Raw genomic sequence first — 217,438 nt, 5'->3', positions numbered from 1 at the left:
CTGAAAATGTTGCTAATTCTCGGGAAAAAAAGGTTGTAGATTATGATTATGGAAGGGATTTGAAATTGTGAAATAGTTCCAATAACACTGTTGGGTAAAGTCAATTGTCTGTTGGGTATATTAACTATATTTGTGTTGTCAACATCCATGCTAGCAAAACTTCTTTGAAGCGACATACTGCTTGACAACATGGGTTAATTTGACAGACTACATCAACTTCTTAATTTAATACATTATTTTTTAAGTATAATAGCGATTACGAGAGAAAAGTAATTGTAATACAAAACTTTGATATATGGATAAACGTTCTTAACCACACATTGGTGCAGATATGTGTTTGCACGTCTCTATTAAATTGTCACTCAATTTCCTCAGGGACCGTATTTCTCTCAGCATTCAGCATTATGCACCCAGCTACTTGTTGTATGCAGATCTTATACAAAGAAACTGATTCAATAGTACTGTTACATATATCTAGAGAAAGGGAAAAGAGATGTTAGGACAGCAATCTAGTCGTGTTTTATTTAGGTGGTATGCTTTTTGTGATGATCATTTTAAGGTTTGGTAGGTAGAACAACTTTGCTTTCTTAAGACTCAAAGTCTCAAAGTCATAGCAAGCTTTTTCTTTCATGGAAAAAGATGAGGCACCGACAGGCAAATTAAATTATGTTCCTCCTTTTACCCAAAAAAATTAATGTTCCTCCTTCTCTATGTAAAATCCTCAAAAAGTAGTCCAAAATAATATTCCATGCATGTTTTGGCTTGTAATGTATTTATCTTCGTGAAACACTGCACATCAAATTTATAGTCAAACATGCAGATACATAGTGTAGGGAAATTACAATACCAAATGCTCGGTCCGGAGCTTTGCTACCACGTTCACGACTAATCTTAGCAAAATTCGTAACTCCTGTATTAAGCAAATCTTTGGTTTCACCTACTAGAGGGCAAAATTTATAGTACAAGTGTTCTGCATCACGCACTCTGCTAAGAAACAAGACATTTGAAAGAAGAGTTTGAGGCAGGAGATTCCCATAGATGACTGGAACCTAACTTTGACACTGAAAGAGGTCAGTCAAAGGTTGAAGATAACAAGATTGATGCGATGAATTTATACTAGTTTGGTTGGACACCCTTAGCTACTCTAGGTCTCCAGCTCAACCCAATATGTAAATGGGGCCAAAGATTTTCAACGAAGTAAATGAGTGCTGCCTGCTTCTTTTTGTGCAAAATTAACTACGTAGACATTATCAGCAATGGCATATTGATTACAGAACTTTAGTACTGATGGGATATTGATTGTTGCAATTGAATTTATTAAATTACATATGAGTCTATGAGACTCACTTGATAACTTTTGGGGTCAATAGCTTAAAACAAATGCCATCATCAAACTTGATTACTTTCTTTAATGTACCGGGCCATTTGCAACTAGTTAAAAACGTTTATTCATGCATTCGAGGTTTTGTATTTGATTATCCCATATCTCGATATCACTCGTATCAGAAATAACAAATACTAAAAATAAAAATAAAATAAAAAAACAGGTCATGGTGGTCCTGGAGTCCTCATTCTCATTTCACTTTGGTCAAGAAAAAGTGAAAAGGAAAAAACCCTGCACTCAAAAACCTTTACTCATTCCATATGGAAGAGTGGAGAACATCAATCATTCACACAACCATGCCCTATTCTCATCTTTAATCATACTATATCTCCTCCCCACTCTTAAAAGAACCCCATCCACCCTAATCATGTCAAAACCAAAAAGAAATAATAATAATAAAATTAAAAATCATATCTTTGCCCCCACTTAATCTCTCTCCCCACTCTCTTTCTTCAAATCCATAGAAAGAGGCTCTCACTCTCTTTAGTCTTTGGTCACATTTTTTCCTTTTTTTCAAAAAAAACCTTCTTCTTAGTGTTTTGCCTACTCTTCCCGCCTAAGCACATAAGCCATGAAGAAGAGCAAGGCTCTGGCTTTGGTGGCCACTCTGTCTCTTCTTCTCTTGGCCTTGGCTCATCCTTCACTCTCATCATCTCCGCCGCACAACGACACGTGGGCGCTCACGCAATTCCGCCTCCAGACCGATACTCACGGCTACCTACTATCCAACTGGACCGGGGCCGACCCATGCACCTCATCCTGGACCGGAGTCAGATGCTCCATCTCCAAATCCCGCGTCGTCGCTCTCTCCCTTCCTTCCCTCAACCTGCGGGGCCCGCTCGACTTCCTCGCCCTCCTCGACCAGCTCCGCTTCGTCGACCTCCACAACAACCGCTTGAACGGCACCGTTTCGCCCCTCACCAACTGCACCAACCTCAAGCTACTCTACCTCGCCGGCAACGACCTCTCCGGCGAGATTCCACCTGAGATCGCCTCCCTCCGGCGACTCCTTCGGCTCGACCTCTCCGACAACAACCTCCGCGGCCCAATCCCCGGAAACCTCACAGCCCTTACCCGGCTTCTCACGCTCCGGCTCCAGAACAATGTCCTCTCCGGCGAAGTCCCCGACTTCTCCGGCTCCCTCGCCGACCTCAAAGAACTCAACTTCACCAACAACGAACTGTACGGACGGCTTCCGGAGGGTCTGCTGAGAAAGTTCGGGGACGAAAGCTTTTCCGGCAACGAAGGACTCTGCGGGGCGCGCCCCTTGCCGGCGTGTTCGTTTACCGGAGCTACTAGTCCGCCGTCGGCGGCTTCAGCTCAAACGGTGCCTTCTAATCCGAGCCAATTGCCTCAGACGACGAGCGTGAACGTACCGGAGAAGAAGAAATCGAGAAAGGGGCTAAGCCCCGGCGCTATAGTCGCCATTGTAATCGCCAATTGCGTGGCTATGCTGGTGGTTGTGTCGTTCATCTTGGCCCATTACTGCGCGAGAGATCGAGGTTCGAATTCGATCGGCGGAAGTGAGAGTGGGAAGAGAAGGAGCGGGAGCAGCTATGGCGGCGATCAGAAGAAGGTGTATGCCAACAGTGGGGGTGCGGATAGTGATGGGACGAACGCCACGGACCGGAGCAAGCTCGTGTTTTTCGACCGGAGGAAGCAGTTTGAGCTGGAAGATTTGCTCCGGGCGTCGGCGGAGATGCTGGGGAAAGGGAGCTTGGGGACGGTGTACAAGGCTGTGCTCGACGACGGGTGCACCATGGCTGTGAAACGGCTCAAGGACGCGAACCCGTGCGCGAGGAAGGAGTTTGAGCAGTACATGGATTTGATAGGGAAGGTGAAGCACCCAAATGTGGTGAGGCTCAGTGCTTATTATTATGCCAAGGAGGAGAAGCTTCTTGTCTATGATTATCTCCCTAATGGAAGCTTGCACTCACTCCTTCATGGTAATTGGTACTTCAAATCATCAAAATATTGTTGATTACGTGATGCTCCTGATTTACATGTTATAATGTTCATGATTTACGTGTTATAACATGAGTGAACGACATGATTATTCTAAATACTGCCCTGAATTTTAGAACATGTGTTTGGTTTAGTGTTATGAATTTTGAATTTTGGCTATATTTGACATGGTGTTTGATTGTTGATGCAATTAGGCAATCGTGGTCCGGGTAGAATTCCTTTGGATTGGACCACAAGGATCAGCTTGATGCTGGGTGCTGCTCGTGGGCTTGCTCGGATTCATGAAGAGTATAGCTCTGCAAAAGTGCCACATGGGAATGTGAAATCTTCCAATGTGCTTCTTGACAAGAACGGTGTGGCTTGCATTTCTGACTTTGGACTCTCTCTGCTTCTGAACCCGGTTCATGCCATTGCAAGGTTGGGTGGATACAGAGCTCCTGAACAGGCAGAGGTCAAGAGGCTGTCCCAGAAGGCGGACGTGTACAGCTTCGGGGTGTTATTGTTGGAGGTTCTTACAGGGAGAGCCCCGTCCCAGTACCCATCTCCGGCTCGCCCTCGTGTTGAGGAGGAGGAGGAGGCGGTGGACCTTCCGAAATGGGTGAGGTCTGTGGTGAAGGAGGAGTGGACTGGGGAGGTGTTTGATCAAGAACTTTTGAGGTACAAGAACATTGAGGAGGAGCTTGTGGCAATGCTCCATGTGGGATTGGCTTGTGTGGTGCCTCAGCCTGAAAAGAGGCCTACAATGGCTGAAGTGGCAAAGATGATTGAGGACATCAGAGTGGAGAGATCTCCTCTTGGGGAAGACTATGATGAATCCCGCAATTCGCTTTCGCCTTCCCTTGCCACCACTGAAGACGGGCTGGCCTGATCATATCCACCTCTCCATCGTTGCGTAATGTAATGGTGTTGCCAGCCTGCACTGTGGCTTTGATTGTCTGTATCATCATCCTCAGTTTCTCACTGCGAATTGCTGCTTCGGCTGGCTCCTTCTCAGTCCTTATTTTTTGTGTAGTTGTGGTCTCTGTAATATCTGTAAGTCCTTGTATTTTATAAATTTGTCGCAGGTGAGGAGATTACTTATCTTGCCACCAAGTTTAAGATAGTTTTGTTTAGTTTTCTATTATGTAATTTAGCTATTGACAATAATTATTTGTGATTATTATCTTCAAATCACTCTAAATCTTCAGAGTGGCAGCCGAAAGCTGCTTTGCTTGCACTTGAAAGTCAATTAATATTTTGTTTTAGTAATGCAGATAAATTATTTTATTTAGTCAGCCATGAATGCTTTGGATCTATCTTGATACATGAATATGATCAAATTAACTTGTATTTCTCAATTTTAATTCTACACTAATGATATTTGCTCACGCTAAACAGCTGTTTTCTAACAACGACAATAAAAAAATAAAAAAAATCCAACTCATGAAGAATGGTTTTTTTTTAACCTCCCTGTACAAATATGATTTCAGGCATTTGTGCAGCATTTGAGACTAGTCTTTCCTTCTCTCTTTTTTCCCCCTTTTTTTTCATTTCCATGCATTTCAAAATCGATATAAGCTGACTATAGATTAAAATAAAGCAATGTAGGAGATCCCAGATTGCATCTAAAAGATAAATATTTCCACATAGAAATGTCATGACTTTGAACCATACTTTGCTATTCACACCTCTATCAATACAAACTGAACAGTTAAATTGTTGTTGTCATCTACATTAACAATCTTTCTCCAAGTAGATACCATTTACAAGACGATACGAACGACACCGGCACCACCTTAGGATGCAGAACTTAAAAAATATAGTTAATTCTATGAATCACCAACCACTAGCGTCATAAAAGTTAGAATCTTTACTCTACCTTAAGGTATCAGGTGGCAAATTATATATGCCGAGGATTTGCAGCCAAGTCTCAACGAGTAGCCAGCAGCTGTAGAACCCACCAACATCTCCATAAGGGGTCTGTTGAAGATAACTTGACAGCTACTTGAGGTTGCCAGACCTAGTAATACAACAGCTAAGAGTTTCATAAATATTAGCTAATCCTTCCAGCTTGATCTATCAGGGTACCAACTTGTTCTCCGCATAGTGCTTTCGAAATATTTCCAGGCTCTAAAAGATTAAAGACCACAACTGCACATAAAAATGCACATTGATTAATATTGAATTTGAACACCCGTGTGCATAAACAAAGGTTCAATTAACAGCTTCTGAGTTTAGGCTTGTAACACTTTGACCAAAAAATGTGGACTGTTGGATGACTCAATCCACTCTCACTATTGTTCAACAGAACAGAACTAGCCCTCTATCCCTCCTATCTGATGCATTGATGTATTAACCAAATGAATTGGAAATGCCCGCATTATGTATTTATGATAAGGGCACAATCTGAACCAAATACAAGTTAAACAAAATGCACTTACCGGGAATCCTGTTTTCTTCACAGAAGGTCAGTGCCATCGAGTCCATTGAGGTGGCCCCTCTGGTGACCACATCCCTAAAAGAAATGTGCTCGAATGTAAAATTATTGTCTTGAGAGTTGCAGTCATAGACACCATCTACATTGGTACCCTTGAGTACTGCCTCTGCTTGAACTGAGAGAAAATAAGAGTGTCACAAAATTATATATAAAGTCAAAAGATGTGGGTGGGAATCCATGCATGTATATGGTATATGTGTGTGTGTTGAAGAGCTGAAGTAGAACAATTAAAAAACTTGGTAGATTTCAAGCATTGTAATATGTTTGAAAGGAAGTGTGAATGATCGCAGAGCCATACTCTCCAAAGCTCGAAGTGCTGCTGCTGTGTCAGTGGAAAAGAGAGGATTTCCAGTGCCAGCGCCAATTCCAGCAAAAATTACAACTCTGCCTTTTTCAAGATGGCGGATGGCCCGCTGCCTACTGTATGGTTCAGCAACCTCCTGCATCGAAAATGCAGTTTGAACACGAGTCTGGACTCCCATCTTCTCCAGTGCTGACTGGAGCAATACAGAATTCATTACAGTGGCCATCATTCTGGTACACATCACAAAGTCACCTTGTTTAGGTCGAACATTTGAGCATCATAGATGCATTATCTTGCAATTTATAATTAAGATCTCAGAGGGTGCAGATAGGACATAGACCCAAACTTCTTATTCCTCAGTCACACCATTTCTATGACATCCCTCCTCATCACACAGCAATGCTTCAAATGAAACACAGCGATGCGAAGACCGTGTCTTGAACTTTTAGTGGAACATGCATAACGTTCACATGATATGACATTTCCAAGTGCTTTGTTATATTATATGGTTCCCCAGTTTTATTTCACTGCTTTGTGAAAAAGCAAAAGCGGAAGCAAATCAGATCAACTAATTCATGAAACTTAATAAGAGCACTATCAAGTACATCCAAATACAGCACCAGCCACAAAAAAGAAACCAAAAAGAGAAAAATCTATTTTGTATAATAATAATAAAAAAAAAGAGCCCAAAGCTCATTGGACATGCTTCATCACTAAGAATACAATGATCATGTTAATAAACCAAGGCTAGTAAAAGGTGGTATGATCTGAGATTGCAAAAATGAAGATAGGCTAGCAATGATGCTTACCCAATCTGGTATGCAGTACTTCTATCTAACCCTGTTGCAGTCACCCATGCATCTCCACAAAAAAAGTTGCGACCTCCAACAACAATGGCCACCTAATACACCAAGCAAGAAAGAAACCAAACTTTGCAGCTCAAACTCATAAAGACAACAGACAAATGAACCCAAAGATGATGAACAATCATACGGATAACAAACAAACCTCCACCCCATTGTGACAAGCCAATGCAACTTCTCTTGCAATCAGCATTGCCAACTGCCAAATCACAAAACAGTGAGACAAGACTGTTCACAAGCTAACAGGATCAAAATTTGGCTCATACAATTAATGGGATTGCATAAAAGATAGAACCTTTGAGTCAACATTGTTTGGAGCAGCGCCAGCAAGAGCAGCACCACTGATTTTGAAGACCACTCTCCGCCATTTGATACTCGGAGCTGATTTGACCTTGTTCATCTGACTTACAGGACTTATTATGGCCATTGCATTTCTGCTAAAAAACCACACAACACAAGCAACTGAGCAAGGGAGATTGACCAATTGCAGCATTAACCTAAACAATAATAATGCACAACAAACGATTCCAAACCTCTTCGATTGCCGCGGCGTGGTACCGGGAGAAGAAACGCCTTTATCCTCGTCGGAGACGGCCTTTCCAGGCAATGAATTGCCGACGATATTCTCCATCTTCTTGAACCAAGGCCAGTGACTCGCCGAAACGCCGCCGTTGTTCATCCTCTGCCTCTCAAGCTTGTACCTCTTCTTCAAGTTGTCGACTTTGTTCTTGCACTGATCGACGCTCTTCCTCTGCCTATCGCACCTCTCGCTCACAATCGCCGCCACCTCCTCCCAATCTCTGCCCCTCAGATTTCCCCGATTCAGCTGAGTGAACTTGTCCGTGTACGCGTCGAGAAGGCACGAGATCGCCGAGTCGCTCCACTCCTCTCGGTCCTTCCTGTACTCCCCCATCGCAGCCGCCGAGGAGGGTTTCGATCTCTTGTAACTGTACGGAGCTGATCCTGATCCTCCTCCGCCGCCATCGCTGAGCTCATCTGAGTGGCCCTTCCTCTTCTCGCTGGCGCCAGCAACGACGTCATTCTGATCGGTCCCGCTCTCGAACGGATTCGAGCAGAACGCGGCTGCGGATGCATCGTCGTAGTCGTCTCCGGCCTCGGCCTGGTCTTCTCCGGCGTTGACCTTGTCGCTGAGTATGGGCTGCGCAGGTGGCGCGTGGACCGGGGTCGTTCGCGTAGCGAAGCGGTGAGGAGGCGCGTATGGCTGGTGGAGCTGGTGGGAGGCGGGCGCGTGAGGGAGGTGGCTGTGGTGGGTAGTGTTTGACTCGTCACCGAGGATGGAGAAGTCGTCGTCACAGGAAGCCATTAGAGGGAAGGACGTTAGGGTTAGCGGGGTTTGGCGGAACGACGACGTTAGAGAAGGCGGGTTGGAACGTTGGGGCGGAGTGAGAGAGAGAGAGAGGACGAGGTTGTTTAACGGAACGGGTGTGCCGTGAATGGGTGTGGGATTGGCCGTGACGGCTTTGTGACGGTCCCGTTAAGTAATGAATAAGGGGTAAATAGTTCCATTGAATTTAATTGGAACGTGGGTGGGGCCCGCGTGGATGTGGATGGCTAAGTGGCTATTGGTTTGGTTGGTCCGTTTCATTTTTGATTTTGCGTTTCGGAAATTGGCTCGTCACGATTTTGGATGGTCACGAACGTCAGCTGCCCTACAAGACCAGCTGTGTGTGCTTGGTTTGGTGGAAATAGGTGGAAATTCAACGTTCCAATATATAAAATTAAATCAGTTGCCAAAAATATATATATAATTAAATCAGTTGCCAAAAATATATATATAAACAAATGAATAAACCAAGAAAAATTATAAGTGTATGTTTGGCATTACTTATTTGGGGTGATAAGTGATTTAAAAAAATTTGAGAAGCGTAGTCCATTTGGTAAACTATGAGAAAATTATTTATTTTTAAAAATTATTATGAAAGAAAGCTAGAAGGGAAAGCAGCTAATGAGGTGCTTTCATTTTCTAATTATGCGGGAATCAGCTTCGAGGAGGCGGTAGGTTTAACGATTATATATGAATTATTTTCTGATTATGCGGAAATTAGTATCAACAACACTTTTAACAAAAAGTTTACCAAACGCCAAATTGCTTTAACATCTAATTTTTCTTACAATAAATCTGTAACAGCTATTATTTTCACAGTACAGCCAAACTGGCCCTAAATTTCTCAAATTTATTATTTCATCAAATGATCAATGAAGTCCACAAGAAACGATGTCTTTTTGTCTTTTGCGACATTAACATTTATACATTATACAAAGTCAACGTATTTTCTTTTTGTATTTTAACTAAAGTTAGACGTTCTATTAAAAAAAAATTCAATGCGAAAACAGCCTCCACTACCTATATATGAATATTTTACAAGTTATTTTCTTCTGTAAATGACTATTTTGCTATTTTGCTTTCAAAATTTTATAGTAGCATTGGCAATATCTATCAATAATTGCTAGGGGTGGGCATTCAAACCAGAAAATTAAGTCCAATTGGGCAAAAAAAACCGAGTTAACCAAAAATCAAACTGGACCGATTTGGTCCAATTCTAGTTCTGGTAGTAAAAAAAATCAAATCGAGCCAAACCGGACCATCTTACATATATATTATTTATTTATATAATATTAGCCCAAACCTAATTTTTCTTCAAGCCTAAATACTCTTCCAAGCCATCAAGGCCAACTCTAAGCCCTTTATTTGTTTTTGCAAGCTCAAAAAATAAATTTTTAGTTGGAATTTATATAAAATAATAATAATAATCATCCGGTCCAAAACTGGACCGAACTGGAAACTTAGACTAGAATCGATTCAAACAGCCAATTTTATAAAAAAAATTTTCTCACTAAAACTAGATCAAATCGGACCAATTAAATAGTTTCAGTTTTAGTTTCAATTTGAGATGAAAATTGGATTGAACCAGACCGCACCCACCCTTAATAATTGCATAGAGTGACCTTATTACTATCCATAAAAAAAAAAATAAATAAAAATTTAAAAACCTCCCACCTCTTTTTAAAATTTGAAATTTATGCTTTAATGATCATTTTGAATAACCAACTTTATTTTATTTTTTTTAACCATAAAGCAATTGAGGGTGGAAGCTTGTATGAAAGTAATTAAGTGTTTCTTTAATATATACGATTAAGGGAAATGTGAAGTGTGAAATACTATAGACCTTTTTATTAAATACTTACTTGAGGTTGAGAAGTAAGGAAAGAGAAACTTAGGATTAAGGGAAGAAATTGAAATTGGAATTAAATCAACTAACTACCCCAATTCATGGTTATGAAGGTATATATTATGCTATGATAAATATATGGATTATTGCCTAAAACCAACTATCAATTAGCCAAAATTTCAACTTGGATGGATTTAAATTTTTTTAATGATTGGATTGTTGGATTGAACCCTTCATTAAACCCTCTGAGGTGTACATCAGTTCAACCATATTAGAGGTGTATATTGATTTGAAACCAATGCTATTTCACCAATCCGCATCTAATCCAATATAGACTGGATTATGATTTTTCCAATCCAATCCGATCACATTAGAGGTTTAAATTCAATCCGATATGATCCAATCCAATTGATATTGGATTGGATTATTAGTTTTCATAATGAAAAATATTTTAATGAAATATGAAACATTTATCGTCAAGTTTAATATAATCAAACACTTTAATAGACGTAAATGTAAAATATAAATAAAATGTTAGAGAAAATTATTTTAATTTTATAATATATTAAACATAACTTCATCAAATCAGGGGCGGACCTAGCTCGCGTCGAATATGGGGCATGGCGCACACTCAACTTTTGTTACTTACCTCTATATATATAGTATAGTTAAGCCCTCACAATTGTTCAATGATTAAAAAATAATTAAAGAAACAACCTAGAAAGCCATCATGTGAAGACTTGCTGCATTTTCTTTGAAGTCTGAACTCCCTGTCTCTGTCTGGAACAATTGCCAACGCCAAAGAGAGGAAGACATCGTTGTTCACAAGCGAATCCATCTTTGTTTATTATAACTTAGCGCAACTTGTAGGTTAGTAATTGATTTATCCTCCTTAGTTACACTTTAATATTTTATTTATCTTTATTTTTTCAAAACTATTAAAACATTTGTTTGTATTTTTTTGTTAGACTATCTCTAAATAGCTGAATTTTTGTAATAGCCGTGGAAAAATATTTTAAAAGAAAATCAGTGATGGAGTCATCTACTCCTATAAAGGTTGGCAGTTCAAAACAAAGTCGTAAGGAAGTCAATGTGGTGGATCTTCCTTTAGATCCTGGATTACGAACTAGAATTTTAGATTACAATCACAATATTCAAGATCAAAATTCATATGTTCCCTTTTAAGAAATGTGGAAATGGGAAACGACGGTTCATCTTTTCTTGGTTTGATGATTTTCCTAATTGGTTGGAATATATCATAGAAAAAAATGTTGCATTATGTTTAGGTTGTTATCTTTTTAAATCAAATAATGGAGAACAAGGGAGTGGTGAAGCATTCGTTGGTGAAGGATTTTAAATTTGGAAGGAGAGAAAAAGATTTGAAATTCATATTGGAGGTCCTAATAGTGCCCAAAACCAAGTTCTGAATAAGTGGGAAGCTTTGATGAACGAAAAACAACATATTGAAAATGTTTTTCACAAGAGTTCACTTCAATCTCGAATTAATTATCGAACTAGATTGTGTGCGTCCATTGATTGTATTCGATTTCTCTTAAGACAAAGTCTTGCATTCCGTGGTCATGATGAGTCTGAGAATTCAAGTAACCAAGGAAACTTTCTTGAGCTTTTATAATTCCTTGCAGATCACAATGAACAGGTTCGAGCTGTAGCACTGAAATATGCTTCTGATAACCTCAAGTTGACATCACCAAAGATTCAAAAAGACATTGTAAATGCTTTTGCAGTTGAAACAACTAATGCTATTATAAGTGATATTGTTGATTCCTTGTTTTCTATTCTTGTTAATGAATCTCGTGATGTATCCATTAAGGACCAAGTAGTATTTATGTTTTGTTATGTTGACAACAAAGGGTATGTGATTGAATGTTTCATGGGTATTGAACATGTGGCTAGTACAACAGCTCTCTCATTGAAGACATCAATTGATGCATTATTTGCTAGACATCATTTGAGCATATCTCGATTGCATGGTCAAGGTTATGATGGGGAAAGTAATATGAATGGAGAGTTCAATGGTTTGAAAACACTCATTATGAAAGATAGTTCATGTGTTTTTATGTTCACTGCTTTGATCATCAACTTCAATTGACTCTTGTGTCTTTGGCAAAAAACATAGCCTAATAAGTGCTTTATTCACCTTAGTTTCCAATGTGCTAAATATTCTTGGGGCATCAATAAAGCGTCGCGACATTCTTCAAGAAAAACAAGCCTCCAAAGTTATTGAAGCACTTAGCAATGGTAAGCTCTCAAGCGGACAAGGCTTAAATCAAGAACTTGGAGTTAGACGTCCATGTGATACTCGATGAGACTCACACTATGGTACTTTACTTAACTTTGTTTCCATGTTTTCATCTATAATTGATGTATTAGAGGAAATTTCAGATGATAGAGTGGGCACTGTTTAGAAACATGAAGCATTTATTTTATTAGGATTGCCACAATCAATTGATTTTGTGTTTAGTTTGCATTTGATGATGATTATACTTGGAATTAAAAATGAGTTATCGCAAGTCTTACAAAGGGATGATCAAGATATTGTGAAAGTCATGGACTTAGTTGAAATATGCAAGCGAAACCTGCAGAATATGAGAGACAATGGATGTGATTCTTTATTGGAGAAAGTTTCCCTTTTTTTTGTGTGAAACAAAATATTGAAGTTCCTAATATGGATGATATGTTTGTAGCACGAGGGCAATCACGGCGTAGGGCACAATAAATTAAAAATATGCATTATTATCATGTTGATCTTTTTATGATGTGTTAGATTTGCAACTTCAAGAGTTAAGGAATCGTTTCACAAAGGTTGACACTGAGTTGCTACTTTGCTTGACATGCTTAAGTTTCATTTTTTGCTTTCAATAAGCAAAAATTGGTACGTCTTGTTGAACTCTATCCAAGTGATTTTTCTACTGAAAACTCATGGCACTTGAAATTCAGCTTGAGAATTATATTGACAATATACATTCCAATACCAAGTTTCAAGAATTGAATGGAATTTCTGATCTTGCAAAAAAAAAAGTTGAGATAGGAAAGCACAAAGGATTTTATATTTGCACTTGTGTCTTGTATTTTATATTTGTTACGCTCACACATAGAAAAAATCATGGGTCAGCCGCATCAAATTACTTAAATGTTTATAACTTTTTTAATGAAAATTACCTAATGAGCAAAATAGACATGAAACTAACTATATTGGATTGGATTGGATTGAATTGGATCCTCACAAGCAAAATTTGTCATATGATCCAATCATATCAGTTTTGGAAATTAGGGATTCAATCCAATCATCCAAATCATCGAAATTGATTATAATTGGCTTGAATTGGATTGGATTGATCGATTTAGACAAATTAGATTGAATCGATCGATTTGGACAATGTAGATTGGATCTTGCACACCCCCTCACAAAAATTCACCTAATTATAACATCTCCCCGATGATACATAGATAGTGGGCCGGGTACATGACAGGTCGGTCGGGCCCAACTCAATCCGCTAACCCGCAACTGCTGGCAAAAACGAAAAAGTTGCGCCAAGGGTCGCATTAACAATAATTAAAAACAACTTTTCGCACAAGCCATGGGGTGAGATTTCAACGACCGTATGTAGAACATAAAACGACAGCCCCTAGAATTTGACCGCTAAGCACGTGCGGACCAACGGGCTTTGAAGTTAAGCTGTTTTACGGTTTTGTTGTTTCGTGGGGCGGAAGCAGGAAGCTGGAAGCTGAAAATCTCATAAAAAATGAAGTAGGCAGCAGTCACTTCTTAACCAAACGACTTCACGAAACACGTGCTTTATTTTTCGCTTTCCACCTGAGAAAAAAACCACGAGCACCCCACGCCACGCGTTGAGAATCCGCGTGCGCTATACGCTTTCCCCTCGCCCACGAAATCAAAACCAGCTGCTTAACGCACATCGTGCTTCAGCAACCTAGGCCAATCACACCCCGCCGCGTGTAAAAATATTTTAAAAAGTTGAAACAAATAAAAAATTATTATTGTGTTTGTTTCTTTAAATCGACAGAGGACAAAAGTGAAGTGCGAAAGGGTCTTCCGGTGGTGGTGAGAGAAACACAAGACTTCGTAAATCGTTGGCGTCGCAATAAAAAGTGCTTTTCGGAAGCACAAGGAAAGGAAAAAAAAAGCAGAATTGTTCCCACCAGCATATTCTGATATTCCAAAGAGTCAAGTTTCGACGCCTACCCGTTTCATTTCCTTTCGTTTCGCTCCTTCTTCTTCTCCACGCAAAGCTTTGTTCCCAAGCAGTCTTTTGTCTCTGTAAGGCTTCGGCAGTAGTAGCAGCAACAAGAAAGCGAAGATGCATTCGAATCACCTTCTTCTAGAAGAGCCCATTCGCATGGCTTCGATTCTCGAGCCATCCAAGGCTGTGAGTAACTCAATCCCTAATCGGTTTAAGCGTGGATCTGTGGTTTATTTTGATTTTATGTCATTTTATTTTATTATTTGGTGACTTTGCAGAGTTTTTTTCCCGCAATGACGAAGATTGTGGGTACGCTCGGGCCCAAATCTCGATCCGTCGAGGTTATCGCTTCTTGCCTCAATGCTGGAATGTCTGGTATGCGATTTCCTTCGCTGTAAATGGAAACAAATTTAAGTTCTGTATTTGGTTTTTGATGGATTGGAATGGGGTTGGTTGGCAGTGGCCCGATTCGACTTTTCATGGGGAAACACGGAATATCACCAGGAGACGCTGGAGAATCTGAAGGCGGCTGTGAAGAGTACTAAGAAGCTTTGCGCTGTATGTTTTTCTTTAAGGGATTTGAGTTGCGGAGTTCTTTTTGTTTCTTGCGCTCTGTTTGTTTGTCATGCATGCCTTTCTTTTTGTTTATTTGTTTGTTTTTTCAGTGTTAAAAGAGTTTGGTAAATGAAATCCGTGAAGGAAGACTTGCATTTTTGTCTATTTATTTTTGTTTTGAACTGAAACTAGATATTGGGTTAAACTTCTTTTTTTTTTCTTTTTGGGATTATTTGAGTGTCTTTCGAGTGTTGCCTGGTCAGCATTTTCGAAAGAAATGGAAAAATGAGTCATGAATTGCTAACGAAACAATGTATGAACGGCGTGTTTTAAGTAGTGTGATTTTCACCTTCCAAGTGAGTTTAATAAACGAATAATGAGGAAGTGACTGTATGCTAATATCTGGCTTTTTTTTTCTTCAGGTTATGTTGGACACTGTGGGTCCTGAGTTGCAGGTTGCTAACAAAACCGGGAATCCTATTTCACTCCTGGGAGATGGCCTCGTTGTTCTGACACCAGATCGCGGACAGGAACCATCCTCAAAGCTGTTGCCCATCAATTTTGATGGATTGTCAAAGGTTTGCCAAGACCAATCATTTTATCATAATGTCCATAGTTTGGTTGAGTATGTAATAAACTTGATGGACCGTTTGAAAAACTAGGCAATTTTAGTTTTAGGTCTCTTAATATTTATGATGGTGAAACCTATGAAGACATTCATGGCTGTAGACATTGCATTTAACAAATAATGAGTTAGGTTGTACTGAAAAATGACTTGAATTGTTGATGCTTGAAGCCTAGATTTTGGGTCAATTGATGTCCCATGGTTTACAGAACTTTTCCCACTTCCGTTTCCTATTCGATGTACTTTCCAACAAACCTGTATTCTGCTGTGTGCTGCTTGGAATTATAGATGTCCTAATGACAATGAGTAATCTGAATGGCAGCATCACAGTTTGAATTACAGGTTCATAAATGGAACCGTAACTACTGACCTACTTGTAGTCATGGTAACAGTTGAGATGTGAAGCTGCAATGTGTCCAATTAAGTTTTTATGTTGATGTGTATTATCTCTAAATGTGGCCTCAAAATTATCTTCCCATAAGATACTTGGTACTGTCTTTTTACCTCATAATTCAGTTAAATACTGCAAGTTTTTTTAATTTTTTTTTATTTTGCAAATAGCAGTCCTTGCTGAAATCAAATATCCATGAGAAATCACCAATCAATCTTAAATGCTTTTTGCAGGCAGTGAAGAAGGGAGATACCATTTTTGTCGGCCAGTACCTGTTCACTGGAAGTGAAACTACTTCTGTGTGGTTGGAGGTAAAATAAATTTTTTTTGAGACTAAACTCATTTAAGAAAGTCTTTTGATTGCACCCACAAAAATCACCCCACCTACCTGAAACTGAAAATTCCTGTCTTCCTGAAATAAACCTACACTTTAACTTGTAAGGACTTGAATACGTACACAATTTGATATCTTCCTTAGCTAGGGTATATCACAATTTTGTTGCAGGGTCCAATTGTTTTCTTCGTTGTGTAGTCTATAAATAAAACTTTACATAATCATTTAGGAAAATTGAGAGGTCATGCATAACTGATAAGTTTTATTTTGAGTTGATCAGGTTTCTGAAGTGAAAGGAGAAGATGTTGTTTGTTCAGTAAAGAACTCTGCAACATTGGCCGGTTCATTGTTCACTTTGCATGCCTCTCAAATTCATATTGACCTGCCTACTCTCTCTGATCAAGATAAGGAAGTAAGTCCTTTAAACTTGTGAAATTTTAAGTGGTTAATGTAGAATCACTGAAGTCTGTATTAGTTGTGTTTGGTTTGATGCCTTGACTTCCTTATTGAGTGCCTGGATTTAATGCTTAATTTAGGTTATAAGCAGTTGGGGACTTAAAAACAAAATTGACTTCCTCTCACTGTCATATACCCGGCATGCAGAGGATGTTCGCCAAGTAAGTGTTCTTCTAAGTTCCATGTCTTCGTCTCAATTCTCACACTATGAATGGTTATATTATTTCTTCATTTTCTGAAGTTGGTTGTGTGAATAACTTGAGTAACAGGCTTCTTAATGCTGTAATGCAGGCCCGCGAGTTCCTTAATAAGTTGGGTGACCTCAGTCAGACACAGATTTTTGCTAAGATTGAAAATATGGAGGTGTGATATTCATCTATTTTCAGTTTAGAATCTAAAATTTCCAAAGAAAGTCCTGAGTTTTTATGTTTTTGCATTAGGGATTAACCCATTTTGATGAGATTCTACAAGAAGCTGATGGTATTATCCTCTCCCGTGGGAATTTGGGCATTGATCTCCCACCAGAAAAGGTCAGTTTCCTTAACTTGCCAGTAGGGATGTCATGTTATTTATTTGTCTTCAAATAAGTGATCAAACTTGTTTGTCCTTTACAGGTCTTTTTATTTCAAAAGGCTGCCCTTTACAAATGTAACATGGCTGGAAAGCCTGCCGTGGTAACTCGTGTTGTGGATAGTATGACTGACAACTTGAGGCCAACCCGTGCAGAAGCAACTGATGTTGCAAATGCTGTATTGGATGGTGCGTCCCTATTTGACTCAATGTGTGCTTTAGAGACTATTGGTTGAGGCCCATTAAAGGGGTGGTTGCATGTATTGAAGATATTCTCTTGTATTTTTTTAAGTCCTTGTTTCCATGATTCCTATTTTTATTATTATTTTTAATCTGTGCTTCCTAACTTAACTGTCTCGTGGGTGCAGGAAGTGATGCAATTCTTCTTGGTGCCGAGACTCTTCGTGGTTTGTACCCTGTTGATACTATCTCTACTGTTGGTAGAATTTGTGCCGAGGTAAACTTTTTCTTATAGTTTTATCCATTCCTTGTTTATTGTGTCTACTTGGATTTAGTAGCTTTTTATTTCAATGCATATAATTTTAGAGTTAAGGATAATTAACTGTACTCAACCCGTCGCTAAGTTGTCTTTATCCTGAATGCTCTAATTTCATATATGACCTTTGATGAGTTTTTCCCAATTTTAATCCATGCAGGCAGAGAAGGTTTTCAACCAAGACTTATATTTCAAAAAGACTGTCAAATATGTTGGAGAGCCAATGACACACTTGGAATCTATTGCATCCTCTGCGGTATGACTTTTATCATATATAGTATCTTCTGATGATTTTACGTTGTTTTCTTCCAATTGTAGTTAGCATGTTGGTTGAAATGTTTGCATGAGTTGGTTTGGATCTTGAATGGCCACTCTGTTCATTGTCTAGGTACGGGCAGCCATTAAGGTGAAGGCATCTGTTATTATTTGCTTCACTTCTTCAGGAAGGGCTGCAAGGTATGCAGATGTATTTTTTATCCTGTAAAATGCAAATTGTCTATTTGTCCTCCATTGCTTTTATGGTCAATCAAGATGGGCTTTTTTGGCAGTAATAAGACAATCAATTATGCTGCTTTTTTATTGGCGAATGCCCTTAAGTCTTCTAATCCATTTGCTATTGTGCAGATTGATTGCTAAATATCGGCCCACGATGCCCGTTCTTTCAGTCGTCGTTCCTCGGCTCAAGACTAATCAACTTAAATGGAGCTTTACTGGAGCCTTTGAGGTGTGCTCTTGACTCTGACTAACCTCTAGCTCATTTACTGCTGTGAAGTCCATCACAATGCATGTTTTTGGGTTTTTCTTTCCTACATCTATTTGTAAGTGCATTTAGATGTGCAAATTTTGACAGGATAAAAGATCGTCTGTTATTTAGTATTGGGAGATTGAAATGTCTTGATGTTTTGCATCAGTTAATAAAAAATAAAAATAAAAAGAAGATGATCACTGGTTGAATGATGACATTGTATATACTTTCATTATCTTGTTATGAATTATAACTATTTACTTCGGTACGAGAAAGCCATTTGAAAAATATATTTCTGACATGCCTTGTTAAAATTCAGAGTGTGCATCATCATATATAAGCTCTAATGCGAAGTATGCTCAACGCCCAATAATTGATATGTCTCAAATGTGACTTTGCTGTAGAATTAAGACTTATTTCTAGAAGTTTGCTTTTCAAAATATGCATATTGCTTTTAATTGTTCGTCTATTTTTAGTTCTCTTATCTTTTTAATATGTAACCTTTGTTGCTAACTTTTGTTTTAAAAACATATTAATTTGCAGGCAAGGCAATCGCTTTTAGTCAGGGGTCTTTACCCTATGCTTGCTGATCCTCGACATCCTGTAAGTGGCTTTTTTCCTCTAAATGGTTGACACGGAATGTAAATTGTCTTTGGTTTCTGCTAGCTAGTGTTATCTATAGTCTTAGATTGTACCATTATTTCAATCACCTTTGATTATACATAGGCAAAGCCGGTCAGGTTTTTTTTTTCTTTTCTGTATTCATATTCATCCGGCTTGACCACTACATAAAACAGAGGTTAGGGTTCTTTTCTGTGGATATACATTACCGTGGTTGTTGGCTGGAGACTATAATCTTGACTTTTTTGTACTTTCAACGAGTATGACTATAGGTGCAACGTGTAGTGACCCCTAGTATGACTATAGGTGCAACGTGTAGTGACCCCTATCTTTGTCAAAATGAAGAATGTTTGTTTATAGAGATGACTCTTTTCTCACCCTGTGTGTGTATCTTCATGTGTACTCAAAACTTACGTCGATTTTGTTTCACTTAAATTTGTTGTCCTATGACTTTGCAGGCTGAGTCTACCAGTGCAACAAACGAGTCAGTTCTGAAGGTTGCTCTTGATCACGGAAAAGCTTCCGGAGTGGTAAAGTCGCACGACCGAGTAGTTGTTTGCCAGAAAGTTGGTGATGCCTCTGTCGTCAAGATTATAGAGCTTGAAGATTAGAGTTTCTTCTTACCCTCATTCTGAGGTATAATTTCCCTTTTTCTCTTTTCCGGGAAATGGACCAATTCGTGTCACCTGTGAGGTTTATATACCCCAGGTGTTGGAGACTTGCTTGCTGATTTGACTTTTATAAAGGATTATACACCGGGGCAATTGTAATCGTTTATCCACAATTCAAGTCATGGTGTACATGACCTCTCATTTTGTCTTTACATATCAAAATCATTCAAGTCTCCAATAAAGATGCCTTTTTTGATATTAGTTTGCCATTATTTTCGTCGTTTATAGCACCAATTCTGGATCTCATATTCAACATTTTACTGAGATATAGCCCACGTTATAATTTAGGGTTTTTAACTGTAAACGTTCCTGAATTTTGTCCTGAGTAATTGGGTCTGTGAATTTTTTTTTGAGGCAATTCCATCCTTTAATTCGAGAAGCAGTTTCCTGTCGTAACAGAATCTGTCGAGTTTGACCGTGGTTTTTTTTTCATTTGTGTGGTCCATACTAGCAATTCTTTATGCCTAGGTTTTTACACTAGCAATTCCTTCCTATATCCTGCCCACACTACCAATTCTTGTCCATTTCTACACTATGCCCATGTCATCAAAAGATTTTAAAGAGGATATATAACATTATGCTCATTTCCTGCCCATTTCTGACAGGACCTGACCTAAATTCCACTTTAGAATTCGAGCCGAACCTTGTTCGTGATCGACACTTGGCGGGTGTCGAGCACAATTGACTTGGTTGCCCTTTCTCTGATTAGAAACTTAATTCCCTTAAATCCTGACTTCTACCGAAAATTCGGCAAAGTCTCTCCTGTAAATCGAACGTTCTCAAAATTTACACATGTCAACAAGCACTTAAATATATACACCAACTGCCAGTATACAAACATAAGTAAGTTCCAACAGTTAAATACGTTCCAGGCACCGTCAGAGCAACTATACAGATTTATTTACAAAAAAAGTAACCACTTGTGAACCAAGGAACCCTACATCAAAATGGGGAAGAGCGGGAAGCGGGAATTGCCCTGTGGTGGCTCTCGGATGCACGTCTACACTGGGGGTGCACAACATTAAAAAGGTGAGTGGAACAAAAAACAAAGTTTAGAAAATACAAATGAACATACTAACCCCACTGTAAAAGCAGTTATAAAAACTAAATCATTCTCTTATGCATATACGTACTGAAACCAATGCACTCATATATACATATATAAATATACCAATCATGCTCATGGTCAACATCAATCTCTTAAAAGTATTGAAATCAGTTTAAAACTACCACCTAAATGTACCCCTTTGATTCCGTCAATTCCTGATATGCCATCAATTCCCCTCGCATCACCATTGGTGATACGTCCTCGCGGTCTCGGTGACACAAAGTCAATCCGAGCCGCAACCTCGAGGGGACCTTGGTAAACCTGATCCGCATCCTCGCTTCACACAGTCCGTACCATAGAACTCGTGGGGCAATTGTCAAGCATGCTTGATCGAACCAAGGCAACGATAAAATCCGAAGGCTACCTGGATGTCCGTGGACATCATTATATCCGAAGGCAACATCTGTATATCTGGGTACCTAGGGTGGCTTAGAAAGTAACAATAATAGTAATAAGCAAAGTTTTTGAAAGATCTTATAAATAACTAAATTTCTATTAAGGCTGGACTCTGCCTGCCATTTATCTGGTGTTTACTAAAATTCTATTTCTATCCCTAAAGGATATTCCACTCGGCAGCATGCAAATCATAATATTTAAAAGCATGTCTCATTAATAAAACACTAGTCTTTGAATAAAACTTATTAACTACTGAAACTAAATTGCATAAATTCATTTATGAAAACAAAAAGTCCACTCACGGTTGGTCCGAGCTCGCTGGACCTTTGGAAGGTCCCTCCTGCGGGTCAACTGGTGCTCGAGTGCCTGATTCAAATATCATAATAAAATATATTAATAAAACTGCTCGGTATAAATATTTAAATAAAACCTTGACCCCCGGCTTCTAGAAGTGCGTGCATCAATTTAAAGTTATTCATATGCCCACATTACGTTCCTTTAATCCTAGGACATTCGTCCCGCGAATCTGGTTTCAATTGGACGGTTAGATTCGTCACGATCACACGATCGACGATTCTAAACCCTTAACACTAGGGTTCACGATTTCGGAGTATCCGGGACTCCGATTCACGATCTGTCGAATCCTACACAATCCTGGCAAGGTCTAGATTAACATATCTGAAAGTGATCACGACTCAACGGTTCGAAACTATTGAACCCGGATAATGCAAATTATGTAAAAGTCCGCTTAACACTCAAACGACGTCCGAATTGAGATCCGCGAATTTCTACACGCTCGTGAGAATACGAGGATAATTATGAAACTGAGAGTGGTCCCCTCCAGACTGCCCACGCGTGGCAGCTTGGGTGGCTTGAGAGATTTTCGGTGGCCGGAAAAACTCCAAACCGCCGGCCCAAACTCCTAACTTAGGTAAAACACCCAATTTGGAATCACTTTTGTTCTTGGACCTACCCCAATAAGTGGCTGGAAGTGGCCGGAATCCTACCCTCAAAATCAGCTGAAACTTAAGTTGAGAATCGAACGATCTACGCTTAAAATTTCTGAAATCATACCCAACCAGCAGCTAAGTTACGAAAAATAGCTGGAGAACCATACCTCACTCGTCCGATTTGGTGGAGAATCGAGGGAGAACGAGCGATGAGAAAATCTGTCAAAACCCGCGCGATTTTCTGCATTTTCCGGTGGCTGCTGGCAATGGTGACGGCTGAGCTTGGTCGGACTTGGAAGAGGAAGCGGCAGTGGTTCGATTGGGTCCGGTCTCGTCGGCCGGAGTGGAGGGTGGCGGTGGTTATGAAGCTTTGAAGGAGACGGCAATTTGGAGAAGGGACGCATGGGAGAGAAGAAGAAATTGGGGGAGAAGAGAGAGAAGCTGAGTTTTTTAAAAATATGGCTTGAAAAATTTCCATTTTGCCCTTTGAAGTATTTTGACTGTAACTTTGTTCGTTACAACTCCGCTTCGAGTCTGCTCCGTGTCTACAGACTCGTTTACGTCGCGCTCTACGCAACGGTGCAAGTGGATTGGTCAAATTCTTCTCCGGTCAAAAGTCAACTTTCCCTTAATAACTTAGTCCAAGGGCAAAATTGTCCTTTCTCCTTAATAAATTAATAGTTAAATATTAATTAAGGTTTGGGTTATTACAATTTTGACAGATTCAAATTTATCCATGAAGTCCGGCGTTTGATTTCCGACCCACGTTCGTAGTAACAAAGCTGCAATTTGAATCTGTCGAATTCTTTGACAATTTACCTTAGGGTGCGATTTGGGATACTCAACACCCTTATGGTTTCTTCATTTTGGGGATTTCTCTTATTGAGGGATTATCAAGCGAAGGGAGACTCTTGGAACTTGAAAGGACGCTTTTACCCCTTATTTTGATGGACAAATTGACAAAGTTGGATGGTCATGATGATTTCCGACCCAAGTTCGTAGTAACAAAGCTGCAATTTGAATTTGTCGAATTCTTCGACATTTTACCTTAGGGTGCAATTTGGGATACTCAACACCCTTATGGTTTCTTCATTTTGGGGATTTATCTTATTGAGAGATTATCAAGCGAAGGGATACTCTTGGAACTTGAAAGGACGCTTTTACCCCTTATTTTGATGGACAATTTGATGAAGTTGGATGGCGGGATCCAATTGGAACTACTTGTCGAGTTAAAAGATGTAATTACCTAAAAAGAAGTCCATTGACCCAATTGCAACTCGAGGAAAAATTCAAGGACGTCTATAGTTAAAAACTTTATAATTTATAAGCTTTTTTTTTTCCTGTTTTTTGGGTGAGAATATAATTTATAATCTGTGTGTTCTTTGACCAGCCTCGTTTAGCAAATCCTTGCACCTCTAAATTGAAAATGTGCCGTCTTATGTAAGAATAAAATAATCTTAGACACTCTCAAGCAACACAATGGAGAAAACAAAAACAAAATGTGAGAAACAATCAATCACCAATTCAACAAATCCATATTTCTCATTGCAAATTGAGATGGCTCATCGGAAAACATGCTTCAAATTATTAGGTCGTTCAATTCAACAAATCTAATAAGTAGATGTAAGATGACATGATAATACCATCTTGCGCTAACAATATAACCATCTAATAATATCAACTTTTTGTATTAATTTTGGCCACTAAATTACACAAGAAAACTGAAGAACAAAAATGAGAAACACTCTCATCTCTCTGATCTAAACCTTATATATATAATATACAATCTATCCAGTGAGGGAGGATGGGTCACCTCTCTTGTTTGAAGAATTTTGTTGTTGCTGCTGCTGCTGGTGATGAAGCTCAAGCAACTCAAGCTCCTTCTTGCGCACCAGCAACAGCATTCTCTCATTCTCAAGCCTTCTTCTCTCATTCTCAAGCTTAGCTCTCTCCATATCTCTTTCCTTCTTGCCACTAAACTTGATCCACTTGAGCCTTTGCTTTTCAAGCTCAAAAGCTTGGTATTGGAAGTTCACTTGTTGCTCCTCCAATTGTATTAGTCTTGTCTTCAACCACTGCTTCTTCTCCCAAGGGCTCTTTGACACATCTTGCAGCACACCCCTCACTTCACAGCCCAATTGATGAGTTAACTGGGAGGATGAGGGCCCCGAAAAGCAGCCTTCCTTTCTTGGCCTTTTAAGTGAAGCCCTGTCGTCATTGTCATCGTCGTCTTCATGATGTCCATGCCCCATTAGACCTCTAGAGCCGGGGCCAACTTCAACCACCTCTTCTTCCTCTTCATCTTCGTCTTCTGAATCATCGTCTTCATAGTCTTCATCTTCGTCCTCACCTCCACTTCCCCCTTTCGCCATTTTAGATGCCTCAGTCTCTGACCTGCCTGAATTGGCAACAACATGAGCATTTTCTGATGAATGAAAGCACCTCTGTTGCTGGGGCTGCTGCTGATGCGCTGTAATCTCAGATGGTTCTGTGGCACCCTCTGGTGGGGAGTTATGTGCACCATTAGACACCCCACCAACAGTGCCATGACCACAACTGTTATGATATGCACACATTTCTCTGAAAAATAGGTGCTTGGAATTCAGCAATTTACGAACTTCTTCCTTCATCTTCGGTGACAAATCCATTTTTTCCAACAAGCCCTGATTCTCCACAACCCGGCAAGCTGTCCCCTTGCCAAGTATATCATTCACCCTCTTGTACCTCTTGTTCAAGTCATTAAACTTGTCCTCACATTGCTGAGGAGAGACATAGAAACCCTTCTCCATCATAGCCCGAGACACCGATTTCCATTTCCCTTTTTTCTGCAGCAATCCTCCGACAGACTTCTTCTTTCCTGTGGGATCAGTGCCTTCAGACCCACCCTCATCACCAATGTAAAAAACAGCCATAATTAGAAGCCTGACCATGGTATCAGTCCACTTCATTCTCTGCCATGGTGATATTTTCCTCTTGTTATCCCCATTGCTGTTGTCATCAGCACCAAACCCAGGCTCATCATCATCACTTAGAGCTATTTGTTTGGACTTGGTGGCAAATGGGTACCCTTGTTTGACAGATTGGTGAGGGTGTTGGGGATGATCAGGGTCATGGTGGGCATAAGCAACCATTTGGGGTTGGTGCATATGATGAGGGTTTTGAGGATTTTGGGGGTTTTGTGTTTGATGCAAAGGCATTTCTAGGCCTAAGATTCCAGAAAACAACCCATTGGATTCCATTCAAAGCTCAAAAAACCGGTCCCTACTGATACAATTCTTACTAATTATACAAAAGAAACAAACTTTGAGGCAAAACTCAAAAACCCAATTGAAGCAAATGTCATAATCTAATCCCCCCAAAATACTACCACTGGCTTTCAATTGTCTATAAAAAGAAACACATACACTGAACAAAACCCAGTAGCAAAAAGAAGTACCCAATAATTGAAATGAAATTTGGACCAAAACCCAGTAAAAAAAAAAACTGCCCAAAAGTACCAGATACTCAGAGATTGCAACCGACTTGTTCACATCACCATATCCTGAGGCAGCTCCAATTAAGAATCCTTTTTCAGCTTTTGCAGAAATGTGTGGCAGAAGCACAACATATGCATAGAGGAACGATGTGAAAAGCAAGAGAGAGCTTTGTTTTTGTTGGTGGATTGTATTGTGTGACAGAGATTCAAAAGAGAAGCGGTATATGCTATATACAGAGAGCAGAGCAACCGGTTTTAGTTTGGCCGGTTTTGTTTGTGCAGAAGACAGCAGAAAACTGCCCATGGTTTTGCCTCTGCCTGCTTTGGAATGTTAAACCCACAGGTTTTGTTTTCAAAACAGTAGGTGTACATGGAGGCGCCTTTATTATACAATCACCGATTCACCATCAACTTGAGTATTATTCGCAACTTTCTCTTTAATCTTGTGTTTTTTCCTTCATTCACTTTTTCTTTTTTAAATTTAAATTTCATATGTTACTTTTCTTACACTTAAAACAAACTAACTTTTTCTTTTCTAAATTTCATGTGTCATTTATTGAATATTTTTATTCAAAAAAAATTTCAACTTTTTTATTACTCTCTCTCTCCCACTATCACATTCTCTCTCTCACACACACACGCACCAGACGCATCTTCATAACCCACCACTCCACCCAGACCCATCCTCATACTTGGACTTCATCGATTAAGCAAACTGACTCCTTTGCTTTAGCAAATTCAACAAATGAAACTCCACATGCACCTCTTCAGTCTTTGCGAGCCTGCTGCTTTTGCAGGAAATAAAATTCCAAGTCCCTCCCGTTAACCCAAATTCAAAACCATTTAGAAGACCCCACCGTCCCTTCCTCCCTTCCTCCCTTCTCCATCGTCCCTGCCCTCATACCCCACCCACCATCCTCCCTGAAATTTTGTTTTTTGCAAAAAAATAAAATAAAAAGATGACAAAATCATCATATTCATATTTTTGTGCAGAGACGTGTGAAGAAGACGGTATTGTAAAATAAATAAATAAAATCAAACATGGGTGGGGGTGGAAAATGGATGTGGCTGTTGGGTTTTCACCGGCGAGGGAGGAGTCGGGGTTGGAGTGGGAAAATGAAATTAGTGGCTGGGGTGGGAGGTGGGGGTGGCTGCGCAGGTGGGAGAAGGAGAGATGAATTGTGGGTGTGATCGTTGTTGTGTTGACTGTTGGATTTTCTCCGAGAAGGTTGAAGAGAAGATTGTTAGCATTTTTCATTTAAAAATAAATATCTTAGTATAAAACTTAACATAACAAGATGATTTATTTATAAAATCATATATAAAAAGATTTTAATTGTTTTCCTAGTTCGTAAATTTGCGCTAATCATATGCATTTTTAAAAAATAAGATATTTCCATTTCTAGTATAATTTTAATTAGAGAAAAATAATATACGTTTTATACAATCAAACGTATTATACTGTATTTCATTTTATGATCTTTGTCCCAATACTAGTGGTTTCATTAGGAGATTTCTTTTGTATTGCTTTTGGTGAACTTGTCACTAGGAATTTCAACACGCTTCATTTAGTCAAGTTGAGTATACTTGATTTTGGTGCCATTGATGATTTGACATTCGATGGTAACTTTTAACTCGATATCTTTTAGGGGGGGTAATGACCTAAAAAGGACCCACAAGCTATTAAGCCCCAAGACTCCTCCGACTATCAAGTACAATGGGCAGGAATATTCATGTTAGTGTGGAATTTGTGTGGATTTCTTTCCGTCCATAGGTTAGGTTTGGTTTGGTTTGGTGAGTAAATAATATATTTAAGTTGAAAATCAAGTTATACGTGTTAATGCATCAACTTAACTACGACTAATGTTTTCTTCTAAATTATTTGTATTCGACCTACCACCTCTGTAATATAGATGTCCCCACCTATCTATCGTAAAAAGAGAGATATTCAACATGCAATCAGTAAATGCGATACAAATAGCGAGATACATGCAAAAGAAAAACTTGCATTACACAGTTTGGGTCATTATCATTGTATTCTCTTCACCGATGGTTGAGGCGAGGCAAATATAAAACAATTGTGAATTCCCACGATTCTACACCAAAAGGACAATCATGATTCTTGATATCGACGCATATGTTTGGGCCATTTTGGGAATTGGGGGTAACTTTTACAAGTTGGGCTTTTTCCAGTCTAACCTAATGGGTATGCTGAGGTGTAAGGCCTAGGTTTCGGAGATGGTTCAATTATATCTAAGAATTGAAGTTAATTTTTCCTTGATCAAAAAAAGAAGTTAATTTTTCTAACTAGTTTACTGGGTTGGGTGTTTACCCATTCATCAATTTTCTAACTAGTTGATCAACGGTTCAAGAAGCTTTAACTAAAAGGCAAAAGGTCCCAACCCAACTCCTCTATGGCTATCAATATCGTGGGCCATGGAGTTTTTGAAGGTCTCTACTTGTCATTCTCGGCATTATGGCCTAAACACCCAAAAAAGAAAGGAACATAAAAATAGACTCTCCTTTCTGAAAACTTTGTCGTTTAAAGATGCTTGTTTGGTGGAGAAGAAATTGAAGATTGGGTGGACCCAAATGTTGAGAATATTTTGACGTAAGTCTAGGCGTTTGAAGCGTGCTGGAAAGCCGACGAGTCTTTGTCCAACCAAGGTCATTTCAGGCATTGCAATTTGCATCATATGTTTGCATATAGCAAAGGCCAATTGTGCCAACTGCCGACGAAATATCCTACTCCTGGACACAAAATGTGTTTTGCTTTCTAGACCATACTACTCTGTTGCTTTGCTTCTGATTTATTCAGGGGAAGGTGTGATCCGAGTGTATGTTCGCATTTTAAGAAAAGTTTGGACGTATAAGGAGCTTGTAGATCAAATGGTTAATAATACTTATTACTATATTTGATGGTTTTATGTTTGAATTTCCTCTCTTCTAAAATCGCTTGTATAAAAAATTCGGATATAATTCTTTCATGATGTTAATCAATAATTAGAACAGTCTATAATTTTTTTGTATGCGAGTGTTAATTTTGTCTATTTTTATAAATAATAATTTATAAACGATGACCTAAAAATTTAAAAATTACAAATAACGTTAAGGAATAATTCTTAAATAATGACCTAAAATAGGACTATATATGCATATATTTTTTTAAAAAATTATTATTTCTTGATAAAACTATGGTAGCATTCTTAGAGGGATCATGAGCCTCAACATTTACATGTTGTGCATTTATATGCATTTCACAACATCTAAGTCATCCTAGTTATCTAACTGTCTAAAACATGACACATCATCTGTTTAAAATTGTTTTTCTTTTCTATAAGAAAAACTGTTTAAAAAAATAAAAGCAAAAACAAAAACGAAAAACCACTCCCTCTAAGCCAGAGGTGAGGGGGGAGGGGCTGCCACAAATCATCACAACCATTGATGATTGAAATTATTTGTTTTTCCTTTTCAACAATATGAAATGGGCGAGTGAGAGAGAGATGGCAGGTATCTTGGATGGTATGGAGGCTTGGGTGGGTAGCGGAGGCGGAGACATTGGTGGTAGGGAGGAGGGGTTGGGTTTCTGGTTCTTTTAATTCTGGATTTTACGAATTTTGGTTGAATTTTTAAGTTATTAGATTAAAAGTTTTTTAAAAGTTTAATGATGTGTCATCTCTTAGATTATTACAATAGTTGAGATGTTGCGAAATGCGGGTAAATATACAATATGTAAATGTAGAAACTCAAGATCTTTCTCCGAGATACTAGCTCTCCTTCGAATGTATTAATTTATTTATTTTTGGTGAAATGGGGAATTAATATCAAAACATACAAAAACTAAATGACAGAGATAGTACGAGTTATAGGAACTCTTAACAAATCATCATGAAAGGTAGCCTCAACCCAACTAGGAATCATAATCATCAAGCACAAAGACCCCAAATCAAAATTATAGCTCTTCTTTACTAAATAGTCAGCCACCTTTTCACACAATTACCCACTTGTTGTAAAGAATAAAAAAGATGAAATAATCATTCTATTATCGATGTGCTGCTGTACATAATACTATCATTTATATACTAAGTTTACAATCTCCTATTCTAGCATAATTCCTAATTAAGGCTACAATCCAGATTTGATCCATAAACCTTGGGATCTAATATAGGAAAGACAATTACAATATTTACAATCTTTCAATTACAAGATTTGATTTCCAGCAATTGTTGCATAAGAGCGCAGCAACTAGACAGCAAAGCAAAGAGGTCATCGGATGGTGACTGAAAAAATGTCAACAAAGGTAAATGGTGAAGATCTTGATTTAGAAAACTCTACGCTTGGATGATAAAATTTAGTTCAATTAAAAAAATGAACTAACTACAGACTGAAAAAATTGAGTTGGTGGTGGCTGGGTAGGGATGGTATGAGATAAGGTGCACGACAAATAAAATAATACAAATTTATAAATAAATCCAATTCTAGACATGTATTTATAAAAAAACCCAAGCACTATTTAAACATAGAAACACACCCAAAATCAACCCCAAAGCCAACTTTTTGGGTGTGTTTATAAATGGGTTTTGAGTGTGTGTAATGATGGGTTTTGGGTGCATTTATAAAGTGTTTTGGGTGTTGAGTTTTTTTATAATTTCAACTTCCATTTTGGGTGTTTTAGTGAAACTCCCATAAAATAATCAAGCGAATGGGCGGAAAGAAGTGTCGAATGAACATACTTTTTATTGGACCATAAAAGTTGGCTGACTTTTTGTAGCTTCCGATTGGTCCGCCGCAGTGAAAAACGTGCGTTGAAGATCAGGAGGACCATTTGATCTTTGTCGCATGCAAATTCCCTAATCAAAAGCCTCATTCTTTCTTGCGCCCACCAATCCAACTTTTTTTTTTTTGTTGTGGTGGAAAATCCAGCCTTTATAATTTCAATATTTTATAAGGACAATCCAAGCTTTGATCTCCCTCCACTCACTTAAATGACGAAAACAATCCACATAAACATTTTTTTTTTTACAATTTGGTCTTAATTTGGAAGTAGAGTAATATCTAATTAAAATACCAAAAGTAGTTAATGATGATCATAATTAGCAGAGGTTGTTAATTTATATTGTAATATTTTAGATTAGTAGCAATTCATTTGATCTAAAACTCATGGACAATATTGCAAAGACCCATGAGTGTAGTGGTTTGGAACAATGTTCTTTCAAGAAAAGTTCTAAGTTCAGTCTTAATATCTCTGTAGTGTATCTGAGTTTAATATGTTATTGTCATCTTAATAAGAAATGTTATATAAAAAAAACTAATGAACAAAATATATAAAGTGAAATATGAGTTAATGATTTCTTCTAACATGAAGAGAAAAATACCACAAAACCAAAACAAAGGTTATGATTTTTTGGCGAGGGTTATTTTTTTTTTAAAAAAAAAATTTATCCCCTAGCGAAAAAATAAAAATAAAAACAATATAACGCAATAAAAGAATAATAAATGGTATGTAATACCACACCGTATCTAATGGTGGGGAGCGAAATTGCGTCCTCCCCTCATCTCCGTCCCTTCCAATTTTCCCTCACTTTCCTACCCCAGCAAAATTTTCCCGGAAAATATGACAGACAAAAAACCCATCACAAACCCAAAAACCCACGCTAGAAATTCCCCATACACTTCACTTTCTCACTAACCAAACACTCCAAATCCCCAGACAACACGCACCTCCATCTTCCTCAAAACCCAAGAAAACCCACCCATCCATTTCTTCGCCTTTCCACCCTCCAAAATATCTGTACGGACACCATGACCTGATAGAAACCCAATAGTGTTTTGTAAATACAGTGAAATTTAGGAGAACATATGGGAGCGTCGCTCTCGAACCTGACGGAGGGGACGAACGGTTCGGGTCATGGACCGGGTCTTGGAGACATACCCGAGAGCTGCGTGGCCTGCGTGTTCATGTACCTGACTCCGCCTGAGATTTGCAACCTTGCGAGGCTCAACAGGGCTTTTCGTGGTGCGGCGTCGTCTGATTCTGTTTGGGAATCCAAGTTGCCCCCAAATTACCATGATCTACTCGATTTGTTGCCTCCTCAGATGTACCAGAACCTCTCCAAGAAGGACATCTTTGCTTTGCTATCTCGCCCTATACCCTTCGACGATGGCAATAAGGTGGGTATCTTGGTGTGTAATTGGGAATTAGGGTTTTGGGTTGGTTTTCTTGGTGTAATTTTGCAATTTAGGGTTTTGGGTTTGGTATAATATGTCTAAACTTGTTCAATTTTTGATGCGTTTGGTGGGTTTTGCAGCTGGTATGGATAGACAGGGTCACAGGAAGGGTTTGCACGTCGGTTTCCGCGAAGGCCATGGCCATCACGGGGATTGAAGATCGCCGATACTGGAACTGGATTCCTACGGAAGAATCTAGGTTAGCTATAAAAGATCTTACTTTCCATACTACTGTGTGCTTTTGATATGTATGGTTTGTTCTCTTTCTTTGAAAATTTTGATTCAGCTTAGCATTCAGTGAAGTTTCTTTCTTTCTTGTTTTTCTTTTTTTGGCAGTGTGAAATTTTTAGTGATAATTAAGTAGTTATATTAAGCAAAGGAGAGGAGGAATCAGAAACTCTTAATGAACCGATATTCTTGCTTGAAAGTTTATTAGATCCATTGTTTATTACTACACTATTTCTTGTCTTTTAGGCTCTTTTTTCCTTCTCTAATAATTCCTTATGGATGCTGTTCTGTTATAATTACATAGTTCATGGCATATGTCAGTTGGAAAACAAAGGACTAACTATCTCATTGCAGTTCAGTAGGTTGGGAGGGTGATTTAATATCACATTCTTCTAATGACTACATGTGGGGTGGAAGATGTCCTTTTATTTGGAATTCTCTAAATTGAACGAATTTATGCTTACAATCCACATCTTGTATTTGCTTTAAAAAATTGCATGCAAAGTCAGATAAGTAAGTGATGCCTCTTATTATAGTTACTCTTGACAGAGTTTATGTAAGTCAGGATCTTCAAGAAATCAAGGTTAATCATGCCAGTAGAATGTTCCACTTTCTCAAGTTCCCTATCTTATCTTCGGATTTTCTTCATCCAAATGTATCTGGTAAAATTATAAACTGGTGTTTAGAAAGAGTCTGTGTAATATATAATTTTTTTTCTTTCTTGGAATCAATAGAAAGGCAAATCTATTTAGCCTGAAAAGGGATATATATATTTTCGTTGTAGATTACACTGAATAGTTATTGAGTTTTTTCTTGCGTTGGGGTTTATGTCATCCTAGATTTTTCTCGTTGCGGATTCTGAATTGCCACTCACTCATTCGTCCGTAGACATTACTCAAGACAGTTTCTGATTTTCAACGCTACTACTCAACAAGAGAGATTTGCTTATGCTTTTCTGGGATTGGCGCTACCGCCTTTGATCTCATTATTTTGTAATTGATTTCATCAATTTACGTTAGTGAGATCCTCTTTTGGGTCAGTTATCATATTGAACCGTTGTTGCCAAGTTATGCCAGCTTGGTGTTAATTCATTATTTTTCCTTCATTTTTGCTTGGTATGATGATGCATTATATCTTTCAAATCTTTATCATCTGCGTGTTGCTCTTTGTTTGCAGGTTTAATGTGGTGGCTTATTTACAGCAAATATGGTGGTTCGAAGTGGATGGGGTGGTGAAGTTCCCTTTTCCTGCTGATATCTATACTCTTTCTTTCAGGCTTCACATTGGAAGATTTTCAAAAAGATTGGGACGGCGTGTTTGCAATTTTGAGCACACCCATGGTTGGGATATAAAGCCAGTACGATTTGAGTTATCAACTTCAGATGGACAGCAAGCATCATACGAATGCTGCTTGGATCAAATCGAACATGATGATGCATATGGAAATCATAAGCGTGGGTGCTGGGTTGACTACAAGGTTGGTGAATTTACCGTCACCGATTCAGATCCTGTAACAGAAGTTAGATTTTCCATGAAGCAGATCGATTGCACTCATTCCAAAGGTGGGCTATGTGTGGATTCTGTTTTTATCGTCCCCAGTGACTTGAAAGGGCGGAAAAGGATAGGAGTTTTGAAGTAGCCATATGCTGAACAGGGAAGTTTATTCACATCAGTGATCCCACAAGAATGAAGCTGGGATTTATGATACAGCTTATACTTCTAAAGGCATAAGATGTTTTAGAGGATGTCATCTTATTTGGTTTTTGTGGTAGGTGTGTGTCCTCTATGGTTGTGTAACTTCACTTTGATGTATTTGATCCAGTTTTGTTCATTTTTATACCTCTTCAGATTAGATTAAGTGAATATACTTTGACATTACCTTGTTTGTATCAGTTGCTCACTGTAAAGCATTTTGTAACTTAGATGTGATGTCAATCAACACTGTTGCTTCATTGGTTACATAGATCATGCGTAGATTTTTGGAAATCTTGGATGGCAAGAGGACGTGGCCTCTCTCTCTCTCTCTCTCTCTGTGGTTAATGAATGTTTGTGTTATTGTCTGAGGTCAGTTTTTTAAGTAAAAGTGAATTGATCCTGTGGGAATTTATAGTTTCAATGGAAATACAACTTATCTCATGGTGTCACCGTCTGTCGACAGATTTTGTCTCTTCATATGATTTCGTATGAGATGTCTCTTAACATTTGAAATACGGGATCTCTCTGTACTGGTCCTTAAATAATTTGTTATTCATAAGAGTTTGGTTACTTAGGTTCCATGTTCTCAGTGGGCTAGCCCAGAATCTTACCTCTAATTCTGCGTTTTCTCCTGTCCTCTTTCTGTTTAGTTATGATGGTGATTTGAGGACCAGCCCCTTGGTCCTATTTTTCAATTTGGACTGAATCTTGTGACTTTCTACTGTTTCAATCTAATTCCAAAGTGATTATCAAACTAAATGAATTGGAATTGGAACAACTCTTAAACAGAAGTTAGAGCAAAACAGAGAAGTGTTCACAGTTTCACCTATGGGACTTTAAATGAGGGACAGGTGAGCATTTCTATCAAGATTGTTTCTTTTAATTTTCTCAACCTCTTCTGTTCTGGCAAACTGAAATTCATACCCTCTCTCTCTCTCTCTCTCTGTGGAATTTGTTATTATTTTTGCAACTTTGTACAGCATATGTGAGGCCAATTGTAGTTTCTAGGCTGGGTTGGGCTGCTTGCAGTCTACAATTAAAATTATTAGTCTTGTATTCATTCTTTGATTGGGTTGATTGGTGAATGAGTTCTGAAGGGTTGGTGAATTATCATTTTGATTTACATAATTCTATAATATTTTGTACTGTCTCCCAGTCTCTCTCCTCTAAATAACATTTAGCTTATCAATTTCTCTCTGCTAAAACCTAAAAATTACTTCTCAAAATATGTATTTTTGGGTTTACTTTTCTTGCAAATCGCCTCCCATTTTGTCTCCATTTTAATTCCTGCAAAAGCAGACATAAACGTTTGGATGATCTATCTCTATCCAAATATATTTAGTCATCAGATGAGCAGTAAACCACCTGCTTATCTGTAATTTACTGTGCCATTAAAACTGCCACACCCTGATTAGGAGTATTTCTCTCAAATCATTTGCCGTGCTTGGTTTTGCACAAGATACAAATCAAGGCTAATCAGCACTAAATAAATACAAGATTAAGTCCACTAATCAGGTACTGGGTTTTCTTCTTGAAGTCCTTTTCTTGTTCAAATCACTTGAATTTTCTCTCTGGTGGTCCACATTTCTTCCAGCTTGCATTAAAACACTGCAATATTAATGTTAACAAAAATAAAAAAGCTGTGCACTGTAAAATATAGAGTAGTAAATTGAAATTTGGCATCTTGCTAGCTAGACCCCTGTTCCTCATCCGGCGCTGCATATGGTGTCCTTGAGCAGCCATATCAGATGAACTAATTCTTATAGACCAAAACATAGACTTGTTCAGCAAGTGTATCACAAAACTAAAGACAAGACCAAATTACATAAAAGAAAAGGTAAAAAATCACTTTTAGTCCCTATAGTTTAATGAAATTTCTACTTCTATCCATGCGGTTTTAATTCTGGCAATTTGACCAATGTAGTTTGATTTTATTGCAATTTAGGGACATGTCTAAATTTCTTTCCAATTTCTTGACGGAATAAACTTGTGTCTCTTGTGTGGAGGGGTATTTTGGATAGAGATTTGGGTGTGTTCTTAAATTGCGATAGAATCAAACTACATGGGTTAAATTGACAAAATTAAAACTATAGGGACTAAAGTAGGAAAATCGGCAAACTCTTGGGACCAAAAGAAAATTAGCAAGCTCAATTTGGACCACTAATATTTTCTAAGTAGTTGTTCTATGTATGAACACCTAGAAAAGACTTTAATTATGGGCAGCCGTTTAGCTAGCTACATGTCTGCCATATATGGTAAGAAGGACCGCTACACCAGTTTCAAATGTTCAGTTAACTATAGTAACCTTCATCTGCCTTCCTCTTTCCGTATTGGGTTACATGTGCCATGTGTTGCAACAGTACTTTGCTCTGAACAAACTTCTATTATGGTGATCAAGTTCTTAACTTGGTTAATGAGATTCTATATATGAATGCATCGTTTGATGTCAAAGTTTGATTTTGAGCTTTATACCAGATTGGTTGTCACTTGTGAGCTCTGCAGAACTTGATGCTGACAGTCTTCATATTGTCCTTTAATTAAGACTTGTACTCTTTTTTTTAAGGAAAAAAAATTAAATAAAAAAACTTGATCCAGTCTTCATATTGTCCTTTAATTAGGGTTTGCTTAACCTTGATCCAGTCTTTGTACTTTAGACTAGCTGGTCTTAACATGAAATTAGTGGTTGAACTTACTGTCTTTACTTAAACAGATTAGAAATATAATAATATGGTTGAAGACATATTAATCTTTGAAGGAGGTTGAGTTTCCACCCCAAAACTAATTGGCAATGCGGGAAGTAGTCCAACTCCTTATAAGCCCTTACTAGGTTTCTCAACTTTCAAATGTGGGACTTTTTACCTTCACATTCTCACAATCTCCACATTGCTATGAGGTTCTCTTCATGTTCCTAGGGCTGTATAAATTTAATGCCACAACAATCGGTGTGAGATAATCACTAAAACGAGAGGTTTCGAACTCTAAAACTTATCTAATTAATGTAAGCCCGGATACCATGTTAGACAACTACTTCCTTCTTCTTTGAAATAATTATAAAATTAATGAATCAACAAAAGTAAATCAAACCAGAAGGTAAAGGATTGGTTGAAAACTAAAGGGTGATAGACAATAAGTACGAGTAGTTTTTTGTTTTTCCCGGGTGAGTAAAACGTACGCTGTACGAGTTAGAGGGAAAAAGCCAAAATGAAGGCTGGTAAGTTGGATTTCAGGGATCTGCAATGGGACCATATAGTTCTTGAATGCTTCCAAGATATAATCAATCTATTTGCAGAGACGAAACCAGAAAAAGAAAAAGGTCTTCCCCTACGTAAGCAACAAAGAGTGACTCTTTTTTCTCAAGAAAAAGAAACTGTTGTTCCATTGGAATTGGATAAAATGGTGCTCGAGTGAAAATTGTTAGTGATGAGCCAAAATATTCCTTTTTATGTGCCAATGGAGAAGACAAGCTCATGAACAAGCTCCTGAAAAAGAGAGAACTTTCATTTCAGGGGCATAGTGAAAATGTCAATCCCAAAAAGAAGAATTTAATACACTCTTGAGTTAGGGTTCGAATCTTTCACGAGAAATAACAATTTAGATTTATAGTGTACTGTAGTTTTAGCTGGTTATGTGTTTCCAGAAAATTAAACACAAGAAACACCCACTTTTTTCTTAACTTTCTAGCATAATGTGAGAGAGTTAAGAAAAATAGAAGACGTGTAACATACACTAGTATTTTTTCCTCCTTAAACCCTAAACCTAAATATGAGAGTGGATCATGGATTAGCCAAAAAATATTAATTTCGGGTTTAGTTTAAATGCAATAAGATTTTTCGAGAAATTTGAATTTTTATTTTTGTAAAGTACCATTAGTCCTACCAAGAAAAGCCAGTGGTGTGGTGGTCAAACCATGCACATCTCACAAGTCACCAGATAAATGAGTTGCAATTTTTTTAGTCTGCACTCTCCCATCCCATGTGTGTAAAAGCTTTCAAAAACTCAAAATTTATATGAAGCTCTTGGGGTTGAATATGAGGTGTTATTGTCACAAATGCAGAAAAAATAACCTTTTAATTAATGCACAAGAGAAGAAGAAGAAGAATTGATATGAAGGAGAGAGGGAATGGGAGGACCGCTGTTCCATCCATCTCTTTCATCAATTTGGCTTCAATGCATATGCGGCAATGCCATTGTCTTACCGTTATCTCTCATACACGTTTTTTTTTGGGTTTTTGGAGAAAAAGATACCCTTCACATGAAACCAGCACACACTCTTAGTTAGAATAGGCCTGCAACGCCCCCCCTAAAAATTCAATTAAAATCCAACAATGCCAACTCAAATCCAAAATCCACACACCAGCATATATGAATGAATGAATATTTAAGAGAGAGAGAGAGAGAGAGAGAGAGAGAGAGAGAGAGAGAGGATTTTGCAGCTTTTTCTTGGTCTGCTGCTATGCTGCAGCTTAATTAAGGTGTTGGGGGGCGGGCTCTCAGAGACAGAGAGAGAGAGAGGGAGGGAGGGAGGGTGAAATAATAGGGTGAGCCCAAAACTTCTTTCTCATCTTCTACCTTTATTTGTCCGTTTATTGATGCAGAGGAGGAGGTGGCAGGGTGCTGGACTGTACATGTATGTACTCATTTTGTGCCACCCTCTTCAGGAGGCCACACGCGTCTCTTCCTATGTTGCATGCTGGCGAGGACCTCACCTATACTTGAGTCTTGTCATATGTACAGTGTTTACATATCATATACTATCTACATGTACATATAGACGCACATGCAAATTGTCTCTTGGTTTGGATGTTATGTTATTCAGTGTTTAATGTGATAGTCCTATTTAGGAAGAAAAATGTACACATTTCAAAGTAATGAGATAATTGGGAAGGTCGACATAATTGTTTCATCGTTTTGTTACTTTTATCATTAAATTCATTGATTAGATAAAATCTTATTACTTTAATCCATAATTTGAAAATGATGATTAACATATTGGATATATGCAACATGGTTACTCTTTTCATTCAACAACGCAACAAAATCACTTCTATAATAGTTGAATCTAATGAAGATTTTCTCTAATAACATGGAGATTTAAAATTACTAGACAAAATGGTTATTGACACGAGAAAAAATTATGTGAAGTTGTTCTTGTCATATGAAAATACTAAGTAGAAACAATTTAGTTAAGAGATTTTAATTGGACTATTCAATCACGGGCATAAACATACACATAAGTTTTTCTCTACTTGCACTAGTGGAGTTCAAAACTCATGAATATATATATATATATATATGTATGAGTCTTTATATAATAAAAGGATACAATGTATGTATGAATGTATGGCAAGATGAAGTGAGAGAGAGGGAGTGGGAGAGGAAAAGAGTGACAGCCCTGTCGGTTGGAAGGTGATGTAAATGGGAGAGAGAGAGAGGGGGAAGAGTGGATTCAGAGGTCTCAATCTAATATGGTCCCCATAATCCTCTGTTCCTATGGAACTGACATATGCCTCCCTTTCTCACGCCTCGTCCTGCACTTCTATTCTATTCTACCCTCGCTCTCTTCTTCCCCTCTCCTCCTCTCTCTCTCTCTCTCTCTCTCTCTCTCTCTCTCGTACGAAAATTAAACATAAAGCTTTGCTGCACCCCAAACGTAAAGAAGCACAGTCACACCTCTCTCTCAACCACTTACTTCCATCGGTTTCTTTTTGCACTTGAAAAGAGAGAATACAATACAACACAACACAGCACAACACAAACTCTTTCAAGTTCATCTCTCGAGACACCCACGCTAAGCCCTCCTCCTATGTCCTAAGCTCACTTTGATCATTATCTTTTCTCCTAACCTACTCTCTCTCACTCTCTCTCTCTCTGTGGTCCATATATGGCCATCACTTTGGTCCATATATAACGTGTTGGTGTTTAGAGGAGGGAGACAGAGAAAGTGAAACCAATTAGATCCAAAATGGATTGGAATTCCAATTTGAGACACCTTGTTTCTCGACCAGAACCTTCCTTTGGCTTCCTCTACAACTATAACTATGACTGCTATCCTCCTGGTAATTTATTCAACTCACTGCCCCTTTCTTCTATCTTGGTCTTCTTCTTTCCTTTTTATGTGCTTTCAGCAAGAAACATGAAAAAGAAGCATGGCTACCTTCTACTTTAACTAGAAGCACCACCATTGACTATTGCACAGCTTCATTTCTTATGTTCTACACTTTCCACTTCAAGCAATTATATATATAAATTCCTCCCTGCTTTCTTGGAGAAGTCACACTTCAGTCATTTTGAGGTCAAACTACACAAAATATGCAAGTTCACATATATAATATTTTTAGAACTCTTTTTTTTTTTCTTTTTTCTTTTTTTCTTTTTTTTTTCAACTTTCAAACTTCACATATATAAAAACAGTGAAATTAATTTGTTGGGTTTTAATTAATTTTTTCAGGGATGGAGATGAAGCATCAAGCAGTGATGTCTGAGAGCTCACAAGGCTTGGTTCCTGGACTCGACAGGAACCACAGCAGTTATGGGTGCTCTGGCCAAGACAAGAAGAAGAGATTGTCAACTGATCAGTTAGAGTCACTTGAGAGGAGCTTTCAAGAGGAGATAAAGCTGGACCCTGATAGGAAGATGAAGCTTTCAAGAGAGCTTGGCCTTCAGCCTAGGCAAATTGCTGTTTGGTTCCAAAACAGAAGAGCCAGATGGAAGGCCAAGCAGCTTGAGCGCTTGTATGATGCTCTTAAACAAGAGTATGATGTGGTCTCCAAAGAGAAACAAAAGCTCCAAGAAGAGGTAATAATGCATTGATTAAGTAATTGGCATACATTAACTATAAAGCTTCTTTCCTTTATTAACTAATTACATGCAACCCATGCATCTATGTCTCTCTCTCTCTCTCTCTCTCTCTCTCTCCCCTAGAAAATTGAGCTGAAAACCCATAGTGAATTTTTATAAATGAAATTCAATAAAAAATTTGTCTCACATTTACCGACCGTAGTGTGTTGACAAGTCAACTAAAAATGTACTCTATTAATTAAGTGAGCTGTATATGGTGATGTAGGTCATGAAATTGAAGACAATTCTGAGAGATGAAGTTGCTAGAAAACAAGTTTCCACCGGGTACACTGAAATCTCCGGTGAAGAGACGGTGGAGAGCACGTCGGTTGCCATTCGGAGCTCTAACAAAGGAGGAAGGACGAGCCAACATCAGGTGCAAGAGTGCAACTACCTCTTCAATGTTGAGGAATATAACCCAGTATCGCCACCTTTCTGGGGAGCTCTGCCTTCTTATCCCTAAGCTGAGAGGCTGTTGTTGTCGTTTGGCAGTTACTCATAACTTTAATTTTCTGAGGGTTCTGCTTTAGTTATTAGCTTAGTTTGAGGAACTAGTACTTTAATTTCTTCTGCTCTTTAGCTCGTTATTAAATTAGAGAATTGACATTACATTCACCCAAGTGGACCTAATGATCAGCATGACATTTATTAACTTTGCACACTTCCATATTGTTGTTGCCATATTCATAATCTTTTTCATCACTTCCCTCAAATCTTTTTTTTTTATAAATTTTATAAATTTTGTTTTTGGGGCTTTTGGGTGCATGTCTCCACCTTTTGGGTAACATCCAGTTCGTGTTCTACTTTTATATATGCTGCCTAGAAAGGCAGGTGTTGGTCGGGTGCATGGTGAATGTTGTTGAGTCAACAGCCAAGCTTGGACAAGCCCAAGCAAGTACAGTGTTTTTTTCTTTCTTTTTTATGAGCTTGGATCAGACCTTTTATTCAAGGGTCTAGTAAACCAACTCTTACTTTATCTCTCCCAAAAAAAGGAAAAAGTAATGCATAGAATAAACTTTAGGAATTTATAAATATCTTTATATAAACTAATAAACTACTAAGACTACAGAATGTTCTTGTAAATTAGGACTAATACCAGGTAATCACTAGAGGTTAAAAGTACTTTCACAACTTTACGTAAAGCAGAGTTTGGTTTTTCAGTCCCCAAGGCACAACCAATAGCTAAATCAAACATGTAACTCTTTGCTTAGCATAATTCAAAAATATAAATAAAAATTGCAAATGGTTAGGAGCATTTACCTCCGCATCCGAAATCATATGTTTGATTCCAGCTCCCCTTATTGGATTCGTCCCACCATATGAATTCAAATCTCAAAACATTTCCTGTTGCATATAAATTGCCATTAACCTATTGAGTTGGTGAGACTTGTCAGAATCGGAGCCAAGAGCTTGAAAATGGTCCTTATTTAATACAACTTCTAAAATTTGACAGAGTTACAAATTCCTGAAAATGTCTTCACCCTCACTTCTTCACCAGATGAAAAAGAACAAGGGTTGTGAGTTACCCTTGGAGCTTCATAACTACGAGTCGGCTCCTCTCAAGCTTGTTGCTGGATGATGATCTAGGAAGAGTACTCCTCTCAAGCAAGAGCACAGAGCACAGAGTAGGGCTGTGCCTTCTTAGCTTTTTTTAAATTTTCTGGCTTTGGCCTGCCTTGTAACCCCAAAAAAAAAAATTAAAAATTAAAAAAAATTAAAAAAATCACAACGGCTCCATCTCACTGCCTTCGAGCTAAGAACGCTCTTCCTGATAAGTTTTGGGTAGGAAGAGCAAAATATGGAGAGGCAAAGAACGCTCTTGAATTTGGGCCTTTTTGAGTTTGGGTTATTGTTAGACCAATTGCCATGCGACGAAATAAACCAAATTGCGTGAAGCAAAAACCAGATTTATCCTGACCTAAAGCAAGTTTGCGAAAAGACTATAATGAGGACTTAAAGTGAGGAGATCAAATCTCACCATCAACAAATGTAAAGAAATTATGGGACTTAAATATTTTAAATATTTTAACGGTCGGATCGATCTCCTCACTTTAACTCCTCATTGTAGAAGCTCCCAGCAAGTTTAAGGGACAAAGGCAGGGGCCTAAAAAAGCCCTAAACTGAAAAGCTCGGTTGCCCATCCATCACCTATTAACCATGGGAGAAAAACATTGTTCTGAATCTTAATGCAAAATGGAAAAAGTCGCTGAAGCTGAAGCAGAAATATCAAGTTAAAATCCAACAGAATAACTACTTGAAACTTAGTAATATCGAAGTGACAGATATAAGATAGATAAAAGAAAAATACGAATGGACCATCAAGCATGGCCAATCAATCCTTACAAAATCTTCAAACAAACAAACACGTCCTATCTATTACTCTACTTCCCAACAAGTAGGCAACAGAACAGTGGCTCAGCGCTTGCCACCGCCACCCCCAAGCTTTGGTCCCTTTGGTTGTGCACCTCCCTTGGTAATGCTACCCTTGCCTTGAGATTTTTGGGATTTTGTAACTTCTGCCTTCTTGGCCTTCTTTTCATCCTTGGTTTTCTTGATCCTCTCCTTGATTTCACTACAGAACATATCCAGACATTAAGTCAACAATTCCATATCATGATCTTAGAAGCAATCATGAAATTTAAAGCTGAAATAACATTAACATAAAAGGTTGACATAATAAAGTGAATCAGGGTCTAAGGTATAGATAAGAACACAAACCGGAGAGCAGCTTCCCTTGCAGCATCACGAACCTCGGGCTTCTCAGTTCTCCTCTTCTGGATAACCTCAAGTGTGGCACCCACAATAGACCTTGAGTAAGGCTTCTTGGTGGTACGTCTCCTCTTCTTCACAGCTTCTTGAGCAATATCCTGAGTGTGTCAAGATTACACAAATAAGTAATACAAATACAAAAACAGACTGCCGGCTACTTCTTACAAATAGAATGGCTACTACAGCACAAGGTTGCAGTTCTGAAATCCATAAAAAAAATTAATTGCATTTGCAATATAACAAATGTATGATGAAAAGGGATTATCAAAACCAATCGATTACCAAAATGGGCTTCAAGACATGTAATGCAACTACTTAAGTAACCCTTAAACTAAAGGAATGAAATTGGAATAATGGAATCATATAATTTATACATCAAACAAAAATGCAAGTTTACCTTTTTGTGCTGCTTCCTGTACATGGCTGTCCAGGTAAGCTTTGATGGCTTCAACCTGTTGTGGAAGTACCTTTTGCATTTTGAGTTGGCAAACAGGAAGACCTGACAGAACACACCACAGATTATTTACAAGAAAAGATACAAAGTCTTTCCAGCAAAACAATTTAATCATATAAACTGAGATGACGAAACTTAAAACAAATGTTTGATTTTACAGTTTACCTGAGAATCAGAACGAATAAATCTGATGCCCTTTCCTGGGTAAATCTTGGCCCCGCTAAAACGACAGAGTTCGGTCCTGACAAGCCAAAAACATTTTTTTATAAGCAACCCACAATACTCGTCCTATAAATGATCAATTGAAACAGATTTATGCGCTATCAAACAGAACCACAAAGGTAGCCAAGAGAGGGAAGAGGGACCCCTCAACCTGAAAACCTAAACCATTCACATAATGACCTAACCTACGATTGATTTTTCTACATAACTACAACAAGAAAGAAGACTTAACATAATGAATGTTCCACATAGATTCAATCCAAGACATCCAGAAAGTATTACCATTTTCAAGAGACTGGATGCTATAACTATCCGTAACTCGTGTGAACCATGAAATGACAACCATTTCAACACGATTACCGTATCTTCATATAAACAGTAGCTAAAAATACTACACTCTTACACAGATTTAATTAGTCAAAACTCAGAACTTATTGTTGGGTTTTCATCAATTATTAACAAACTCTACCCAGCATGTTTCTAGCAATATTGCACATACATTTTTAATTAACAAAAAGCAATTTTCACCCAGAAAAGCATATACACACAAATCAGAGCAGGGAAACAGTTTATCGCCCAAGCACGCTAAAATGGCATATTAGAAAACAGAAGCCAAATTTATAAATTAAAAAAAGGAAAAGGAAAACGATTGCATCGACAAAGAGGATTCTTAATCGGAAAATTGAGAACGATAATGAAACCATTTCAGCATCAGATCTCAACGAGACATGTAGAGAGGGAGAGAGGGAGAGAGAGAAAGAGGCATACTTGAGAACCATGGCTGCTGCCTCCTGCTCCTGCTGTTGTCGACTGCTGCTCTTGTTGTTGTGGCGGAAACCCTAGAAGCTGAATGCTTATAACGCGGGTATGTATATTGGCTTCTTAATAAATAACCCTCATATCCGATGAAAAACCACGAAAATGCCACTAATATTGGACCCGTTCCATTTTGGTGTATTTTCGGCCCAGGACTTTAGATTACATTTCCCCAGTCCAATGTTCGAGATGGGCCACCAAAACATTTGGGCTTGTCACATCAAGTATAGTTTCCTTTACCTAAATTCAGTAACCATAATTGTCTAAAAATATTAAGTTTGTAATTGACATAAAAGAAATAGAAAAGGTATAGAATAATTTTACACCTCAGTAACTCATCTCAACTCCACCCAGTTATCTTGAAGGGAGCATTTTTGCACATCACTTTAACAAATGTGTACTTTCACCACACTTCTTAATACTTGACATGTGTCTATTGATATAATCATGGTTCCGTAAATTCAAAGTAAAGAGTTAATTATGGTTATGTCAATGGACACGTGTCAAGTGCTAAAATGATGGTGATGGTACATCTTAAGTTAAAGTGGTAAGCAAAAATATTTCCTTATCTTGAATCCACAAAAGAAAAAGCATCAATCCAAACTTAGCTCAACATTTATATATTATACTTTTTATGTATGTGATACATTACGTTATCATAGTTACTATGTAAGGAATTTGTAGCTCAATTGATTGAGAGTATTTACTCATACACTTAAGATCCTATGTTCAGTTCCCCCTCTAATATCGCTTGTAAAAAAAAAAAGAACTACTAATTAGGTGGAGTTTTATTTATATATATGATTTAAATTCAACATTTGGAAACATAATATCCCAAATATATCTAGTAAGAAATCATTAGCTTGTGATAACTATGTAATTTTAAAGGGTTGGTGGTGTTTTAGGGTTGGCATAGACATGGACCATGGTAATGCCTTTGTTTAGGGTGGTATATAACAGTCACTATACCTTGAGTTAGTTATTTTATATATTATGTTTGTCAATTTGTATATATTATTAGAGAAGGTCAATCTGTAACTATGCTGAATGTTACATACAGCCAAATAATGCATTATGCTCTAGAGTTGGTTGGAAACTTGGGATTGACTTCTATACTTGAGATAGGATATTAAAAATCTTTTTTTTGTCCAGTTACTATTCAGGATATTTGAAAGAGAACTTGATATGATCATTAGTTTTTCATTTTATATTTATGAAAAAAGAAAAAGAAAAAAAAGGTAGCACAGCACAGATGAGTGAGATGGATCATTAGCTTGTTAATAATGAGGAGGAGGATGATGACACCTCACTGAACCCCAAGAAGATGAGGAAGAAGATATCCAAAACCTATTTTCATATTTTTCTTGGTTTTTACTTGTAAACCCCCCAACCCCACCACTCCAAGACAAAACTGTGAAAGAAGATGACTAACAAATACATATGTTTCTTTGCTTCTCAGTTTCTCAGGCTCTCTTATTGACTCAGTAACCAAGACAACGCCTTTTTTATATATAAATAAATATATTTCAAATTTCACCAATACCCAAATCACAATTCCAATTGGGAACCCGAAAACCCTAGAAAGATCGGATTTTGAAGTGGATCTGTTGGGGAAGAAGAGGAGGATGGGGGATAATCAGGACGACGATCGGAGCCAGAGCAGCGACTACACGTCGGAGGACGAAGGCACCGAAGACTACAGGCGAGGAGGTTACCACGCTGTTCGAATCGGCGACACTTTCAAGAGCGGACGGTATGTCGTTCAGACGAAGCTCGGTTGGGGCCATTTCTCCACCGTCTGGCTCGCTTGGGACACCCACCACTCTGTACTTATCTCACCCTCTCCTCTTTTTTCTTTGCTGATACTTCGTTTTTATTGCGTTTTTTGATCTGCTGTTGTATCATTGTATGATGAGTTTGAAAATGTAAGAAAAGGAATGGAAACTTTTAATCAAATTTTTAATCCACCATATTGGTTAATGCAAAACATAGAACATCATATTTGGTTTCTTTAAATTTTCACATGTTTAGTTTTAACTTTTAAGTTACTCTATGGAGGATTAATATAAATGTGTTGTTTTTTTGGGTGGCTGCCAATTTTACAAAAACCAGCGTTATGTTGCTCTGAAAGTGCAAAAGAGTGCTGACCACTACACTGAGGCGGCAATGGATGAGATAACCATCTTGAAACAGATTGCAGAGGGGGACACAGATGATAAAAAATGTGTAGTGAAGCTTCTGGACCATTTTAAGCATTCGGGTCCAAATGGACAACATGTTTGTATGGTTTTTGAGTACTTGGGTGATAATCTGTTGACACTTATTAAGTATAGTGATTACCGCGGGGTGCCACTCCATATGGTTAAGGAGATTTGTTATCATGTTTTGGTTGGATTGGATTACTTGCATAGACAGCTCTCGATTATACACACTGATTTGAAGCCGGAGAACATATTGTTGTTGTCAACAATAGACCCTTTCAAGGATCCGAGAAAGTCAAGCGCGCCTCTTATTCTTTCAAGCAGTAAGGACAAGGATGCATCAGAGTCGGGGTTTGCAAAGGCATTGAATGGGGATTTGAGTAGGAACCAGAAGAAAAAGATTAGAAGAAAGGCTAAACGAGCGGCTCAAGGATGTGCAGATAGAGACGAAGCTGATGCTGATCTAGAAACATCCACCGAAGTAGAGTCATCTCCTAATACAAAATTGAATGTGCATTCCGGTGAAGATCAGGCTACTAGTTCTGTCAGTATGAGTAGATCATCAGATGCTGATGGACCAAAGGGCACTCGCCCAGGAAGTCAGGGTAGTAAGAGAGGGAATCGCACCACAAGGCAGAAGTTGTTGGCATCAATTGACCTGAAGTGCAAATTGGTTGACTTTGGGAATGCATGTTGGACTTACAAACAGTTCACAAACGATATCCAAACAAGACAGTATAGGTGTCCAGAGGTGATCCTCGGCTCAAAGTATTCTACCTCAGCAGATCTCTGGTCTTTTGCTTGTATTTGTTTCGAGCTTGCAACTGGTGATGTACTCTTTGATCCCCACAGTGGCGACAACTTTGACAGGGATGAGGTATGGATGTATAAAACTATAGTTCGGTTGTGTTGCTTTCTTTATTGCATATGGTACTCTCGAATCCACATTAGTTTTACCCTTTGGTAACAGTCTACCTATTTCACTCACACAATGAAAGTTTCATATGATGTCAATTCCATTAAGACATCTAATACAATCTTCATGTCTATAAATGACAAGTCAATTTCACTACCACTGCCCACCTGCTGTTGTTTGTTCAAATAAATGCATTTTATTATATTGTAAACAGCTGGTGATGGTTTAACATTGCAGTTAATAGGAAGCTACTGATGCAGTTGGCAAGAATAAAATACTCAAATGATCATGTTTTGTGACATTGCACCTTTTGGAGCAAGGAGATATTAGCAACATGTTTTGTGGTCCATTACATCGATATAATCTTTCGAAAGCAGAATATTTTTAGTACACAAAGAGATAGCTCTAAAATTAAAAAATTTAGCTGAAAAGCTTATATGACTGAAGTGTTAGTCGTAATATTATTTTGCTGGACAAAGAGAGTTGTACTATTCCCATAAGATATTTGCAAACCGCTATGAGGACCATAAACTTTTTACCTCAGCCCAGCATGTCCTGTGTCACCACTTAAGTAAATCTCACTTGGTCTTAGTACTCTTCCCGCTATTATCTTTGTCCTGCTGTATAGGTTTGAATGTCCTGCTGTATAGGTTTGAACTTTTTCAGAAAGGCTGAGATCAATACAGAAATCAACTGTTCACCTGTTCAGACACCCGTTGATTACTATATCAATGACTTCCTATTGGCATCATTGGGAATAACCATAGGAAGTGTGCTATTAGTGGTGCTTTAGCATCTCTACTTATGAATATATTAGTATTATCTCCACTAGAAGGACTGACCATAATAGTTCTTCAGTATGCTGCCTAATATTGATAGATCAGAATAGTTTTGTGCTGTTCATTTTAATATTTTTCTTTAAATGCTTTGGTTTAGTGTGAGTCCTGAAGCATGTAAGTTGACGGAATGATGCTTTGAAATTGACTTCTTTCAATCATCTCAAGCATTTAAACCTGGGAAGTTTTTATTATTTTCTATTTTTAAAATTACTGAAGTAAATCTTATATTGATATATTGCAGGACCACTTAGCATTGATGATGGAGCTTCTTGGAATGATGCCACGGAAGGTGAGAAATCTGCAAACCCTACCATTAAAATTAAACTGAACTTCATCCAACTTAAATTCCGGGCACCTATTTTCCAGATTGCTTTAGGTGGTCGATATTCCCGAGATTACTTTAATAGATATGGTGATTTGAGGCACATCCGTCGCTTGCGTTTTGGCCCCTGAATAAGGTTCTCGTAGAAAAGTATGAATTCAGCGAGCAAGATGCAAGTGACTTAACAGACTTCCTTGTTCCCATCCTTGACTTTGTCCCTGAGAAACGGCCTACTGCTGCACAATGCCTTCTTCATCCATGGATTAATGCAGGTCCTCAATTATTGGAACCATCTATAGCTTCTGATAAGAAACAAGGCGTGGACCATGACAGGACTGAAAAGAACAAGAGGGAAAAAGATGAGAGGGAGGCAATGGAGGCTGGAGTGGAAAATATTGCCATTAATTCCGATTCTAAACCTGTCAAAGATCTCCCATCTAGTAGTAAACCCTCCAAGGCAGCTGTAAGTAGTTCATCCAGGTAGAATCCTAGGATAATTTTTGTCTACGGAATATGCCTTGTCGTCGGTTTTCTTGTTGGGCTGTGAGATTGCTTCTATTGGCTTGACTTACAAATTTATTTTGCGGGATTGCTTCTAATGCTGGCAAACTTCAGCATAAGGAAGTTTGATGCACCGGTTACAAGTGAGCCTTCTTTCAAGCGCAATTGGCACACACTGTACACTTCTCCTGCAACCAGCTCGTCTGTGAAAATGTTCATTTCAATGTGATTCATGTACTGAACGCCAATCGTGATATTGGGACTCTTGAAACACTAAATCCCATAATGTTCTTTTTATTTTTATTTTTGAGGCCTCCTTCCTTTTATTGTTAAGATTCGAAATCGGAGAACCCGTCAGAAAATGTGCCAATACAAATTAGTAAAATTTCAATGGTTTAACAAATTATATTCCGAGAGGATAATGATTTTGGCGCCCATCTCTTAGAGCATCTCCTTGGAGATGTCAAATACTAAACATCAAATTTAAATGGCTGATGTGGTAATTTGACATTTACACAGTTTTATATTCCACCTGATATATCAAATAAATAATTATTGTAATAATCAAATCATTTAAGATAAAGAAGAAAAAAAAATATAAAAAGGAAAATAATAAATGAAAGTAACAATCCAATTATCTTTAAAAATAATAAAATATTCATTTGACATCTTGCTTTTGTGATGTCAAAAATAACATCTCAACCTCCAAAATTCATTCCACATCGCTTTAACACATCGGTTGGAGAATGTGAGATGTTATTTCTAAATTGTTAAATGTTATGTAACACTTTTAACATATCGGTTGGAGATGCTCTTAATCATATGCACTACAACTGAATATTTTATAGAATTTATGAGCACTTGAAATCATAAACCTTTTGAGAATACAAAGTAGATTTTAAGATCACCATAATTTGAAAACTCGTTTTCAGATTATTATCAGCCAAATCAAACAGACATGACTACAAAAATCATGGCGGTCGACAGTTAACTACATATATAGATATCGATCACGTAATGTTGGGGACTCCATGTGGGCTGGTGGGGGATTCTCGCCGTGCAAAACATTCTATTCTTCTTTGCCACACAATCAATCACATACACTTGAAATACAAAACTAAATGTTGGTCTCCATGTGTTATTGGGGGTGGTGGGAGTCTCTCTCTCTCTCTCTCTCTCATTCTCAATTCGTGCAAAACATTCTAACCCCCCAATATCCCATGTGATGTGAGACAAAAACAAAAAGCTCAAAACCATGCACAAGGCAACAGATGTTCAAATATTGGCCACATGTGCTCTTGATCATGATGTGATCCTCCCAAGAAAAGAAATTCCACTTACAGAGAAAGAAGCACTTTTGTGGTCAAAGTTGCAGATGCAATCAATTTATGCAGCACGGCAGCCAAAGCCATAATATTATATGGGAAATTATTGATTTTCTTGAACGTTGTAGTGTAAACAATTGGGAGGTGGTCTTCTCGAGGCAATTAAGAACCAAGCAACCAACATCAAAGTCTAGCCCCGAAGAACCCAAATTATCAATTTTGAAAATCATTCAGCAACTTTCCAATGCTATAAAAATTAAGAATCAAACCAACATTATATGGAATAATAGATGAGAAGAATCCAAATTCTGTAAACACTACATGAGGTCGGTTGATGATGGTGTTAGCCAGTAGCTAACATGCACCCATAACCCTACATAAATGCACACTTATTTCATGAGTTGTTAGCCAGTAGCTAACAAGCAACTTAATCTAAACCAGAGACAAGGCCACACTTTGGTTCATGTGTTAGCCAGGAGCTAACAAGCAAAACCAAACCTAAACCAGCCACCACAGACACAAAGCACACTTGATTTTTTTCACAACGGTGTTGACTGGGGTTGGTCAACTAGCTGTTGGCCAACAGTTCCTAATGATCTTCATAATATACAAACTTCCAATCGCAAACTTTCCCATTGCATTTTATTGGAACCATCCATCTTTTTGCTATCGTTCTGTATTGTTGCCAGCGATCACTGACTGCTACAGAAGTCCAAGAATCCCATGAATTCTTGATTTTGTATCATTTGGATGCTCGTTTCTATGCCGATCACACCTGAAAAAAAAATCCTCAGAAATGAGAAACCAAGGCACGGATGATAAAACTTCGTTTTCGAGTAACTGGGAACATGATTTCAGGCTTGAAAAAAAGTTTGTTTTACCCATTGTAATAGCGCTAGCAAAGATGACACCAGAGAGGATGAACACGATGATTGATGCTCTCTTGAGAATTGTAACTACTTTTCTTACAAGGCACTGTCCCCAGAAGCCAGCCAAGACAGACACACTTGTGAGGTATAAAGCTGCAAAAGGAATTCACATTGGAAGAAGAAAAAAAATTAATTTCTTGTGATCATCAAATGAAATGTATAATAAATAGGCTGCTAACTGAATTAGAAAAGGAGACCAGAAAGGAAAGCCATACCATATGGAATAGGAAACCTCTTGAGCAGGTAGAACTCCACCACCGATAAGGATGCGGAGAATGTCATCACGAATGTAGCTGTTGCACTTGCAACCTGTTCATGGTAGCAGCAAGATGGTTACTCCAACTTAGATTTTTTAAGAAACTTTACTTGTAGTTTCATGAAGCTCAATGTTTTGCATTGAAAGTACTTGAACTTTACAAGGTAGGTTCACACCTGAGGGATAACGCCTATCTCAAGAAGGAGAGGGCCAAGAATAAATCCTCCACCGGATCCAAGCAAGCCTCCAACAGTGCCTCCCAAGATACCACAGAGTGCACAGAACGCTATGTGAATAGGAGTCCATGCGATCGAAGCCTCGCAAATTGATTCCGTGTTTCCTGTGCTCATTCTCTTCTTGTGCTCCTTGCACAGCTTGACTGATTCATATCCAAACACTCCAAGTGCAATGGGAAACTGGAGAAACAGAACAAAAGGGTGAAAAAGCCTGTCCCCACACCACAGAACAATAGGACAATAGAGCTAAGGAACAAGTTGTCCCACTTATCTAGTTGTACTAGCATGCCTACCTGTAAGCAGAAGAAGACCCAATACCATGCACTGCAAGCATTTACATCATTCTGCACTCAATTTATAAAGTATCAAAAGTAGGCAATCAGGGAGAGAGAGAGAGAGAGAGAGAGAGAGAGAGAGAGAGAGAGAGAGAGAGAGCCACTTGCCTTGAGGACTTGAAGAACTAGGAAAAGAACCCAAACTACTACCAGCACCACAACCCTTTTCCACCTAAGATTGAACTTTAATATTTGCTGAAAAAAATGGAAAGTTTTCAGCCCCTTTACCATGAGAAGATAATTAACACATCATAGAACTTTATATGCCAGCTTTTGCTTACCATTATTGATTTCTCTTCTCTAGGAAGTAATGGCTCGTACTCAATTAGAACTGCACCTTACCCAAAAAAAAAAAAAAAGAGAAGACAGTATATTGAATTTCAGGAACAGAAGGAAATACACACACGCACACAAAGTCACACAGATGTACTTGTGTCGTACGTTCACCCCTAGAGTCCACTACAGTTTCTTGCTGCCTTGCAAATTCTTTCTGCAAAATTTTCAGAAATTTATTCATCATGTAATCAGTTAACTTTGATAATAATCTTCAAATATTCTACATAATGCATAATTAATACCAGTAAAAAATGTCTGACCTTCATGATAGTCTCTTCCTTCCACATCTCAAACCCTTTAAAACAAGACCTTGATGAAGTTCCTGATACAATTTAATTAACAAAAAGGAAAAAAATTGAAATTAACAAAAATTTTAAATAAAATATGAAATTGGGTTGGATAAGAAATACATGTTGACTGTGACTCTACAGACCCAAGAAGAGTATAATGATGAGGACAGTGATGAGCCAGTAGGGGAAGACAACACTGAGAGCCACACCCAAGGTGATGCCAAGCATGAGCATGGGCTGAAAGAGAAGGGCCAGATCATAGTCTATAATTGGCACTTCTTTTGTTGGATGAGGCACTCTCAAATTGTACCAGACTGATGATGCAGATGCCCCCATTATCATACCTGTAACCAAGTCAACATGCACATCCAAATTAAATTCAGTAACTATAAAAGTACAAAACAGAAAAAAGAAATAACATTTACTCAATAAAGTAAGAGATACGTATCAAAGCCAATCAAGCACAAAAGTGTAGGGGCAAAATTCAGAATCTGGGGAAGACACAAGTGGGAGACAGAAAGGCATCATTGCTCTGGCTACACTTTTGGATATTAAAACATGTGACTTTTTTTAAATTAAATTTTCTGGCTATACATATAATAGATTTTATGTTAGATTATATAGGTTCTTTTTATATGTGTTAAATAAAATTTCTGACATCATGAACTCAATGAAAACCAGATGAAAAAGGTAGTCTTTGAAAGTTGAAATAAATCAAAAGAATGGAGGAAGAAGATGTGTAGAGAAATGAAATTACATTTAGAAAGAGCTGCAGCGGACTTTGTATCAAATCCAACAATTAAAGTAAGCATAGGAACAAATATTCCACCCCCTCCTACACCTCCTACTGTCCCACATGCTGATCCCAGAAAACCAATCACTGTCGCCAAAACAAGTCTCCAACTAAACTTCAATTCCTGCATTCAAAAAAAAATGAACAACCCACTTTAAGCAACACTTTGTAATTTCCTTATAAACATAACATAAATATATGCATGTATGGAGAGAGAGAGAGAGAGAGAGACACACACACACACACACAACCAGAGAAAAAAGAGAGAGAAGGAGACATACGGGCCAGGTTTTGTCTGTGCTGGAGAGGTGGGAAGAAAGATTGGAATTGAGAGAGAGAGAAAGACGGGATTGAAGGGGAGAGTCGTAACCATTCTGGTGCTGCGTGATGAAGAACGCAGAGAGAATAGCCACCGAAAAACTTGATAGGAGATAGAAAACTAAGCCTCTTGTGGCCATCGAACAGTTGTTGGTTGGTTTTTCGCTTCTAGCAGAAACAGCAAGCACTTATTTAGAAGAAGATATAACTGCAAGGTTCTGTTTTCGCTTGGCTTCGCTGGACGCCCAGATACGTTATTTTCTATTTTCCAACAAAACAATGCGTGAGAGAGAGAGAACCAATGTGTTCCTAGAGGCTTAAATAGCGTTATATAACATGAGAGAGAGATGGAGACAGAGAAGGAGAGAGAGTGAATTGTCGTTTAATAGAAGAGCACACATGACATGAGTGATACGACACATCTAGAGTCACATGGATCAACTAGGGCAGCAGACCTAAGGTGACCTGAATCAAATTTATTTTATGAATTAGAGTTACGAATTAGAGTTACCATAAGGGATATACACTAGGAAATATTCCTTTAATTTTGTTGCCATCTAAAGCATTGATAAAACGAACGTAGTCACGTCCATTAGGGAAATTTGGATTAGGACTTCGCTCCTATATGACATCTTGTTAAAACATAACACGTAATTTTTTTTTAATCAAACGAACGATAATATTTTATTAGATTAATTAAAACGTAACATAATATTTATCGTTTATATTATAATTTATGTAACACGTCTTATATTTTGACTAGACAGTAAATGTTTAAGTTTTGTTCTCCCTCTGTTTTAAATAATTAAATCCTAATTAAAGACGATAATCATGACATTTAATATAATGTGACAACGCTCGCTCAAAACAAACATTCTTTAAACAGAATATCAGTGTACGATCAAAACCACATCACTCTACGAGCAATTAACAATTGTCAATACGTGTCAAAGAAAACCTTCTTCTTCTTTGGCAAAAATTATCAATCAATCAGACGATTTCTCCTAGATCTTCTGAAACTATTTTTTTTTTTTGGCATCAACGTTTCTTTTTATTTTCTCAATCTTTTGATCTCTTAATCATTGAGTCTAAATTTCACATCCATTTACCTCGGTGTCGGACGGTTAAAAAGTGGGTGTACTTCTCACACACAGTCAGACTCAGATTCCAGTTCTCTCTCTTTTTAACTTTCAGAGTTGGCAGGTCCACGCAAGCAAGCCTTACAAGTGGCAGTTCCTATCATGGAAGTGGTGGAACACATTTTGATATACATATTTTAGGACATTTTTATTGAAATAGGTGATAATATACTAAACTCACACCAGGTAATGAATTTAGATCCAAACCCCATGTAGTCATGGTGTAAATGTTCCAAAGAAAATTTAAGGGAGGGTTATTATTAATTTTTAATCTATTTTTTTTCTTTCAAATATTATTCATTTCTTGGACAAATATACTTGAATGATTTTAATATGTCTTTTTTTTTTTTTTTTACTTATGTTTTTGAGTGATTTCAATTTGTAACATTTCAAACCAAACCTATATCAATTAACCAAAAAACAATAATAGTGGTGCAATAATAGGTGGTGGACAACGACAGTGGCAACACGTCAGCGACACTATAGCAAGTGGGGATTAGGGAGGTTGGGGTTAGGGTTTGCCAAGAGAGAATAATTTAATTTTGATAATACGATAAGATTTTCGGTTCCTACATGTCAATACTATTCATATCTCATAATCGGATAAAATTTTCAATTTCAAATTTCAGATAAATTAAAAAATTATGGTATTTATAGAAAAAATTCTGGTATTAATTTTTGTTTTGTATTTATTGCAAAAATTTTGGGTGATTGGCAACATCAAATGAGTATGGGCTTTGTCTTTGAGGGGTGGGGGAAAGGTGAAGGAAAACTTTCTTTTCTTTTAATTTATAAAATGACTTGGCTCAAAACGATGTCGTTTTGCTCAGGGAGTTTAAAAAAAAAAGAAAGCGCAGTGCGCTTCTTCTTCCTCATGCACATCTCTTCTTCTTCCTTAGGCAAAACATCGAGCAATTGGAATGTAGTCCATAGGATAGCATCGCCGGTTCAGGTAGACCTCCAAGCCTATTTTCATGGCTTCCATAAGGTCGTTTGACCTCAGTGAACCCATTGTGGCTCAGTCTTTAACTCACACACACTACACAAATACTAAGATTTGAACCCACGACCTTGGCCCGAGGGGAGAAGAGGAGAGCAATTGCTCCAAACCACTACACTAGTAGGTCCTTTGAAAGGTCTTGAATGTTAAGTTATTGTTATAAAAAAAAAAATAAATAAATAACTATTATATACGTTGCAAGAGTTTCACTATAAATAAGCATTTGTTGGTCAATAATGCTATATGTGCTTTTTAAAGGCCGTATTTAGTAAAGTGGTTTATAATTCGCGTGACAAGTTAGACATGTGAGATATCTTTGCACCGACTTTAGGGAAGTGATCACAAGTTGTGTATAGTAATTAGGAGATATTTGACCTAATTTTATAGTTGACCTACTTGAGTGTGATCAAAGATGTTTGGTTGTAGATTAGTGGAAAATGACATTGATTTATAAACCACTGTCTCAAGTTTGAACTCCCATAACACCTTAGTAGTGTGTGTGTGTGTGAGTGAGAAACCCTCTCCCACTTGTAATTTAGACTATCACTTGTATTATAATTTGGGCTTTTAGATCTAGATCTAAAACGGTTAGCTGTTATTGGGTTTAGTCCATGATTTTTAGTTTTAGATATAGATCCTTTGACATTTATTGCTTTTTGTTGGGTCGATTTTACCCTTTGAGGTAAATAAGGAGAACACATTGAAAATCTAAATTTGATGCATTATTTCCTTGCAATTGAATTTCATAATTTAAAATTTGAATTATTTCCTTAATAATAGTTACCTAATATATGAATAAAATATAATTTAATCAATGAAAAGCAAAGATCCACATATTATACCAATCACAAGTACCCACATGAAATGATGTACCTGACATAAAGGTAAATAGTTATTATTAGCAACAAAAAAAACTTAATGATAAGTTGTGTTACTTATAAGTTAGGAACATAAATTAGAATACTACCTAGTTAGGAACATAAATATATTACTACCTATAAGTGAGATACAAAAATGGACAAATAAAACTGTATGTTACCTATAAAAAAGGATACATAAAATACTTTTACACTTTGTAGAAAATATTTTAAAAAAACATATATACTTATGCAATAGGCAATAGGACCTTACACCATAGGATAATTTATCTCCCTATTCAAAAGAGACTATTTAGTAACGTGATTTTTAGGATATGTTCAAGATATTTTCATTTTATATTCAATGACAAATGTCGTAAATGGCTAATTATTATTATCCGATTCAAGGCATAAGGGGCAACATTGGAATAAAAAATGATTTTAAGAAAAGAAAAAGAAAAATATTACATCAGAAAATATTAAAAATGAATGTAATCCTATGTGTTGCAAAAGTCAAAAGATTTGTATTAAAGTTACAAAATCCGATGATTAAACCAAACTTCTCAATGGAAATTTGAATCTATATCAACTTATATGTATATATATAATATATAAAAAAAAAGATGTTTTGTTCCAGCTAATGAACTCTTAGCCCCAATGAAAGAAGTCTTAACTTGCATACCAGTTTCAAGTTCAAACCTGGTAATGTATGCATGTGCAGAGATACTAGTTAGCAAAAAGGACAAGAAAAGATATGTCACAATTTGAATTAGAGAGGTTGTGTTGTTTTCCATTAGAAAAAGAGGATAGCTTGGTTCCTTAAAATTAAGACGAAAATCTTTTTAAGAAATCAAATCAATAAATAGTTGTGTAATTAATTGCTGGATTTAGATTTTTTCTTTTTAATCATCGGAAAGAGGGAGATTCCAATTTGAAATTTGAGAAAAGGAGAGCACAACATGATGAATTTAAAGGCATCTAGAAAGGCCTCTATCACCTTTAAACAAAAAACAAAACAAAAAAGGCCTCCATAATCAAATGGTAGAAATCCAAATTGTCCTTTCGCCAAGCATGATCATGGTTCAGGCTCAAACGTGGTCCTGCTGCTTTGTACACAATTTAATAAAGATCTCCTTGATTTATTCTCAGAAGACAAAGCCACCGTGTGGTACCTTTCTTCCCCAACCTCAGTCAATATAAATAAGTTTGATAAAATGTGATTGCTTGGTTCTTGTTTTTATTTTCCGATTAGTGATAGCTTGGTTCTCGTTGATATAAGCTTTAGAGTTAACTTTGATTTATATGCTTTTTAGATCTATCGTTCCGAAAAATTATTGTGATTTTCTTTAGCAAGTGTAGGGCAGTACTGCTGCATGTACACTAAAACCAAAAAAGAAGGGTGTAGGTGTGTACACGTTTCCTTGTAGGTCCAATTTGAACTGCCATTTTTCTATCGGGATGCAAATTAAATTGAATGGTTTTTTCGACAAAACAAGGAGATACATATGTATGTAGAACGATACTTTTATAAAGGAGTCAACACAGTCACAACAAGATTTATATATGTCATGACAATGAGACTAATCAAAATTACATATATCGTTTTTGCATCTACGTAAGTCGAATACGAGACCTCCTCTATTAAAATGTTGATTTTAATAAGTTGATGTTTTCTCTCACTATTTAAGTTTCTTATGAATCAATCTAAGATAACTCGTTCTGCATACAACTAGAAAAACTCTTGATTATTCTTATATAGATTAATCAAAATTATCTACGACTGCATATGCAGGCATTATGTTTCAATTACATATATATACACTCGCAGATAGAATATAGTATGAATTCCAAGTATGTTTCAATCACTGCCAATACTATCGCCCCAAAACCTACTTAATCACTGACAATTACTGTTGATTACTGATGATTAGAGTATTTAACAAAAGTAGAGGCATCAGTTAGGTCAAAGGAACATATATATATACATACCAGATTGTGATGGATGGAGGCCTCCAGATTGTGAAGTAATATTAGTCTATGGTCATATATTCAGAAATCAAGTACGTCTGGTTAATTTGTGCAGGAAGCCTTCAAAAAGGGTCCCAGCAGTTTCAGTGAATTATAAAAAGCCATGGTTGGTGCATGTGCTCTTAAACTATTGATTCCAGAAAAAGCTTAAAAACTTAGGGTGATGTCAAAACTCCTGCAGGACCATGTCGTCGTACTTACATTGTGTTGTCGTTGCCTTGATGCTAGACATAGTGATAACTATTGGCTAACGAACAAATGAAATATATATATACTATTTCGAGACTTCATCAGCTTAGGCTGACTTCCATCCATAAAACCTAGGCCAGCCTATAAACAAAGGGAAAGATCATTCTTAAGATATGCTCCGGTGAAGAGATTCCAATAAATGTTACGTTTTCAAACTGTGAGTTAGAATTCTGCATACTTCTACGTACTCAATAATTTTGATTCATATTCATACATGTCTGACGGACGAGAGAAAATAATGACTCCAGATTCAGATGTCTCAAGTGGGGTTAGATAATTATTTTTTGAGCTTGTCCAATATAGATCCCTACATTTTCTATTTCCTAAACATATATCCATCACTTTATAAATCTATGTGTAAAACTCAATTTCAAATTTAAATGACTAGTAGGATATAAGAGGTTGTATTATTTCTATGTTTTTACATCATTGCCACCAAACTTCATATTTTATTTATAATTTATTTCAAGCATTTCATTAACTACCATAATTGTAATTAATATACTCCCTATTAATAGCATATCAACCACCCCATTTCTTTTAATTGTCATTCCCTCTCACATCTCGCCCCATAAAATTACCCAAAAAAAAAATCTGTAAATTACATATCCAATAATGTACCTATGAAATATAATATAAATATATACATATAAAATATAGGTATATTATTTACCAAAAAAAAAAAACAAAGTCAGTTACTTTGTAATTATGTATATTTTTCATAATTAAAAATAGGTACACAATAATTTACTTAAAATATAGGTACATTATTTACCCACAGGTAAATTATTTTACAATATACCTGTAAATGTGTATAGGTACATTATTTGGAATAGATAATTATGTACACTTTTCATACTAGGTAAATTATGTTTTTCATAAAACAAACAAGTAATAGGTACATTATTTTTTCAACATAATTAGTATGTACAGTTTTATTCATAAACAATTATAAAGTGGATTATTAGTCATGTATAATTCATAAAAAGAAAATAACATAAACATTTTATTAAACAAACCGATTACCTAAATTTGAATTTATTGTTAAATTTTTTTTAAAACGTTTCAAAATTAATTCCTACATCCATTACAACCATTTGGAGATCTTTCCAAATTCAACATCTGTCATTATATACAATCCAATTAAAAACTGTTTTCATATTGATTTCTACATTAATATACAAAATGCAATAATGGCTTAGTTGAGGGTATTTTTGGAATCTGAAAAGTACAATAAATCAGATTTTATGCTTAATTAGGTAACTTGCTGAGTTAGATCTTAGTAATGGGTTTTTACTTATACAAATTGGGTATTATTTATAGGAACAAAAAGTGAAGGGTTTTAGGTACAGCAAATTGAATTTGAAGGGTGTAAGCTAAATTTACTATTATTTTTTCTTCCTGACCCAGCCAAACATACTTTGTACGGTCATCGAGAGTGGGCTTCATGTTACGGCAGAAAGTTGTCCGATATTTTCAACCCTTGAGATTATGCTCTATAATCAGTGGGGGACCAACTAAACTCCATGATTGGTGAGCACAGTTAAAAACTCTATGATTACTTGCAAGGGAAACCATGAAGTTTTTGGGTGACTCCAACCACCAGCGGATTCAGGAAATTTCTTTTCAGGGTCAACCTCTAAACGTTTAAAAAAATTTATATAAAAAATAACCATAAAAATGAAACGATAATATTATAATTCATAATTAATAGAAAAAAAAAAACTCATTACAATTGTCCACCACGAGTTTTCATATTCTGAAAACGTAGCATTATTGTTTCATTATCAATACAAACAAACACATCTTTCTCAATATAAACAAGTCAGCTATCACTCAACCATTGATCTCCCATTCTGTTGCAAAGTGGACCTTTCACAATATTCATAGCAGAAAATGCTCTCTCCACAGAAACAGTTGCAACCGTTTAAGTTAAGACTAATGTAATAAGCAAATGAATATAATTATATGTTTTATGCAACCATTTCTCAGCCATTTTTCTTGCAAGGCTACCAATCCCTTTCAATTGAGAAAAATCGGTCATCGTACGCATATGACTAATATAAATCTCAAAGTTGATCTTCAAGTGCCAAGAGATCTCGGGATTAAAATCTTGAGGATAAAATTCAGCAAAGTAGTCAAAAGCTATGAATGAATCATCCGGACTCAAACATGTCAAACAAAGAAGTGATTAAATATTTGCCTCACTGAAGCGATGATTTAATTCCACAAGTTGCCAATCAATGATTTGAATAAAGATGTCCACACGATAATGATGGAGGTATGTTATTCGAGGAGTTCTTCGATGTGATCTCCATTGAACTACATATGCATTATCCATGTTTGGAACCAAGTTATTATGTTTGACACAAAAGGAAGATACTTGATCAAGCAAGGCTTCAAATGCATTCTCTTTCATGTGTTATAGTTGGTCCTTGCAAACTTTGACTAAAGTTATTGCATTTCCAATGTCTTGGTCTTTCATTTGTAATGCTTGTGACAAGTGACAAGTCATTTGTAATGATGGAGCCTCCACCATATACTTTAACAAGTTGGGGTCACATATATCTACTTGAAACAATTAATTAAGAAAAAAGAATTATTATTTTTTGTCATTTCCTCAGATTAGTGGTAGCAGATGGCTCAAAGTGGTGACTCTTGCCGGTAAGAATTATTGATCATCCATATATGAGTAAGAGATCTGTATCTCATCCCCAAAAGGGAGAAGAAAGCACAAACCAAAAATAGACAGGAGTTAGAAGCCCCAGGATTCTGGAGACATCGATCGATCGCCCTAAAATTACCAAACTTCTGAACTTTTTCCCCAACTTACATTCATGTCATCACTTTATCATATTAAATTCCACGACATGAATATAATTTTAATTTGATAATATACTATGCATGTCAAATGCCGTGTAGAATAAAAAATGAAAGAAAGCGAAGCTTTGTAGTATTTTTATTAAAGTTTATACAAAGATCAATATAGAAGACAACCCAGCTTATTACGTAACGTGTATTCGGTGGTCTTGTTGGTCTTAGTTCGCAGAACAAAACGTGAACCATTTTTCTTATAAACTTAGAACCTCCTTTAATTTCATCAAAATCTATGGCGGCTAAGCGATCATATTCTTATTAACATGTGTATAATCACGAAGAAGAAAACAAATTGAATGAAACAACTCAAAGTCTACCTTATAGTCGGAGATAAGGTGAAAATTAAAGTAGACCACGCTGATGATGATAAGGTGTGGTAGTGGAAAGGTTTTGAGAGAAAAATATGTTGATTGATGAGTTTCGTCATATTGTTTTGGGAGCTTTTATAATGAGGGGGGTTTTTGGTGAGGGGGTTCAATGACCAGAAAAACTTATTTGCAAATAACATTGTTTTGTTATCCCCAGCTAATAATGGTTTGACACGCAAAAGTTATTCCAAGTGTCATTGCATTATTAGTCGGGAATAGCAAAAAGTGATATCTCAGTTGCATGAAAGTGTTTCTCTTCAATGAGGGTTTCAATCCAACCATTCCATCATTAAAACAGTTTCAATCCCATATTTTCTCTCTTGTTGGATGGTGAGATTGAACCCCTCCCACAACCCCCTCATTCATAACCCCCTCATTATAGACATGGGTTTGGCGAAGTTGGTTAGAGTGGATGTGCTCCTTACTAGATCTATATCCAAATTCAAATCTCTCTCCCAATAGTTTAGATTAATTTACAGTAGAATATCGCTTGTATTAAAAAAAAAAAAAGAAGAAGAAGCTATTTTAGGGATTAATAATTGTCTTCTTTTTCCAATAAATTATTTTTACACATGTGTCAAAATATTATCCGCATAAAAGAGATACATTATCCAAAAATAATAAGGTGAGATATAGTCGTAGATTAGAATGCATGATATAGTTTATATATCTTCACCTTGAAATGTATATAATATGTGCGATGATAGGGTTGTAGATAAATATCTATATTAAGTGTTCTAAATTGCGATGATAAAGTTTGGATCCATTAATATACATTCTTGTCTTGTAGGTAGCATAAAGTGACACGAAGTAGGGACATAAACTTGTGTATTATTATTGCTTTGTTTACTCTTATATCGTAATTATGTTAGCTTTGAACTTCACTTCAGGTCACATGTGCTAATTTCAGGTCTTGTTGGTACAATTTTAATTCTCAATGTTAATCAACACCTAGATTCCTTTTAGGTGGAGAACACTCCCTTATCTTTAGCCCTCAAATTTGTAGTATAATGTGCCATTTTGGCCTTTTCCAACACAAATACTATGCATATTTGTCAATTACGACCATACATTTCGGACATTATTCTAGCAATGAGTTCAATGACAGTCAAGACATTCGGATTAGCGTAATAAAAATACTAAAATCAGTCGTATACACGTGTACGTGTTGATTTTGACCGTTGATGTTTTATGTATCAAGATGATGACAGATTTCTCTACTTGATGGATTGAACATGATCTCACTGCCTCAAACGCTGTGTCTAATCTCCTTGGCCTTCCCAACCCCATTTGAATCACAAGAAATTTTTGGTGCTCAGGAAATTTATCAAGCATGAGATACAAGTACTTGCACTTGCATTTCATTTTTAGTATTTAAAAACATGAAGTATTTAAGAAATAGAATAAAAAGGAAGCTTCAAACAGACAAGAATATTCGAAAAGATATTGCAATATATGCATAGGATATATTCGAACAAAGCATGTCGGGACATTTGTCCATATCAATTTATTGTTGAGGAATTGATTGACGGGGATGAAGTTTTGTCTTTTCTCCGTCTTATGTTCTCTTGCTGCGTGAGACCGTGAGAGAGAAAGAGAGAGAAGGATCGACAAACTCAAAGATTGGTGCGAATGTAGCGTACCATTATAGAACGTTCCACTCTTTTCATAATTATGAACACCTTGAAACTGATGGATCCCCGGTGATGTGGTTTCGGACCCATCTAAGAATATTCCAATGTATTTGTAAAATAATGTGACACTACCAAGTTTTGAACTGTAAAATTAGCCGATCAATTTAATCGTTGTACGAGTTAATTTTGAAATTAATTGAGAGTACATAATACGAGGCGGGATTTATCCTCATACCTAAAAAATGTTATACCAAGTGAGCATATTCTTTGCATCATTCTAGCATGTCCTCACTATGGCAGCTTTGGACTTCATTTGGGTCACATGTGACCACTTCCAACTCTACGGCTTGTTTCTGCAATGTACTCACTCAAGTCAAGAACTGATGAATGTTTTAATCGTTTGTGCTAGGTGGGGACTCTCTTGTATTATCTACCACCTAATCCCTTGGCCTTTTTCAGCACATGTGCTTTGTCTACCAGTAAATAAATAAAGGAAAATTTTCCCAACATGATATATTAATGTGATTCAACATGACATACTGAACTTGATCTGATCACCATCGCAATAGTTATCTATATCTTCCTGTTGAACGCATGCAACATGTTTTATATATTTGCAAAATAGAGTTCTAGTCATGCCTAATCTAATTTCAACTAGTTTTAAATCATAAAACCAAACCATGATAAACTAAGGTCACTGTTGAGTGTTTGACGTTATATTTTTACATTTGAGATTTTGGTAATTAATTCAAGACCCTAATCTGGATCGTTCAAGATACTCTTACAACATATTAAATCATACCGTAAAAACTTATAGATCTAGCGCGGTTGACTACTACACAAATTGAATTACTCTAATTTTTCTTGTAAATAAGAAAGACAAAAAGCTGCAAACTAAGGTAGCATAGATAGATACATTGCGTTTATTGGTTTGTTTACATAATGTGTCCCCATCATCTGGCAGCTTTCGACTTCATTTAGGCCACTTCAACTCATCTCTTAATCCCTTTCGCCCTTTTGGTCTTTTCCAACACAAGTAATATAAGAGCAATGATTACGATTCTTGATTAAGGAAAATTTCCTAGCATGATGTGATTTGATGCGATAGAGTGGCGCAACATGAGAAATAGTGGACTTTCATCTGATCACTATCTATCCCTAGATTTGTCTACTTTTCTATATATATATATATATATATATATATTATATATATATATATATTTTTTTTTTTTTTTTTTCCAGATGTCTACTTTTCTATTCCCTTATACGGATTAACAAAGTACAAAACGACGCAGTATTTTTCAATTTTTCTAGGCATGCAACACGACAAATATGCCATATTTGTAATTAAATAACTAAACGTGTTTCAACTCACATCTTTGGATTAAAATATAGATTAAAACATATAACTCCTACAATTTTAAATCACGCCACCAACCACCGATGATAAGCTGAAGCCACCGATGAGTGTCTAAAGCCATCCCTTTCTTTCAATTTCAATGTACGCTAAATTAATTTCTAACGTCCAAGCCATCCTTTTCTTGCATTACATTATATATGTGATTTTGGTGATATCAATATGGATGTTTGTGCAAATTTCCTACTGGAGAATATTTGCGGATCAATCTTTTCTCTTGAACATTCTTCTATTAGATTCTCAGTGAAAAATCAACGGTGTAATAGTGGTCAAGGGCACTTCGATGTCTAAATTAGTAATATAATTTCGGAAGATACAGATAATGCTAAAAGGACAGAGATATTTCTCTACAGAAGATATGTGACTTGGGAGCTGAGTAAATAAGAGAAGTGATGACAGCCTGAACTGGTCAGCCATGAAGATAAAAGTAGGGGAGAATTTCAGCTAGAGAGAGATAGAGTAATTTTCGGGTAAAAATCTAATTTAGAGAGGAATTTCCAATTGAAATAGAAATTTAAGATTACCTTCCTTCTTTCCTCCTTTTAAATAGCCTTCCTTCCTTATAACTTCTTTTTCTTTTCGACTATCATTTCCGCATGTGCTTCCGCGCTTGCGAGAGATTTAAAAAAGAAAATTAATTTATTTTAGAATTAAGAAATATTAATATGGGTAGTTATGTTCCACAAAAGTATGACATATTATCTGATGTTATTTTTAATTTTAATTTTTTTAATATGTGAATTAACCATATTATTATCATTTAATTAATAATTTTAACTCTTAATGTTTGAATTAAGCAAAGACATTTTTTGGTATTTTGAATGTTTCACCATTCTCTGTCTTTTGCTTTATATATATATTTTTCCATTTATGGAGGGAATAAATGAAAATTATTCTTTTTATGATTAATAGAATTGAAGGAAGTTATGGAAGGAAATAAATGAATGGAGAGAATTTATGAAATTTATTCCCTCAACCTAAATTAATAACTCCTGTATTAAATATACATTAAATCAAAATATTAATTAAATAATATAAGATTTTTCTTTTCCACGTGTGCCTCTTGATTAGGCGTCGAATTTATTTGCTTCTATAAATATAAAGCATTGCAAAGAATCCACTAGTATAATGATTTAGATTAATTACTTCCCAACAAAATCCTAAGCTAATAATTTGGATTAAATGCTCCCCAACAAAGTCCTGAATTCGAGTCCTAACATCCATATCAGTATTGTGTGTGTGAGTTTAGTATAATATCACCCCTCTCAATAGACAAAAAATCCTAAAACTTTTTTAAGGTTGCACGGTCAAGGTCGGTATATCGTCAGCTAGTCCGGTCGACCCATAGATACTTGGGTTAAGTTGGGCTTAGACCACAAGCTCCCTTGTGGCCCAAATGAACTAAAAAAACACAAAATACTATTTCCTTTCATTGCACTAGTGATGATCAGTCATGGATCATGTAAGATGTTATATATCAGAGGCAGAGCCAATTTTTGTAGCTTCAAAAACAAAAACCAAAACTAAAGAACATACCTACTGTATGAGTAAATATTTTCGTCTCCAATCACAGCGCGCCATGTGGAAAAGAAGATTATCTCTTAAATTAATTAATTAAATCAGTTTATTTGGTCAATTAATTAATTGGGATAAATATCTTAATTAATATAATATTATCTTTATTTAATAAGATAATATCATTAATTCAGATATTATCCTAATAAAGAGAAGATAATATCATTAATTCATATATTATCTTCATAAAAAGAGATAATATCATTTAATTCAGATATTATCTAAGTCTGACTCGATCCCTATGAATTTGGGTAGAGAATAAATTCAGCATATTCTCTACGAAACCCTAGCCCCAAGGCTCCTATAAATAGATGACTTCGTTCATCATTCAAGGTATATCTAAATCTACTCCTAAACCCGAGAAAAATATCCGAAGCTCTCTCTCCCTCACTCTCCATATTTTCTCCACACGACTCTGCCACCACACAAGGCTCCGGCCGCTCGGTTCACATCATACATACAACTCCGTACCATTTACTTAGCTATTGTTTTCCTACAAACACTCGACCTTTGGCCAACATCCCCGAGTGTGGTCTATTTACTCAGTCTTTTTTACGAAGGGGTGTGATCTATTTACTCTAGTATTTTTAGAGGAAACGAGGAAGAGAGAGAAGGAAGATCGAAAGTTGAAGGATTTAGATGTGAATATTCTCCAGCAAGATTATTTGCACAAACCCCTACAATACAACACAAAAAAAAAAAAAAAAAAAAAAAAAAAGTATGCGACACCTCCATTACAAGGTCAGCTCCACACTACACACGGTGGACGCGATCACATTTTACCCGAGCTCTCCACCCTCACTTTTCCATCGTCATCAATGCGCACCTCCACGCGCGCTTTTCCTCCTCCATCCAAACGACCCACGTCGTTGAAATTTTGACCATGCATCTGGTCAGACGAATAGAGCTTACCCGCCACCTCACCTGGCCTGGTCTCCGCCACATCAACCTCCTCCCTCTCTACAACATCGGTTGGCCGAGTTAACTTGCTTTTAATGGCACCGGTCACGCCGCCAAATGAGCTCAACATATTTCCCTTGGCTGCCTTCCCTTTCTCAGCCTCAATGTCACGTGCCTCACGGGATCGGCCACCAGCTTCGTCCTTGTACTCTTTCCCTTCCACCTTCAATTCCTCCATCTTTCTCCTTGCTTCCTCCTCAGTCTCGCTCAACTTCTCCTGCATATATTTAACAAAACTCGACCATCAGAATTTGTTAATATGGAAATGAAAGAAAATGCAACACATTTGTGCAACACATTTTTCAAATATATATGAATACGAGAATGAACGATTATTCTTTATTACCTTGGTTTTCTCTTTTGTTTTCTCGGTAGTGTCGGCAGCCTTATCTTTTGTTTGCTCTGCAGTCTCGGCAGCCTTCTGCTTGGTCTCCTCTTTCTTACCAGACAAGTAGTCCATGGCTTTTCGAGCAGCGCCGGCAGCCGTGTCCTTCAGCTCGCCCAACTTACTCACAGTCGTGTCCTTCCCTTCTTTTGCTTTCTCATCTGTGTAGTCCTTGGTCTCATTGGCCTTCTCGGCTGTTGTGTCCCTGGCCTCCTTGGCCTTTTCTGCAGCATAATTTGTATACTCGCTTGCTTTCCCAACAGTCGCGTCTTTAGCATCCTTTGCTTTCTCAGTGACAAAGTTTGTATACTCACCAGCTTTCCCCATTGCCGAGTCTTTCGTCTCATTCGCCTTCTCGGCGGCCTCCTTAGCCTTTCCAGCAGCATAATCCTTGGTCTCTTTTGTCTTATCAGCAGCATAACATGTATAATCGCTTGTTTTCCCCATTGTCCTGTCCTTTGCCTCCTTGGCCTCTTGAGCTGCTGCGTCCTTAGTCTCCTTGGCCTTCTGTGCTGCATAACCAGTATACTCACTTGTTTTCCCCATTGTTGTGTCCTCCGCCTCCTTGGCTTTTTGAGCTGCCCTGTCCTTTGCGTCCTTGGCTTTTTGAGCTGCCGTGTCCTTTGCGTCCTTGGCTTTTTGAGCTGCCGTGTCCTTAGACTGTTTCGCCTTCTCAGCCGCGGTACCCGTGTACTCATTTATCTTCTCCCCCGCGGAGCCCGTGGTCTCTTTGGCCTTCTCTTCAACATGACTTTCATCGTGGCTTTTCCCCACCACAGCATCCTTTGCTTGCTCTAGCTTCCCGGTCACCGTCTTCAGCACCGACCCGATCACCCCAGGTTTCTCTTCATGCACTTGGTCTGCTGGCCTCCCAGCTCATCAGTAGGCGTATAAGTAGTCTCAATCTTTGTTTTTTCTTCATAGACTCGGCTTTTGTTCACGTCTCTCAACTCATCCGCTGCGAGCCTTGCTGCGGCATCGGCTCTCTCCTCCTTGGCTTGCCTCGACGCCATTGAAACACTCCAAATTGCACTCACAAATTTCACACAGTATTTTATCAAACACTCTGTATGCTTGCTTTCGAGTCTTCGATTTTTTTTTTCCTTCCCTTTTTTTACAGGAGAAGGTGAGAGGTGGCCTAATAGTATATATAATCGGTGGAGTTTTGAGAAGGTGACACGTGGAGCCGGAGCGCGGTGTAAATTGCTACGTGGTATCGTGGGACGAGACTTCAATACGTCGGCATGCATGCAAAGCGATGAATGTCAGTGTGGGACCTGAGAACTTTCGGTCCTTGGACTTTGATATGGTTGCGTTCCACTGGTCCTGCCAGGTGGCGAATTGGGCTTGCTGTGGGTTCTTTGATCGGTTTCCTCGGGTGGATAAGTTTTTTTTAGCACATTTTCTATTGAGTGGGTCTTTGCTCGGGATAAGTTTTGGCTAAGAAGAATGTAGGGTTCTAATTGAACTTCCATTTGGTCTATAAATCAGGACAAATAATACGGCGTCGGCTTGGAATGTAGATAAAACCCAGTCTAATTAGATTGCCCAATAAAGCCAATCCAGCAAGCTCTATTAATTCTACGTCCTTTTTTTCTCGATCGATTGCTCTATTAGTTCAACTTAATCACCTATTATTTGTCTATTTTTAATAAATTTATACCCAACCCGGATATGTGACTCTAAGATCTAAGTGCTTCATGCATGATGAATTCCTTTTAACATGCAATTGTGATGCTATAAAATGTCACATAAAAACTGTTTATGCAAAATGTTTGTTTATCCATGTTATAAAATTGTCTACAAGTTTCATTATCCATGCGATAGAAGTAATAATGAAGGACAGTATATGTTTGTAGTTTTTGAGTACGATTGTCTCATAAGTGAAGATACATCAAAAAAAGAGCCAAAGGAAGCAGAGATGGAAGTAAATGATAGAGATTAGAGAGATTAGATAACATATTATTTTCTCATTAATCCAATTATACGAAAGCAATACAATCATTGTGACTCTCATCTTTTAGGGACACAGCTAGAATATGTAACATTGAATTAGTTAGCATTATGTTGGGCCCTAAATTCACAGTTGAGATTTATGTGCAAATTCCCTAATCCCAGCACATGTTGTCAATCACAGAAGCCTACAGCTATGACCCAATATCACCTATGGTTGGATTGAAGTTTGCTACGCTTTGTCTTGGTAAGGTTCAAGCTACCATCAAATATACCCAGTTAGGAATTCTTATGAAAAATGGGTTGTCCAAAAACAATATTGGTTCATCGACTCTTCGCACTTGCATTATTGTAATTTGTTCTTTTTTAGGCCAATACTAATCAAGAATTGGTAACGGTAATTCTCTAGGGACTTTATAAAAATCGAAACACACAGAGGAAAAAAACCTACAAAATGTATTTTATTTTCTCACTTGTTACAAATTGAAAATCCTAGAAAAAAGAAAAGAATTTCATCCCCTATAGACAGGCATACACTTAAAAGGTCTTATTGATCATCATGCACTCTAACATTCAATCTTCTGAGCCATATAGAATGGAGGATCATATGGAACACATCAAATCGCTTGGGAGGAGAATTGACCTCGAAATGCCTCCTTACTTGTACCACTCTCCTCTGCATTCTTATGTACTGCTTTGTAGAAATGCTCATTAGTATGTTCTTCAAATTGGGAATTTCACTCACTTTAACCTCCACAGAGAAAGACTTCCAATTCAAAACATCACTGAATGGTGGCACATAATGGTCTGAAATCAGCACAGGAACACACCCAGTGTAAATTGCCTCCACTACCCTTGGGCTTGCAACTTCATATCCACTTGGGCAGAGGCAGAACTTGCTATGTCTCATCATGTCATAGTAAGAAATACCCTTTGGAAGGTACTGATGCACCCGTAAATCCTCGTCCTTGTTCTCCCAATGCTCTAGCAGCACCGGCCTAATAGGGCCGTGAACCCCTCCGGCAAAGAAAGCTAGGATTGAGCGTAGCCTTGGAGAAGGCCCGCCAAGAAACCCGTGTGTGTCACCAGTTTGAAGATTGATTTCCGGAAAGGATACATCCTTAGAAGGGTTGAACCCTTCTGAGGTATTTGCATTGCATAAAACACGAATGGAGTTTTTTCGAAGATGAGGATCTGAGTTTGAAGTTTCTGGCCCCTGAAACATAATCCAAGTAATTTAAATCAGAATGTTATATTGGTTTAGCTAGTATTTGTGCTACATTACAATGTGACAGTAATTAATATTAAGTAGTAAGAGTAACATACCCAATCATGGCAAGCAAGCATAAAGTGATCAGCTCCAAGGCTTCGGTTCCAATAGGGATATTTTCCAGAGACAATATTGACATAGTCTCTTACTGTTTGTCTAATGGGACCAAAATCATGTGAGTCACGCACATACACAAAGCGGACCAACATTGTCACGCTGAAAGGAAGAAAATAAACATGTGCTTTCTCAGGGTCGTGGGTCCGAAATTGCTTATTCACCTCAATTTCATGGATAAAATTCCCCTCCATTGAATATATGCTCTTGCAAGGGCCGTTATGAAACAACGGGGGTTCCCCTTCTCCATAAACAAAAACCTTGAACCGTTTCTCCATCTCCAAGTAGCTCCTGTAATTTCAAAGGGGTACTATCAATGAGATAACATGTTTGAAATAAGAGCAATTAGCCATCCCTTGGTATACAATTTGTGTCACATCTTTAAAGTTGCAAATTACACGTTTGTAACAATGAAAGATTGAAACACCCAATTGGCAATCTCAATAGTAACCCACAAAATTATTTGATAATTAAGACTCAAATATGGAGTAGGTACCTTTGAAAGGCATTGGCTTTCCAATACATGGGACCATTTGGAATGTAGTCCACATCTTGTGTTTGATTTCCAAATTTAGCTTCTCTTATGGCTGCTCGAGCTCTTCTAAGGCGGGCCTCCAGCCACCCTAAATTAGTATTTTTTTGTTGTCCTTCAGCCTTCACAATCGAAACCTGCGTCTCATTCGCGTAGTCGTCTCGCCTTGTACCATTCTGTTGAACTGATTAATTGTTAGATTTACTATCTCTTAATCAATTATTTAATATCTAATCTGCTCTCATATAAAAAATCTATAAAAGAATCAAATTATTGCTTAGACAAAGAGCAACCGCTGGAAGACAAAAGAATGTGACCCCATTAATAAGTTTGGAACATTTACCTGGGGCAGTACTTAATTAGTAGAAACTAAACACGTAATGAGTAGATACAAAAGCACAAAGAGTGCCGTAAAGGGTCTAAGCAATTAAATTCATTTATTATTTCTCAATTAAATCATTCACCAAAACGAGAGGTGATGGGGAAAGGGACATTCAACTGTGACAGCAAGCAACTTCTACAGAAACCTAAAACATGTCAAAATGCATCAACATATAGATATATTTTCCTCGATCCTAATAAAAAGTTTAAGAAAAATTAATTTAATTATGCAGTCAATTTGGGAATGCATATTTTTTCTTTCTTCCTGCAAACGATTTTTTCCTTATACTTGTAGGTCAAAGAGCAGCCAGCCAAAAATTACTGAAAATTCTAAAAGTATGGGCCAAGCCGAATTCTTTGTTTTGATTTAATGTATTTTTCCTACCCCCATAAAGAAAAAGAAAAAGAAAAAGAAAAAGAAATTCTTGAATTATTTTCAATGAAAAAAGCAAAAGCATCAACAAGAATATGGCAAGAACAAGCAAGCAAGCAACTGAAAAATGAAGTCCATAGAGAATAGGACAAGAAATTGTAAATGCATGTGTAAAAGGTGGAGCTCTCTTTACTGGTTGTTCAAGTGTTGGTGGTACAGCTTCTTCAATGGAGAGTGGAGGAGAAGAAGATCGATTTTGCAGAGAGTCATCCGAGTGAGCTTCTTCTATGCTGTGCATATCCACCACAACAACCGACGATCTCAACCCCAAAACGTCATCGTTTAGGGGAGGAAACTCTGAAGAAGAATTTGAAGCACCGGTCAAGTTCAAAGAGGGACTGGAGCTCTGTGAGTTCCATAGCCAAGGGTAAGAATTAGATATGAGAACCCAGTTGGAGGTTTTTGGACCCAACAAAGAAACCAACCCAAAAACCACAACCAATGGAACAACAAACAGCAAGATGGCCATTGATGAAGCTGAAGAAGAACATGCATATTGATTGCCCCATCTTTTGCTGCTATTGGCCATCAAGTTTTGAGGTAGCTAGCTAAAGGAGAGATTCTTAAACTAGTTTAGGTATAGCTTCTGATTCAGAAGCTGTCTTGTTTGTTTGCTGAGAAAGTGGGAGAGTTTTGGGGTTTTTAATTATTTTCTGGGAGGGATAAGAAAACATTTGGTAATAAATGGTTGCGTCTTCACGCCAAGCGTCCTCTTATGCTGCCTCTATTTTCGAGTTCCTCATGCAACTTTTGTGTTTCCCATTTTGACCTTTTCGAATTTTTCCATCTAATTTTCTACTACCTCCCACCGATAAGTTTTATTTAATTCCCACCTCTCATCTCGCCATTACACTCGCCGTTTGCTGCACCCACGCACGAGGGCACATGATGTAAGACTCCCAAGCTGAATATTTATGAAGCAAGTAATAATAATAATTAAATAACATGCAGACAGATAATATTGATGAAGTGAACCCAAGTAATTATCCAGCTAAAGAAAAAATATAATGATGAAGAGCTTAAAAAAGAAGAATATCTACTATTAATGAACAAAAGAAATATCTTCTTTTGAATAACATTCACGGTATGAGGGAAACTTTATTAATTATCAAAAGAAATATTAGTGTTGGAGAGTGGGGGCAACAGAAGGCAGGACTCCGGTTACAAGCATCAACGTTACTTCTTCATTTAGATTGGTAATGGAAAATTGGCCTATGTCATACTCTTACTCATAGCCCTAATGCCCTCACCAATAACATCATGGAGCGACAAATTCTCTTTAGAACCACACCCTCGAACGAGTAACACGATTCCTTTCAAAATTGACATATCATAATGCTTGGTTTCAAATGTTATTTTACGAAATGTCAAATTGCCGCCTTAACAAAATAATTCATTTTAGTAATTAGTAAATGCACACATTATGCCCACACACAACACACTTTTTATTCTAAATACAGCAATTTTCATATAATTTTCGACTGTACAAAAAGAATATATAAACGTATTTATGTTTTCTTGGACTGTGGCAAGGACACTCTTATCTTATGCTTCTTCTTTCTTTTATTAATTTCCTCTTTTTAAATAGGAATATTTGATGCCTCTCATTCTCAAGCAAACTAAAATAAAAGGAAAAAGCCAACAACAAGGGACCCAAGTTAAATTTTGCCCCTTCATCTTACTGCATCTAATTCGTCGTGTAGCAAATCGTAGCATCTAATTCCCAAAAGGCCAAAGCCTAAGCGCATGAAAATCACGTAAGAAAATTTGTACATTAGTGAAGACGAAGAAGAAGAGGCTTTTTCTTTTCTTTTCTTTTAAAAAAAAAGAAGGCACATTTGTTTGGTCTTATGTGTTGTTGTTAATTATTATTTTGTTATTAAGGCGGCCAAAGCTGCCAGCATTTGCTGTTGTTTAGTTGTTGCTTGTTATATGGATACGGAGCAGAAGCTCAAGGCCATGGCAGAGAGAGAGAGAGAGAGAGAGCAACTCCAAAGGGAAGGGCAATAAGGTCTTTTCGATGTTGTTTAGCTGTTGCTGTTGGGCCTCGTGAGTTGACACCTCTCATTTACTTCTGCAACGGGCGACGTCAGAAGTCTAGGCTTTTATTTCTCTTTTCTTCCCCTTCTAATCTCTCTCTTTGTTGCTTGCTTAATGTATGGGTTTCCCTCCCGTTTTATTCTAATATTTTCGGGGCTGCGTGTACCCGTGTGGTTTCTGTTTGTGATTGAACTCTGTGTGTTAAAAAAGGAAAAAAAAACTGCATGGTGTCCTTTGAAATCATGCAACTTGAAAGTAGGAAACTGAGCTAAATTTTCAAAGGGGCAGAGGTTAATTTTGAAAGGAAGTAATGAATTGGATTGGTTAACTTTTGGGTAAGACTTGCAAGGCTGCCAATAATAAAGAAGAAAGTAGAAGAATTTGTGCAATATCCTACTATTATAAGTATCAACGTGGTTGGCAATAGACGTGATGGAACAACTCACACCTATAAACTATACATATATGTATATAATTCATTAATATATATGGTATAGGGTTTATTAATTTCACATTTCTTAAATTTTTTTTAATAAATAATATGGCCGCATTGCTATACGTTTTAAGTATATATATATATATATATTTAGTCTTCTTTTATTGAGGGATCTCTCAATTAATTTATTTAAGGGACATCATTTAGGGTCCCTTACAAATACTTTTTCAATGATCCAAACCATATATTTTTAAGTCTACATTCATAGACCATCCTTGCAAAAAAAATAGACAAATCGGAAACCGTTTCAATATCCAATTGTGTCCTACCAAAATCGATGAACACGATGCTTAAAAAAAGTACTAAAATTTTAATAATTCAATTGAGTAATCAAATGATATTGGATTCAAGTGATTTTTTGTAGAGATGATCTTTGAATGAGCATCTATAAAATAAACGGTATCTTTACTTGAAGTACCCTTCTGCTCGGGAAAGACAGTTAACAGAGAGATGTTACGTTGGAAGCAAAACATAAGCTTTCTAGTTTGAGAGTTTGCAAAGAAGGGTGCCCTAGTAATTTTGAAATTTTGTGGCCTACTTCCATTAGTTTATACTTTATAGTTATTAATTTGCTAGTTTCAACATATCCAAAGCAGATATTGAAAATAAAGATTTCACAGTAAATCAATATGAGAGTTCAATTTTCCTTTTTTTTTTTCCGTGGGAATGTTTGTCTTTGATTTATCTCGTTCTCTCAAGTGCTACTAAATTATGTTAATGCAAACATTATTTGTCGTACAGAATTGCATGCTGAGTTGGAGTGGTCTTGGTAATTGCTTCACTTTCCAAACAACAGTTTACATGAACAATACTACCACCTCTCTTACTACCATACCTATAAAGTTTTGTTTGAAATTGTTGCTTTGGTTGGCAAAGAGATTGCAAAATCACCATCTTGCATTTATCTTACAACAAGTAAGAAATAGTCATAACCCCTCAAATTCTTTTGCAGTTAGTAAAATACGGAACATGAAAAATACAAATAAAATACGTACGTGTTTTATTCAGAAATTTTTTTGGCAATTTACAACTGAAAAGTTCGGCAACTATATAATATTTTAATTCAATAATATGTGAAAATTATGGGTATAATATGTGAAAAATTATGGGTATAATACGTGAATATTTTGTGCATTATTGAAAATTTTGTAAAAAACACGTGTATTAAACATGAAAAATATGTACGTATGTATGTGTATTGTATGTTTGCTTTTAAAAAACGTGTATTTTACCAAGTATTAAACTCGAAAATACTAAATTTTTTATACGGGTAATAACTTTGAAAAAGTACAAAATTAAAAGGGGACAATAGAGATTTGAGTAATGGCCTAATAGTAATTAATAATACTCTAAACTACTCTTATCATAAAAGAGAATCAAGGAAAAAAAAATTATGAAAAAAAGGATGCTAGTATATATTTAAAGAGTATAGCCGCACGACTATACTATTATATAAAAAAATATTTTAAAAAATAACCCCAGTATAGCCGCTCGGCTATACACTATAAATAGAACATTTCATAAGTACAGATCGGCTATACACTATAAATAGAAGTTTTTAAACGTATAGCCGCGCGGCTATACTATTTTTTAAAAGTACAGCCGTTCGGCGATACCGCATATAGCATATTTCAAAAGTATAGCCCAGTGTACTCTAAAATAGAAGTTTTTAAGCGTATAGCTGCGATACAAGTATAGCGTCTGACCATACAAGTATAGCCGTACGGCCCTACTTTATAATTAGAGCATGTCTCCTCTTACCAAATTGCCTGTTTTGACTTTTGCTCTTCTTCAATTCTTTTGCTTGTCCTCCAAAACCATGGAGGTTTCATACGATGGAAGAGCGAAGAATAGTACTATCTGATTCAATCCATTATCCACGAAGTACATTTGATGTATGTGTTCATTTTTTTCTTTTTTAAACAAAAAAATAAAAATAAATCTGAGTAAGTTTCATCTTATATGTATTTATTTATTTATTTTTGCATGTAGATGTGGCCGGATTTGATTCGCAAAGCGAAAGAAGGTGGTCTCAACTCAATACTATTGAGACTTATGTTTATCTGGAATTTTCATGAGCCTCAACGTTGTCAGGTTTTCTTAATTAGTTTTTCTGGATTAGTTTCTTTTTCGTTTATGACGTTAATTCATTTCCTAAACACAAATTTTAAGGTTTCTTTTTGCTTTTGTAGTAAGATTTTTCAGGAAATCATGACTTGGTCCAATTCATTAAAGAAATCAGCGAAGGAGGGCGCCGCGCGTTAAAAAAAAAAAAAAAAGTGAAATATGAAATCGATTTTTAGTAGATTTCAAAATCAGGGCTGATTTTGAAATGTGTTTTCACTTTTTTTAAATTTGAAAACTGAAATTAGTTATCAATCATGTTTTTCAGTTAAAAATAAAAATAAAAAAGACAACTAAAAACCGAAAATGAAATAGTTATCAAACAATCCCTTAGATTAGGATGAAGTTACCCGTTTGATAACCATTTCAATTTTAGTTTTCACTTTTTGTGCTAGAGTAACAAAAGTGAGAATGATGAGAGTGGAGATGTGTTTGAGAGGGAAGATGAAAGGGGAGGATATGAGGGAGGCATAACAAAAGTTAAAACAAAAACTAAAAACTGAAATCTATTGAATTATTTTCACTTTCAAGTTTTTGTTCACTTTTGTTACTTCTTCCTTCTATCATCCCCTCTCATCCTCTTCTCAATCTCATTCTCACTCACATTCTCACTCTCGTTTTCCTCTATACTTTAGAACAAAAAAATAAAAACTAAAAACTAAAATTGAGATGATTATCAAACAGGCTAGTTGCTGAAGAATGAATGGTTTGGTTTAGAAATTAGACCATGTAAGTAATTTGATTTGTTTGTCAACTGGGCCATATCTATTTTCTGCCAACAGTATTCAGAAGTTCACTTACTCGAACTCTTGTAATTCAATTCTACTGGAAAATTACACTTTCTAAATACAAACATGTCACAATTCACAAAACCTCTCAATTGGCTACCAAAAAGATGAGGCAACCATAACTCACCAGTAATCTTTGCATGAGCACTGACCACTAGAAAAATAATGAACTCCTGAAGCATCCCTTACATATATTGCTCTTCCGGTGACAATAGACATGTATTTCAAGAATGTATGGCAGTCTCCACATAGAAGGATGTTCTTCACGATCCGAACTGGTTTTCCTGGCTTGCTGGTCAGAAGCCCGTAGGTCGCTGCTAGTTTTGCGCTGTGATAGTACAAGAAATCCTTCTTCTGGTGCTCTTCTACTTCCTGAAGAACAAAGCTTGTGTCCGGCACATAACCAGCTTTTAGACATTCTAAGATCAGTATTTCTAGTCCACTATATATGTCTTTTGCTTGGGGATGAGATTTATCTCTTGCATAGAATGGATGTATCTTCTGGTTATGAATGATCCAACTTTGACCTGGGTGCTTCCGGAATCCCTTTTTTCTCATTTTATCCCTAACCATTTCAGAGCAATGCCATCTCCCAGATGCCGAATACAGATTCGATACAAGTATGTAGGAAGATGGATCTTTGGGCTCCATGGCAAGTATACGTTTCACCACCCTTTTGCCAACTGTTGTATTCATACGGAGTCTACAACTATCAAGCAAAGCTCGCCAAACAGAAACCTCAGGCTCAAACGGCATCTTACAGATTATTTCCTCTGCTTCATCCAATAGACCCCAGTACCCCAAAACAGCAATGAAGGAAGCAAAGTGCTCTGAGGTGGGTTCAATGCCATAAACAGTTTTCATGGAGAGAAACAAACTACGACAATTATCAACTAAGTTGGAGTTAGTGTGTCTGTATGCTGAAATGATCAAAACAAAGGTAATCTTGTCAGGTTTTATGCCAGTCCTCTCCATCTTTGACCAGAAAGCTAAGGCCTCATCACCCTGTCTATGGAGAAGATAACCAGCAAGCAAACCATTCCATGAAACTATGTCGTGAGTGGGCATCATATTGAACAACTTGACACCATCTTCCATGTTCCAACACTTAGTGTACATGCTAATCGTGGCATTTCCTACTCCCACATCAGTTAGGAAACCACGCTTAAAAGCATGGCAGTGGATCTGTTTCCCCAGCTCATGAAATCCTATAGTTCCACAAAGACCGAGTAGTGAAGTTGATGAAACTTCATCCATATACATTCTTCCTTCTGACTGATTAAGGTTGAACAGAGAAATTGCTTCATCCAGTTCCCCATTTCGAGCATACGCACCTATAATTGATGTCAAAATTACAGACCTGTCCTGCTTAGCTGGCCACCGAAGAAACATCTTTTTGGCATCTGCCATCCGACCACACCTTGTGCACATATCAAGCAGTGCAGCTTCGATGCAAGCATTTGACCCAAAACCAAACTTGATAAGGAACCCATGAATTTGCTCACTGGTTTTACAATCCATGACCAAGCCACAAGCATTAACAACGCTAGTCAATGTGAAGTTTGTCAACTCCATACCCTCCTCCAACATTTTTGTAAATAAATCCAATGCCCTCAAGCCTTCACCATTTCGACAAAAACCAGCCAACAGAGCATTATAAGAAACAGGATTCCTCTCTGGCATGTTATCAAACATCTCTATAGCCAAATCCACCAAACCTACTTCCATGTAGGCTGTAACCATTTCCGTCCACGTAATAACGTCCTTCACAGGCATCCTCTCAAACAAAGACTTCACACCATTTACACTCCCACACGCAGCATAGAACCTAATAAGTGCATTGGTAACACTCAAATTGGCCTCCAAACCAATTTTGATTGCATGGGCATGAACCAATTTGCCTTCTCTAAAAGCACTGCTACCAGTACAGGCAGTCAAAAGGGTTGAAACGGTGAAACCGTCGATTCCAAACCCTTCAGTTCGCCACAGTTCACGGAACAATTCAAATGCTTCAGCATACCTAAATTCCTTCACTAAACTTGACATAACAGTATTCCAAGAAGCAATATCTCTTTCGGGCAAATGATCAAACAGTTTAAGCACATAATCCAAACAAGAACATTTACCATACAAACTCATAAGCGCATTCGAAACGAAAACACAATCTAAGTATCCCATTTTGACCGCCAAGGCATGAACTTGCAAACCCAAATCCAGCTCCAATATCCGAATACAAGCAGTTAAAACCGCAACAAAGCTAAACTCATTAGGGTCAATACCTGAATTCCTCATCCCAAAGAAAAGTTCCACAGCTTCGTCTTCTCGACCCGCCTTGGAAAAACCCGAAACCAAAGTGGTGAAAGACACAACATTTGGGCAGGAAAGGCTTTGAAAAACCCTGTCAGCGTCAGGAACAAGACCCAACTTGAGATAAGCTGAAATGAGAGCGTTACCCAGATGGTTATCTTCTTCAAGCTTGAGAATTGAGGCGTGCACGGCCCTGGCGAGCTCGTGGTCGCCGTGACGAGCCGAGAGGCGAAGCAAATTGAGGAGATGGTGAAAGAAGAAGTGGGTTTGGTCAGAGCCATTGGGAGGGGTTAAAGGCAAAAGGGGTTTTTCGGTTGGGAGGGATTGGGAGGGAGGTAAAGCGGTGAAGTTGAGGAGGACTTGGGGTTTGAGTTTGGGGTTTGAACTTGAAGGAGGTGAGAGAGAGAGAGAAAGAGAAGGGCGTAGTGAGGGTTTAGGGTTGGAGAGAGAGAAGGGGTTTTGGGGAAAAGAAGAAGAGGGAGGAGGAGGCAGAGGAGGTAAGGCGGAGATGGGGGGTTGGATAATGGTGTTCATTTGTTGTACCCAAGGTTGGCGCCAACAACAACCAGAACCATAACAAAATCATTAAAAAAACCTGTCGTAACTTTTGCCTTGTACACTCTGTCGCAGCAGTTCGATGGTTAGACATACTAGATTGTGTACGTTTATGTTTTTTTTCTGTTGTAAAAATTATATCATATTTTTGTCCAAAAAAAAATCCTTAATTAAAAAAAATGAAAATTAAACTAGATGTTACTAGCTTGGAGTTGAGGATTAGTAGAAACAAAATATGATGATTAAACAAAATGAGAGTGAGAATGAGAATCCCTAATATCCTGTCTGATAACCATTTCAATTTTAGTTTTTAATTTTTAATTTTATGCTAGAGTATAGAGAAAATGAGAGTGAGAATGAGAATTAGATGAGACTGAGAGAGAGGATAAAAGGGGAGGATGAGAGGGAGAAGTGAAAAAGTGAAACAAAAAACTTGAAAGTGAAAACAATTTGAATTAGATTTCAATTTTTAACTTTTGTTTTCACTTTTGTTATTTCTACCACCCATCCTCCCATCTCATCTTCTCGCAATCTCATCTCCACTATCATTCTCACTTCTATCCATTTTTTTCCTTCATACTCTAGCATAAAAAATGAAAACTAAAAACTAAAATTGAAATGATTATCAAATATGCCATTAATTTATAAATAAAAAAAAAAAAATAAAAAAGAAAACATATGAGTAAGCTGTTGAAACTTTCCTAAATTTCTAGTTAATTATTTATTTAAGTTTTTTTTTCTTCTTAAAATTAGTTGTCCCTTGAACTAGTGAAGACAACTAATTTCCTTCCTATAGTTAAATATCGTCACATATCATCTTATTTTATGTTAAAAAAAATGTCAATGTCAATTGTGGACCTATTAAGGCGCAAGGATGTGTAATGCTGCATCTCCCATTGCCAAAAAGCCATCGAGTCTGCATATTGCACCTCTGCTCAGCCATGGCGTTGCAGTGTAGGTGTTCAATGAAATGGCTAAGAGAACTTTGTCTTTCTGCTTGATGCAGCATGCTTGTGAGAGTCCGTTTTTCTTAAATTATGATTAAACAAAAGTAATTGTTATATATATAGTTTTACATAATAAAAATTTATCTGATTCTGTTACATATATCCTATTCTATTAACTTATATATATATGTATATTATATATATATCTTATTCTATTTGTATATTAATTAGTAAAAGGATTCTTGAATGGGTAGTTAGGTGTCAACAAGGCATGCTAGTAGCCTTGCCAACTCACCATGAAGAAATTAGAATAGGATTGTAGTCACCAACGTGTCTTCCTAGCAATTCTTTTCTTATCTATTGTTAACTTGGAGTGCAAGGCCATATTGATATATTACTTGGAGATTAAGTTCTTACACTATATATAGATCATTCCATGCATTTGTTTTTCATTCTCATTTCAGCGAAGTTGCGAAGCATTTGTAAGTTTGCACGAAGAAAAACATAAAATACAGAGAGAGATGTTGAAATTCTTGGAAGAGGTATAGGACTTAGCTTGTGTTTTCTTGACTTGGAGCTAGCTTTGGAAACAAGGTTGGGTTTTTTTGGGGCCTTTACGGGGATTGATCTAATTAAATTTCGTGAGCTCTATTATGTGTGATATTGTATAATGTTCTTGATATAGGATATTTACATATTGTGAACTATTTGAATAATGTTGGCATAATTATCTCATGTCATGGTAATTGGTTTGTTGGGTTGAGAAAATAATGATGGAAAAGAGGGTAATGAAAATAGTCTTTTGTGTAGTTGAGTTTAACTCTTGGCAGGCATCAGGTCTTAGGGATCTCACAGTGCACATGGTTTTTATTGGGTGATTCGGAATTGGCGAAAGGGAGTTAGATAAGATGACTAACAAAAAAGGAATTATTGGATGATTGAAATGCGTGTTAGTTCATATAAATGGGCATTCGGGACCAAGTGGTATAAGCATGGTATGAGATGTGCAGGTCTGCTTGTCCAGTTATATGAATTTAACGGGATTAGATGAAGAACATTCATGCATTATTATTATTAATGTGATATTTGGCTGTGTGATTGCATATAACTTAATTTAGTTATATTAATCTACTGTGGTAAGGTCTCATGTCCCTACTGAGCTGTGGTTGCTCACCCATCACTCAGTTTAATTTTTCAAATGAATTAGTGAGCAAGAAAAGGACTAAATTGAGATTGAGAGTTCTCTTTAGTTTTACCCGTTGCAATTGCTTTGGTTGAGAGAGCTTTTTCAGCTATGAATATTATGAAAACACCATTGTCTAACAAAATAGGGAATCAATGGTTGAGTGATAGCTTGGTTGTTTATATTGAGAGAAATATTTTTTCTTGTATTAATAATGAAAATATAATGCGTGTTTTCATGATATGAAACTCATCGGCAACAATTGTAAGTTAATTGTAATGTTTTTTTTTTCAATTAATTATGAATGACATTAGTATTGTTTAAATTATAAGGATATTTAGTTGTCTAACTTTTTTGTTGTTGAGTTTTTAACCTTTAAAAATTGCACATCCGTTGGAAAATTCATGGGTCCGCTAGTGATCAATGCCCCATGGAAAAATAAGGGTTGTAATTAAGGATTGAATAGGTATGATTATGTCAAGCTAAAGTTTGGACTCCAAGTTTGCTGGATAATAGTAGTTAATCTTGCAATGAAGATAATGTATTGGAATAAAACAAAACCTTAACAATTCCTCAAAATAAAAATAAAAACCTTAACAAAATTGGTGGGATTTACGCGCGTTTTGGTGCGTGTGGGGAAAAAATGAATGTGCATTAAAAAAAAAAGAGTAAAATTTAAAAACACACAATAACGACATTGGAAAAGCCCAGGGCCAAGGAAAACGGTCATGAAAGATCGTCGTTGACGAGAAGCGAATGAGATTGAAGAAAACCATCGACTGTACGATCGCCGAGTTCCAACTTCCATGGACGAACGTCGCAAACATCAGGTACTGTAAATTCAACAGCACAATCAATTTATGCTTCAGCAATCACCCTCATGAAAATTGTTATTGCGTTTCCAATAACTTGTGCTCAAAATTTGATTTTAATGGCGATCGGTTTGCTCAGGTTTCGTTAAGAGGAGCGAGCGTCAAGGAGATTACCAGAGACGCTTTGCTTGAGAAGGTCTCTCAGGAAAGAGAGCTTCGTCAATATGCCAGACGAGCCTCATCAGCTGCGGTCTTCATTCAGGTGTTTGCCTTTTCTTTTCTTAAAAGCAAAAAAATTCCTAATTTCTGCATTGGTTTGTTAAATTTTGGCTAAATTAAACAAATTTTGATGTGGGAAAGAAGTAAAACAGCAAAAAAGCAAGTGGATTTTCGATTTTGTGCTGGAAGACATAAAGGAGTGTATTTATATTTTTATTTATATTTTTATGTGTTCAGAGAGTGTGGAGGCGCTACAGGGTGACAAAGATGGTGGCTTCGGAGCTTCGAGAAGAATGGGAGAAAGTGATGAACCAATATGCTGAGTTAGCTATCACTGCAACATGGCTTTCCGGCAATATAGTGAGGCCTTTTCTTTTCTTTGTTACTTGTTTATCGACTCGGCCCAGGAACATCCAGCCCAGAGAAATTTACTCTACGATGAATTTCTTTCAAATTATGCTGGAAAGCGCGACTTCCACTGGTATGCTTCTATTTATTTATTTAAATAGTTTTCTCGGTTTGTTTTAGCAATTGGGTTGATTTCATTTTTCATGTATAGACTCAACGAAAAACTATTGCTCCCTGGCAATCGGCACTGTTGAGGAGAGAAGAGTCTGGAGTTATCAGTCACGAAGGATGATTTCTCTCTGCATGTTTATTCTTTCGGAGTGTGACAAGTCCTGCGCAGGGGGTCAAGATATTGTTGCTCTCACCTCCCTAGCAATGCGTTTTGTTGTTGTCTTAACTGATCTTAAAGGGTGGAAGAGTGTTACTGAGCATGACTGTCAGAGTGCAGATACAGCAGTGAAGGATTTAGTTTGGTTTATGGGAAGCAGCGAAAGTGGTCTTTACTTATCTATCAGAAGATACATTAGCACATTGGATGCTCCTTGCTCTTCACGGATAAGCAGTAGTAGCATACAAAGAGATGATAGATTTTTGATTACTGCAAGTACAATAACTTTAGCTCTTAGGCCATTTCATATGGCAAAGTTTGATTTAGACAGTCCTGGCTTGCTGGATATCCATTACGTTACCGAGAATTACTTTGTTTTTCTACTTACAGTTCCTTGCCTTACTCAACGTCTTCCAGCTCTTCTTATATCTGCTATGAGGCACAAGTCCATTCTCTCACCCTGTTTTCAGACATTACTGGTAAGGCTCATTAAATTTGAACTAAATCTTTGTAAGTCCTTTTTGGTAAAGTATTTCCTTTAATGTACTCATTAGTTACGTCTTAAGTAGATTTATAAGTAGTTATGAAAATCCTTCTTTTGGATATGATGAGTCAACCGGTGAGGGGAACTTTCTTTTACGATCTAGGACTAGTGTGCAACTGATGCATACTTCCAAGCTTAACCTGGCATTTCAAAATGAAATATTTTGTATTTCTTTGCCATTTAACAGGGATCCTATTTCAACTAATACATTGACTCGATGTCTCGGTATAGTGTGACTGGACCAGTTTAGAGCAAAAACTAAGCTTATTGAGATTTTGGACACACTGTTATCGCTTCTTACATAGATGAATGCAAATATATTTCACAGGAAAATGGTTGTGAGTTTATTAATGGTTTAATAATACTCTTTTGAGATTCATTTGTGGATGAATGTAATATATTGTGGATGTACCGTCTAGTTTCAAGTTACAATGATCTATAACATTCTCCATTAAATTGACACCATGTTTTTCCTTCTATTTTGACATTTTCTACCTTAGGTTGTATTAGTTTTGTGGGATGGTTTTGTTTTATGTTAATTCTTCATAAATTCTATCTATCTATCGTTCTATGTTATGATTATTTATTTTATTTATAAATTCCATCATCATATGTCGGGGCATAATCACATCTAATTCATTAAATCCCAGTTTCTTTTCAAAATATAACTTCTTAGTCCTGTGATTCAAACATGTGGGGACTAATCAAACTTTCGCAGGTGATGGCAGATTTTGAAAGAGAAAATATTAAAGGAAATGTTAGATGTGGATCAATCAAAGATGGATTTTCTTCCCAAGGTGATTCCCCCAGCTGGTTGGGCTCTTGCAAACATTATATGCCTAGCAACAGGGGCAGAGAATGATTCTGTTGATCCTGGAGGGTTCCATCAAGATTTGGACTCTGTATCATATGTCCGTGCTGTTAACATTCTTGCAGAAAACTTATTGTCCAGGCTTGAGAATGTTGACTGTGTCAAGGACAACCAGAATCTCCAAGGTGAAGTTGAAACCCATGAGAAGCCCACCCATACAGCTTTATGTGAGGGTGAGATGGGGTCCTTCAAAATGTCGTACTTGGATATGTTTAGACCTATTTCCCAGCAGTGGCATCTTACAGATCTTTTGGCTATAATGGATAAAGTCGGTCGTATTCAAGGGTCTGAGACACGACAAAACCTGGAACATTCAAGGAAGTTGGAGCTGCTAGATATTGTGCATTTATATTCATACATGCTCAGAATATTTTCATTATTCAACCCCACAGTTGGATCATTGCCAGTCCTTAACATGCTATCTTTTACTCCTGGGTTTCTTGTGAATCTATGGAGAGCATTGGAAACAAACCTTTTCCCCAGGGATTGTCACACTGATCCAGACAATTATGACCGTATTAGTAAAATTTCAGTCAATGACAAAAAAGTTGGGGCTTTTGAGAAAAAACAAAAACACGCCAATAATGATGGAGTTAATAAGTGGGTCACTGTTCTGCATAAAATTACTGGCAAGTCGCAAGGCAATGATTATACAAATTTGAGTGATAATCAACCTAAGCCTAGACCTGTTGACGAGGATTCTTCTGATGTTTGGGATATAGAACCTGTAAAGCATGGCCCTCAAGGTATCTCTAGAGATATCTCATGTATGCTTCATCTTTTCTGTGCAAGCTATTCACACCTACTTTTGATTCTTGATGACATAGAATTCTACGAAAAACAGGTAATATTATTTTTTCTTATTTTTCAGTGATTGTTATGATTATTCAAATCTTATGATTGGAGCATTTTATGCATGAATAGGTGCCATTCACACTGGAGCAACAACGGAAAATTACATCTGTCCTCAATACATTAGTTTATAATGGTTTTTTCAAAGTATTGGACAGCAGGATAGACCCCTTATGGAATCTGCAATCAGATGCTTGCACTTAATGTATGAAAGGGATTGCAGGCACCAGTTCTGCCCCCCTGTTTTGTGGCTTTCACCTGCTAGAAAGAACCGCCCACCAATCGCGGTAGCTGCCAGAACTCATGAAGTTCTCTCAGCTAATGTAAGATCAGATGATGCTGCGCCTGTTCCAAGTATAGGTTCTGTTATAACTACAACCCCGCATGTATTTCCATTTGAAGAAAGGTAAGAAAATAATCAAATAATGGAAAACTCAATAATTTAATAGTTCAATTATTTTTTCCCTGTGTTTTTAGCTCAGTTTGTTTACTTCCTCAACTTTTGAGATCCCCCCTTTTCTTGGATATATGAAACCCATTTTGTGGCCTTTGGATGATCTGTTATTGGCTTCCAGTGAAAATTGTTGACCTTGTGACATACGCCTTGAGGTTGCACAGGTGCGTGCACCTGAATGTTTGGTTTGTATATGTTTCCAAGTGAAAGTGCTGAAGTTCTTCTATGCAATATGCATTATATGGCTTCTCTGGCTTGTGAGGTTTGAGTGAGCACTGGTAGGTGGGTGGGTTGGTGGGGCAGTAGGGATTGACAATTTGTGGGTTGATTATTTTTGCGTCTTCATTGCCTATACTATTCTTCACTGCGTAGTTTTCTAACTTTTTACCTTTGACAGTATGGAATCGTGGCTAGATTCTTCACTACTGACTCTTTTGAGTTTTACCTTCGACGTAATTTTGTTCCTAAAAATCTTTAAGACCTCTACAGTAAATTATTCTTCCTGACATAATTTAGTATCATGGCAGAGTTGAGATGTTTAGAGAGTTTATCAAGATGGATAAAGCCTCCCGAAAAATGGCTGGTGAAGTCGCTGGACCTGGTTCTCGATCAGTTGAGATAGTAGTTCGTCGTGGTCATATTGTTGAAGATGGATTTCGGCAATTAAATTCTCTAGGGTCAAGGTTAAAGTCATCCATCCATGTTTCATTTGTCAGTGAATGTGGCCTTCCCGAGGCTGGCCTGGACTATGGTGGATTATCTAAGGAGTTTTTGACTGATATATCAAAAGCAGCCTTTGCTCCCGAGTAAGTTTGAGATTTTATATAGATATGTATATGTTACATTTTGCTTCCTTGCATTGTTATTGGATTCTTTAGAAGTCAGATTTCTGAGCTCATTTTTTCTGCTGATCAGGTATGGGCTATTCTCCCAAACCTCAACCTCAGACAGACTTCTGATCCCTAATTCATCTGCAAGATATCTAGAGAATGGTATCCAGATGATTGAGTTCCTTGGAAGAGTTGTTGGCAAAGCTCTTTATGAAGGAATTTTGCTAGATTACTCCTTTTCACATGTTTTTATACAAAAGCTGTTAGGTCGATATAGCTTTCTTGATGAACTATCAACACTTGATCCAGAGCTTTACAGGAATCTCATGTATGTCAAGGTAAACCTTGGATTTGTTTGTCTGTCTGGGTCCTTCCATTCTCATTAAATCCTTTCTGAAGCATTGATCATTAGTTTGATAATCATGTAACCATATTAGTGCACTAAGTGTTAGGATACAATAACAAAACTGTTGAAGATTTATTATAGATGTTTAAGAGATAAAACTGATGTGCCTTGCTCCTTAAAGGGCTATATTAAATTACTTGGCCAAAAAAACGAAGGCTGTATGACATCAGGACCGCATATTGTAAACTTGATAGGGTCTATTTGGTTGCATCTCAACCCAAACTATTTGAATTAAGGTGTTATTGGTTGCTTTGTCTGTACAGTTTGAGATAACGCACCCTTGATTGGTTCTTGTCCAGCTTTAAGTGTCTTGAAGTCTCCATTCTGGATCAAGTTTGTCTTACATGTACTGATATGCTTTGCCATGCATTTTGTTTCTTTAAAGATTTTGATCTTTTACTTGTGTGGTTATTGCAGCACTATGATGGTGATGTCGAGGAACTCTGTCTGGATTTTACTGTAACTGAAGAATCATTTGGAAAAAGGCAAGTTATTGAGCTTAAGCCTGATGGGAAAGATGTTACTGTGACAAACAAGAACAAGATGCAGTACATTCATGCAATAGCTGATTATAAGCTTAACCGACAGGTTTATATTTCATTCCTGTTCAACTAATGTTTTGAAGATTAGAGTTATTATTACTCTTATTGGTGAGAAGAATTACCTTGTTTTCAATGTTGAATTGCAGATATTTCCCTTTTCAAATGCGTTCTATAGAGGGTTAACTGATCTCATCTCACCATCTTGGCTAAAATTATTTAATGCAGGTGAATTTAATCAGGTAAGGCCCTCTATACATGGGTATGTTTATTGTTCTAGTGAATATGACTGTATGACTGCTGGGTGCATTCTCTATAGATGGATTCATATAAGATATGATTCTCTTGTAAACTAATCTGCCCTTTAATCTTATGCTAAATATATTAATCATCTTAAACTTGTAAGTTAAGAGCTAGTCCCTTTTCTCTTGATTCCAAAAGTTTGAAGAAAAAAAATGGAGCATCATCTTTCTTGGTCTTACTTTCATTCCGTCTTTGGTTTAGGTAGTTGGCTGATAAGGTGACATTTGGAAATAATACCATTTAAAAACAGTAGCAAAATTATTCCTCTAATAGGGAGAAATTGCAGTGGAAAAAAAAAACTTTGAAACTCTAATGATGAGACCAGGAGAGTTAAAATATAAGTGTCGCCTTAACTAAATGATCCTTTTTAGAGCTATCTATCTTAAGATTTTCTTCTTGTGAAATAATCATAATTCATGTCTTGATCTTTTCCCCTTGAAATATTTTAATAATAACAATGTACTTGGTCATGATGGGCCAGAATTATGATTCATCAAGTCCTCCAAATACTTTGCCTTTAAGAGTGCTGACTTTGATGCACATGAATTCAGTTGTCAAATACTGATCTATAACTACCATATACAGTTGCTTTCAGGTGGAAACCATGACATTGATGTTGATGATTTAAGAAAGAATACAAGGTACACTGGCGGTTACTCTGACGGGAACCGGACGATTAAAATCTTTTGGGAGGTATTGACAATTCTGTGGTGGTTTGAATGAGCTTATGTTTTGTATAATTAGGTGTTCCTAATTTTAATTTCTCCAAGATGGTTCTCGTAAAATACTGACCTGTTCCTTTTTCAATGATTTGATTTGGATTCCGTATTTACTGCCTATTTTCTGTTAAACATTCAAGACCAAATATGCTTATATAAAAATATTTTGCTCTCTCCCTCTCTCTCTAGAAAATCTCAGTGCTGATTCATGTCTCTCACCAGAAGAGAAACGGCCAACTTTCATCATTTTCTGATTTTTCAATTTATTCTGTATCATGTGGCATATTTAATTATGGTATTTCGTTTGTATCTTGTCTTATAGATGCGCATTTTGATTTAGGATACCTATGATCTTTTTATGTTTTATTGAGTTTCTTCTGACCATTATCACAGGTAATCAAAGGATTTGAACCTAGTGAACGTTGTATGCTTCTAAAATTCGTAACCAGTTGTTCTCGAGCTCCATTACTTGGATTTAAACATTTACAACCGATGTTTACAATCCATAAGGTATGTAATTGATCTTACAACTACGTGTGTGTATCTAGTATGCAATTGCTCAAGAATTGGGTCTTATATAGGTTGCATGCGATATCCCTCTTTGGTCTGCAATGAAGGGAGAGGATGTTGAGCGGCTTCCATCAGCATCAACTTGCTATAATACTCTGAAGGTACAATAAATGGAAAATGCCATCCTCCCCCTTTCTAATTTTTCAATAACATTGCAATAGATAGAGTTCAGAACAGATACCAGACTATCAATTACATCTGCCGCTACTGATGCTCATTTTAATTTTGTCAGTTTGAAACCGCACTTATGATTTCATTCTCTGTGATGTTTGCAGCTTCCAACTTACAAACGTCCGAGCACTTTGAGAGCAAAACTTCTATATGCAATCAGTTCCAATGCAGGATTTGAACTTTCTTAAGGATCCCCTTCAGGTTATACATTTTACTTCTCTTACTGAACACTTAATGTTAATTCTATTTTGTAACAGTATTTATCACCTATTACATACTGAAAGCAAGATGGATTCTGAGTGTCCTTGATTGCATGGATTTTTAAACAATAAAATTATTACAGATGAGCTATTATAGAAAGGGTTAAACCAAGATACTTCATATTATCCTTTAAGATGGTAATTTCCACCTATAGTTTGACGTATTAGATTTTTTTTTCTTTTCATGTATAAAAAATATTTGGCAAATCATTAAGAAAGCATATTCAATAACTTCAGGTTTGTGCATGCAATATTAATTTTACTAACTTGGACCAGTTTAGAGAACTGGGCCATGATCTTACTTAAATGATCTCATAACACAAAGGATTGAAACACGTATAGCTTAGGAGACTTCAGACTATGAGGAAACTATATTCTGGAACTAAAACCACTAAATGCCTATTTTTTATATCATAATATTTATAAGATAAAGAGAGTGCAGTAGTCTTAGATTATGCCACTGGGGATATAGATTCAAGATATGAGGTCAAAACCCCTGCTGAAGTAGATTGCCAGCCAGGACCTCGTTGGCAGCTTCAGAGGGATGGAAGCCATCCCAAAACACATAACCAGTTGCATTGGTACATGTTCCTACAGACCTAGAGTTGCAAAGCATAGAGGTTTCCAATCTACCTGTTCCACAACAAGCTCTTCTTGACTCAAAGAACCCTGTCAGATAATGAAATTTGGTTATCAAGCAATAAACGTAATAATCAATCCCATACATATTCGAACTATCTAATCTAAACTTACACAACAAATGCCAAACAAAAGCAATAGAGAGAATCTTTCTATTGATGCTAAAAAACAAATGTTTTTTCGTAACTAGTATGGTGGTTCTTCTTGTTGCCCTTTTTTGTTTTTGTGTTTTTCACATTGATCAACTATTGAACAGAGGTGCTTTACCATTATCACCAGGGTTTGTGATCATATCCAGGACAGGCTGGAAGATATCGAACACTACAAGCTTGAGACCAGGGAGTCTGCTCTTCAAAATTTGAGATGTGTTGTTTAGCTTATTGTTGAATGAAATGGCATCTTGGTTTAACCTTGGGATGCACTGGTTTCTTCCTAAGCCAAATAGGGTGATTGCTGCTGGCAAACACCCAGTTGGTGGTAAGCTTATGACTCCAATCCTTCGCGCTCCCAGTCCATACAAGTTCTGTCACATATGTCATGAGAGTGTATATGAAGAAACAGATGCAGAATGATGTCCAATTACTTTGCTGTATCAAACATGATTGAATTTTCTATTTAAATTCAAGGTCACCATTATGACACCTTTTCCCCGTATTGCCTTACTGAAGCTTTCAATTTAACTTCACCATAGGTAGCTGCGAATCTTCATGCAATCTAGAACTATATGATCACTGTACATTTATTTGGGTTCAGGTTTGTGTTATGCGCAATTGCAATTTCTAGTTTTAGGTTTAGGTTTGGCTTTCGTCAGCAAACATCAATCAGCTATGAGATTATTTCTTACTTTTTGGGTCGTGTGTGTGTGGTGCTGTATATAAAAAGTTAAGATAAGGGGAAAACATGCAGCATGCATAATCTGAGTTTGGAGTGACCTGAATGAAAGTGGAGTAGGATATCATGAGAATGTCTGAGAATTGTTCAGGTGAGTAGACTCTAAGAAGGGGATTGATGTAATAGTTTCGAATGAAATCACTGGTCCCTGCACTTAGAAGGTGAACGGCTCCAGAGAATATGCCATTGGCTTTAGCTCTTCCCACCATACTCACCACTTCATTTTCATATTCCCTGTAGTTATTCAGCTGCCGGGTCAGCGAAATGGCACCCTACAAAACCAAAGATGGATCATCATATCAACACGTGAGAGAGAGAGAGAGAGAGAGAGAGAGAGTCACTGTCTACATATAAGCGGGCTGTGTTGTCATAATAGCCAGAAGCAGCCGAGGGAAAGTTGATTCCAGTCAAGGTGTTCACTCCTTTGGCTTCTTGGCTAAGGTAAGCTGGTGGGTAGGAAGTGAATCCTAGATATTCAGCTGTAAAAGAAAGAAACAAGTTAACATAAACTCATCAGAGGAGAAAACAAGAAGAAGAAGAAGAAGAAGGAGAAATAGTTGTTGATAACAGTTACCTGTGAAGTCTGTGGCAAGCTTTCCATTAGAGAATCTTCCAGTTGGTCTATGAGTGACAAAGTCTCTCTTCCATAAGGAGGGAAGTTTGCCTTGGCAAGTGTAGTGAGGTTGTTATTGTTTCCAACTCAACCAGAGTCCCCAAATATGATTAATGCAGGAACTAGAGGGTCCCCATGAGCAACTGTGAAAACCAGAACAAGAATGCTCAAGGAACCCAGAAGTGTACTTGAAATCCCCATTTCTTCCCCCTTGTTCTTTTAACAGTGAGAGAGAAAAAAAAAAAAAAACACTCACTGCCTAAACAGAGGAGATAGAGTAAATGAAAGATGAAGAGGGCACAGATGGGGGGCAATTTAAGGAGTAAAAAGCTGCCATGCTCTCGTAAGGAAACATGTTTAGAGCCTTGTGATATTTGTCCTCTTTATAATAGCCTCTGGTTGTGGGTTTGTTTTGAGGACAAAGTATATAGTTAGCATCAAATACTTATAGAGAGCTTATGGAAAAAGGTTGGTTCTTTCTGGCATGGCTAGCTGCTCACATTATACATCATGCAAAGTGCTGTGTCTGGAACAAATAGTTTCCTTTGCTATCAGACATGATTTTTGAAAGCTGTCCCTTAAATGATCCTTTGCTATATATATAATTTTTTATTATTATTGCAGTACATCTATAATCAGAGAAATCATCAATGCAAGGAAATTATGACCCACCACTAACATTTTTCATGATGGCTTGGCACTGAGATATTGTAACAAATTCAGTGAAGCATTCATGAGGTCATCCTCTTTGTCATCATAGGTGAGGCACTGAGATATTGTAGCAAATTCTAACATGGTTTATTCTATAGGCCCTAAGAGGAGGCCTTATAGCTTAACCATTTGATCAAACTAACAAATTTAATTCAATGGCATACCTAAGAGATAGAGTCTCGTCTAAGGTCCTTGAATATAAGGCCCTCACTATAAAATTCTACCCTATATATGTACGATACATTGTAGCAAATTTACTTGAAAGCAGTTTATGATTTTATGAGGAATGGCCAGTCAGTTGAGTAAATGGACCTCGTGATGGCCCTGCCTCAAAGGCCAGCTCTTTACACACTTGGACTGAATTGTTACTTTCTTTACTCCTCCTGCCTAATTGTTAGTTCATCACTAAGGCCTATTTTCATAGACAGTTCATCTGGGGTTTCTGTTATTATTATTATTTGTTAATTTAGCGCTTAGTGTGTGTTTTTTGAAAAGCGTTTAGCCGCGTGGCTATGCTTTATAAATAGAATATTACAACAGTATAGCCGCGCGGCTATTCTCATTGAATGAATTTATCTTTTTTAATTACTTTAATTAGTAGTTATGTTTTAATTATTATTTACTTAGTGAATAATTAGTATTTAGATATTTAAATATTTTGATTCAATAATATGTGAGTATTTTGTGAATAATACTTGAATTTTGCATGTATGATTTTGTAAAAAATAAGTGTATTAAAAAATAAAGACCCAGGTAATGGCCTAATAGTAATGGATAATGTTCTAAACTTCTTTTATTGGGAAAAAACAGTTATAAAAATAAAATAAAAAAATCACAGTATCTATGTAAAGAGCATAGCCATTTATTAAAAAAAAATTAAAATAAACTACCACAATACAGCCGTACGGCTATACTCGTTTTATAAATAAAAATAAAGTATAGCCGGCGGCTATACTATATATATATATATATTAAAAGAGGGGGCCCGCCTAGCTCAGAGCGTGTTTTTGTGGAAAGGATATAGCCGTCCGGCTATACTTTATAAATAAAATATTACAAACGTTTAGCCGTGCGGCTATAATCTATAAATAGAATTTTTTAAAAGTATAACCGCACGGCTATATGCATTGAATAGCATTGTCTAAATTTCTCTTTTTTAATTACTTTAATTAATAGCTATGTTTTAATTATTATTTACTTAGTGAATAATTAGTATTTAAATATTTTTATTCAATAATATGTGAGTTTTTTTTTGAATAATTCGTGAATTTTGTGTGTATTATTGAATTTTTTTTAATTTAAAAAAAGTGTAGTAAACATGAAAAATATGTATGTATGTTTATAATACAAGTATTAAACATGAAAAATGGTAAATTTTTTATATGAGTAATAACTCTAGAAGAGTAAATACTCAAAAGAGGACAATAGAAACTCGAGTAATGACCCAATAGTAATGAATAATGCTCTAAACTATTCTTATTGATAAATAAAAATAAGGGAAAATTAATTTTTTTTAAATATTTTTTTTATCACGAATGGTCCTGGGGTTTGTGAAATTATCGCCTTTCATCTTTAACCTCTTTTTGTGATACTAATTGTCCTTAAGATTACCCTATGCACATCAAAATGATCATTCTGTCAGCTTCCGTCAAATTTTCCGTTAAAATGCTAACGTGGCACATATATGAAACTACACATCCAATAGAATAGAACCACGTGGTATTAAATAAAAGGCATAAATATTACAACTTTAAAAAAAAATAATAATAACAAATGACCTGCCAGTCCTACCACCAGCCAACTCTCCATCCTACCTTCCTCTGACTGACTCCCCGCCGATCCAGCCCAAACCCACCGCCACCGCCGCTCTCCTCTCCAACACAACCAAACTTCACCTCGCCCAGATTACTGCGAGTTGAGTCGCTCGAGTTGCCGCTTTCATTTTCAACTTACCCAACTTCAGCAGAGATGAAAATTGGGCAGCAAATATTACCAAAAAGAAAGAAAAGAAAAAAGGGCTAAGGCAACATCACCTTTCAAGATGCCAAGATGGACAATTCAAAATGCAAATTTCAAAACAAATGTCCGGTGGATTATCAAACCAATTAGCTAGAATTTGAAATTTTAGTCAAATTAAAAGGCTCGAATTCAAATTTCAGATACATATCAAGACACCTATGGATCTGGTGAAGGGGGATATCAAAATGTTGGGATGTGTTGGATAGGAGAGAGAGAGGGAGAGATGGGCTAGGGCTGTGCTTTTTCGAGGGAAGAGCGAGAGGAGCGGGGTTTGAGACAGAGAGCACACCCAACCCAGATGTGAGACACAGAGAAAGAGAGGGGTGCCGTAAGGGAGGTGCTGCAGGGATGGGTGTGGGGTGTCAAGGCTCAGAGGATGGGGGTGGCGCTGGCTTTTGTGATTTACTATGTTTTTTTTTCTTCTTCAATTCTCTGGTTGTTCGTTCATGTTAATTTTTTTTTTTCCGTCTTTCTCTCTCTCCCAAATTTGTGCGATGTGGGGAGTTCAATTTTTCTTTCTTTCTTTTAATATTATTTTATTAAATTTTGTTTAATGTTTTAGTTTTTAAATACTTTTAAATATTTTATTAATATATTATTGAATGTGTGGCCCACTATGTAATGCTTATAGCCGCGCGGCTATACAATTTACAAAAATATATTTAAAAATGGAAAAATCCGAAGTATGGCCGACCGGCTATACTATAATAGAAGAAGGCGCTTACAAGGTGGTTAAGCCGCGCGGCTATACAGTATAAATATAATATTTCAAAAGTAGAGCCGCTCAGCTAGACTGTTTTAAAAAGTATAGCCGCGCGGCTATACGTATTGAATATCATAATCTAAATTTCTCTTTTTTAATTACTTTAATTAATAGTTATGTTTTAATTATTATTTACTTAGTGAATAATTAGTGTTTAAATATTTTAATTCAATAATATATGAGTAGTTTGTGAATAATACATGAATTTTGTGTGTATTATTGAAAATTTTGTAAAAAATAAGTGTATTAAACATCAAAAATACATATGTATGTGTACAATACAAGTATTAAACGTGAAAATGCTAAATGCTTTATACAGGTAATAACTCTGAAAAAGTAAATACTCAAAAAGGGACAACATAGATTCAGGTAATGGCCTAATAGCAATGGATAATAATCTAAACTACTTTAATCGATAAACAAAAATTGGGGAATAACAATTAGAAAGAAAAAGAAAAAAAGATTGTAGTATCTATGTAAAGAGGACCCGCCCATGAACAGTTTTTTCTCATTGTGCAGGACGCCTGGATGGGCCGTCGACCAGCAAGGCGGGCCGGGTTATTAGGTTCATATGGCCTAATGGACTTTATGAGAAGTAACCTAACATGAAAAATACCAAGTAGTTAAGAAATTTTTCTCTTTGTTTCCATAAACCCTATGAGTCGAAATGAACGTATAGTGGTGGCCTTCTCTATGTGAAAGGGTATAATGGTCATTTACTTTATTTGGAAAGAAAAATAGAAAACGTAGCGCATTTGGACCTAGCTACGATAAGCTTTGCTAGCTCCTCCTCCTCCTCCTAGACGTGCGCTTGGGGAGGGATACTTTTTCAATCAGGATCGTTCAATCACCCAACCTCAACGAATGAGATGAAAATTTATTTACTTTCATCGTACATATGATACGAGGTCATGTGTTTGAATTCCTCTCCTCATCACAAAAAAATAAAAAATAAAAAATAAAAGCATTGAAAAGTATGTTACAAATCAATGTTCTAATATTGCTTTCAACTATGTACATGTATTACCTATCCTATATCTTTCTCACTAGATGGTAAAACATCTTAGTTTTATTCATTCAGTTGGCTAAGGAATTTGAAATCAAAGACTTGGGTATGCTGAGATATTTTCTAAGGATTGAAGTGGCTCATTGAAAATAGGGAATCTTTGTGCTGGATCTTTTAATTGAAACAGAAAGGGATGCTAGCTTGCAAGCCTGTGGACACTCCAATTCCTCATCAACTCGTGCCTTAAGCACGCATTAATTGCTCCACCGCTAGTAAACCAGTTCCTTCAGTTCAGCTGCACGATCCTTCTGCAGCTGCTCTATTTTCCTTTTCGAAGATCAACTTGCTGATATTCTAACTAAGGGAGTCTCCAGCAAAGTCTTTGAGTCTACTCTTGCCAAACTGAGAATATACTTAGTATTATTTATAAACCTAGTGATAGATAAGGGGATTGCCATAAAATATAGGGGTGTGCATCGGTTCAAAACCAATCCTTATTCAAGCCAATATACATTGGATTATGATTTTTTCAATCCAATCCGATCTAATCCAATTGATATTGGATTGGATTGGATGATCGATTTTCATTATGAAAAAGATAATAGTGAAATATTTATCATCATGTTTAATATAATCAAATAGTTTACTATATGTAAATGTATAATATAAATGAAATGCTAGAGGGTTTGATGGTGGGTCCCGTGCGATTTTTGAAGCGAGTTTATCCGAAGACGCGATGAAAGATTTTTTTTTTTGCCAAAAAAATTGAAAAAAATTCGGAAAAAATTCTAATTCTGATTTTTTTTTTACTTCTGTATTTTTTCCCTAAACCTACAACTCCATCAAATGAACGAGGTAAAAAAAATCCGCTTTATTCAATTTAATGTGCATAACTTTCAAGGCAAAACCAAAAATGTTATTCGAAAAATTTTATCCAATTACTTAAATTTTAAATAAAAATTTTATAATAAATAGTGACTGACAACCGAAAATATAGCAAAAATTAATAGTTTAAAGTATAAACACGCCTTATGAAACTAATTCACGTGAATAGTGGCAGCCCTTGCTTGCCCTTACCTTAGACTTAGCCCTTGTGGGTGGATTCTAAATGAAATGCTAGAGATTTTTTTTATATTCTATAATATACTAAACACAACTCCATCAAATGATTAAAATGTGCATTGCATTAGCAAAACACGCATTAATTGAACTGGATTGGATTTTATTTGATTGGATTTTCACAAGCAAATCCGTCATCCAATCCAATCATGTCAGTATTGGAAGTAAGAAATCCAATCCAATTTGCCAAATCATCGAAAACCAATTAAAATTGGATCGGTCAGTTGGATCTTGCACACACACCCCTAATAAAATGGAAAAGAAAATTCTCGAAATACCACAATTTGATAGGAACCACAAAGTACTGCCATAAAATTGGCATAGTTGACTAACTTATTTCATCTCTGGTTGAGTTCTTGGCATAAGAAAAAACTTATTTTTGCCATCATTGGGGACAATTCTCGTGCTTGCTCAGCCTCGCCGCAATAGACGTAATGGCATAACTTAGGCTATCAGGAAGAGAGTTGTATTGTACCCAATATGAACTGGTTTCAGCCTTTGCAAGGTATATGAGAGCAGCAATCTCACATGTCTTCTGTGCATTTGAAACATCAAAATAGATTTGAAATATCGAAAATATCATACGGTTTAGGAGCATTGTTTTGTTTGAAGAAAAAACAAATTATCGTTTTTGTATTGAATAATAACCAGAATTTGCCTAAGTTATCGTTTTTCACAATATTACTCGCACAAAAATAAAAAGCAAAAGAGAATAGGATTGAACAATAATTCTACCAAAATAGTTTTACCAAAGTCAAAAGATAAACACTGAGGAGATTTCAAGCTAAAAGAGAAGACAACGAAATGCTCAACTTCCTTCCAATAGTAAAGTCACATTCTCTTATTGCCTTCGATACTCTTTTTTTCTACTTGCTAATGAGTCATGAACACCGCTTTTCTCATTCAAAACAAAGTAGTAGACCTCAAGGGGGCAACACCAATACCCACTCGATTGGACAAAACAAGACCTGGGTTGACATCCACGAACAATGATCTTAAAATACAGACAATTAAAATATCGTACTTTCCCCCTCAATACATACTTCTCTTAAGCTTGTAAGATACAATAATAAACTGTCAAACACATAAGACAGGTGTCTCCCTTTTCTACTCATTAAAACGTGATCTGGAGGCACAAGCTCTCAATGCATTAAAAGATTGAACTCATCGTTGTCGGTCACCACTGCATAGTCGTATCCAAGAGAACTCGCACGAGCTTGAAATTCATCAATATCGCCCCGGGCAACTTGGATTCCAACCAACACATTTGCCCCAGTTTCACCCTATTGCATAGGAAAAACAAGTATACCATCAGAATTTGTTTAATAAAATTCAAACAAACAAAAAGATGTTGAATTACGACCTGTGCACGGTAGTGGAACAAACTAATATTCCAACGTGGACTGAAAGCGTCCAAGAACTTCATTAGAGCACCAGGTCTTTCTGGGAAGACAAAGTGACAAAGAACCTCGTTTTGAACATTTGATCTGCCCCCCATCTGAAAGAGATCCACAACAAAGTAAACTTAGGACCAAGATGCAACAAACTAAACAAAATTATAAGAGAGAGAGAGAGAGAGAGAAACACGATTGTAAGTAGCAGAATTACCAAGTAGCGCAAATGATCTTTAACCAAGTCACTTTTTGTGAGATTGTAAGTCTTGAGTTGACAAGACTCCAGGCGCTCTTGCATTTCTTTAAGTTCAGAAGCTGTGTGCACACCAACACTGCACATGATATAAAAGGATAAAGAAATATCTAAAAAAAATTATATGTATTACTAATCCCAAGTAAAAAGCTTTTGTTTATGGGAAACAAAACAGCCATAAGTAAACCCATCCCACCAAAAAGAAATTGGCAGCAAATTTGGGAAAAATAATGTCAGTAAAACCTAAAAGATGACTAGTGCTTACCTGTACAATACTACAGCCTGTTTATCAGAATTACATCTGTATTTAAATTCACTGATATTCATTGGGCCCACCTGTCAACCAAAGTGATTCAGTTCACACCATGAAGAACACTTCAGTTGGAAAGGGAAAAAAAAAAAAACAGTTGACCAAGGCACCATTAGCATACCAGTTCACAATAATGTTTAAAGCTCCCAGGCTCCTCTGGCATAATAGTTGCAAGTACAGCCTCTTGTTGCCGACCAACATTAGCAAGTTCAGTCACCACTCTCAGTTTATCAAAGTTCATATTTGCCCCACTGGTTATTGCAACAACATTTTCTCCTTTAAGACCATAATACTTGCAGTAAGCTTCAGCTCCAGCAAGAGAAAGAGCGCCTGCTGGTTCTAAAATGCTCCTAGTCTCTTCAAACATATCCTGCAAAACAAACACTAAGCTTGTGAAGTCTAAGATCTCAAAACCATTAAAGATAAGTTACAGTGTTGGCCGTCCTTTCTCAATGAGATAAACTAGCACCCGAATTGCATTTGAACTTATTACTGTTACAAATAGCCAAACATAGAAAAGAGGTTACTCCTGAACATAAATGAATTCATTAATAACACATATCTCTCTGATGTCATAATTAGACTACAGAGCAGACAACCTTAGTATGACATCAAAGTTCAAAGGATGAAAATAGAATATATATATATACAGAAAAAGGGCCTGCTCTGAGACATATGGACAAGCAACTAAGTAGACCCCTGAGCAGAAAACAGCCTTGCAATAATGCCAGCCACGGTAAACTTGCTTCAAGGAAATCCAAGGTTGTTACTACATGTATCTGGGACAATTTTAATTTGAACATTCACTCCACTTCATTATCTTCTTTCATATATGTTACATAAAACAACTCATCCAAAAACAGATTGATTATCTTCATTCAAAGTCCTCGAGCAAATTCCCAATTCCTTCGTCCACATACTTTCTAACTGTTAACTAAGAACTTTGGCTGGTAGTTATTCAATTTACAAATATGTGAATGAATATGTGAATTTTTACACCAAAAAAGACAGGGAACATATGTACGTTACAAAGATAGAAGTAGGTTAAATTCTATAACATGAAAATGTGAACAGAAGTTTTGTTTAAGAAGTCTACCACTTAAGAATGCACGATAAGCAAAAGAAACTCACCCATGCAAATTTCAAGACTGGAAAGAAGTTTTCACCTTTATTGAGCCACATATAGCATCACGGCTAACAAGAACTACACCATCTACCATGTCCTTGCATAAGCGGAAGGTTTCTTCACCAACCTCTTTCACAGCCACACCATCTGCAAAACCTCCAACCTGCTCCAACATTATTCTCTGACCATGATGCAGCGACAATGCCATTGCATTTGCATCAGAGGGCTCCACACCAATAATCTTTACCTGTACAAAAGATATCACAATACATTATGTGATGCTAAATTGAAGGCCTTTTTTAATGAAAAAGGAAAGGAAAAATTAAATCTTTCCATGAAGAAAGCGCACAAATTTGAACAAGTCCAGTAATCCATTCAAAAGATGAAAAACACCAAAACCATACAAACCTTTGGAGAAACCCTCTTTACATATGCAGCAATACCAGCTATGAGGCCACCACCTCCAACAGGAACAAAAATTGCATGCAATGGGCCCTTTGTTTGACGCATAATTTCCATCCCAACCGTTCCTTGTCCGATAATAACATCTGGGTGATCAAAAGGAGGTATGAAGCTCCTTCCCTCCTCTTGAGCCCGCTCCTTAGCATAAGTTTGAGCCTCATCATATGAATCCCCTATAAGAACAACCGTGGCACCCAATCTCTCAACAGATTTCCACTGCAAACAAGCAATACACAATTCCACAACATTCAATAAGCCAAACCCACAAAATAGAATTCTGAAATTAAGCTCCAAAATGACAAAAAAAAAAACAAAAATGTACCTTAATTTCTGGTGTGGTTACAGGCATTGCAATCACAGCACTGCAATTCAACTTCTTAGCAGCCAAGGCAACTCCTTGGGCATGGTTTCCAGCTGAGGAGCAAATAACCCCTCGATCCAGTTGCTCCCGTGGAAGCTTTGCCATCATGTTGTAAGCTCCCCGAAGCTTGAACGAGAAGACCTGCAAATTCAACAAAAAAGTTTCAGTCGAAAATCCCCAATTTTTCCAGTCCAAATTATTCAAATGAACACTTGGAACAACACTTACAGGCTGCAAGTCCTCTCTTTTCATCCAAACTCTCACTCCCAATCGCTCCGACAGCTTCGTAGCCAATTCTAACGGCGATTCGATGGCCACGTCATACACCTTCGACGACAGTATGTTCGTCAAGTACTCCATGGCGTCGACAATGTTCCCGTTGTCGTTTCCGTCGGTGGCAGTACGGTCGGGTACGGCTCCGAGGAAGCCGGGCGGGTACTGGAGCGAATCGGCCGAGACCCGGTTGGGAGGCGGAGACGGCGTCGTTCTGGTCTCGAAGGAAGCAGAGGAGGTGGACGGTTCGGCGGAAACATTGGCGGTCGGTCGGGAAAGCGTGGCGGAAACGAAGGGCTTGATCGGACGGCGGGTGCTGAGCTTCTGGGGCCCATTGGGGAGGTGAGACTGAAGGCCTTGTGACCGGAGAAGTGGGGAATGGGCTGGGTTGATGCGGAGGGCCTCCATTGGTTGATTGGTTGGAAATGGCGGCAGTTTTTTGCGAGGAAGGAGTTGGAGGTTTTCTGGGTTTTGCTTTTACTTCCTACTTTTAGTCACGCAGACTCACTGTTAAGCTCTTCGGAAGGGCCAATGAGAAAATGACACGTCGCAGTCGCAGGTTAGACTACGATCTGGAGTATGCGGTTTTTGACCGACTTTTAGGTGAGACGAGACAAATATTCACTTCAACCTTTTGTATGTGGTTGTGGGTCCCGCAATTTGGCAGAGATTGTGTCTGTGATTCGCGCGATTAACATGGGTTAAATTAGTCCTGATCGATTTGCATTTGAAAGATAGATCTGATTTCAAAATGATTCTCGCGGTCCTTCAACTTCATTTCGTTAAGACAAATAATTCTGTTCGTCAATTTTGTTAATTTTTCTGTTAAATATAGGGGTAAAATAGTATTTTTATATTTTTTTTACATTTTAAATTTATTAAAATATAAATAAAATATTTATTAAAAAAACGTGAACTTCCACGTGGACAAAAAAAGTAATAAAAAATTCTTCTTCTTTTTCAAATATTAATTTTAAAAAAAAAACGTGATGTTCTTTTATAATTTTAAAGATATAATTTTTTATTCATTTTTATGGTTTTAATATAAAAATACCATTTTACCCATGCATTTAATAGAAAAAAGTTAACAGAAGTAACGGTGGAACTAGTTGTCTAAACGAAACTAAAGTTAAAGGACCACATGTACCATTTTGGAAATTGAAATACTCAAATGCAAATCCGATCCAAGTTGGACTAATAAAACCATTAACCCTACTCATATTTATTATTTACATAAACAGTCCCTTCACATGGTTCACGGAGATCAGGGAGTGTCATGGTCATTTACCGTTGGATTAAATCCAATGGTAGACATCAGTCAAGTAGGTGTGAGAAGTTGGTAGTAGAATATTTGAGGATTTTGGAGCTACTTGAGTATTGGAGATCAGAAAAAGGTAAAGAAGCTTTTGAGGAAAGCAAGAAGGCAATCTCGAATAATGCAGAAACAAGATTTGAAGCTTGAAGCTTGGGAAGCAGAAGTTTTGAGGATATAAGGTGCACTAGAAACAAGGACAAAGGTTATCAAGAAATTGGAAGATGAAATTGGGGAGCTGAGAGTGGTTTTGGACCAAGTGCAGGATGAGAAAAATGTGCACTTGGAAAAGCTTGAATTGGCAGAAATATCAGCTTCCTCAATCTCCAAGGCGACACCACTTTAAATCAATCACATATGCTAATGTATGCATTCATTCATATGATCAACAAACATGCACTGAAAGGGTAAGAAAATTAGAAGCTATTAGAAGCTATTAGGTGCCTTGCTAGAAAGGAAAATGTGGTATCTATTTTTGTTCCTTCCAGATTGACAGTCTAACCACTTTGAGGTATCACATATTGCAGATTGGAGGAGAAGGATCAAAATTGAGGAGGTCCTCGAAAAGGAAATAGAGCATCTGCAGAAGGATCGTGCAGCTGAACTGAAGGAACTGGTTTACTAGCGGTGGAGCAATGCGTGCTCAAGGCACCAGTTGATGAGGAATCAAGCACAGGAAGAGCAGCAGGATCAGGAGAAGAACAATAATTTGGCAACAGATTTTGAAGGAAGCGGAGAAATTGCAGATTATGGGTTAGCAAGCATGGTTTTGAAGCATAACGAGCCTTGCTTTGGAATTGTGAGCGGCGATCAGGCTTGTTCGAAAAGGCAAAAGCTATTTCAAAGGCTTAGAAGATTGGTGGAAGGCAGTGACCAGGCAAAAGGAAGAAGATTGGGTGAGAAAGAGAGGCATGAAGAAGTCAAGTGTTTTGGAAGGCATTCTGTTTCAGATGATGCAGAGGCATATCACATTGCAAGGAGGTCTTGCTCTAGTGCTTGAACACATACATATCAGTATATTACATCTCTTGCTATTCAGATATTAAATTCACATGTAAGATGTCTCATAGAAGGCCAATTTCTCCTTTAATGGTTGAGAAAGGCTATGAAAATGCTGAGCTTCAAAATCACATGTAACTCTACTGGGGGACTGATGATGACTTTGTAAATCATATGGAACCAATCTTTCTGACAGTTGCTTTCACTATAAATCTAAATAACCAAAGCACTTGTATGAAGTTTTCTTGATATGAATATGACCCTTTAAGCTATAAGACAAGGCATGCATAAAGTATAAATATATAAATAACATATCTTGTATATTTAAAACATTTATTTCTGAAAACTAAAAAAAGTTCCAAATTCTCACAATTTTTTTGTTTCTGAAAATTCAAAAAACTAAAATAAAAGGGGGGTCTCGAGCCCAAAGTTTGATGGAGCCCAGTCCTTGTGAATATGGATACTACAATGATGAACTCCATCCATTTGGCAGCACGTTGTGATTTTGAGACAATAAAGCTGTGGATGAAATAGAAAGCGCTATCCTCTCTCTTTTTCTCTTACAAAAACTAAACCAACTAAAGCATTGATTCTTTAACGGTATTAACCATTATTGCACCATGGAACTCTTCCTTCTTCCTTATCACCAACACAATCCAACTCTGCTCCACAGGCCTCCCTTCCCAGAACCCATTACAAGTACTCTCTCTCTCTCTCTCTCTCTCTCTCTCTCTGAGCTTGTCTTTTGGGGTTCATTGAGACTCAAGCAATTTTATTTGAATTCACAGGCAAGAGACTCCTCAAGAGGAACTCACATGTCTTACCATGTCAATGCTCATTGCCCTCCTCAGATGATGCTGCAAAACCAACCTACCAGTCATTACACTATGAGGGAAGGAGGGCTTTGATTGGTTCTCTTTTAACTTCAGGTTTTCCCTACTTTTAACTCCTTTTTTTTTAATCTGAACGCATAAGTGTAAAAATTAAATAAATAAAAAATTTGTTTTCATCTTGTTGAAAGAAAAAGAACTTCTTAACATTGAATTGGCATAATTTTAATACATTGGGTCTGGGAAATCTGTCCCTGTGGAAATTTAGATAATTCTAGTGGGTTTTGTCTATTTTCGTTTCTCATAATTGTCTCTGTTCTTTTCATATCTTCATATGATGTTTCATTCCTTCCATGAATGAACAATTTCTGTATACACTGGCTTATTGACCTCTTCATCTTTTTGAAATGAATCAGCTGCTGGCTTGTATGTGTGTGATGTGGCTGAAGCTGTTAGCACAAGTAGGAGAGCTGTGAGTATCAAAATATTTTTTTGCTTTTGTTCTTTTATCTTCGAGATTATACTTTGGTGATTATTGCTGCTACGAAATTAAATTTAAGAAGAAAAAAACAAGAAATCTTATTTTTTAAAATAGTCTTTACATTCAAAATTTGTGACATTCATTTATTTTCTGCAGCTAAGAGGAGCGAAAATACCCGAGAGTGAATTTACAACCCTTCCCAATGGTCTGAAGTTAGTAAACTGTCGTCACTTATAAACTCTCTGCTCACCTGTTTTGCTTTCCCTCTCTCCTTTCAATCTTTCATGGCACATTAAACCATAAACGTGGCATTTCATTGCAGCTTTCATGTTGATGGCATGCTACATGTAGATAAATGCACTTCAAAAAATTTCTTGTCCAGCTTAGAATTAATTTTCTAGAGTTTTTAAAGCTCTGCGTCTGAAATAATAATATACAAAGTATTACAATAAACTCATACCTATTTTACGATGCGATATGCTGTTTATTGATTTCAGCTGTGGAAGGTTCATATCTTTTCCTATGCCAGGAATTATGTACTGATGGAATTGTTCCTCACTCCTCAGGTACTATGACTTGAAGGTTGGGAGTGGAGCTGAGGCAGTGACAGGATCCCGGGTTGCAGTATGGTTGTGATCAAGTTAAATTTCAATATTTTGAGAATACATAAATAATACTTTCCTAGAATTTTCCAAAACTAAGCATTAAAAATGTCAATATTTTTGCAGGTTCATTATGTTGCGAAGTGGAAGGGTATCACTTTTATGACAAGTAGACAAGGACTTGGTGTTGGAGGAGGAACGGTAAGATTAGACTGGTGCTGCTATTCACATGTATACACAATATTTAGGTCATTTCGACAGTAATTTCAAATACATATAGATAGAAAAGGACACCTTCAGTTTCCTTCTAGATGCACAAACAGTTATATTTTTTTCAGTTAAAGTGCTGACACTCTTAACATGCCATCTTTCCTATGATGAATTACCAGTTAACTGATTCTCATTGATCCCTGCTCATAATTTCGGAAATGAATTCCTAAATTATTCGTTGTGCAGATTACTTCCAATTTTTAATTATTTCCGGCGAGCAATTTTTGGAGATTTTGACATCTTAGTTTACTAAACATTTAGTTTTATCTTGAACTGTGTACTTATGGTTCATGTTAATAAGGAAAATAGACTATGCTATCTGCACTCACCATACTGTGTCACATGTAAGTGTTTCTTATATCTTATAGTTGTTATATGTATGCTTGGATGCCGCAGCCATACGGATTTGACGTTGGCCAATCTGAGAGGGGATCAGTCCTTAAAGGGTTAGATCTTGGTGTAAAAGGCATGAAGGTTGGAGGCCAGGTGAGATCAGTGTTTTGGAATAAAATTTATTTGTTATATCTTGAAGCACTGTTGCTGCATAACTTGTGTTTACAATTTGAAGAAGAAAATTGGAGTTTATTTTTATGGTGTTTTGTAGTAAGCCTTGAGTGGAACAGTGTTCTGAAATCTGGATGGATTTATGTAGAGACTACAAATAATTTTGAGTCTCAAGGATCTGATATACAATCCTTTGATCCTCTGAAACTGTACAGACTAGAAATTTATGATTCTTACGAAATGATAGTTCTTTTAATATTTGGAGATCTTTTGTTCTATATATGATAACAGAAAAGCAGGTCGAAGTCTCTGATCTTCTCTTCATTGGACTGAGACCACTTAAACAACTGAATAACAACTTCTTCTTTTTGGGGGGTCAGCATTGATATGTACCCTTTTGGGTTCCTATTTCATCTAAATTATTTATTTTGCAGCGACTGCTAATAGTTCCTCCCGAGCTAGCGTATGGAAGCAAAGGAGTCCAGGAAATCCCTCCAAATGCAACCATAGAGGTAACATAATTTAATCTCCTTCAAAGGACTTCATCCACAAATCTCTTTTTCTGTCTTAGGCCTTTTCCATGGTCTTAAGTATATTACACTTAACTGCAGTGTTCACGCATCCGTGGTTAAAAATTCCCTCCAGATGTTATTCATAATGACTTGTTCTGCCATTCTCTTTCATCCCAAGTGTAGAATCTTTAGTAATTTTGTTTGCATACGAACTAAGCTATCTCTATCACTATTTTCTTTTCAAATTGTCATTTTATTCTTTCAATCTTTTCTGCTGTCTTTCTTTCATGGGCCCTTCTCTATATTCCTCTTCACTGTTTTTGTACCTTTTTTTTTATCTGCAGTTGGATGTTGAATTACTGGCCATAAAGCAAAGCCCATTTGGGTAAGTAATGGGTTCTCTAAAGTTAGTTAACCACTTTTTATATTCATATTGGAAGATATGTAGCAATTGAAAATTATCTTGTTACTCTCTTGTGTAGGTCTCCTGTAAAAATTGTTGAAGGTTAATGCAAATGCAATGATGCTCTTCCTACCGCTCGTCGTGTTCTTTTGTTAATGTAAATGAGGAGATTAGAAGCTCAAAAATTGTGGAAAAAGAGAAGATATGTTTGCTGTTCTCTTCATAGAAACCATAAAGCTGTCTTTTTTGTTCTGAGACATAAGTTTTCTATGCATGTGTCTGTGATGATTAAATGATTGAATGATCGGATCGATGATTGCTTATAAAAATGACTTATTTTTTGGGTCATTTAGGGCCCGCTTGATAACCATTTCATTTTTAGTTTTTAGTTTTCATTTTTTATGCTAGAGTACAGAGAAAAATGAGAGTGAGAATGGGACTGAGGATGAGATTGAGAGAGAGGATGAGAGGGGAGGATGAGAGGGAGGAGTAACAAAAGTGAAAACAACTTGAAATAGATTTCAGCTTTTAGTTTTTGCCCATCCACTCCTCTCATCTTCCCTCTCAATCTCATCTCTACTCTCATTCTCACTTCCATTCTCCCTCTTTTTCCTCTATACTCTAGCACAAAAAATGAAAACTAAAAACTAAAATTGATATAGTTATCAAAAAGGCCCTTATGTTCTTGTTGTCCTATTTTCTTGTTATGAATGTTAAATCTTTTCTATTTGATTTTTTATGCAGAACATAGCTTAATCTGCTTATGTATCCCTCTAACTTATCCGACTGTGATCCACGTGTATGCTTGTTGGAAAGCAGAACATTGGTGGGAGAGCCATTATGTTGCCTTTTATTTTTATAATAGATTTTTATTCTTAATCTATTGATTTGTTGCTTAACTTCATGAAGGAAAGCAGAAAAGTTGGCATATCATTAGTTTGTTGCACTGAAGCCTTTTCTGGTAATAGCTTTCCTTAAGTAGAGGTCACAGCTTAAAATGCTGTCCCTAGAGAATAAAGGAAGAATCTACAGGTCCTATAAAATCCAAAAGTTTTATGATTTTTTTCACATAAGATTCTTGCAGAGACTTTCCAGTTTTTGTTTCACCCACTTTATTCTCTTGTTGTATCCTTTTATTTACCCCATCTTCCTTCCCATATGCAGCATAAGCTTTTCATTGTTTCCCCTTTGTTCATGCAAAATGGTCACTAAGCCAAACATAATACCAGGCTTCCTCTTCTGCCATCTCTTGTTCCTTCTTTGTGTAGTTCATTACTGCTCTTCTCAAAAGACCTGCCCGGAATGTGGCTCCATAAAAGTCCCATATCCCCTGAGCACAAACCCCGACTGTGGTGACCCCGACTACTCTCTCCATTGTGACCCTTCCTCTAAGAAACTCTATGTTGATGCCCTCAATGGAAGTTATTATCTTGTGCTTCAAATCATGGCTCTGAATCAACGCATGCTGGTACAACCATCCCCATGGCTGCCTGACAAATGTGTTACTCAAGACATGGTGGTGAGTGAGGGCCTCTGGTTGAATCAGTCACTTCCTTTCAACATCACTTCGTCGAACACTATCTTCCTCTTTAACTGCTCTCCACGGCTCTTGGTTTCTCCTCTTAATTGCACTCCATCTAGCCTTTGTCACCGCTACTTGGAAAGCTCAGGACATGTTGACACAAACCGAGCACTTCAGTGTGCAGGCAAGCTTAAGCTTTGCTGCACTTTTGTTGCTGGTGGGACGCCTTCAGCCTACAAAATACGGCTTCACAGTTCAGGTTGTAAAGCCTTTAGAAGCATCCTTCATTTGGATATAAACCAGCCTGCAAACCAATGGGAAGAGGGATTGGAAATTCAGTGGGCTCCTCCACTTGAACCAATTTGTAGAACACAGCTTGACTGCTCTCAAGCTTCCAAATGTTCACCTACTGGTTCCAATGGCCTCTCTCGCTGCCTTTGCAATAGGGGCTACTATTGGGACCATGTTCTTGGAACATGCTCAAGGAAGAAGAGGAACACGAAAGCCGGTCTGCGTTTAAAGGTCTCAGTAGGGGTAATCTCTTTTTTCCTCGTGGCTGTAGTTATAGCGATAATTACAGTGAAAAGGTCCTGCAAATTCTCTGAGCAGGAAAAGCTTACCAAGGCAAGAGAAGACATGTTGAAGAACAATGACGGGAAATCGGCTAGAATGTTTCACTTAAAAGATGTGAAGAAAGCCACTAAAGGTTTCTCTAGAGACAGGGTTTTAGGGAGTGGTGGGTTTGGAGAAGTCTACAAAGGAGAGCTTGAAGATGGGACTGTGGTGGCTGTCAAGTCAGCTAAAGTGGGCAACATCAAGAGCACAGAACAAGTACTAAATGAAGTTGGGATACTTTCCCAAGTCAACCACAAAAATCTGGTCAGACTCTTGGGTTATTGTGGAAGCTGCGCAGCCGTTGATGCTCTATGAGTACATATCAAATGGGACACTCAGTGACCATTTACATGGTAAATTTTCCACCTTTCTTGACTGGAAAACTAGGCTCAGAATTGCCCTACAAACAGCTGAAGCATTGACTTATTTACACTCTGCTGCTCATACTCCCATCTACCATAGAGATGTCAAGTCAACTAATATACTACTTGATGACAATTTCAATGCCAAAGTTGCCGATTTCGGGCTCTCCAGGTTGGCTTGTCCAGGGTTGAGCCATGTCTCAACATGTGCTCAAGGAACATTAGGGTACTTAGACCCCGAATATTATCGCAACTACCAGTTAACTGATAAGAGTGATGTTTATAGTTATGGGGTTGTGTTGCTTGAGCTTTTAACATCACAGAAAGCCATTGATTTCTCGCGTGATCAAGACGACGTGAATTTAGCCATTTATGTGAGTGTAAGAGCCAACAATGGTGCAATTATGGAAGTTGTGGATCAGCGGCTGTTTAGCAAGGAGCCTGCAGGGAATATATTAGCAAGCATAAAGCTTTTCTTAGAGCTCGGACTTACCTGTCTGAGGGAAAAGAAGGGGGATAGGCCAGCCATGAAGGATGTTGTTCAAGAACTCCACTGCATAATTCAAGTTTTAGATCATGAAGTGGTTCAAAACTAATGAGATTAGCTTTGTTGAAACTATATGAATTTACTGTACTATTAATGTAACCGAAAAATAAAATGTATTGTACTATTACTGGAGTGTGGAAATGTTCTCCTACCGGACTCTGTAACATGCTATTTCGTTAGATTGTTAATAAAACGAACTCTTATTTTAATTCGTAGTGTAAGATTGACAGGTAGACAACTTAACATACCAAACAAGACAAAGTGTAAGAGTTTGAATTCAAGTTGTATTCCTTCGTGTAAATATTACAATATTTATAATTGCACAATAAAGATATAAACGGTAAAAGCCTTGAATGACAGTAAATATAAAATATTTGGAGAGCAAATCAACTATTGTGATTAAGAAGAATCCGTTTCAGATTCTTCTTCCTTGATGAGTGCGTGTGGTTTAACACAAAGTTTATAGAAATTGAAGTTAAATATTGTTATGGATAATCTGATACAATCTTTGAATATTCATGTTTCCAAATGAGAGGATATGGAAGGAGGTGGAGATATATAATGCCAAGAAAGGCTTAGATTTTGAGTAGCACACAGAAGCTAAAGTGATTCCAAGGATGGGTTTTGAGTGGAGGGAAAAAGAAGGTTGGGATCAGATTCTTCCTTTGTGCAGAAATAAAATGATGCAGAGAAGACATGGACTTCCAATTCTGGGGTTATTGGAATCTATTTATATTTAGGATGTCCACATTAATTGGTTGGCATGGAGAAAAAGCAAGCAAGCTTTTTGCAAACAAGGAAAGCATTTTGCTTAGAATGTTTGAATAGGAAATTGGCAATTTTATCAAGCAAAGTGAAGCATTATATAGAGTTAGTTGCTCGAAGACTAGTCTTGTCATAGATTCATATCTAGTAAATTTCGAATCATTACTAAATACTGGTCGTGGTAAGAAGTGCAATATGACTATTTTGAAGTGCTAATAACAATTTTCATTGTATTTGTATAAAGTCAGTCGCGAGTTTTTTACATCGGGTTTATTTTTGTAATGATTAAAGTGTGGAGTTGTAACTAATGCAGACCAGCATCAGACTCCAGATTGTTAGTTGCTATTGCTTATTGTCTCTTCCACAAACTCAAGTGGAATGTTAAATTGCAAAGCTTTAATTGGATCCAGAGAAGAGGAAAAATTCTTATTACAAAATAAAATCTAAACTCCAAAATCAACATAACTGCCTAACTCATGCGTGAGAATTTTGATTGCTATCAAAATCGTCAATTGGTTCTTTGTACATATGATTCTTAAATTGTAATTTAGTAAATAAAAGGTTTTGATTATGACATGTCTATGGTGAAGATTCATTAATAATAAGGAGGTGGACAAGGAGGCGTATCATCCTTATTTAAGTCGAAAATACCAAAATTGTGGACTTCATATATTTCTTTATCTTTTCTTTTTTCTTTTTTTTTTCTTTTTTTTATCAAAAGGGGAGTAGAGAAAAGTCCTAAATACATGCAAAGCGACATCATTTAGGCCATAAAACAATGAGTAATGCTACACTTACCACATTTTTATCCCACATTTCTATACCACATGATGTGGCATGTCCATATTATATGTCACATCAATTAAATCAATGAAGTGTATTTTAATTAAGACAATTAGAAAAACAAATACTGGAATAAATCATAAAAGAAAAGAAAATATTAAATCATTTTAATTGCCACCTCAGCTGCCACATAAGATTTTACAGCATTATTCTAAAACAATATTAACATGAACAATTAGTGAAGGGGGGAGGTAAAGAGTGGGGAAAATAGAGATAAAGGTCAACTTTTAAATTGGGATAAGTCTAAACACCAAGATTGCATTGACTTCTAATATCTATTATTATTATTTATTATTATGGTTGTTCATGTTCTCCTTTAATGCTTTCCCCCCCAGTGTGGGAATAAAATAAAACCAATAGTTCTTTCTTTTGGGCAAGTAAAATCAAGACCGTTTGCATTACCACTAGTGTCAATATTATATAAATTATCAAGCGTGACAGAGTGATGTCAAAAGATGAACCCAACTTCTGGAAAAATTATAAAATAACCACAATAACTTTGGTGGGAAGGAAAAACCAAAACGTTTCCACCGCAAAATGGATAATGGACTAATAATGAGTTATTTCAGTCCTAATCAAGACTCTAAATTGGTCACCTGTTTTACATGTATAAGATATTTTTAAAAAGATTGTGCATATCAACAGCCGAAATTGCATCTAAGATTCACGACTAGCATTAACATTTCCCTTGTCACTTAAGCATGACAAGTCATGTGAGGAGTTCCAACTCCATTATGTATAAGTACAAAACACAGAAAACATAAGCAAGGAATCCAAACTCTTGATTAACAGTTCTTGAAGTTGTTCTTAAAATATATATATATATATATATTTTTTGGTTGAATGAGCAGTTGCCAGCATACTGTAAATGCACATTTGGCAGCATTGAGGACCATAATACGATTGGAATTCAAAATCTTGTATTCCATAGATGGATAGCAAATACAGAATCTCTTGTACAAAACTTATGGAATGGTTTCACTTTCATATATTTCAGCTTTAGAGGAAAAAGTAGCAAACCACCAGCATATCACCTGCGATAGCGGTATCGTTTGAAGTTGAAGTATACGTGCAATATTCCACGTTCAAACGTGCATTTGAAGCCCTTCTTATGAGAGTATTCCCATTCTTTGTTTACTATCCGGAATGCCTGTAAAGCAATCATGAGTATGATAAGTAACTTGATCCTGAACAGAATCATCACCAACAAAATTCGACTACAAGATCAAGAGAACTTACAATGTCCTCGTAAGGTGGTCCCGCATGAAACCTTATAATGCATGTCTCGCTGCTGTTGCCATCCTTCTCAATAGTATAATGTGGGGCCTTTGTCTTGTCCACAAGGTCTGGATAGAAGATGTTGAATTTATATCCTTGCACAATCTTTGGAGGTGGGTTATCGTGATCATAGTGAGTCTGGTTGTATTTGTTCCACTCATATCCAGTGTGAACACGGTTGAAATATTTCGGCTTTCTAGGTCGGTACTTGTCATGCCACCAGTATACCTGCATCCACATTTATTCATCAAATTCTGAAGAAGATGCTAGAGATGTGCGCAACTAGATTTTCAGTTTCATTTTAAATATGATTTGGGGGGGAGGAGGAAAGGTAATGAAGGGAAAAATCGACAAAATGAAGTACCTGTGAGTCAAGGTTCACTTCAGAATTAGAGCCAAAAACTGCATCTCCTTCCTCCATGATTCCCATGGCTTTCATGGCCTTCATCTCAAAGTTATCTTCTGGTGGTGGAGCTGGCTTTGATGCCAAAGCTTCTTGAATCCGTCTCTGTTGTTCTTCTAGCACAGCCACACGCTTCCTTTCCTGTTAACAAGCAACTCATACAGTTACACTCATGATTGCTTTACACCAAGTAGTCTCCAATCTCTGGAAATAAACTTTTCTTAATATCTCAACAACTGCATTTTAAAGAACTACATGGGGGGTATTTATAGCAAACTAAAACCTAGAGATAAAAATCCCTTACTAAAACAGAAATTCTAATCCACCAAGGAACTAATTCAAATAAACTAGGAAACTTAAATCAAATCCTACTAAAATCTGGAAACTAAAATCCTAGTGAAATCTGGAAAACTAGAGAATCCAGGAAACTAATAAATCAGGAAATTAACAAACGGTGTCCGCATCAACCAGTGCACATAAAAGCTTGCATACTCATGTATTCTTAAAGAAAATAAGTAAAAACTTCAGAACCTGAAAGAAGAAACCCTACCAGCATAGCCCTGTCCTCTTCAGGGTCAAACACTTCCTCATTTTCATCTCCATGAAACAGTTCTGGTGAAAATGATCCGGCCTCTTCCTCAGCCATGTCAATCTCCTCCTCCTCTAAGGGTTCTGGAGAAAATGCTTGAGCATCTACATATAAAAATATATTAGCAAAATCATCTTGGTAACAAAATGCCTAAATCCACAGGTGAAAAGTGTGCAAACCTTGAACATCAGACTCACTCTCCTCCTCTTCAGGTTGTAAATCATGAACTGTATCCAAGTTCTCTTCACCGTCCACCCGTTGCTCAAGGCGTTGCAAATGCTTGTGCAACATTTTAGTATGGATTTCTTTCAAACAAGCCTATATTTGCAACAATTTAAATAGTAATAAGGCCAAACGAAGTAGTAGTAAATAAAATGCAAAGACATACATTAAAGAAGACAATGACAGGTACCTTTGCCTTGAATATATGGAGGCGTGTAAGAACAGCCTCCCAATACTCAACAACCTTGGCTGTTCCAGAACGCATCTGTGACTCAATTTTGGACTGTAACGCCTCCAATTCACTATAAGTCTTTCCTTCTAAGAGAGTCTTGACATCTGCTTCAATGCTAGAATGCAAGCCTCTTTGTTCCGCAAGCAACTCAGCAGGAGGTTCCTCTCCACGAACCTTAGCTCGAGCCAATGCATCTTTCTTCCGAGCTTCAGCTAGCTCCCAATCCGCAACCACCAAAAGTGCCTGTCAATTTGTACATATCAGGATACGGTCCAACAACAAATCTACATTATCACATTAATTATTTTAAGCAACATTTACATCTAACAAATCTTCAGGCAATCAAAATGAAGTGCAAGTAATCATAACTATGGTTTGCAGCTGGCCAAATTGCAACCTTTCATGTGCCTTTGATTCTGAGATTCGCTCATTGAGTACAATTGAATTGCTAATCCCAAGACCACTCCACCGAAACACGTTTTTTTAAAATTTAATGAAAAATAAAAAAAATTAAATGAGCGTCAACACTGCTATATGTTTAAGAGTCCCCACCACATCGACAGAATAAGAATATTGAATTAATCAAACCAAAGGCAAAAACAGAAGACAACAACTTATTAGCATAACTTTGAGTAATCTGAAGCACCCATTACAGGGGGTAAAGTATCCACGAAAAACACTGTCAAAGGTAAAGGGCCACTAAAGGAAAAGAAAGAGATAATACCTCCCAGAACTCTATATGTGTTGGTGTTGCCCTGTCCAAATCAAGATGCATTTTGATGTCATCCCTTAGCTCTTCCATTTCCTTTACACTCAAGCCCTGCATCGGACATGTCAAATGCCAATGTGAATAATATTCATTTCAAAACAAATAAGAAAAGTTCAATCCATCTCATTCTAAAGTTTAACAATGTGCAAAGCATCATATAACAGCACGTAAACATACACACTGAACAAAAGATAGACATACTTAGCTTTCCAAACATTTGACTAGTTACAACAAGAAGTTTTCCAACTAACACAGAAAAAACAGAAAAACTTTAGCTCAATGTTCATGTACCCAACTTCGATAATATATCTGTCTCCAAATGGAGAGCCCTGAAAGTGAGTGTATGAATTCTCCAAGGCAATAAGCACAAGTAGGGCCATACCCTTCCAGATAACTTACCCACCCATCCACACACACATTTAAGAACCCTGAAAGGAATATTTAATAACTCTCAGTTTATCTCCCACTCATTGTAGGGGACAGGTGCCTAATGATTTCCAAACTAAGTAAAGTTCAGAAGCAAATAAAATGCAATGAAGAATAAATAGAATTATCGTGACAGCAAGCATAAGTCTCATCAGGAAATTTTACCTTGAAAACCATGTATGGCTCATTTATCTCAATATCAAATTCATCTGAACCATTAAGATGCTTGGATAGTACATCAATTGGCTTAATACGCCCTTCACGCAATCTGATCTCAGACCTGACTTTGCTTTGATCAAAGTGAAACTGTACGGAGAACATGTAAACTTGTCAAATTTCTAGGTAAAACAAAATGACAACAAACAAAATCATGTAGACAAGAGCATCATAACAGAAAAATATATGAAAAGTAGGCAAAAAAGATAATGTTTATTGATTAAATCCAGCACCATACCTCTTCTTCTTTTTTCTCCCAGTCTTGGTACTCAGCCCGAGCACGTTCTCTGGCTAGCAGTGCCTACATAAAGAAATGAAAGTTACTTAACAAAACAGCAAACAAGGCAAGAAGCTATATTAAAAATATCACTCCAAATGGCAAAATGCACTCCAACTCTCTCCACTAAGAACTTGAACGGAAAAATTCATGCCATATCAGGCAATAAACTTACCATTTCTTCCTCACGTTGTGCTTTTTCAAGTGCTCTTTCTTCCCTTCTTTTCTTGACCTTTTCAACCTGAGCCTGCAAGATGAATTTAAACAAATATTAAATTTCTAATAAATTTAAACCAGAAAATAGTAAATTAACAAAAATCCACAAAGAAAAATCCTGAGTTTTTGTCATAGACCTGGACATTCATTTATTTTGCAACCCCAGGCTAAATCACATTGGTCGTGGGATTTATTAAAAATAGTAGCGAAGCCTATGGACTGTATTTATTCACTATAAAAAGATAAGTCTTTATTAAAATTCTAAGTCATTTAGTTTCTATTTTCCTTTCTTAATTAGCAAACTGCTTTAGCACATGTTCCACCAAAAAACTTAATTAGCACATGGGTTACTGACTAATGGCCCTAATGGGCTTTCTAGTCTCTTGTTTTTAGCTAACTTCTTTAGCACATGCTCCATCAAAAAACCTCTTTAGCACGTAGATAATGGGTTTTCTACAGTCTTGTTCTTGTTCTTTTTCTCGTTATTGTCTTCTTCTTCTTCTTCTTGCTCTTTTTTATGGCATATCAGAAAGTTATCTAGAGTCAATGAACTATATGTTAATATATGTATATAGGTATATTATACTGACACACTCTAACAGTCAGGTAACAATGGATGACTATAATCTCAGGGACATGGTAAAAATAACCATAGTCATAGTCTAAGACAATTTGCCATACTTCCAACTCTCCCTCCACAATAAATGTGTCATCACATACGTACATTACAGTCACCAAACAAAAAGACTAGCCTAGACAAAATGAAAGAGCCTTAGTCAGACATGCTTTGCTGCTGGCGTTTAGTTCCCATTTCATTCTTGACAATAAGGCCTGTGAGCAACATATAGGAATGTAATTCTCTCTCCTATACCTCATGAAGACTGATTCGATTTGATGTCCCTATAGTGCAACGCACAGACTTCAGTAGCTAAGCTTGTTAGTTCCTTGTATTATATATTCCATCTTTTATTGCTACAACAACTTCCGTTGATCTTACAGACATGTCCAGAGACCTTCCAAAACTCAATAAAAATTATTTCCGAACCTCAAATAAAAAACTATATCAGACATGTCCTCTAACTTATGTATCAGGCATTTTAACTGATTCAAACAAAAACTTTAATCTTACATAATGCCCTATATAAGACCAGTAAAGCCATTGGATACAAGAAAGCAAAAAGACAACAACTAGAAAAGAAACAACAAAGAAGCAATGTTGGGCTAGAACTATGTACCATTCGTTCTCTCTGTCTTTTTTTCTCAGCCTTAACTGAAAACACGTCAAGGGGAACACCATTGGTAACATCACGCTCAATCTTCTTTCGCCACACAAATCTGCAAACAGAACAGAATGAATTCATATATAGACCTTACAAACAATAAAGCATCCCTAACTTACACATCTGTCAGACTGTAAGCCATCATATACCAGACAGATAGTTTAGCAATCAGACACGCAATTAATACTAAGCAACTGTAGCTGTATTCAAAACATTCACATCCGAAACTTAGTAAATTCAAATAAAACACAATGAAACATAATAATGAAAAATGCTTCTATCAAAGGGCAACAAATTCAACATTTGAAATTGGAAGGCTAAAAACTCTATCAGAAAACTTCCTCATATAAATCCCAAAACACAAAACAAAAACAAGAACTTACATTTCATTGAGATTGGAATCACCAAAGGGATTCGAATCATTTGAATAACCTGAAACGGTCTTAGACTTGATCTTCTTGGCTACTCGAGTTGCCTATTCAATCAAAAAGAAGCGCACCATACTATCAATAACAATTCAAATTTTAAAATAATAATAATAAATAAAAACCCTAACAGACGAAATAAGAACCTTCTTCTGCGCCTTCTTAGCCAAGTACTCAGCGATTTGATCCTCAGTAACGTTCTTCGACCTCTTCTTCTTGCGGTCACGCTCTTCAGCCTCATCGCTGTCGTACGACTCGTCGTCGGAAGAGTCCTTCCGGCGCCCGCTGCGGCGGCTGCTATTTCTGCTACGGCTTCGTTCCTTGCGCTTACCGGAACTCCTCGGAGGAGAAGAGTCGCGGCTGTCAGAGGCATCGGACTCGGAATACGACTCGGACTCGGACTCGGACTCGGACTCGGACTCGTCGGATCTTCTTCTGCGTCGACTCTTGGAAGACGACGATGCGTCCCTTTTGCTTTTGCTGCGTCCGTGAGGACCCATACTTGGCGGTAATGATTTTTAGAGGGTTTGGGTTTATGTAGCGAACGAATATACGACTAAAATTATGGCTAGTTAACCGATTGAAATCATGGTGTGTTTTATACTGAATGAGGAAAGAATTTTAATTATGAGATTTTTTGTGTTTACTTTATATTAAGAAATTAAAAAGTAAGTGGGTCTCACACAAAATTAAGAATTGAATTCCTAATTTTAGACTGACATGTTTTCTAAGTGAATTAGGAGGAATTGAATTTATGGTGAATTGAATTGAGAAGAATTAGATTCTTAATCCCTATTGAAGTTGTTTACTAAACCGTATTGATTGAGGAGAGTTATATTCCGAATTTTTATTGAAGTTGTTTACTAAACCATATGGAATTGGAGTAATAGTGGTACTAATTACTAAAATGTCCTCGTTGTTGAGTTAAAGTAGGTGGCAACTTTTGAATTTTTAAAATTGTGTGAAGATATAATAGGTAAAAAAGATAAATTCCTAATGGGCTAGTTCTCCAGGAATTAGAATACCACTTTCCACTCAATAATTGAATTCCTTCAAAATCAAAGAGTTTAATGCCTAATTTTGTGTAGGGCCCTACTTACTTTTCAATTCTCAATTCCAATTCCAATTCCTAATTAGTAAACACACCAAAAAAATAAGGAGTTCCTCTTAGGAATACTATTGTGTTTAGAGGAATTAAAATGTGTGTGGGACACACACAAAATTAGGAATTTAACTCCTAATTTTGGAGGAATTAGACTTTTGGGTGAGAGGTGGTATTCTAATTTCTCGATAATTAACTCATTAGGAATTCATTTTTTTTACCCACTATATCTTCACACAATTTTAAAATTTCAAATTTATCATCTACTTTAACCCAATGAGGACATTTTAATAATCAATTTAATTTAAATTCCAATTTATGAGAATTTAGTAAATAACTTATAAGGAATTAGTATCACTCCTACCATAATTTCATATGATTTAGTAAACAACTTCAATATGACTCTGGATTCTAAATCTCTTCAATCCAACTCCTCAATTCAATTTCTCTTAATCTGATTACGGATTAATAAATATGTCACTAGAGTCGATGTTGAATTTAAAATATTTATGAGCCCAATCCATTTATAGAGGCCCAATACTGACCCATCTTTATTATTATATTTTTAAATAAAAGGAGGGAAAATGGTGCGTCAAGAAGTGTGATTTGCTTTTGGATTTCAAAGGTCTTGCCGCTAATATTAATTATATATACATAACTAGAGGAATGCGTGGAAGGGGAAATTTTGTATGATTAAACATCTTGACATGTTTATTATTATTATGTTAAGTTGTCATACAGTGAATTTATACCATATATTCAAATAATAATTAATCTCTTAGATAAAATAAAAATAAAAATAATTGATATCAACAATGGTCCTAGTCAACATTTCATACATTTTTAGTTGAGATTTCTGCATTTAAACCCTTACCTCTTTTGTTACCTTATTAGAGAGTGAAGAGCCTCCCTAACTACTCACAATAAAAGTTAAATTGGAGATTAATTATTCTTAGATATGATTTGGGTTTCCAAGAACAAAGAAAATTGCTCTTTTACTAGAAATTGTGAAAATTTAAATTAAGTTGGTGAACTTAGAACATGGTGAACTCTCTTTTTAGTTTCTGCTTTGCCTTTTAGTGAGAGTGAAGAGCCTCCCTAACTAGAATTGGAGCTTGATATGGAAGCTACACTACACGTCTGTAGCTCAAAGCCTTTGAAGGAGTTGCTTCATTCCTTCATGTTGTAGTCTACACAAAGCTAGGGCAAAACAAAAAAGAAGAGAGAGATACGTCAAGCAAAATAGCCAACGTTGCTTGAAAATCCTGAGCTCTGCTCATTTGAGGCTTATGAATCTACAAACCAGAAGTTTTCAAAGCCCCTTTGTGTCTTCTGTGTCAGTCGATAAGCTTATGCAACAGAAAATTTAAATCAAAACATGCCAAAATACTAAAAGACTTTGGTTCCAAAACCCCAAAATATTAAGTTCCAAAACTTTATCACTTCTATCGTTACTACTAGCAAGGAAACGTTTAATGTTCTATAAAAGAAAGAAATTACTCTGCTGTGAGAAGAAAACTAAAAAACATTGTGATGGGCCACTTAAATATAAAAAATTATCTCCTGAAGCTTGAGCAGCAACAAAACCTCTAACCATGCCCGTCTGCAGTTGCGTTTTTCAGTTGACCGCCACCTCAGCAGAGAGAAAACTAGGATGAATGGCATCTTTGTTAGACACTTTAGTCTTGGAGATCTTGAGCACCTGAACAGCTTCTCCCACTTTGGCAGCCAAAGAATCTGGTGACTCCAATAAAAGCAGCAGTTCTGAGTTGTCCATCTCCAGCAGCATCCCTGTAATTTTTGAGGCAAGGTCGGGCTGCAAGTGAAAATGCTAAGTTTAAGTTGGTGTCAATAGCCTTATGGATGGAGCAATAAATCTGAAACTTACATCCTCCACAGATGAGAAAATAAATAATTAAACATCAATGTGGTAAAAGTATCACCTTATGTTTATGGACGAGTGGGTAGAGATGCTCGCCAAGTATCTGTTTCTGCTGCTCAGGAGCAGCAGCAGCAAGCATGCTACTCAGCATCTCTGGTCCTTGAGACCCACCTCCAACAGAATTGGAAGCATTAGTTGAGACTCCTGATCCTTTATTCATGTCGCGTTGGCGACCATTAGGAACATACTTAGCCTGCCCCGTCCGCTGAAATGCATGGATTGCACGGATTAGAACCTCTACAGTAATAGGCACAGAGGATGGAAATATTATTCATTTCATTCCTAAACCTCCCAAGACTATTAAATTTGTAGGTTTCTAATCTTCTTTTTTTTTGTTGTTAATTTGCTGGTCATATACAAGGCCTGACCATCAAGTAGTACATGTGGTGAGCAATGAGTGACAAAAGCTTGTTAGTAAAAGAAAGCAAACCTGCTGATTGTTTGAATCTTTTGCTGAGTGTGACAGCTGAGTGGACTGTTGTAAATGTGGCATATATGCACTTCCCTGAGGAAGCATATGCCCGTTCATTCTTCCCCTGTTTTGCCTATGTTGTCTTGGCATCTGTAGATGAGATTTCTAGTAGCATAAGCACTTGGCCATAATAATTTTCAAATTTTTCCAGAAACACAATTTATTCTGCATGAATGTGTTAAAATAAAAAAAGATTGTAATAAAATATGGTATACAGATGACCTAAAATAACTGGAAATAGGCAGAATGGTACTCACAACAGAAACCGGTGGTGGTTGATAGGCTGGCCCAGATGTAGGTGCAAAGCCGTTGGCTCTCCATCCTGGCCTCAATCCCAAAGGCTGATACATCAGTCCCGGACGAGGAGGTACTTGTGGAACAACACCAGAGGGAGCTTGATAATAGATAGGAGGGTATCCACCAGGGATGACTGCTGTTGAAGGACCAGCAAGTCCTGCCATACGCTGTGCATATTGAAGCTGCAGCTGTGCTTGTCTTTCCTCTTTCCTTTGAGCAATAGCCACATACAATGGCTTCCGATGAAACATATATCCTGTGAGATACCAATGGCAAACTGATTAGCAGCTCAAAGAAAGCACGACATACAACTTAAATTTAACCCTGTAAGAAAAGCCATTAATTGAAACACAACTTAAAAAATGTATGCATATAAGTCAAAGAACACAAGTTATTTTAAAATTGAAGGAGGAACACAGAATGTCTACATGCTAGTTTCTTATGAACAATCGTAATTAAATATCAACTAAGGAAGGTTACCATATGAAATTTGTTAGCTTAAAAAGCTCAAATGCATGCAATCAACTTATTACCATGAAAAGTATTCACAGCCTTACTGCCCTCCTCAGGGGTAGAGAAGCAAACAAAACCAAACCCTTTGCTTATTCCTTTCTCATCTCGCATAATCTTTGCAGAAGTAATTGTGCCACACTGACTGAAGTGTTCTACCAGCTCTTCATCAGTGACATCATCATCAATGTTCTTCACATACACATTTGATCCCTACAAATTAAACAAAGATTAGATGCTACTAAAATAGACCTTGGGAGAGAAATGGGGAAGACAACTACCTTGAATTTCACCATTTGCTCCTTTCGTTTCTCCTCAAATTGCCGACGCAACATTTGCTCACGCTCTGCCTTCTTCTGTGCCCTTGCTACATACAGAACCTTGGAGCCTACTCAAATATAAACCACAGGACCAAAAAAAAGAGTTCCTGTATCAGGAAATGCATCCATATTTCCAATTAATTAAGGCCATAAGAAAGATACCTAACTTACCCAGTTGTGATCCATTCATTGCCTCCATTGCTCGTCGGGCATCATCTGGGTTCTCAAAGTTCACAAATCCAAAACCTCTAGAGTTCCCATTGTCATCCTTTGTAATAGTGAAGCTAACAATTTTCCCGAATTCGGAGAACTTTTCCTCCACAAGCTCTTCCCTGACATTTGTATCCAAATTCTTCATGTACAAATTTGTATATTTCATATCAGGATTGGCCAAAACTCGATCGCTCTTTCTAATAAATTTGGCAACATACCTGTGACATGAATTGTAATTCTTGCATGGTTAATATCCAGAGACAAGAAGAAGGAAAACATAAAACCAACAGGAAGAATTCATACACAAACACAAATGTATCAGTGCATATGCACTGTGTTATAAATAAGAAACATTTGAACAAAATATGGAGCAAGAAAAGAACTGCACATACAGAGGTTTGTCTCCCACAGTGGAGCCATTTAGGTTCTCAATAGCAGCAATTGCAGATTCCTCAGACTCAAACTGAACAAAGCCATAGCCTTTACTCTTCCCATCATCAAACGTGGCGACTTTGCAAGACAATATATTTCCAAATTTCTTAAACATATCTTGAAGCCCTACATTATCAATCGATTCGCTCAAGTTCTGCAACAGATCACCAAAATGGTTTTACCATAAGTTCTTACATCAGAGAAAAGATAACACCTACGACTTACTGTTAATGCAACAGAACATACCTTGACAAACACATTCCCAATTCCACTTCTTCTCGCATCAGGATCACGATGCGACCACATGACCCTTATCACCTTTCCATGCACCTCAGAGTTATTCTTCACCTCAATAGCTTGAATTGCTATAGAGAAAAATCAAATAAAGCTTAATCAGATTAAAATTAAGACAACATACAGTGTAAACCACCGAAAGAAAAACTTAATACAAAACTCAAAATTTTCATTTTTTTTCCTTCTCTGTAACTTTTCTGTTACCAAACAGATCAATCAAGAAATGGCAAACAGTGGAAATAGATCAAAATTGCAAAGATATAGTTCATCATTTTTCTACTTCATAAGATGGATTTCCAATAGCAGACAAGAATCTTAGCTCAAAACACCACACAATTGAAAAATAAAAGTAAAACTCAACTAAATAAAAATCTAATTCGTTCACATAGAACAACCAAAATTACCAAACGAATCGGAATCACAGTACAAGGCTTAGCAGATTAAAAATTCTCATAATTTCCAGACAAAGGTACAATCCCAAGTGAGTCACCAACATTGTCTCAGTAACGAAACGGAGCACCACCAAATCAAAAATCAAAACCTCAACTCAATCAAACCAAAAAAATTCAATTCCAAGCCCAAGTCTTTTCCTTTCTCACGAAACGACAAGGTAAAATCAACGCTACCCAAGAACAAAGATAACAATTCACACAACAACAACAAAAAAAAAAAAATTCAAAAAAGTTACCTTCTTGCGGGTTGATGAAGTTGATGTAGCCGTAGCAGAGAGAATGGCCGTCGGTGGAGTCCCTACAGACCCGTACGGACGTGATGGACTTGAACTGACTGAAAGCATCGTACAGCTGACCATCGGTGATGTACGGATTAAGGTCTCCGACGTACAGCGACGCAGTCGGCACACCCACCGCCAGAGGATTAACGGCCATGATCGAACCAAACGTACAGAGAAAACTGAAAGAAGAAAAAAAAAAAAAGGGAAAAACGAAAAAAACACAGAGCCTTTTTCAAGCCCTCAGGGAACCGATAAATAACAATGCTCGTTGCAATCGGTGCTCTGTGTTTTATTAGCGGTTCTGAATCAAATCGGCGTGTCTCTTGATTGTACAGTAATTGCACCAAAAACACACAGAGAGAGAGAGGAGAGTGATTTTGATGAGTGTAGAGAGAGAATTTTGGAAGGAAATGGAGATTTCTTTTTTTGTTTTTTGTTTTTTTCTGTTTTTCGGGGAATTTTAGAGAGAAGGACAGTGACTGTCGATGAGGAGTTTTTGCATGGGAGAGTAGGGGGACCTTTTCAAGGATTCATTCGTAGGGGTGGGGCCCGCCTCCACCCGCGGACTCGGCGCGGGGGATTTACGCGCCCGTCTCACTGAACACAATGTGACGTTTCAGGATCAGGAGTGCGATTTGGTTTTGCCACGTCGGCAGTCATGAATTATACACAGCGAGTCTAGTTGGACGCGACGCAACAGAAACATCTCCTGGGTTGAGTTGTTGGCGCGGTTTGTTTTGTTTTTTTTATCTTGAAATTTATGGATTTTTAAAAAACATTTGGTAATATAATTTTTTTAAGGAATGTTATTTGTTTTCTAATATTGATCATTACTTTTAACCCAAAAATATATACAGATCATTGCCACTTGCCAAAAAAAAATTCATTAATTTTAGATTATGGGTGGAAAAAGAAATATAAAAATAACAGAATTTATAGCAAGTTTACAGAAGTGTGTGTTGACTGTGACAAATGATTATCTTACTTAGAGCGCAAACAACGTTTCTTAATTTTAAAAAGACTTAGATGGAATGTTTAGTTTCAACTCATTTAATCAAATTAACGCTTTCTGCAATTAAGACGACATAAACACTAAAGTGATTAATGCTTTATTATCATCGATGCATTTAACATTGTGAGTGGATATGATGATGTGATTACATGACAAATTATACTTTCATATTTGAGATTAGACAAGAATTGCAAATAAAAGTAGCTATTTTGATAAGAACTTTGATGTTGAGTTTAGATATGATGTCAAACTAATCTATACATAATTCAGAGATAATAAAGGAATAATGACAATTAAAATATTATTTTTTAGAAAGAAAAAAAAAAAAAAAAATTGCTCTCCTCCTAATCAGACTAGAACCATGAAAATAGGTCACACATGTGGATGAAGAATGCCACGTGGCCCAAGAGCTTATGAGACTGCTTCAAAGCTGCGAAAAACGCTTCACGCACCATATTCACAGAAAAGACAATTCTTCACAGGAATTATCGGCATCTTTCACAACCAGAATTTTAACCCAAGGAACGCCCTTTTTCACGGACACAATCCTCGCTGCTCAATTATTTTCTCCTATTTATTTGTTATTTTCAATTGGTATTTGGTTTTATTTTATGACTAGGAGAAAAATTTACTTATAATGAGTTCATTTAACCTCACTAGAACGAGTAATCGAAAAGAAATTATCCGTGAGAGGAAGGAACTTTATAACGAATTTTACCGGTCTATGTAACCTCATCACGTGATGAAAGAGACAGAGATTACCAATCACCAACACTAGTTTTCATTGCATTGCTTAAAATATCACTTTACAATTACATTTAGATGAGGAAGTTATATACGGTACCGTACACGGACCTACAGCAATCAAGCTGTGACAAAACTGCATGGGCCACATGATGAAAAGAAATTAAATGGCGCAGCTCAGAAATTAAAGAACATTAGGGTCTTTTCCTTTTGGGTCATAATACTTGTGCCTCATAAAAAACAAGTCCATATTAAATAATTTGTTTGGGGCTTCATATGATTACAACTCCTTAAGTGCAATTCAACTGAATTAATTTCATTATAATTTATAAAAATGGGGTTCAAATTTAATCATCATCAAAACTACAACACTCACACAAATGCCCAAAATACTTATGAGTTGTCTCCAACATTTGCACCCAACAACATTCAACTGTCTTCTTAATCTCTGTGAGAACAAAACATGTGACAACAAGAAGAAGAAGAAACTCTGAAACCCTTTTTTGTTTCAGCTATGTACAAATTGAACAGCTTGGAATGATCAAGTAAAAATAGTAAACAAAAATGACATTTGACTCGGACAACATACAGAATTTCTATATGCCTAGCTACATCAAGCTGCATTAGCTACAATGCTTGCTGTGCTTCCACCGGCCACAAGTTGATGGTACAAAGAAAATTTTACCGTTTGGGGATGGCGAACCTGACAGCAAACCTTCAAGTCAGAAGAAAGATGGTTCCCCCCATTCAAACAAATCAGAAGCACATCATACTGATGATATACATTGTTGTGACCCCTGGCGCTTGGCAATACACATAACAGCAGAAGGCCCACTGATCACTATTAATAAAGATCAGCCGATCCAATACACTTTGAAAAGAGAATCAAAATCTGAGGTTTAAATTACAGAAAATGGAACTCCACAAACGCCAATATGTGCATCAAGAAAACCACAATTCCTGTTGTTAGCAGCTTGAATAGCATGTCTCCTGATGAGCTGCTCTCACTCAGCTGTCCCGCGTTGACATACTCGTCTTTGCTAGAAGTTACAGAGACATTTACAGACAATGAGCCTGAAAAAGAGAAATTTTCAAAATATGACATAGGTGCTGAGGGGAACTTTAAAATATGGACTCATAATTGAACTTACAATCATAGTTAGCCCATCCAATCCGTTGATGAGCTAAATCATACACGAATATCTTATCTTTTAGAACAAGATCTGCAAGTGAAGAAACAAAAAAGGTCATAAGATGGCACATATATCAGTAAATTAAACTGTACAAAAATAACTGCAAAGTGCTCAGAAGACATTGCATTGTGCACCGCCAGGTAGACCAGAAAATACATTACTTAGCATAAACCCCAGCATAAATAAGCTTCTAAAAAAAATAAATGCAATGGGAAAAATTAAAGAGGATTCAAGAAAAGCCAACACATTTCTGTTTGAGTAGGGAAGGAAGTTGAATGCTAGAGTACATGACAGATTCTTTAGACATTTTGAACACTGGAGATATGCACAGTATGTCATGCGAGCATTGCACTTAAATTTATTGGTGAGCTCAAACCCCTTCCTTTTTCCTTTTCTTCTTATGCACTCAGAGTCAGACCTAAAGGCACAGCCTGAATCCTTGCTCTGCTTTTTTAAACATGCCTCTAAAACTGAGTTATTCATCAAAAAGTCTTATTGTATGAAGTTTTATAAATCAAATTCAATGGATTAAAAGAACACTCATTATGGACTGCAGATGCATATATGACTTGATTGAGACTCCGAGGAAACTGCTCCTTCCTCCAACCAATATCAGTGAACTTTTGACCTTAAAAATTTAATAACCAGACTAAATTCAGGGTCTAACCTCCTAAAATTGTCACCCCTCCCTGAACCTTCTGAAAACCAATGCACCACACAGCAGCACCTTCCTGTAACAATAGAATGACTCATTACACTTATGCCATACAATTTGCAAAAATCATGTCTAATGCAATGACTTTAAATAAGAACTTTTACAGAGGGAGACGGAGGAACAACTTACACTAGAACCAGTACGCATGAGGTATTCTTCGGGTTTCAACACCATTGATGCACCAGCAGCAAAGTTTAGACTAACTGGAGGAAATACCTCAGCCAAACTGAAACATAAAATCAACCTAAATGTCATTCAGGTTTTTATATTTTATATATAATAAAAAAGAGAGATAAACATGCCACTATTATGCCCACCCTCCATAGCTTTTCTGCAGAGGGAACTTAACAAATATTCAGAGATAGAACCAACCTGGTGGAAACAAGATAACACTGGTTTCCTTTTGAAATGATGGGAGTCACAGATTGTGAAACAGCTGAAGTTATCTACACATCCAAACACAAAATCAGCTTTTAATAAGGAGAAGATATCTTATTTTAATAATAAAATACTCTTGTTCAGACCAAACACAACAACCGTTATGTTCCTCCCAGTCACAACAACCGTTATGTTCCTCCCAATGCTGATTGCTCCCATGCTATATATTCACTAAAAGGAAGTCTGAACTCAAATAGAAAGGAAGGAGCAGATATTGCACAACAACATCAAAGTCAAGTTGGCCCCAGACAGAAACTAGAATGAGAGATGAAATGAATGGAGAAGACAGAAAAGGAAGTCACAATGGGAAGTGAGTTTAATTTTGTGCCTTAATAATGGAGCTTCTGTCCATGAAATTTCATCATAAACCCAGACATAAGGTTAATGATGAATAACCCACTACCAAAATGACCTATTTCATCCCAATGCTAAAGATGAATATAATTAAGTGAATCATCAAACCAAACCAAGTGAATAAACTTACAGCACTAACAAAAGGATCGTAAGCTTCTTCAACAAGGTATGTTAAAGTTGTTCCTGAGTCAACAATAGTTCCTCGGCTGCTTGATGTGGTGAAGGCTGCTGGATCAATTGGCAATATTTGCCCATTGACAGCAATGCTATGCAGATTTAAATTATAATGCTGCCTGAAAATAGTAAATTAGGACTCAGTTGCATTAGCTGAATAATTAAAAAAAATAGAAACTCATGAAAATTTTCAATTAATAGTGAACATTACATTACAGCAAAAGTAAACATGTAGTGACATGAAATCTAGAAAATAAGGTTGCACATAAGTAATTCAATTTTTACAATTAAAAGAAAATATCTGAAGTAAAAACTGGTGTAGTTGGCATCCCCCTTCCCCCCAACCCACACCAAACGGGCAATCTGCCTGATGAGTCCCCAAACTGGCCCGAATCAGTGAAACAATAATACATCATCTAAGTAGAAAACAAAGCATTATAGATGGGGATGAATGAAGATGAACCCTATCAAGTCTGAGCAGAATAGGAATGACTTAAGACATTTTTCACAACAGAAATTGAGCTGCAGTAGTAATCCTTATATTCCTTGTTGGTGGACTGATAGTAACCCTCTTATTCCAACCATGCAGACTCAAAAATAATCTCCATGCTAATATCAAATAGCTAAGAACTACAAGTTTAAAAAGCCAAAAGTGACATGACTCAATGTTAAGTTAGAACATCCAACCCTTAGTGTATAAATTAATTTCATATTCAAGGTCCATCAGTGGCCAAATAAATTGTGCGTACAGATATAGCAACACAAAGGCACGAAAATAACCTAAACTGGGTTATACTTATATCTTTAAACTTCCCACTTCATAAAATTCAGAGTTTCAGAGTAAAGATTACAACCAGAAATAAATAAGAGAAAATCCAACGGGATAGAGACATACTGTGACGGGACAAGGGGACTATAAACAATATTTGGCTCCAAAATCTCACCAAGAACAAGTATACCCCCTCCATTGCCATCTCCCTTCAAACAATGAGAGAACACTTTGGGAGTTACCCCTCGAGATGACAACTGTGATATAACAGACAGAGCCCCTTGCCCGAACCCAAATATCCCATCCACAGCTTTATCTGTCTTAGTCAAATCCCCAGACTGATAGGTACTACACCTGTTTCCAACACGATCAGCCAAGGAAATAAGCTTCAATCAACGAAACAACATGAACATTAATGTAGGCATCTGAAGGCAAATTTAAAAAGTTATGATGATATAAGACGTGTCATTACTCTTGTTTAGTCAGAAAAGTTTTATGATTATGCAACAGGTTATTAAAAAACACACACCACTCTTATAATCAGAGAAATTCTGCATAATTAATTATTGTTGTTCTGGCACATGACATACTTATCGTTATTAAAGGAGCATAGTCACTATTACTGCTAAATGGTGAGGCCTGTCAACCATGCCATTTCAAAATTTATAGTAACTATGGATAAGCTATATACTCCCATAAACAACAATTTTTATTTTATTTACTGAGAAAAATAAAACAATCTTCATAGATAGTTACTATTTTTTTTCTTTTTCCCTCTTTCACGCTTTTCTCCTATTTTCGTCAATGGTTGGTTTCCATTCCACATTTTTATCCACACATCATCTCAGTACAAGTTAAAACAGCTCACCCGAAAACAACGAATGCTGAAGAGTTAGCAATATAAGACTGCCCCAAAATCATGTCAAAATATAGCGCATCTGATACGTAATAACCAGTTGTCCCACTTCCATCTCCATATTGAAAAGTATAACTGCACTGATTACTCTGAGGAGAGCATTCAGTTGATGAAGTTTGAAATGAGGAGGTGCACATTGGGTCTGAACAGGGGATCAGCCCTGCAGTTGACGAGCTGGCAGAATCATATAAATTGAGCTCAATCTGTAAAACATGGAACATTAGATTGTTAAGCTTAGAATTGTCTCTTTACTCAGCAAGATTATGAGAATGACACAAAGCAAGAAAAAGAAGCAGAAGTTTACTCCGAGTCCGCTAGACTGGGGGCAATCACTGCAGGAATTGCAGGTAATCCACAAGATGTCACTTCCAGTATCAATCTGAACATTGAATTCTTTTGGCGGAGAACCCAATTTCACTTTGGTAAAATAAAGCCTGGATAAAAACCAATATAGAAGAATCGAAGATGAACAAAAGTCATTAACTTGATATACAACACTGGACCAGAAAGGTGCCCATGATGCTCTATCTTAATTAGAGAAAAAAAAACAGAAGAGAACTGAATAGAAACAAGAAAAAGATACAAACACAAAAGATCCATCGACCCTGATTGAAAACAACACCCAGAAGCAAACAGCAAAAAGCCAAACTTAGTCAACGTTTTTAACATAAATTATTTAAAACAAATTATATATTTCTTCAAATTCCGTACTCTAAAAACCCATCAATCATCAAGCACCGGGTCTCCGTTTGGTCGCTAAGAAAGTACGGAACAAGAACTCATTTGTAAAGGAACCGAAACAGCAAGAATTAACAAGACTCAAGCCTTTTTCTTTTTGTTTCTGTTTTTCTTTCCTTTTTCCACTTTCTCAGCAACCAAACGGAGCTAGAAAAGGAAACAGGACAAAATAAATAAACACCCGTGTACACAAACGCTTACCCAATTAAAAAGCATTAACAAAGAACCAGAAGAAAACTCAACTCACACAAGAATATATACCAATTTGAGACAAACCCATTAACACAAACATATTAAAAGCTTCATACAAGAACATTAAAGATAACCCAGATGATAAAATTACCCGACGACGTAGGGATCGGAGGTGCCTTCGACTGAGAAGTCGACAACGCCGCCCGCCACGTTTTGCAAGAGCCGGGCGTGCCTGACTCGGTCCCGAGCTCGGAGGTGGTCGAGTTGGACTCGGTGACTCGGCGGAAAGGCCCGTTCTAGAGAAAGAAAGGTGGCCGGCAAGCCACAGTAGACAACAGAGAGAGACAGCAGCACGGCTACGGAGGCCAAGATCGGAGCTTTGAAGACCCGCATTTCTTCGAAACGGTGCGTTTGAGTTGCCTGAGAGGGAAAATTTAGTGGCGAGGATCGAGGTGGTGCTGGTTTTTCTTGCTTTTGCGCATTGAGAGAGAGGGAGACTGTCAGAAGCAGTGAGAGAGAGAGAGAGAGACAGAGACAGAGACAGAGGGAGACAGAGGGAGGCTTTGCTGCTTAAACGGAACTTTGGAACCAGTTTAATGAGAAATGAGTTGGGCACCCCAGGAGATTAACAAAGGCTACAAAGACGATTTTACCCTTCAATTACGGCTACTAGCCATAGAAGAAGGGATAAATGAGTGCAAGGCGTAAGGGTAATTATGTACATGCAGAAGTGTTTGTAATTGTCACACGTTGAGAAATTGGTTTAATCTGAAATTTTAATTGAAGGAGTAAAAAGATGGGTGGAAATAGCGAAAAGGAAATGACCGATTTTCCAGGTGACAAGACTGCGTTGGTCCGTCCACGTACGGCCCGCTGCGTATTCAGCACGCTTTTTTTGACCGTTAGACGACCAGCGAAGAAAGCCACGAGCCCGAAGTCGGTACGGTCGTAACTGTTGGCGGGTGTCAGACACACGCTCTTGGTGTGCGTGGGATTGTGATCGTAAAAGAAAATTGGGGTGTAGATTATAGCGAAAGGGAAATGTTAGCCGTACTTCAGGACGTCAGACGACAATCATAGACAAAGTACCATTTTTTCCACAATAATAATTATGTTTTAATTACTAAAAATTTCAAGAGTTTTTAATCATCCATTCAAGATAGTAGGATTATAAGTTGCGAGATGAAAGTGCCAACCAATCGATCAATAATAATCATCCATGTGAGTTCTGGTCTACGACAAGAGCATACAAGTGTCGTTCGATTAGCACTCACATCCCGTATTAACTTCACAATACTTATCAAGTATTGAAGAATTTTTGAGCCAAAACGAAAGTTAACTTTTGCATTGAGATTTAACCTCTTTTGATTGTTCGTTTTTAAGGTAAAGCTATACTCTTGAATTTGAAATCTTGAATTGTGCATGCTGTCATGCTAATCATATGTAAGTTGTGGAAGGTGAAGTATAAAATGTTTGTACTATAAGAAACCCTTTCATTCTGTCAAAAAGGAAAAAAGACAAGCAACCCTTTCGTAAGAAAAGCCCGCGAAAATACTATGAATATTTTATTTTTATTTTTGTTTTTGTTGGTGGGTGCAAATGTGGAAATTGACATGGAGCAAAAAGTCACAACTCTAGCCAGCTCAACTCCAATGCGACCTAAAAAAAATCAATTGTGGATCTTTAGATGGAGGGGGTTGGGTGAAAGCGAGAGTTCTTGTCAAGTCTTCTTCGTCTACACAAACCCTCAATTATATGTTATTGATATGTCATTTCATTAAACCCAAATTCTAAATTGTAGAAATATGGAATGAAACCACTATATAAGTCTAATAGTGTGAATCCATAATTATTCATGTACGTATCAGTGAAATCCACGATATAAGATTGATTACGCAAATACATAATTAAAAACAACCATAACTATTCATGCACGTATGGACGGAAAAATACTTCTCTATCTCTGTTTCATTGTCTCATTTTCTCTATCTTTCTCCTCATTTCACTTGTTAGAGTATGAGAGAAATATAGAGACAAAGACAATGAAATAAAGGTAGGGAAGTTTTTTCTCGCGTGAGTGAGGTTTTTTTTTTAAACTCTTAATATATAAAATTAGTTAATTGTAATAGAGAGAGATTTCTTCACGGACTGTCTTTCTTCCTGATCCCCTGCCTTAGCCATTTAATCTGTCTCATTATCATTACATTGCGTACTTAAAAGCATAATATCCTCAAGACGTTTTGCAATTTCCATCAACCAAATTCTTTAATAAATCTTGACTAACTAGCCATGTAAATTCCAATAAAATAAGATTGCTTTTCTTGTTGAACATCATTTACTACAAAAGAGCAGTCTTTCTTTATACATGCACACATCTTCAAATCAAATGTATATATGAAGGAAGCTTCCCACTCTTGTTAAAAGCAGATTAAATGGATGGGGACTTTTGTGATGATGACAATCGCTTCCCTCCACGTTAAACTCACATCATGCATGACGAGGAAGTATATTCATTTTTAAGATTTGCTTAGGTTTGTATTTGAATTGAAATAGAAAAAAATGTATGTGCTTTATGGACGGCAACTTTAGCTTTTAATATAAAAAAGGGGTTTAGAAGGGCCATGGTATTGGAAGGGAGTTAGTTGCCAATAGGATGGCTTTTTGTTGCTCAAGTCACTTTTGCTATTGCAGCTACCCCTCTATATTTGTACATTTCACACGACAACAAAGTGCCATTTTGACTCTTTTTTTGCACCCTCTTTGTTGAATGCTTTGCTTTCACAGAAAATATTCTGCAGCATACCAAAATAAAAATAAAAGAGGATTTCCATCTTACAGTTCAAAGAGTAAGAAAGCCCAATAGGTATAGAGTTTTATCACAAAAGGTCTCGATGATATTAATAGTGGAACCATTCATTATATATTGTATTTTATTTAGTCAAGTTTCCAATGTGAGACTTACATTCTTAATAGAGGTAACATATTTCGCACATTTGCTGACAACATAATGTGATTTGTCGCTTGTAGCAATCATAATAATTTCGTAAATCAAGTTTCTCTTTTTACATGAATTCGTGCATTTTTTTTTAGATTTTGGGTTTGCATCAAAATCTTTAATTTCGTAAGCTGGTTTGGGAATAGATTTGCTAGCTCCTTCAATTCAAAACTTGATTCTTGTAAATCCTTGTGATTTTCTTAGTTTTGGACTGAACTTGTTGCCCTCTACATATATTCTAACATCTTACAAAAGTTTTATGGGTTCCTTTTCTTTTTTATGGGTAATACGAAAAAAGAGGAAGGAAAATATGCTCCTATGTCTCTCTTATCATCGTCATATCTATCACCTTCTAAAAATCAACCACCACTTGAGAGTCTTGATGTGCTCAAAACTTTCCATATATATTGGCTGGTGATTTACATTTGTTTTATGGCTCCTTGATGTTCACATTAGAAGAACTTTCATGTGCTCCTGCAAAAGCTATTGGAAGGAGTTGTCATGGAAAAACGTACAAAGCTATCCTCCACTCAGGTCATGTATTGGCTGTGAAATTGCTAAGGAGGGTATAGCAAAAGGAAGAAAAGAATTTGCAAGAGAAGTAAAGAAACTAGGAAATATCAGACATCCGAATCTAGTTTCTCTGCTCGGTTACTACTGGGACCTAAAAGAGCATGACAGAAACTGATTATATCAACAACTTATACCAATGCACAATCGTTGGCATTTCATCTACACGGTAAGATTCTGTTATCTATCTTTCAGTTTAGGATTTGAAATAAGAATCTCCCGAATATTATTTCCGTCTCTAAAGTAAGACTCTCTAAATTAATTTTAGAATTCATTTAACAGCACTCTTAACGAATATAGAACTAGAAAATATAAAAACTGGGCTGGGGAGCTCGGGGTGGTGACTTACGTATATAGTAACGCTCTCTCTTCTTTTTTCACGAAGATGGATTTCGTGGTTGGGCCCTGGAGAATGCTCCCAGGTTCATTTGGGCTGAAACTCTGGATAAGCCCATAAATATATAGCTGATCTGCAGTCCCCAAAAAAGAAAAAGGTCAAAATTTTTATAGTAATTTTAGCATGCAGATTTTTCAAATTATGATATTTTAAAAATAAAATAAAGAGGAATTAGCTTCCGTTTGGCGGCAGCTTTAATTTGGTAACTAATTGTAGAAATTTTGAAGCTCGGAGAAAGAGTAATAAAAAAAATATTCCCGTTGTTTTGTTACCGCGTCTTTATTAAGCTAACCCGACTCTTATATAAACCTCCTCGCGCAGCACACTGAAGCCTCGAACTTTCTCACTGCTCTCTTACTCGACCGATCCAAAGCTCTCTATCTCTATAGAATCGCACGACATGGCCGAGACTGACGCTTCCGTCGACACAGCCAACGCCACCATCGAAACGGCGGCGCAGCCAAACGACAACTCGTCGTCCGATACGGCCACCAGTGCTCCCCCACCGCCGGCGAAACCGGAGTCAAAGCGCTGGGCCGACGAGGAGGACGACCCTCCCGAGGAGCCCGAGAAGAAAAATGACGCGACGTCTACTTCCGAGCCGGAAGTGAACGTTGCCGAATTAAAGATCACCGAGAACAAGTTCCTCGACGACCCCGAAGACTCTAATATTAGCGCCGTATGATATCTCTCTCTCTGAAATTTTCAATTTTTGGTTTTAATTAGGGTTTTTACTCAAACTGCAGTAGGGCTATGGTTATTGGTTGATTTTGTTAATGGTTTTGGGGATTTAATTCGATTTAGGTTACGACCGGCGACACGCCGTACACGTCGGCGAGTAGCTTCGAGGATCTGAATCTATCGCCGGAGGTGCTGAAGGGCTTGTATGTAGAGATGGGGTTCAAGAAGCCCAGTAAAGTCCAGGCAATCACTTTACCCATGATTTTAACCCCTCCCTACAAAGATCTTATTGCTCAGGCCCACAATGGTTCGGGCAAAACCACTTGTTTCGTGCTTGGGATGCTCAGCCGGGTCGATCCCAATGTTAACGCTCCTCAGGCGCTCTGTATCTGCCCCACCAGAGAGTTGGCCGTTCAGGTAAAGTTTCATTCTTTTCTTAGATTGTTACTCCAATTGTTGTTCTTTTATTAATTTGAATAGAAATTATAGGGTGAATGATATACAATTTACTTAAAAGAAAGAAAGAAAGGCTTTTTTTTTTTTTTTTGGAAATTGAATATAGCTGAGCTTTTTAGACTAGAGGATTGATGGTGGTAAGTGAAAGAAAGAAAGGCTCTTTTTATTTTTATTTTGGAAATTGAATATAGCTGAGCTTTTAAGACTAGAGGATTGATGGTGGTAAGTGAATGTGGCAGAATATGGAGGTCCTTCAGAAGATGGGGAAGTACACGGGGATAAAAGCAGAGTGTGCTGTCCCAGCTGAGAGGACAAGTGCTCCGTCCATTCAATCTCGAGCACCAGTATCAGCACAAATTGTGATCGGAACCCCTGGTACAATTAAGAAATGGATGTCTATCAAGAAGCTGGGCGTAAGCCGTGTGAAGATTCTTGTGTTTGACGAGGCTGATTACATGTTGGCCAAGGTAATCATATCATGCCACTAGATTTGATTAATTTTTTAAAAGTTCATGGTTACCTTGTCTGCTTTATCTTGATTCTGGATTGTACAATATTGTATGTTTTCTAAGCGTGTAATGCCACCTCAATCAGTTAACGAGAACAAAATTAGCCTCATGGACGATATATCTAGGGTCTTTTATTTTATTATGGTAATGTGATATGAGTAGACCTGTGGTTTAAGGGTATAAGTTGGTTAAGCATGTGTGCTTTGAGCATCCCTTGCTGTCTGTTCTCTTCAAGCATTAAGTGGTGTATCAATCTACTGCAAATGATTGGCTAGCAATGATTTATGCTTTTATGTATTAAGTCGCTAAATACATTTGTGCAGGATGGCTTTCAGGATGATTCGTTAAGGATAAAGAAGGATATAGAGAGATTTAGCCCTCACTGCCAGGTTCGTCAAATTTATTTTTTAAGTTTTATTGTGCCTAACGTTTAATGTATATTTTATTGCGTCAAATTCATAGTTTCTGTATATTTTATTTCATGATTTTTTCCCAATATCTTATTATTGAAAACACCTGTGTTTAAGGTTCAACGAAACTAGTATCGGAATTAGTTCCTACTTTTTAAAATCTTATTAATGAGAGCACTTTTGTTTAAGGTTCAGCAAAGCTAGTATGGAATTAGTTCCCACTTTATTCAATCTTATTGATGCAACACCTTTGTTTAAGGGTAAATGAGACTAGTATTTGAATCAGTTTCCACTTTATAAAACTCTCATCAGTGGTTTGATGATAAAATTATTAAAGTTCAGCTAGTTTGCAAAGGTACTTTCATAAGAGAGTTTATCCATATTTTATTTGTTTCAGTACTGTTTGTTCTTGAAGACTCTGTACTACTGTGAATTTTATGGTTGGACATCTTTAGTAATGATAATTAACGTTGCTGGTAGTGGAAATAAAGGAATGGTTATGGTGTGCACATTGACCGCTGTTTCAACGGGGAATGTTTGTGTGATTAAATTATTGTGTTGTCTTCAGAATATCTCCTTAAAATATTAAAAATTGTAGGGAGTAGTGATTGACTAACTACCTTATGTCACATTTGTTGTCAGGTGCTTTTGTTTTCTGCTACATTTAATGAAACAGTCACAAATTTTGTTTCAAGAGTGATCAAAGGCGGTGGTAATAAACTCTTCGTAAAGAAAGAAGAGCTATCTTTGGAGGGTGTAAAGCAGTACAAGGTGTACTGTCCTGATGAATTGACCAAGATTGAAATCATCAAAAGCAAAATATTTGAACTGGGAGAGAACTTGGGGCAGAGGATTATATTCGTAAGGACAAAAAACAGCGCAAGAATGTTGCATCAAACACTCGTTGAAGATGGTTATGCGGTTACTAGTATTCAAGGTGCTCTCACTGTTGAAGATAGAGACAAAATAGTCAAAGAGTTTAAGGATGGATTAACCCAAGTTCTTATCTCAACTGACCTACTCGCTCGAGGCTTTGACCAACAGCAGGTTCACTTTCTCTCCATTCTTTTCTCCTTCTGTCTGATATGCCTTACAAGATTTACACGCTGACATGATACCTTTTTGTAGGTTAATTGTGTAGTCAATTATGATCTCCCAATCAAATACACAAGTGGCCCCAGGACACAGGACCCAGAGCCTGATTATGAGGTGTACTTGCATAGAATTGGAAGGGCAGGGCGTTTTGGTCGCAAGGGTAAGTTTCTCATTCCAAAGTTTGTCTTTTGGTGTTCTGTTTCGTATATATTTTGGCTCTTTTCCGCGTAATGGAGTTGTCAGTTGTTAGACCTATTGTTTAATTAGGAAATATGTGGCACACAGCATCTCCTTTGATCATGTTTCATTGAAGAAGGAAACAAAATAGCTGTTTATGTTTTTGGTATATTATATTACTCTCTCGATCTAACAAAATAGGTAGTGTGCTGATATTACATTGCTATGTAAATTTGGAGTTACTAATGTGAAATGGAAACATTGACTGAGCGATGTGCATGTGTAATCGTGCAGGGGCTGTGTTTAACTTGATTTGTGATGATTGGGATGAATTGATCATGTCAAAGATTGAGCAGTATTTCAACTCACCAGTAACAGAGGTAATAATCTTGCACCTCATCCTGCTTTAACTTTGAATTTGTTCATGGAAAATTGAGTCCTCCGTGTTCTTCTAAAAACAAAAGTTCAGTAACTTTTTATTGTTTGATAGGAAAGGATTGGAAACTTCAAATTTTATACATTAGGGAGTTTGAGTCTTCATAAGTTCCAAAATTTATCAATATCTTATTGAGGAGATAAATAACTGTAAACTATTGTATCTAATTGCTGTCTCCTTGTTGCTGCTGCGTTAACAGGTTCAGAATACTGAAGAAGCTTTTGAAGGTGCTCTTAAATCAGCTGGCTTACTCTAAGGCCTTAATGTCATACGCAGCTTTAGCACAACCAGTTTTGGAAAAGAAAATACTCGGTGACATTGTAGCAGAAGAGCACATCTTGCCAAGAGTTTTTATTTTTATTTGAAGTTATTTGTGGACCTCTACGTATATTGCTTGATGGGTTCGCTGTCTAGTTTCTGTAAATGTTACAATTGCTTAACAAAATAGAGTCCAAGTTTTCTGTTTTTAATTATCCATTCTTCTTGTTACTAGGGGCCATGTTTGTATGAAGTCATTTGTGATAATCATTTAGTGAGTTTGGAGCTTGATCCAATTTGTTTGCTATATTTTTGGTGTACTATTTTGTTGTCAATAAGATAACAAAATTCTTGATTGAAATGAACAAGCCTGCATATCATATGAAAGCTCTTATGTTACAAAACCATCATCAAGATCAGGCATTGGAAACCTCAAAATTGCGGCAATGCTGGTGGTGGCCAGCTCCACTCCGGTCACATGTTTTGCCGAAAACACAATCGCCTTCCCTCCCGCCCCTTTCACCGACTTCACCAACCCTACATACTTATGCCTTGTCCCGATTTCTGCACTCTTAAACAAATCATCCATGATCAACAGCGTTTCGATGGCCATCAACTCATGTGCCATCTCCACGCTCTTCACACCATAACATGCTCGATCCAAATTGCTCAATACCATGTCCGAAAACTCCTTGTAAGCCCTGATCTCCATCGCAGCCTTGGCGTCCTTGATCAAATTCATGACCGCATTGTCATTCAAAACCTCATGCAAGCTGCTACTACAATTATTATTGTCGCCTTTGCTCGTATTAACGACAATCCTTGATTTGTTGTTCTCAACAGTAGGCTTGAACTTCAACCTCTGCTCCTCCCCAATCAAAAAACGACGAAAGTCTTCCTTCATGCTTCCGGGACTCCCAATCTGAATAATTAAACTTTCTATTTTATTCAAATTAAGCTGGTTGTCTTGAATAATTTATAAAGATAATTGAAAAGATGACCTTCATATTTTTAAAAAATTGGTACATAATTTAACAATCTGCATATCCTAAGTGGAATGCACGTCCCAAGTAGTGCCCTTCCACCCAAGTAAAACCCATCATGTGTCCTATATATTTGCTTCCTCCTCAATTTAATTAGAGACAGGGAGAGAATTTGAGAGAGATTAATTAAGAGACATGAGAGCTATGGCGATGCTGATATTTGCAGTATTATTGATTGTAATGGGTTGCACCCAAACGGCTGATGCTTCTAATTATGAGGAACCCAAAATGAAAACCATCCATGTAGGTGGGAAAGTACTATGCCAAGATTGCACCCAAGGTTGGAATGAATGGGTTCATGGTGCCAAACCCATCAAAGGTATGTATCAAAATCCTTCCTCGTAAGTTGTCCTAAGCTGATGCGTGCGTAAGTAATTGTTAATCCGTTGATGTGTTGTGAAGTCACGAGTGATTAATATATGTACGTACTTGTTGTCACTGATTAATGAATTAATTATATGAATGCAGGTGGGAAGGTGTCTGTGACATGCATGGATGAGAGAAGCAGGGTTGTGTACTACGGAAGCGATCTGACGGACGAGAAGGGCCAATTCGACTTGATCATAAACAAGTACATCAACGGCAAAGAACTCATAGCCAAGCTATGCTCGGTGAGGCTGGTGTCTTCCCCAGACGCCGCGTGTAACGTTCTGACCAATTTTGCTGGTGGACGCACTGGGGTGAAGCTCAATAGGCCCAGTTTGATGTACAGAGATTTAGTCAAATACACAATTGATCCATTCTATTATACCACTCCAATGTGCGAGAAACCAGATACTGATGATCACTCTGATAATGGCCATGGAGGCCACTACTAATTAAGTATAATAAATATTTTTTCTTTCAACTTCTTTACTTCTTTGTAACTTTTTTTTTCTTGGAAACTTTTCGTTTAAACTTGTAATTCGGTGAATCAAATGTTTGTGAGACAATATGTTCATCAAGATTATCATATATAATTAGCTTAACACAATTGATGCTAATGTCACGAGAACTAATGCTCGACAATATGTACTTATTACATCAATTATTATAATTAAGTGCTAATTGACATAATAATCGTGTTATACAATAACAAGTGGTTACAAAATGTATTCCCTCTATATGGTATGGACGGTTTGGAAGTCAACCATGGGGGATATGGATGTAATTGGCCTTAATGGTATCTCTACAATGGAAAAAATGTATGCCTTGGCATGGAGTTGAAATTCTTGCTATTTGCTTAGATGAACAAATATGCGTCTGCTTCTACGGGAAGGATAAGTGATGTTCAAGGCATGGTGAGCAGTAGCCAAGAACAGGCATACATACTCGTATTGTGTAGACGTATTGATAGGGAAACACTACATAGGAAGAAAAAAAAAATTATTGCTAGTTATTGAAGTTTTCAATTGATTGTACATATATAGCTAGCAATTACCTAATTGATTGTTTGTATCATAATGGAGTGACTCAAACTTACCTCGAGTGCAAGGATAAACATTCAAATCCACTCGAACTAAAAATCCTCATGAATCAATAACAACTTATGTTCTATGTGAAACAATAATATCACGTTCACATAACATGATACTTGAATGAAACCCCACTATATGAGGCTCGATTTGTTATAAGAGTAAGTGAATACAAAAACCTTTTTCTTTTTTTGGGTGAAACGGGAATAGCACTGCTTTACTACTCATAGCCAATCATAGACTCACACGTGAAAAAATTATTACGTGTGACATGCTATGATTGTCCAAACATAGAAAAATAGTGCTATTCCCATTTCATACAATTGTTTCTCGAGCGGATGGTTGACGCGGTTTGGCTGCAGCACCAAATAATTTCACCAAAACGACAGTGCAGCACTACCACCATCGTCATCTACGATGGAGCTTAGGGTTTAGGATTCTTTAGAACACATTTGTTTAAGCTTCAAACAATTGGTTCCAATTTTATTTGATTATCAGTACCAGTAGTGGATTTTTTTTTTAATAAAATCAGTACGAGCGGCTATACTACGGTTTCTATAGCCGTCGGCTATCGTTTTGAGACTTGGGTAAAAGCATCCAGGCGGGTCTTTTTATTTTTTTATTTATAAATAGTATAGCCGACCGGCTACACTCGGGGTGTTGTTAATGAAAACAGTATAACGAGCGGCTATACTACGGTGTTCATATTTAAAAATAGTATAGCCGAACGGCTATACTAGTTTGACACGCGGCGAAATAAGAGCTGGGAGACAGGCGGGTCTTCTTTTTTAAAAAATCGTCTAGCCGGTCGGCTATACTGCGGTTTTATTAAAAAATAGTATAGCCGACCGGCTATACTATTTTTGACACATGGCAAAATGGGCTGGCCCCAGGCGGGTCCTTTTTTATAATAAATTGTATCGCCGAGCGGCTATATTCCGATTTTTTAATAATAAAAATCGTATAGCCGCACGGCTATACTGTTTTAGCACGTGGCGAAGCGGGAGCAGGCTATTCGGGTATTTTTTAAATATAAATAGGATAGCCGTGCGGCGGGGCTGAGTGTTTTGTTAAACAAGTATAGCCGTCCGGCTATACTAGGATGGTGTAGCCGTTCGGCCGTACCAGGGATGGGTATAGCCGTTCGGCTATACTGGGATAGTTTTTAGTATAGCCGAACGGCTATACTCCCACTTTTCCTTTTTTTTAAAAAAAACAGAAAAGAGTATAGCCGCGCGGCATTACTGGTTCTTTTTTATAATTATTTTGTATAAATAGTATAGCCGCGCGGCTAGACGCCGTACCGTGATCTATTTTTTATTTGTTTTTTCCCGAGCTTACCAAAGTCAAAGAAGTGGAGAGAAGCTGGAATAAGAGTGGTCCGAATTGGTCTGAACTGAAGCCATGGCGGCCCGCCTCGCGCGAAGAACAATAGCGTCTTCGTCGTCGTCGTCGCTGATTCTGAGATCAACGGTGTACGATTCATCTCCAACGGTGATCAGCGTCGTCCATGGTGGGTCCCAACCAAGACGGCAATCATCATCATCGTCATCGTCGTCTAGTAAATCTGACGAGGCGGAGAAGAAGAAGCCAGTGCTAGAGCGTCTATCGTCGGTTATAGACGCCGTCAACGACAGTAAACTCCCTCCTGAGCTTCGTGGTCAGCGCAACAACATCAGGTCCACCAAACCCAATTTTTCTTTTGTCTGCTAATTTTGGGTTTTTCTATTTATGATCATAATTTTTGAATTTTGGGATGGTGGGCACTGGGCAGGTCAGAAACAGATATAATCAATGTGGTTGAGCAAAGAATATGGCATTCAATGGAAGAAGGGCAGTTTGAGAATTTACCAGGAAAAGGGAAGCCCCTCAACGTAACTAGAAACCCTCATGCAGACCCAGCTGAGGACACTCTGTACAGAATTCTATCCAAAAATGGCTGTGCACCGCGGTGGGTCGAGCTCAACAAGGAGATAAGGAGCCAGGTATCTGAGTGGAGGCTGGCTCTGAAGAAGGCTTGGGCAAATAAAAATGATCACTCAAAATGGGTTGAAACTTCGGAGGCTTTGAAGTTGCAGGTCAAGCACATCAACAATAAGGTTTTCCAGTATAATCTCATGGTTCCTTTTGGTCGACAAATGTTAGGGCTCAAGTGGGAGAAGGAGCTGGATCGCTTGGAGTTGGAGGAATAGCATTGTTTTCTTCCACTTGTTTGGTTTGGGTTGAGTTACTGCGATTATATTGTACAAGATTAAAGTTTTTATGTGCGTAGTAGTTGTTTTGATGGTATGGATTCATATTATGTGCACTATTTTGATCAAATTTGAAAGCTATCAAAACCCAAATAGGGACAAACATAATGCTTATACACAGAATTACAATCAAAATTGAATGCTAGTATGAGAAGACAAATAGATTGCCAAAATGGTACGCCATACAGAGCCACAAGAAGCAACCATCAAAAGTATTCTTTTCAACTTTTTCTAATAGAGTTATCGTCTAAAACGTGTACATGTTTTTATCATAATAAGTTCATCCAATTGAAGAAGTTTTCGCGGCAAGATGAACAAGTGCTCGCCTGTGGTAAGTCGTACGAAGCTTCTTGTACTTCTCCACAAAAACCCCAAGATCAACCTCCCTATCAATGAGCTGCTGGTGCAGGTTTTCGGATTCTTCCTCCGTCTTATTCATCGCTTCTGCATGGACAAACAACGTTTCATGTACCAAAAAACTCGATTGTGATTCATGCGTAATGCAATTTTGTAAGAAATGGCATATTGCTGCCTTAGCAATACAGAATCCTATAAATTACTGCACAATTTCAAACTATCATTACTGCATACCTTGAAGCCTATGGAGAAGAGAAGAAGGGGAATATTGCTTTAAAGTTTCTTCTTTCTGCCTCTCAAGCTCATTTAGCCTCTCCTGAGCAGCGGCCAACTCGGTTGTTCTAATTATTCTGCACTGTGGACACCAAAAAATGGGAGAGAAGGTTCAGTGATCAATACAATAAGTTTGTAACTAGTACGAGAATAAAATAAGCATTGTAAATGCTCACCTGGTTCCTAAGTTCCACCATGCGTGGTTCTTTTTCCAAGTTTTCCCCTGTTTGACAAAGATAAATTTAAGCTTTGTTTTCTCATGTATATATAATTCAACATCAGGAGACAAGTAGATCGGAAAATGGAACAAATAACTCACTGGATAATTGCAGCGTTTCCCTCCGTAGTTCCTCTCTTAGCTGATGTTGTCAGTAGAGACATAAGAAACAGAATAAAGACATGCCCCAAAACTCAAAGTATCAGAAACAAAGCAACTCCACATCATGCTAACAATCATGGTTAAGATATCAACTTCCCAAGCATTTGCTAAATAAAAGGAAAGTGTTGATATCAGTGTGGGTGCGTGTGTGCAGCAGCATTTGAAACATAAAAAGCAAGAGTACAACAGCAAAAGTTAAAACTTACATTATTTTGAATTTTGACCTGATCGAGTGAAAGAAAAAACTGCTGGTATGCATCCTTGTCAGCCAAAAGCTTCCGTAGCTCATCAACACTAAACGCATTAATAAGGAAAACATAATGATTAGTTACTGATTACTGCACAAAGATAAGACAAGAATTGTATGAAATCTGAGAGGGTTATCTCTGCATGACTCAAGACACTGAGACATGAGACATAGTCAATACAATGGACTTCAAGCAAGCACAATAAAAACTGAAAGGTTACAACTTTATAGATATTTTTTAGAATATAAGTCTCTCAATTATACAGACTAAGCAATAACAGAGTCACTTACTGAATAATATGTGATTTAACAAGTATGCTCTTTCAAAGATTGATTAAACCAATGATTGTGTGAACAAATCCTGTCTTGATATGTAAAACCTAAGTTCTAAGCTTGTGTGTACTCCTAAAATAAATACAGGTTTCTTCTTTCTTGTATTCAGTCATCAAGTCATTTTCAGCATTCTTCAGTCTATCCAAAACTTCTGAGCTTTGTTTTATAAATAAACCAGCTCAAACAAAACTTCTAACTATCCAAAACAATCATTAAGGAATGGTATATTACAAAAGGACTCTATATATCCAGATTTCTAATGTACAATCTAAAACACAAGAAGCAACAAATGTAGATATATAACAACCTATATATGGGGCGATATAGCTAAGAACATTGTCATCTGTAGTAAGTTGAAGAATTGATCAGCCCTGAAACAGCAAAACCATCATTTCTATATAATGAACAGATATCTGTAGCACCAGGATCCCTACCTTTTGTCCTTCAAAACAGCAATAACACCGGCAGCTTCGGCGGGCGAAACATGTGATGGAGACGGTGCCTTTTCTGTAAGCCTTTGGTAGCTCAAACTGCTAGAAGAGGTGCTGCTTGGAGTTCCAGGGCGAGAAGAGGTTGGAGAGTTAACTACAGATGGAGGGTACCATGACTGTGAAGAAGTAACAACCTCCGGCCGCGGCTGAGTTTGTTCCTCCTGAGATCCCCTGTGTATATAACCATGGTTAAACCTCAGCCTCTCCAAAACACAACACCAATAAAACTATTTGCATAACAATTCATGCAATTTCCAATTTATAATTGCAGAAACGAATCAATTCAATTGCCAACAATTTCACAAATCGATTCAATTCATGAAATACATCAAATTCGCAGAAAGAAAAAAAAAAAAAAGGAAATTTGTAAACCGACATATATGATCAGATAGCAAAATGAACGAAAACGCCATAAAATCAAGCTTCGGCATCGGAATTCAACGCTAGGACAAATAAACCCTAACCAACATCGAAAAGCAAAATTACCAGAACTTGAACATGGACATGGCTTGAGGAGCTTCTGGACCGTCCGATCAATCGAGCTAGGTCAAGGAATCGAATCGAATCGAATCGAATCGACAGGAAGCTTGAGCTGTACGAAGCAGAGCGAGCAGAGAAACGGAGGAGTTGGAGCACAAAGAGACGACGAGGACTTTCGAAGCTTCAAACTGCCCGGGTATGTTAGAAAGCACGTATCAACGGTTACGTCTCCGTCGAGATTGTGATACGCGTGGCTTTGGCTGATTGGTTGAAAACGCGTGCGAGTAAGACAAGGATCACAGAAGATGCAAAGAAACAACTTGGCAGTGTCGTCAACAACTCTGCCGTCATTGGGCCGTGATTATGGGCCTAAATGGACCCCAAATATATGGCCTAAGCAAAACCCAACAAATATACCCAATTGGAGCCCGACAAACATCGACCTATTGATAGTCGACTCTAGAATTCACACTTACCGCTTCTTCTAACATCGAAAAGAGAAATACCATTATACTGATATCTAATTGGTTTTCAACTGTTTGTTTAAGATTTCCTTTGTCCATTTGTGTTTTTAGGTATGTGTTTGTTTAAGATTAATAAGTGTAGATTGGAAGAATTGGACTATGCTTTTTGGTTGACTATAAAAAAAAAAGGTACAACTCCAAACAATACCATCTCTTTTGAGTCTTTCTATATAATTGTTCTCTCCTTTTAACGAAGTTCTTTTCTTTAGCCATTTTTTTGTACGGTCTAAAAGGGTGCATCGGTGAAGTTTCCTTGCAGTTTGATAATGCAAAATAAAATATATAGAGGAGAAAAAGGAGATTCTCAATTTGGTTGTAAAGAAGCAATAATGCAATATATCCCTCAAGCTCAAGGTATTTAATGAGATCTGAAGTACGATTGGAAGGTAAACAGCATTATACATGCTTGGCTGGTTAACGACAGTGGAGAGTAGGTTGGCTAATCGTGTTGGTGGTTAAAATCTAAAGACGATGTTTTAAGCTATAAAATTATATCATGAATTTGTGTTAAGAGGGATTGAGTGGTTGGATTGGATTGAGAGAGAGAAAGGACCCATCGGATGTGTGAAAAAGACCCGTATGTTTTCTTATTAATTCTCAACTCAACATTTAACTTCAATGTGAAGAACAATGATTCCAATCCAATGATGAAATATAAGAGACTGGATTTTCAAAATAATGCAACGAGCATTCTCAAATTACAAGTGGGGAAATTTCATTTCATTTTTACACATTCAACTCGACGTAGAAATCTTAACTTTCGCCTCCAAACTTCAAATCTTCATTTTGACTCGAAAATCTTAAGTGCAGACCTTAAACCTCAAATCCGAATCTTTGAATTACGAACCCTAAAACTCAAAAATGGCATTATGATTATTTGCATTAATCATTTTCTGCGGCTACCAATAGTAACTAAAAGCCATTCTGTTTCTCCCGTTTGATGATGAGGAAACATCATCCCCATAGTACTAGCAGGACCACACACGACTCTTTATATCCACAAAGGGACACTATAATGAATCGATCCAAGAATATTAAGGGCTGGAAAAGTTGGATCATCTTACTTTCTAAGGAAAATTTTTACTGGAAAAGGAACAACAATCCCCACTCCGAAATGTTGCACATTTCTGTAGGCTGTTGATGATCACTATCTCTTTCAAATTAAAGAAAAAAGTTACTAGCTCAACAAACAACTAGTAGACATAAGAAGCAAGAAAAGTTTAAAACCTAAGCTCAAGTTTAAAAGCCTTCTTTTTTTTGCCTGTACTATATGTCATTCCAGCAACTGATATTCTCTCTCTCAAACCTACCAAAGTACACTATAGATCCTGTGAGCAGAAAAGAGACCCTAATATTAATACATCCTAACATATAGATAGTTTTTTCTTTTCACCAAGGAAAAGAGGAGTACAATTCCAAATTATAGGGAGCCCTGAATTGGCTAATAATTTATTGAACATCCTTTTTATTAGACAAATCTAAATCTGTTCGAAACGAAAACATGTATTAGGTAACACCAAATAGTAGTGTTACTGTCACATTGAAAAGTTTTCGTGCCAAAGATTGGATATATATAGCTAGTATTTTGATGCTTACCGCGAATGACAATATGCTACATCTAATTAATATACAGATCTCATTCAGTGATCCGAAATAGTAATAACATATAGTAGTACAATTTGTTATCCTTAAACCTTGAAACTCTTATTGTAGTTGGTTTATTTACCCTTCCTCTCTCTGAACCTTTCTTTTTATTTTTCCGGCAATGTTTAAAGTTGTAGAACCTAATTTTAGCTCCTTTATTTTGTTTTGTTTATGTTAAGGATTAAATTTGTTAGGTAACATGAAGATTATGACATATAATTATTACAGACAATGTGTGAGATTAAAGATTGTTCATGTTCTCCCTGTTGCCACACACAGAGCCTTGATTAATTCCTACACAAAGGTGTTCGGCCCTTCAATTAGCCTGCATATTTTGCGAAAATCATTGCACTTCCATGGCCTTTGCAGCATTAAGAAAACTACTTAAATGAACGTTGCGTACGGTACGGTATAGTACGCATACGTAAAAGAAAACGGGAAGAAGTGCAAGAAAAATGAAAACCTAGAATATTTAATACTATGCTCAAGCTCAAATTGTGCTACTTTAATCTACTCATGCGGCTTACATTTATTTGCAGAGTTTTTGAGCATTTGCGACCAGCCAGAGCCCACGGCTCACAACCCCTCTAATAAAGGCCCTGATCGGCTGAACATGACTCTTTGTCTAAAAAACCATTCCCACTCAACTCGTCAAAACTTGTTTGCCAACAACTTGACAAGATGGGAAAGAAATCTCGTGTTACTCATACGACTTGGTGCACACGATTTCAAACGAGTTATTTGAACTTCATGTGAAAATTTAGATTATGTCAAAGTCACATAGTCCTTTTTTGGTCCCATCATATTAATATACTCAAGTTTTACATGATTAGGAAAGAATATAATATACAGATTTTCCCTATTCACGCAATTGAACGTTATTATCGTACGGACGCCATGTATTTGTTATTCTCCTCCTTGCTTTCCTCTTTGTTTACAATGGCGTTCGCACAGTAATAACCTTCTCTGTGTGTGTGTATATATATATATATATATATGATAGTACATTTTATGAGCAAAGGAATCCATAAAAAATGATTAAATAAGATGCGTTTTGTGTAGTCTTTTGAGCCAAAGTAGTGGTGGTCTAAGCCATGTAATAAGCATCTTACAGATAAAAGATAAAAAAGAATCTAAGATAAATGAATTAACTATGGATGACAAGCTTTGAGAATGAGTGGGTGGAGTCTCTTTAGAAGCTCATTAGGGCTCTTTTTGAAGTCTTTTTGGTTGGGCACAGAGCTTTTGAGTCTCATCCCCTCGGCAGAATTTGCATCGGTTTCACATCATTGTCCATGCCTAGCTACCTACCTTTATCATCGATCCCCTTTCTTCTTTCACGGGGAAAAATGCTTTTCATGAAGGTGAAAAAACCCCCCTAATTTTGGTCTTTTCTTTCACATTTTGTCTTCAACCTTACCTTTAATCTCTTCGATACAAAAGCTTGTCGCTCTTTAACAGAACTTTCATAGTGTTTGCATGAAAGAATTTCTTAGGAGTTAAGAAGCCAGCAAAGAAGGCAAAAGAGATTAACGTGACTTTAGTCCACCAAAGACACAAATATAATATTCGAGTGTTTTTTCAACTTGTTTTTCTTTCAATTCTCTCCGAGGTTAAAAAGAAAAAAAAACTCAAATGAAAAAGTATCATCATTGAATATCACCTTAAGTGTAAGGGGTCTAAATCATCATTATGGAAAATCACCTTAACATGTCCTCATTTGGAGTACACGATTGAACTCGATATGAGCACGGCTCAAAATTAGATTGGATTGAATTTGATATGGGCACTACTCAATTTTAGGGGCTTTTTTTTTTTTTTTTAAATGCTTTCTATTCAAGCAAAGTTAAGAAGTGGTAGTCATCAATTTATCTTATCTTATACATAAATTTGAGATTTTTTCTTTCTTTCTATATTCAGTTATCTTATCTTATATTCAAGCAAAGTTAAGGGTTTGATGTTTGTTTTTGTTTTTTTTTTTGGTAAATACCATGAGGTGTCCTCACACCCGAAGGGTTGTCCTTTCATTCATTCATTTACCCCGTGTTTCTCGATGCATCATAGTTTCTTTATATTAATGTTATTTTGTGATTTCTTTACACAAACATCCTTTGAGATTTTTGACTTTTTCATAAAACTCCATGAAGTTTCAGAAATTACACAAACACTCCATAAGATTTTAAATTATTTTCATAAAACTCATTTTCATTGATTTTTTGTCCAAAGATTAATTGATGATATCATACAAAAAAAATTGTCCAAATGACAAAGTTTGCCTTAGATATTAGATTGCATATATCAATTTTGGACGAACAATCAACGAAAAGGGGTTTTGTGAAAACAAATTGAAACTTCATGTGTTGTTTGTGTAAGGTTTGAGACCTAGGGGGGTTTTGTGAAAACACCAAAAACCTCAAGGGATGTTAGTGTCAATAACTCATCTTGTAACTTGGACTCATGCATCGAACCTATACCTATAAACTTGGGTATCAACTTCGAGTTTTACCAAAGGAAAAAAAGTTGGAAATATTTTATATATATGTAATATTATGATTTTTTGGTCCTCTTGGTTATGTATTGTGAGTTTGAATTTATATATATATATATATATATATATATATTTGGTGAGAGGCCCCCCACACGCATAAAATCCCAACTCTACACTGTTTGAACTTGGACAAAAGAGATTTAATTCAATCATTTCGCTAGGGTTCAATAATGGGTCAATTAGGATTGAGTCGAGTCTCATCAAGTTAAAACGGGTCAGGGCTGGGTTTGAAACCATTGGCCCTGATCCTACTTAAAAAACAACTCGAGTAGGGCTTTAGCTATGATCTCCCCTGATTTTGGCTCGTAATATCTGCCTGCGGCGACCCACTTTAGCTTGTAGTGCATGCAAAATTACGATTCTTGAAATATTACAATTTTTGCGCATTGCGCAAGCTTTATATAGCAACATTTTTTTTCACATTTTATTATCTATGTATATATATCTACAAAGTAAAATGCCCTGAGGGTTTCCATTTTATGAGAGACTCAAACTAGATGATCAGTTTCCATATCATAGAAGTGGTCTTGATACTTGGAAATGAAGAATTAAATTAAGATGTTTATGTAAATCGATCAGGACCAAATGATGAAACTCAACCCTCTTAAAATTCAACACTGATAATTTTTATCACATATATTCCCCCTACACTTTTGAATAAAGGCTTGAATCCTACCATCCAGTAGCTAGTATTTGATATAATTGACAATTTGCTAAACAATATGATGAGATGAAATTTAATATAGGGAATGCTAGTAACCTTCTCTCTAATCTTCTTCTTTTTTTTTTAACATGTATCATTTTCTTACACTGAAAGTTGTCAAATTTTTTTATAAATTGAATACATTTAATAAGGGTAAACTTGAGAAAGCAAAAGTTAGCCAATATATTAGTGACATTGTTTTAAGTGTAAGGAGAATGACACGTGTCAAGTAAAAAATGGAGAAGGTCCAAAGGAGAATGTTAGAGAGAATATTGCTAGCATTTCTCATTTAATATTTGATCAAATTATTCTTTCTCTGGACTATTTCATGAGTATAAAATGCATCTGATTATGTCTGACTTATAACCTTAGAAGCTAATGAAGAATTACAAAGCTTTTTTTAATCTCTCCCATCAGGAAGCGTCAAAATCGATCAAATTAGTAATGAAGAAGAAACACTCGAACTTGAAAACCTTTTTCAATATTAAAAAACGAAGCACTATAGTAGAGAAAGATCGAAACAAATAGTTGTAGTTGTTTCATTAGACAAAATTATTTATAGATTTCTTGTGTCCTTCCTAACCAAGTTGAGTTGTTGTTCAGCTGGATGTGTATCTAGCATTTAAAATAAAATAAAATAAACCCATAAACACCTGGTGATGCAATTACCAATCAAGATGTTACATCTGGCCACTGGTTAATCCGATATATTATTTTGTTTTGTTTTTACTAATCTAGTTAATAATGGTCTCATCACTACTAGGATTATAAATCCTTCTAATTACCGACCATGTCATCATCTTCCCCCCCTCCTCCTTTCTTCGCATTTGAATGGCTTGTAATGGATATGGTGAGGCTATTAATCTGCAGTTATGTTTATTAATTCTTCTGAATGCTGGAATCCTATGCCGGCACAATTTATAATCGCATTTGTTTTTATATAATTTCATTTTTATTTAAATCATTTAAAATAATAATAATAAACAACATTGAAATAGCTCATTCATTGGTGTAATCAACGTAATATTAAATCACTTCCGACATGACATGCTGCCTAAAATTATGCATATAAAGAGCCTTCCGTGACCTACCCAAACGTCAGCCAGTGCAATTTTGTCAATTATATAGTTAAAACAGCATGGATATATTTGTCAATTTTGCTCATATGTGTGTTTTTAAAATGTTGACATATTATGTCGTGAGACAATTAGTTTTGAATCATTGACGAAATGTGTTTATATTAAAGGAGAGAAATATCAAACACATACCATCGAAAGCAAGAATAAATGCTCTAAACCATTTGAATGAATTGAGTATACGCACTGAATGTTTGTTACATATTGATAATTTGACAAGATTGTCTGTTGGAAAAACATTGCTGCAATGAGTATGACTATGAATGTATTTTGAAAGAAATTTCGATGGAGCATTATGCTGTTGTTTATTTGAAAACAGTACAAAAAAGTTAAAACCATCATTTTCGCTATTTACCCTCTTAAGCATCGACAATTAATTGTTGATTCCTTTTATAATTGGACCGTCCTTGTTGAGCCACGTGGAATCTCTGCCACGTGGAGTGAATACAGGGTCATATCATTCTTGATGAACAACTAATTGGCCTATGCGTAGCCAAGTGGGTGACCTTGAACCTACGTAGAGACGCAAAGAAGATCCAAAGTAGCGTAAGCGCCAAACCTACCCATCCCTGTCCATTCATCCAACGGCTGCCATCTTACTTCAGCCACCACGCCCAATCGTAGCCGTTCAAGATCTAAGCGTCGCCACATTAGTTTATGAGCCTTGTCCCCTAGTCTAAGCGTTGTTGTGTTGTTGAAGTCTAAGTTGCAGGTCGTTTAGGCTCTCTGCCTCTCTCTCCTCTTTCTCCCCCATCCTTCCCCCTCTCTCTCTCTCTCTCTCTCTCTCACTCTCTCTCCCCTCTCCTTCTCTCTCTTCTGCATTTTCATCTGCAAGTACTCTCAGCCTGTGAATTTCACCATTTTGGCCATTGGGTTCATAGAAAGGCCTAGTATTTGACAAACCATCACATTTTCTCAGATACCCATTTGTGCACATTCAGCTAATTTGATAATGGTAATGTTGCTTTCTCCGTCTCTCTCTTTCTCTCTCTAGAAATGTGCACCATTTGGTCCATTTTTGAATCTCTACATTTCAATCCTCATTTTGACTTTTGGGTTTGAATTCACAGGACACAACAATGCTGGTACCTCCATGGCTGGAGCAATTGCTAAGCACCTCATTCTTCTCACTCTGCCGTACTCATGGAGACGCAGCCAGAAGTGAGTGCAACATGTTCTGCTTAGATTGCAGTGGAGATGCTTTTTGCTTCTATTGCCGTTCCTCTAGACACAAAGATCACCAAGTCATTCAGGTAGGTCCAAATTTTTCAAAAAATCTAATCCCCTTTCTCTAATCACCTAATCTGTTTTAACATTGTGTTTTCTGCAGCAATGGATGCAAAAAAATCCCAAATTTTGATAAAGTTTTTTTCTTTTTTCCTTGTTGGGTTTTCTTTTTGCAGATAAGGAGATCTTCATACCATGATGTGGTGAGAGTTTCGGAGGTACAGAAGGTATTGGATATAAGTGGAGTTCAAACATATGTTATAAACAGTGCCAGAGTTATGTTTCTGAATGAGAGGCCTCAGCCTAAGGCTGGGAACAAAGGGGTTCCTCACATTTGTGAAATCTGTGGCAGAAGCCTCTTGGACACATTTCGTTTCTGCTCACTGGGCTGTAAGGTTAGCATCCAATTCTTTCTTCTTTCCTCTTTCTTCAAAATCAAAAGTCCCTTGTCCTTGCTTTGTTGCTTCACATTGTGCTCAAGCAACCATTGACAATGATCATTGCTTATCAGCAACATTATTGAATTGGGTTTTCGATTGGTTGAATGAATGCAAATTTTGAAGTATTAAAGTTACCATTTTTTTTTTCCAAATGATAAAAGCTTGTAGGGATAAAGAGAAATGGGGATGCAAACTTTACCTTGGAGGCAAAGAATGAGGAGGGAAATGGGAGAAGAGAAGGAAGAGGGGCAATGAGAGAGGAAGAAGAGTTGCGTGAAGGCTCACAACAAGACATATACCCGCCCACGCCGCCTCCACCTCCTTCCACAACAAGAAGAAGAAAAGGCATTCCACATAGGGCACCCTTTGGGTCCTAATTTGAAGAAATGCCCTTCAAATTTCAGCAAATTATATTCACAACCCAGCATTTGTTTTCTGCAGAAAAAACCAGTCTCTTTTCTTTGCTGTCTTTGTTCAAGAAAGTGAAAGGGGGTGCAAACTACAAAGCCTTTGGAATTGGAGGTGGGGGGTCCAAAAAAAAAACAAAAACAAATGGGTATATTGGTATTGGGGGTATAGAAGAAGAAGAAAAGTTTGTTCCTTTTGGGTGTTGGGTCCCCAAAAACAACAAATTATCTCATTGTGAAGATGCAATAATGCATAATTGTCATTGATAGTTGCAAGGTGTACATGTCAATTAAGAAATTTAAAGCAAGTCTTTGTGGAATCCCATTTTTAGTTTTCACGGGCCCACCCACCACATGGGCCGTTTACATAAAGAAACAACAACTTTTTATTTGTTCATTGTTTATTACAAAGTAGAGAGTGGTAATGGGGCTAATCGACCTTTTTTTGATCCTTGCCAAGTTTGGGGAGCTCGGTGAATTCCAAGTTCATTTTTGTTGCTTTCAATTTCTGCCGATGTGACCAAAGAACTTGTGAGGATGGCTTAGCGGGAAGAGGGTAAGCATGAAACAAGAGTTATAAACTTGGACGTTCGAAGTATAAATCTTATAGTAAAAGATTACTCGAGTTTACTTAGTACATGTAGTTTGCGAGTGATTGAGTTTGGAGAGCTCGGTGAATGCGACATTTAGTTTTAATCAATTCAATTTCTACCAATGTGGCCAATAAGTCTATTGATAAAAGGATAAGTATGAAACGAGTTTTGAATTCAGATGTTTTAAATGTTTACGAGTTGAATTCTATATTTATTTTTGTTGATGTGACTTATGAATCAATAAGAATAGTGTTGTGGTAAGAGAGTATGCATAAAACGAGCTGTAAACGCAGATGTTCTAAATGTGAACTCTCACAAGCAAAAAAATATTCAAATTTACTTAATGCATTTAATTTGATACTAATATATGTATCAATGTATCTTAAGGCATTGTAACGACGAAAAAAAAAAAAAAACATTTTCCCGATTGTGTTGTCAATTTTTAGTGAAGCAAATTAGGAGAGTGACCTATGTGGTTTTATGGCACCGTCTAAGATTTCGCCAAGTAAGGGGGAGCGCAACATTTAGGTGGGGTGGATGTGGATTGATAGGTATTAGGGATCACATGGTGCCTCTTTGGACAGTCTAACTAAGAAGGTAGGTATATTATTACTATTTATGATATACAATTAGTGTGACCATTGACCTTTTTTTTTTTAACTTTCTTTTTCTAGAGATCATGATTGAACTTGACTCAACCCTTCAATAATTTTGCTATTCTTAAACAAATACAACTTACAATATAAATTTCTTTTTTTAGATAACAAGCGACAATAAATAAACAAAAACAAGTACAAAACAACTATCACAGTGGACTTCATATGAATTTAATTAGAACCGAAAGTAGGAGAAGAATTACTCTTTTTTCCATCATCCCAGAAAAGAATATTCAGTTATGTCCTACGTCCTTTTTTTTTGTTCTCTTCATACTCTGCATTAAAAAAAAAAAAAAACTTGACCAGTGTGATTTTCTGGTTTCTTGATTGTCTGATTTGTTCGCCATGGATTGACGTTTGATCACATCTCTCAACTCACACGCAATCTCAGTGGATGCTAAAAGTGGCATCTACTGCTGCTGACAGCTGTTACTTCTTTACATCTCTCTCAAATTGCCAGTCTTCTGATATGCTCTGTAGCAGTGTACGAAAATGGCTTCATCAGAAGAAAAGGCCCATTCAATCATTACCCATGTCTAGGGTTAGCTGATTAGAGGTCCATCAGAAGCAAGGACTGGGCCATTTTGCGACAATAATTCTTCCATCCAGGACAGAAGCATAAATTCTTATGTGGGGAGAACTTTATTTATGCATGTATTGATCTGAATGGGTAAATTTATGCTTGAGTTGGGAGTATGTAACGTTAGAAAGAAGCATTTTTTTTCATACCACATGATGTAGCAAACAACGAACATCAATGTAATAAGTAGACATTAACTACCCCGCATGCATAAATATGATTTGATAATGAGGTACCAAAAAATGTGTTGAGTGTGAAAAAGGAAAAAATAATTTTGAACAAAGTCATCCTAGCTTCTTATTTTTCACAAAGATATCAATATTGTCACCAATACATAAACATCCTAGTAAGGTAAAAGCACTTAATCCAACATTATATCCAATAGTTCGATTCTCGCCTTCAAAAATAAAAAAATAAAAAAATAAAAAAATAAAAAAATAAAAAAAAATTCTAACAAGGAAGAACCCCTTGGCCATTAGATATGTTGATACTCTGGCTCATCCGCAGTTGGGAAAGAGATCTTACTAAAACTGAGGACATTCGATCTAGCTGCCTCATCGATCGTGCCTTCAACGATCCACACTGCACAAGAACCGGTTTCGATGAAGGAGGAGGAGAAGAAGAAGAAGAAGATGATGAAGATGAAGAAGAGGGCTTGTCATCACTTTCTCTGTATATGTCAATAAGAACATGGGATTGATCCAAAGACAAAGACCTCTCCAACACCTTCACAAAACTTTGCTGCTTATTATGCTCCTCTATAGGCAACACCACCAGAGACACACAATGCCTAAGCAAACAATTTGGTTTTGGTAATTGGGTTGAATTCGTAGTAGTAATAGAAGTGCTAAGTACACCCTGCTCTGGATCATGAGGGTGTGGTGAGTAATTAACCCCGGTTTCGGCTTCTGCTTCTGCTTCCACTTCTCTGTCTCTAACTTGATCATGATCATGATCATGATCATTTTCCACAGGTAATGTTGCCACAGAGGCAATAGGCACAGCTATGGCTGCCCTACAAACTGGACAATTTGTATGTCCCAAAAACCATTTGTCTATGCATGGATTGTGGAACACATGCTTGCAGTTGGGCAACAAACGCACCATATCTCCATCTTCTAGCTCACCCAAGCAAATCACACACTCGCTTTGATCGACCCGAAAAAGTTCACAATTTTTGGTTGAGTATGAGAGAATTGGGATTGAACTTAGGACTTTCTCATCAACCCCATTGGATTGGCTGATTGGTGGTTGCCGTGAAAGGCTTGCTTGTAATTGCATCTGCATCAGCCTCTGCCTCCTCCTGAGGCAGAACTTAACCACAATGAAATGGTATGCAACTATTGCTAGGGTTGTGGAGACTATGCCTCCCAAGGAAATCAAAAGGGGTGTGAAGTAAGATCCTGAGGGTGCAGCTCCTCCCATTTGAGACCCAACATTCTCCATCTCTCATTTCAATTTGGGTTTTGTTTGGTTTTTGTTTTTGGTTTTGGTCTTCAAAACTATGCCACTATGACACTTGGCTGTGAAAATATATATAACCACAAAAGAGTGTAGAGAACACCCTTTGATTTCGAAATTTTATGCAATAAATTTGGGATATGATCATTCGATGCGTTGAGTGTTTCAAGTGGTTTACACGTAGCTGTTCTGGTGTGGTCACTGAGAGAGGAGCAGTTTTGTGGTACGGCTTTGCCCAAGTGTAAGCATCAGAAGCAAAATGGTAAAATTTGCGATGATTTCAATATTGAAATGTGGATATCAATATTAATAAAAGATGATAGATCGAGACAAGAAAGATTTGGTCCATTGGAGAAGTTTAAACAGTGCACCTACTTTGTTTAAATTTTGTATGTGATTTTGGACAGTTGGATTGTTTAAGGGGACAGGTCACAGCCTTACAGATGATGAGTAGGTGCAGATTTATAGAGATTCTTCGTTCTCCAATGAAGCAAGAATATTGACTTGGGTGTCATGGAGCCTCCGTCATCTGTGGCTTTTTGTGGCGTGTGTTGTTGGGTTACGGTGGATGCTGACAATTTTCCCACACAAGAACCCATCTAGAAGCAATATTTTGTGTTTGAACTTTGGTCTCTGTCTGATTTGGAATATCTGGTTTTGTTGCTAAAGCCGATCCAGGGCCTAGGATAGTAGGCATGTTTGAAATCCAAGTCAGAATGTCAAGATCTCTGTTTCAACATTACTTTGAAACTTATCTTTGTAAACTCGTGCAAGTTTCAATTTCCATTAGTAAAAGAAAGAACATTCAATAAGAAAAATGGGTTTTATGCCATTAGATTCACAACAAACGGGTCTAAGGTGGATAAAATGTGTCTACTATGGGCCATCTTCACCAAATTAACGTCCAAGCTGTGATGGCTTGTGCCTATTTTCTAAGGAGCCAAGACAATGAAAACAAGGCAAGAATATTACAATTTCCTACCAAGGCAGGCTGTCTGATTCACATATGTAATAATAGGTTTCAAATTTACATTCATCTCCCAATAGTGTTAAGTTCCCTTAAGACAGAAACGGGTCTAGCCTAGTGAAAAATAACCTTAATTTGCATATCAATGGTCTCAGGTTTGAACCCATATGACACTTCGATAATGTGTGTGTGTGTGTGAGAGAACCCCTATAACACCCCGACTCCAAATTATTCTCTATTTTAATTAAATTAAATGTGAATTTACGAAATTACCCTTGGGGCAGGGTAGTTCGGTCATTTTCTTAATCCGGAGAGGGAGTTTGGGGCAGTGTTTGATATTTTTTGGATTGATCGCTTTGAGGTGAGTCCGTGGACGTGTGGCGGACTCGATTCGGAATGGTAACGAGGTTTAGGCGATCAAGTTTCCTTCGGTGGCAAAATCGTAATTAATTTGAGAAGGGATGGGGTTAAAAATCAGATTTTATTTTTCAATTTTATCTCTCTCTCTCTCTCTCTCTCTCTCTCTCTCGTGCGTTTCTTTCTCCCCGACCCCAAGCTCACTCTTCGTTCTCCCAGGTCACGGCAAGGGCGGCTTTGGTCTTGTTCGAACCGGGCCACTCCCTCTTCCACCTTCGACTGATCTCCTCCTCGTGAAACCGTCACAAGTCACCGGAAGTTTTGCAAGTTTCGGGCCGGTTTTCATACGAATTTCCAGCGCCGGTTCTCTCTCGATTCTCCATCATTTCCGGCGGTTGAGGTATGGATTCTCATCCATTTTCTGAGTCCTAGCTGACTGTTGCTTAGGTTTGTTTCAATTCGTAGCATAAAATCCGATTTGAGAAGCTAGGTTTTGGCCAGTTTTCAATTCGAAATTCCAGCTAGTTCCCGGCGGTTTTGGGCTTGGCCTTAGTTGAATGAAGTGCTCCCCTAGTTGAGTAGGACCTGTAGCTAGGAGGGTGACTTGTGATTTGGAGATTTTCCATCGTCGGAATTTCTTTGCACACCCGCTTGCTGCTAGCGCGGGTGGCGACGAGTGGGCAAGTGTGGTGGTGGAGCTGCAAATTGTTCCAGTAAGGGTTTGTCATGAGCGCGTAGGATTTCGCGGATCACGATTCCGAGGTCGTTTGACTATCGAACGGATTATCGCATATTGTGCGTTATCCGGGTTTGATATGTTCCGACCGTTGGATCGTTTTCAAATTGAAGTATGTTACTCTAGACACCCTTAGGATCGTGTAGGAGTCGACGGACCGTAAAACGGAGTCCCATATTCTCCGGAAATGCCAATCCTAGGGTTAGGGTTTCAGCCGTCCAATCGTGTGATCGTGAGCGATCTAACCGTCCGTTTCGGACCAAACTTGCAGGACGTGTATCCTGGACCTTGTAAAACCTATAGGAACTCCCGGATTGAAAAACGGAGGTCGTGGGTCTAGTGGGCCCGGTTGACCCGAATTGGAAAGTTTGACCGTCGGTTGACCGAGTGTCTACCGAGGTTGTTTCATCGTGTGAATTGGGTAGTTGGACCCTATTTTAAACTTCTGTTTCGCAGTGCTTGATGTTAATCGCATTTTCGTATTCTGAATTAGGTACTCGACCAGTATACCCAAGGGACCCTCTCAGGGTCAAACTGTGTGGGACTACTTGTGAGTGGACTTTTCTTTCAAAACTTCGGCATGACTTTATTCATGGAAAACATGGCATATTGCTTTATTTTATTTATTGAATATGGTATATATTCGAATGTGAAATTCGTGGTTTTCATAAAATTTTGATAATATGTTTGGGTTTTGAGAATATATACACATATGGTTATGTGTGGGGTACTTGGGAGGTTAATATGAGTTTATGTAAAGGTGTGATCATTGATATGTCTGTTTGGAATGCTTTAAACACTATCCTATGTACCTCCCCGGATCTGAAACTTGATTATTGATACTGGATACGTTTGGAATTATTTCAGGACATCCTTGAGGGGATGTTGTGGACCCTGATTTGGGGTAGTCATGCGCACGTAGGGATATTTCAGCGCATGCTTTGATCGGTCGTCTAAGAGTTAGTTCCCCAGTTGGACGACTCGTTCCCTAGACACATGGTAAATTGAGGAATGGCTCTGCCATGTGGACTAGTCAAACAATCCCCCGGTTGGATTGTTTTCCCGGTACAACTAAATTTGGTTATATTTATATATTCTTATTATTATATTTTATATTACTATTATATTTTTATATATACATGAATCTTCTGTCATTTTTATTTCTCGGTAAGGATACTTCCTCACTGGTCATACCATTGGGTATGTTTTCGAGAGTTTAATCTCTCGGGACTTTTAAGTTTTGAGTGGTGGGTTTTGTGACGTGTGATTCACGGATTTCGGATTTGGTATCCGGTATTATTTTTAGTATATATTTATATACTGCTTATGATGGTTTTATTATGCATCTGGATTCGTTACATGTTTTTATAAAGGTGGGGTTATATTACTTTGATTTAATTGAACTGAACTTAATTTTCGTCCACTCACAATTTTCTTTTTGCTGATCCACAATGAGCGGACGGGTGCTCTCAAAACTTGAGTCTTCGTAAGGACTCCTTCACCTTTTCCTTTCAGTTGAACTGTATTTATGTTGTATTTGAATTTTTAAATATGCTCAGACGCCTGAGGGTATAAATCGTGAGGCCGAGGCCTTTGTTGTAAACCGTTTTATTGCTTGTAAAGCATGCTGCCAGTTAGTTGTTTATAACTATAATTTTGAGCAGGTTGAAGTTTGAAATGTTCATTTTGGAAAGACTCGAATTTTTGGTAGAAAGTCTCTGTCTTTAGTAGTGGGCCCGACATGAGATGATGTCGAATTTAAGCGGGATCTGTCCCTGGTTTCTGAGAGATTGGTGGTCATCAACCCCCATCACCGTAGAGTTTAGACTATTGATTGTATTTAGAAAAAAATGTTCCCTTAAGAGAAATGAGAAGTTTTTCTCTTGCCAAGATTCTTCTTTCCTACTAGTCTCTTGAGGGAAGCCAACCTGGGATTAGGAGGTGGGTTATCCAAAGTCAAGGGCCACAATACCAATTTCTTTGATGTCTCAATAAAAAAATTATCTTTGAGGCATGGTGGAGTATAATGAAGAAATTTGTAAAGTTATAATAAAGAAAGAAAGCTATGTAATTTACTCTGAAGCATTTTTCAAATGTTTGATTAAGAAATAATAATGACGGAGATTAATGTGTAGAAAGAATGGTATTGTAATCTCCTAAGCATCATCAAAGAAGACTCTATAATTTACTCTGACATTTTATTCAAATGTATGATTAAGAAGATACAATATATTAAGGATTATTAGACTTGTATTGTCATCTAGCTCTTGATCCAAGACAGAGAAAAGTCATACAATAACTTTGTGGAACTTGACCAATAGCCACCACTCATCATCCATCTCAAACAGATACCACAGATTCCATGCTCATCTGGAATCCCAGTGAATCATGGTGCCCAAAAGTCTTAACTTCAATCTCCATCTTCATCCCCACCCCTCTTTTCCCTCTGCAATTTCCAGAGTTAATCCAAGACCTTCTAACTTTGTCACCACCACACCTTTATTGTCATCAACTACCATAACTATCAGATCCAATACAATCCATGACCAAGCCAATTTCCACCATCTTTCACTTGGAAGAAGCCCCATTTTCACCACCATGGCATCAACCCAACACAACCCAAGTCCCAAATTCGATGAGTTCGAATCCGATCCCACGCTTACAAACGACGATCTCAAGCCAACAACACTTGATCAAAGGACTTTTTCCAGGTGGGAATTGGCTAGTCTTTGGGTAGGACTAGTTGTGGGGGTGCCAACGTACTATTTAGCTGGTAGTCTTGTTGACCTTGGCATGGCTTGGTGGCAAGGAATTGCAACAGTTGTAGCAGCCAACATAATACTATTAGTCCCATTGGTCCTCACTGGTCATCCAGGGACAAAATATGGCATCTCTTTCCCAGTTTTAGCCCGTTCCTCATTTGGTATTTATGGTGCTCATATTCCCACTCTTCTTAGAGCCTTGGTTGGTTGTGGTTGGTATGGAATTGAGACTTGGATTGGTGGTGAAGCCATTTTCATTTTGCTACCAAATTCAATCAAACAGTCCTCTTTGTCTCAGGTCTTACCTTGGCTTGGCACATCACCATTGGAATTTGGTTGTTTTATTATGTTTTGGCTTGCCCAATTGGCCATTGTTTGGAAAGGAATGGATGGAATTAGGGAACTTGAGAAATACTCAGCTCCAGTTCTCATCGCACTCACTTCCTGCCTTCTCATTTGGGCTTATGTCAAAGCCGGTGGTTTCAGCCACATGCTTTCCTTGTCCTCTAGGCTCACCTCCAAGCAATTTTGGTCCCTCTTTTTCCCTTCCTTAACTGCTAATATAAGCTTTTGGGCTACTCTTGCTCTTAACATACCAGATTTCACCAGATATGCCAAGAGCCAGACTGACCAAATCATCGGTCAAGCCGGGCTACCAATCTTCATGGGAGCATTCACATTTGTTGGCCTAGCTGTAACCTGCTCGACAGAAGTGATTTTCGGGCGTGTCATTTCGAATCCGATTCAACTTCTCGGGCAAATTGGAGGGTTCACAACGATCATCCTAGCCATTTTTGGGGTTAGCCTTGCCACCCTCACAACCAACATTGCAGCCAATGTTGTGGCCCCTGCAAACGCTCTTGTGAATCTCAGCCCTTCGAAGTTCACCTTCAGAAGAGGAGCTATTCTCACAGCTTTGCTTGGAATTGCATTTCAGCCATGGAGGCTTCTCAAGTCAAGTGAGAGCTTTGTGTACACATGGCTAGTTGGATACTCTGCTCTGTTGGGTCCAATTGGAGGCATAATTCTAGCAGATTACTATCTTATCCATAACAAAAACCTAAGCATGAAGGACTTGTACTCAGTAAGTCCTTTTGGGGACTATTATTATTCAGGAGGCTACAATTTGGCAGCAATGGCAGCTCTTGTTGTTGGGATTTTGCCTGTGGTTCCAGGCTTCTTGCAAAAAATTGGTCTTGTTTCTTCAATATCAGATGCTTATGTGATCATCTACAACAATGCCTGGTTTTTCAGCTTTTTCTCTGCCGGTTTGCTCTACTGGCTTCTGTCAAGTTTGACAAGAAAACAGAAGTCTCTGCCTGCAGAAGAACCCCTCTTGCCTCCTGCAAACTAAAGGTTTCTATTTTCCAATATTTATTCAACACAATAAACTTGCATACAATTTGTAAAGATGAACATTTTTCTTGACACATTTTCCGTATAATAAGGCGTCTGTAGGTTGTACTTCAAATTAATAATACTTTCAACATTTATGAGTGATGCATTATTTGGTGTATTGTCCTCTCAACTATCAACAAATTATGGGAGTAGCAAGCGGCCAGTAGTTGGCCACGTTGTGCATCTTGCAGCTTGGAAACCGCAAGTAAGAGAGAGAAAGGTACACAAACCCATAATAATACTCATTGTATTGTACTCGTTTTTTTCTCCATGGACTATTAATATCATCTCTCACGCATTATATCACCGGTTTCACATATCTTTAGTCATGGTCGGCCTTGGCCCAAGGCGAGCAGGGCAAGAGCTCAGGGCCCAACAAGTAAAGGGGCGCAAAAAAATAATTTCATCCCATATAGGAAGACGTACTTTAACGGGGCACAAAAAACCCCTAAATCAGGGAAGACGCACTTTAACATTGCAGAAGCCGTCTTGCAAAACTAAACAACAGCTAACACATCTTCTTTCCCACAACTAATTAACCCTGTTCAACCAATATAATTTTCTTCTTCTTCTTCTTCTTCTTATTCTGATCTAATTAGAACTGAACCCCCATCCATCATCTTATACCTATGCTCGCTTTGACTCAAAGATGTGAGGTTTCTCTCTCTCTCCCTATGTATATATATGTATGTGGTTTTTACAAATCAATGGAATAGCCATAGAAGAAACATACATATTCTGAATTTCATACCTTAATGAAGTTGGTAACTCCCCTCCATTTATTTTTTTCTGTGGTCTTCATTTTCCCTTTTTTTCTGGTCCTATGCATTTCACAGCTCTTCTATTGTTGTGTATCCAATTTGTTTAGTCTTTTGGGTTCTTGTGGGGTGCTTCCAAATATTTGGAGAAATTATATGATATTTTTAAAATTGGTTTACTGGGATTCAAATGAATGTATGATTTTGTGAAACATACATAACACATGTTAGCTTCCCTTTCCGGACAATGTTTTAAAAAGGCCCAGAAGAAATTAATTAGTTGAGAGAAGAGAAAAAAAAAGGCAAATTTAGTGTTAGGGTGTGCTTTTAGAGGGGCACAATCTAGAGTTTAGTCCCGAGTTTTGAGTGGGACGGCGTGTCACCATGGCCGCTCCTTTTGACTAATCAACCTTGCTTTCATGGCTTCTTTTCTGTTTGCTTTAAGGCGGACATAAGCATGGGATTCTTGGAGCCCAAGTATAGGGTCCTACCTCAAAATTTCTCCTCAAACTTGATCAAACTCGGCATCTAATCCAGCCAAAAAGATAAACAAAGTGCTTATCATGGATGTTGATTTTCAATTCATCAGGGAGAGAGTTCAATGTAAAGATCTTAGTGTGCAAAATGTTCTCACCGATGAACAAATTGCTGACATTCTTACTAGAGGTATTCACAGTCGCATATTTCGAAAACATTGTTTCAATCTCAGCCTTGGTCCTTCCCCAGCTGAGCTTGAGGGGGGGATGTTAAGAGTAGTCACAGATTATGCTGATGTGGCACTTATGAGCTGGCAACAGCTCAGATGCTGATGTGGCCAGTTCGTTTAATAGTTCATCTCTTTAGTTAGATGTGTAGTTAAAGTTGTTACTAAACTTACTTAGTGGAGAAGTAATCTCTAGTCTCTATATAAGCATCAGTTCTAGGCTTATTCAATGTAATGAAAGAACACAATTCAGAGAAATATTCAGAGCCTCTCTTCCTTCTTCTTTCTTTCTCTTACTCTAATAGATTCTTTCCACCACAGGCAGTACTCGTCCGGAGTTTTTGGAAGATGTCACAAGGTCAAATTCCTCTTTCTATTTTTTTTTAAATAAAAAAAAAAACCAACAATTACGTATATATGGCTAGTTTCTAATACATGAACATATTTTTCTACTAATTTCAGGCATGGTGAAGAAATCATTTTTCTATAATTTTTCTTAAGTTGAGGAATTACATTGACCATAGTCTTAGAGAGATTAATGATTCTCAAATATTTAGGTTTTGTATACATACGTTTGTCATACATATATGCTTTAGAAAGAGAATATTGAAACTTTAAAAACTGATGAAGGGTCAGTTTCCAGTAATACCATAGGTTTAAATTATCTTAAACTTGGAAGTATTAACCATAAATAAATATATAATGTGGGAAAAAAAAAAACAACAACTGTTCTGATCGCATCCATTTTTGTTTCTAGCAGGCACCTGCAGGGTACTTGAGACAGAAGAACTTAATTGAAGGGACAGTCAACAGATTATGTCCTGTACATATGGGGGCGTTGAGCATGTGCATACATGGGGGCGTTGAGCATGCCTTTTCTTTTTGCCTGTTTAATCTCATCAATGGTCAGGTGGAGTTTAGTTGGGAGATGGGAGAGAGCAGGAGGATCACAGAAATGTATCTGCCTGTCTTGACATCTTGCATCTTAATTATATCTAATAATTATAAAACACGGAATTCTCGCACTGGTTTCGTAAAAACTACCCAATATGTTCTTATTATTTAAAATATGTCAAATGACATTTGTACGTAGTTTTTGTGAAAATTCCTCCATTTTCAATTTTGTTTAGAGAAAGACGATAGATTGCATTCATGATTCAGACCGAAAGACGATCAGTCCATCTAATTAGATATCTAATAATTCCTTCATTCCTGTGTAATTACCTTATTAGTTCCTCCAACAGTAAAGGTAAAATTGACGATCAAACCATATTGAACGCGGCTCTAGATTTGAAACATAACTACCACCCATTTGAATTCGAGAAACTTGAAGTAATTGAAGCAATCGATGGTCCAAAATTAAAATCCGACAAAAACAAAAACAATGAATTTGAAAGAGGAACACCAGTAGTGAGGCGTGGACTATAAATAGGAAAGGACATAAAATATAAGGCATACATGTACGAGCACATAAAATATTGAGGATCTGACGTGGATGCGAAGCATGCAACGAATGAGGTCCAAAAGGACAAAATTATGCAGAATTTAACTGGGGAGCACAAACCATTATTTGACCCTCGAACCAGCTTCCCTCGTCACCCCTACCCACACACAAGGGTGGTTGCCTGTTTTGCATGGTAGGGTTGTATTGACTTAGAGAGAGAGAGAGAGAGAGAGAGAGAGAGGTCCTACAATTCTAGGTCACTCGTGCTTAACAGTTCAATAATATAAGGATTTATTAAGGGGCATTGAGGGAATTCGATAGGAAACACCCCTAAGTTTGGATCGTTGAGAAAAAAACTTAACGAAATATTAATATATAGTATGTTATTATACCCTACTAATAAAATTATTTATTTTTCACATCTTCATTCAAAGATCATTCTTGCAAAAAATCATGCAAATTGAAAATCATTAAAACATCTAATTGAGAAAAAAAAATAAATAAACACGGTACTTTAAGAAAGTACTTAAATTTCAATAATTTAATTGAATGATCAAATAATATCGAATTCAAGTAATTTTTTTTATAGAGATGATCTTTGAATGAATATCTACAAAATAGACGGTTTGGATTAATGAAATACAAGGCAAAGTGAATCCTACAAGAGTGTATCTCAAATAAACTTATTTGAGGAATCCCTCAATAGAAGCTTTATATATATATATATAGTTGTAGTTATAGATTAGCTAGTTAGGATATATTTTAATCTGTAACCAAACTTGGTTTTTTGTTAGCTAGGGTTCACCTAATCTAACAACTAATAAATCCAACAAGAAATTAAAATTGCTAATTACAAGGAAAACAGTATCAATATCTGCCTCCTCCTGGCAGTGGCCAGCAGGGCCTAACTTATATATAAGATGGGAGTTAGTTGGACTAAATTACAAACCCTAGCTAGCCATCGACTGCGGAAACTTCCTCATATAATAAGAATATATGCACGCCCACGTTTAGAAAAACTTATCATAATTAAAAAAAAATTAGAGACACTAATTTAAGTACACAGTTTGAGCTTATCATAATTATAAAAAAAAAAAAAATTACGTACAATCATTAATCTAAAGCACAAGTTAGAGCTTAACAGCTGTATGCATGGATAAGTTTGTCACTAAGGAGTGTCATTATGACATTTGCTGTGTTTTATTTATTTATAATTATTCTTTGTGGGTTAGAGGAGAACAAGATTAATTGGTGCCCTAATTAAACCATTAATTAATTAATTAATTACGTACTTAATCTACAGTGCCATTTGCTGCCACATGCGGGCATTGGCTTTATCACATATGAATTACATCATATAGATTATGATCGGACGTCACAAAGAAAATGGGGCAATGACTCAGCCAGAAAATATAACCCACAACAAAATGTCAACAATCGATCACGACTGGCTGCCAGGTCTCCATGCAAAGGGTTTTACTAGCACACCTACATACATATTTAATTCAGATGAATCTAGATAGTCTACGTTTTGTGCAGGGGAAGAATTCGGATCGAGAATTATTATTAATTATTGGGTTGAGTTTTTCTGCTGTAATTGATTAATTTCAGAGAAGAATCGGTCGCGCTTCTGTACATGTGTGAGTATAGTAGTATTATTTTGTTCACTTGAAGTTGAAAAAAGTAAACCTAATAGCTAATAAACGCACTAAAAAAAAATGGTAATGTCTCAAAAGACCAACTAGTGTAGTGGTTTGGAGCAATTGTTTTCTTAAAAGAAGTCATGGATTTGAGTCCTAAAAGCACCTCCACTCCAAAGGGCAAGGGTAAGACAAAGGCAAGACAAGATTTGACACTATTCACATGAATAATGGTAGCTTTGCCGTTTTTGGTTCCACCTCAAAGGGCAAAGGCAAAGGCAATTACTATTCACATGAGATATGAGGAATTTGTATAGAGTTTTTGGTGTGGGAAATAAAGAATATGGCTAGGTATTTATAAAATAAAATAAAAATTCTGGATTTTTTTTGTATTTTTTTCAATATTTTTTCCAATTTTTTTGGTTGTTAATGTCATTATGACGTCAGCATTGCATCATTCTGCCCAGGCAACAACTTGGGCTGAATTTACCCATGGGCTTGCTTGGGCTCGTGGGACCCAGCTCTTGCCAGAACTGAACCTTGCGCGCTGGAGGGGGTTTTGGAGCCTCGGGTTGCCTTTTGCTTGGGCTGAATCCAAACACTGGAGGTGCTCTAACACCCGTGTTGAGTGCGTGAGTTTAGTGTATTATCGCCCTTTGTGATCAACACTTCATACACATTATACCACCCATTGGCTTCAAATGCACAAAATCAATAATTCTATTTGGCTCTTGGCCTGTGAAGGGCAATAAGCCTCTCTTTGAGGTATAATAATATATTTTTTTGGTACATAGGGATATGACCAAAATTGTTATTTGATTCGTGATCTATCACCTAATCTTGACTCATCCATCTTGACTAGCTAGCCTTTTGCTATCTAGGGGCTAAGGGCTTGAGATATCTTCATGTATGAAATATCTTTTTGAATAAAGATATGATATTTACAAACTACGATTTACTTTTATGATGGGCCAATATAATTACAACAAAGCTACAACACCAAGGGTTTGCCACCCACAATTAAGTATGTCGAATTTACTACAATTGTATGTCATCATCATCATCCATGTGAACTTGAGACTTCATCCAACCAAGTTGAAGCAAATACCACAAGACTAAAGGCTAGTTGGTCATGAAATCTTATTTCCTTCTTGTTTTTAAGTTGTACTTTTTTTTATACAATTGATAAGGGAAAAGGGGAATTGAACCTAGAACCTCATGTGCAGCCACTTTTGAATTATTTGGAAATTGATAAAGACTTTTAACTTTACACACACACACACACACACACACATATATATATATATATAGAGCTTCTATTGAGGGATCTCTCAAATAAGCTTATTTGAGGACACTCCTTGTAGGCCCCAATTCGGATTGTACATTACTAATTCAAACTATCTATTTTGTAGATACTCATTCAAAGATAATCTCTACAAAAAATCACTTGAATCCGATATCATTTGACCACTCAATTGAGTTATTGAAATTTTAGTACTTTCTTGAAGCACTCGTGGTCATTGATTTTGTAAGACACAATTGGATGTCGAAACGGCTTCCGATTTGTCTAATTTTTTGTAAGGATGATCTATGAATGAAAACCTAAAAAATAGATGGTTTGGATTATTAGAAAAAAAAATTGTAGGATACCTTAAAGGCGTCCCTCAAATAAAATTATTTGAGAAATCCTTTAATATATATATTGGAAGTTTCACAATATATATATAAAAGATATAAAGATCCAGCTATCCTGAAAGCTAGATCCATAATCTATGAATAAATTGAACTAAAAAAATTCTATGATAAAGGGAAGCCTATTAGTATTAAGGAAAAAAGAAGACCTAGATATTCGGTTGGACCGACATATATGGTGACAAGCAGAAAGTCGTTTAACGTTCATTAGACGTCGGATAGTGCTAACCAATAATAACAAGGTTGTGTGGACTCAACGAAAGTAGTGACAAAAAAGCAAGATAAAGCTTTGCAACTTGCCAATCCTTTGCGAGTGATTTACAACCATTGCCTCTCAAGAAAATCGTCGTTTTTCCTTTGGATTCTTCGACAGATGTTTGTACGTATATTCACCTGCTTTCTAACTCTTATAACAACGGATTACTATATATAATTCATACATACTCCTTTGGATTCTTCGAAAATTACGTAATTTGTAAATATATTTAAAAATTTACACAAGTACATGTGAGTATCTAATACGCAAAACCATATATATGTACATTTTGCTATTGTTTCAATTAGCGTGTTCGAATGAAGAATGCACATTATAGACCACGTCGCTAAATAGAAATAAACGAATGTGGTTACTAGTAAATGTAGTAGTTTTATTAATTTTCTATTTCTTACGGTTGAAAAAGAAGAAGAAGAAGAATCGACCAATGCCTAACTTGATTTTACTTCAAATCATCCTAAAAAATGGCATCATTCATAGAATGAGTCCTAAATGAAAAGTTAAGGTATAAACACAAGAAAAAATTACGGCAAGACACCTCATGGATATATAGATGGAGATTGTGGTGCAAAACCATGTGTTGAATTTTGAGTTTGACCATGATTATGGAAATTCATACTAAATATATAACTTATTAACCCAAAAAAAAAAAAGCCTAATTAAAGAAATGAACCCTGTTTCATACCAAAATAAGTAAACCAATAAATAAAATCAATTAAATGTATTAAAATAAAATCAATAAATAAATAAAAGACCATTATGACCCAAAGATGGAAAGGGACCCTAGCGAGCTGCTTAATAATTAATCTATATGTGATGAGCTCCATGCCAAAGTCAGCCGTGGTATCCTGCCGTTTTAAATACTTTGAAGGAAAGAGAGATGATGAACAGTAGGAAGGCTCTAGGAAAAAGAGGACAAAGCTGCTCCTATACCTCTCGTCCCTACCTCGTGTGTTCTGACTCAAATTTTTTTTTCTTTGTCAACGGTTTCATTGTATCCATGGAACCAGTCCTCCGGATTCCAAAAAACCGAAACCGGTTTCTCAAAAACTTGCTCCTGTACATGTCAAGTCCTTTGCCTGTTTTTCCTCTATATATCCCTCCAAAACTTTCCCGTTATCCACCATCTCCATTTCCTCCTTGTTTATTCCCACTATACTTTCCTTTTATTATCTTTCTCTTTTTCGGAAAAAGATAGGTGTGAGGTAGTTATATACGAATGTCCTAACTGTTTATTTTCAATTTTCCTTTCGCAAACACAGTACATCCCACGTCTACACAGATAAAAAGTTTGTCTACCTGTGTGGAATGGGATGTATGTATACGCGTTCCTCTCACAATCATGTGGTTGTGTTGCGGCCGTATACAAGTTTGTGATACAAGAAATTTAACATAATTTTCCTTAATCATGCTTGCAGCCTTTCAGGATTAGCTTTTGGAATACTCCATGTCTCCAACAATGGCAGTGCTGACAACTGAGAATGGGGAAAGTCAGTACCAGAATGGAGTGAAGCGGTTGTACGAGAGTGGCATAAGCAAAGTTCCAAGCAAGTACGTATTGCCCATTTTGGATCGACCCAATACAAGTGACCAGAAACCAAATGTGTCCAGCCAAAATCTCAAGCTCCCCGTCATTGATTTCAAGGAATTGCAGGGTCCAAATAGAGCCCAAGTCCTCAAGTCCCTGGCTAATGCTTGTGAGCAATATGGCTTCTTTCAGGTAGGTCTTAATTAGTAACTTTTAATTAGGCACATATTGAGCTTGTAAATGAGTTTAACATCTTAAACCATCAAAGTAATTGGTGATTTGTGGGTTCATGCAGTTGGTAAACCATGGCATTCCAAGTGATGTTATAAGCAGCATGATCGACGTGAGCACAAGGTTCTTCGAGCTCCCTTTTGAGGAGAGGGCCAAGTACATGTCCTCGGATATGCATGCTCCTGTTCGATATGGAACTAGCTTTAACCAGAACAAAGATAAGGTGTTTTGCTGGAGAGACTTCTTGAAGCTAATGTGCCATCCTTTACCAGATGTCCTTCCTCATTGGCCTTCTTCACCGGTGGATATGAGGTGAGAGCTAGCTCAACCTAAAGCATGGTTTTTTGGGGTACAATGGGATATGGTCGAAGTCACGTGACCTATTATAATTTTAACTTTTTGCTTCACTCTTATCACTTTTATTTTAACAAATCTTGTATACGTGTTATATTTACAGACTACATTCATCACATTTCTAAAATAATGAATCCAATTTGCATATGTGAGTCTCACATGTACTACGAGTCTACTAGAAACTGGTCAATTAGCGCCATACAAATAGTTGTATTGGTAGATTATTTAACTCTTCTCTCCTCCTATGTGGGTAAGTGTGCGCTTAAAGTATTTGTTAAGATATATTATAACCTCCTAGAATTAGGAGCTGTCCTTGCTCGTGAGAGGCCACATCTAATCGCTAGCTCCTTATACCCAAGTTAAGCAATTAGTTTAATTCTTAATGAACCAATAATTACAATTCTAAAATGATAAATTTGAATCATCTTCTAGCTCTATTCACCTATACATATTGTTGTGAGATTAAATATATTGATTGGTTTCTACTCCATAGGAAATTGGCGGCTACCTACGCACAAGAAACCAAATACTTATTCCTAATGCTAATGGAAGCCATCTTTGAGAGCTTGCGACTTGTGGGAACCACAGAGAACAACACGACAGAAGAAGATGAGATGTTAAAAGAATTCCAAGATGGGAGCCAGCTAATGGTTGTCAATTGCTACCCGCCATGCCCCCAACCGGATCTAACACTAGGGATGCCTCCCCACTCTGATTATGGCTTCCTCACACTTCTTCTCCAAGATGAAGTTGAAGGACTTCAAATCCAAAAACAAGATCAATGGGTCACCGTTGAACCAATCCCCAATTCTTTTGTGGTCAACGTTGGTGATCACCTTGAGGTGAGTTTAATAATAATTGGGTCAGTGTTTGTTTGGTCACTTAAAAGTTATGTGCTACATGCATTGGATCACATGTAAATTACATTGACGAATTGGTTATTATATAATTCATTAGCTAGCCTTATCTCTATTAGAGATGTAATCAACATATGAATTAATGTAGAATACACGTGAGTTTCACCTTCGTGAGTTCTGTAATTAATGTAATCATCAAATGTGACATATGTAACACAACTCTAATTTATTGTATTCTTTTAACGTATATGCTAATATACCGTATCGTTGACGTGGTTTTTGTTGTGACAGATATTTAGCAATGGAAAATACAAGAGTGTTCTACATAGAGTCTTGGTGAATTCTACAAAAGGTCGAATTTCAGTGGCCTCTTTGCATACTTTACCTTTCATGCGATCAGTTGGACCGTCGCCGAAACTTGTCAATGAATCAAATCCAAGGCTTTACAAGGACACTGATTTTGCCAGCTTCTTAGAGTATATTTCATCTCGTGAGCCTAAGAGGAAGAATTTCCTTGAGTCTAGGAAATTATTTACTTAATTTTAAAAAAAAAAAAATGCATGGCGCTGCCAACAACTGGTGGAAAATCTGCCTCGTTCGTTGACTTTTAGCAGTTCGAATTATATATGTAGCAATGAGTATTTGGAAATTAATTTTCTCATATATATAATTTTCTTTTTCTTTTTTGTATTTTTAACGTAGTTTTTACAAATTATGGGGTTTTTTTAAACTCTCATTGTCACAGGGTAATGAAGCATTTGAACCTTTAATAAAAGCACTTGTGATCACAAATACTTCCACATAAACATTCTTAAACATACCCTTAAACTCAATTGTTTCTTTCATATCCATTTGAAAGCACTCCTGAAAAAAGGGACTAGTCCAAACAAGCCCTTGTATTAATTCATCTCTTGAAGTTACAGCAAAATCTGAACTCACATCACTGTTGCATGCTTGCGTATGCATTGACAAGGTCAAGCTTATATATACGTTGACAAAGCTTTCTAAATGATTTTTTTGGTTTGGTCAGCATCTTTTTTAAAAGCACTTAATTAGGGAGCGACTTTCTTAAACATCATTTGAAAAATACAATGCAATTACAAAGGTTCATGCATATATATCGTACGAAGTCATATGAAGTCGTTGAGAGTAGAAAAAGACAGCTACCGGTTTACTAGGCGAACTCATTGAATAGCTTCAGGCTCCTAGAGTCCTAGGGCTGTCCACTGGTGGTGCAGTCCTAGAAGATGCTCCATGTTTTTTTTTTGTTTCTTTTCAAAATTTAAAGATAGATGAAAAATAAACAATAAAAATATTTACAGTCTTGGGATGAATTTGAGTGAAAAATGACTTGAAAGTGGGTTTAACCAATGCAGACTCTGGAATTTTTATAGGGCTAGGCTAAATTTTTATTTTTATTTTTATAGGAGATATATTATAAGTGTTTTTTCTCTTGAAACAAAAATGTGAATAAAATTTTATAAATCAAATAAGGCCACATTACGAGCAAATATAACACAAAGACGTACAAAATATAAATAAATACCAAATCAAACACATTGTTCAACTACTTGAGATCCGAGTTGAGAAAGTTCCTTAGGAATTGAAGTATCAACATTATATGCAAAAGGTGTATCCTTGTTATCGCATTACCACTTTTTTTTGAAGAATGAATAATTTTTTCCTCTCTTTGCCGGTCTATTATTATCATATGACATGATATCCTAACAAGAAATATTAGACACTAAAAATCATATATGCTAATAAATAACTCAAATTGCAAAAATAAAACTTATATCAACAATCCCCAAAGCCAAACCCTAAAAAGTTAACAACAACAATTAAAATTGGAAATTGAATTTTTTTTTTTTTAAAAAAAAGAGAAAAACTTACCAAGATTGAAGAAGCCACTGAAGATAGGTTGGTACAAATTTTTTAGAGGGGGAGAGCTATTTCTTCTAGGCTCTCAAAGTTCAAATATAGGTGTTTTCAATGGCTAGAAGAAAAATTCTGATGTTTGCTTCTAATCAAATATTATGGATTGCATGTTTACTATTTCCTACATGCTTCAAGAGTGGGCTTATTTCTACATAGAGAGATGGGTTTATTAAATAAAGAGAGATGGGTTTATTTTAAATAAAGGACTAGGCTATTATTTACTTCAGCTTATACGTTTTGTGTATGTATGAGTTAATTGTATCTAGATGTTCTAGTATGTTCATTAATTTTTTAATTCTCATATGATAATAGGAATGGGTCGGGAAATTATGTAGCTTCTTTTTTCATCGAGAGGAAGATGAAGATTTCAAACTTATGATACTTTAACCTAATATTTGAAAGAAAAATATCATTAGAGACCAATAGATATTTATGAGAAATCATGTGGTTAATTGCATTTTTAAACAATTCCAATAAAAAGAAGTGGTTGATCACCCTCTAATTCAACAGAAATTGGATTGAATTTTGATCAACAAAAACTTTTGACAATATTCAAACAGTTTTAGGTCAAAATTTCTGTAGCTAAATTTCAGCATAGATGGCTTTGATTAGACCCATGTTTCTAGGCCGACACATGTTCTTGACTTGGACAAAAATGGTCTCGCTAGCGTAGCCACGAGATGGTTGTTGGCTGGAGTTGACTTGGACAAATTATCAACTGCCAAACAAAGGGCACATTTAAGTATAGGTTCCCTATTCAATTTCAATGTAACCAAAGCAAGAGTTTGAAGAGAAGATTGACCCATGAGTTGGGAGACAATGAGATGGAGATTGGAGAAAAGAGAGTATTTTTGCTCATCATTTTAACCGAAGACATTATCTTCTCAATATTTGGCACATGTTCATGGACATAATTATGATTCTATAAATACAAAATAAAGAGTTAATTATGGTTATTCCTATGGATACATGTTAAACATTAATAAAGGTGGTAAGGGTATACATTTAGTTAAAGTGGTGAACAAAAATATTTTCTTGGAGAAAACGAATAGGAGTCAATAATGGAAAAATAATTGAAAGAAAGAAAAAGGAGGAGGGAGAATTTTTCTATAAAAAATGAAAAGTTGAATCAAGTTTTGTATTGTTAGTAGTTGTAATTTAAATGAACATATAAACTTCTTATATACGAGAAAACAAAAAATCTAAGAAACACATGTTAAGGGAACCAATTAGCTCTTGATTCTAGTGAGATTTACTTGCATGTAATTGGTATTTGAATTATTATTCTTCCTTTTTTTTCATTTAGTAATAAGGGCGATTGTGTTTACTAATATTCGGGTATTAGAATTATTTCAATTTCTCATTTTCTTTGTGTTTACTGACAAGAAAGGAATACAAAATTATGTAAATTAAAACCAAGAATTAGATTGATAGGGGGAGTAATTGATCTCATACTCGTTCATTCTCTCCCGTATTTCTTGCTTACTCAATTCATGACTTTCACTATATCAAATAAGTAAACATACCATAAAGAGGAAGAGCAATTTGTGTCGGTCGAAAAAGCTTGGGCCAAGGGTCAGACTTTGGCCGAAGTTTTGGAAGTTCATTCTTGGCCCATGAATCAACTTAAGCCCAATCGAAGCCTACATAAAGCTGGACCAAAATATCTAAAGACCGTGGGAGGGAGTTGCTTACGGAATTGCATATGGTCAGTTATCTTTCTTACTTATTTTGGGCAAGTTACAGTTAGTTATCTTCAACTTTGAAACAACACTGGCGTCGTACACTCTCACTCCTCCACAAAAGCCATGCCTCAATCTCTCTCCTTCTCCTCCTTCTCTCTCCTCCCAACCCCTTCTTCTCTCAAACGCACCACCCAATTTCACTCCGTCTCCGTCAAAGCCTCCATACACAAAGAACCCACATCAGGCTCCAAGCCCACAACCACCTCCACCACTACTACAAGCTCCAAGCCCAGTTCGTGGGTCAGCCCGAATTGGCTCACCTCGCTCACCCGGACCCTGACCATATCTAAAAACGACGACTCGGGCATACCCATTGCCAGTGCTCAGCTGGAGGACGTCTCTGAGCTTCTGGGTGGTGCTCTGTTTCTGCCTCTGTTCAAATGGATGAACCAGTACGGTCCAATTTACAGGCTTGCAGCTGGGCCTAGAAACTTCGTGGTGGTCAGTGACCCTGCTATTGCTAAGCATGTGCTGAGGAATTATGGCAAGTATGAGAAGGGTCTTGTTGCTGAGGTCTCTGAGTTTTTGTTTGGTTCTGGTTTTGCAATCGCTGAAGGCCCACTTTGGACGGTAATGCTGTTCAATTTATTGCTGAAACAAAGCAAAATATATACAATAATTGAAATTTGTTTAATTTCAGATATAAGTGGTGTAGTTTGTTCTAGTATACATGGCTCTATTTTTGTGTTTTGTATGATTGTTAATACTGTGTCACCTTTACCTTATGTTTTGTATTTTATTTTTAGAATGTGTGAAAATTCTTTTGCAATATGTGTGATCATTGATGGTCAGGAGAAACAAAGGATAGATAAAATATTTTTCGTAATTTTATTCCAATTAATATTTCATGCTTGTTTCAAATTTGTTCTTTTCTTTAAACCTTAATGGAATGACTAATTTGTGTATAAATAAAAAATAAAAAAATATCACCCACTTTTCATGACTTTATCCGAAGAAAGTGAAAGCATTATTATGAATGTAGTCATATATAACGAGGTGAAGATGTAAGATTGCATGCACACTTCCCAATTCACCACCGATTACATTATTATATTATGATATGCGAAATTGAAGTGTATTATATGCAACAATTTAGTTGGGACGTGAGACATTGGAGTGAATTAAATTGAAGAGTTGAGAAAAAGTGAATTAAATTGAAGTGATGAGTTGTTAGTTGGCCTAGCCATGACATCTTGTAATTCACTTTGGATGGGACTGTGAAATTTCTCAATCCCCACTACACATTATTTTGGATTGTTCTGTCAGAGAACGTATTTTGTTAACATAGACTCAGTTGCACTAAGAATGATGGTTCACCAATTGTTAATACATTTTCTCTTTGATGGGTAAGAGAAACAAAAGAAAAGGAGAGTATTTTATTAATTTTATTCCAATTGTTTATGGATACAACTTTTATCAAGAAAGGGACACATTGATAGGGAAGAAGAGAGAGTTTGTAGTGAGCTGTTTTCTTTCTTGGCAAACCATAATCTTACATTATGGATTGATTGCCTTGTTAAACTTGTTTTGTTGTGTTTACAGAGCAACTCAGTAGTACATGGAACTATGAAATTTGGTCTCAGTAATGCTTCATGCATGTTACCATAGTTTTCACTCTTCAAGCTTTCAACATGAGATAATAAATAGATGAGGCTGGATATGGCTCAGTTCGGTTTTTTCATTTCCCATCTCATTTGAGCATATTATCTGATTCATAGTAGGCGAGGCGCAGGGCTGTGGTGCCATCTCTTCATAAGAAGTACTTGTCGGTGATAGTTGATCGGGTATTTTGCACATGTGCTGAGAGATTAGTGGAGAAGCTACAACCTGATGCACTTAATGGAACAGCTGTAAACATGGAGGACAGATTTTCTCAACTAACTCTTGATGTTATAGGCCTGTCTCTATTCAACTACAATTTTGATTCCCTTAATGCTTATAGCCCTGTTATTGATGCTGTTTACACTGCATTGAAAGAGGCGGAGCTTCGCTCTACTGATTTATTGCCATATTGGAAGGCAAGGTCTCAAGTCTCCTAATCCTCTGCTGATGTATATATATATATATATATATATATTTTTTTTGGGTTTTAATCTGAGTTGGTGATGTCGTTTTTTGGTTGTTCCAGGTTAGTGCTCTCTGTAAGATAATCCCAAGACAAATAAAAGCTGAAAAAGCTGTTTCAGTGATCAGGAGTTCTGTTGAAGAACTTATTGCTAAGTGCAAAGAAATTGTGGAAGCTGAGGGTGAGAGAATTGATGAGGAAGAATATATAAATGACACTGATCCAAGCATCCTTCGCTTTTTGCTTGCAAGTAGAGAAGAGGTCAGTATATACTAGCGTTCATCATCATAACTGTTCTCTTATAAATTTAGAATCCACAGTTAGAGAGGTTTATTTTGGTTAGGAATGTAGCTACTTTGCTTCAATAAATGTTATGCTTTGACAGAATTAAGGTTCATGTTGAATAGGAGAACACTATTTGTTATTTAAAAAGAACATTCATCTTCTCACATGGTAACAGTTCTATGAATGCAAACTAGTGAGAACACCTGCAGATGCATATGCCGAAAATACTCATCTCATTCTGTTTTGACTAGTTAATACTCTGATTTCAATTTGAAGGGGTGATTTGTAATTACCCTCAACTTTGAGACTGCCTTCAACTGTGAGCATCGAAAGTTAAAATGAAGGTTGTTGTGAATTCCTTATTCCTTTATCATTGCAAGCAGTTGTTAATTTAGTTTGAAATCTAATTTTTATGTGTAAGTGAGCCTATGCTTGGTTGTACTGGACTTCTGTATATCTGCATCTAAATGTTCGTTTGAGGAAGACTGAAGTGTTGTTTATTAATCTATAAAAGTAAAGACTAGCACGCTATATATTTTGGTTCTAAAGTGAAGACTGAGGACTGAAGACACAATACTTTTCAGGTATCGAGCAAGCAATTACGAGATGATCTTCTGTCTATGTTGGTTGCTGGACATGAGACGACTGGTTCTGTGTTGACTTGGACACTTTATCTTCTAAGTAAGGTACCCTTTCCTTGTATGTGTTTCTCTCATACCAGTAGGTTACTGAGGTATCAATTACATTACTCTACTCTTCATGTATTTGATTATTTTCTTAATGCAGAATTCCCACTCATTGGTGAAAGCACAAGAAGAAGTTGATACAGTTTTACAGGGACGGCGTCCTTCCTACGATGATATAAAAAATCTAAAGTTCTTGACACGCTGTATTATGGAATCATTGCGTCTCTTTCCACATCCTCCTGTAGGTTATAGTTCTTCTCTTCCATTTATGTGAACTGCAGTGCAGTTAAGAAAAATTTGAAATCCGTGTATAATATAAGTTCATATTTACTCATTTGTTTTCTTGGTGGTTCCACTGCTTTAATTTATTTAGGTTTTAATAAGAAGAGCTCAAGTTGCTGATGTGCTCCCAGGAAATTACAAAGTCAATGCTGGTCAAGATATCATGATTTCAGTATACAATATCCATCATTCTTCAGAGGTATCACCTTATGTTAAGTTTGGAAAAACTTTCTGTTATTTTTTGAATTTCACATTTCCTTCTTGATTTTAGATTCCACCTAAACTTTGTCTTTGTGCTTCCACTCTAGTGCACCATATATCTTTGTCTTTGTGCTTCCACTTAACAACCAAAACCAAAATATGAGGTTTATTGAAACTGAAAAAAGAAAGTACATAGTCGCTGGACAATTTGTCCAGAACAGCAATCCAACAATGGAAACAGAACATAGAAGAAAAAAGAAACTGAAATGTGAATTTGTTTCACTTCTTTTCTTGGCAATTAAAAGTGTATTTGGTGTGCATTTTTCTGATGATTTTACAAGGTGTGGGAGAGAGCAGAAGAATTTTTACCCGAAAGATTTGATTTGGAAAGCTCTGTACCTAATGAAACAAACACAGATTTCAGGTACTTTTAATCTATGCCCTTTTCGGGATGTAGTAGCTGCTACATTATCTCTGGACTTTTTCCTCCTTGGTGTTCTATCTCATATAGGTTCTTTCTTTGCATTTTTCCATTTTCCATTAATTTGTGGTTGAACAAAATTATTTACTGTAGGTTCATTCCGTTCAGTGGAGGGCCACGAAAGTGTGTCGGTGATCAGTTTGCTTTGCTGGAAGCTACTGTTGCTCTGGCCATCTTCATTCAGCACCTCAACTTTGAGCTGGTTCCAGATCAGAACATCAGCATGACAACAGGAGCAACAATTCACACTACAAATGTAACGTTTCTAAACTCACATGCAAAAACTTTATTACACAGATTCCACAAAATTCAAATCAGGATAAGAAATATTCGTATCACATATAGTGTACTGACACATATTTCCTTAATATATAAAATCAATGAAACTAACTGTCACATTATTCATCACATGTGACGGGATCCATGTGGGACGTTAATGTAATTAGATGCCATCTCTGTGACATGTGATGTTATCAGTATGTGGTACCTATAACATCACTCATACAAAATGCTTCTCTTTGGCCTGTCTGTGACTGTTTGTGATCTAATCGCGATCATTGTAATAATTAACATGGTTTTCAGGCAAATGGGAGGACAAAGAGGAAGAAGTTTTATTTTAAATCAATAAAAAGGTTGGACTTGCCTCTTCAGGAATTGCATAGGGTCTCCTAACAATGTGCTGTTTGTTGCAGGGTTTGTTTATGAAATTGAGCCAACGGCGAGCAAAACCAGCATTCGCAACGTCATCTTCTTCTACCTCTTAGCGTCTTGTTACTTAAACAATGCGTGAGATTGATGGGAGAATCCTAGTGTCCGTTAGAAATGAAATGACGGGAGAATCCCAGTGTCCTTTAGAAATGCGAAGAGTCTGTACAAGAATTGATTACCAAAATGAACTAATGATGTTTAGAAAGAAAGAAAAAAGAGAGCCAGAGAGAGAGAGAGAGAGAGAGAGAGAGAGAGCAAGAAAGGCTGGTGTTTGTTTATTTGCACTTTGAAACCTTATTTATTTCTAACAAAGATGAGATTGATCTAATGTCACATTACTATAATCAAAATTAACATTGGAGAAGAAATTAGGAACTGGCGCATTTCAAATAATGTTCATAAGATAAAATATCATTTGTTTTAGACCATTAAAGAATTTGTCGTCATGAATGATGTTTTTGTTGTATGCGGCGGAAGTGGATTGCACTGGATGGTGGATCTGAAACCATTGAAGCAACAAAAACAAAATATGAAATACGGAAATCCAAACGACACCAAAGATTTATGTTGGTTCAGTCCGTGTGTAGCTTACATCCACTTTGAAGACAGCTAAAAATTTCTATAGTATCCCAAAAGAGATTATAACCAAATGAGATTAACCCTCTCAACTATCCTGTGAATTATAGAGTTTAACTCTCACGACCCAAATCCCAATTACACCCATGTTACTCTCAAGCTAACCACACACAAGCCAAGAACACCAAGAAGTTCTAGCTTGCTAGGAAAGAACACACTAAGAACAATACAAAGAAATAAATCTCCTACAAACACAAGGAACAAATGAAGAAGACTCAACCTTTGAAATGGCTTGATCTTCTCTCAACATCTTGTGTAGCCAAAGAGCAGTTTATCTCCTCCTTGATGGTGATGCTCTCTAGTGTTTCTCCTCTATGTGGAAGTGTCTCTCATTTCTGATTTAGCCTCTCTGATAAATGGTGCTCATGACACCTCCAAATGGTGAGGCACAAATGCCCACTCTTCCAATGCCTTAAGCCTCTCCTTATATCAGAGAGACTCACCAACAACTTCCACGTGAAAGAAAGAAGCCAAACCACGTGCTGGAAGTCATCATTGTTGTTGATATGAAACACTTCCTTTTTATTTTTTATTTATATAGATATTTAGTTATATACCTATTCTTAGCACTAATGATATAGATCAACCTACACCGTTTAATTTCTATAAACAAACAAAAAAAAACTCATAAAATGATAGCTGGCCCTAGCGGCAGAGATAGAATTGTAAGATTGGAGGGGCCAAAATAGAAAATAAAGTATATCAAATACATATGATTTAAAACTTACCTGTTAGAGTTAAATATTTCTAACTTAATTATGTCAAATTTATTTTAGAGAGGCTATTAACTTAAATTACAAGTTGTAGATTATTAAGTGTATATAATCATGTCTAATATATTATTATTAAGTGTATATAATATAGTAGAGGAGGGAGGTAAAAAAATTGGGGGGCCAAGGCCACTCATGGCCTAAGAGTGGCTCTGCCCCTGGTTGACTATACTGAATTTAATTTTGATTATTAAATTACTTTGATGTATTGAGTGTTTTGAGATTGGACTTGTTTTAAGAAATCGATGTCAATTTTGTAATTTATAAGAAGTTAGAAGCCACTTTGTTATGTTGTAAATGAGTTTTGGATGTGTTTCTAAAGTCCATTTTATATATAGTTTTTTATTTATTTAAAATTTTATAATTTTGGTTCATATAGTTTTCCTCTTTCCATAAAGCCAAATAGAAAACATTTATATTATAAATAACATATAAATAAATTGGAAAGCTTTGAAGGTATAATGAAATTGAAGAAAATAAAATAATAGGTAAGTAAAAGGAAAATAAATAATAAGTAAGAAAGTGAGTTTGGTACAGTGAAGCACGTCAAAGATGTTGTCCTAAAGCTTTATAGCCTCCTTATGTGCAGGTACTGACGGTCTACAAGACTTCAAGATACGATCCCTTGTACACAAACTTAAGATCCGCTATGAGCACGTTCATAGACAGATATAGGTATCCAAGTCACATAACCATTGCCCAAAATAATAATAATATAAAGTAGAGAATATATGTAAAAGTAGAAAAGGAGAGAATCAGAATGCGGTATGTGATATTCTGATAGTGTATTGTGGTTGTTTCAAATGTGGAGGAGTGGCTTTTTATAGGCATCCAAAAACATGTAACCTTCATCAACCAGAAGAGTTCACCAATCAGAAAATTAAGGCATTCAATATAGAAATAAAACATAAATATTAAATATTTATAACCCCCACAATAAATAAAATAAAATAGCTAAAATAATTAATTAAATAAAATGGTTAAATTTTAAAACCTTTTTAAAATTCCAACATATTGAATCTCCCTTTTTTTCATCTTGCTTTGGGCTGCCCCTTTTTTTCATCTTGCTTTGGGCTACCCAATGGAGCCAAGGGAGTACTATATCACATCCACATAGATTTATCAATAAAAAACAAAGCCACCTAAAGCACTTATGAAGCCAACAAAGTCAAGGTAAGGTGCCCATGACAAAACACATCTCATGCCATCAAATTTGAGCCAATTCCAACACTTTTTTCTTGTCAGAGCTTCAAGAATTACCACAAAGAAAAAGTAAAAATTGAAGAAAAGGGAATTGATTTTTGGAATTGCAAGAGATTTTTTTGGGAGTAAAACTTAATTGTAACGGGGATAATACTGTTTTGTTTTTACTAATCGATAATGTTGTGCCACGTGGATGTGTTATCATACGTTCATAACTTTATTGACCGGAGAATAGCAAAATCGTTTTATCCCCGTCTCATAAAAGTCTTCCACTATTGGATGTGTAAGTGGAATACATAATACTAATCTGTAATAAGTAGCACGGACATTCATCCTTCTCTTGGCTGTCGTTGTCGTTTTTGAATTTTTTAACTTACAACCAAAAAAGTATTTTCTTTCTTTATTCTTTATTGTTTTTTTGTGGGATGATCTTTTTCTATTAATAGAATTGAATAATATACTAAATTACACACTACATATATGCTTTGAGGACTTGAAACCCAGGATATTACCTGAATGAGCAATTATTCTAAACTACTACACTAGTGGGTCATTGTAATTTTTTCTTTTTGTGCCTTATCTAGATTTCTTGATCTTATAGTCTTACCAGAAGACAAAAAATAATTTTCATTAGTGATCACTTACTAATTTCATTTAACATTTATCCAAAAAAAATTCACCAACCAAAAAAATTATTGACTTTTCATTGGCTAATCATTTTTCTTAGACAGAAATTATCTTTCTTTTGAAAGTAATTCTTACGAACTTCGGGTGTAGGGTAAGAAGCAAACCACTTGGTTAAGTCGATATCTGCTATAAATTGATGAGTTGCATTTAAATTTAGAATTATTTGGCATGAAAGGAACCGTACATGATGTGCATCCATAAGTCCATTAGAAGAATACAAAGATAAATAAAATAAAATCTCTATATACTTTTTTTCATAATCAGCCTTTCAGGTTCATCACATGAACGCCAGAGACAAGCTGACACCTCGAGGATCGAGCCTATAGTTTTTCTCCGCCACAGAAACGCTCCTAAACTCGCAGCATACGTACTTTCTCCTCCTCCAGTTTTGTTTTGTTTTTTAATAATTTAAAATTAAATTTTAGAAATTAAAAAAATAATAAGCGATTGTGTTTCATAAAATTAGGACTTATTATCTTATTTTTTCAAAAAAAATTAATATAAAAAATGTAAATTTACCATATTATTCTTATTTTATTAATATTTTTAATTTTTAATATTTTTTTTATGCTATATATGTTATTTTCTTAATCTTAATCTCGTGTTTTTCTTCCCTTAGTTTTTTGATAAAATTGTTTTTTTCTTAAATTTAAATGATGGGATGAAAATAGCAGTATTTTAAATATAGAATTATGCTATTTCCACCTACCTATCCGATTGCTTTACCCACCTTATCTTAAAAATTTAAAGACAGTATAGGTTTTGTAGAGAAACATAAAGAGGAGGGAGGCACGAGAAGAAGCTGAAAGGTAAGTAAGCTAATATCTTTGAGCTGAACATGGAGAATCAAGTTAGTCACGTGATCACCACCGCAGAGCAGCCCAGCAACGAAGCCAGACTGGGCATACTGGAGCTGGCCAACATGATCAGCGTCCCCATGTCCCTAAACGCCGTCGTTCGCCTCAACGTCCCCGACGCCATCTGGCAAGCCGGCTCAAACACCCCCCTCTCCGCCTCCGCCATCCTCGCACGTGTGCTCCCAGACGGAGGTGGCGACGCCGAGAACCTCCAGCGCATTCTCCGCATGCTCACCAGCTACGGTGTGTTTGAGGAGCACCTGATCAAAGAAGACGACGACGGCGGCTCCCAGCAAAGAAAGTTCTCCCTCACCGAGATTGGTAAAACGCTCGTCACCGACCAAAACGGCCTGTCGTACGGCCCTTACATCCTCCAACACCATCAGGTTTTGTAATTTTACTAGCTCGTTGACACAAGCTCCGCTCGGGTGTCAATTGATTTTTTATTATTTTGTTTTGTTTAGAATTAATAAAGTAAAAATTGGTGTAATTGTGTTTTTTTTTTTTTGGATTTTGTTTAGTACAAGTTATAGTGGTGTATGGAATTAGGATTATATATGATTTTGAAATATTTTTTTTTAAGTGATAGATTTCTTGGAAGTGTATAACTCCTATAAGTTTTATCCAGATTTTTAATAAACTTGTATAGACTTTTATACTTTTATATGAACTTTTGTTATAGATTCAGATGTATTTGCATAAACCTTAGTCACACTTCTTCTCAACACTTATTTTTCCGCAAACTATGGAAGAATTTTCAACACTATTCTTTGAAAATGAGGATGCGTTTGGATCACAATTTGTCTTTACCCAGCTGTGCTTAACCTTGAAGGAGGATTTTTCACACAAACACAAAAAAAATGTCATGGGTTTTTCATTGGATTAGACTATGTTGACGATGTAATTAGATTTTATGAAAATATCTTATAATTTTGTTTTTATTTAAAAAAAAATTAATGTAAAAAATTGTTAATCTATGATATTATCCAAATTTGATGAATATTTTCATAATAATGTTGAATTTTCTTTTTGAAGGATGTGCTAATGGGGGCGTGGCCTATGGTGCATGAGGCTGTGGTGGACCCCACGGTAGAGCCGTTCGTGAAGGTGAACGGTGAGCCGGCGTACGAGTACTATGGGAAGAAGCCGGAGATGAACGGCTTGATGCAGAGAGCAATGTCGGGTGTATCGGTGCCGTTCATGAAGGCAATATTGGACGGCTACGATGGATTTGAAGGAGTGGGGAGATTGGTTGATGTGGGTGGGAGTGCAGGGGATTGCCTGCGGATGATCCTACAGAAGCATCCTAGTGTTCGGGAAGGGATTAACTTTGATTTGCCTGAGGTCGTTGCCAAGGCACCAACTATAGCTGGTGAGATTAATTACAGTGTTTATCATTATTAAAATCTCAAATTCAATATATGCGTTAGTTAATCATCTGTTAAATAAATCTTATTTTGGCAGAATCTTAAAAATTATGATCATATATTGCATTAAAAATCAGTCTTGTGTGTAGATTTTTTCGCTTAATTCTCTTGATCCATCTGCATTTGCCCTTCGTTTCTTCAATAATTACTTTCGTCTTTTCTCGTATTAAAAATAAAAAATCAGTCCTATGTTAACCTAAATGAGCTCATGTATATGTTAATGATTTTTGCAGGAGTGAGTCATGTTGGTGGTGACATGTTCAAGTCAATTCCCAGTGGAGATGCTATTTTCATGAAGGTACGTGCAAACCCATTAGGTTAGGAAAGAACTGTTTTTTTATTTAAAACATACAAATGGAGAAAACTCATTTGATCATATTCTTCTAAATTTTAAATAATGATAAAACAGGGTAAGAAGTACTGAGCAATATATACACACACATATATATATAAGTAAGATCATCCATGTACTTTCTAAACTTGAGCATATCCTTCTTCCATTTACCCAATCAAACCAAATTGCTATGCTTGAAAGCATATCCTTCTTCCATAGAAAAAAAAAACAAGAAAGCATCTTTCTCTATATATTTTATGACTCATTTAACTATTTTAAATGCATCAATCATGATGAATAAGATTATATATACACACAGAGAGCTTCTATTGAGGGTTTCTTCAAATAAACTTATTTGAGGAACACCCTTGCAGAACACAATTGGATGTCGAAACGGTTTCCGATTTGTCTAATTTTTTGTAAGAATAATCTATGAATATAGACTTAAAAATAGATGGTTTGGATCGTTGATAAAAAATTCATATATATATATATATATATATATATTCTAGGCTTCTAGCTCTAACTTTCCAAAATGAGTTAATGTTTCCTTTATTTGATTTTGAGTTCAATAACACATCATTTGTTCAACAAATTGTTAGCTAAATTAAGAATAAGAAATAAAGGAAACCTTTGGTTCTAAACCATCAAATTTCATTTCACCACAAAGAGCTAAATACAAAAAGTAAAACACAAAAGGAGGGTCGTTACAAAGTAAAGAACCACAAATTTAATAAGGCAATGAGCCTGGTGTTATAAAGTATGATCAGAGTTTTGGTCGGTTTCTAATGAGCCGGATTTGAGTTTTGTGTAATGAATTTGCTCATTATCTTATACAATTTGTAGTTCTTAGAGTTTTGTGTCAAATTTATGCAGTGATTAGAAGGTTAATTATCATGATTATTATCATTAATACATATTAATTGTATCACTTGGCAGTGGGTTTTATCAACATGGACGGATAGCGAATGCAAGCTGATCATGGAGAATTGTTACAAAGCACTTCCAGTAGGAGGGAAGTTGATAGCTTGCGAGCCAGTGTTGCCAACAAAATCAGATGACAGTCGTAGGACGCGTGCCCTCCTAGAAAACGACATATTCGTGATGACAATCTATAGGGCCAAGGGTAAGAATCGGACTGAGGAAGAGTTACGGCAGCTTGGTCTCTCTGCTGGATTCTCTCACTTCAGACCAATCTACATCGATTATTTTTACACCCTTTTAGAATTCCAAAAGTGATAAGTTGATGCAGCATAAGCAAATAGGTTACAAGCGTAACCTAGAAAAGAACATAAGCCTGAAATCTACCAGAAAGTTGGAGAGAAAATTCTCACTGTTTGTATTATTTAATAAAAGATGAGTTTAGTTCAACCATGTATGACGACTGACTAAATACATTGTTCTCACCCATTGGACTGCTTGGAGAGTTATTGAAAGCTTAACATAAAATAAACGGAAAGTTTGTAAATTGAATACAATCTTTAAATGCACTTTTGGAAGCCCAAAATCCACCTTATGTCACAGCAAGACAGTGAGTTGGACTCATGGCGTCATTCCCTTTTTGAGAAGGTATTATGTTACTTAATCGGACCTCAAATGCCAAATCTGTAAATTCCTGCTGCGTCATTTTTCCCTTCTTCGCTCCAATTCTTCTTCAATCCATTTAGTCATTTGTTCTACATTAGTCTCTTTCACCTTAGAAGAACTCGACCCCGAGTTATGCTCAGGATAAAGAGCTTTATCCTCATGAAACTCATACAAATCAACAACATTAAAAGTATCGGAAATACCCATGTAATATGGTAATTCAATAACATATTAATTGTCATTGATTCACTTCAGCACCTTGAAGGGACCATATTTCTTAGGTTTCAACTTGCTATATGTACCAACAAGGAACCTCTCCTTCCTTAGAAACACCATTACAGAGTTGCCTTCTTGAAACACTTTAACTCGCCTATGCTTATCTGCCACAACTTTGTACTTAGCGTTTGTTTGCTCAAGTTTGTGCTTAACTTCATCACGAACAACCATCACTTCTTCAGCCAAATTCTCTGCAGCAACGCTTGATTTCTGTCTTATAGGCAACTTCACTAAGTCTACAACATGATCAGGCACATCAGTATAGACAATGGAGAATGGTGACTTTCCAGTTGCACTATGAATAGCATTGTTATATGCAAACTCCACCTGTGGCAGTGCATAATCCAATTGCTTCGGTTTCTCCTCGCAAATGCTACGAACCATATTTCCCAATGTTCTATTTGTCACCTCAATCTGAGAATGGGCAGTACTACCACGATTCAAAGCAATTCCAAACGACCTCCACAAAGTAATCCAAAAATGGCTCAAAAATTTTGTGTCACGATATGAAGTTATTGATTTAGGCACCCCATCCAAGCAAACCACATCCCTGAAAAATAGCTTGGCTATATTGGATGCATTAGCAGTCTTCTTGCAAGCTATGAAGTGTGCCATTTTAGAGAACTAATCAACCACCACGAAAACTGAGTCCACTCCTCTTTGTGTACGACGTAATCCAAGAACAAAATCCATAGGAAAATCCTGCCAAATGTCATTAGGAACAGGTAAAGGCATGTATAATATGGTGTTTTGAACTTGTCTCTTCGAAACTTGGTAAGTGTAACATTTTTGCACAATTGTTCCGACATCTCACTTTAACTGTGACCAATAGAATCTCTCCTCCAAGCTTGCTACTGTTTTATCACGGCCTAGATGACCACTGAATCCTCTTCCATGCAAATCTCGAATAAGCTTTTCCCTTAAGGAAGAAACAAGAACATATAATTGATTTCCTTTGAACAAATACCCTTCATTAAAAAAGAAATCTGTCATCGGGTCATGATTAGCACACTTAGCCCATATATCTTTAAAATCATCATCCGCTTCATATAAGTCCTTCTAACATTTGAACCCCACAATTTCTTGAGTAAGAGTAATTAGCAAAGAAGCCCTTCGACTAAGCCTATTAGCCACATAGTTTAAGGTGCCAGAACTATGTTTGATAACAAATGAAAACTTATGCAAAAAAAAGTCACCCATCTGACATGCATCTTATCAACATGTTTCTGGCTGTTAATAAACTTCAAGGCTTGATCATCTGTAAACAAACAAATTCTTTTTGAATAAGGTAGTGTTCCCACTGCTTTAAAGCCTTAACAACTGCATAAAATTCTTGATCATAAGTACTCCATTTCTGACGGGCTTCGCTTAACTTTTCAGAAAGAATGCTATTGGTCTCTTATCTTGAGAAAGCATAGTTCCCAATCCTACTCCACTAGCATCGCATTTGACTTCGAACAACTTTTCAAAACTTGGAAGAGCTAGAACCGGAGTTGTGCAAAATTTCTCTTTTACGAGAGTAAAGCTTTTTTCTTCTTCTTTCCCCTTAATTGAATTTGCTTTTTTTTTTTTTTTTTTCAAACATGCCATAATAAGTGCAGTGATGGTGCTGAAATGCCTTACAAACCTTCTATAAAAAGTGGCTAATCCATGGAAACTTCTAACTTTGGAGACTGTTTTGGGAGTCGACCAATCAAGGATTGCCTTAATCTTCTCTTCATCCACTTGGATACCTTTTTCACCAACCACAAAACCCAAAAGCAATAGCTTACTTGTGCAAAAAGCACATTTTTTCAGATTCACATGCAACTTATTTTCTTTCAATACACCTAAAACTTGTCTCAAATGCACTAGATGCTCTTCTTTGGAGGTGTTGTAGATTAAAATATCATCAAAATAAACTACAACAAAATAGCCAATAAATGGATGAAGAACCTGATTCATAAGCCTCATGAAAGTGCTAGGTGCATTTGACAATCCGAAGGGCATCACCAGCCACTCGTATAATCATTCCTTGCTCTTGAACCCTGTTTTCCACTCATCACCCAACTTGATTCAAATTTAGTGGTATCTGCTGGGCAAGTCTATTTTGGAAAACCACTTTGAACCCTTGAGCACATCCAACATATCTTCCAAACGCAGGATGGGAAATCTGTATTTAACTGTAATTTTATTGATTGCTCAGCTATCAACACACATGCACCAATTTTTGTCTTTTTTTTTTTGGAACAAAAAGGACTGGAACCACACAATGACTCAAGCTCTCCCTGATAAAACCCTTCCTTAACAGATTCTCAATATGCTCTCTTAGAATTTCGTTCTCCTTAGGACTCATATGATAATGTGGTAGATTTGGTAGGCTGGCTTCGGGACCAAATCAATGCGATGTTGTCTGAAATAAGGTCCTAAAAGGCGGTAGTTCATTATGCAGATTGTCTGAAATAAGGTCCTGAAATTGTTACACTTCATGAAGGATTACATTTTCTTCCTTGCTGGCCTTTAACATTCCTTTCAACACCATTGGACAAAAATATTCAACTTCTTTCACTGCCTCATTAAGTTCTTGTTCACTGCTGATCAGAGTTAGAAAACTAGAACTCTTAGTTTTGGACTCACTTGTCCTTATAGACGCTATAGCAATTTTGTGACGTTTCCAGGAAAATAATATTACGTTATCTCAACCTTTAAAAGTTGCATCCACATCATACTTCCAAGGTCGCCCCAACAAAATATGACATGCATTTATATCGATTATATCACATACGATATCATCTTTATAATGCTTACCAATGGAGAGAGGCATACGGCAAGTCTCGAAAACATGAACTGAAGGTCATTTTTTAAGCAAATCCGGCTAGTAAAGACTGATATGAGGCTCCATAGGTAGTTGTAAACGCTCCACCAATTTTTTTGACACAAAATTCTCACAACTCTTGTTGTCTACAATCACATCACAAACTTTATTATTGACGGAACAAAGAGAATGAAAGATGCTATGTAGCTGCCCTTAATCTTTTGGTGCTAAAAGAATTCGCTGCAATAACAAAGTATGTCTTTCCATTCCTTCATCAATTGTAAACTCAGTCCCTGTGTAATCATCGTCTACTACTTCGTCTTCTTCTTTAGCATCACCGACTTCTTCAATTAAATTAACTTCTTTCCACTCGGGACAAATGTTGGAACAATGCCCTGGTTTGTAGCATCGGTAACAAATATCAATCACGGGCTTGGCATAGGATTCTCTTTCTGGGGTTGGTTTGGGGTCTGCACTCTATTGAAAGTCCGGTTGCTACCTTCATTGCCAGCTTTACCTTGGAATTTCGACGGTTTTGGTGATCCTCCGATGCTTTGCTGCTATGTTTTCCCTTTATCACTAAGAAAAGTAGCAATGTTTTTGGAATATTCCATTGTACTCATTCGATAATTGGTTTGGCGTTTCTCCTTCTCCAACAATTCAGCCTTCAACACCATATTAATCACCTCCTGCAAAGTCCACAAATTCTGCAAACCAATTTTTTCTTGAATGGAAAGTATCAGCCCATTATTATACCTTTCAATATTCTGATTTTCAGTCTCCGTCAAATTATTACACTTAGCTAGACGCATGAATTCTTCGGTATATTCAAACAATGATCGATTGCTTTGCACACAACCTATGTACACGTAGTACATAATCTGTTCATAATCAGTAGGTAGATACAGATCCATCATAAGATGCTTCATCTTTTTTCATGTACGAACCCGTCCCTTTCATTGTTTTTGCCGAGTATTCTGCGATTGATCCCACCATATTGTCACGGTTACCTTCAGACGAAAAGCGACCATCTTCACCATCTTTGTTTCGGGAACCTTCATAATCTCAAAAAACCTCTTCAGATTCCACTAACCAGTCTAAGAATTCTTCAATCTTCAGATTCCCTGAAAAATTAGGGATTTCACCTTTGATCCGGTAATCTCCAAATTTGTTGTGATTATGATGATTTGGATTGTTAACCGATGGTGGGTCTTCCAATTCTTCCTTAGACTCCAACTCACTCTCTAGAACACATTGCCTCATGTTATTTCTTCCACCATTGCCTCCCTGATTATTGTCTCACGAGTTATTGCCTCCTCTGTCATTTCTTCCATTGTTGTCGCCAACAACTTGTAACAACAATTCACGAATCTCCCCAAATTGATTGGCTAGGTTATCGATTCGTATGTTTTGAGCATCCAAGTTCGCTCGCGTAATAGGGCCTGCAACATCACATTCACGATCACCCGTGATAAGAGCCAACAATATCAAGACGAGAGAGACCCACTTTGATACCACTTGACGCAGCACAAGCAAATAGGTTACAAGTGTAACCTAGAAAAAACATAAGCCTGGAATCCACCAAAAAGTTGGAGAGAAAATTATCACTGTTTGTATTATTTGATAAAAGATGAGTTTAGTTCAACCATGCATGACGGCTGACTAAATACATCGTTCTCACCCATTAGAGTGCCCTAGTGAGTTATTGAAAGCTTAACATAAAATAAACAGAAAGTTTGTAAATTGAATACAATATTTAAATGCACTTTTGGAAGCCCAAACAACCTCAAAAGCCCAAAATCCACCTTTTATCATAGCAACGCAATGGGTTGGACTTGTGGTGTCGTGCCCTTTTTGAGAAGGTATTATGCAACCCAATCGAAGCTTAAACGCCAAATCTGTAAATTCATGCTGCGTCCTTTTGCCTTTCTTCGCTCCAATTCTTCTTCAATCCATTCAGCCATTTGTTATACATCATAAGTGTAGTTTGGCTTTAATTTGGAATTTTTCAACGTATGTTTCTATTTAATTAAAGCAAAGAAAGAGTAATATATATAAATTAACTCTTTTGATGTAAAATACTCTATCGCCAACCATTACACAATACATAATATGTAATGTACGTAAGTAAAAAGAATGTTAGAGCTACACATGAGTTAGGGCCAGTTTGGCATTGTTGTGCTGTGAAAATAATCACTAATCACTATCAGATTTGCTGTGAGAGAAATCAGCTATCAGAGAAAGTAGTTTGACGTTTGATAAACTTTTTGTTAAAAGTGTTGTTGGCACAATAATCAGTTTCTAAGTGTTTGGTAATTTTTTTGCGAGCTGTGTATAATGACTAAAAATGGTATTATATTGAAATGACTTTTCTATTAAAGTGTTTGATAAAAGGGAAAGCACTTTCACTTTCACTTATATTTTTTTTAATATTAAATATGTTTCCATCACACCAAAAAGTTAATGACTTTTAAAAAGCTTATTAAATGAATGACTTTTCCATACTTTTATAATTGTTAAGAGCAAAAGTAAATAGTGACTTTATCAACTCTATGAAAGTATTTAAGAATTTGTCAACTCTATAAAAGTGTTGAATTGGAACACCCCCCTTAATTTTTTTTTTATATTTATGTTTCCATCACAACCTGAAAATTATTTTAATTATAAAATAAATAAAGTATTATGTTGAAAATTAAATATTTGTATCTCTAAACTGATGTTTCAAGTTAAATCCAATGTATTCCATTAAAAATAAATATTCTGTTAAAGAAACAAAGAAACAAAAATAGAAATAGAAAAAAAATAATAATAAACCCAACGCCTTTTCGAAACCGATTCCCGCGTCAATCAGAAAATAAAAGCACATTATTATTTGCTTTCCTTTATAGCTTTCTCTCACAACAATTTTTAACAATAAGTGATTTTCTCATAGTTTACCAAACGGGCTAGGCTTCCCAAATTTTTTTTAAAATCACTTATCACCCCAAATAAGCAATGTCAAACGAGCACTTAAAACCACTTATAAAGTGATTATTTGCCTATTTAGAATCACTCCCAAATGAGCCATTATTCTTTATTTTTATTTTTATCGAAAGTAGAATTTCATTCAACTGAAGCAACATACAGGAGGACTGAAAAAGTGGCCTCTAGTCGCCTATAAGGTGGGGTGTAAACACACATGTAGGTTTGAAGTCCTTCCCTCTAATCACCAAATATCAACCCTTAAACCGAAAAATCAACAGAAAATTCTAAACCTTGAATATTGGACTATAAATCTTGGATCTACTAAGTTGGGGTTTTGAATCTTGAATGTAAAAAAAAAAAAAAAAAAAAGGCCTTAAGCTTCAAACTCAAACCCTAATCCTCACGTCTTAAAAGTCACATCATAAACTTAGAGCAACAAGTATCAAATCTTAGGCAAAACCCTAATTTCGTATCCAAAATCACTTACTCCAAACTCGAACCCTAACCACTAACCTTAAGAAATAACCTCTTGAACGGCCTTTTAGAGACGGCTTTGAATTTTTGATTTTATGTTTGTTATTGAATTATTTGTTTGATAATCCTTTATAATATTTAAAAAATAGATATTAATGAGTATCAATATATATATATATAGTCCAATTCTTTTGATATATTTTTGTTTAAGACTTTATTATAGTAGGTCTTCTTACTAATTTTATATGGGGCCCTAAAATCTTAGAACGGCGACTAATTTTGAACTCTTGACCATTAGACTCAAACCTCATCTCAAATTCTAAACATTGACCTTAAACTATAATACTTAATCTCAAGACTCGAACTTATAACTCGAAACCTTAGAGCTCAAGTTCAAAGCATCGATCATCTTGTTTTGTGTCACAAACTTCAAACCTCGAGAGCTACCTCAGATTGAGATTCCCAGCCTAGAATGTTCAACCAAACAATGAAATTGAGGGTACATGATTTGATTCCATTTTCATTCCCGCACCTAGACACAAGGAAGTTCACAAATACTTATCCCACGATGTTTTGTCATCTCATCAACAGCCATGAAGCATTGTACACATAACCGGGCCCATTGACGCAGCAGAAAATCTGGGAAATATCTAAGACTTTCGATTCGATGGCGCCGAGGCTAAAAATAGAAAAACAAACAATTTATCACACTTACATTCCCATCTCAACCCCACCACCCCTCACCTTAATCTTAATTTTCTATTAACTTCGATGTTGCCGTCAAAATAAAAGGCTAAATTCTTCTCAAGCCAATGAGTCTCTGACACGTCAGAAACCCGAATGGTTCGCTGACTTCCATGTTCTACGTGTCGAGTATGGAGCGCGAGTACCCGAGGGGAAGCGCGTAGAGTGAGCTGCGGCCCTAAACCGTAGTGCAGTAGGAGACTGCAATTAAGAAGCAGAGGGAGGGAGGCTGTTTCCCGATTTGCAGTTTCTGTGCCTTGCATTGCCCACACCCGCATTTGTTCATTTCTACGCCTACTCTCTCTCTCTCTCTCTCTCTCTGTGTTTTGTCAAAGAAATAAATTGATTGAAGAAGGGAAACGCCAAAAGTTGAAGGGAAAATAAAATAACAACCTTCGCAACAATGACCAGCTAGCTAACGCTTTCTCTCTATCTCTCTCTCTCTTGCTACTTTGGTTCTCTCGCTTCATTCAGAAGAATCAGACATTCATTCATTTGGTCACACTGGTCAGACATGCTCTGTTTCTCTCTCTAGCTGGTAATGTTGGTGGTTGTGATGGAGATGTGTTATTATGAGAAGTAATTATGGAGTAAGAGAACTTAATTAACTAATTATCAGCAGCAACAACAACAACAACAACAACAACAAGAAGAAGGAGAAGGAGAGATTGATTGAGAGAAAAATGTTCAGGCTCCACAAGAACAGGCCAGCTAAATCAGGGGAGAGGGTTGATTTCAAGTTCTCTCACTTTAAGGCCCTCCAGGTATATTCAATTCTTTATGTTTTCATTTGTGCTTAATATTGAGCATTGCATTGGAGGTAGACAATTATGGTGTAATATGCATTTTTTTTTGGTAAATACCACGAAGTGTCCCCACACCTGAAGGGTGGGATTAATCTATGTCAATTCTAGACCTTTATCAGGAGTTTTTGGAAAAAGAATGAAAATTAATGTCAAAATCTATAATGGGGAAGTGCACAATTGTTGAATTCTGCAAACCATAATCAAATTTTGTTTTTTATTTCCATATATGTATACAAACACCATATCTTTTGCTCCTGGAATCAGGACCGATGATCATGTGGAATCAAGTGAATCTGATTCACACTATCATTCTGTTCTGTTCTATGGATTTTTCCTTGAGCAGATGGAGTTTTTGACGTCTTTCTTGCTGATGAATATTTGTGATTGCAGGTTCCTAGAGGATGGGACAAGCTGTTTGTATCCATTGTCTCTGTAGAAACTGGGAAGCCAATTGCTAAATCAAGCAAAGCGGTGGTGCGTAATGGAAACTGTCAATGGACTGAAACTCTTTCCGAATCGATATGGATTTCACAGGATGATTCTTCAAAGGAGATGGAAGATTATTTCTTCAAGCTTGTCCTTTCCATGGTATTTCTCATTCTCACTGATTTTGTTACAAACATGCTTTTTTTGGCAATTGACTTTCTTTATCTTCTGTGATTCAATGTGGACTTTGGTTTATCCACTTGCTGATTCCCAAATGACTTTTTGATCCTAGGGATCGGCAAGATCCGGCATCCTTGGTGAGGCTACAGTCAATATGTCGGATTATATAAGTTCAACCTCTTCTGTTCCAGTTTCTCTTCCATTGAAGAAGTGCACTTATGGGACAGTTTTGCAGGTGTGTTTTAAAAATTTATATATTCTCATTAGATGTTTGATATGTTGAACAAAAATTGACCCCCTTGTTATGTTGAATTGAGTTAACGCACATTTCTTATGTTTTGGCCAATGTGCCTAGTATGACTATTTGTTTGAAAACATCTGAATATATCTCCTTGGAAAATTGGTGCCTACTATCTTAAAAACATGGTTGTTCTAACTGTTTCCCGCATTTCAATACTTTCGTCATTTGTTATGAAAAATTATTTCAAATCTATGCCATTTTTGGAGGATATTAAAGTACTGGCCTTTGCAAAGTCAATCTAGAAGGATGCATGTGAATACTCATTGAAGGTATCTGTAAAAACATGAATATATCCATTTGAGTATTCATTTTCTTTTCACCATTCTCCCATCTCATTGCACTAGAAGTCATCTCCGAATTGGCTTTTCAGCAGATTTTTGCTTATCTTTCTGTTTTGCAGGTGAAAATTAACTGCCTAACACCAAGAAAAAGGCTCAGGTTAGTATCAAATGATTGCTTGCATTGGTCTGCAGATAATTACTTTTCTATTTGATAGTGAAGATTTTCAGATCATGTTTTTAGTGATGAAGAGTCAAAAGAGACAAGCTATCATTTTGAAGAACCAAATGCAAGTGGTCTTGATGTCGACAGCAAATCAAATGGATCTAATAGTACATTTGGGAGGAGCGTCGGATCTTCCTCCATGAAAGATTTTGGCTTGACCTCAAATCCTGGAGAGCCTGGCAGTAGAGTATGTTTAAACTTTCCCCTGCTATTCTTTCCTCATTTATTGGTAGTGCTTGTGTTTTCAGAATACTGCTACAATACAAACATCGCGTGCTTCTTTTAGTAGCTTTTCTTGTGTTGCTTCAATCGAACCTGGAGCATGATCCAGAAATTAAGTGTTATGTTTGTTGATGTATCAATTTATCTAATGAAGATTTTCTAGAGAAAAAAAAAATTTCTAATGAGTGTCTGATATCTAGATTATGTTATTTTTCTGATTTGCATAGACCTTGTTGAAGGAATAAAGTGCTAATGAACAAGCTGTGTACTGGTCTATCGTTACCATGAAACTAATACATCTTCCCCACTTCTTGTAGGGAAGTAGTTTCTCTGCATCAGGTTCACATAACAGTTATGACTCGGCAGAGGGTTACATAAGGAGGGATAATACGTCCCCAGGAAGCAACCTTAGTGGTGAAGGGAACCACTTGATTGGAAGACAAGATTCAACCAACTCCCCCATTAGTACAACTCATGGCAATTATCCTGCTGATGCCCCTTCTCCATCAAATCATTCATCATTTAATTCCAGGATTAATCATTCTCAGAAAGATTTTACAGAATCACCTTTGACAACCACTGATTCTTCTAAAAACCTTTTGGAAGCTGCAGAATTTACAATTGAAGAGCTACATGCGGAAGCTAAGATGTGGGAGAGGAATGCGCGGAAGCTAATGCTTGATTTGGAGATACTGAGGACAGAATTCTCTGATCAGTCAAAAAATCAGGCAAATTTGAATGTGGAGCTTTCGGCAGCATATGCAGAACGTGATGGCTTGAAGAAAGAAGTTGAACACTTACAATTGTTGTTTGAGAATTCAGTGGTGAAACAAACAGGTACTGAGGATTTAACTTCTCTGGAAGGAGGAACGTCCCAGAATGAGAAGGCATTGCAGGATGAACTGAAGTTCCAAAAAGAATCCGTAGCCAATTTGGCCCTGCAGTTGGAGAGAAGTCAAGAATCAAACATTGAGCTGGTTTCGGTTCTCCAGGAGCTGGAAGAGACAATTGAAAAACAAAAAGTGGAGTTGGAGAATCTTTCAGAACTAGAGTCAAAATTGGGTGATATGGAGAATTCTATCAAAATAACTACGGAGGAAAACAGATATTTGAAGCTTCAGCTGCAACAATTGCAGGAATCAGAGAACAAGTTGCAACTCATGGTGCAACAGCTGGAGCAGGCCCTGGAAGAGAAAAACCATGAGATAGAGGATGGATTGAGTCTGAACAAACTCACTCTTTTGGATATCGAGATGGAATACAAAAGTAAATTATTTTTCAAAGAACAAGAAATTGTTAAATTGAAAGCAAAGTTATCTGAGTCTCTCCAAGAAAGGCATTCTGCAGAAATGGATTCCATCACCATGAATGGAGGTGAAGCTGATCTTATCAGAGAAATTGAAGTCTTGAAAGAAAAGGTGGAGGAGCTAGAGAGAGATTGCAATGAGCTGACGGATGAAAACTTGGAACTTTTATTCAAGCTTAAGGTAGCAAAGAAAAATTCCACTGGGGGACACGCACCTGTTGATCTTCCAGCCAGTGAGGTCTCAGTGACTGAAAATAAATCACGAATACAGAATGCAGAGGAGAAGTTTAATAAGAAAGTGCTTGGGGAGATTACAAACAATAATGATCTTTCAGTTCAAGTACTTGAGAGCTTGAAAATGGAACTAGAAATTAAAGTCACTGAACTGGGTAAAGAACTGACAGAGAACAGGTCTGAGATAGCAAAACTTGAGGCTAACTTGCTAACCAAAGAAGAAGAAATCGGGGTTCTAAGGCAGGTCCAGAATGAATTAGAAGCTAAGGTTTCCGATCTTCAAACAGAAAAAATAGAGCTAGAGGAACAAATGGAAATTGTGTTAAGAGAAAGTGATATAAGCTCTAAGTGTTTGAATGATTTGCGGAATGACTTAACGGTGCTTAGCAGCAGTGTGAATTCCCATGTTTCCTCCAACAAGGTGCTTGAAAGGAAATCCTCAGAGCTAGAAGCTGATAAATGTGAACTGGATCTTCATGTGTCAGAGCTTGAACAAGAAAACATACAATTATCTGCACATATTTCTGCTCTGGAAGCACAACAAAGATACTTGACAGATGAAAAGGAGGCCAATCAATTAGAATTAGACAAGTCTAAATCTTATTGTTTGAGTCTCCAAGATGAGATCAGCAGATTGAAAATTGAGGTGGAATCTGATAAAGTAGAACTGAAGCAGAAACTAAAGCACTTGGAAAGTCAGTGGTCAGAAGCTCGAGAAGAATGTGAATATCTGAAAAGGGCAAACCCAAAGCTACAAGCTACTGCTGAGAGCCTCATTGAAGAGTGCAATTCTCTTCAGAAATCAAATGAGGAGTTGAAGAAACAAAAGCTGGAGTTGCAAGAGCAGTGTTCCCTCTTGGAAGCAAAGTTGAATCAATCGCATAAGAGCTTTACCGATTGCTCCAAAAGAGTTGAAGTGTTGGAAAAAGATCTTTCTTTAATGCTGGAAAACATTGCCTCAAAAGAGGAAAGCCTGAATTCAGAATTAGATGCACTTCTTGAAGAAAACATGACATATAGGGAGAAACTTACCTTGGAAGAAAGTTTGTTCAATGAGATGTATTTGGAGAAGGCAACTGAAGTTGAGAGTCTTCAGCAAGAGGTAGAACAACTTACCAGGAAAATTTCTGCAACTAAAAAAGAAAGAGAACAACTAGCTTCAGATGCCATCCATGAAGCATCCAGATTACGAGCTGAGAAGGCAATGCTTGAATCTGCTCTCCAAGAGGTTCAATCAAAAGCAATACAGACTGAGAATGAATTGAATGTTATGAGAACAGAAACTGAACCGAAGCTACAAGGCCTGTCCGCTGAGCTTGCTGCTTCTAAACAAAACCAGGAATCAACAATGGCTGACCATGAAAGACTATTGAAGTTGTTTGAGAGTTACAAATCAAGTGAAGCAAAATTGAAGACCACTGTGAATGATCTTGAACTAAAGCTTACAGTTTCTGATTATGAACGGCAACAGCTGGTGGAAGAATCTACCAATTTGAAGGTTCAACTGCAGAAATTAACTGATTGTCAGAATGAAGTTTTGGCTTTTAAGAATGAGCTTGATGCAGCCACATTTGAGAAAGAAAAATTGGAAGCATTACTTCATTCAATATCTGAGGAATGTGAAGATCTGAAGGCAGAGAAGAGTTCATTCCATGAGAAGATCTCAACATTGGAGAAGGCCTTATTTGAATTGGAGGATTGCAAACGTAATAAAGTTCTCTTGGAGGAAAAAATTCTGCAGATGGAAGGTGATCTAATTGCTAAAGAGGCTTTATGTGCACAGGATGCTGAGCTGAAAAATGAACTCAACCAGATCAGGAGAGCTAACGAGCAGTATCAGCAGAAAATAAAGCTACTTGAAGAGGAGAGAAGTGAATGCCTTAGAAGGTCTCAAGCCCTTGAACAAGAACTGAAATTAACTAGGGAAGAAAGACAGAAACAGAGGGATTCTAGCAGTCCAAAGATTTCCAGCCCCTCAAAAAACAGTACTAAAGTAATTCCTGTTGGTGAAGATATGAAGCTCCCAAAAGTAAGTGCCATTGATTCTTTATTTTCTTGTTAACAGTTGATGTCAAGACTGTAAAGTTATGGGTTTCTAACGTTCTTTGCTTAAACAGAATGAAATGGCGAAGAACGGCAGTCATCGACGTGATAATAGAAGGAAGCCATTTTTGAAGACTGGTCAGGTACAAGGACTTGCAAAAGATCAGAATTATCCTTATAGAAACCAGTATCAAAGAGAGGTTAGACATCTGAAATATTCATTATTAATCCTGCTTCTACAGCTAATGACACAGTATATAGAATTAATTTCTGCATGGTAATATATGATTGTGGACTCCTCTCAATATTGTGATTTCATGTAACTTTACAAAGCTTCTGTTTTGTTCTTTTCCTTTTATTCTTCGCCATTACAGGACGATAATGGAAATGAAATTCATGATGGAAGTCCTCGCGATGCTGGAGTTGACTATGGTTTAAAGATTAAATTTCTTGAGGATGAACTTGTTAAGGCATTGGAAGCAAACAACGCTTATAAAGTTCAGCTTGATAGGTGAGTGAAATAGGAATACATAATGCCTTCTAAACAAATTAACAAGTAGCATTTGCCTTCTTTCTTTAAATGTTTTATGTATGATTCAGTCTTAGCATGCATATCTATTATTACCCCGCAGGATGTTGTCCGAGGCTCGACACAACCATTCAGAGACTCGTCGAAATTCGAAAGCTGAAGCTGAAAAAGCGGCAAAAGAAAGATATGAACCCTCGAGATCATCTCTAGAGACAGAACTGAAAGACATTCGCGAGCGCTACCTGCACATGAGCCTCAGATACGCCGAAGTAGAAGCTCAGCGTGAGGAACTTGTGATGAAGCTCAAAGCAGCCAAGGGTGGCAAAAGGTGGTTCTCATGAATGATGATGGTTCCATTGAAGTCATGACCTGTTGAAAATGACTGCATGTCATATTATATTCTTGAGGATCGATCTACCAATCTCTCAGTTAGCTTTTTAACGCATCTTTGTACATCACATTTTTCCACCTGAATGAATATTCAAATGAGTGAATTAATGTAGAGGAGAATATGCCACAGATTGTTAATTACAACTACAGAATTCAAATAAAATGATTATACTTAATTAACATTCGTTTAGCATCTCTTCAGCACAGTGTGCATTTTTTTAAAATTATTCTTCTGTCACCTTGGACTGCAAATTAAGCACATTAGTTAGCTTTTGTTTGATTGGGATCAGATAATATTCTTCCAAAACTTTATGGATCCCCTATAAATACTAAAATTTATTGTGTGTACGGCGCACTGTGCCTCCTCTCACGTAGGGGAAAAGACTATGGAGCTTTCAACTGTTGTGAATTGTTTAACCATCAATTTCTTCACCAAGTGGAAAATCACACACATTTTTTCATTAAACAAAAATTCAGGCTAGGACTAGTGCAAGAACATAATTTTGCCGTTGATATGACGGACAAATGCCCTACCACTAAAGTTACATATTTCTTAAAGCAAAGTTGGACTTTTTTTTCTTTTTTTTGCTTTCTGCAAATTACATACTAAAATCTTTCTTCGACATATAAATCACTTCAATGAAACAGAATGTACAAATCACCATATGAATATGAACCACTTTTGACGATGGGCATCTCATCTTTAAGAGTGGAGGTATGCTTCAAGTCTGAGTAATATCGAGGACAGATGGAATTTGATAAAACTAATATTATCGGTTGGTTTTCGGTTTGCTCAAAATTTAGAACGACTGGAAAAGGAAAAAATGAAAGCACACACCACTTAAAATGGTGTTACCTGACTCATCAAAGAGCAATTCAACTCAAGAAAGTGGGTAGGAAAAGAAAGTAAATAATATTTCATAATAATAATATTTTTTTTTTTTAAAAAAAGCACAAACAAATAACCATCAAAGAGAGAACCTTCCTTCAAAGGCATTACGCAGTCAATTGAAAGAGCATCAAACTTTCTGTGATTGATAAAATAAGGGAACGAAATTGCTGGTGTCACTATGAAAGCATGAAATCTCACTCAGAATATAAAAGCAAAGAACACTCAAGAAAAAAGCCTACCTTACATCACATACTTAAGGCTTTACATCTTCAGACTAAAGAGGGTGCAATTCCATATTAACAAAGCCAAAGATCTGTCCGTGTACATCACATGATTTGGCGCCACGCGGCAAACCCGGTCTTACCAGGCCAAGTGATTCATCCCCTCATAGAATCCAAAACCCAAGTTATTAATCAATGAATAATATGTTTGCATGTATCACATTTCTTCATCATATTTATTAATCACATTGTTATAACATATACACGTGAATTAGTACCAATACGTGACGGAATTGCGGTGACACATAAAAATTTCCATAAGGGAATTGGATGGCTGTGATTCACTTATTGTACTGGTTGTGAATTAGTACCGATATGTAACGGAATTGCGGTGACACATAAAAATTTCCTTAAGGGAATTGGATGGCTGAGATTCACTTATTGTACTGGTTCTGTGATTTATGATATAGATTAAAAAAAGGGTCATCGTACTGTGCCCAGTGTCCAACCATTTGCCACTTGGCTGGCCATGAAATCTTTTAGTAGAATCCTATTGCATCACACACACTCCCAAAACCTCTGTGCGCAACAAAAGCATATATTAGCAATGCCAAAGTGACATTATAAAAAAAATGTGTATGTCTTTGTAAAAAGAAAAAAATGAAAGCCAAAGTGAAAGAGGAAGAGGTGTCATGTATCAGATTTGAAGCAATGGCATATCCTTTGGAAGATGCTAAATTAGCAACCTCCATTTCTAGCTTTTTCTATTTTCTTTTTGGTTCCTTTAGCAAAAAGTCACCACACACTACCCAAGTCATCACAGCTTTTATTACTCTCATGACCAACCCAAAATTTGCTATAACATCCAATCCAAACATTTGTGATCAAACCCTCTTAGTAAAACTGCTGCAGGGCCAAACCCATCATCTCCATTTCATGCTTGGCCACTCCTGCCAATGGCTTGAACCAAATTGGTGGGGGTGGCCTAAGTTTCTTTGCTTGTCTGGATGATGATGTTGGTGTTTTTAATTTCTATGAATTAAGTAAGTGTGTTTCTACTTAACCCCATTATAAATCTCGCTTTCAAGGCAGCCTGGGGAAGAATAAAGATGGTTGAAAGTAGCTGAATCTCCTTCTTGAGGTGGTGGATTCTCTAAAAGGGCAACTTCAATCCTTTGGCATTTCGGCTTCTGCAGCGTCCCTCTTCGCCTTCTACGTGTGTTCGAGCTCCGGGAAGGTATCGTGAGGGACGGCGGTCAAAGTCAGACACTGTGTGTGCTTTTCCTGTTTTCTTGTTTTAGGTATGAAGACTTCCTGTGTATGTAGTTATGTAGTATTATGCAGGCCTTTGGCCAAAGCTTAAGGTTTGGTATATGCAGCAGGCCTATGGCTAAGAATACTTTATGATTGCAGTACTAATCTACTTGTTGTCTGTCTGTAAATCTTTGAGTCTTTTGCTTCTCTGCTCCCAGAATCTTGCACATTAATTATTGCAAAGTTGCATTTAGCCTTACTATCAGATTCCATAGCAATGTAGCTTAATTAAAACATCTTTTTCATACATATTGTTATCTGCAGAACACTAGCTAATAAGTTCATCTCTGCATTATACTATGAATAAACCTATATGGTATTTGCTGCAGAAAGCAAGAAGTCATACATATTTTTATGTTTTTTTGTTCATGAACGGTTGAATTTCACATCTGAATGAGACCATCCCTGAAATTGCCCCTACCGACAGATAAAATTAGTCCCTTTTACCCCATTTCTTCTAAAAATTTCAGAGATGAATTCTGGAAAAGATATATGATATTGGCCATTTGGCCAGAATTAGATAGATATAAATCTTTTTATTAGGATTCTTCTGCTTGCTTATATTTAGGCGTATCCAGTTCTCATAGACTATGGTTTGATCATGGCTAACTAAAATTAGAGGTGAGCGCCGTATGATTTGAATTGGTTTCACTTCTAAATCATGGCTAAATTAATTTATTATTAAATGACATAGTTTAGTTCAATTTGAACTTAAATCCCAAGCCATACCGCTAATGGATGGTTTTGTTTTGTGCAGTTTGGTGGTTTAGGTCTAAGCTGAATACTATTTTATTTATTTAGTTATTATTTTAGTGGTTTAGCCCAATTACAATATAAATTCATATCAGTTTTTTTTTTCTAATATATATAATTTTATTTATAAATATTCATGTGATAGTTTGAACTACAAGAGGGAGAAGAGTTTCACATACATACACTATCAAGGTGCCATAGGCGTTCGAACATGACCATCTTATATCCCTTTTTTTTTTTTAAACTTCATTTTCTAGAACAGGTATATACACACTTTTCCAATCTATTAGTCATGCGCGACATGAAACACAACCATTCTATATTTGAAATTTGAAACAAATACATTAAATCTTTCTTACAATGTTATATGAAGCCAAAATCATCAAGGTAATAATCTTAACAATTTCTACCACATATAAAACCAATATTACATTCACCATTCTAATTTTCAAATTTCTAGCATCCTAAAACCATTCAACATTCTATCAAAGTAACACACTAACAATATAATTATATAAAAGGTTGATATATGAGGATGAAACATAATAGTACATGATAACAACCAATAAGAAAATACTAGTGCCAACAAATAATAAAATTGCCACATATGCGGCTTATAGATCAAACTAACCAATTTAATTGGTCTAAGATTACATTCAGTGTTGTACCCTAATCAAATTGATCGAATTAATTTGGCCGGTTTGAACCGTTCAACTCGTTTAATGCCCATCATTAAAATTTAATAAATAAAATAAACAAACAATAAAATATTCAATGTGATAACGAAGTGACAGATATTTTTTTTTTAAATAACGGTTAAACTGTTATGTGGTATTACTAATTCACGTATTATAGTATGAGTGTACGAAGAGTTGAGTATCATAGTATAAGTGTACGAAAAGTTGAGAATAAAAATTTGTTAGTACTAAGTGTGTCTATTAGCAAACAATGTGAGCATCTGTTGGAGTTTTTTTCCATCGGAAGGCTCATTCGGGCTTGTTGATTCTTGGACCGCCATAGAGTGGGTGAATCAAGCCTTCGTTGCACCTTTTTTCTGAGTTAGCGAAAACTAGGCCCAAAGCATCCCGAGGGAGAAGCAAGTCCTAGGGGAGTACTTTGTTCTTCTTCCAGCGGTTGAGTGTTTTGTGCTGACGTTTCCAGCAGCTAGACGAAGAGTTGGAGATGGTGCATCGATGTTGCATAGGCTTGGTACGAGAGTTTGCTTTGGTGAATCAAGATAATACTAGGCTTGGCATGAAAGGCTTGTGGCTTGGGAGGTAAGAGAAAATGAGCATGAAGAAAGGATTAAAGCTTGAGATTTTGGGTGTTTTCAGCAGCTAGACGAAGAGCTTGCGATGTCTGTATTTTTTCCCCAAAAAGGTAATGACTATAGTTTCAACTTAGCTTGAGAGGATGGGTGTTTCAGACTTGGGATGGATCTTTTTGAGAGAGAGAGAGAGAGAGATATATATATATATATATATATATATATATATAAAGGATGGGTAACTTTAGTAGATTTCCAGCAGCTTGAAGAAAGCTTCATCAAGCTCTTGGGTGGCTTGCCAAAAGAGAAAAAATGGGAAGAAATGGAAGATTTCAGAGGTGAGAGGTAATGCTTGCTCTCTTTGAATGTGTATATGGGAAAGAGAGGAAGAAGATGAAAGAACAAAGCTTGAAATTGAAGCTTCCAGCAATGAGTAAAGATGTTGCTCGTTCTGGATGAGTTGAAGATGACTTGCTGATGTTGATATGAGATTATATGAGCTTGGCATGAGAGCTTGGAGTGTGGGAGTTAAAGACCTACAAGTTTAGCAAATAAGAATGCTTGTGCTTGGCTTGGTGTTTTATATGCTTGAGTTTGTGTGTTGAGAATTTATTGTTTGTGGCTATGACTATGGCTATGGGGATTTAAGAATTTCAAGAGAATGAGGATATGAGGAAAAGCTTGAGGTTTGAAGGCTATGATATTTATAACTTGGAAGAAGGAAAAGCTTGGAGTTATGCTTGGTGAAGTTTTATAGAGAATATGATGGATTTCAATGAAAGGATGTTATGGCTGGGGTGCTTGCAACGGCTAGGAAGGAGGTGTGATGATTGAAGAAGGGGGTTGATGATTGTTGGGATGCTTGCAGCAGCCAAAGTAAGAAGTTGTTGTGCTACACCAACAACCAAAGGAAGGGCCTGATGGCTAAAGAAGGGGGTTGAAGGTTGCAATGTTGCTTGCAGCAACTGAATGAGGGGGCTTGATGACTGAAGAAAAATTGGTGCCATTTGCCTGAGAGCCATGAATGCCAATTTATAGAGGGTGAGAGTTTTCCTTTATTTCCAATAGGTAAAGGGAGGTGCCAGAACCAGCCTCTTTCCAATGGTTAAAGGGAGCACTGGGGTATGCTATTTTCCAGCAGGTGAAGCTAGGTACCACAAACTGATTATTTCCTATGGGTAAAAGGAAGCGCTGGAAACGGCTTGTTTCCAATGGGTAATAGGAAGTGTTGGAATAGGCTTGTTTCCAACGGGTAAAGCGAGGCATTTGGAAAATGACCATTTCCTAAGGCCCCGTTTGGTTCACGAAATGGATTTGAAGGGAAATCACTTCCCATGTCATTTCCCAATGAATGGGAATGAAAGATTCCTTTCCCACGTTTGGTAATGTTGGGAAAGTAACCGGGAGATTTCACTTTGTTTCCTTTCCCATGTTTGTTTTGAGTAGGAATGGAAAACGAAGTTTGTATAATTTTCCAATTATACCCATATTAAATCAAATAAATACAGAATGCATTTAATGATACGTTGTAATTCTAAATTGTTCATAAGGACAAAATAGTCATGAAAATTGTGCATTGAATGTTGGCTCATTTTCCCAAACTTTCCCATAATGAGGGAAAACAAAACCCAAGTTAAGAGGAGGGCTTCACTTTCCCCCTGTGTCAGGCAACCATTTCCCATGTATGGACTTACCAAACATGGGAAAGCAATTGAATTCCCATTCCCAAGCCTCATTTCCCATGAACCAAACGGGGCCTAAGGGTAAAAGGAAGTTCTTGAAAAATATCTCATTTGCTCACCCACATTAGAGAACTTTAAGTAATGGGCTTGGACTTTGGTGCTTCCAAGTAGCTAGCCCGAAGTCTCCATTATCCAAGAGCTTCTGTGAGCCTTGTAGACCTCCATAACCTTCCACACCACAATTCCTCGTGCAAGCCCCGTAAACCACATGACTTGGGTTCATGTGAGCTTGGTAGGTGATTGACATATGAAAAATGTATTATTGGTTTGGCATGGCATGCACACTATTTCTATATTTATTTAATAAATTAATTCCCAAAATACAACTTGGATTAACGCATGACCAACATTATATGTTATATTAGGCTTTAAAAGTCTTTGGGCTTCAACATTAGCCCCCTTGATTATTGAGGCCATGAAGTGGCAGCGAGATAGGCCAAATAATCAATTTCAGCCCAAAATAATTGGCAATGGCATGGCATGGCTGGTTCTTCAATATGCATGAAATATCCATGCTTGCTTGCTTGGCCATAGTCGTTTTGTTTTTCTTGGCATGAAGATTAGCATGGTTTTGGCAACTACTAGCTTGGTCATATATATATATATATATATATATATATATATATACTTAAACGTACGATAAGCAACTCAAGGATAACCAATTAAGAGTTTTCGAAATCACAACTAGGTCTTTTCCAAGAAGGTTGGAGGGGTCGCAATGGTTCTGCTTAAAACCCGACCTTCTTAGACACCGAGGGTGTCGCCTTGAAGAACTTTCCTAGACACTGTAATATCGAAGTTTACTCACTGGGGTTACCAAAAGTTGGCTTATTTTGTGGCATGACAGAGAAGATAAGGCTTGGTTGAATTTTAGCCCAAAATAAGTTAGCTTGCGTGATTGATGTGCTTGAGTGACAAGAGATGCTTGATTTTGCATGGTTGTGTTTACAAGAGTTGCATTGACTTGTGTGTCTGATATTAGTTCTTTATGCTTGATATTGGCTTGCATGCTTGGTTTTGACGTGTATATTTGGTATTGGCATGTATTCTTGGTATTTGGCTTGGATGCTTGACATTGGTGTATACACTTGATTTTGGGCTTTTATGCTTGATATTGGCTTGTATGCTTGGCTTTGGCTTGTATGCTTGGTATTGGCTTGAATGCTTAGCATTAGCCTGTATGCTTGGTATTGACTTGTACACTTAGCTTTGGTTTGTATGCTTGGATGCTTGGTATTCGCCTATACGCTTGGTATTGGCTAAGGTGACACAGTTTAATATAACTTTTGGACTATTTCGCATGGTAGATGTGCTTGAATGTTTTAGGTTTTGGCATTGGTGTGGTTGTGGACTGAATTTGAATTGTTTCTATAGCATGACCCTCATTTAACTCTTTCTTCTCTCTTCAAGATTCAAACCCGTGGGTACTGTGTATCAGTACATAAGTCATATTTCGAAAGCTCATATCATAAAACTTCCTTGATGAAAGTTGTTCATCTGCTCGAGTACTATATCCTGTAAAATTTGTAGGATTTTTTGAATTTTTCTGATGCATCAAAGTTGGTCTGCAACTTCTGTGTTCATCCATGGCTGGTGAGTTTCTGCAGATTCTGCTTCTGCAGGTGTCTCTAACTTCTGATGCTTGGATGATTGTGCTTGCTCCACAAAATTTTCTCAAAATTATGTTGTTTATAACATATCCAAAATTGAAGATCATCCACCCATTGTAGTGCTCTCTGCCTCCATTTTTCTGAAGCATGTTCACGAGTTGATGTTGATGCCTTTGTTGCATGCTTGTTTCTATGTTTGAAACTTGAATTCCATTGCACTTCTCAAAACTAGTGAGTTAGGTACTGAATTTTGAGGTTGAGCTTTCGATTTAGGATTTTAGCTTGGTGGTAAACAAGACATATACAAGCTTACTTATGTAATGCATGCCAAGTGTTTGTGGAAATGTCTTACAGTAGTTTGTGGGCTGTTCTTTGAACTTTCGAAATATTTCTCTTGGAATCTGAGTTGCAGATTGTGACACATGAAAATAGACTTCTCCATGGTTGTGTTGGAACTAGTGTTGTGCCATTTGAAGGAAAAATAAATTTTTGGTGCAATTTCAAAGAGTTAAGCTGCTGGAATTGTGCAGTTTCTGCTGCATGACTTGTTTTGGGAATCTGTTTGATATGCTTCCCCAGATCTAAATGCAATGAAATTTTGGGAAAATGAAACTTGATATTTCTAGTTCTAATCTGGAAAGTTTGGGATTTGTTGGTTGTAAGCTTGATTTTTAGTGATTTTCCAAATGTGGGATGTTCCAGCTAGAATAATTGGAAAGCTTGTGTATAAGTTTTGCTTGGCATGTTGCTTTTGTTTGAGAATTTAGCATGTCCTTTCTCTTGGTATTGAGTGTTTATTTGGGCACTGCTAGAGTGTGATCTTGAGCAATATTATTATGAGAGCATGATGTTGTATGGTTTTGTCGCAAGAGCATGGGTTTTTCAATTTGCTTGAAATGCCTGAATTGCTTGGAATGCTTGAATGAAATGAAATTTCTTGGCCTGTGGATTGGTTTTATGCCATGTGAATTTGTCAAATGCTTGGTTGAATTTGTCAAATGCTTGGTTGATGAGTTTGCTTGCTGCTTATGCATCATCTCTCTACTATGCTGGAGTTTTTTGTGTGAAGAAAATGATAGCAATGATGCAAGTCCAAGTGTTGAAGCATTCATCTTCATAAAACAAGCATCTCTGAGAAGAATGACGGTGATGAGGAGGTTATGATTTATAAGGGAATGACAGATTTCAAAGATGAGAAGATATGAGAAATTGCATGAGGATGCGATGGTTGTTGGATGTTGAGGGTGGAGAATGTATGAATGTCGGAAAACCAAGGTCTTAAATATCTATAGTTTCGGAAATATCGGTGGTTCAAAAACACGGAAATATCAATGGAAATATCGGGAAAATATCGATATCGATAAAAATTGAATAAAAACCACGGAAATTATCATAAATAAATGGAAATTTTTAATGAAACTTTAGAAGAAGTTTATTTAGTCAATCATCTATTATTTTGACACACAAAATTGGAAGGAAATGCATTGCATAGTGGGTTTGAGTGATTTAAGTTGATTATATTGCGAGCTGACAAACTCTGTGGTTTAGAAAATCTAGAGTAATTAATGAAAGAGAATTAAACACCCCCTAGTAATTTATTTATCATTTTTTAGTACAATATTTTACACTTTATAAATTGTATTGTAAGATACATGAGTAACCTTATTTCACAAACGTCATTGGACATAGTACACGTTCTTATATTTATTATTTATCAAAAATTGAAAAATAATTAAAGATGTAAACCAACTTGATTTT

The 217,438-nt window shown here is 36.9% G+C and overlaps 30 protein-coding genes and 5 pseudogenes across 43 annotated transcripts; 20 read left to right on the top strand and 15 right to left on the bottom strand.

Annotated features, from left to right (window-relative positions):
* The first annotated feature begins 1,672 nt into the window (after window positions 1-1,672).
* On the top strand, window positions 1,673-4,565 carry LOC103339756 (Leucine-rich repeat protein kinase family protein). The gene is made up of 2 exons (XM_008243101.3): window positions 1,673-3,330; window positions 3,544-4,565. The coding sequence occupies exons 1-2, from the start codon at window positions 1,956-1,958 to the stop codon at window positions 4,215-4,217; spliced, it is 2,049 nt and encodes a 682-aa protein (XP_008241323.2). The 5' UTR covers window positions 1,673-1,955; the 3' UTR covers window positions 4,218-4,565.
* A 382-nt stretch (window positions 4,566-4,947) lies between these two features.
* Window positions 4,948-8,481, bottom strand: LOC103339757 (uncharacterized). 2 transcript variants are annotated; one of them, XM_008243102.3, is made up of 7 exons: window positions 7,526-8,481; window positions 7,288-7,429; window positions 7,138-7,191; window positions 6,939-7,030; window positions 6,124-6,359; window positions 5,770-5,940; window positions 4,948-5,479 (listed from the first exon to the last, which is right to left on the bottom strand). In XM_008243102.3, the coding sequence occupies exons 1-7, from the start codon at window positions 8,314-8,316 to the stop codon at window positions 5,382-5,384; spliced, it is 1,584 nt and encodes a 527-aa protein (XP_008241324.2). In that variant the 5' UTR covers window positions 8,317-8,481; the 3' UTR covers window positions 4,948-5,381. The 2 variants fall into 2 exon arrangements, with proteins under 2 accessions (XP_008241324.2, XP_008241325.2); XM_008243103.3 differs by having other exon boundaries at window positions 7,288-7,426; window positions 7,526-8,454.
* A 2,734-nt stretch (window positions 8,482-11,215) lies between these two features.
* LOC148914677 (uncharacterized) lies at window positions 11,216-12,293 on the top strand (annotated as a pseudogene).
* Window positions 12,294-14,239: 1,946 nt separating this feature from the next.
* LOC103339759 (pyruvate kinase 1, cytosolic) lies at window positions 14,240-20,066 on the top strand. 2 transcript variants are annotated; one of them, XR_016122619.1, is made up of 16 exons: window positions 14,240-14,592; window positions 14,685-14,781; window positions 14,867-14,964; window positions 15,384-15,539; window positions 16,211-16,288; window positions 16,592-16,723; window positions 16,848-16,928; window positions 17,059-17,130; window positions 17,208-17,297; window positions 17,382-17,526; window positions 17,706-17,794; window positions 17,994-18,089; window positions 18,222-18,289; window positions 18,458-18,557; window positions 19,122-19,471; window positions 19,506-20,066. XR_016122619.1 is itself a non-coding variant. In XM_008243104.3 (16 exons), exons 1-16 carry the CDS (start codon window positions 14,524-14,526, stop codon window positions 19,808-19,810), a joined length of 1,584 nt encoding a protein of 527 aa, XP_008241326.2. In that variant the 5' UTR covers window positions 14,240-14,523; the 3' UTR covers window positions 19,811-20,066. The 2 variants fall into 2 exon arrangements, 1 of the variants encoding a protein (XP_008241326.2); XM_008243104.3 differs by having other exon boundaries at window positions 19,122-19,181; window positions 19,658-20,066.
* A 3,919-nt stretch (window positions 20,067-23,985) lies between these two features.
* Window positions 23,986-26,161, bottom strand: LOC103339760 (sequence-specific DNA binding transcription factor). Its single transcript, XM_008243105.2, has one exon. The coding sequence runs from the start codon at window positions 25,561-25,563 to the stop codon at window positions 24,112-24,114; it is 1,452 nt and encodes a 483-aa protein (XP_008241327.2). The 5' UTR covers window positions 25,564-26,161; the 3' UTR covers window positions 23,986-24,111.
* A 5,152-nt stretch (window positions 26,162-31,313) lies between these two features.
* Window positions 31,314-34,241, top strand: PP2-A15 (phloem protein 2-A15). Its single transcript, XM_008243106.3, has 3 exons — window positions 31,314-31,970; window positions 32,108-32,226; window positions 33,432-34,241. The coding sequence occupies exons 1-3, from the start codon at window positions 31,659-31,661 to the stop codon at window positions 33,892-33,894; spliced, it is 894 nt and encodes a 297-aa protein (XP_008241328.2). The 5' UTR covers window positions 31,314-31,658; the 3' UTR covers window positions 33,895-34,241.
* A 5,295-nt stretch (window positions 34,242-39,536) lies between these two features.
* On the top strand, window positions 39,537-41,461 carry LOC103339762 (putative homeobox-leucine zipper protein ATHB-51). Of its 2 annotated transcripts, none has more exons than XM_008243108.2 (3): window positions 39,537-40,006; window positions 40,399-40,745; window positions 41,014-41,461. In XM_008243108.2, the coding sequence occupies exons 1-3, from the start codon at window positions 39,913-39,915 to the stop codon at window positions 41,248-41,250; spliced, it is 678 nt and encodes a 225-aa protein (XP_008241330.1). In that variant the 5' UTR covers window positions 39,537-39,912; the 3' UTR covers window positions 41,251-41,461. The 2 variants fall into 2 exon arrangements, with proteins under 2 accessions (XP_008241330.1, XP_088898631.1); XM_089042505.1 differs by lacking the exon at window positions 39,537-40,006 and adding an exon at window positions 40,115-40,242.
* A 1,557-nt stretch (window positions 41,462-43,018) lies between these two features.
* LOC103339763 (large ribosomal subunit protein eL24) lies at window positions 43,019-45,114 on the bottom strand. The gene is made up of 5 exons (XM_008243109.3): window positions 45,001-45,114; window positions 44,176-44,251; window positions 43,954-44,055; window positions 43,506-43,654; window positions 43,019-43,359 (listed from the first exon to the last, which is right to left on the bottom strand). The coding sequence occupies exons 1-5, from the start codon at window positions 45,009-45,011 to the stop codon at window positions 43,203-43,205; spliced, it is 495 nt and encodes a 164-aa protein (XP_008241331.1). The 5' UTR covers window positions 45,012-45,114; the 3' UTR covers window positions 43,019-43,202.
* Window positions 45,115-46,476: 1,362 nt separating this feature from the next.
* On the top strand, window positions 46,477-49,970 carry SRPK4 (ser/arg-rich protein kinase 4). The gene is given in 5 exon segments (XM_008243110.2): window positions 46,477-46,874; window positions 47,161-48,126; window positions 49,246-49,293; window positions 49,371-49,440; window positions 49,443-49,970. Coding segments are annotated over 5 exon segments (1,653 nt in total). The 5' UTR covers window positions 46,477-46,673; the 3' UTR covers window positions 49,811-49,970.
* A 1,438-nt stretch (window positions 49,971-51,408) lies between these two features.
* On the bottom strand, window positions 51,409-54,949 carry LOC103339765 (Sulfite exporter TauE/SafE family protein). 2 transcript variants are annotated; one of them, XM_008243111.3, is made up of 12 exons: window positions 54,609-54,949; window positions 54,292-54,451; window positions 53,678-53,878; window positions 53,505-53,566; window positions 53,350-53,398; window positions 53,190-53,245; window positions 53,017-53,103; window positions 52,867-52,917; window positions 52,514-52,753; window positions 52,297-52,390; window positions 52,034-52,174; window positions 51,409-51,927 (listed from the first exon to the last, which is right to left on the bottom strand). In XM_008243111.3, exons 1-12 carry the CDS (start codon window positions 54,783-54,785, stop codon window positions 51,845-51,847), a joined length of 1,401 nt encoding a protein of 466 aa, XP_008241333.1. In that variant the 5' UTR covers window positions 54,786-54,949; the 3' UTR covers window positions 51,409-51,844. The 2 variants fall into 2 exon arrangements, with proteins under 2 accessions (XP_008241333.1, XP_008241334.1); XM_008243112.3 differs by having other exon boundaries at window positions 53,190-53,239.
* A 13,417-nt stretch (window positions 54,950-68,366) lies between these two features.
* Window positions 68,367-70,635, bottom strand: LOC103339860 (late embryogenesis abundant protein, putative / LEA protein). The gene is given in 3 exon segments (XM_089042944.1): window positions 68,367-68,966; window positions 69,096-69,988; window positions 69,991-70,635. Coding segments are annotated over 3 exon segments (1,692 nt in total). The 5' UTR covers window positions 70,385-70,635; the 3' UTR covers window positions 68,367-68,561.
* Window positions 70,636-71,475: 840 nt separating this feature from the next.
* LOC103339766 (Exostosin family protein) lies at window positions 71,476-74,502 on the bottom strand. The gene is made up of 4 exons (XM_008243113.2): window positions 73,951-74,502; window positions 72,968-73,179; window positions 72,414-72,762; window positions 71,476-72,303 (listed from the first exon to the last, which is right to left on the bottom strand). Exons 1-4 carry the CDS (start codon window positions 74,344-74,346, stop codon window positions 71,635-71,637), a joined length of 1,626 nt encoding a protein of 541 aa, XP_008241335.2. The 5' UTR covers window positions 74,347-74,502; the 3' UTR covers window positions 71,476-71,634.
* Window positions 74,503-79,219: 4,717 nt separating this feature from the next.
* EMB175 (Pentatricopeptide repeat (PPR) superfamily protein) lies at window positions 79,220-82,191 on the bottom strand. The gene has a single exon (XM_008243114.2). The coding sequence runs from the start codon at window positions 82,104-82,106 to the stop codon at window positions 79,389-79,391; it is 2,718 nt and encodes a 905-aa protein (XP_008241336.2). The 5' UTR covers window positions 82,107-82,191; the 3' UTR covers window positions 79,220-79,388.
* Window positions 82,192-84,937: 2,746 nt separating this feature from the next.
* LOC103339769 (E3 ubiquitin-protein ligase UPL7) lies at window positions 84,938-93,763 on the top strand. The gene is given in 16 exon segments (XM_089042657.1): window positions 84,938-85,087; window positions 85,209-85,331; window positions 85,526-85,769; window positions 85,848-86,443; window positions 87,237-88,223; window positions 88,304-88,376; window positions 88,379-88,637; window positions 89,213-89,491; window positions 89,601-89,843; window positions 90,339-90,509; window positions 90,610-90,702; window positions 91,349-91,456; window positions 91,876-91,992; window positions 92,064-92,153; window positions 92,328-92,424; window positions 93,402-93,763. Coding segments are annotated over 10 exon segments (2,874 nt in total). The 5' UTR covers window positions 84,938-85,063; the 3' UTR covers window positions 90,385-90,509; window positions 90,610-90,702; window positions 91,349-91,456; window positions 91,876-91,992; window positions 92,064-92,153; window positions 92,328-92,424; window positions 93,402-93,763.
* LOC148914676 (E3 ubiquitin-protein ligase UPL7-like) lies at window positions 90,465-92,411 on the top strand. Its single transcript, XM_089043271.1, has 6 exons — window positions 90,465-90,509; window positions 90,610-90,702; window positions 91,349-91,456; window positions 91,876-91,992; window positions 92,064-92,153; window positions 92,328-92,411. The coding sequence occupies exons 1-6, from the start codon at window positions 90,465-90,467 to the stop codon at window positions 92,409-92,411; spliced, it is 537 nt and encodes a 178-aa protein (XP_088899397.1).
* LOC103339861 (GDSL esterase/lipase At5g03820-like) lies at window positions 92,836-94,956 on the bottom strand (annotated as a pseudogene). Its single transcript, XR_016122645.1, has 5 exons — window positions 94,588-94,956; window positions 94,362-94,492; window positions 94,055-94,285; window positions 93,390-93,645; window positions 92,836-93,152 (listed from the first exon to the last, which is right to left on the bottom strand). The product of XR_016122645.1 is annotated as a GDSL esterase/lipase At5g03820-like (transcript).
* A 6,101-nt stretch (window positions 94,957-101,057) lies between these two features.
* Window positions 101,058-104,879, bottom strand: OMR1 (L-O-methylthreonine resistant 1). Its single transcript, XM_008243116.2, has 9 exons — window positions 104,379-104,879; window positions 104,112-104,291; window positions 103,736-104,005; window positions 103,368-103,574; window positions 102,323-102,571; window positions 102,157-102,227; window positions 101,853-101,970; window positions 101,608-101,742; window positions 101,058-101,527 (listed from the first exon to the last, which is right to left on the bottom strand). Exons 1-9 carry the CDS (start codon window positions 104,829-104,831, stop codon window positions 101,387-101,389), a joined length of 1,824 nt encoding a protein of 607 aa, XP_008241338.2. The 5' UTR covers window positions 104,832-104,879; the 3' UTR covers window positions 101,058-101,386.
* Window positions 104,880-105,699: 820 nt separating this feature from the next.
* Window positions 105,700-106,942, top strand: LOC148914675 (uncharacterized; annotated as a pseudogene).
* Window positions 106,943-107,236: 294 nt separating this feature from the next.
* Window positions 107,237-110,684, top strand: LOC103339771 (FKBP-like peptidyl-prolyl cis-trans isomerase family protein). Its single transcript, XM_008243117.3, has 10 exons — window positions 107,237-107,433; window positions 107,523-107,663; window positions 107,981-108,036; window positions 108,202-108,257; window positions 108,612-108,669; window positions 108,774-108,848; window positions 109,314-109,403; window positions 109,856-109,933; window positions 110,278-110,318; window positions 110,416-110,684. The coding sequence occupies exons 1-10, from the start codon at window positions 107,355-107,357 to the stop codon at window positions 110,441-110,443; spliced, it is 702 nt and encodes a 233-aa protein (XP_008241339.1). The 5' UTR covers window positions 107,237-107,354; the 3' UTR covers window positions 110,444-110,684.
* A 149-nt stretch (window positions 110,685-110,833) lies between these two features.
* On the top strand, window positions 110,834-113,591 carry LOC103339862 (wall-associated receptor kinase-like 20 pseudogene; annotated as a pseudogene).
* A 2,302-nt stretch (window positions 113,592-115,893) lies between these two features.
* LOC103339772 (cactus-binding carboxy-terminal, cactin) lies at window positions 115,894-121,874 on the bottom strand. Its single transcript, XM_008243119.2, has 13 exons — window positions 121,470-121,874; window positions 121,282-121,373; window positions 120,854-120,953; window positions 119,578-119,649; window positions 119,364-119,426; window positions 119,075-119,215; window positions 118,439-118,534; window positions 117,673-117,957; window positions 117,440-117,578; window positions 117,222-117,364; window positions 116,633-116,812; window positions 116,230-116,496; window positions 115,894-116,140 (listed from the first exon to the last, which is right to left on the bottom strand). The coding sequence occupies exons 1-13, from the start codon at window positions 121,821-121,823 to the stop codon at window positions 116,021-116,023; spliced, it is 2,052 nt and encodes a 683-aa protein (XP_008241341.2). The 5' UTR covers window positions 121,824-121,874; the 3' UTR covers window positions 115,894-116,020.
* Window positions 121,875-123,790: 1,916 nt separating this feature from the next.
* Window positions 123,791-128,126, bottom strand: PAB7 (poly(A) binding protein 7). Of its 2 annotated transcripts, none has more exons than XM_016796152.2 (10): window positions 127,594-128,126; window positions 126,858-126,976; window positions 126,572-126,765; window positions 126,138-126,397; window positions 125,928-126,034; window positions 125,670-125,859; window positions 125,097-125,392; window positions 124,798-124,929; window positions 124,369-124,572; window positions 123,791-124,256 (listed from the first exon to the last, which is right to left on the bottom strand). In XM_016796152.2, the coding sequence occupies exons 1-10, from the start codon at window positions 127,790-127,792 to the stop codon at window positions 124,044-124,046; spliced, it is 1,914 nt and encodes a 637-aa protein (XP_016651638.2). In that variant the 5' UTR covers window positions 127,793-128,126; the 3' UTR covers window positions 123,791-124,043. The 2 variants fall into 2 exon arrangements, with proteins under 2 accessions (XP_016651638.2, XP_008241342.2); XM_008243120.2 differs by having other exon boundaries at window positions 123,791-124,241; window positions 127,594-128,125.
* Window positions 128,127-129,806: 1,680 nt separating this feature from the next.
* LOC103339774 (Eukaryotic aspartyl protease family protein) lies at window positions 129,807-135,485 on the bottom strand. Of its 2 annotated transcripts, none has more exons than XM_008243121.3 (10): window positions 135,035-135,485; window positions 134,258-134,387; window positions 133,906-134,156; window positions 133,164-133,391; window positions 132,225-132,387; window positions 131,675-131,748; window positions 131,432-131,528; window positions 131,255-131,318; window positions 130,546-130,617; window positions 129,807-130,468 (listed from the first exon to the last, which is right to left on the bottom strand). In XM_008243121.3, exons 1-10 carry the CDS (start codon window positions 135,274-135,276, stop codon window positions 130,299-130,301), a joined length of 1,491 nt encoding a protein of 496 aa, XP_008241343.2. In that variant the 5' UTR covers window positions 135,277-135,485; the 3' UTR covers window positions 129,807-130,298. The 2 variants fall into 2 exon arrangements, with proteins under 2 accessions (XP_008241343.2, XP_088898849.1); XM_089042723.1 differs by lacking the exon at window positions 135,035-135,485 and adding an exon at window positions 134,665-134,797.
* A 3,651-nt stretch (window positions 135,486-139,136) lies between these two features.
* Window positions 139,137-143,174, top strand: LOS4 (P-loop containing nucleoside triphosphate hydrolases superfamily protein). Its single transcript, XM_008243122.3, has 8 exons — window positions 139,137-139,524; window positions 139,650-139,943; window positions 140,222-140,449; window positions 140,815-140,880; window positions 141,544-141,948; window positions 142,030-142,156; window positions 142,468-142,553; window positions 142,809-143,174. Exons 1-8 carry the CDS (start codon window positions 139,246-139,248, stop codon window positions 142,863-142,865), a joined length of 1,542 nt encoding a protein of 513 aa, XP_008241344.1. The 5' UTR covers window positions 139,137-139,245; the 3' UTR covers window positions 142,866-143,174.
* Window positions 143,175-143,258: 84 nt separating this feature from the next.
* LOC103339863 (protein PELOTA 1 pseudogene) lies at window positions 143,259-143,771 on the bottom strand (annotated as a pseudogene).
* A 144-nt stretch (window positions 143,772-143,915) lies between these two features.
* On the top strand, window positions 143,916-144,757 carry LOC103339864 (Pollen Ole e 1 allergen and extensin family protein). Its single transcript, XM_008243219.2, has 2 exons — window positions 143,916-144,229; window positions 144,379-144,757. Exons 1-2 carry the CDS (start codon window positions 144,046-144,048, stop codon window positions 144,726-144,728), a joined length of 534 nt encoding a protein of 177 aa, XP_008241441.2. The 5' UTR covers window positions 143,916-144,045; the 3' UTR covers window positions 144,729-144,757.
* Window positions 144,758-146,688: 1,931 nt separating this feature from the next.
* Window positions 146,689-147,672, top strand: LOC103339776 (Tetratricopeptide repeat (TPR)-like superfamily protein). Its single transcript, XM_008243123.3, has 2 exons — window positions 146,689-147,043; window positions 147,139-147,672. Exons 1-2 carry the CDS (start codon window positions 146,769-146,771, stop codon window positions 147,554-147,556), a joined length of 693 nt encoding a protein of 230 aa, XP_008241345.2. The 5' UTR covers window positions 146,689-146,768; the 3' UTR covers window positions 147,557-147,672.
* A 90-nt stretch (window positions 147,673-147,762) lies between these two features.
* Window positions 147,763-150,385, bottom strand: VPS37-1 (Modifier of rudimentary (Mod(r)) protein). Its single transcript, XM_008243124.3, has 7 exons — window positions 150,183-150,385; window positions 149,640-149,867; window positions 148,832-148,919; window positions 148,566-148,605; window positions 148,423-148,469; window positions 148,208-148,328; window positions 147,763-148,060 (listed from the first exon to the last, which is right to left on the bottom strand). Exons 1-7 carry the CDS (start codon window positions 150,200-150,202, stop codon window positions 147,897-147,899), a joined length of 708 nt encoding a protein of 235 aa, XP_008241346.1. The 5' UTR covers window positions 150,203-150,385; the 3' UTR covers window positions 147,763-147,896.
* Window positions 150,386-157,428: 7,043 nt separating this feature from the next.
* LOC103339778 (protein RGF1 INDUCIBLE TRANSCRIPTION FACTOR 1-like) lies at window positions 157,429-159,125 on the top strand. The gene is made up of 4 exons (XM_008243125.2): window positions 157,429-157,686; window positions 157,802-157,984; window positions 158,135-158,353; window positions 158,560-159,125. Exons 1-4 carry the CDS (start codon window positions 157,684-157,686, stop codon window positions 158,773-158,775), a joined length of 621 nt encoding a protein of 206 aa, XP_008241347.2. The 5' UTR covers window positions 157,429-157,683; the 3' UTR covers window positions 158,776-159,125.
* A 1,756-nt stretch (window positions 159,126-160,881) lies between these two features.
* Window positions 160,882-162,479, bottom strand: LOC103339781 (uncharacterized). The gene has a single exon (XM_008243127.3). It carries the CDS (start codon window positions 162,078-162,080, stop codon window positions 161,085-161,087), a length of 996 nt encoding a protein of 331 aa, XP_008241349.2. The 5' UTR covers window positions 162,081-162,479; the 3' UTR covers window positions 160,882-161,084.
* Window positions 162,480-166,402: 3,923 nt separating this feature from the next.
* Window positions 166,403-170,985, top strand: NCS1 (permease, cytosine/purines, uracil, thiamine, allantoin family protein). Of its 6 annotated transcripts, XR_016122810.1 has the most exons (4): window positions 166,403-168,273; window positions 168,469-168,535; window positions 170,098-170,134; window positions 170,537-170,985. XR_016122810.1 is itself a non-coding variant. In XM_089043065.1 (2 exons), the coding sequence occupies exon 1, from the start codon at window positions 166,544-166,546 to the stop codon at window positions 168,269-168,271; it is 1,728 nt and encodes a 575-aa protein (XP_088899191.1). In that variant the 5' UTR covers window positions 166,403-166,543; the 3' UTR covers window positions 168,272-168,273; window positions 170,537-170,985. The 6 variants fall into 6 exon arrangements, 3 of the variants coding, with proteins under 3 accessions (XP_088899191.1, XP_088899192.1, XP_088899190.1); XR_016122809.1 differs by lacking the exon at window positions 170,098-170,134; XR_016122811.1 differs by lacking the exon at window positions 170,098-170,134 and having other exon boundaries at window positions 170,534-170,985.
* A 4,815-nt stretch (window positions 170,986-175,800) lies between these two features.
* Window positions 175,801-178,486, top strand: LOC103339782 (2-oxoglutarate (2OG) and Fe(II)-dependent oxygenase superfamily protein). Its single transcript, XM_008243128.3, has 5 exons — window positions 175,801-176,031; window positions 176,245-176,546; window positions 176,650-176,897; window positions 177,433-177,781; window positions 178,088-178,486. The coding sequence occupies exons 2-5, from the start codon at window positions 176,274-176,276 to the stop codon at window positions 178,334-178,336; spliced, it is 1,119 nt and encodes a 372-aa protein (XP_008241350.1). The 5' UTR covers window positions 175,801-176,031; window positions 176,245-176,273; the 3' UTR covers window positions 178,337-178,486.
* A 2,924-nt stretch (window positions 178,487-181,410) lies between these two features.
* On the top strand, window positions 181,411-186,515 carry LUT1 (Cytochrome P450 superfamily protein). Of its 2 annotated transcripts, none has more exons than XM_008243131.2 (9): window positions 181,411-182,049; window positions 183,201-183,497; window positions 183,608-183,805; window positions 184,414-184,515; window positions 184,616-184,756; window positions 184,889-184,996; window positions 185,340-185,422; window positions 185,573-185,735; window positions 186,172-186,515. In XM_008243131.2, exons 1-9 carry the CDS (start codon window positions 181,543-181,545, stop codon window positions 186,241-186,243), a joined length of 1,671 nt encoding a protein of 556 aa, XP_008241353.2. In that variant the 5' UTR covers window positions 181,411-181,542; the 3' UTR covers window positions 186,244-186,515. The 2 variants fall into 2 exon arrangements, with proteins under 2 accessions (XP_008241353.2, XP_088899071.1); XM_089042945.1 differs by having other exon boundaries at window positions 183,201-183,502; window positions 183,613-183,805.
* Window positions 186,516-190,210: 3,695 nt separating this feature from the next.
* Window positions 190,211-193,569, top strand: LOC103339784 (O-methyltransferase family protein). Its single transcript, XM_008243132.2, has 4 exons — window positions 190,211-190,726; window positions 191,376-191,712; window positions 192,001-192,065; window positions 193,041-193,569. The coding sequence occupies exons 1-4, from the start codon at window positions 190,322-190,324 to the stop codon at window positions 193,338-193,340; spliced, it is 1,107 nt and encodes a 368-aa protein (XP_008241354.2). The 5' UTR covers window positions 190,211-190,321; the 3' UTR covers window positions 193,341-193,569.
* Window positions 193,570-200,972: 7,403 nt separating this feature from the next.
* LOC103339785 (uncharacterized) lies at window positions 200,973-208,063 on the top strand. The gene is made up of 9 exons (XM_008243133.3): window positions 200,973-201,704; window positions 202,137-202,334; window positions 202,465-202,587; window positions 203,054-203,091; window positions 203,176-203,344; window positions 203,697-206,948; window positions 207,037-207,162; window positions 207,337-207,473; window positions 207,595-208,063. The coding sequence occupies exons 1-9, from the start codon at window positions 201,624-201,626 to the stop codon at window positions 207,830-207,832; spliced, it is 4,362 nt and encodes a 1,453-aa protein (XP_008241355.2). The 5' UTR covers window positions 200,973-201,623; the 3' UTR covers window positions 207,833-208,063.
* Window positions 208,064-217,438: the final 9,375 nt, after the last annotated feature.

Source organism: Prunus mume, linkage group LG8, assembly GCF_029339155.1.
Source record: "Prunus mume cultivar Tortuosa linkage group LG8, ASM2933915v1, whole genome shotgun sequence".
In the NCBI taxonomy this organism is placed as follows: domain Eukaryota; kingdom Viridiplantae; phylum Streptophyta; class Magnoliopsida; order Rosales; family Rosaceae; genus Prunus; species Prunus mume.
This window is presented reverse-complemented; position numbering and strand designations above follow the sequence as displayed.

What these genes read in the sequence shown, in the direction of transcription:
- LOC103339771 (XM_008243117.3), top strand. Translation starts at nt 107,355, where the DNA reads ATGGAACTCTTCCTTCTTCCTTATCACCAACACAATCCAACTCTGCTC. An exon ending in CTCCAAATGCAACCATAGAG is followed by an intron (nt 109,934 to 110,277) that starts GTAACATAATTT and finishes TTTTATCTGCAG; the next exon opens with TTGGATGTTGAATTACTGGC. An exon ending in ATAAAGCAAAGCCCATTTGG is followed by an intron (nt 110,319 to 110,415) that starts GTAAGTAATGGG and finishes TCTCTTGTGTAG; the next exon opens with GTCTCCTGTAAAAATTGTTG.
- LOC103339766 (XM_008243113.2), bottom strand. Translation starts at nt 74,346, where the DNA reads ATGGCCAATAGCAGCAAAAGATGGGGCAATCAATATGCATGTTCTTCT. An exon ending in AAAGCCAATGCCTTTCAAAG is followed by an intron (nt 72,763 to 72,967) that starts GTACCTACTCCA and finishes TTGAAATTACAG; the next exon opens with GAGCTACTTGGAGATGGAGA. An exon ending in TGCTTGCTTGCCATGATTGG is followed by an intron (nt 72,304 to 72,413) that starts GTATGTTACTCT and finishes ATTATGTTTCAG; the next exon opens with GGGCCAGAAACTTCAAACTC.
- LOC103339772 (XM_008243119.2), bottom strand. Translation starts at nt 121,823, where the DNA reads ATGGGTCCTCACGGACGCAGCAAAAGCAAAAGGGACGCATCGTCGTCT. An exon ending in AAGAGGACAGGGCTATGCTG is followed by an intron (nt 116,813 to 117,221) that starts GTAGGGTTTCTT and finishes GCTTGTTAACAG; the next exon opens with GAAAGGAAGCGTGTGGCTGT. An exon ending in AAGTGAACCTTGACTCACAG is followed by an intron (nt 116,497 to 116,632) that starts GTACTTCATTTT and finishes ATGTGGATGCAG; the next exon opens with GTATACTGGTGGCATGACAA.
- NCS1 (XM_089043065.1), top strand. Translation starts at nt 166,544, where the DNA reads ATGGTGCCCAAAAGTCTTAACTTCAATCTCCATCTTCATCCCCACCCC.
- LOS4 (XM_008243122.3), top strand. Translation starts at nt 139,246, where the DNA reads ATGGCCGAGACTGACGCTTCCGTCGACACAGCCAACGCCACCATCGAA. An exon ending in GAGGCTTTGACCAACAGCAG is followed by an intron (nt 141,949 to 142,029) that starts GTTCACTTTCTC and finishes ACCTTTTTGTAG; the next exon opens with GTTAATTGTGTAGTCAATTA. An exon ending in TCAACTCACCAGTAACAGAG is followed by an intron (nt 142,554 to 142,808) that starts GTAATAATCTTG and finishes CTGCGTTAACAG; the next exon opens with GTTCAGAATACTGAAGAAGC.
- LOC103339784 (XM_008243132.2), top strand. Translation starts at nt 190,322, where the DNA reads ATGGAGAATCAAGTTAGTCACGTGATCACCACCGCAGAGCAGCCCAGC. An exon ending in ACATCCTCCAACACCATCAG is followed by an intron (nt 190,727 to 191,375) that starts GTTTTGTAATTT and finishes TTCTTTTTGAAG; the next exon opens with GATGTGCTAATGGGGGCGTG. An exon ending in GAGATGCTATTTTCATGAAG is followed by an intron (nt 192,066 to 193,040) that starts GTACGTGCAAAC and finishes ATCACTTGGCAG; the next exon opens with TGGGTTTTATCAACATGGAC.
- LOC103339778 (XM_008243125.2), top strand. An exon ending in AAGATCACCAAGTCATTCAG is followed by an intron (nt 157,985 to 158,134) that starts GTAGGTCCAAAT and finishes TTCTTTTTGCAG; the next exon opens with ATAAGGAGATCTTCATACCA. An exon ending in TCTGCTCACTGGGCTGTAAG is followed by an intron (nt 158,354 to 158,559) that starts GTTAGCATCCAA and finishes AAATGATAAAAG; the next exon opens with CTTGTAGGGATAAAGAGAAA.
- PAB7 (XM_016796152.2), bottom strand. Translation starts at nt 127,792, where the DNA reads ATGGCCGTTAATCCTCTGGCGGTGGGTGTGCCGACTGCGTCGCTGTAC. An exon ending in AGCAAATGGTGAAATTCAAG is followed by an intron (nt 125,860 to 125,927) that starts GTAGTTGTCTTC and finishes TTTAATTTGTAG; the next exon opens with GGATCAAATGTGTATGTGAA. An exon ending in GGCTGTGAATACTTTTCATG is followed by an intron (nt 125,393 to 125,669) that starts GTAATAAGTTGA and finishes GGTATCTCACAG; the next exon opens with GATATATGTTTCATCGGAAG.
- LOC103339757 (XM_008243102.3), bottom strand. Translation starts at nt 8,316, where the DNA reads ATGGCTTCCTGTGACGACGACTTCTCCATCCTCGGTGACGAGTCAAAC. An exon ending in ACGCCGCGGCAATCGAAGAG is followed by an intron (nt 7,430 to 7,525) that starts GTTTGGAATCGT and finishes GTGGTTTTTTAG; the next exon opens with CAGAAATGCAATGGCCATAA. An exon ending in TGAAGAAAACAGGATTCCCG is followed by an intron (nt 5,480 to 5,769) that starts GTAAGTGCATTT and finishes TTTTATGTGCAG; the next exon opens with TTGTGGTCTTTAATCTTTTA.
- EMB175 (XM_008243114.2), bottom strand. Translation starts at nt 82,106, where the DNA reads ATGAACACCATTATCCAACCCCCCATCTCCGCCTTACCTCCTCTGCCT.
- LOC103339774 (XM_008243121.3), bottom strand. Translation starts at nt 135,276, where the DNA reads ATGCGGGTCTTCAAAGCTCCGATCTTGGCCTCCGTAGCCGTGCTGCTG. An exon ending in ACGATCCTTTTGTTAGTGCT is followed by an intron (nt 131,749 to 132,224) that starts GTAAGTTTATTC and finishes TTGGATGTGTAG; the next exon opens with ATAACTTCAGCTGTTTCACA. An exon ending in AGGGGTGACAATTTTAGGAG is followed by an intron (nt 130,618 to 131,254) that starts GTTAGACCCTGA and finishes CTTCACTTGCAG; the next exon opens with ATCTTGTTCTAAAAGATAAG.
- LOC103339864 (XM_008243219.2), top strand. Translation starts at nt 144,046, where the DNA reads ATGAGAGCTATGGCGATGCTGATATTTGCAGTATTATTGATTGTAATG. An exon ending in TGGTGCCAAACCCATCAAAG is followed by an intron (nt 144,230 to 144,378) that starts GTATGTATCAAA and finishes ATATGAATGCAG; the next exon opens with GTGGGAAGGTGTCTGTGACA.
- LOC103339759 (XM_008243104.3), top strand. Translation starts at nt 14,524, where the DNA reads ATGCATTCGAATCACCTTCTTCTAGAAGAGCCCATTCGCATGGCTTCG. An exon ending in ATTTTGATGGATTGTCAAAG is followed by an intron (nt 15,540 to 16,210) that starts GTTTGCCAAGAC and finishes TGCTTTTTGCAG; the next exon opens with GCAGTGAAGAAGGGAGATAC. An exon ending in TTGGTAGAATTTGTGCCGAG is followed by an intron (nt 17,795 to 17,993) that starts GTAAACTTTTTC and finishes TAATCCATGCAG; the next exon opens with GCAGAGAAGGTTTTCAACCA.
- LOC103339765 (XM_008243111.3), bottom strand. Translation starts at nt 54,785, where the DNA reads ATGGCCACAAGAGGCTTAGTTTTCTATCTCCTATCAAGTTTTTCGGTG. An exon ending in GCACAGACAAAACCTGGCCC is followed by an intron (nt 54,452 to 54,608) that starts GTATGTCTCCTT and finishes TTTTGAATGCAG; the next exon opens with GAATTGAAGTTTAGTTGGAG. An exon ending in AGATAGGCGTTATCCCTCAG is followed by an intron (nt 52,391 to 52,513) that starts GTGTGAACCTAC and finishes TACCATGAACAG; the next exon opens with GTTGCAAGTGCAACAGCTAC.
- VPS37-1 (XM_008243124.3), bottom strand. Translation starts at nt 150,202, where the DNA reads ATGTCCATGTTCAAGTTCTG. An exon ending in ATGTCCATGTTCAAGTTCTG is followed by an intron (nt 149,868 to 150,182) that starts GTAATTTTGCTT and finishes TTATATACACAG; the next exon opens with GGGATCTCAGGAGGAACAAA. An exon ending in GCTGTTTTGAAGGACAAAAG is followed by an intron (nt 148,920 to 149,639) that starts GTAGGGATCCTG and finishes TAATGCGTTTAG; the next exon opens with TGTTGATGAGCTACGGAAGC.
- LOC103339756 (XM_008243101.3), top strand. Translation starts at nt 1,956, where the DNA reads ATGAAGAAGAGCAAGGCTCTGGCTTTGGTGGCCACTCTGTCTCTTCTT. An exon ending in CTTGCACTCACTCCTTCATG is followed by an intron (nt 3,331 to 3,543) that starts GTAATTGGTACT and finishes TGATGCAATTAG; the next exon opens with GCAATCGTGGTCCGGGTAGA.
- LUT1 (XM_008243131.2), top strand. Translation starts at nt 181,543, where the DNA reads ATGCCTCAATCTCTCTCCTTCTCCTCCTTCTCTCTCCTCCCAACCCCT. An exon ending in ATATCCATCATTCTTCAGAG is followed by an intron (nt 184,997 to 185,339) that starts GTATCACCTTAT and finishes TGATTTTACAAG; the next exon opens with GTGTGGGAGAGAGCAGAAGA. An exon ending in CAACAATTCACACTACAAAT is followed by an intron (nt 185,736 to 186,171) that starts GTAACGTTTCTA and finishes TGTTTGTTGCAG; the next exon opens with GGTTTGTTTATGAAATTGAG.
- LOC148914676 (XM_089043271.1), top strand. Translation starts at nt 90,465, where the DNA reads ATGCAGTACATTCATGCAATAGCTGATTATAAGCTTAACCGACAG. An exon ending in ATTATAAGCTTAACCGACAG is followed by an intron (nt 90,510 to 90,609) that starts GTTTATATTTCA and finishes GTTGAATTGCAG; the next exon opens with ATATTTCCCTTTTCAAATGC. An exon ending in CTTGCTATAATACTCTGAAG is followed by an intron (nt 92,154 to 92,327) that starts GTACAATAAATG and finishes TGATGTTTGCAG; the next exon opens with CTTCCAACTTACAAACGTCC.
- LOC103339763 (XM_008243109.3), bottom strand. An exon ending in TTATTCGTTCTGATTCTCAG is followed by an intron (nt 44,056 to 44,175) that starts GTAAACTGTAAA and finishes GTGTTCTGTCAG; the next exon opens with GTCTTCCTGTTTGCCAACTC. An exon ending in ACAGGAAGCAGCACAAAAAG is followed by an intron (nt 43,655 to 43,953) that starts GTAAACTTGCAT and finishes TGACACACTCAG; the next exon opens with GATATTGCTCAAGAAGCTGT.
- LOC103339782 (XM_008243128.3), top strand. Translation starts at nt 176,274, where the DNA reads ATGTCTCCAACAATGGCAGTGCTGACAACTGAGAATGGGGAAAGTCAG. An exon ending in TCTTCACCGGTGGATATGAG is followed by an intron (nt 176,898 to 177,432) that starts GTGAGAGCTAGC and finishes TCTACTCCATAG; the next exon opens with GAAATTGGCGGCTACCTACG. An exon ending in ACGTTGGTGATCACCTTGAG is followed by an intron (nt 177,782 to 178,087) that starts GTGAGTTTAATA and finishes TTGTTGTGACAG; the next exon opens with ATATTTAGCAATGGAAAATA.
- OMR1 (XM_008243116.2), bottom strand. Translation starts at nt 104,831, where the DNA reads ATGGAGGCCCTCCGCATCAACCCAGCCCATTCCCCACTTCTCCGGTCA. An exon ending in TAAAGAGGGTTTCTCCAAAG is followed by an intron (nt 103,575 to 103,735) that starts GTTTGTATGGTT and finishes TCTTTTGTACAG; the next exon opens with GTAAAGATTATTGGTGTGGA. An exon ending in CTATATGTGGCTCAATAAAG is followed by an intron (nt 102,572 to 103,367) that starts GTGAAAACTTCT and finishes TTTGTTTTGCAG; the next exon opens with GATATGTTTGAAGAGACTAG.
- LOC103339762 (XM_008243108.2), top strand. Translation starts at nt 39,913, where the DNA reads ATGGATTGGAATTCCAATTTGAGACACCTTGTTTCTCGACCAGAACCT. An exon ending in CTATGACTGCTATCCTCCTG is followed by an intron (nt 40,007 to 40,398) that starts GTAATTTATTCA and finishes TAATTTTTTCAG; the next exon opens with GGATGGAGATGAAGCATCAA. An exon ending in AACAAAAGCTCCAAGAAGAG is followed by an intron (nt 40,746 to 41,013) that starts GTAATAATGCAT and finishes ATGGTGATGTAG; the next exon opens with GTCATGAAATTGAAGACAAT.
- LOC103339781 (XM_008243127.3), bottom strand. Translation starts at nt 162,080, where the DNA reads ATGGAGAATGTTGGGTCTCAAATGGGAGGAGCTGCACCCTCAGGATCT.
- LOC103339760 (XM_008243105.2), bottom strand. Translation starts at nt 25,563, where the DNA reads ATGGAATCCAATGGGTTGTTTTCTGGAATCTTAGGCCTAGAAATGCCT.
- LOC103339776 (XM_008243123.3), top strand. Translation starts at nt 146,769, where the DNA reads ATGGCGGCCCGCCTCGCGCGAAGAACAATAGCGTCTTCGTCGTCGTCG. An exon ending in GGTCAGCGCAACAACATCAG is followed by an intron (nt 147,044 to 147,138) that starts GTCCACCAAACC and finishes GGCACTGGGCAG; the next exon opens with GTCAGAAACAGATATAATCA.
- LOC103339785 (XM_008243133.3), top strand. Translation starts at nt 201,624, where the DNA reads ATGTTCAGGCTCCACAAGAACAGGCCAGCTAAATCAGGGGAGAGGGTT. An exon ending in ACACCAAGAAAAAGGCTCAG is followed by an intron (nt 203,092 to 203,175) that starts GTTAGTATCAAA and finishes TCATGTTTTTAG; the next exon opens with TGATGAAGAGTCAAAAGAGA. An exon ending in TATAAAGTTCAGCTTGATAG is followed by an intron (nt 207,474 to 207,594) that starts GTGAGTGAAATA and finishes ATTACCCCGCAG; the next exon opens with GATGTTGTCCGAGGCTCGAC.
- PP2-A15 (XM_008243106.3), top strand. Translation starts at nt 31,659, where the DNA reads ATGGGAGCGTCGCTCTCGAACCTGACGGAGGGGACGAACGGTTCGGGT. An exon ending in CCTTCGACGATGGCAATAAG is followed by an intron (nt 31,971 to 32,107) that starts GTGGGTATCTTG and finishes TGGGTTTTGCAG; the next exon opens with CTGGTATGGATAGACAGGGT. An exon ending in ATTCCTACGGAAGAATCTAG is followed by an intron (nt 32,227 to 33,431) that starts GTTAGCTATAAA and finishes CTTTGTTTGCAG; the next exon opens with GTTTAATGTGGTGGCTTATT.